This window comes from Daucus carota, chromosome 7 (assembly GCF_001625215.2).
Source record: "Daucus carota subsp. sativus chromosome 7, DH1 v3.0, whole genome shotgun sequence".
NCBI lineage: Eukaryota > Viridiplantae > Streptophyta > Magnoliopsida > Apiales > Apiaceae > Daucus > Daucus carota.
Genome location: NC_030387.2, coordinates 39,347,863 through 39,626,047, shown reverse-complemented (window position 1 = coordinate 39,626,047; position 278,185 = coordinate 39,347,863). Strand labels below are relative to the sequence as shown.

Genomic DNA, 278,185 nt, shown 5'->3' with positions numbered 1-278,185 from the left:
TGGAGCCAAAGTTCATCATGCAACCCTCATGGTCACAAGAACACTTTGCGTCCGCCTTTTTGGACCTTCGGCCAGCTGATGCCTGAATTCCAGAAGCCGATTTTGCTCTGATACTGGATGTCTTCAGATCATCTTTTTTCTACAACTTTGTGTGTAATATGTTTCGGATCCTTAGGCTGATTTATCTTTCTTGGCCTGAGTCTAGTGCTCGGTCCACCTTCAAACCTCTCTTCCATATTAGCATCAAACTTTTCAGCGCCCTGGTCATGGTTCTGTTCAGGCGGAGGAGTCTGCTTTACCTTCAGCTTATTTTTGTAAGTCCTCTTGTACCGTATAATACATTTATCCATCTCAGTTTATATGGCCCAGCCTACAATGTCAACTCCTTATAATTACCTAAAATATTAGCAAGATCTCTTAAATGGGTATCATCTCATATTGCCGGCCCAACCAATCTTATCAATTACTTAAAATATCTAGGACACCAGTAACTTATTTCTCCAAAGAAAAACCGTAATCCAAGTAGTAGTCTTGTCTCCAAATCTTTCCAGATCCCTTGTGATGAATTTCATCAACATTGCAGGGCACAACCCACCTTCTACTACTTATAAATACCTCGGATATTAGTAACTTATTTCTCCAATAAAAACCCTGTAGCCATGGTCTTTAGACCTTTCCACATCTCTTCTCATCTCATGGCTTTCATCTAACCTTGCACCACCCAGCCGACCTTGTATACTATTTATAAATACCTAGGACATTAGTATCTTATTTACTAAGTGCCAAGACCATGTAATATAAAGATCATAAACATATACCTTAGAAGATATAATTAACAAGGTGGTAGGACGGCCTTGTTATATCTTCTAAGAAACAATTGTAATATATCAAGAAACAATTGAACAATTGAAGATCTGTGAAGCTTTCAAAAGGGCCACACACAGGGGCTTCAAAGAAGAGAGACAGAGCGAAAAGAAATAGATTTTGCTGATATATTTTGTGTCCTTTCCTTCAAGTTTTCTCAGTGGACTACGGAGAGAATGATAATTGTGCTTGGGTGGTTTAATTGATACGAAATTATGTGATTTTTATTTTACAATCATTAATATACAAAGAGGGTGTTCTGTATATTTTTTTTTACTTTCTTGTGATATATTGTATTTTTCGAACGTAAGATTGAATTTTACATCATAGCTAATTATATTTTGTTGATTCTTAGAAATATATTTTTCATGAATTAAATCAGAAAAAATTATAGTGAGTTCTGGTTCTGGTATTATGCATTTGTTTATGCTATTAATTATTTGTTATCTAAAAATTAAGATTGAGTTTTACTTCATAGTTGATTGTTGAATTGTTTTTGTTGAGTTTTTAGAAATATATCTTTCATGAATTAAATCAGAAAGAATTATTGTGATTGTTGATATTTTAGAAATATATCTTCAGATTATCAGTTTTGGTTATAATATTATGCATGTATTTGGTTATTTCCTCAGTTAATTATTTTTGTTGAGTTATTTGGTTATTTTACAAGACATAAAAAACAACAAAGGGAAAATTAACAATGATGATTTCAACACACCAAGTTTGTCACGCAGAACTTAAAACAAGAATGTTGACAAACTTATTTTTCTTCATAAAATCCACATCTAGAAATTTTGACGGCGGAAAAGGAGACATTTATAACTTCAAAAAATTTCCCGTAACCAAAACACACAAACATATCTTATGATTCAACCTGCAGGCAATAATTTCAACTATCTTACAGTTACAGCTCATTTAGCATTCACATATCAAGAGAGAATATAAACACAGCCAAAAGAAAGTGTGACTTGTTACAACATCATAAAACTGAATACGCCATATGATCAACCAATCTACCCTCGCCATATGATCAACCAGTTCTCATGTCGAAAGAACATTCTTCTTTCTTCCCTGTCACGCAATCAAAATGCTTATTAGAACATATATTCTTCATCAGGATAAATGGATTAATATCAACAAGCCCTATAATTTGAAATCCCATGTCTAATATATATATATATATATATATATATATATATATATATATATATATATATATATATATATATATATATATATATATATATATATATTTACGATTTACCACCGACAAGATTCTTCATAAACTGTCTTTATTAACGAGCAAAATTAATATAAATAAGTAAATTAAAAACACCTTCATAACCTTATAAGTGATCATATAGGCTACATCTAAATCTACATCCAATTTCATCAGATACACATAAAAATTTGGATTCTGTAAAAAAAGGAGAGAAGTTTTACCACCCTAATCGGCAAACCAATTGGATCTTGAAACTCTTCGAGGGTTGGACGAAACTGATCTGGTGTTAAAGGAAGGGTTTTGAACCATCGAAAACCCTATGTTCTATCGTAAGAAATTAACACATACAAGATTTGTGGAGCTTCCGGATGGGCCAGATAGAGGGGGCTTTAAGGAAGAGATACGAAAGAGACGGAGTGAAAGGAAAGAGAGACTGCTGGGGCCTGGGTACATATTGTGATTTGTTTTAGGTATTAGTATCAGCAATATATAGACAGTGTGCTCCTGTTAATTTGTTTTTTTTATTCCGGATCTTTCTTGTGATCAATGGGAGTTTCTTTGCGGTTCCGGATCTTTCTTGTGATCACTTGAGTGTGCACTGAATTTCTTTTATGTGTATTTGTGAAATTTTCAAGTTTTTATTAAAATAATATAGTAAAACTAAATAAACTGTTGTTGATATGAAAGAAAAATCTTAAGTTTGGTCTCCCAGGATTTGTTTCGAGATATCGTATTTCTGGTGTAATGAGGCAGAGTGTCTCATTATATATGGATATATACTTACGTGGAGTATTATATTTAAAATATTTAGGTTTGTAGAGTTAGATTTTACATATAATATAAATTACAGGATATCAGATTTAACATATATATGCAGACCGTAGTTTATGATTTTATATATTTATAATTTAATACAGACTATAGAGTGCAAGATTCTACATATGATTGAGTTTTTAGTGTTCTGAGTACCTCTGCCTCACCTTAATTACTATGATGGACAAGTCTAATATACATTATCATATATTTATGATATAAATGATATTATCTGCATGAAACATTACGAGTATATAAAAGCAAAGATACATAAAACTCCAAATATATGACATAAAATAAAATCACAGATATTGAAGAGTATGGATTAAGTAAGATTAGTTGTCGGGTAAGACTTCAGAAGAAGAATTTGTAATTGAAGAATATCGGATAAGTAACTATAAATTGATCAAACAAAACTGTTAATTCTGTTATGTGAAAATGAAAGGATTCTTACGACATATATGTAAGAAAGAATTCATATGACAAGTTTCTATGCAATAAGATTGTTGTTGTCGTATTTTCTATATAATGCAAACATCATATCTCTTTTACACAAATCGGCTGCAGGGTGTCGAATTTTGCAAATAATAAGGATTACAAAGTGTCAGATTTGACGTCATGGTGTTAGTATGTTTAAATATTTCGACTTCACATTAAACATCGGGGAATAAATAGACATAATGAACGTTATCGTCGATTATTAATATGAAATATATTGATAAAATGAATATTATTTAATATAAATTTATTTATGTACTTTGTGTCATGTTATGTATCTACTAAGGTTAGATTTTTAAACGGCACTAAATTACTTTCATGTAGTGTATTTTTCTTATCGTGTATTCAACATAAAAACATAACACTAAATTTTTATTTCGTTTTGTGTATAATATTGGAGAGTCTAGTGGATACCTCGATGTCACTTTGACTATTGTGATAAACATGCATAATGAATATTATCGTATATTATTAACATAAAAACACTATTTTTTTTGACTTAATATAACATAAACAACATTATCAAGAGCTTACTATCTTCAAAAAAAAATAAAAAAAAATTCAAGAACTTACTAACTTTACACCTTGCTAGTTTTCATCCAAAACGCTTAAATACTCATACTTATTCAATTTGCATTTTCCGTCAAAGTTGATTCTCTTAACAATTAAATAAAAAGATGTTTCTCTAATTTTATCATAAAAAGTGAGAAAATTAAATAAATTGATGTTTAATAATATTTTTTATATTACAATGTAAATAACATATCTTTATAAATTCATAAACCTGGATAAAATAATTTATAAAAATATTGTATGTAAATATTTTATTTTTTACTTGCTGCTCATCTAATACTAGAATAAATTTTAGTATTTACTTTTTTTAAGAAAAGGAGATAATTCAATAAATAACAGTGATACGGCATCTACAAGAATGATCGAGTCGAACAAACATAGAACAGATTAACACGCCTATCTTCATACCCAAGATGAGACAAATAAGCGATGTTGAAATTGACGATAGTATATTTATAGATTCTCGCTCTGTGTTCACCATCTTTTTCAAAAAAATCCGTTTGAGCTATCAACCACAAATGCAATTCCCGGAAGGCTTTTATCGAAATCCAAAACGACTCTCACAAAAGGAGAGAAAAATCACACGAAATCCAAAACGACTCTCACAAAAGGAGAGAAAAATCACACGCTCTCACCAGGGAGAGAAATCAAATAACACACGAGAGAAAAATCAACTGCAAACTAGAATGATTAGATCTGCACCACGAACCCACACTTGAAGATGATCGATCCACTCACAAATCCAAAATCCCTCTGAAAGCGAATAAGAACGAAAATCCAAAGTTTCGGTGATATAGATGTAGGATAACTTTGACCAAAGAGGGAGTTTTATTGAGAAAATCAATGAAACAAACAAGAATAACCGAAAAACAAGCAAGTAAACGAAAGGATTTGGGGCTTTCCACCGAAAAATCGGTGGAAGCCCCGTCGGGATGAGAAAAGAGTGAGGCGGCTAGTGAAAAGAAGAGAAGAAGACTAGTATTTACTTTTGTTCTTTTATATATTTGTAATTTTAATGAAATAATATTTTACCAGAACAAATTCGCAAGCACACTGAACAAGATATATACATGGCTGTCACCTTATACTGTTATGAATTATGATAAACCACTCCATTATCCTGCAACCATAGTCTTCATACGACGGAAACATCACAACAAAGTTTTCTTGTCAGAAGCTCAACCTATTCTAAAATACAAAAAGTTAGCAAGTAGTTGTGATCACTAGGATATAAGTTTCTAAAACTACAGTATGATACTCAAGCAGACCTCATCAGCTCCGTTTTCCCCTCCCCATGCTCATCTGCAAAGCAGATAAACTCTAAGGTACTGCCTTGATCAGTCCTTGACAGCCGTCTCCAAGTTTCTGGGGTGGTGGAACCTGCAGGAAGATCTGAACTTGCAATTCCCCGTTCTCATGTAGGAACTGCAATCAGGCTGTACAGGTCGTTCAGGATATTCATCTACGTTCACCTGGCCTTGCGGATGTGCATAGAAGCTGGATCCAGTTGCTGGAATGGGCATCGAAAGTGCTGGGGGAATAGGCAGAATCCCCTTATGTGTTCAAAGAAAAATATAAATTTAGTAAAGGAGAACCATTGTAGTTTGTTAACACGATAAAAGCACCACTTATAGTACCAACATGGACTCATAACATTTTAGACCAACAAAAACAATTAAAACAACCATCTTAACTCTTAAGTAATTGCAATCTTATTTTCCAGAGATTGTCACATAAGTTAAGGAATACCTGATATCCATTCCATTCTGCATTTTCAGGAGCAGATGGGGTTAGTGGATAAATAATTCGCCTGAATGGGGTTGGCAGATAGATAATTGGCATGAACGGGGATGGCGGATAGATAACTGGCCTGAAAAAAGCAGTCTCATTTATTGCTTTTGTTGATGACCTACCTCTACCTGGTGAAGTAGTGTCAAGTCCTCCTGCTGCTGTAGGATTCAGATGATGAAACCTACAGTTTTCACCATACTTGCATAAACCAGTTCTCATGTAGAAAGAACATACTTTCTCCCCCTGTTGCCCAATCAAAAAGCTTATTAGAATCCACTGAAGTGACAATGGTAAAGCATATATGCCTACACCTACATTATATTTGACACAAGGATGAACTACTAATAATTAATAATATCTGTAGTAGTTGCAATTAATGAGCAAAATTAATATGAATAAGTAAAAAACACCTTCATAACCTTATAACTGATCCTATATGGCTGATCTATATCTGCGTCCACTTTTTGATCAGATAGTAACAATATCCCTCTTGGTTGAATACGGACTGTATACGTATGAAAATTTGGATTCTGTGAAAAAAGGAGAGAAGTTTTACAACTCTAATCGGAAAACCAATAAAGTTCAACTCTGAATTTGGGGTCACTGCAGCTTTTCCTTTGCCATGACTATACCAACAAGCTTTCCGTATTTGCAACCACCCGCTGACAAGTAATACTGCAAAGGAAAAAAGAGGAATATCAAGCGAGGCTGTTATATACTTGCGTAGTTGCATTATAGTTCAGTATTGCAAGATGGAATCAAGCTGAGAAGTAGAACTATAAATTTTTCAATAAAAGTTCATAAGTAGACCCAGAAAAAAAGATATATATTTAATTGTAACCTTGCATTCTGTCTGTCTAGGCTTATCATAAATTTCTTCCTTTTGCTTAAATGCATCCCTGGAAGCCTGCAAAAAGTTCAAAGTTCATTATTAGGTTAACAAAACATTTTTAAACTCTCTACCACATATTTTCATAAGAGCAATTGACATAAACCCTTAGTTTAGTAGAAGTAATCACAAGTTGTATTATACCCGGGGCTTTCTTTGAAGTGGATGATTAAATTTGCATATCGAACCAAACATGCAAGTCCCAGTCCTCATATAAAACGAATAATCTTCCGTGTAAGGCCTCAAAGGATAATGGCGACTTCCAAAATTTCCATCATTAAACCCCACGGATTCCTTTTCAGCATTACCGGAACAGTGAGGTTCTTTATCATACTGCGCCTTTCCATTTCTCCCCACTACATCCCCTTCTTCATTCCAATACCCAAGGAGGCACCTCCCTATACTGCTCATTTACATGCCTCATATTTTCATAGTTATCAAAATACAGTTGCTCCTAATTAGATTTAGCTCGTACAGCAACATCATCCCAATTCTCACCCCAACCAGCTTAATAGTCCTCAATCACTTCTTTTCCCTTGTCAGCCATCTTATTCTTTACTTCAAGACTATAACTTTCTTCGACATCCTCACTATCACCACACTTACCACCATCCTTCATTTCCTTAAAATCACCTTCACTTTCTTCCACCAAACTACACTTTTCGGTGTTTCTCTCTTCGATTTTCGTCTCATCTTTAATACCATCCTAGTCAAAATCACCGCCTTCTATCTCAATCTCACTCCAATTGCTCCCCTCCTTATGATTACCCCTTCCTTCATTTTCTTAAAAGCACATTCATTTCCTCCCACAACACAACGCTTTTCAGGGTTTCTCTCTTCAATTTCCGCCTCATTGTTAACAGCCTCCAAATTACGATCACCTCCTTCATTCTCAATCTCACTCCACTTACTCCCCTTCTTAACATTACTGTCTTCCTTCATTTCCTTAAAATCTCCTTCATTTCCTTCCACCGCACCACACTTTTCAAGTTTTTTCTCTTCGATAATCCATAGGCTTCCTCTTTAATGTTGGACTTAGGTTGGCACTTTAAGTTGTTCATGGCCTTAGCTGATTAAAGAGAACCTTAGGCCATATATGAATAATCTTTCCAATAAAGACTTTCGATTTCCAAAGGACTTAAAGCCCCCTTATCTATTGAACTTTTCTCGAAATAATTTCTCTCGAAAGACTTGGCCTTTGCTTCAAATTCCGAAACAGTGTAACTCTTCCCACTCTCCGTCACAGACTTGATCACAGGATGGCCTTTTCCTTGGCAAAAACCAGCTTGCTGCACCCGGGTAGTGAATTCTCCTTTCGGGGAGGCAGAACAGGCCATTAAAGAATTGTTAAGTTGCAAAAATGAGGTTTTCATTGAGGGCGATGAGACAGGGGGTATGATTTTACATATACCATGCACAGAAGCCTCTTTTTCAATTTGATGAATATAAGCGATTGGATCCTTAAACTCCTCAAGAGTTGGATGAAACTCAGGGGCTAAACTGAGGGTTTTAAGCCACTGCAAAACCTCTGTTTTATTGTGAATTTGTGGTTTGTACCCTGTTCTGCCTCTAATTCTTGCCATTGAATTTACGAAAAGAAGATACGTAAAATCACTACCCCTGTTTCATTGCCCTTGATGAAAGCCTCATTTCTGCAACTTAACACTTCTTTAATGGCCTGTTCTGCCTCCCCGAAAGGCGAATTCACTACCCGGGTGCAGCAAGTTGGTTCTTGCCAAGGAAAAGGCCATCCTGTGATCAAGTCTGTGAGGGAGAGTGGGAAGAGTTACACTGTTGAGGAATTCGAAGCAAAGGCCAAGTCTTTCGAGAAAAATTATTTCAAGAAAAGTTCAATAGATAAGGGGGCTTTAAGTCCTTTGGAAATCGAAAGTCTTTATTGGAAAGATTATTCATCGCCTAAGGTTCTCTTTAATCAGCTGAGGCCATGAACAACTTAGAGTGCCAACCTAAGTCCAACATTAAAGAGGAAGGGTATGGATTATCCGGAGCCAACCAAAAGAGGCAAGTCTCCTAGAGTTAAAGAATCAGCTGAGGCCACAGACCGTGAACTACTTAAAGTATCTCAAAATTTGCCTAAGCAACCAGAACCTTATGTAATACATACTAAAGTTCGTATTATCATAAAATTCCTCCTTTTGCTTAAATGTATCCCTAACAGCCTGCATAAAGTTCGCAGTTCATATTTAGGTTAACAAAACACGTTTAACATAGATAGACTACCAAAGCAATAAACTCTCTGTACAATCTCCAACCAAAGTAAAAAAGTTGCTATAGTGAAGCAATACATAATAATTTCACTCAAAACCACAAATTTATATATTTATATCCAATATCTTTTAAGAGTTATTGACATAAACCCTTAGTTTAGTAGAAGTAATCCAAAGTTGTATAATACCTGGTTTTTCCTCTCAAGTGGATGATTAAATTTGCAATTCGATCCAAACCTGCAAGTCCCAGTTCTAACGAACAAGCTTCCACATCAGGCCTCAAAGGATAATGGCGCCTTCCAAAGTTTTCATCATTTGAGCTCCCTGAATCTTTTTCAGCTTCCTGTACCAATGAGGTCCTTTATCATTTATATCCCTCTCATTTTCATAGTTATCAAAACACTGTCGCTCCTGATTAGCTTTAGCTCTTACAGCACCATCATCCCAATTCTCACCCCAACCATCTTCATAGTCCTCAATGATATCATCCCAACATCCCAACCATCTTCATATTCCTCAATGACCTCTTTTCCCTTCAAATCACAATCGCCACCTTTATTCCCAATCTCAATCCAATTACCCCCAATCCCATTTCCTTCCACAACACTACGATTGTCAGGGTCTCTCTCTTCGATTGCCATTTCATCTTCAATACCCTTCAAATCACAATCACCGCCTTCATTCCCAATATCACTCCTATTACTCCCCTCATCTTTATCCCCATCCTTTATTTCCTTAAAAGCACCTTCTTTTCCATCTTTTTAAGATTTCTCTCTTCAATTTCCGCCTCATCTTTAATACCCTCCAAATCAAGATCACCATCTTCATTCTCAATCTCACTCCACTTACTCCCCTCGTTATCCTCCCCTTCATTCATCTCCTTAGTGTCTCCTACATTTCCTTCCACCACACAACGCTTTTCAGAGTTTCTCTCTTTGATTTCCGCCTCATTTATAATACCCTCCAATTCACGATCACCGCCTTCATTCTCAATCTCACTCCACTTACTCCCGTCCTTACCCTCACCCCCTTCCTTCATTTCCTTATAATGACCTTCATTTCCTTCCACACCGCCTAACTTTTCGCTTTTTCTCTCTTCGAATTTCGCCTCATCATTAATAAAACCTTTCCAATCACGATCACTGACTTGATTCTCATTCTCACACAACTTACTCCCAAACTCATCACCATCTCTAAACCCCCCCCAAACCACCTTGATTATTCTCACCACCAATTCCTTACCCAAAGTTCCACCTTTATCAGAACCCCTCTCTGTTTTGATAGCAAGCACCAACTCAAAACCCTCATCTTCACCACTTAAACCCATCTAGCTTCCTGATCACCAATTAATTCATTATCTAGGGTTTGATCACCAAAATCAAGACTCTGAAACCCTAGCTCTAGGCTTTCTGGCTTAATTTCATTTTTTACAGGGTGATTAAACTCATTTGAAAGCTCTTGGTTTCTTTTTAATAACCCTCCATACTCACCAAATATTTCTCATCAAAAAGACCCCACACAATTTTAGTTAAAAAAGCTCACACACTTCTGCTCTGCTGTAACAAAATGCCTGTCTTTTGCTTCTAATTATGTGGGTATTTATTGTATTTGTGTGAATATAAAGTAGAAAAGGAAAATCCTGACAATAAAAATTAAAATAAAATATGCATGGATAATAATGTACTTTCTCTTTAAAGAAAATGCTTTCTTATCTTTTTTCCTTTTACTCACTATTTTGAAGATCCCCGATTAATCTTGAAGAAATATTTTATCGATTTATCGATTACACTCGATTTGACTAAAAATCCCCAATTTGTCAAAAAAAAATCTCCGATAATTCCCAATAAATCATGAATCGGCTGGTCAACCGATTAGTTCCGATTATCAATTTCAACACCATGCTTTTACTCATAAAACAAATCCTACACATAAATATGTGACTATGGTGCATGACACTGATAATAAATTGATCACATAACAGGGAAATGCATAGCTAAAAAACACGGGTGTATGTAGTGCGTATGCAGTTCCTTGCAGAATGTCAAGATGAATGTCTTAAAACCTCCTTAACCTGTACAGAAACAGTCTATGGTATATAGACATGATAACAAAATAAAGTAAAATTCATATATTTATGATATATCAAGATATGAGATCTAAACTCCAGAATTATTAATAAATTCCGACCATCTAATCTAAGACAACATTGTGCACATTCCAATGTGGCTGATTAGTCTGTTTCTGAAATTAAGAAGGCTAAATCAACTGTATTATGAAAGACATTCCAAGGACATGTTAAACTAGAAACTAAACCTACCTCTGCACATGAGCAACGAGGTTCTTAGATAATGTTAACTTGCTTCATTTCTCTGTTTCTTCATGCCTTTCGATGCTCATTCTTCGAGCTACCCTGAGTGTCCGGTCTTCCTCCTGTGGCGACTGAAATCTGACACAAAGCGAAATGTTTTGCCACAGCCAGTCTCAGCACAGGTATATGGACGGTCACCTGTATGAACTCTGATATGTTCCGTCCGAGCCCAAGCCCATTTAAACGTCTTGGTGCAGCCTTCCCAAGTGCATTGTAGGGGGCGGTCCTCACGATGCACCTTCTGATGGTGGATCAGATATTTGTGCGATGCAAACTTCTTTCCGCACCCCTTGACCGAGCAGATATTTTTTTCATGGAGCCCCAGCTCTTTTTTGGAGCCAACGTTCATCATGCATACTTCACATGAATACTTTGCCTCTGCTTTTTTGGAGCTGCTACCAGCTGATGCTTGAATTCCAGAAGCCGATTTTCCTCTGTTACTGGATGTCTTCAGTTCATCTTTTGCTACAACTTTGTGTGAAACATGTTTCGGGTCCTTTGGAGGCTGATTTAACTTTCTTGGCCTGAGTCTAGTGCTCGGCCCACCTTCCAAAATATCAGTGCCCTGGTCATGGGGAGTCTCCTCCTGGATCGGCTTTACCTTGGACTTATTTTTGTAAGTCCTCTTGTATTGTATAATACATTTGTCTTTTCTACTCCCGGAGGCCAAATCAGTTGTTCTATATAAATTGCCGGGCACTACAAAAGGTTCTGGTGGCTTAGGTAAATTTTCGGATACTCTAACCTGTTCCTGGTCTGTCGCCTCGGTTGACTCTTCAACCCTTGGAAACTTGCTTCTTTGGGCTGGCTCAAGATCATCCATACCCTTTCTCTTTAATTTTGGAATTGGGTTGGCACTGAAAGAAAGATTGGACCCTTCACTATCTACAGCTGATTTGATTCTTTCCTTGTCTTCTTCAGTGGCTGTCCTGAAGGAAATATCGCTCGAAATCTGTTCTGCTCCCAGTTCATCAGCCACTAGTTTTGCTTCAGCCAGAAACTTGGGATAATCTGCACAATAATCATTTCTAAATGTTATAAAAGGACAAGTAGATTAATTTTAACAATTTTGTTCCAGTGTGCACCAAATTGTAAAGACAGTATGCAATTCATCAATAAATATAATGCATTTTACTCTTTATATGCTAATTAATTTGCCAAAAAACCTAAACGAAGATGTTACAGAGGAAAAAGGAGGGCAAAGTTGTGAGCACAGGATATCTCTCTACTGTAATTACAGGGTTATATACAATAACTGAGGTCTGGCGTGGCTTGAGTTCTCGCATTTTTAAATGTGAGAAATAGCAATTAGTTCCATTTCCGGAATTTTTTACGGAAAATAAATAAATAAATTAGTTGCCTGTTCATAAGTTAAAAATGCATCATGGGGCCAAAAGGATGGCACTTTGCCTGTTGAATTTGCTTCATTGTAGAAACTTTAAAGATCCATAATCATACTCACAAGAATATCTCATCAGACCTGACAACAGATTTACAAGCAATTACTTAAAATCACATAATTAAGTACTAACTATTACAACTAATTATGTACCTGGATGACAAAGGAGTAACATGTGCATGCCCCCAAGCGCATCCAGTTTCTGTTTAACTTCAAAAGCATGCTGAAGACAGAAGACATGTGATGGAAAGGAATCCTCAGCAAGGTCAGATACTGGGGAAAACTCTCTCGCTTCAGTTTCAGAGTCGGAAGCATCCTCATAATTCAAAGCTATAAGAGCAAGTGAGGATATATCCTTGGGTGGTCTACTACTACAGGAAGCTCCCATCGGCCCTGCATTTAATCAAGTAAGATTAAATTGATTGCTAAAGTGAAGTAAAGCACGCCATCACACTACAAAATGTGGGTGTCTTTATACTGCCATATCAGATTACCTTCGTGATATGTATTTTACCTACTTTTCTGAAAGCTTAACCCTTATATACACTGCACGGGAAACAACTACTATGGCACACACAAAATATAGTATGGGAGTCTTACCATGTCTGTGTTTGAGAAAGGGAGCCGATCTGTTTCCGTAAGCATTTACAAGTTTAGACACACTATAAAGCTACAGAAATGTTTACAACGGGTTTGACTAGAAATTTATACAGAGAAAAGGTCTAAACTAGTATGTAGTATTCATTACCTAAACCAGAATCCAGCACAGCATTCTTGGCAGATCCGGCAGAACGAAACCACCAATTACTAGCAGCAATGTCAGAAGCAACACCACTACCTCCAATATTGCCAAAATCAGCTAGCATGAGATTGTGAACATCTACTTCACCAGGTTTTATGATTGCAGCACAAGCAAAACATAAAACCCCACAAGCTAAACATGGGAAAAGTCCTGCATATGGCAACCACTCACATTGAACAAATCCATTTATGTTCAGGTTCTGAGAAGTCGTGGTGCACGAATAATTAATGTGTTTGTTATATAAAGGAATATTATTACCATCACGCAATTCAGGAAAATTTCCAACGATAAAATCACGGGGAAAAAGGATAGCTGCAGATCCTTTCCCAAGACTGTGAAGCAGGCTGATATCATGCTTCACATCTTGCAGAAAGAGCTCCTTCACCAGCCTTTCCCCTTCACCTTTCTTCTTCTCTTCTAATCCAGAACTTCTTGTTTCCATGCTCGCTGGTCCTCTAAAAATGTGAAATCAGATTTCATCAGAATGTAATTATGACCACATAAATGACTTCATCATGATACTTTCTACATATATGACTGTTCAGCTAAATCATGCAAGATGCAATCATAAACTCGAAGTAATTCATGTAGCATGGACAACCTTGAAGAGAATGACAGCGCAAGATCATAAAGCAATTGGATGTGGGAAATTAATGGAGGAGAGTTTATAGCAGCCCTGCGCATTTCAGCTTCTCTTGCAAACCGCAACCATTCAGGAGTTGCAATCTTTGAAGCTTCCGCACAGTTGAATCCTGTTTGCACAATAAATGTCAAGATATATATAGTATCCATATAATAATAATACAGACAAAATCCAATGTAAACAGATGTCTAACCATGACTGAATCCTGAGTGGTAAGCCCTTGGAAAAGTGACTACGAATTCTCCTGGATTTTGTACCAACCTGGTTTCACAAGGGAATAAAGGAGGGGGAGGAAATATGTAAAATTGCCAGAAATATATATATAATTACATAAATACAATTGATGCTCTGTGAGAAGGTCCTAATGATCAAGTCTACATGTGAAGAGTGGGAAGAAGAAAAAATCAGGCCTTTTGTTATTAAAATTCAACAGAAAAAAATAATTGCAAACTAGCATTTACGTAAAACTAATGGAAGATAAGTGTCAACCATGGATATGAAACACTTGCCTGCAGCATGGTATGCCTGCGTTTACAATTAATTCTGGAGACAGGACGGTGGTCTTTTGACCAAGAGTAGCATAACACACTGCAGTTGTTCACACTAAAACCAGTAAGTAATGAAAAAAAATATGCAGAACCATTCAACAGTTTCTATACTATGGTATTCTGAACAATATGCAGAATTTTATAACTGCTTCCCTGCATACAATGCATAAAGCTTCAACCCCGCAGAACTAAACGTTGAATTAGACATACAAATAAGAAGAATGGTTTGTTAAGCATGGCAATGGCAATTTCGGCACCCCGGAAAATCATATCAATTGCAAACAGCACATGTTAAAAGCAAATTATGACAAACTAAATGAGACAAATGGAGCATAATTTCAATAATAACTAAACTCACAGATAGGATTCATCTCTCCATTATATCCGTGATTACGGATCACATCCTCAAAAGCGGCTGCTGCATGCTGAGGCACTCCATACCAGGTCTTCCTATTACCGGTGTGCATATAATTGAGGCTGTGCAGGTCATGATCCTCCACGTGCCACGCAAACCAGCTAAATAACATTCCTATATACACCATTGGGGATGTAACCCCAGGGATATCATCCTTCACAAACTTCAGCAAACACCTTCTGGACCTGGCCGCACCCCTCAAATTCCAATCCGTATCTCCCACATTCAAATCATCACTCAATCCATCTCCTCCCCTCCGCTTTTCCAACTCCACAAAAGCTGATATGTGCATGTCATTCGCATACTCAACCTCAAAGGGTTTATCAGCACTAGCATTCCAATAAAGGCTTTCGATTTCCAGAGGACCTAAAGCCCCCTTATCAATCGAACTTTTCTTGAAATAATCTTTCTCGAAACACTTGGCCTTTGCTTCAAATTCCTCAACAGTGTAACTTTTCCCACTCTCCCTCACAGACTTAATCACAGGGTGCCCTTTTTCTGGGCAAGAACCAACTTGTTGCACCCGGGTAGTGAACGTAGGCCTTAATTCGCCTTCCGGGGTGGCAGAACAAGCCACCAAAGACTTATTAAGTTGAAAAAAAGTACTTTTCATCAAGGGCAATGAGACAGGGGGTATAATTTTACATATACCATACACACAAGCTTCTTTCTCAATTTTATGAATATAAGCAATTGGGTCCTCAAATTCTTCGAGGGTTGGACGAAATTCAGGGGCTAAAGGGAGGGTTTTAAGCCATTGCAAAACCTCTGTTTTGTTACAAGGGCGTGGTTTATACCCTGCTCTGCCTCTAATTCTTGCCATTGAATTTACAACAAGAAGATACAACAATTAAACAGACACAAAGAAATGTATATATCAAGAAATTAATACATACAAGATATGTGTAGCTTTCAGCAGGGCCTGATACAGGGGCTTTGAAGAAGGTATATTGTGTTTTTTTTGGGGACTAGGACCGGTAATATATAGACAGGGTGCTCCTCATTTTCGATTCAATTTTTTTTTTCCCGATTTTACCCGTAGAAAAGAGAGAGACTAGGGATGTGTGAATGTGTATTAGCCAAAACTTTACAAATAAAAGCGGTTATTTAATGAATTTCGGATGTAAGTATGATGAGAATGAAAGTATTTTTTACTGTGTTTGGTGTTCAGCCACCTACTTGTGATTTTATCATTAATTTTGACTATCATATGTATGTATTATCGTCTTTTATTCTTGAATTGGATCTCATCTTGTTGAATTTGGTTCGCACTCTTATCTCAAATGCTTACGCCTGTGTGCTATCATTTTTTTTTTATCACTTTAAGGAGTGAAAGAGCTTCCAAGTTCATTTTTTTAAAACTGAAATATGTTACTCATGATCATATGTCCTTTTAGTTTGTTGATTTTGGATCTTTATGTGATGAATGAAATGTATATTTACTTTCTTTCGTATGTATTTGTGAAAATTTAAAAATTTTATTGGAAGAATATCGTGAAAGTAAATGAAATATTATTGACATGGATGAAAGAATTGAGGTTCTGATTTTCGGTATAATGAGACCGTAGAGTATCGTATTTATATATAATTCCATAGTATGTAGCTTTTAGAGTGTCAAATTATATATATAATATATAAGAATTATAAAGTATCATAGTTAACATGTAAGTTGTAGTTTATGATTTTATATATTTAATACAGAATGAGAGTTTTGAATTCTATCTATAGTCAGTTGTAGTTCATTAATATTTCTAAATATCTTGACTCCACGTTAATTAGAATGATAAACGAGTAAAATGAACATTATTAAAAATTGATAATTTATATGATATCATCTCCGCTGAAAAGTTGCAGAGCATATGATCTGAAATTTTCTTCGAAACTGCATAATATATGACAGAAAACTATGATTTGCAAATAGTATTTGAGAAAAGAATATGTGTGTGGCAATATTAAAGAGTACGGATTAAGAAAGATTAGTGTTTGTAAGATTTCAAAAATAGAATTTGTCATCGAAGAATATTGGATGAATAATTGTAAATAGATGAAATAAATACATAATATACTTTAGGGTGTTAATTTTGTTATATACAAATAAAAGGAATCCTTCGAGACATAGATGCATGAAAGAATTAATATGACAAATTTCCCGCGTAATAAGATTGCAGCTTTCTTATTTGTTGACATCAGATTTTACATAGATTTCACATATACATATTAGGTTGCAATCAGGTTGTAGTGCGTCAGATTTCGTATATGATACGGTTGCAAAGTGTCAGATACAACGTAATGCAAATTTACAAATGTGACTAAAGATATGATTTGCAGAGAGTCCTTGAGAAAAATGTGCATGTCGGTATAGAAGAGTATTAAATAACATATATAATTTTTGGTGATGTGAAAAGCATAATTCGTCAAAAAAAAAAAACCAAGGATATTGAATAAATATTTGTAAATAAATGAAACTTTTGCATAATTTGATTTGATATTATTTTTTTTACAAGTAGGAGAAATCCTTTGACATATATGGAGAAAAGATTTGAGATGACATAGATTCACTTGCGATGTGAGAATAGTAACTAGGTTCAAAAGTGTGTGAGATGGTAACTCCAAGTGCTATGTGTGTGTGTGTATAGAAGAAGTATATGAAGACAAACCTCTGCTAGCCTTTTATTCCAGTCATTCTCTTCTCCTTCGGTCGTGGCTGAAGGGAATCGGAGGTGGGAAAAGTTGTTTCGTAAAATCTGGGGTGTGAATGTTGAAGTCCAATTTTCTGTACTGCTCCACGAAGACGTAGTCTTCATGTGTTCAAAGAATAGGTTTTCGTCTATATGAGTTGTGTTTCAGTCCACTATTCCCGGGACTTGAATTTGTCACAGGCATCTAACATGTCCCCAGGCTGGCTTCGGTCAGGCTCGCTTCATCAGAGTCCAACTCGGCCCATCTTCGGGAGAATTCCTAGGTCGGCCTCGCTCTAACTTGTCGGTTGGCTTCGACCCTACCCAAGGGTTTACCATGATTGGACCTATTTGCCATGTGAAACAATGAAACCAAACTTATAACTTGTCAATGCACAAGTTTTATTTGATATTTTACATATTTGAATAATTTAATATGGAGTATAATTTTATTTTATTTAATAATAAATTTTAAAATATTAATTTTAAAAATTTTAAAAAATAATATAAAATATATTATCTTTTTCTGTAAGTAAAAATAACATAAAATTTTAATTTTATTAGACTGTTGACATGATTTGATTCTTAAACCATTGTCAACATTTTAGGTATCAAAATATACAATTTTATTTCTACAGATACTCACGGTTATGAACTATTTGTATTGAGAGATATACCGACTATAACTCCTCATACTAAACTTCGAATCACATAACCTAATTTTTATTATTTATTATTTAACAATGTAATAAAAATGGGGGAATCAATAAATACGTCCTGGTGGCTTACCACAAGTTTACAAATAGGTAAAGAAAGAATGGGGGTTATAAGATAAGGACAATGAAATAAATGTCATTTTTATTCTATTTATTGTAGAGCCATCTACTTGTGATTTTGTCATCAAATATTGAAAAATATATGCATGAAATTCTGTCTTTTGTTCTGCAGGATTTGAGCTGATTTTATTAAATTTGGTCATTAGTCTTATCTCAATTGCTTACGATTGTGTGCTACTTTTCTTTGTAATTATCACCTTAGAGGAGTGAAAGAGTTTTCATGTTCAATTTTCTTTTTTAATTAAAAATATGTTATTCATGCTCATGTGTTTCTTCTTGTTTGCTATTTTGGGATATGTGTATGATACATGTGATGTGCATTGAATATCTTTAATATTTCTTTGTGCTCTATAATTTTTCTGAAATGATGTTGTAGAAGTTATTTAAATTTTAGTTGCAAAAGGTGAAATTAATACTCTTTATATGGAGGAAAGAATTGATATTACGGATTTTTCGTGTAATGAGATTTGAGAAGTGAAAAAAATGTTTTGTTTTTAATTTTTCTACTTTTACAAAATATACATATACATTATAAATTAAGAAAAATATTTGCATCAGTCTGGCACTTATTTATTTATTATTTTCTAAAGAAGTGGTTGCGGCATCCAAGTAATGCAACATTTACTACCAAACTCTGGAAGACAAATCTAGAAATTGGTAAGTACGGGGGAAATTTAAATTTAATAACCGGCCGTGAGATTTTATATCAGTTTAAACATAATATTGGAAAACATTGAGGCACAAAAGCAAGTAAAATGATAATTATTTTGAGGAAAAAACGTGATCTCGATGTCAATTTTAGGCCATCTTTGATGGCGGACAATAACTAACATTTTCTGGATGATATATATCATACATGGCAGGTACCCCTTGCCCCGACTGTGAATCCTTCCCCGATTACCCCCGCATCTCTGAACCTCCTGCAGCTCCTTGCAGAATGTACAGTGATTGTGTACTTAAACCATGCTTAACCATCTATCAAAATCCATGGCATATAGACAAGACAACAAAAATTAATAGACAGAAGATATAAGAACTATAGTCCATAACTATACAAATTTTTATCATGTAGTTTGGTTCATTTAAAATGTAAGACAACATTATGTACATTCCTTTGTGACTGGAAATTCTATTCTGAAACTGAAAAGGCTTAATCAAGCGGCCTGAATCAACGGTAATGTGAAGGAAATTCCAAGGACATTCTAAACTAGAAACGAGGTCCTTTTTTCACCGAGTAGCCTTCTTTGGAGGGTGTTTCCTTGTTCTTGACCTGAGTCTAGTCCTCGGTCCACCTTCCGACTTTACAGTGCCATGGTCCTGGTCCTGTTTAGGTGGAGGAGTCTCCTCCTGGACTGGATTTACCTTGAGCTTATTCCTCCTCTTGTATACAATAATACGTTGATCTTTAGGGGCCTTCCCAGATTCTTCAGCTACAGGAGACTTGCCCCTTGAGGAAGGCTCAATGTCAGCAAGTCTCTTCATCTTCAATGTGCCTTTGGTTCTCTCAGAGGATAAGCAAATTGTGTGACTTCTTGAAGATTTGCTAGGCGTTACGTCAGCTGAAGTATGTCGACTTTGGTTGGCACTGCGAGAAAGATTAGCCCCCAGCTTGGCAGCCCAGTCATCGTTCCCAGGAAAGGACCCTTCACCATCTAAAGCCGACTTGATTCTCTCCTTATCTTCTTCCCCGGCTTCCCTGAAGGAAATGTCACTCCAAATGTGATCCTCCCCAAGTTCATCAGCCATTAATTTTGTTTCAGCCAAAAACTTGGGATAATCTGCAAAATATGCATCGCTAAATATTATAAAAGGACTGGTAGCAGAGAAGGCACGAGTACTATCTAGTAGATTAATTTTAAAAATTTTGTTGCCATATGCACCAAATTGTAAAGGCAGTATGCATTTCATCGACAGATATAATGCATTTTACTCTCTGTATGCTAATGAAGTTGCCAAAAAACAAAAGGAAACGTTACAAAGAAATGAGGGCAAAGTTGTCACCACAGGATATCTCTCTACTGTAATTGAATACAGGTTTACAGCAGATGACAGGGTTATATATAAAAATTGCGGTCTTAGGGTTTGGCTTGGGTTCTTGCATTTTTTAACGTAAGAAATGGCAATTAGTTTCATTTTTGGAAATTTTTGAAGGTGTCTGGTCCGCTTTTGCTTCATTGTACAAACTATAAAGATTCATAATTATATTGACAAGGATATCAGACAACAGATTCACAAGTGTTTACTTTAAATCACATCATTAAGTACTAATTATCAAAACTAATAACTTACCTGGATGACAAAGGAGTAACATGTGCATGCCCCCAAGCGCATCCAGTTTCTGTTTAACTTCTAAAGCATGCTGAAGGCAGAAGACATGCCATCGAGAGGAATCATCATCAAGGCTGGATACTGGGGAAACTTCTTCCAGTTCAGTTTCAGAGTCGGAGGATACCTCATAGGTCAGAGCTATAAGAGCCAGTGATGATATATCCTTTGGAAGCCTACTACTACAGGAAGCTTCCATCCGCCCTGCATTTAATATATATTTCCATATTAAATTACCTTATACTGCACGAGAAACAACTATCTATGGTATGCAGAAAATAAAGGGAGTGTTAACATGTCTTTGTTGAGAAAGGGAGAAGCTGTAAACTGGTATGTAGTATTCTTTACCTAAAACAGAATCCAGCAGATCCACTTCACTAGGTTTTATGATTGCTGAACAAGCAAAACATAAAACCCCACACGCTAAACATGAAAAATGACCTGCATCAGGCAACCACTCACATTGATCAGGTCCGTATTTTTGAGTGTTAATGTTCAGGTTCTGAGAAGTCAGGGTTCACAATAAAAATTAATGTGTTTGCTAAACAAGGGAATATTCTTACCATTATGCAAATCAGGAAAATTTCCCTTGAAAAAATCACAGGGCAAAAGAATAGGTGGAGATCTTTTCCCAAGACTATGAAGCAGGTTGGTATTATGCTTCACATCTTGCACAAAGAGCTCCTTCACGAGGCGTTCCCCTTCACCTTTATGCTTCTCTTCTAATCCTGAATTCCTTGTTTCCATGCTCACTGGTACCCTGAGAATGTAAGATCATATAGAAAATCTTCATCATGAAGCAATTATAATACTGACTACGTATATGACTGTTCAACTAAATCATGCTCATGGAACCAAAATATTACCATCTATCTTATAAAGGTTTATGCTAACTTCTCAAAGATACTAACATATGAGAAATAATGCTGTGTTTAGAATGCAAGTATGCAACAATTATAATGACAGAATCTTTATTGAATAATATTTTAGTCCAACTCTGAATATTGATTATTGCAAATAAGCTAGCTTAAAAAGCCATACTCAATACACTCGAAGTAATCTATGAACTGGGAAAACCTTGAAGAGAATGACAGGGCATGATCATAGAGCAATTGGATATGGGAAAAAAGTGGAGGATAGTTTATTGCAGCTCGTCGGATTTCAGCTTCTCTTGCAAACCGTAACCATTCAGGAGTTGCAATATTTGAAGCTTCCGCGCAGTTGAATCCTATGTGCATTAATTAATGTCAAGATAGATATAGTATTGATATAATAATATTACAAACAAAATCCAAGGTAAAAAGATGTCTGACCATGACTGAATCCGGAATGGTAAGCCCTTGGAAAAGTGACAATAAATTCTCCCGGATTCTGGACCAGCCTGGTTTTACAAAGCAATAAAGGCGGGAAACAAATATATGAATAAATCGCCAGAAATTATACAGTCACATAAATACATTTGATGCTCTAAGAGAAAGTCCTAGTAATCAAGTCTCCATGTTATAAGTGGAAAGAAGAAAGGATCAGGCCCTTTGTTGTAAAATATTCAGTAGAAAAAGATAAAACAGTTACCTGCAACATCGAATGCCAGCATTAAGAAACACTTCCGGGGAGATGACCGTGGTCTTTTTAGCAAGGCTAGCAAAAGTCGCTGCAGTTGTACACGCTAAGAGTAGTAAGTACTGAGCAAAAATATGCAGAACCCTTACAAAATGGAAAAGACTAATATATAACAGTTCGAACTAATATAAAGCTGAAAAGACATACTTGGAGGTTCAACAAAAAACTATGGCCTTAAAGACTTTATAAGTGCTTCCCCACATACAATGCATAAAGTTTTAATCTTAAGCTAAACCTTGAATTATATATACAAATTGGAGAAGTGGTTTGTTAACCATGGCTATGGAAATTTTGGCACCCCATAAAATCATATCAATTGCATACAGCACATGTTAGGAGCAAATTATGATAAACATAAATTGAGACAATTTAGCATAATTTCAATAATAACCAAACTCACAGATAGGATTCATCTCAGCTCTATAGCCATGATTTCTGATGACCTCCTCAAAAGCAGCTGCAGAATCCTGAGGCACCCCATACCATGTCTTCTTATCCCCCATGTGCATGTAATTCAGGCTATGTAGATCATGATCCTCTACATGCCACGCGAACCAGGTGAAGAGCATGCCCATATAGACCATTGGGGATGTAACCCCGGGTATGTCATCCTTTATGAACCTCAGGGGACATCCTTCTAACCTTGCAGTTCCCCTCAAATTCCAATTAGAATCTCCCACATTTAAATATTCATTCAATCCATCTCCACCCCTCCGCTTCTCCAACTCCACGAAAGCTGATATGTGCATGTCATTTGCATACTCAACCTCAAAGGGCTTCTCAGCATTAGCATTCCAATAAAGGCTTTCGATTTCAAGAGAACTTAAAGCCCCCTTTTCTATCGAACTTCCCTTGAAAAAGCTTTTTTCGAAAGACTTAGCCTTTGCTTCGAATTCAGCAACGGTGTAAGTCTTACCACTCTCCCTCACAGATTTAATCACAGGGTAGTGTTTTCTCTGGCAAGAACCAACTTCCTGCACCCGAGTGGTGAATGTTGGCTTTAATTCGCCTTCCGGGGAGGCAGAACAGGCCAACAAAGACTTATTAAGTTGATCAAATGTGGTTTTCATCAAGGGCAACAAGACAGGGGGTATGATTTTACAAATACCATACACAGAAGCCTCTTTCTCAATTTTTTGAATATAACCAATAGGATCCTGAAATTCTTCGAGGGTCGGATGAAATTCGGGTGCTAAAGGAAGGGATATAAGCCATTGCAAAACCTCTGTTTTCTTATAAGGGCGTGGTTTGTACCCTGCTCTGCCTCTAATTCTTGCCATTGAATTTACAACAAAAGCTTACAACAATTAAACACACAAGAAGAAATGTATATATCAATAAATTAATACGTACAAGATCTGTGAAGCTTTGAGAAGGGCCTGATACAGGAGCTTTAAAGGCAGAGAAATGAGAAAGACAGAGTGAAAAGAAAGAGAGAAGGTGAGCTGGTATATTGTATTCTTCTTGGGCAGTAGTATTATACCGAGATTTAAGATTACACAAAAAATAGAGAATGTGCAAATAAATGTGTTTCGGTGGGTTAATTGTAAGTTCACAACTAGAAACGGTTATTTTGTAAATTTTTAAGGATAAGGACGAAGAGAATTAGATGATTTTATATCCTACGTGTTTTTCAGCCACCGCCTACTTATAATTTTATTATCAAAATTTGAACATTGTATGCATGAATTTGTATCTTTTGTTCTTGAATTGGATCTCATCTCATTGAATTTGGTCCTTAGTCTTATCTCAACTGTCGACTGTATGCTGCATTTTTTTTGTGACTGTTTACGACTGTTACGTTACATTTTTTTGTGATTATCATCTTAGATGAGTGAAAGAGCTTTGTAGTTCAATTCTTTTTTTAAAATAATACTGATATATGTTATTCATGCTCATAATGAGTTTCTGGTTTATATATTTCTTTTAGTTTGTTAGTTTTGGATGTGTATAGATGACCCATGGGCACATGTTAAGTGCTAAATTCTATACATTTAACTCCATTTGATTGGTGTGGTTGTTGTATATGTAAGGGGTCCACTATTATTAAGAAATGGAAGTCAATCAAAATGGGTCAAAAGCATAGAATTTGTTACTTAGTGTGTGTCTATGGGTCAAAAGCGAAAGGCCTGATACAGGGCTTTAAAGGCAGAGAAATGAGAAAGACAGAGTGAAAAGGAGAGAATGTGAGCTGGTATATTGTATTCTTCTTGGGTAGTAGTATCAGTATTATACCGAGATTTAAGATTACAGAAAAAAAATAGAGAATGTGCAAATAAATGTGTTTCCGTGGTTTAATTGTAAGTTCACAACTAGAAACGGTTATTTTGTAAATTTTAAGGATAAGGACGAAGAGAATTTGATAATTTTATACCCTACGTGTTGTTCCCACCGCCTACTTATAATTTTATTATCATAATTTGAACATTGTATGCATGAATTTGTATCTTTTGTTCTTGAATTGGATCTCATCTTACTGAATTTGGTCCCTAGTCTTATCTCAATTGTCGACTGTATGCTGCATTTTCTTTGTGACTGCTTACGACTGTATACGTTACATTTTTTTGTGATTATCATCTTAGATGAGTGAAAGAGCTTTGTAGTTCAATTCTTTTTTTAAAAAAATACTGAAATATGTTATTCATGCTCATAATGAGTTTTTGGTTTATATGTTTCTTTTAGTTTGTTAGTTTTGGATGTGTATGGATGACCCATGAGCACATGTTAAAAGCTAAATTCTATACATTTTACTCCATTTGATTGGTGTGGTTATTGTGTATGTATGGGGTCCACCATTATAAAGAAATGGAAGCCAATCAAAATGGGTCAAAAGCATAGAATTTGTTACTTAGTATGTGCCCATGGGCCACCATAGAAAAATCGATATATATAATGTTGATCATAAAGTATCAAATTTAATATATGTAGGTTGCATAGCGTGATTTATATATAATGTGATTATATTTACGGTTTTTCTATAGTGTGCCCATGGGCACACAATATACACTAAATTCTATGAGTATGGTGCATTTTTATTGGCCATCTAATCATAAATAAATATGCGCCCCTGCATTTACACCAAATCCACCAATTAAAATCCACCAATCTCATCAAATTTAGTGTATAATGTGTGCCCATGGGCACACACTAGAAAGACCCTTATATTTAAGATATGTTGGTTGCAGAATGTCATATTTAATATATATAATGCATGATTTTATATATAAGTGGATTACAGAGTATCAAATTTAAGATATGTTGGTTTCGGGATATCATATTTTATATATATGTGGATTACTGAGTGATATCAGATTTTACATATAAAATGGATTACAGGGTATAAGATTCACATATACATGTTGTAGAGTGTCTCATTTACATCTAGTACAACTGCCAATATCAGATAGCGGGTATAATATTACGGTTGTAGTATGTTAATATTTCTAAATACCTCAGCTTTACGTTAATTACTATGATAGACAAGCAAAATGAATGTTATCATAGATTGTTATTATAAATAGTATCTACAATTAAATGTTGTAGAGTGTATGATTGGAAGAATATATAACATTACAGAATATATGACTGAAAACATGATTTGTATAAAGCATTTGAAGGGGGAAATATGTGTATGATAATTTTGAAGAGTATGGATTAAAAAAATATTAGTTGTCGATAAGAACTGAGAAGCAGAATTTTTATTGAAGAATATTGATAAAATTAACGTTATCGTAGAATAAAGTTGTAGAGCATATAACTTAAAATATATGCAAACTGGCGTGTATTCTTGAAATTTATGATTTGTTGGGAATGTTGAAGGGAATAATCTGGTAAATTGCTCGATCTAACGGTGACATCATGGTGGTCGCCATAATAAATTAGGAGTTTTTTTTTTTTTTGAATAAAGAGGACGGACTTAATATATTTAGATCTACCTTTTAAAATTTAAACAATAATTTTAGGTGAACGATACGACGGCACCCTCAAACTCATTATTGTCAAAATGTGTATGGTAATACTGAAAAGTATTAGCTATTTACTGGTGACATGAGAAGTAGAATTTATCATGTAACAAGATTTGTAAATAGATGAAATAAATACTTGCACATAGTTTGATTTGGTGTTAGCTTCTTGACATACAAGCTACAAGAATCTTTCTATATATATGGAAAAAACAATTGAGATGACGGATTTTATATGTAATGAGATTGTTCGATATCATGTCGTGTTATATATATAGTATGGATTACGTAGTATTATTTGTACGGAAAAGTTGCAAACATATAAAATGACCGGTTCTATTACAAAAACAGTATTATCAATAAGGAGAAGTTGCAGACATTATCTTCAGAGAAAAATTTTGTACGTTATATGACAAGCAAAATATGCAAATATGTATTCGTAGAGAGCGATAGTAAGAGAAATATGTGTATGACAATATTGAAGAGTGTCGACTAAGAATTATTAGTTATCGGCAAGACATGACAAGCAGATTAGTCCTATAACAAAATTTGAAGTATATTGAATAAATATATGTCACTCAAGTCTTACGAATAATTATCATTTCATAATCAATAATCTCAATATTGTCATACATATATTTTTTTCCTAAAAAACTCTCTGTCATGGACTCTTCTTTTCATTACTTTTAATTCATCTCTTATTTTTCATCAATAAGTTTCCAAGTTATTTAATTTTTGTTTAGTCTCTCCTTGTGAGAGTTTGGTTTTTATTCTGGCGTTTTCGTTGTTCATCATGTCCGAAATTACAAATCTGTGGGATTTTCATGGTGTTGATTCAGTGAAAAAGATTTTTATGGTGATGTATTTATGATCGATTGCTCAAACAACAATTGGATGATTACATAATGTACATATCTTTTCAAAAAATCGTTTAGTTGTCTATCCAAGAAGAAAGGATTCAATATCGATATGATTATGCGTTTGTTCAATTTCAATTATATGTGGAGATATCATATGACTTTTGTTATTGAATTGTTTTCTTTTTTCAAAAAAAAAAACACTTAAGTTGGGTATTTAGTAGAATCTGACATCTTACAATCCAAATTAAATGTATGAAACTACATACTACATTTATAACCTATATATGTTAAATATGATACTCATTATCTCAGAATTCCGACATCTAAATCCCTTCCTCCCAATCATCAAAATTTTTTAACTCTTCCTATTGATATTCTAATTACTTTTATGATATTATTACTATAAAAATCTTGTAAACTTCACATAAACATACGAAAGAAATTCAATGCACGCTTCATTCATCACATAAAGATCCAATAACGATATTTTTTTTGTAAATAAAAAACTCATAATGATCATGAATATATTTCAAATTTTAAACAAAACTAATCCAAAAAAAAAAAAAGAAACTCCATCGCCTAAGATGATAATCATACGCAGATGAGATAAGATTGAGAAACAAATTTATAAGATAAGATCCAATTAAAGAATAAATGACAAAATTTCATGCATATGATGCTCAAATATGATGCATATGATACGAGCAGGTAGTTGATGAATAACAGGTGGAGTGATATATTTAGAATTACTCGAATCTGACACCCTACAATCCATATCACATGTAGAATTACAACAATATTTTAGATACATACATACATAGATAGAGTTAAGTTCTATGGAGTAGACAAAAATATTGGAGTGTTGGAGTAGAAAATTGGAAAAAAAAAAATATAATCTAGTCATTTAAAGTTATTTTTTTTTTGTCCCATAATATTTGTAAACATTCGACAACCTGCAGATTATGTTCTGCAATATAAATATTGTAATCAAAACGTAGAACAATTACTTTTATAAATCAGAGAATACTATGTTTTGCAATATAAGTAATAAGCAGAACATAAATCTTAATATTTGTTAAAGTTGAAGAATATTATTAAATGATTGATAATTTTGTTTAAGACAACTTATAAATGATAAACTATATAAAAATTTGGATAATAAAAAATATTATTTTTGATTAAACTAAAAATTTGTAACTCCTACTCCAATACTCCAACGTTTTTGTGTACCCTAGGAGTGTAATTCGGGTCGAGCGAGCCGAGTTAATCGAGCCGAGCCAAGCCGGCTCGTTTAACTAATCAAGTCTAAATCCCTGCCCGAACTCGACTCGTTTAATTTCACGAGTCGAGTCGAGCCGACTCGTTAAGCTAAACGAGCCGGTTTTAGCGAGTCGGGCGAGCGGCTCGTTTAATTTTACACTTAATCGAGCCTAAACCTCTACCCGAACTCGGCTCGTTTAATTTCACGAGTCGAGTCGAGTCGGCTCGTTTAATTAAACGAGCCGGAACCTTTGCCCGAGCTCAGCTCGTTTAGTTAAACGAGCCGAGTCGAGCCTACTTAAACGAGTTCGAGCCGGGCAAGCTCGCGAGCCGCCCGACTCGAATTACAGCTCTAGTGTACCCCATAGAACTTAACTCTTGCAGAGTAGTGATCGAACAGGTATTATTTGCATTGAAAGGTTGCAGAGTATTTCACACAACATTCACCAAGAAATCTTAGCTGATGGTGTCATCGAGAAAAAAAGGGCCATGTCTTGTGACGAGCACCGAAGAATGTTGGATAAATATCTGTAAATTAACAAAAACTGATATTTAGAAACTATTTTGATTTTGTCTCTAATTGTCATGATGTACAGACAAATGTGTTTGAAAATACATCGAAAGTTCAACTTAAATGAATTGATGCCTTGATAGTTTGACAATACAAACACAAGAGTAGCACTGATCCCGGTATGTCAAATGCTTAGCATTGGTCTGAATTGGAGTCCGTTTCTGAAAGCTTGAGCGATACAGGACAATGATCACTTCCACAGAAACCTGCATAAAATTCAACCAAAACATATAAGAAAAATATATTTAAACAGAAGGCAGCGGGCAGCGGGAATAGATGGATGTATATAGCAACAAAAAGGTTATTAGGGTTACCCCGCCTTCCAAAAAAAATAAAATTACCCTGCAGACTGCAGTGCAAACTCTGGGAAACTGCAATTATTAACTACTATCCAATCTCACGACTCCACATTATTGTCATGACGTCATGGCTCTCCTTACCACCGCCGTGGCAATTTTGATGTATTTAGTAATTAGTTTTAAGATTAAAGTATATTTCTATATAAACTATAAAAGTTATATTACCCTGTAACTCAATCCCCTGTCCATGCATCTCGCATGCAACAATTCTGTCCTTAAGCGTTTCTGAAACAATGAAGTAGTCTATCCTCATCCTTTTTCCACGATATCTGCAAGAAATGCAAAGTTAGCAGTTCATTATTTACATAAAATCTATCAAAGATGTGATTTGCAAATAAAATCTTTCTTCATAAAAAAGTTATGACTAGCCAACTGAGGTATACTTGGAATCCCTGCAGGCGGCCAAGCATTCTCCACTCAAAGATTTGTACTCTTATCAAAGATGTGATTTCCAAATGAAGTTTTTACAGCATACACAAATGTTAAGACATCGAGAAAAACTTACTTCCCCACAGGGTTTCCAGACCAAGAGAAGCCACGCTCCATATCTTTGTCCTCATGTAGGACTCTGTAGGCATCTAGAAGTTTTCCCCTGAAGCAGAATTGACGGAATGAAAAATTCAAACTTTATATGCATAATGATTAAAGATCACCTATTTTAAGATGGCTAGGGATATTTGAATATATTCTTTTATGGTAATTAGACCTGAAAAAGATTACAAAGCAATCATGTTGCCAACATGATAACATTGAATAGTTGGCTGAGACGGAGAGTGGTGGTAAATTAATATTTTAACTGTTGACAATCTTTTTTAATCAAACAGCATGTTCCTAAAGATTTAGTTAGTTTGGTCACTGATGGAACAGTAAAGGATTCAAGAGATAAGCAGCCAAAAGCTAAAGAAGTTGCCATCATTAGAACAAACGAATTTACTATTGCATTATATAATTGGCACTAGTAGAGAACTTAGAGGCCTATCTTTCAAACTCAAACAGATGAAAACTTATTCTGCAATATTAAACTTTGGGTTCATATTTCTTCTTCAGTTAGCAATAATCTACATGTCGGAATTGTGCCAAAAGGTAAATATCAGCACACCATGCTGTCACTATTTAGGGCTAAGTATAAAACTGTGCCGTGCTTATAAAACAGCAACAGGTTACTCTACAATAAAAAAGGGGTTACATACTGCTTTAATATCGCACCAAAACGCTTCCTCTCAGACAATGTAAATCCAGGCTGCCCACAGTCCTGCACAATCAGAGAGGAATATCCTGTAACTTAAAAGTGGGAAATTTAAAAGTGTAAATGGCATATACTCTCGAAAGAGCTGAGATATTTAAAGTATTGATCACAATTGTTTAACCAGTATCACTCCATCATTTAATTGTAAAATCACAGTATGCTCTTACCTTGTTTGATAAAGATGAGCATATTGGAGTTTTGGGAGATGAAAATACTCTTCATAGAGAGATACAATATTAATACTATTTACAAGAAACACAAGTCTTGTAATTTAATTATGTATTTTTACAACTAGCATAATATGAAAACTCGTTCCATATCTATTCATGAATACACAGGTCACCTTGAAATTATGGTTTAAGAACGTCTTTATTCAACCAACATTATAGTAAAATTTACAATAAAATTTAAACTAGAATCATTCTTGATAAGATGAATCATGTCATATAAATGGCATAAGCTTCCTACTAATTTTGTAAGGAACGGAGGGCTACCAAACCCAGGTTTTTATGAGAGCAACATACGTAGTTCAAGGAGATTAAAGAACCAGTCTCTGGCAATAAATCTTTTATAGCTAACATAAACAAAAGACAATATGTAAAAGTGATCAAACTGCACAGAAAGCATATAATGAACAAGCACCTCTTTATTTGGTGGAGTATAACCATTGAGCTTGGCCGAGCTAAAAAATTCTGGATGACTCACATCAGTCTCTTCATGGCTACAAATGCCAGAAGTAAAACAGGTTAATAAAGGATGAGTATTTACTTATACAATAACAATATTCAAGAATATTGCAATAAAATGAAACATGAAAAATTATTATAGCAAGTTTTGTAACTGAAGAGAAAGTCAGTTTAAGAAAATTCAATTAAAACCAAAACTATCTGCAAGAGAATTCAATGCTACATGGCCGCTTGACTATAATGTATATAACTCTTAGAAACTATAGACAATATATAATAATGTGGATCAATAACTAGCTATCAACCTGAGCTCCCCCATAATAATTTCTTGATGAATAATGAACTAAAAGTTTTTGTCACAAATTACAATAGAAGGAAGTGTAAATGGGCACCGGAAGATAGGTAAAAGACAACCACAAAACAAGAAATAGCTGCTAGTTGTATAGTGGTGCTCCAAGTATGCAAGCCAATTTTGGTCATAGTGCAGACATTGTTTAGGGGCTACATGATTTGAAATCTGCATGAATCTAGTTTCTCTAACTGAATAGGGTTCATGAGTTCATCAGGGTAAGTAGATCAAATAGGTGACAAGTGGTCTAGATGTTTATATATATATGCATACAGCTGCTTTGTCCTACTGTAGTACAGTGAGTTGGCTTTCTTAGTCTTTTAAAGTTGGATTGGTTTTTCAGGTCTTGTTTAACTTACAAAGTCTGCAAAACTAGAAATCTTATTTCATTAATCAGTAATTTTTGCACGTATACGCATTGTGTGTGTTGCAAAGAAACTCTGCAGCATAATATGCCCAGTTCCCACTAACTAAATCAATAGAGTTCTTGGTAAACATTCAGAAACAAAAATAAAAATGCGGAACTAAGCAATTAGAGAATAACACGAGCTAAAAAAGAAAACATACCTTACATTAAGGTCCCCACACCAGATAAGGGGTTTATCCAAATTTTGCAAAACAAAGTCTAGCATTCGCTGATCCCATTTCCTTCTCCTCTGAAATGAGGTTTCCTCATCTTTCCAACCATTGTTTGGCACATACGTATTTAACAAACGAAAGGATTCAAATTCAGCTAGAATAACCCGGCCATCAGGTTCGTGCTTTGAACCTATAAAAATACATTTATAAATTCAAGTTCTCCCAGTTTTTAATGGAAATGGTTGGAATATTAAAAGAAAGTGTATAATGCTCTAGGGTTACTTGAGTGCAATTTATGGTAACTACTTTAGAGTCTAGAGAAGAACATAATTAGTCACTGAATTTCTGAAATGAAAGCTGTTTCCTAACAATTTGGTAGCAGTTTACATTTTAGATAGCTCTATGATGCCCATGAGCCATTGCACAAAAGTGCAGCCAAATCAGATTGCAGATACACAAAGGTCAAAGGAAGACAATTTAGTAGGCTATATAATATAAAAAATGATAGGAACTTGCGGATTATAAAATTATTTTAGATAAAATTAGTTTGCTTATAGTCCACAAGTTATTAATCGTCTTCCACAATCCAACCCACATAATGAAAGCACTTTCTAGTTCCTTTTTGTTCCCAAACAACATTTTTAAAGTAGCAAATATCCCTAAAGTCGTTACCTAGAAGCCAGATCTAGGACATAAAAATTATTTAGGGGAATCAATTGAATGTAGATGCAAGCAAAAGAAGACATGCATTCATGAGAAGTAAAGTCTCATTCCCTTTTGCATTTTGTAATTACAGACGAGTGGATTTCTTTATTAAAAACAAACTGACATGAACACACTGCAGGATCCTATACTATACCCCTCATTAGCACAACACCATAATGTTTTTCGCATCCTTAGTAAACTCAACTAGAGATGCAACAAAAAATTTATAGAACTGGATATTGCAGTCTCTATGGTACTATTTGGCATTGCTGTTGCATACAACAGCAGCTTTTCGCTAAAAAGTAGGTGAAAAACTGTTTGGTAAATCCAAAAGTAGCTTTTCCAAATAGCAGCTTTTAGTTAAAAAGCTGCTTTTAGAAAAAGCATGCCCTCCCATGCTTTTGGAAAAAGCTGCTTTTCAGCTTTTGGAAAAAGCAGATTTTACCATTAAACCTCACGAAAAACATTATTTTTTTATATTACAACTCAAAATAAGCAAGTATTAAAAAAATTACCAAACAGTTATCTGATTTCTACAACAGCACTTTTTTTACCAGCACTTTTTCTGACAGCAAAGCAATTTTTAACAATTTTTAACAGCACTCCCAAACAGACCCTATATCCCTTATTATTGGAGGTTATATAAAAGAGGAACTCTACTTCTCCAGACATGTATACAATAGCAATGAAATGGAAGTAGTTCAGCAGACCACAACGCGTGGAAATTTGTATCATGTGTTACATTAATACGTAAATTTACTGTAGTACTATACCTGTTTGATTAAGAGAGAAAGAGACCTTTGGATTGAAACACTTCTTCACAAATAATGCAGTCCCAGCATACTTTGTATCTGAAAGAGACCACCAAAAGTTATAGTCTTTTAATGGTGAATTTGAGATGGCGCGCATTAGAATCTGCATAGTTTGCAAACATAGAACCGTTCAAGGGATTCAGTCAGATAATTGGAATTGTATATTTTTTGAGAGTTGAGAGTGAGGCATTGTAAGATTCAAAAGCTATAAGGTTATACTACTAAGAAGTAAAATATTCACCTGTTTTTCCTCACGTGAAGAGCTTGTGTCATCTTTTAGTTCTCTTGGGTTTTTAGGATTCCCCTTTGCACCAGCTGCTGGAAGCCTTACTTCCTAAAATCCTGTAACTAATTAATAGTGAATCACTTATCATTCACTTTAAGACAAATTTTTTAACATAAACTAATTTAATTTACTTTTTTATTTAATTTTTTATATTAATAAGTATAATGATTTTAGTTTTTGGATTTTAAACATTACATCATATTGAAACTGAAATATAATTACAAGATAAAAATCTAAATGACAATATCTATTGGACTTTATGTGTGATATGACTACAGTCAAAAGAAAAGAAAAATGAGAAATGAAATAAAGAAAAGAATACAGCTGTCTAATCTGCACATACGCGTCTATTTCACGCTTCATCTTCTTCACCAGTTGACACAAACACATATACATACAAGCATATGTATGTATATCACACATCATCAAAACAATACAACCCACGTCTACTTTCTTCCTTTCTTCTCGTTTTACAGTCATCAGAGCAAGCATCTGCGGTTCGCCGGAATGACGAACTGGAACGCGATCCCGGCCGATCCGGGTCGACTTCGACTACATCAGCCGTTTGTCAAAAAAAAAAAAAACTTATCAAAAAAAGATTTTAATGTTGATAAAACTTCAAAACCTAATTTTTATAAATAAATAAATAATATGACATAGAAACAATGAAAATAGAGCTCTGGTGATAGTATTAGTAAAATATCAAATTGGTATCTTAGCAACAAAAAAAAAAATCAAACTGGTCCCAGCAGTTGAACATGGGAATTCTAAAAGCTAAGCCAGTTCACCAACACATTCCACAGCATTATTAATCTTCAGCCTATAAATCAACTTGCTAACAGATTCTTAGTAGTCATATCTAATGTTTGGCAACAATCTTTTCCATGTGTTCATGAACACAGTATCGCGTAGACAATTTGCATAGCCATGACAAGATTGTTTTCATAATATTTCTGTAAGGCATGGGTAAACAGAAACAAAGTATAGCGGAGCTTGATTTTGTTGAAAATGGTAAAACATTTACAGATGGAAACATCCGAATCAACGAACCAAAATTACTGTATAATTTCTAAATAATGACTTCTTTTGACTTGGAACAAGATCGACTTCTTTCGACTTGGATCAAGACCACATGCATAACTTAATGTGAAACCTCTGCATAGTCTAAAGGCGGGTTCAAATAATTATATAGATTCAATTTCACCAATATCCAGATCTCTACATGAATCTTTATTCACAAAAACCCTAGAATTAAACATTCTGATTACGCTCAGAAGATTTAACGGATTAATTAAATGAAACATAACAATGATCGTAGTGCAATAAACACAAATATGACTTTAAAACATCTATCCCGTACCTACATACATCTCACCACAGTCGAATTACATTCAGTTCAAGATGGAAAGAACACAACTAAACTATCAAACACCCTTGATGAACTTCACACCAAAGCAAAAGCAAAAATCCCAATAACCAATATCAAAGAAACCATACTAGTTCCACATCAACAGTAACACACCATCTCAAACCAGCAAAAACTATACTCAATCCTATAAAGGGGCAATTTTTATCCAGGCCAAGTAACTATTCTCAATAAACAAACAAAAATACAAAAATTGGCTTCTTTCTAGAAGACAAGCACTAAAAATGGTATATACAATCCAAGAAACACATTAAAAAAAAAAAAAAAAACAATTTTTTAAATAAAAAAAAATCACCTTGAATTTATATAATAATCAGCTTCACAAATTCACAATGCACACACATATATACAAAAATACAAAATACCCAAGAATCAAACCCTATGGTGAGGCACTTTAAAAGTAAAGAAGAGTAGAGAAGAGACCTGAATAGCAATGACATCCGGGTCGGATTCTTGGAGCAACTTGGTGAATTCGGGCCAGTTATTCTTGACCCGGAGAAGGAAGCTATTGGCATTCCATGTCAAGAACTTGGTGGGCTCTTTCTTGTTCTTTGTCAAACCCTCATCATTATTATTAGTGTTATTATCAGAGGCTTTTTGAGTTGTTTCTTCAGCATTATTGACGGAATGAATTGTGGGTTTTTTAGAAGACCCTTCTTTCTCAACTGGTTTGAAAAATCTCTTCATCTCTGACACAAAACGAGGGCTTAAAGTCTTGAACTATTGCTGCTGTATCTTTGTTTTAAAGCGGAGACTGTACTGTGTTTAACAGAAAGCTGATTATATAATTAAAAAATATATAATTGCTGTTTTTTTCAATAAAAAAGTTTATTTTTTCTGTGAGCTTTTTATATTTCGTATCTGAAAACATATGCATTAATCGTGGAAAAGGGTTGGTGTTTTGTTTAAAAGGATAGATGTTAAATTTATAGGGGGTTTTCACCTTCGCACATGACGTTTCTAGAAAATGATCTAACATCTTACAAAATATATAAATAATGTTCATAACTATGAAAAAATGTCTCAAATAACAGTTATTAATACTGGATAATCTAGCGTTTTCTTTTATAAAGAAAAACGTTACATCGTGTAGCTAACCCCAGCAAAACATTACTCCCTCTGTCCCCCTCAATTGTTTACATTGAAGGGGGACACGGAGACAATGTATATAAAATGAGTAAAGTTAGATGAAAGTGGGTAAAATAGTGGGATCTATCAATATTTAATAATAGATTTGAGATAGTGGAGGAAAGTAGTGGATGTAATAGTAGTTTTTATTGTTAAATAGTATGAGATAGTGGGGAGGATAGTGGGTATAATGATTAAAAAAACTTACTATTTATAGTAACGTAAAAAAATGAGAGGGACATCCCAAAATAGTAACAGTAAAGAAATGAGAGGGACAGAGGGAGTACATGATATAACATTCTATTCTTTTCTAATAAAAGCTACATAAAAAAACATTATGTTCTTTTAACTCTTGGCGTTTTTTACGAATATCCAAAACATTATACGATTTAACGTTAATAAATAGTTTTCAGGACATATATAGTTCGCGGAATATTTGATTATTTGAACAGTTTATATTAGTTACTCCCTCCGTCCCTCTGAGTAGTATACATTGGGGGACGGGGACGCGGCACGGACTTTAATGCTCCTGTAAAGTGTAGCTGTGTAATTTATTTATAAAATTTTCTTTTTCTGAATTAAAGTTTGGATGTTATATTTTTATTCAGAAAAAGAAAATCTCAAAAATAAGTTACGAAATTATGTTTTATAAGAGCATTGAAATGCGTGTCGAGCAGTTAAAAAGAAACGTATACAATTAAATGGGACAGAGGGAGTATGTGCGTAGGTTCAATGTGAAAAACTCGATGGATTCTTCCAATGCTGCAAAAGACAAAAATCCTTGCCGGTGACACTTTTGAGCAAATGGTAATGAGAAATAAGCCATATCAGTGAGAATGACAGAGTATATACTTTGCAGAACATTTGAATTGTGTCATCTCGACGAGATACCTCTTACCTCTACTGCACGAGCTGGATCTCGAGGTTAGACAGAAACTTTCTGCAGCTTAATATGGAAGATAATTCCATATTAATCCAAATGCTGTCTTGATATTGATCTATAACAGGAATCCATGCTGCAGATAACGCTGAGGACAACGCAAACAAGAATAAAGGGATGATTCTTCCATTTGAACCACATTCCATAACATTTCACTCCCATGGTTCGAAAAAACCTTTGGAGTAAAAAAGCGTGCACAAGTCAAAAAGCAATGCAAAACTTATCACATTCTACCAAGTTATGCATAGTATGTACGCAGACCAGACCACTATGACGGGGATTACGGATGGGCCTATGGGATTACCATGGAAGGCTGGAAGCAAAGCTCACAATTGTAAAAAGCTCTACCATAGAGCAAATAGGCAGAAACCAAAAGAAAATATAGCAACAACAAAGTTCTCCTACTTTAAAAGCATCAGTAAACCAACACCGACGCTCTAAAAAAACAAGATATCCGACGCTTATACATTTTGAGAATTTCGATCCAAGTACCAGAAAACAACAGAAAAAAGATCCACAGGAGAAAGATAAATTCACAAGAACAGGTACTTCTTTCTATCTATTCTATAACCACTTGATGCACAGAAACAAAGTAGCACTTAGAGTATAACAAGCAAGCAAGTCATACTAGAAGGGAAAGAGATCACGTCATTATCAACAAGCAGCAGCGGAGAGTAGGGGACTGTCTGTGTCTGACGAACCATATGAGGGAAGGAGCCATCCTTTCTTCTGAGCGTACCCAACATAGTTATTAAACCTCTCCTCTGCGCCAGGAATGTCAAGAGCCAAATCCGCAATTGTGTCAGAAACCCGGGTAAAACCTTTGGTAAGCTGATTAGTTGTTATCAACGCCTCGCAGTAACACTCATCCAACAGATCCAGCATTTTGTCATTATTGTTCTCTATGGCCATAACCAAAGCCCTCTTTACAACCTCATGACTGAAGAAAGGCATATCAAGCTCACGGATACATCGACAAGCTTCACTCAAAACACCACCAATTTCGTACTCTTCGAGTAGCTTTACAATCTTATCTTTGGCATCCTCTATAATCCAACCTGTCCCACCTCCCCAACACCTCAAGATTCTCTCACCAGAATGGCGAGCAGCTACAAGTGATTTAGCCATATCTAGTGTCTCGCTCCCACTGCAATTTGGTGGTAGCCTCCAGCCTATTTCTTCTAAATTCATTGGGGCCAAAACCTCATCCTTGACAGCCCTGGCCAGAAAGAGGGACAGTTCAGTTGAGGCATCTACAACATCCAGTGCTGTATCTTCTGCAGCTTCGAGAAGCATAACAAAGCCACTGACAATATCTTCAGTTGAGAATAACTCGATATGAAGTGAAGAAAGCAAAACAGATGCCATTTCTCTCTCCTTGTTCTTCCTGTCCATAGCAATAGTTATCAGCTTCTTCAAGAAAATTGGGTTAAATTCGGGTTCCCCTAAATCTTTAAGACTCTGGATGAGTTCTGGAATGTCATCTGACAGAAAATACTCGTGTATTATTGTAACCACCTCTTCCTTGTATTGTTTCATCTTTTCAACAACTTCTTGATTCATTTCTCCAATTTCTTCAAATGACTTTAGGAAAGATGCATCAAGCCATCCCTGAGTAATGGCACGAGGAACCAGGGACTCGAACCATGTTTTCGCAGATGGGATATCGAGAGCAAGATCATCCAAGCGTTCAGCCAGTCGAGCGAAACCCTTTACCATTTGACTGGAACTAACCAGGCCCTCCACTGCAGCTTCCTTCAAAAGCTTTAGTATAGCTGTCTCTGCTGCCGGAATCTCCATTGCTTGAATAAGAGCCCTTTTTACGACTTCGTGATGAAAAAATGCGACCCCCAACTCACGGATGCATCTGCAAGCTTCGGAAGTATCACCACTCTCTACATATTCTTTTAAGAGATTTGCAATTTTTTTCTTAACTTCATCGACCGTGACTTGGGTGCTGCCACCCCACCGCCGTACCACAAGTTCTGCATGGTGCGTAGCCGAAAGATAGCTTTTCTCACAAGTTTGAAGAGCTTGAAATCCCTTGGAAGACTCTGGAAGTGCCAATTTTGCTCTGGTAATGAAGGCTGGAGGAAGAATGTCATCAACCACAGCACGGGCAATGAACAGAGCAAGAATATCAACAGCATCTAATATGTCCACTGACAAATCATCAGCAGATTCGAGAATCATGAAAAAACCCTGGCTTATCTGGGTGGATGGAATAATGTCACCATAAAGAGCTGAAAGCAGCACAGACGCCATTTCTTTCTCCTTGTCATGCCTGTCCATTGCCATGGAGACTAATCTCTTCAAGAAGTAAGGATGATATTCACCTGACCCCAATACTCTAAGATCAGATGCCGCAACATCAACATCACCTGTACTGAAGTATTCTTCTATGATAGAAACTACAGCTTTCTTGTATTCGTCCAAGGGATCGTTAACAATTGATCCAATAAGTAGATATGGTTCCTGCAGAATTAAGAGAAGGGTCAAAGGTTAAAATATTAAGAATGAGAAACAATCCAAAATGACGGTGTTTTGGTCCTAGGTTTAGAAAACACACAAAAAAGCGCAACAACGTTGTTTAAATATACATATACAGGAAACGTAGCAAACACGTATGTACAGGAAAGGTAACTTACCTCGCTACTGTCATAGTTAGGATCATTACGATCAATACGATATTCAGCACCAGTGTCAAGTACTTTTCCCCATGTTCCCTTGCCGCCGCCGCCATCTGTTGATAACTTTTAGTTAAAGGTAAAGTACATGGAAAATCAGCGGGAGTTAGAGAATAAGGGAAGAAGGCAGCATTTCAGTACCCAATAGAAAACATTTATTTATAACAGATGCTACTCAATCTGATCCATAATCAATAAAGGGAAACAACAAAATGGGAAAAAATAATGATAATAACTGGCAGAATATGTAAGCAAATTCCATATTATTTCATCAGAATTTATGGAACTTTGCTCCTGTATGAGAGTATCTAATCACATATGACCTAGATGCATTACTTCTATGTTGGTTGACAAATCTACTTTTCTCCTCTATTAATATCAAAGATATTAAAGTCAAACTAGGGTATCAGAATTATATATAATGTCTGCTGAAGTAATTAAAAGATTCTAAGACCAATACGTCATCCATGTTGCCAACAGTTTCCAACTTTGACTCTTTTTATAATGCAGGGTTTCTGCTAGGTACATGTCGATCTATTGGGTATTTAGCGATTACAGCAAATGCAGGGTTTCAAACATTGTATAATTTCGCTGAAACAGAAACCACTATCTTCCGATATGAAATAAGGAGTAAGCTCATGTCAAGCAGTCAACAACTTTCTTCCAGAAGTGGTGTGTTTTAACAATAGTTTTTAGGTTTGTAGTGCTTGATTTTCCCTGACTAGTGAGATTCTTTTGTACATATGACAACCCCCTATTATAATTCTTTCATTACTTAAAAGAGACAACAACTGTTTCAAGACCCAACGGTTTCAAGACCTAACAGTCATACCACAGAACCAAGGAAGTCCACGTGCGAAGCAAAATGGTCTACGACCAACAGAATTCAATGTTGACCCTACATCTAATTAACAATATGCTCTTGGATCACAAGGAAATACATAGGAACTAGATCATATAGAAAAAACCATCGTATACTCTATACACATCAACATAATAAGGAATCTCAATTTTCAGCTCCATTACTAACTTTAGGTCAAGATCTTATCAGAATTTATTAACAACACATATATTATCTCAGGTTCCATCAAAACATATACTATCTACAAAATATCACTAAAACAATCAACACATCAGACAAATACTATGTAGTGATGTGATATACTGCGAAAGACAACAATTACCCTTCTTGACTCGCACATACTTCCCCGAGCGGGTCCTCCGCACATGCCTCACACAAATCTCAGCTGCGGTCTTATAATTAGCAGGAGCTTTAATCGGACGTGCGGCCATCAGGCGAGTTGGAGACTTGAGACCTGAAGGTGATCTCGGTGAAGTAGAGAAAACATCTGCATTTTCTGTCGCTATCTTTAACATTTCCCTTTGCTCGTCTGTCAGAAACCCCTCACTAGATGCCATCTTTCACTGAAGCAATAAACATCCATCAACATCAAAACCAGAACATAAAAGTAAAATCACAGACACGTGCACATAAATATTTTTAATCCAGCCAATATTTACACCCACGCACATACATACATCTGAATATTAATCCAGACTGAAAGCTAGCCGATAGGTTTATCATAAATAAAAACACAATAAATTAATATTCATACAGTGCACTTTTAACATTAATTTCCATAAGTAAATTATTCTTTGATCCCAACATAACAGAAAATACATTAATTTATAAACCTCGATTCCAGTAAATTGAAAAAAAAAATCTCCAGTCACAAGGCAATCAATCGATAGTGCATACCCATAATCCGGTAAGTTAACAGTTGATCATGTAATCATATGTACATAATAATGATATCGATTAAGAGCAACTCCACACACACACACAGAGAAATGAATATTAATCCAGATAGGTTTATCATAAAATAATACTACTACTCAATTAATCAAACTTTATACACTGCATTTCAACCTTGATATCGATAAGCGAATAACCAATAATCTGAACTCATAAAATCTGTTTAGTTAACAGGTGATATGTAATAACAATATCGATTAACAGCAACTCTACAAACACACAAATGCAAAACATTAATCCAGATAGGTCCTTCATAAATTAAAACTCGATAACTCAAAATTTATACACTTCATTTCAACCTCGACATTGATAAGATTATAATCAATCATCTGCACTCACAAAATCTGGTTAGTTAACATCTCATATAAGCATATATAAAAGTACAACAAATTAAAAGATTATTAATTCAGATAGGTTTATCACAGATTTAAACTCCACAAATTAAACTTATACACTGCATTTCGACCTCGATATCAATAAGTCAATAATCAATAATCTGCACTCACAGAATCTGTTAGTTAACAGCTGATCACATAAGCATATAAACAAGTACAATAACGATATGGATCAAAAGCATAATCGCACACAATTTTAGTGACTGAGTAGAGTTGAAGTACCTTCAAACACTGCGGAAGCTAAAACACGAACTAAAACGACGTCGTTCAAACCCTAGCTGTGCTTCAGCTGACGCAAATCAACCGAAACAAAGCAATTCAATCAGATCAATTAAATTACTCCATATATAAACTGAATCGAGCTTGAGGATGATAATTTTAATTTAATTTAATTGGAGTTTTTTTGATCGAGATGGGGAGAGATGAGAATGAGAGAGATTTGTGAGGGAGAGAGATGTATGTATAGGCGGAGGGGTTGTATGTATAGGTGTGGTTTTGGAATCATATGAAGGGGGGAAATGGATGAGAATGAACGTGAAGGGGAAATGATGAAAAGGGGAGGCTCTACGGTTATGTCGCCACGTCATCGAGTGCCACGTGTGTTTCGCGCTAAAGTGGAAGTGTTTTGTCAGGATTTGTGGCCCATGGTTTTGCTTTATGTACTTGTTGACAGGGGTGAGCAAATAATACCGAAAAACTGAAACCGAGCCGAAAAATCGAAAAATCAAACCGAAAAAAACCGTAACCTACAAAAACCGAAAAAAACCGTAACCGAACCGAACCGATATAACGGTTTGGTAACGGTTACGGTTTTAACCCTAAAACCGAACCGAAAAACCGAACCGTTTATATAATATATAATAAAAATATAACATTTATTATATATTATTATATATAACATATTATATATATATGTGCTACAATATATTAATTATATATTTTAGTAAGAGAAATAGATATAATAAGTATATGAATATTTTTCTAAAATTAATAAAAGTATTAAATTTGTAGAGTAGTTTCTAATCATATAAAAACCGTGAAAAAACCGAAACCGACCCACGGTTAACCGAACCGAAAAAAACCGTTTGAAACGGTTCGGTTACGGTTTCTACCTAAAAACCGAACCGAACCGAAATACACGGTTCGGTAACGGTTTTAGGTAGAAACCGAGCCGAACCGACCCGTGCACACCAGTTATTGAGTTGTATTTCTCTGAAAGCTCGCCATTTATTTTTACCGTTATTCTCTTAATTATTTTAAATAAAAATTTAATGTTTAAATTTATTTTCAAAATAAGATATATTATTTTATTTTATAAAATTAATATACTAAAATTTATTTAACATAATGAAAATAGTATAGAAACAGGTGAATTGACAGTAATATCTTATTTTATATTTTGTCACAAAATACAATTGGCTATAATATTTGACTACAAACATGGAGTTGATTTTTTTAAAAGAAAATAACATTTGAATTATATGGATGAAGATCTCTAATCTTCATGGAATGATGAAAATAAAGACACTTATTCAAAATATTTTTTTCACAAAATATTATTGGGCTCATCCTCAGCCCACTATCCCATGCCTTATCAAACAAAAAGCTTATGAACTCAAATTTCAATTGTCTTTTTTTTTTCTTTTTCTGAAAGAATCAATTGTCAGAGTTATATTCAATTTACGGTCTTGTTGAATTGAATGTATAATGGATTACCCTTGTCCGGACCAATTTAGCAGCCCATTACTGTTTTTGATATCAACATATACTATCAACATAAGATATTGGCCCAATTAGTCCGTAATAAAAATACTTGTCATAAAAATACGAATAGGCCTTCACGGAGTCAAATGTACAACTGGTGGATTCATGGATCTTCACAACTTTGTAAAATACGAATGGGCCTGGTTGCGGCACAGCCCACGCTTAGCACACTAGTCACTAGATGGGTCATACTCTACCAAGTCCCACAAGCCAAATCGCACCAACTTTTAGAGATACTTGGCCTACATATAATCTGAAAAAAGGTACGTAAAAATCGTAATTAAAAATTTTGAAAATCAATTTTACATAAAATAATAATATATTCATCTAGAAGTAGAATCCGGTTAGCAACAAATTGCACCTGGTGTGCTGAGTATTTTAATTATAAGGGAATAAATTCAGCCGCCCATGAATACATGCTGTTTCTCATTTTAAAAATGCGTTACAAACTTTAACCGTCATTACAAATACAAGCTGGGCATAATTTCGAAACAGTCTAATTAAAATAAAAAATAATCAAACTAAAAACTAGTTAATCCAAATTTTAACCCGAGCTCAATATAATTTTAACTATAATTCATAATTTATAAATTTAATGTTTTTTAATGAAATTTCAAAAATCAATACGAATCATAATTCATATCGGTTGCAATTCCGTCCGTCGACGAATTAACAATGGTGTCCCAATTTATCACTTTTCTAGTGATAAGATCTCAAAAATCACTACGAGAAGAGTTGGCGTCAAATAAGTGTTTATCATTTTTTTCACTTCTTAACAAAAATGGTAGATCGTCTAGTGCTTTGAAGTGTACACACTATTTCATATAATGCTTCACTCTAAAATGTCAGATCATATTATGTTTTGTTGTAATTTTCAGAATTAAACTCAATACAATATAATGTTTTCTTCCAAAAATTAAAATACTAGATAACCCAATATTTTATAAATAACATTTCAGATCAATTTTCACTAACTCTAATATTTTGAATTTTACTTGGTGGTATACAGTATCTTTCTCCGAATGAGCAAGCATGTATATTTATAAGTATGTTGTCGAATGCACAACAAAAAGTTGTAAAAGCCTAAACTTAAATACAAAAAGGCATAACAAAAAGTTATAATAACCAATTAGAAAATGAGTGACAATGATACAAAAAATCTTTTGTGCTTCTCGTGTTATAAATTTATAATACAAACACACATTCATGCATGCATGCTTAATAAGTACAATACAAGACATACTTTCCCTACTCATGTATAAACTTCCACAAAAGGGGACTTACTTTCTAAATTATTTTACTTTGTTTATGTATACACGATCTTTGTTATAAGGGTTTATCTAGTGTGTGCCTATGGGCACACATTATACACTAAAATTGATGGTTTTGGTGAATTTTGATTGGTGGACTTGATGTAAATGCAGGGGGGTCATCCTTACTTATGATTAGGTGACCAATAAAAATGCACCAAACTCATAGGAGTTAGTGCTTATTGTGTGCCCATGGGCACACCATAGAAAAACCGTTTATATAATTATATATTTGTATCCGTACACTTGTTGCGACACTGTATTTTGGGCCATGGGAGCTGTTTAAAGCTATAGTATGTGTCCTTGAGGAATATAATAACAAAAAAAAAAAAAAAAAGCGAAATGGGATTATTTTGTGGACCGTATCTTCTTTTTATTCACCGACCATGTGTGCAAAGTTTTGGGTCGGGTGGCCAACATTCTTCTTAATTTAAATTCTTTTTTTAGAAAAATAATTTTATTGAATTAGTCCCTTAATATCATATCACCCTCTACTAAATCAGATTTTTTTCCTACCTTTTTAGCAGATCAGCAGAGATTATTCTCCAGATTACACCTTGTCCCCCTTCTAATTAGTCAACATAATTAAGCGGCTGCTAAACACATCATCTAATCGCAAAACTTATGTGAGAATGCAGATATTCTTACAAAGAGTTGTTAAAATTCACTTCACACAATTACAATTTGATTAATTGCAATTTGCACCACTAATCACTTTATCACGCCGGGGATTAGTTTTATCGCGGAGATTCACAGCGATTAAAACGTTACAACAATGAACGGCTGCGAAAATTTTAATACATATATTATATACATACCTTTCAACTAATGACTTGCGCATGTGAGGTTAACGCAATCGAAAATGGGTACATTATTTTAGGGCCAAGATATAGACTTTTTTGGCATTTGATTTATCAGAATAGAATATTTTGTTACGCTCACATGCATGTGATCTAGTAAATCGACAAAAATCAGGATTCTTGTAACTAAACACGATATATATACAGCAGCAGTCTAGAATCTAATATTATAATGTTAAAATGTTTAGACAATTGTGGTGGGTTTATAACTGAATCATTGATGATAAAATCTCAAAATATTAGGACGTATTTTGGTTTTACATTTTTTTTTCCTCAAAAGTGAATCACGAGCTTTCGTTATGAATTGTAACAGATCGAATTCAAGTTTTTTTTATCAAAGGTCAAGGTCAAGAACTGAATTCACGTTAAATGAATGATTCTTTTAATATATTAATATGTACAATTTGGACAAATTTTAGGGTTCATTCAAGGATATTCAAGCTATTTTTTAAAAAATGGTGGAGAATTCAGTTCTTTGGAGGGAAATTTGAAAATTTATATTTGGCCGATGTCATGAAAAATCTAAAAAAGTCCGATCGAAAAACGGTAGTCGAAAAAAATAAATTCTCAGCCTATTCGTTATCATTGACTAGGTTATCTTTTTAATTTTGATTGACCAATTTCTGTCGGAAAAGAAAATACAACTTCGACCGGAGTTAACATGTTAAAGATAATTCGTTTTTATTAGGGAAAATAGATTTTTTTGCCACTCAACTTATAGTGTTTTTAGAAACTTACCACCCAACTAATTTTTTTATTCTTTTAGTCACTAATGTTAGGTTTGGTTTTGTTTTTAGCCACCAGCTTAGGTTTGGATTTGATTACTAGCATTATGATAATTTTTTGTATCATCATTTATACATAGTGATAGTATCTAATATTTTGATGATGTGTCGTATGTTTATATCCTTATATATAGCACTAATAATATAAAATGAGCCGATGAAAAATTAAAATCAGGAATAATAGTAATTAGATTCTAAAACTTCAATAAATCATGAATATGAAATGAATGACTTCAAACAATTCACCGATAAAGTGTAATTGAGTGATATGACGCATCATCTTTCGCTATTAAACTTTCAATGGACTAGCTCAGTCTAAGATCTTTCTTAAATTTATCTTCAAAAATTTTAATAACTTTAATCTTATTACAATTTTCGAGATAAATAAATAGAGAGGAAAACTTAATTTTCGATGATTGTCCTCTATATATAATGCATCATTTTATATTATTATTACTCCCTCCGTCCCTCTCATCAGTTTACAAATTTTCTCTAGTGCTTAGCATGTATTTAAGATTCTTATAAAACATAGTTTCATAACTTATTTTTGTGTGTAAAAATTCAAACGCTGAATTTTCATTCGGAAGAAAAAAAATAAAGTTATATATGAAACTACATCTTTTAAAGGCCATATAATGCGTGTAAAATTCTTATCATCCAAGGTAAGCGACCTTGAAGACATAAAAAGTACTACATATAAAAATACAAACATATATCAAATCATCAAAATATTACCGACTACCACTATATTTTAATAATGATACACATAAAATGTAATGCTAATAATCAAATCTGAACCTAACTTCAGTGACAAAAAAAAGAGCTAAATCTAACACTAGTGAGTAAAATAAAAAAAATTATAGTTTAGTGGTTAGTTTCTAAAAACGCAATAAGTTTAGTGACAAAAAAATTATCATAATGCTGGTAATCAAATCCAAACCTAAGTTGGTGGCTATAAATAAAACCAAACCTAACATTAGTGACTAAAAAAATAAAAAAATTAGTTGGGTGGTAAGTTTCTAAAAACACTATAAGTTGAGTGGCAAAAAAATCTATTTTCCCTTTTTATTATAATGATGAAACATAGGTTAAATGTGTAAAGATAGGAAACAACATTAATAAAGTAAATGGAATTAGATAAAGCAGAAATAGGATTTATTTATGTTATAAATAAATAAAAGAGTAGAGATAAAGTTTCAAAAAAAAAAAAAAAAAGAGTAGAAATAAGTCCTTCCTACAAAATTTGGATAAAGAACGGATTTGAGGTTGAATATAGAATATTGACCATATATAAAACTTTATGCATATACATATTCTTTCTCTGCATGTGCAAGCACAATGCAGGTAATTCAGTGGACGAGAAAGAGGAGGTTCCGCTGTTGCAATCACCAGCCAAAACTGAAGCATCAGCAGCAACCTGCTTAACATGGCTTGCTGTTGCCTCCATAACTAACTCTCCCCCTCACGTTACCCTTTATTTGTCACTTAACCAAATTCGGATTTTCTGGTCTACGCTCGTGTATATATATACTATCAACCATTTTTAAATAGGTACTGAGATTTTTATTAGCTTTCATCTTATGAAAATATGTATACAATATAGTGGTCGTTTGTTTTCAACTTATAAGTCCAGCTTCTGGATTATAAGTTATGAGCACTTATTCGTACCGTTTGTGTAATAAGTCAAGAAGCACTTATAAAAAGGTAGGAATGCTAGATTTTGTTTCAGGACTTCTACTTATTACCCAAACACTTTAATCACTTATAAGTCTTATCTTGCTTCTAACTTCTACTTCACTTATTTATTTTAAGCAATAAGCACTTATTTTAAACTCACCCAAACGGCCCCATAATTTATAATTTTTTTAAAATTTTATTTTATGTCTATATATTTAAGTATTAAATTTTAATTAAAAGAATTTTTTAAAAATATTTATAGAATTATATTTTATTGGAGTTTTACCATACGTGTCAAACCTCTGTCCTCAAGATAAACTGTCTAGAAAGACAAAAATAATAGTTGTTAATGTTTATATGACCACACTTTACATTTAGTTAAAAGATTTTTTTCAAAATATTTTATAAAATTGTATTTTCTAGAAATCTCAAAATACGTGTTAAGCCTCTTTCTACAAGATAAACTATCTACAAAGACAAAAATTATACGGTCTCCATTCACCGGATTCTTTACGGTTTCTTTTTTCGGCCGACCCACCCATTTCTTTACATTACAAAATTTTTCTAAAATAGTTAATGTTCCCACCATTTTAACAATCTTCCTCCCTTTTCACACTATTTTTACTTCACTATCTTTTTTATATATTAAAAATTATTAGGTCTCACTACTCTACCCAGTTTTTTAATGTAAAGAATTGGATGAGACTGATGAAGTTTTTGTTAGTGTTTATACGGGCACACCTTAGGAACACCAAATAATACACTCAATTCAGTTCTAGATTCGACTCTAACTCATTTCCAGAATTGTTGTGACAGCAGATAATCAATTATAAAGTTTCAAGTCATATACTCATATTAAAAAAATAAAATAATGCACTCAATTCTCAAACAGAATACAGTTAAGGATCATGCATCGACGGATCTTCTCATCTCTAGTAGTTTCATTTCAACGGCTGGGATCGGTCTCGGGAGTTGCAGTGTCAAGGTTTCGCGAAATTAATGGATATATGAAAGGCTCTCCCATGTGAGCTTGTGGGTTTGTAGCTTGAGAGGATGTCACGTCCTGGTCAGCAAATTGAATGGCCTTTATCACTGGTCCACGTGTCGGTGAGAGTGACAAGTGTGACCTTTTCGAGGTTGCTGTAGTGCCATGTCAGCGTCGTTGCATGCTTGATGACTCTTGTGGAGCTGCGGTGATATTTACGGCCTAGATTTCCATTGTTCTCGTCAGCGGCGGAATCAGAGGAGGCTAGGGGATGCTAGAGCCCCCTAACCTCGTAAAAACAATGTATATTTTTTTACTAGCCCCCGTTGAATTATTGATGTCAATATAATTCAGGACATTTAGACGTGACTATGAGATACCTTATAGCATGTCCTAAATTATTGTGTTGACTTTCTATTACATTAGCTAAATGGTATATTGGAAATGATAAATAAGAAAGGATAAGAATGGAAGATTGTTGATAAATGTGCATTGAAAAGAAAGAGACTTAACTATTTCGAAATAAAAAAAATTCTCAAAAGGATTATTTAATTTGGGATGAAGGGAGTACATTCAAAAACATACACTCATAAGTCATACGCATTCACTTGACAATCCCCTAACTCAACATCTCACTGCTATAAATTCATTCAGCCGCGAACCCGCGACAACCTACTCAGCCGTGAACTCGCGACAACCTACTCAGCTGCGCTTTCGAATTTGAGCCCCCTAAAATTTAGTCCTGGTTCCGCCACTGGTTCTCGTCCTGCTCTTTCTTATTCACTCATTCTCGTATAATTATCGAATGGGTGATAATCGAATCCAGAATCTCGATATAAATACATCAAACAAATAGATCTTATTATATATATCTTGTTTATAATATATCTGGTACATCTCATTTACACGAGTCTGAATATTAATACAGAAAAATTTGATACTAGTAATAATTCTCTGAGTATGATGTTGAAATCCGAATTTTAATATACATCGATATACAAGTATGAAATTAATTTGATATAGAGTGGACCTCGAGAAGTTTGGATTTTGAGAACAAATGCATGTGAGATTATTAAGTCCTAATAACATGCCATTATCTCAAGTCATTATCTCTAGTCTTTCGGATAGTTGAGACGTGAGAGCCATTATTAATATAGATTAAAACAGTGATTTAATTAAGTGATTAATGATATTTATATCCCCCAAGTTCGAATTTCGTTTTCTGGGATTAAGCTTCAAAGTTCAAACTAATATATGAAGGTATATGAATTGCAATCAGCCCGTCTCAGCAGGCTCGGTTCTGAGGGTAGTTTGGAGGTGCAACGGCCTAGGGCCCATAATGAGAAGGGGGCGCAAAATTTTTAAGTTATATAATTATAGTATAATTTTTTTATCAAGATAGAAAATATCAAAATTTATTGATAAAAAAATTAAACTGTTAATAAGAAAAATGAAAGAAAAGAAATTGAGAGGTATAACAAAAATATTAGAAAAATAATTCAATCCAACACACCCAATTACATTTTACCACATTAATTCAGCAGTCGCCTTCTCCTCTTGCCTTCATTGCTGTGGTTTCCACCCATCATTAAGTGTGAATTACTTTCAAAGAAACAAATAGGTGTAATCTTTAAATTTCTTAGAACTCTATCTATTCTTAAATATGATAATTATTACTTTCTAATTTAAATAAAGAGAAGTTGTCATTGAAAAGTGCATCATTTATAAGCTTTAGCATCCATTTATAAGTTTTAGTATCCATGAATTGAAGTTATTCAGAGATTTTGCACTTGATCAACGGATTTTTTTTCTCAAAAATCTTATTATTGGCGTCGCTTTACAAACGGTGGTTGATTGGTTATTGCTTTATTGGACAATTTCAACCGTTCAAAACATCTTTAATCTTGCAATTGGTTGCTTATTCTCTCATCTCTTTGCACATATCATATTAATTAAGATGTTATCATTTCGTTCCCTAATTTTTGTGTCTATCTATTTAAATGTTTAATTTAATTTATTGTATTATATTTTTCTAAAACATTTACATGGAAGTACAAAAAAAGGAAACTTGAGAAAATTTTTGTAAAATCACAATATGGTGCTTATGGAATCTTTTTAATAGTCCCGGTGACCATGGCATGAGTGGAAAGAAATTTTTTGAAGTTAAAGTTGATTAAAAGCTATTTGAGATCCTCAATGTCACAAGAACGGTTTAACGATCTTGTAATTTATCAATAAAAGTGATTTCTGAAAAGTATTGACTCTGATGTTATCATCAAGAATTTTACATTTTGAAAAGCTCATAAAACTTGTTTTATATGAATAAATCATTACTTATAAATTGTTGGGGCTTTTTGCTGTAATATTTGTTAATTAAATTTTGATGCTTTTAAATATTTTCAATTTTTTTAAGAGGGCCCCAATTTAGTTTTTTGCCTAGGGCCACGAAATGTTCAGGATCGGGCCTGCTCCGCAGAGTTTATTATTATTGTATCTAGGTAAATGAATAAATTCGTCGGGAAAACAATTTTAATTAAGTGTGAAATGCTTATATTATATTCTCATTGAACTTGCTTGTATAAGAAGAATATTTACTTAGACGTGACAGTAATTTGTTTGCTAGCTATTAGCCTACTACACTAGAAAATTTTCGAGACTAATTTTGTTTTAATCGCATTTGGCGAGAAGAATGTGGCGTTTATTATGGAGCAATACATTTTGATGTTACAAGATTACCTACCCCCAAGGCAAGGCAGAGCAAAAACTAAAACTTCACAATTTCTATAATAAAAATAAGAGTTATATGCAATTGGCACCCCTTATGTTTGGACATAATGCACATTGCACCTAATAGTGTTGGATAATACACTTTGCAACCCCAGACTTTTAACCCGTAGACACTTTGCACCCTTTCCGTTAATTTCTACCGTTACCGTTAACTTTTGCAGGGGCATTTTGGGAAATTTAATTATATTTAATTAAAATCAGACCTTTATTTAAATTTTCTGACAATCTAAACGATATTTTTCGGAAAAACTTAATGAAAGAAAGTTGTAGAGAATAAAAAGATCTTTTTAGAACAATAAGGTTCAAAATTTAAATAAATATTTAAAAACGATTGTTCATTTTTAAAAGATTTCTAATTTTTGAATTTTTTTAGAATAATTATAAAAAGAATTACGAAAATTTTGAACCTTATAGTTTTAAGAAGATCTTTTTATTCTCTACAACTTTCGTTCTTTAAGTTTTTCCGAAAAATATCGTTTAGATGGTCAGAAAATTTAAATAAAGGTCTGATTTTAATTAAATATAATTAAATTTCCCAAAATGCCCCTGCAAAAGTTAACAGTAACGGTAGAAATTAACGGAAAGGGTGCAAAGTGTCTACAGGTTAAAAGTTTGGGGCTGCAAAGTGTATTTTCCAAAATTATTAGGTGCAATGTGCATTATGTCCAAACATAAGGGATGCCAATTGCATATAACTCTAAAAATAACTACAATAATAAATACGAGCACGATTGGATAGCTCAAGTTGTTAAGTACTGTCGTCTCAGATCCTGCGTTCGACTTTATAAACGGATGCAGACTCACACACAAGAGCTATTTGGGTATATGTGAACACAGACATGTGATTAGGAGTTGTGTTATGAACATGGTTTGGGCTTAAAGAAATTAGTACTACATGCTTAACCACCTAAACTAATTTCACCTGCATGTATAATTACTTGCTAAAAATCTCCCCACAATCACCACTACTCACAAAGCACAAATGGAGCCCACATGTTTAGTTTAATCACACCATTTCACCCATTCATAAATCCCCTTTATAAACCACCCTTGTTCCTCTCTCAACACCCACACCTTCTTCACATTCTCTCTACACATTGTGAGAGCACTAGTACCTCTTTCAAGAAAAAAGAGGCAAGAAATGGCCATGGCAACTAACATTCTCTCTCTCCTCTTTCTCTTCTCTCTCCTCTCAACTCTCAGTCTCATCTCTTCTTCCCCACACCAAGACCCTGAGTTAGTTGTCCATGAAGTACATAGGTATTGTACATTTTCATTTACTCCACTTTGTAGTACTTACAAAATGGCCGTCACCTTTTTCCGCTTTAGATTTACGTACATTTTACCCTCCCTGTTACGTTAACATGTTATTATGAAAAAATGTTCATCAATTTGTTCCGATAAAATTTACGTACATTTCACCGTCTCAGAACTGTATAGTTCTGGAAAGTATATTTTCGAGTGAAATGTAATATTTTTAATTTTTGTGTGAATGCAGGAATATAAATGCTTCGAGGAGGAACTTGGGATTTTTGTCATGCGGAACGGGGAATCCCATCGACGACTGCTGGCGATGCGATCCCGAGTGGGAAAAAAATCGCCAGCGTCTAGCGGACTGTTCAATCGGATTTGGGAAAAATGCTATCGGAGGCCGAGACGGGAAAATTTACATCGTCACAGATTCTGGGGACGACGATGCAGTGACCCCGAAGCCGGGGACACTGAGGCATGCAGTGATCCAAGACGAGCCACTATGGATTATTTTCCAGCGTGACATGGTGATCAGATTAAAAGAAGAATTAATTATGAATTCTTTTAAAACAATTGATGGCAGGGGCGCTAGTGTACATATTGCTGGTGGTCCATGCATAACAATTCAATACGTGACAAATATAATCATCCACGGGATTAATATTCACGATTGTAAGCAAGGCGGCAACGCGATGGTCCGGAGCTCGCCGCGGCACTTCGGGTGGAGGACCATCTCGGACGGTGACGGTGTTTCGATTTTCGGGGGCAGTCATGTGTGGGTCGATCATTGTTCTTTGTCGAATTGCGAAGACGGGCTAATTGATGCGATTATGGGGTCCACTGCGATAACGATATCGAATAATTTTATGACTCACCACGACAAGGTTATGTTGCTGGGACATAGTGATTCTTATGGTCAGGATAAGAATATGCAGGTTACTATTGCTTTTAATCACTTCGGTGAAGGCCTCGTCCAGAGAATGCCTAGGTACGTGATACTAGTACCTGTTGCTCTTTTTACGGGATGTCGAGAGTCCGTAATGAGTAAAGTGTGTATGTGTTGATTGTTGCAGATGTAGACATGGCTATTTCCATGTGGTGAACAATGACTACACGCACTGGGAAATGTACGCGATTGGTGGGAGCGCGTCGCCGACAATTAACAGCCAGGGGAACAGATTTCTTGCCCCAGACCGCAGATTCAGCAAAGAGGTCTGTACAATTATTTAAGCAATTTAGGATTTTCTGTTCAAATTCGCGATAAAAATGTCGTTCTAAATAATTTTATGTTGATTAAATTTTTAGGTGACGAAGCACGAGGATGCGCCAGAGAGTGAATGGAAGAACTGGAATTGGCGATCAGAAGGTGATCTGATGCTAAATGGTGCGTTTTTTACGCCATCAGGCGCAGGAGGAGCTTCGTCGAGTTACTCCAGGGCTTCCAGCTTAGGCGCAAGGCCATCGACTCTAGTAGGTCAGCTTACAGTGGCCGCGGGTTCACTTAACTGCAAGAAGGGGTCGCGATGCTGATAGCTGAAGATCAAATCTTGTTCGGATCCTAATTTACGACTACTGTTAATTGCTAAAAGTTAAGCTTGATTTGCTTGTTTATACTGAAGTTAGTTTGAATTAGCTGGAGAGGATGAAAATGTAGCAGGCACAATTAGTCCAAGTCCTACTTTTAGTGTCTTCTGTTTTTCTCCAGAATTGCCTTTTGTTAAGGCTTGTTTTAAGTACAACCTCGGCTTGTAAAACTCTCTTCAGTCAAGAGAGAACAAGTTTAGAAGTGTTGATATATAATGTATACTTTTTGGAATCATGTTTCATTCTCTGTTGTGTTTGACACTCTGATCGTAAAATTCGAACATGTGGCCAATCGTACATAAGATGTCGGTGATATTGGTTTGTGTCTTGACTAGAGAAGACTGGGGTTACAGTCTTGCATACAAACGAAAGAGTTAAATTTTACCAAAAAAGGAGAAAGTGTTGATCTAGGCAAAGACAATCATAAGATCTAAGGTGTAACAGTCAAACATATGTTAAAGTGACCAAATAAATCTCAAGTAAAAGTTAAAGAAAGAAGGAACTAATCATACAGTTTAACCACTTTGATTCCAAATGCTAGTCTGCACATATGTACCAAATAGATACAACAAAATGGTCATCGTTAAGCTCCATCGTCGCAGAAATCGAGAATGAGAAATAATCGATCGATTTAAAATTTATCACATATTTTTTTGATAAATCAAACTTTTTTTTAGTGAAATCAGACTATAACAGTGTAATTGATAAAATATTTTTTAAAAATTAATTTAGAGGAACTGTGCTTTATACATAATTCTCAGAGTGAGCCAGAGTCGAACCCGAGTGTCCCGGGACAACAGAGGATAAACTCACCACTGGGCTATCGAATCGTGCTCAAGTGTGCTTTATATTTTTAAATGACAGGAATGCAGTTAAAACAGTGGATCACCTGATATCATGACTTGAAAATAGAGCATCCAAAGACCAAAGTAGTTTTGGTAAATCTAGCAGAGATGTTCTGAGGGGTAAGAATTTTTAGTTGCAAGGTTAGGTGTTGAAGGGACAAGAAAGAGTAAGAAGCACATGGCTTTGGTAGTCTTTCCATGGACTTGTCCTCTCTACACTTGGCTTTCAATTGGTTACAAGAGCTTTTCTTGCTCTTTAAACTGTTACAACTACATCTTTGACAATCTCAATTCTCAAGTCATTTCAAATGTAGTAGCTAAGAGCAAAACGTTTTTATTTAACTTAAAATAATAGTTTATGATTTATAATAATTTATCATAAGTTAATTATCAGTTTGGATAATTTTACATTATAGGTGATTTATGATTTTAAAAAATAATAATAAGAAAATCTATACATTAATTACTTTAATGAAGAAATATATTTAATTTAAAAAAATCAGTAAAACGAATAAATTGTTCCAAAAACTACAACTTGCAAACTTTTGATTTGAAATCCGTTTCTGACTCATTTTAATTTTAAGTCAACTTACATATAAACAATCGCCTTCCAACTTTAAGATTGAAAATAATTTAAAATATTAAAACATAACCTCGGTCAAACAGACTCTAAATCTAAGTAAATAATATTTGTCGGGTCAATTGAACAGAAATTCAAGCGAATTCGGTATATCTGGATCAAGGCGAATCAGCCTACACCCAAGTTCGTTGATAAATTTTTTCAGACGAAAAATAAATTGTGAAAAAAATAACAAAATTCTACATGTTCTCGTTGATCGAAAATGAGGGCGATGGAAGCATATGTGAAAATGATGTAGAAATATGAAGGCGGGGCATGTGGCAGACAAGGCGCAAGAATTGGACCAAATTGGATCACAATTGCTAGTGCTCATTACATAGCTTGGCCTAGTATCTATGTAAATAGCCATGTAAAATCACCATACCATGGAAATAGAATGATGATATGCTAAGACAATATCGCTTAATTCCCCCGCAAAATATGCTCAATCGTTTTCTTCTTCTTTCTTTCTTTTTGAAAAAACGTTTTCTTCTTTTTATTTCTTTGACTTTTACTTGTTATGTCAAATATGGGAGAGAAAAAAAAAATATCACAGTCACACGATAGTCGTTGCTAAAACCAATATACACGTATAATTATGTAAATAGTATTTAACTTTTAAATATTTTTTATAAATATGATGTGAATTTTAGTTAATAGAGTATTTTTTCCAAGAAAAATACGCATATATACATCATTAATGTGTTAGTATAATTCTAAATTTCAATCTGAGCACCGAGAGAAAGTGAGCAACCGGTACTTAGGGATGGGTGCGGGGCACTTCGGGGTCGGGGAGTGCTATCCCCGACCCCGATCCCCGAATTTAGTACGCATCCCCGACCCCGTCCCGAACTCCGAACGGGGATATTTTTCCTCCCCGATCCCCACCCCGAACGTGGAACGGGGATCCCCGCGGGGATTCGGGGAATTTTATTGTTTAATAAAAAAATAATACTTTTATAATATATAATATACATTTTAATAAAAAATAAACTACTAACTTCTAACGTACTAATAAAATGATATTATCTCCTATTTTCAACATCCAATCATATTAATATCGATTAATAATATAAATAAAAGATAATTTAAAAATATATTATATTACAATATAAATATAATCGACCAATAAAAATAAAGATTATTTTTTAATTATAATAATATTATAAAAGATATCTATTTTTAATAATTTATTTAGTTATAATATATATAAAAATATTATTATTTTTATAAATATACAATCGGGGTCGGGGATCGGGGCGGGGAGACACGAATTCCCGCCCTGATCCCCGAATTTTTTATAGAACTTTCCCCGTTCCCCGCCCCGACCCCGAAAAATTCCCCGAATCCCCGACCCGAACGGGGCAGGGATCGGATCGGGGTCGAGCGGGGCGGGGTGAATGTCCATCCCTACCGGTACTCCTTCCGTTTCAAATTATATCTCCACTTTCAAAAATCGCATAGTTTAGGAAAATTGGATTGTGAGAAAAAAAAGGTGTATTAAGACATTAATTGAACCTAATATGTGGTATATGGTTTATCTTGAGAATATAAATTTGAAATATGTGAAGGAGAATTGATTTTAGAAATATAAATTTATATTGAAAGTTAAAATGAACAAATATTTAGAAACAATTTTTTTCATAAAATGAATATGTATTTTGAAACGGAAAGTGTACTCTTATTATTTTTTGTTATTTTTGTCGAGGGAGTATTGAAGTTGTCCTAAGAAAACCCTTTTTGGCAGTTGGAATTAATATCGGACTTCTTTGTAGGGGAGGGGCTCTACAACGACTAATCATGAATAATCTATACTGTACACTCTACTAGTAACCTGGTCAAAAGGGCAAAGAAGTAGTAAGAATGTTTTAAATAATCAGACTTCGGAGTGATAATAATTTTCATAACAATTTCGAGGTTCTCTGAATACATAATGAAAGTCGTTCATTACAATAATTTTTCTTTAGCCTGGATGATTAAAGAACGATTATTTTTTACATGAACTTGAAAATGAAGAAATATAAAATTTGAAGTGATGATTGAAAATGTCCTAACTAATATCTTTTAACATTGTAAATAAAATTATGTACACTTGATTTCACTTGATTAGGAAAAGTGTAAATGGATGGACCGATAAAATTCCACTAAAATTAGAAAGAAAGCACTTTTTGATATTAAATGAATGAGGTATTTCTATAACAAAAATATTAACAATCAGATACGATACAATCAGGAAAATAATTAAATATCAGTTAAATAATTTAAGCACAGATAAGGTGGACTTCTCAATTCTCAAGATATTTTGGGCCACCGAAGAACTGGCCCATAGAAATTTTTTCTGACAGGAATACAGATTTGCAACTTGAAAACGTTAAAGATTTGTTCGCGGAATTCAAACGTACTGTAACATGCTGTCTGGACAAGCCCAAAGTGTCAAGAAAAGCTCAAAGTATCAAATTTGAGTTTCGTAGTATCAACTGTCAAATTTGAGTTTCGTCCGAAAATAACACTATCATATACAGCTCCTGACAATATATAGTTTATAACAAGAAAATAAACTGAATATCATGATAATTTTAATATCACTTTTTTATTTTTGTTCTTTATTTATAATTTATTTTTATTTGAGGGAAAAGTTGAAAAGAGAATTGGAGAAAAAGTAAATAGACGCATGCAGTTCATGTTATAGCAAGGAACGATAAAAAAAACCCGAACCGATCCGATTTTTAAAGTTTATATCAAAATATCTATATTTTCATGCTATAGACAAACATAGACACATGTATTAATAGTAACCAGCACCACATATATTCTATTTCGTTAATAAAAACATTATATGATAATTAAGACGTGGCAACATATATGGAAACACGTTACGTGTGGGATGACGGGTAAAATATAAAGGGTGGTCAAAATTCATAAAAAGGAAGGAACAGTCTACACATATTCAAGTTAAATGACAATATGGTAAGAGTTGCTCAATTATTGAGCTTGTGGTTGCATCGCCCTTTCCTTTTAACACCTCGTTTCAAACATTTACATCTTATTTCTGTATCTGCCCCTTCTCTTTATCTTGGGATAAAGGGAATAGATCTCATGTGTAAAAATGGATGACATTGAACAAAACATGTCATGCCTCAAGTACCGGCCAAAGTACGGTTAAGTGGTACTTCTCCGTCCCTCTGATTTCTATACACTTTCCTTTACGAGATGTCTCATTCAATTCTATACATTTTAAAAAAATTTCAAAATAGTAAACTTTTACAATATAAAAATCTCACCTACTCACTACTTCCATCTACATTTTCAAATTTATCAATTAAATATTTATGAATCCCACCACTTTACCTATTTTTCTTTCTCTTTTTCATTACTTTACACTATTTTATACATTTTTTTTAATCTCCGTGTCCGTTCTAAACGTATACATCCCAGAGGTACGGAGGGAGTAGACAATTTGATGTTACAGTACTAAAATTTTATTCGGATAGGAGTAAAATAAAATAATCAGTGAATGTTAATAAATATTTCTTTCCAACTGTGATGGATAAATTTATTGACAAGTAGGAAAATGCGGATATGGATGTGAAAAGAGATGAGTACGAGTGACACGTCGGAGTGATGAGTCAGTAAATCTCCGATCTTTTTTGAGAGGCCGCTTAATAATATCTATATGTGGCCTTTACTATTTCTCAGGAGCTGCTTTATCCGATTCCGAGTCAGATTTCAAGTGAATGATAATTTTAATGCCCACATGTGCATTATAAATCTCGAAAATACTGACCCACGCGGATTTTTTTCTTTTCTAAATTTCCTTTCAAGTTTCACTCAAAGTATGATTAAATATCGAAGTGATTATTGAATTAAAAATCCAATATCATTTTGATCACTCATGGATTATTATTTGAAACACTGAAATAATAATGAATATTAACAAATATCCCTAAATATGTGCATGAAGAATAAAATTGATATTGATTAAGTTTTATGCATTATTTCTGAACATTATCAAAATCAGGTGAAAGGTTATGAATTTCAGTATTATATGAAATATTTAGGTTTTAGAAGAATTTTTATAGAACTCGAGCAGTACTGATTTTACTACGTGAACAAATATTTGGAGGTAAATATTGAATACTTATCAATAATTTTAATAATTTAACCATGTGAAATTACTTCGTTGTTTTTCTAAATGGTACAAAGATCAATGGAAGGGCATGTACCTGGGAGGTTGGACATATACAAATCTACCGAATTATAAACCTCTAATTAAAAATAACTTTAGTAATTAAAAAAATAATTATTTTATAAAAGAGTCATTTTTCACACATATATATATATATATAATAAAAAATGATATAAATATCACTATTTATTAATAATCTCGATTATCAATTTATCATACGTAGTATTATGATTATCAAGGAAAAAGTGTTACCTAACACCCTGCTTCCGAGTTTTAAACAGAGAGGAAAGCAGGGACGAAAGCAAAGTGAGTACAAATATAACATAGTTTCACTTCAAAATTTTCACTTCAAAAGTGAGATGAAAATGAAAGCACACTTACTTTCATTTGCATTAACTTGCTTTCTCTCCTGAAAAAACTCGGGAGCCAAATCTAAATCATTTTTTTAACAGGAGAAAAGGTGCGTGGTGGTAGGCAGTCCAGAAACGCAATTTCAAGTCCTTGCTTCTCGCTCTTTTCGTATCTATTACAATAAAAATCTCGTGTCGGGAGTGTCTATAAAGCACACAACACTACTCTTTTATTCTCATTACAAAACACATTCATTCCAATCCCCATAAGCCTCATCTCTCATCTCCCTTGTCTCGTATTTTATTCCTTAACGTTGTACATTAACAGCTAGAAATGTCAATGTCACCGGAAAATTCTTCCGACAATTCCCCGATATTTTCGCCCGCTATCGACATGGACGGACCAGACGTACAAATCATTAGCTCCGATGGTTCATGCATCCCTGCTCACGCTACCATCTTGGTAACCTTTTGTCACCATTCTCTTGTATCCCGTTCTTCTAAAATCTCGAGGTGTTTTGTAGTATGTTATTTATTGAATGAAGGAGCATTAAATTAACACTTTTGTTTATTAAAAATGCAGGCTGCAGCATCGCCTGTATTAGAAGGCATTTTAGATACTCCGAGGAAGCACCGGAGTTCTAAGAACAAGACTATTCAGATACTCGGCGTTCCAAACGACGCCGTTTCCGTGTTCGTTCACTTCCTCTATTCATCCACGTCAGTTTTCTCTATTTTTATCATTTCGACTTTTGACGAGTACTTGGTCAATTATGAACTAAAGTATTCAGCTTCCCACATGTTAGCTTGAAAAGCAAAAATAACATCTGAACATGTCAAATATAGACATTGCACGTAACAAAATTACGAAACCAAACCAAACATATTTGTTATCTGTCCGGTTGTCATATGATCCGGTAACGATAAAGTGTGCACGCACATTACTGAGCCTAAAATCGCTAAAATTATGATAATTCTCAGGGGACATTTGAATCATGATGGGAATAAGAGTCGGGAATAAGAATGAAGGGTATGTGAATGGGTATCCTAAAGGCACAGTAAAGGATGATTTACCCTCCAAGAGATCAGAATTCTTATTCAATGTCACAAAATTGTTAATCCAATTACCAACACATTTATTTGAGCCATTGGGATTTCGAATCCTGTTAACTAGTGTCATTAATCATGAACCAAACGCCTCCTTAAATGATTTCAAAAATTATTTAATAGTCGTCTCTCAATATTTGTTGACCTGATTATAAACGTGAAGAGCATGATATTGTACTCTGTTTTCAGACAATTTTTTTACAGAATTATTGGACCTATTCAACATGAATATTAGTTTATATTAACTATATTATAATACTGATCGGTAATCTATCTTCCTCGTATTATACTTGTCACATTCTTACAAGACCGGGAAATAGGAAAACATATTTTCTCCTCTTTTTGCCGACTTTTCACTTATGCCTTGCCAGACTTGCTTCTTAGCATAAACTAATGAACAAGTTTGCATTTACCAGTTTGCTTCGTAGCCAGGCTTGACAGATGTGCGTCCAGTGTGGCATCCGTAATTTGATTAATTAGTAGTGGAGATGGTTAAGATTCTTAATCACCCTTTAAACAAGTATTAATGTTAACAGGACTGCACAGCTCACCGTCTGTTTTTTTTCCAATAATTGAAAATTCAAAAAATTGTTTTTCTATATTTTGATTCGGAACTTCCAAGAAAGCCAAGAATTAATTTAATTGAACCTAGGTTTTTGAGATGGACTGAAGAGATTGACCCGAGTTGATTAATGTGGCTTCAGGTGCACAGATGAGGAAATGAAAAAGTATGGGATTCATCTACTGGCACTGTCTCACGTGTATTCAGTACCACAGCTGAAGCGAAGGTGCACAAGAGCATTGGCTGAGGAATTGACTATTGAGAATGTGGTGGATGTGCTTCAGCTTGCTAAACTCTGTGATGCACCAGGGCTTTATCTTAAATGTATGAAGCTGATTTATAGTAATTTTAAGGCGGTTGAGCATACAGAAGGCTGGCAGTTTCTACAAAATCATGATCCTCATCTCGAGCTTGATATCTTGCAGTTCATTGATGAAGCGGAACTGGTATACCATCTTGACAACCGTGCACTAATTTTATTCAGCGCTTTTAATTGCTATAGGGCGAGTTAAATTAATTAAAGCTATTTTTTTTGGGTAATAGAGAAAAAAGAGGACAAGAAGGCATAAAGAGGAGCAGAGCTTGTACGTGCAGTTAAGCGAAGCCATGGATTGTCTGGAACATATCTGCACTGAAGGATGTACTAGTGTCGGACCTTATGACAAGGAACCAAGCAAAACTAAAAGTCCTTGCAGCAAGTTCTCAATCTGCGAAGGCCTTCAACAGTCAATCAAGCATTACGCTACTTGTAAAAAGAGGGTCGATGGAGGCTGCACGAGGTGTAAGAGAATGCTGCAGCTACTCAAACTTCACTCCTCCATTTGTGACCAATCCGATAACTGCAGAGTTCCCCTGTGCAGGTAATTAAATCTTCTCATTGTCGATACCATATTGGTCATCAGTATTCTTCAGTTAGCTGTCTCGCTCTTCTGGTAGGGTCATCTGTTTGCAACCAACAAAATTTAGCCAGTCTGTGATATTCGAGTCCTTTTCCATAATTGTAGATCTTTGTTGTGGAAGAATCTAGAAAGAGTTGTCATTTTCAGAATATCTGTCATGGTGTAACATGATTGAATCAGACAATGCACATTCTACTTGCATTAATAATTTTTCTGGTTTTGTGGCAGGCAATTTAAACTGAAGATGCGATTAAGCAGAACAGGAAATGAATCTACAAGGTGGAAATTATTGGTTAGAAAAGTTGTATCTGCTAAAGCCATATCTTACTTGTCTATGCCTAAGCGAAAGAGAGAAGATGAACCGAGAGTAAATTCGGGCATGAGAACCTTCAAGCTGTGAAGAAACCTCTGCCGATGAGATCATGGGCGGATCTAAAATGCACATCGTCTAATTTTTTGGAAAACACTTTTATATTTTCAAATTTCACAGTGAAAAAATATGAAGAAGTTATGAAGACTGTCCGCGAGATTGTGCCTATTACTTGATCCATCCTGGACGGAATTGTTGCAGAGAACTCAATTTTTCTATTTATGATAAAGAGAAAAAATTGCTCCTTGTATCAAAGTTTCATTTTTTTTTATCTCGGCTGGTATGTATTATAGCTCTCAAGTCATAGGTAAAATAATATGAGCCTTGTAATTCTTGTAAAATACACCGTCCACTTCTTGTAATTATACATGTATTTTGTTAGTAAAATATATTATTTTAGGATACATATTCACTTGTTCATTATATATGATGTCCGAATTTTTAAATAAAATAACGATGTCGTGTTAATGTAAATTTTTCTTAATATCTTTTATGTATAATTTACGTTAGCGTAGTATTAACGTATTGTTGTCAAAATATATTAACAACTTGCAAATATTTACTATATTTTAAATTTAACTCAGTTGCCTGCAATTAGGAGGAGTAATAATTTCAACAAATCAGTGAGGCTTCCCAAATAAATTTCGAGTTCTCGACTGCTCATTTGAATAATCTACTTAAATCCACCGATTATTACAATATTCTGAAACATGTTCTCTCTCAAAATCGTATGGACTTTTTATACATAATCTATAACTAAAAAATGCTGTCATATCTTATTTTTTTAAGTAAAATTCTAGTGCTGTATGGTTATTAAAAACATTCAAAGAATGAGCAGCGAGACTGAAAGAGTACAAGCGAGAGCAGAACAAAAAACAAAATTACATAGCTTCACAAAACATTAGTCATATAATGATCGGAGAAAAATGAGCGAGAATCGAACCCAGACATAAACGAGACAAGGCTCATGTCCAAGAGTTTTGAAAAGCAGCAAAACTCAACACCTGAGAAAACTCCTGGAAACTAATCTGACCATCCCCATCAGCATCAGCTTCTTCGATCATCCCCGTCAACTCCTCCTTACTCAACTTATGTCCCAGTCTCTCCATCGAATCAGCCAACTCTTCCGCCGTAACGAACCCATCCCCATCCCGATCAAACATCTTGAATATCACTCGCATTTGCTTCTCACTGTACGGAGACCTGGCCAGCTCAGGCGCCACAAGAGCTAAAAACTCAGAGAACTCGATCAAACCGTTGTTGTTCGTATCGGCTTTCTCCGTAATTGCTTGGAGCTGATCCGGACTCGGGCTTAGCCCGAGGGATCGTAGCAGGGAGTTGAACTCGAGTTGACTTAAACTATTATCATTGTTCATGTCAAATGATCGAAATATTTCCCGGAGCTCGCCTATTTGCTCGTCGTCTAGACTAGCCATGATCAAAAATCTGAAAAATATTCACGAAAGAAACGGATGAGAAAATGTACTAATTTTTTTTGGATTTATATTTAGGAGTGCTTGGAAGATCAGTGTTGATATTGTCAAAGATTTCCATAATCAACGGCTGATTTATACATCTTTTGACTTGGAATTAGTCAAGACCCGTTGAATAATAATTCGGAGTAAAGCATAATGTAACGTAATATGTAACAGAGCAACACGGTGGTAACAAACAGAGTTTATTTTACTCGTACTCCAGTCACAAATAGTTATATGTTACACGAGATGATACAATGATATTACAGTGTCATCAAGTTCTTCCTGAGGCATGATTATGGAGAGAGGGGAAAGTTAAATATAATTGGAGATAATAATGTGGATTGTCTTCAAAGCTCGTCCTTAGGAGGAGTCTGATCACTCGGGTTACTTGAGGAGGTCTTGATCGGATACGAGGCTTCCATGGCAATGCCGCAGATTCCTTCTCTGGCTGAAATGCCTCGCCTCATCCTAATGTAACCGCTCTCTCCCCATTCAGCTCCCCATGAATTCCTCACTATCCAGTATTGAGTTCCATCTCTGGTCGCGCCATAGCCTACAACTGCAACTCCATGGTCTAGGTCTGTTCCGCAGTCTCCATTGAAAACTCCCTGTCAATAATGCCCTTTAATCAAGCCGTGTTGAAAATACAAGATAATTTGGTTTTGGTTTTTCTTTTGGGACAAATATGGCTTATAGCCTTATAAGTGAGTATCTGTTCTAATAAATTCTCGGGTTCAGCTATTTCTTGATTTAAGAATCATTGAATACCTCGGAGTAGAACTGGAAATCATTACCCCCAGCATCGATAGCCACAGCGATAGGTTGATTTGCTGCTGCTTTTAACAATGCGCGTTCATTATTAGCAGGGACATCTTCATGTCCGTCAATTGAAACTGCTGGATGACTAGCCTGCAAGGCAATTAAATTTATGTTCATACGAGATCAGGAATTTTAAAAAAGGACACAGCCCGAAAAATAAATGCCCTGTTCTGTACCCTCTGGAAATCACAGATTCCATCTTGTGCTCTGTAAGGATACTTTCCCTCTGTTGTCAGACCTCCCTTTTGCTTGACATAGTCGAATGCTACGTCCATCAGGCCCCCGTTACAGCCTTCGTTCTGTTCGGTGTCACAGTCGACAAGTTGTTGCTCAGATAATGTAATTAAATTTCTCGTTTTTAAATAGTTTATTCCTTCCACTGCTGCAACTGTTGAGAATGCCCAGCAACTGCCTGCAAGAAGAAATCATGTGCACAATTTTGCGTGTTTTCTCTGTCAGAATTGTAATTCTTAGTCCGTTTGGGAACCTCGATTTCATTTGAAATTCTGAATTTGAACATAATTTGTTTGGAAATATGGATTTGGATTTCAAATGAAATCCAAGACATTCAAATATTAGTATAAACATGAGAATTTGAAATGAAAACTTAAATCCTGTCATTTGAAATGAAATACACGTTTCAAACGCCCTAAAAAAAAACAAAATATACTATACTTACCACATTGGCCTTGATCTTTGACAGGGGCGACAGCGCCTGCCTTTCTCCAATCAACCGATAGGGGCACATTTTGTACATTTTCATACATAAAGGATGAATTACCACGTCGCTCGCCTCTGAACATGCGATGATGACTAACCTTGGATCCAGCATAAAGGTTTCGGAACTCCTGGTTAGTCATATCTGCAAACTTGTTCAGCTTCAGCTTATAAGGCTTATCCAACTTGTTCGTGTTGTGAACATGTTCAACGTTGGCCTTAAACACATTGAATCGCTTGTTCTTCTCGTCAAGGCTGGTGGACACCGTGTGGTGGCTCCTCCACCTCTCGTACATGCCCCACAGCCCTTCCTCGGACTCCAACTCCTTGTCATGATACTCGAAACTCTGACAAAGGCCAAGAACCAGAGCCAAAGAGAGGAAAACCAGAACAAGCTTCTTCATTTCCATAATGATATATCTAGTTTTAGTTGCAGGATGAGAAAACTACATTGCATAAGGCCTGTTTATATAGTGAATTTTGAGTATGGAGATGGAAGTAGTACGAATGCACAAGCGATTGCTCATTAATTGTCGAGATCGAGTTGAAGGTTCCTTATGGGGATGAACAATGAGTAATAATGGTGGTGGAGAATAAGATCTGGTATGAAAATTATGGGAGAACATTGTGTAAGATGTCTGTTAGACTAGGATAACTGGATAAGAGTAATAAGGTCTTTTGTGTTTACAAGTTTTGTATGCATCAGTGGAGAGTTGCAGATTCTGGCATGTACTTCTTAGATTTGTGGTGGGCTGATAATTGGCAAGGACGAACTAAAAGTGTGTAAGTTTGATGATGTAAACTTCGAAAAGAGGAAGATTGTATGCCTTGCGATCCTTTAAAAGTTTACGTAGTAAACTGATATTGACTAGGGTCTCGTGAACTTCATGATCATCATATCATGTATTAGGAAACTAATATTGGCTAGGGTCTCGTGAACTTCATCATCATCATCGTAATGATCAGCTAATATTAACTAGGGTCTCGTGAACTTTATGATGATCGTATCAAATATTACAGACACGTTAAGATTTAATTAGTTATATTCGTTCATTTATTTTTTCGCTTTTTTGTTTATATTAATTCATCAACTGGGAATCTGATGATGGGTTACTGGTAGTTGTGAATTGTGATGTTTAACTTGTTAGGGCCGTTACTATACACCACAAGTCAACATAGTGCTGCAAATAAGTTGAAACCGAGATAACTGATCGATACGGATATTATGTCACGAAGAAATCAGAAATGTGAATTAAGGTAAAAATATCTAAAACGAGATCGTATCCGGTATACATAAACTCTCTGCATTACTGAGATCGGGAATCAGGATCATCCAGTAAGAATCATGAGTTTCTCGGCATAAGCTCTCTTGAATTCGGGTGCTATTGCTATTACTGAGATCGGGAATCAGGATCATCCAGTAAAAATCATGAGTTTTTGGCTGATAATTTGGTTCGATAGATCGGTTTTATTCGGGTGTCATCATGTAACTGGATTAACAGACGGGGCGTGGGTGTAAATATTGAAGATATTACCTCACTTGGCTTGCAAGCATACTGTTGCGTGATGTACTGGAACTTGATTTTCTGTAAACAAGAGAGATATAGTCGGATTAAAAATCGGTTGGTACTGAGCATGATCAGATAGTCCAAGTGGTAGACATATGAGTTCGACTCTGGCTCACCTAAGAAGTAATTGAACAGATATTAATTTGTAAGGACGTATAAGTCTAAATTATCAAAGAAAAAAAAAAATCTGTTGGCACTCATCATCAGGAATCATGAACACAGTGATTTTCATTTTTTTCCATTATTGCAACCATCGAACTAGGCCAATTCGATATGTGTATAAAAAATATTTAACATTAACATATTTTTCTAATTTCAATTTAAAACTATAATGGCCACTGGGTGGCTGAGCCAAGATGATCGGCAAAATTTATTGTTATTGTTTGATATAAGTGTATATATAAATAAATATAATTCACAGTACAGTCAAGTTGTACCTAAAATATTTTATATATTCACAAAGCTACCAGTAAAAGTACCTACTGAAATTTGAACCTTAGTTCTGGCTTGATCAAGAATCTGGTGCTTTCTTACACCATAAGCAAACTTGCATTTGCGCTATTCCGTATTTATCAGATATAAATATAAATATGTAAATATGCAAACAATGTATGAATCTAAGACCACCCAAGTGCAAAGAAAGTATGACTATGCAATATTGCAATCTACATCAATTTTCCATAAGATGCAGAGATATATCTTATTGCTCGTTAACACGATCACAATGAAATTACGAGTAATGTGAATCCTGGTAATGAACCAAGGCAATGACCGTGAGCAAACAATATGATGCCAACCTACAAAAATCCAGTATCTTCACTGAAATAATACGTTCTGCAAAGAGGCTTAGACAAACATGAGGGTAACTAAGGACGAGGTCATTACCAGAAGTTCATTCAAGTCCATGTACAAATTGTTCCATTTCTGTCGGCTGTGACCAGTGGTTTTCCAAGCCCGCTCCATGAACAGCAGAGAACAGAAGAATTGTGTTCCTTTAGAGTGCTTACGATTTTAGCTTGTGATATTGACCAAACATAGACAGATCCATCGGCTGAACCAGCTGCAACATAACTGTCATCTGCACTGATACAGGATCTGCTCCAGTTGGATGCCACTCTGTTCCCGCTTGCTCGTAGTGTCCCACAAACCTCTAGAGTTCGCATATCAAATAAGTTGTGAACATTATCTCTCCCACTTGTCAATAATACATTTCCATTTCTTGATAAAGATATTGAGGTAATCGAAAGTGAATGTGCAACCACTTCACTTAGTAGCTTTCCCGTCTGGACATCCCACAATCGAAGATTACCATCAACATGACCAGAGCATATAGTAAGTCCATCCAGGCCAAAAGAAAGTGCATTGCAGTTACTTGGAAAAATAATTGTATTAGTGCAATAACCTTTCTGCATATCCCAAATTTTTATCGTTCGATCATAAGCCGCACTAGCAACATTGCGATTTGAAAACCTGCTCACATCTACAGCACATACTTTATCGACATGACCTGTCAGAGTATGTCGAATCCGACCTGAATCTTTGTCCCAAACAAACAAATTGTTTGAGCTACTTGCAGCAATAATGGTTTTATTATCGTGGGTGATTGCAAGATCAAGAACAGAGCCCAGACAACCATGCAGCGTTCTACCGAGGGAACCGGAATTTGTGTCCCACAATTTAAGAGTCTGGTCCTGCCCTCCACTTATCAACTTGTTAGAGTTGTACTCAAATACCATGGCAGCACAGCCGCCTTGATGGGCAGGGATCTTATATTTATTTGTTGTAGGAATAGTAGACTCCACATAATACTCTGCACCCTCTTCACTCTGGCGAACCACACCATCCACTTGCTGCCTTGCAAGCTGCTCTATACTGCTCGCCTTAACCTTATCAAGCATATCTTCATAGATAGCATTTGCCTACAACATGAATTATAATTTTCCAGTAAACAGTTTTTTTACTCTTAGAAGTCGTGTTAAACTAAAGTAAGAGAAACTGCAAGGGCAAAAGAACTGTAATTTTAAAACTATTTAAGTGCGAAGCCCCCATAACTTGATTATGACACAATGATAAGTCAGTAACCATATTAATGAGGAGGGTGCTTAGAATTTGTGTTTTAAAGGACTTAAAATCCCATCCAGCAGAGTTATTTCCGGCAATGAGTGTGTGAGTGTAACATATACACATAGAGGTTCCCTGGTCGTCTACTCCCTACTGCGTTTTACCAACCCAATCCCATACTACCCCTTTCAACAAATGTAAATTCACAAACAATAACTACACAATGAGAAATAGCACTAGGAAAATGGGTTTTATATTGAAGTGACCACCATTCTCGTAAAAATATCTCACCTCACTACCTGATCTCCACGAGGACTCATTTAAAGTACATCATGTTCATCATATCTGTGTTCTAATGTGGTATGTGTATAATTGTGATTTATTTTTATTATATGAGTCACACGTAGAACACTTCGTCTTGTTACTAGGATTCTGTTAAGTTTTCTGTTAATGTAATTTCTAGAATTAACCTAGTGATATTCATAGTGATTCGAGTGTTTAAAATGAGTCTCCATGAAGATTGGGTAGCTAGGTGAGATATATTAACGAGAATGGTGGCCACTTTGATATAAAAAAAACTTGGGAAAATGGCCACCAGGCCTACGAATTTAATATCAACGTGCCCACCGTTCTCGCCAAAATCTATCAAGTGACTACCTGATCTCAGATAACAAGATAACAGAAACTTAATGGAATCCTAATCAGCAGATGATGTGTGAGCCACATGGATTACAAAAAAAAAAAAACTAGAACCGAAGATTACAAAGGAATATTAAAAGATTGTAGTAAAGACATCATCTGTTTGTTAAAATTTTCATTAATATTTTTTCAAGATTTAACGGAAAGATGGATATAGTGATTATAGTGGCTTAAATGAGTCCCCGTGGAGATCGGGTAGTCACCTAATAATTGTAGATGAGAATCGTGGGCACTTTGATATAATATTATAATAAATCTCAAAATGATAGGCAACAGACTTTACTCTAGAAAGTGTTGATTTCCTTAAACTACAAGCAGGAAAAGAGACATATGGACTGATAAGAAGAGAGAAATGTGATAACTTTGCCATACTTCCTCACCTGGCATGTATTACAAGAAGCACTTGTTTGTTTGTCAAATGATAAAAAAATCTTTAATCCTGATTATGATAAATTTTAGTGAGACATAAGAGTAAAAATCTGGTTGTGCAAAGTTCATCCACAATGTATCTCCACCCGTCGATGGAAGTTGTTTGGGCCAATTAGCTGGATAAGGTTTTGCATATATTCCTCTTACATAAGTATGGTTATTTACTTTTTTTTTTGCCAGAAGTATGTTTATTTACTAAGCACTAACAAAACCATATTAGTGAAAGGTTAGAATTTACTATTTCGATATATAGAAAAGACTATAGCTATTTACTAAGCACCGACAAAGCCATATTAGGGAAAGGTCAGTTATATAGAAAAGTCTATAGGTATTTATTACGCACTGACAAAACCATATTAGGGAAAAGTTAGATATATAGAAAAGTCAAGCCAGGGGGCATTACAGCATACTATTACCACAATTAATGACATCAAATATATGACATAATAATAACCTAACAATAAGATCACCTCATTAAGCTTTTCAGCATCCTGCATCTTTTGCAGCATCCAACGGTCAATTAGCATTTTATTTTCAGCCAGAGCAGCATCAGCTCTGACCCTCGTCTCTTCGAGTTGAGCTTTTAGTTCCTGGTTCTCACTTGTGACCAAATCTACAGCTCGTGTCTTTTCTTCTAAAAGTTCTTTCAGACTAGTGCACTCTTCACTGCAGTATAAAAACATGTAAACCTATTTCACTTTTCACAACAAAATTAAGAACTTCAAAGTTCTGGGTTGAAAGTGAACCCAACCTTGCTTGACTAAGGTCATTCTGCAAACTGGCAATCAACTCCTCTTTCTCTTTAAGCAAAGATTTTGAAGCTCTGGATTCAGCCACTTCAACAACAAGCTGCTCCGACAATCGGGACTGAGCTTTATAACATTGCTGAAGTTCAGTCTCAAGATTTTCCGCTTTCTCCTTCCACACAGAACCCTTTAACAACACCAATATCCTTAAAACATATTACACCACTTCGCAAACACAATTCAACTAAACAAGCTAAACAACTAAAAGGGAGTCAACCTGAAAAATAAAGGGCCTAGAAAGAGCAACAAAAGCAGGCCCATGAGCTCCTTCCTCAACCAACTGCCGTTTCCGAAGAGCCCTCAAAGCATGTTTAATTGCATCTATTGCAACTTCTTCTCCTCCTCCTAACCTAACTTACACACATTACAACCTAAGATACACACATTATCCATAAAACCCATAATCAAGAATCACAAAAACAAAAGCAAATCATAACAAGATTCAATTTTTATTCAACCCAAGACACTTATCTACAAGCATTACAACCTAAGATACACACATTATCTATAAGACCCATTATCAAGAATCATCTATCTACATGAACAAAAAATATCAAGAATCATCAAAACAAAACAAAGTCATAACAAGACACAATTTTATTCAACCAGGACACATACATGACACACATATATAAGCTATTATCATGTATTATTTATCATCTACTTAACTTATATTATGTGATCAAGAATCATTATTCTGTGTCTAAATATATGCCGAGAATCTTTAAAAATCAAGAAACATGACTTACATGACTATGATCCAAGTAAGTGGGGTTTATGTAAGGAATTAATTGTTCTTCAAACTGAAGTCAAATACAAGTACTTGGAGAATCAAATATTCCTCAATATAATTCCGACCCGGCTCCAGATTGTTGCAATCGGAGCTATATATAAGGGGGCTATATATTGGATTTGGGCCATGGGTGAACATGAAGAAATCATATAAATAATAACAATAAATTTATTATTATTATTATTATTATTATTATTATTATTATTATTATTATTATAATAGAAATTCTTCCTTGTTCTGTCAAAAAAAAAATAAATTCTTCCTCGTTGTCTATAACAATTTTATTTAAAATTATATCTTTATATAAAATCAAAATAAAATAATTAATATGGTAAAATTAGGAAAATATATAATTTAGTTTTACCACATATATAATACATCATATTTAATTAGTTAGGTGCTCTCTTCTAAAATAAGTGATTAATCATGATTAATCACTAATTAATCATATTTCGTAACTCGCCGAACTAAATAAATTTCCAATTAAGTATCGATCAATCCAATTAATTCCCAAACAATTTAATTAATCTCTGATTAGTTATTATTTCATAACTTCACCAATTAAGTGTAGGTCAGCGTTCAAAATATCCATTTTCAATAATATTTAATTAAAATATCAATAATCACTGAACTGATCTAAAGGTTAAAAAATGATTCGCGTGTTCTATGAAATACTTCACACTAATGATACATAATTTTAAGCTATTTTACAGTTCACACTAATGCTTTCAATCAGCACAATTATTTAACAGGTTCTTAGTACTTGCATCCGCTCCACAGGGGTGGCAATTTCGGGTTACAGGACCGGATATAGGTGCCTTAGTAAGGTTTCACCTATGTGCCATAAATATGTGATCTATGATATAGGGGTGGCAATTTCGGGTTACGGATATATAAGGTTTCCTAATCGACACAGCAGCGGTACATGAAGTACTTCTCCATAGGCTGTCCACACTCTGCACAGATGACCATCTCTGGCACGCCACCATCGGTACCAGGAAGAATCAGGCGGTTGCAGTGGAGCGGAGTGTGGAGATGTTCCAGGTGATCCTGGAGCGCAGGGACAAAGCCTTTGGCCTTTGCTTCCTCCTCCCACTGGGGGAATTCATTTAAGCTAGTCAAAAGTGTGTCACCCTTGGCCTTGGCTATGTCATCTGATCCGATGCAGAACAAGGCCCATCCGGGGTCACTGCTGTCGAATGTGAGCATTGTGAGGACCTCCTGTGCTATTCGGTCATTCTCAATGGTCTTGCCATGCTGCATTTTGGAGTAGAACATGCTCTCTAGTCGCGTCCAGAAGTACCATATGAATGTGAGGTCGGTCCATGCTTGACTTAGCTGCTCTGTGGTGATTGTTGTGATGTTCCTGCTTGTTCTGTCCTTGCTGTTATGCTTACCCACGTATACCATCTTTAGGTCAATTTGTGCAGCTTGTGCTACAGCTTTTGCTGTTGATGTGAACCTGCGGATCCAGTCAATGTCCTCTCCTCCATACAAGCAGACGTATTTTCCTTGAGCAGCCTAACAAGATAAAATTGGTAGTTGTTAGAATATAATATGATCCTGGTAAGCCCTCCTCCCAACATCTCGAGATTTTGGGAGAATTGGTCACTTAACAATATTAGAATACTTTATGATCCTGGTAAGTCCTCCTCCCAACACTTCAGTTTTGGGAGAACTTGTCACTTAACAGTAGTCAATGGAATGCAGGACGAGATGATTAACATAAATTATGTCACTAGAGTGAATGTGTACCAATTCCAGCATGTCAGGATCAATTCCATCAACTAAGAGCTCGAGTCTCCAAGTCTCTGATTTCCACAGTGCTTCCTCTTTGGTGCTAGTAAAAGGGTAGGCAATATTTCCCCATATCCAGACCATGTGAACCGCGTTTGGGCAGGCCACTTTTCCCTGTGGATCCAGCACCACCATGATCTGCTTTTTGGCAAAATGCCATACCTCCTTGATGAACTTAACAACTGCTGGCTCCAGCATTGTGGGATGATGGATGGTGTACCATGGCATCAATGACTGCAGGTGTTCAAATTGCTGTTGATGCTTATCATTCCATGGAATTGACCTGTCTTGAATTGGGATCCACACCAAATCGTATTGGAGTTCTGGCTTTGCACGCGACTCACTGTATATGTGAGTAAGAACAAGCAGTTGTTCAGTTGAGAGGTCAAGATCTGATATGAGTAGTAGAACAGTCTTTCTCCGAAGTACTTCAATGCTGACCTGTTCATGTCAAAATTCAAATCTGGATAACTATTTCATGTAACTGTAAAAAATAGAAAGAAATACTCATACGTACCCTTGTTTTAGTAGTGCCATCTACTAGCGGAAGCATATCATCATTGGAGTATAACAAGGCCTTGAGAATTTTCATGTTATCAATATGTGGCGTCTCAAAGAGTCGGATGAGCATGTGAAAGTATTCATCATGTCTTTTCTCATCTGCATTCAAGTGCATAAAAGTTGTTTGCTTGATCAGTTAAAGTTATGTACTAATCATGTACCGTTGTCAAGATATAATTTGGCTCATTACAATTCATCTTTTGATCGAAAGATTATGAAATGGGCTTACCAATATGTTGATGGCAATGACCAAGTTGTGTGGTAAGATGATCATGTATATTCTGAACTTTGTGTGCCAGGCTTGATATTTCCCAACCTTCTGTGGTAGCTGTGATGTGCCTGCAGCAAGTTTATATTAAAAAACGATGTAAATTACGGTATATCTCAAATAGAATAGTGCTAGCTACAGGATGAGCAAGAAAGGCCATGTATGACTTACTGATAACTCATTCCTAACAGGCTTGTCAGTTGTGAAGAGCAGGTTACCAAACTTCGGATAAGCCAGTAAGCAGCGGTGGGGACAAGAGCCATGGCTACTGACATTGGTGGTGTTTCGGGTGATATATAGTTACTCGGGAGCTGTTGAAACTTAATGATGCACTTTGTCACATCCAGGACTGCCTTTATAAGGTTATTGGCAGCATCAAACTGAGACTTCAGTGTGTTCGAGTGCTCTATGATGTCTGGCAATTGCTTGAGGATAGCTACAGACTTGGCCAATGGATTTGTGGCGTAAAGCTGGGCCACAAGCCAAAATTGTCCGTAATTAACTGAAAATGCTGCTAGTGATAACACTATTTTTGCCTCCCAAGTATAGCTTGAAAGCATGTTTAGTACGGCCATTGTTGAGCCATGTGCATCTGCTCCCCCGGAGCACTTGCATTCCAACTGCCAACATGAATAAACCCTACTGTCATTTTGCACGGAATGAAGAAAGGCATCTTACAGTTACTGTCAACTAGCTTCCATAACTTCTAAATCTACTTACCTCGCAGGAAACTTTATGGATGGTATAAGCCTGCAATTCCAGCATTCCATCAAAACCGAGCAGAGCAGCCTTGTCCTCTAAGGTCTCAGCGTGTCCACGAGTGCCCTGCATTTGAGATGCAGATTCAAATTAGTAAGTATTCTTGAACAAGTGAAAGATGGGAAAAATATCAAGTCATACATTAATGACTCCCTCAATGCCAGGAGAAGCCCGGTGCAGGATTTCTTCAATGACAAGCATAGTAGGTTTCACATCAACCACGCGACCATCAGGGGCATGTGTTGCCTGGATTTGCTTCATCATTGCACTGTCATCTGACGATGAGAACATCCGACGATCACCTGTCCTCCTTACAATTTGCTGCTGCATCTTTGAAAGCTGCACTCTGGTTACCAAGAATTCTTGTCTTAGTCGACTTAATAAGGCAAGGTGAGCTAATTAACTGGAATCCGGTGAGGGTGTGGTCTTTCTGTCACCCGATTTCAAGCTATATATAATGGCGTAAAACAGAAAAGAAGCCTGCATCAGTACCTTACTTGCAAGGATCACTAAACAGAACTAAAGGCTATGTTTTTCAGATAAGAATTGTCATAGTGTTTCCTTAGTCTTTTTCTTTATAAAAGTTTGCAGTTTTTTATCTTTCTTTTCTTATAATCCTAAACACGTTTAATGCTAATTGGTCCCAACAAACCAATGCAATCAAGGAACAACGACCTCTTGATTAAAAAGGTTGTAGTGAATTCGCGATTGGATTAGAAAGCATTTTGCAGTTGAGGGGATCTCTCTATGAATTAAGGTATTTCAGATCACCATAGCAGCATATATTTGAGTTTTCGTTGCTCGATATATATCACTGTAACCAGCAAATTTAAGTAAAGTATGCCTGGCCAAGATATTGATCTGCAATCTTTCAGTTCTCAGGGTACATGTCAGCAAATTTAGTAAAGTACTTATTTTTATCATTGAAATTCTTGATCACAAAACAATACAGACGTCGAGAAATAATTGATAGCCTAGTTGCAAGACTCGTTCACCCTCCCACGACTACATGTCATGAGTCATGACTTCAAATTCTCACTTTTTCACTATAAGTAAACTTAGTAAAGCTAATGAGAATGAGTGAGTTGCAGTATAAGCAGAAAAGAAAAAGTGTTGTTATCCAGACCAACTTCTGTGTATCTAAAAACTACAACATCATCAACATGCATCTAGATTCTAGCTAGCATTGCTATTTTTTTTTATCAGTACATGGTAATCTCTGTGATAAGCTAGCATCCTTCATGTTCTGATTATTCTTCTTTATAGTCTTTTGAAGTGTAAAGCAAAAGGAGCATTCTTAAATTTATTAATTAATATTGATTAAATGAAATGCTAAGGGTAGAAAACGTTTTTTCCATGTTATCAACCTTTTATATGAAAAGAAAAAAAATTTAAAAATTACATTAATTTTTAAAAAAATTATTTTTTATTTAAGAGATTTATAAATACAAAATGATTTTTAAATTTATATTAAACTAAATTAAAAAAAATTATATTAAATTCGAAATATATCAAAAATACATTTTGGGCTCGATATATATTAGTTTTGAGACTCAAAAACTCAATCATAATATTTTTTAATTGAAACATAAGATAGATAAGGTTAATTAATCTTATATTTGTAAGCAATTTCGAACATTATTATTATTATTAGTTTATATTTATAAGAATTATTATCATTATTTTTCTACTTATGTACCCATTATCTATATTAATTTTATATTTGTAAAAATCTAATATAAAAGATCATCTTCATGCTTGTTAATAATATTATAATATATAAGACTTACTTTTTTTGGGTTTAAATATTATAGAATAAAATAATTTTAAAACATAAAACGATAGATTAAATTTCATCAACAATGATCGATTTACAACTTAATTTGACCTTAATTTTAACTCTCTTTTTTCCAATTTATTTAAAAATCTTTTTCTAATTCCTGATTAATTTTGAAAAAATATTTTACCAGCTACATTATGATTCAACAAAATATCCCTATTCATTAAAATGAAAATATCCCTATCAGTTTTAATGATCTTTCACAAATCCAAAACAGGTCAACTGATATGTTTGGATTTTCAATTTTTACAATAAACACGTCATAATCTATCTTTTTTTCTTTCTCTTCCATAAAATCGAATTCTGAAAGGAATCCAAATGGGCCAGGTCATTATTTGGGCTGGACACAACAAGGCCCAATTATTTACTGGGCCTGATGGACAGCGAGACTGCGTGACAGTTACGATATGGCGGGGGTGGTGGTACACTCGAGATAGAATAAGAACATGCTTATAGTAGCGTATGGGTTCCGCTACTGTGCGCCATTCAGACGCAACTTGCTAAATTACGCCACTCTTCTCCACTCGACTTCTCATCTCTCCTCTCGATTTCACTACTCCCGAGACTCTCTCTCACGGATGGAGGTACTTTATTTCCTATTTTTCGCTCATTTATCTCGTTATTATAATTGATTTTTGTGAACTACTCGAGAATCATCGAAATAGTTTTAAATTTAAATACTCGCGCACACGTTGCTGTCGGCTAAGTTTTATTTATTGGAATGATCGAAGGTTTGTGTGATGAGATGAGTTTGAAATTGTGAATTGGTGATTGTGAATAGTTATTGCAAGTTATGTTGTATGTGATATTGAAAACTAGAAGTAGAAAAGGCATGATGTTCGGACTTATGTCGAAGTGGAAAGAGGAGGAATTAGGTTTTTTGTGGCATAGAGCTTGGTTCTAATGATGTTTATGCCTGTGTAGGGTTTAATTAGCTTAATTTTTCGATGAACATGGAATTATTGTGGCACTAAATTTAAAGGATAATGTTTTTCGAAGTTACAATTAAAGGAGGAAATGAGGCTAAAAAGATTTCTCTTTTGGGGAGAATACCTTGCTGGAAAAGGTATCTGCAGGCTGTGCTGGGAATAATGAGTACAATATACGTTTTAGTAATGATATACACGGTTTTAAATATTCAAGGACAAAAACTGAAAAGATCAGCTCTGTCAAGTATTCATTCCTGCTATAATAACCTTAAATAAAGATGTTTAAGAATTTCAGCCTCCTGCATGATTGAAAATGTACTATGTAGAGTATCAGGATTTCTTCTTCCCTTTCGTTCACATAAGCTGCACAGCAACTTACAATGACTTGTTACCTTAGTAGTTGATACAGTTTGGAAAGAAGCTACAATATATGATTGACAGTTTACATCTAGATTACTAGATATGACTTCACGGGTATGGTGTAATTAGGGGCGACTACAGGATCGTGTCTGGAGGGGGGCCAAATTTTGTAGTCATGGATGTATAGGAATAGGAGTTGGATTCCTGAAAAAAGTGCATAGAATTTAAAAAAATTTATATTATTTGTATTACTGATATCATTTCCCATATTTTTGGTAACATGTGTACATGATTATATAACAATCTCTTTCCCCTTCATTTAAAAAAAACAAAACTAATTTACTTTAATTTATTTGACCAAGTTTTGTGTATAAGCTCTACAAAGTAAGAACATATTTGTACACCTGCTTTTTTATCTTCCCTATTATAATGGACTGATATATGTACATGATTACCCTTTTTACTACCTCTTACCCATAGCTAAATTCTACTCACCCAGCATCACCGCCCTTCATTTTCAAGTCACTTGGGGTTGGCCAAAACGGCTTTCGTATTGTATTTGGTCATCTTGATTCATGCCGCTGGCAGCACTACAGAAGAAATTACTTGTGATCCTGGCAAGTTGGGGGTGGCCAAGGCTACGTGTGATCCTGATGTAGGTCCACCCCTGGGTGTAATATTTATTCTTGCTATAGATGCCGAGTTGTATGTTTTGCTTTCTAGGTTTAGCTATCTTAAGTGCCGTTCTATATAAGCTGTTTGTTCTATATTAATGCATGTTTGTCTACAGCGTTACTTTTCTGGAAGTGGCATCAAGAAGAACAGTGCAATGGTGGGTAACTTGCAGCGTTTTGGTGTTATAAGCTCGCAAAAAGTGGTCGAAGTGATGCAGACTATTGATAGGGCTTTATTTGTACCAAATGGGGCCTCAGCTTATGATGACAGTCCCATGGGCATAGGCTATAATGTCACCATTTCTGCACCGCATATGCATGCCACATGCCTTCAATTGTTGGAAGAGCATTTGAAGCCTGGAATGCATGCTTTAGATGTTGGTTCAGGTATATATTATCTTCAACTAATCATGTCAGCATGTTGTTATGCCTAGGTGATTAAGAACTGTTTAAGCTGTTCTGTTTGCACATACTTTTTGTTGTGCTAATTCGCAACCACCAGCCACACTTTTAAAAATGTTTGAGCGAATTTGGAAGCTTTTAGGGATGTGTTATGTGACAGTTTTAAAATGCTTTGGCATGAACACTTTGCTTATATATGAATTGAGGAACGTCAAATTTACACACCTTTGCATCAAGAATTTAAGTTTTATCACGTGGTCAGGACTGACCTTGGTACTTTTGATGCCAAAAGCATATGTCAAGTATGTATGTAATTACTTATTTAGGTGGCAAAATTAAAGAATGATAGAATGACACTGGACAGAGAAGGGGGAAATGTTTATTATCTACTTTTACTAGGAAGAAAACCTAAATAACACTCGGTAAAGTTTAATTATCTTGAGCATATCTAGATGCAACACCTATGTTTCTGTTTCTGCACTACCTCTGAAAGGTTCTAATATAAATGTATAATCCTTATATCAGTAAACCATATGTGGACTGTATCTAGTGATGTTACCACACTGTTACTGGGCTCTCACCTCTCAAACTTTCTTTGACTCCTATTTATTCTTTTATGCAGGAACTGGGTATTTAACAGCATGTTTTGCTGTTATGGTTGGACCACAAGGTCGTGCAGTTGGTGTAGAACACATCCCTGAGCTCGTCTCAAGTTCCATTGAGAATATTCAGAAAAGTGAAGCAGCTTCGTATCTGAAAGAAGGATCCCTTTCAGTGCATGTTGCTGGTATGTGTTGAAAATTTGCAACTTCTGCCTTACTCTTGTTTATGTTTATGTTTTTGTTTTGGGCAAAAACCAAACATTTCTGAGTCGGCAATATCTGGCAAAAGTAGTAAGAAATAGACGTATACTTCTTTGATTTTAGTAGAAAGATTTATGGCTTTGTTAGTATGCTTTACTGCACTAATTAAATTTTAATCCTATCATTTAGATGGAAGGCTAGGGTGGCCAGAGCATGCACCTTATGATGCCATTCATGTCGGAGCAGCTGCACCTGAGATTCCTGGTCCCCTGATCGAGCAGTTGAAGCCCGGAGGCAGGTTGGTGATTCCAGTCGGGAATCTTTTCCAGGAACTACAGGTTGTTGACAAGAACATGGATGGTTCAATTACTGTCCGCAGCGAGACTTCTGTCCGATATGTTCCACTGACAAGTCGAGAAGCTCAGTTGAGAGGCAATTAGCAAGCTTGTAACTTGTAATAAATGTGTTGTTCTCTGTAGATATCTTCAACATGGTTGTGGTTCTGAAAGAAACTCATTTCCTGTCTTAGCTTATTTGATAGTACTACCTAATGTACCAAGTTGACATTTTGCAAGAAGATGAAATGTAATTAAATAAATTAGCAAAAGTAATTAAATAAATTCAGCAACCTATATTATATATGCCGAAATCGTGGTTAAACTATTGTAATGGATAAAAAACAGTAATATAAATGTTGAGTTTCTGAATTTAATAATTATGTAAAACATATTTTGGAAATATAAAATTTCATTTATTTGTAAATTAAAGGGCATTGTTAGGCTTCTTTTAGCAATTTAAGTTGGTTCTACTTTTTACATTTTTAAGTTTCTTCTTTTTACGTAGTGTTTGGTAAAAGAAGTAAAAGTGTTTTTTTAGATTTTTTAAGCCAGAAGCTGGGAGTCAGAATTATTAGTTTTTTTTTTGGATTTTTTTTCAGTAATTTGCATTTTATTATAAAATTTTTAAATTTTTAATCTATAATAAATTTTATTTATTAATGAAATTTCTTGAATTTTGATAATTTGATTTTTTTTAATTTATAAATTTAAATTACCCAACAATCAATTGACTTATGAATAAAATTATTCTAACATTTTTAATAATTTATAAATCAAGTTCACTAGTAAATTATAATCTTCCACTTTTACTTTAAACAATAAAATCAAGACAACGTTTAATTTACGGGGATGTATTCGATTGATTTTTAATGGATTGTTTTTTGTCTATGGATTTTAATGGATTGTGTGAGATTTTGATTTTGTGCGGATTCTTGATAAAATGTCGTAGAGTTGATAAGATTGAGGTACAATGCTTCAAAATCCCATTGATTTTGGTGGGATTTCAAAAAACTTAAAATACACTGAAGAATGCCACAAAATCCATCATTTTATTAAATGAAAAAAAATCCATCAGCATTTGAATACCATCAGATTTTAATGGATTTTAAACAATCCCAATTGAATACCATCGGATTTTAAAGCATAATTTAAAATCCGAATTGAATACCACCAGATTTTGTAGCATAATTTAAAATCTCAATTGAATACCTCAAGATTTTACTACCTCCGTCCCATTTTAACTGCTTTTGACTTTTTTACACGTATTTTAAGATGTTAAAAAAATCACATCTAAACATAATTATTTCTTATAAAATTTATATCAAATAAAAGTTTAGAATCTAAACTTTTGTTTGATATAAGAATTGAATTTTTTTATTAAGTGTAAATATTATTTTTTTACACCTTAAGAGCATCTCCAACAGCGTTGGCTATAATCGTTGGCTAAATTGGACCTATAAGACATTATGTAAAATTTGCTGAACCTGTAAGACATTTTGCTTCAATGCTACTGGCTATATTGGTTGACTATAATTTAAAAATAGTATGTTATTAATATTTTAAATTGTTAAAGTAGAATATATCAGTTCAATATGGTAATAAATGATGTACAATCTTCCTACAGATTTTCTTACAGACCTGTAGAGGTTCGACAAATTAGGTTGGCTAAATTTATAGATAACAGCTGAGCATGGTTGGAGTTGAGTTTTTGGAGCTGTTGGCTAAATTTTTTTATTTTAGGTATGCCAACTCACTTTTTAGCCAAGGGTTTTAGATGGTTGGAGATGCTCTAATATACGTGTCAGAAAGTCAAACATCAGTTAAAATGGGACAGAGAGAGTAATAGATTTCAAACAATCCCAAAAAAATGCTTTAAAATCCTAATCCAATACACCCCTCTTAATCATCAAAAATTTTAAGATATGAACATAGATCCTTTTCTCCCTTTACCTTTGGGAAGACTATACATACAAGAAAGTTGTAAGTATTGTTTCCGTCGGCTTTGACATCAATCCAAGGCGGAGGAGATATGAGACGCCGACCTGGAATTGGTGGATTGCAGACTGCTGCAGCTGCTAGGGTTCTCTCTCTCTCTCTCTCCCCCTCTCTCTCTCCCTCTCTCTCTCTCTCCCTCCCTCTCTCTCTCCCCCTCCCTCTCTCCCTCTCTCTCTCATAATTACAATGATTACAGGATCAATACAGATTACTAGGAGAAAATGTAGCAAAACTAAGAACAGATTTGATGAAAGAGCAGCTCTCCACCTTCCGCTCCCAATTAGAAGACTTCGCTCGCAAACACAAGGTCTCCTTAGCTTCCCTAACTTCATTTTTTTACCTTACTTAGTTTTAATTTACTCAATTTAATTGTTTAATTGCAGAATGATATTCGTAAGAACCCCGCGTTTCGGTCTCAATTCCATGAGATGTGTGCTAAAGTTGGTGTTGATCCTCTTGCCTCTAATAAGGGTTTCTGGGCTGAGCTTCTCGGCATTGGTGACTTCTATTATGAACTCGGTCCGTTCTAAATACGTTCAAATTGAATTCCTACTTACTAGTATCAATGTATAGTTAAGAAAATGTTTCATTATGGTATTAGAATTTTAATCAACTACTTGTCTTGACACGTGAGTTGCTATACTGCCTTGTAAGCCACATTATTTAACTAACACGGAAATTTAATGGAATTTTTGTAAAACCAATTTGTTGCATACCCTTTAATATCAGGGATACTGTGATTATGGCATTGCCTGTGCTAGTGTGCAGAATGATAATTTGTTGCATACTCTTTAATATCCAAATACTTTGATATATTTGATACCCTGCGGTTATTGAGTTGCTATGATGATTTACATTTGAGATAAACATGTTATTAATTTTATATTGCTCATGACCACAAGGTTTAATGAATTTAAGCTACTCAATTAGACAGGAGTGCAAATTGTTGATATATGCCTGGCTACTAGAGCTCATAATGGAGGTCTGATCAAGTTGGAGGAACTCTGTAAAATTCTATGCCAAAGACGGAAAGGTGCTCGTGAAGCTGTCTCCGAAGATGACTGTTTACGTGCTATAAGTAAACTGAAGGTAATAAAATCCAATAAATGTCGAGTACTAGTTTTACTAATATAATTTAAGATTTTGTACTAGTGTTAAATACGATGCAGTAACTAAAACATGCAGCAATTTGGGTGATGTGTAATGTTTTAGGTAATATGGTGCAGATAATGTCTCACTTATAAAATATAATACTCATGCATAAAGGTCATTCAATATTATATGTTCATTTTAGCAGGCAGTTATGTGTGTTGTGTGTATTTTATTTTCATTGTTTGCATGTTGATAACTTGAAAAAGTAGTTACAGCACAAACTATGAATATATAACCAAAGAATATCTGCAGTTTTCATGGGAGCCTTTAGTCGAGCGGAAGGGAAATGTTATGTACCTGTAAGTTTTAACATATGAACTGGATATACTAAGCAGATATACATTTTACAGACCTATTTGTGTGAAGAAATTGTTCAACACAGCTGTCTAATGTTATAAAAAAATTTTAATCAGTCTGAGTGAAAAACTTGTGCTACCTATATATGTATATCCAGTGTGCATATAACTCAAGTTATATGACAACATAGTGTACCTGTGGACCTTATACATGTCTGATCTATTTCTGCATAACGTATTTTTTGCCTTCATATACTGTAGCATGTTCAAAACATTCTTCACTTTTGCTTATCTGGTGTTTTTTCATGCAAGAGACCCCCCCCCCCCCCCCCCCCCCCCCCCGGTGTGGGTTCCGTATATATTTTTTCTTTTTTCATCATATCTATATGAACACGCTTCCCCCCCCCCCCCCCCCCCCCCCCCCCCCCCCCCCCGGTGTGGGTTCCGTATATATTTTTTCTTTTTTCATCATATCTATATGAACACGCTTTATGTAATAATTACAGGTATTAGGCAGTGGTTTTGAGGTGATTTCTGTTGGAAAAAGAAAGCTTGTCCGATCTGTTCCTACTGAACTGAACAAGGACCACAATGAAATTTTAGAGATGGCTCAGGTTTTCATAACCATCACAATCACCATGATTGTTTTACTATGTCCGTGCTACAATTTTGTTAACAATGTTTTCAGTTTTTATTTTGGTTCAAGGCACAGCAGCCAGTTTCTTAGAAATATATTTGAAGCAAAAAAAGTGAAACCTAGACACCTTAGCTCCTGCACCAGTATAATTGTCTTTATTAAATCTGTTTTCTTTCTTCTTTAGGCTCAGGGATTTGTTACTGTTGAAGAGGTAGAGAGACGGCTATCCTGGTCATCTGGCCGTGCGATCGATGCCCTCGAAACTTTATTGGATGTAATTTACTTTATAACATACCCCCCCCCCCCCCCCCCCCCCAACTCAATCACTCTGACCTTTTCTCGCTCACACACACGCGCACACACACAAGAAATAGATAGTTAAATTTCTGATTTTTAACTGTCATTCAATACTTTGTTTGCAGGAGGGCCTTGCCATGATAGATGATGGCCACCGAGATGGACGACGCCGATACTGGTTCCCCTGTGTATCGTCCATATCTTCATATGTTGGAGCTGAAACAATATAAGATCTGGTCATACTGTCAGTTACAAACAAGATGAATAATGTATTTATTTTTAATATAAAATATATGAAAGTTGTCATAGTAAGAGCTATGAATTTTGATACAATATTAGTATAATCTTGTTGCTTATTTGACTTTGTAGTTTTATTTTGTCTTGTTTGACGGAGCCATATGCATGTATTGTTTTTGGTTATATAAACATACAACAAACAAGTATTCCTGAAGCAATAATTAACTTATAAGATAGGAATGCAACTAACTTGTGGTGGTATTATTTTTCATTCCCACATTAATTACATTTACTATTGCAACATTCAAAGACTGATTACGAAGGGAAGACCTGTACTGATGGTTGAATACAATAAATATGTACAAAGCAATGTAATTTAGCTATAACTTTGCTGAAGCTTCATATATCCAGTTGATCAGCCAGTTTTGATTCAAAATCGAAGGCATCATCACATCAGGAAATGTTCTCGGAAGGAATATCAGCTGTCTGAGACGACGTAAGAAAGGCGAGTTGGATTCAATAAAGCTTTATCCTTGTCTGGATGGAGCTACGACAGATAGGGCAAAGCTGAAGGTCCTCGCCACATTCACAACATGTCTACGGACACAAAAAGAAAGAACTTAAATTTTTTGCATACGACTTTATTTCACTATACAAACACTGATGCATGCTACAGTACCTGATGTCCACAACCGAACGCCATGTCTCTAGGATTAGTAATGCAAATGGGACATAGCTATCAAGAGGCAAAGTACACGAGTTACTATGACACTCAAGGAATATATGAAGATGCCAGTGTCCACTTCAGAGTTCAGAGTATTATAATACCAGATCCAAAAGTAAAGTGAGAAGTGATACAGTGAGAATGAACTTACATCGGCATCAGCTGAAGAACTTGGAGGCTCTCTACTAGGGACGGATGGAGTTTGTTTATATGAAGAAGATCCACTTGGACGTAAAAGAGTAGACTGTGAAGGCTTTGATGCCCCTCGAGATGCCATACCATACTGAGGTGGGGGTAGAGGAATCCTGTCTATTGCCTTACCTCTCTGTGCACTGATGGATAGATGCAAATATAATCAATAATGATTCCATAAAAAGATAATCCAACATTATTACAAAATGCAAATAAGACCGAGTAATACTTCAAAATATTAAGCTCCAGCGTTGCTTTATATTGGGAAGGTATTTCCATTAAGGCTGCAAGGGCAAACTCTGCCTCTTTCCTGGATCGGTTTAGATTCTTTGACATAATTTCTGTAAAATTGACAAACTATAGAACATGGAAACGGGTCAGTAAAGGAAACATAAATGCAAGCACTTAAATAGCAGCTAGGGTCTAGGAGAGTCCTGTTACTTGCCTGGAAGTTGTCAAAGGCTCGAGCAGGTATATTGTCATCAAATTCTCGCATCATGTCCCAGGGTCCATCCCCAACACCAACTAATATGATCGATAATGGGTATTCACTGTGAAAGTAAAATGTAAGAACATTGGTAGGTGTCTTGGTATCACAGTTGCATCAAGAAAAAGTTAAGACCGCCAAAATCACCTGGCTTTCACAATTGCCTCTACAGTTTTTCTTTCCTGATGGCTTAGCTGACCACGTTCAGTATCGACACTTCTTGTCACCTATCATAAAAGGTACATTGTTAAATTTACATTAGATCCACATGTCATATATCTATTCAAGCAAGCAATTATAGCCATGTTTGTTTCAATAAATTACAGTTCTCAGACTATTATCTTATAATACCTGCCCATCAGCTATTATCAACAAAACATGATACTGGCCACGACTTTGTTCAACAATAGTAATCGCCATTTCAATAACGGGAGCAAAAGAAGTTGGACCTGTTTACACAAACCAAGACCATTGTCATAAGATACTAGCCCCAACCAAAAAAGAAGACGGAAATTAAATTAGTCAAGTTCCAACCTGCAAGTCTTAGTTGTGGGACTAGCTCTCGATATCGTGTCAACACTTCCTCAAATCCATCACAATATTTCTCATCCGGATAGAAACTGAACACTTCTTGGTCATGCGTTGATGCTGTAAATGAAAAATCAGTTGAAGTCCTTGATTCAATCAACTTATTTCAACTAACCATTGGTAAAATGCTGCATTGACTAAAACATCATCGTAAGTCGTACTTATAGAACTAATTGTGATAGGAGAAATAAAGAAATACCATCTCCGAATCCAAAACAAGGAATTAAATTATCTTCATCGAACGAAGCTAATGTCCGCCCAATTATTGATATCGCTTCTTCATAAGGATTCTGATAATCCCCTATGTGATGCAAGCTTTTCCGATTAAATGATCTTGCACCTAATGTTTATAAGAAGTATTAGTAGCAGTTTACCAATAGTCTGTAATAACTTCGAAGAAGTAAAATATAACACCTGTCCATTCATTGCTCTTGGTGAAATCAATACCAACAATCAGATTTGATGACTCCAGACCAGCATGTGCCAAAGCTTCAGTAACCTTTAGACAATAAGGTTTAGTAAAAGCTTTATCAATAGCTGATTATTAAATACTGACGTATATAAAAAGGTGTACGCAAAAAAGATACACCAGAGGATGAGAGACATAGTTGCAACACTTACATAAGAATCAGATATTTGGGACATACATTTTGTTGTCAAAGTACATACCACGTTAAGTAATTAGAAAGAAAGCTAAAATTTACCTGTTCTAAGCTGTTGAAGTTATCATTTATTTTTGCAAATTTCCGCTCTGGCCCTTTCTTAGTATCAGGGGCCCGACCACCATAGCTTTGAGGGGGACGTGCCGATTCATATGTTTGTGTTGGTTGAGGATAGGTGGACTGTTGATACTCATTATGACTCCACGAATTTGAACTAGAGCTGAAAGACGAATACCGGCCTGGGGCAGAACGTTTTGAACTTTTTCCACCCATATTGTCCTATCAAATACCATCCAGACTCCATTAAATTAAATCATTAACTTAAATAAGTGTCATTTTTTATTATAAGATATAAATATAGGCTATACTTGATCATTGATATACGTGGAATACATATAAAAATACAGGTAATGTGCGAATTTAACAATTAAGCACAAATAATACATTTAAGAGTAAGCCGGTTTATAACTATAATTGCCTTAAGTCTTACCATGTTGCTAACTGTAGAAGACTAATTTACAGATTAAGATGACATGACAGACCCAAGTACTTTTAATACGAGTGGATGACTACTCTATTTGAGATAATATATATTTCCAGTGTCAATCTCATGTTCCTGAGACAAGTGTAGTCACCTATGTTAATATAGCAAATTCCTGAAGGTGCTACTAATCTTCTGAAAAATCTAAGTACAGTATGACCTGGTTGCTTTATGAATACTTCCACTGCTTTTACTAAGCCTAGTGATGCAACCTCTGGCGAGTGGGCATGGCATATATTTGAATTTCAGGTACTTGCCGAGAGCCTAGGAGGTACATGATCATTCGTATATCAATGTCATATCACATTTACACCAAAATACCTATAAACTAATTTAGCAAAAAAAAAAAAACCTATAAACTATAAACAAGTATGTTAATATGAAAACGTCACCACTTAATTGTGTTAGAGAGTAGGATATGTTGTTTAGTATCTACTATTTAGAAGGATTGCAAACTCATGATAGATAAAATTTTGAAGAAGTGAACTCGATTGCACTCCAAATTTACGAACTATTTATCCTAGTCGTGTAACCAATTACGACCTTGTGAAAGAACTAAAACATCAATGCCATTACTTATTCACCTCATGCTAGATACATATAAACATCACTCAGATCAATGCATCCAGTAATTCATATTTTACAATTTTGCGATTATTTCTTGTCATTCTGTGGATACGAACATGTCCCATTATACCAGTTTGGTTAGTTTAATAACACGGAACATAAGCAGCTTTATGGCATCATTGTCACAATTCACAAAATTATAAAGTTTTGAAATTTCAGTTTGTTGACTAAAATTTAAGAAAATATCCAACAATTGAAGCAATAGCATGTCAAAGAGCAAGGAGTCAAATAGAACATAACATCAAGTAGGAGTGTATCAATCACTGGGCACACAAGTAACAAAACAATAATTAATTGTATCCAAACAAACAGTAGCAATCATTCTAGGATCCACAAGTGATAGTATTATTTTCTACTAATTTAAATTCATTAAAATATGCTCGTAAATCTTTACATCCGTACGACTGAATTACTTAAAAAAAAAAAAAACTAACAACAAAACTGATAATTTAAAATGCAAATATCCCACAAGAAATCAAGAAACCCCATCTCAAACACACACACATTCCAAGAAACACACGCACAAAACACACACACACATTCCAAGAAACACACGCACAAAACACCTGCCTTTGTCCAAAAACTGCACAACTGAGTTGAGTTGAGTTTGCAGAGAGACTGGGAGAGATTGGGAGAGATGAGCGAGAAACCACAGAACCTGAATAGTAACACAAAAGGGTTGCTTTAATGCTGGTTTTTATACGAGAGAGATTGGGAGAGACTGAGAGAGATTTGGAGAGATAAGAGAGAAAACACAGAAGCTAAATTGTAACTCAAAAGGGTTGTTTTAAAGCTGGTTTTTTTAAGGGCCAGTGGGCGCATTGAGTTTTTATTTTTGGCGATTTCCTACTCCTTGCAGAATTTCACTACTGCCATGATTATCTTTTTCCCCTTGCTTCCACGAAATTTCGTGGGCAGATAAGTTTGTAGGAGTAATTGTTGTGTAGGACTAGGAGAAGACCGTAGTGCTCCTACGTGATTTACTGCTAGAGTAAAGCGAAAAATATCATTCAATGTTTTCGGTAAATTTGACCGGATAATCGATTGAAAGAATAGTATAGCTAGTTTTATTTGTGAATATTGATTTAGCTTTTAAAGAAGTTATTTTTTATTTGTGATAAATTATTTATAAGTAGATAATAATTTTTAATTTATGTGTTTTGATATTGTTTTTAAAAATTTCATACTGGGTCATGATCTTTTTAGAATTTATGAAAAATTTAACCTACAATCACATTATGAAAAATTAAAATGATGTTTTCTGATAGGTATGATGCAATGCGGACTATTTATGCGGCTCGAATGGTTTTGCATCAGGTGTGTGCTCTCTATGGTCCGATATACAGGGCGTTTAATTTTTTACACGTTTCTATAGAAGATTTGACTAGATGTATAAAATTAGTATTTTTTAGAATTTTTTTTTCTAAATAAAAATATTTATATAATAGTTTTATTAAAAAATATTTTAAAAATATTAATATTTATTATATGATCAAAATAATTAAAATTATGTATAAAAAATTAAACGTCTTGTATAATGTACCAGGAGTATGTTTGTGATTATCAAAAAGCTTTCAAAATGACTTGAACCAGCCGAGCAAAAGAGCTGGAATTTAGGTTGAACCCAATGGAGCAATCAGACCAATACTTGCCAAACCAAGTGTAGTAAGCCCACAACGTTTTACAAAGATAGGCCCAATGTTCTTTATTTTTTTTTCCTGCAAGCACCTCATTTTTTTAATTTTTTTGAGAACAGTCAGCATATCTTTCTACTGTATGTATACTATTACTCCGCAGAACACAGTGTCACTTCACTAAAATCTCAAGAGGATATCAGATAAGCAACTGAAATCTCTTCAAAGAATGGATGCCTTGGGAATCGTGCTCTCACCTCCCCCCTTCTCTTCTTCTCGTTACAGTCAAGAAATCTCCTCAAGACATTGCTGTAGCTTCACTTCTTCACTCTCTTGTTCTCTGAAATTTGCAGCCCCCATTCATGTAAGTGATCTTTTTGTGATTATAAGACCAGCCCAGGTCATTAATTTATGAGTTCTTTAATGGGGTGTTGTCAAGTTTTGATCTTTATGTGAGTTGGGTTTTCTTGATTTTGTGGGTTTAGAGTTTGAGGGCTGTTAGAATGCAAGGAGATGGTGAAGATTTTGAGCTGAAGCAGGCTAAAGATATGGCTGCTGCTAGAAAAAGATGGGAAGCTTTGGTAATTTTTTTCTTTTTAAAATGTGTTAATTGAATTGTTTTATGTGTGTATTTGTGTACGGTGGATTAGTTTAGTGCTGTTATGACTTGTGATCATATGATAATGTTATCTTATTGGGAGTCCAGAGTTGTTTAGATTTAATTTTGCTGTTTATGTGCTGTAATGCTACTGGAAATTGTACGTGGTCTAGTCGTGCGAGTGAGGAGGTGTGTTAGAACTTAAAGGGATAAGAACATTTAGAGGCCTTTAAACATGTTAAGGTATTGAGAGAGTTGTTATTCTGACATAGATATATGTGTTCCGGTCCGATGACTCTATTCCATGATTATAGGTCAGGGAGGGGAAAGTGAAGCCTCTTACCCCAAAGGAAGCTGGCTATGCAGTTCAACTTTCCAACACAACCCTTCTTGATGTTCGTCCAGCTACAGAACATCAAAAGGTAACACACAATCTCACTTGTTGTTGATTTCCTTCTACGAGGAAGACATTTTTGCATTAACCTGAATTTTTCGTACATAAAGGCGGGCTGGATTTTTTCCTGCTCCTCTTTCCACATCTAACTGCTTATCTCTGATTCCAATCCTCACATGTTTACTGTGGTTCGTACTTCGTCACGTGTATAATGATTTTCTTTGTAAGCTTCATGTCACATGCTGTAGTTGTTTTTTGTAGACTACTTTATTGTATTTTGAATTTTACACTTTTTTTTGTCGACTTCCTTTTCTTGTAAATTATTTCTCCCTGCTAGAAAATTTCTCTCAGTTCTACTACTTACCCTATTACCATGGTATCTCTTTCTTTTTCAAAGGCTTGGGTTAAAGGCTCAACTTGGATTCCAGTCTTTGATGTTGAGAGTACATTTAATGCGGGAACTCTGCCCAAGAAGGTCACAAATTTCATGATGGGTATAATACTACTTTATCTTGACGGCGTTGGTTATAATTGTACATGCTTTGTTTATGTAGATCTTCATTTTCCTTTTAACCAGGTTTATTTGGGAAATCCAAATAGACCTTATAGAAACGTTATTGTCTTCCTTGAATACGTGATAAACACTAAAAATGCTTAGTTTTATATTAATGTTTTCAATTTAAATAGCATTTGATATTTGTAGGAGGTTGGTGGAGTGGTGTGCCTACATTATCTTATAACACGTAAGTTGTGCTATTTGTTCTGTAAAAGTGAAATTGTTCATCAGATAATATAAGTATATCAGTTACTAATTTTACTTTCTTAACAGTCAGTTTTTATCAGAAGCTGAAAGTAAGTTCTCAAAGGATAAAGATCTTATTTTGGCATGCCAGAAAGGATTGAGGTGAACTTTCCTTTATATGGACTGAAATTAACTTCTTGATACTGAAATTACTTTAGCAGTACAACTTTGTTTGGAATTTGGTAACTGCAATATCTGGAAACTTTGAGAAGTTATACTTCCAAACCATTTTTTGATCATTTAAACGTCGAGATTACAGACAACTTTCTGCTTAATTACTTCAATGGTGATGTATAAAAACTTAGAATCAGTCACTTAGCTAATATGGTATGTCAGTGTTGTGCTTTCACTCTAGCTTGTTGTAGGCTGTTACTCCTTCCTTGTGTGAGTTAGTCATATTTTAGAAAAACTTTGTTTGCTACCTGTAAAACTTACTTTATACTTGGTGGCTACAACTAAAAAGATGTTTCCTTAAGCTTTTCATCCAACAACTTTATGTACCGGAATCAAGATACATTATTGTGGTAGTACATGTTGATAAAGTTGATGTTCAACTTTGATCAAAAGGAAATTAAGAACTGATAAGATATTTCGAGAACCCTACCTAACAAATTCGTGAATGAGATAATTTAGAAGAATTTAGAAGAATATTAATTGTATATCATTTCATGATCAAGAATACAACAGAGTTATTTCTTTAAACTATATTCTCCTATTTTCCCTCCATAGACTGCAACTAATCCATAGACTGCAACTAATATGCGAACTCCACTAACTAGATTCCTGCTTAACGCTCTCACAGCTAATTTCTAGAAGTTTTTATAGTTTCTCCTATTTTATAGCTTGACTGACTGTATCTTACTTGAACATAGTTAAGTTAATTTGATGCATTTTTTATATTGATACTCAATGCCTGTAATTTCTTTGGGGGTCTATATCTATAGACACAGATATACACACAACCTTTTTTACAGCACAAGCTTCATTCTGAACCTCATTTTTAGGCAGATCTCTAGCGGCTTGTGAGATATTGTACAATGCCGGTTACAGAAACCTTTTCTGGGTTCAGGGGGGACTAGAGGCTGCTGAAGAAGAGGTACTTGAAAAAGAAATATTCCAGATTGTCTAATCATTTAGCCATCCCGATTCTCTTTCTTTGTCGAATATACCATCATATCTCATCTTAAGCAGGATCTTGAAAGGGAAGGTCCACAGCCGTTCAAGTTTGCGGGCATTGGTGGGCTTTCAGAGTTTCTTGGGTATGTTACTCGGATATATAGCCTACAACATTTTGTTCGCGCACAGTACATACACACACACATATATAAAAGAGGGAGATTCTTTGTTATTTCAAATACCATGTCAAAATTTTGGGTTCAATACTACTGCTAGTATTACAAATTCTGATTCAACATGGGCTTCACATAGGATATAATGCGTCTTTTACACAAACATATCTTATTTAGTGAAAAGCAAGAAAATATAACTGTTGCTGAACTTCCATTTTCTTTGACATAACATATCTTATTTAGTGAAACTTCTATTCGCACATAGACATTGTTAAAATAGTGTGCATGACCTCATGGCACATTGAAATGTATAATGATGTGTTTTTAGCGACAAACGTCCACACATCTGACTATACCATAATTATCACAGTTGGACTGACCAGCAAAGAGCAGCTGCTGCCAAGGAGGGTTGGGCCTACCGTTTAGTTTTCTCAGTTCGCTTGGTAATAATCTCTATCTGCTCCACTAAATGTATTTTGAATCTGTATTACCTCGATCAGTCATTCATTCTCATGTTTAATTGTTTCTGTCACAGGTTGCAATCTTCATTGCCGCTGATGCCCTGTTTATAGGGGCTCAACAAGCTGCTCGTTATCTCCAGGATATAAGATCTCAGTGAGTATCATCATTCCCCTAAAAGTTACTTGAAAGAAAAGAACCGGCTTCAGTGTTGCCACCTTATTGACACCTGAGACGTGCTTAGCTTTCTAACCTGGTTAGTGGATTATCAACTTATTAAAGCTATTATGTACATATATCCCTCTGATTCAACCCTTCATGGATCACTTTTGTAATATTCTAGTTGAGTTGTAAATTTGCATGAATTCATGGCAAGTGCTGTCCTCATCAATTTTGTTAAATCGTTAGTGGTTTGTTAAATCGTTATGGTTCTTTTGCTTCTCCAAGTAAATCTTCTCATTTTTGGAGCTCAGTGGCTGTTGTGCTTGTGCTAGTGAACTCCACAACTGCTATAGGTGAGAATCCGACTTTAGGAGCTTTTCTCCTAGGTTGTAAATTATCCAACTATATACTTCACAACTTGTTTCTCTATAACAGTTTTCATTTTCCGGGAGAGAATATACTTTGCGTATATGAACAGATTTAGGGCAGCACACAAAGCTGAAAAATAGGAAACTGAAGTTTGTGCAGATTCAAGAGAGAAAAACACAAGTCTATAAGATATGAAATTAAATTTTGTTAATTTTACAACAGGACTCACTATTCTTCTATATGTTAATACTAGGAGAAACTGTTTCTGAGACAACTATCGAACACCTGGTTCTCTCATCCCTGAGCACCTTACTGTCACTTTTCAGTGAAACCTACAGTGGAGCATTTGCTGTATCCTAGGATTTGCTTCAGCTTTTAGAGGGACTCTTGAAGCACCAAATTTTGTAGGTAACTTTACCAGTTTAGGACCATAAATTAACAGAGCCTTTTGTAAATAGAATTCAAGCTCGACTCAATTAGGTGGCGTTCGATTCGTCTATTAACTAGTCTGGATCTTGAACAAGAAAATGTGCATTTTTGAGAAATTAGGATAAAACATAGAATGATGTAAAGAACAAGTTGATGATTCAGTGAGATGAATTGGGTTATATTCTATAAATCGGGTTTGGTTGAGTAAAACTTGTACGAGTTGTTAGTAAATCGCCTTACTAGACTCGGGCTCATTTCATATTTTACTGAACTCGATTTATTCGTGAACGTGTTCGGCTCATTGTTAATGAGCCGATTCTGAACATCACTTTCTGTTGATTAGAAAGCTCGCCACGTCTCAATTTATTTTCAGATAAATTCAGACTCGGCTCTGTTTGTTGGCGGCCTAAGACGCAGAGTCAGTCGTTGACAAACAAAGTAAGAAGATGGACATATATAATCACACACTTTAGACAAATTCACATATAAGGGGCAGAGGTTAGATAGAATAAGGAATTGCGATAGCAAGAAGAGGTTCTTTCTTATGAGTTGCGATACCAGTGGTCTCAGTCATATCCAAATCTTCCCCCTTGGTTCCGTTTGCCAGTTCCCAATCAAACTTGTGTAGAAGATTTGCTAGTACCAACTCGTTAGTGACCATAGCAAAAGAAATTCCGGGGCAGCTCCTCCTTCCAGCTCCAAATGGGATGAGCTGGAAGTCGTGGCCTCTGTAATCTATACCAGAATCCAAGAACCTCTCTGGCCTAAACTCGTCTGGTTCGTCCCACAATGCAGGCTCTCTTCCGATTGCATAGGCGTTTATAAGAACCATGGTTCCGGCCTCAATGTCGTAGCCCATAACGTTGACATCGTTCCTGGCTTCTCGTGGAATTAATAATGGGATCGGAGGATGCATGCGAAGAGTTTCTTTAATCACTGCTTTCAAGTAAGGCATCTTCTCATCATCTTGAGCGAGTATGGCAGATCGGTTTCTGCCAATCAATCTCAACTCATTCTGCACTTTTTTCATGACCTCGGGGTGTCTTAGCAGTTCTGCCATTGCCCACTCTAAAACTGTGTAGGTAGTATCTGTTCCTCCTATTAACACATCCTGAACGAAGCGAAAATAGATCACAATCGTATACAAGGAGTTGGTCAGTCAAGTATATGTAGAGTAGAGATAAGTTGATTACCAGAACTATAGCTTTGATGCTCTCTCTGTCGACAGAAAAGCCAGTGATGCTCTGATCCTTGTATATCTCAAGCAGAACATCTACAAAGTCCTCTGAACTTTCAACGTTTTCTCCTTTCGAAGAATTAACATGTTCATCAACTATTCTTTCAAGAAATTCATCAAACTCTTTAGCAACTGCATCCGCTTTATTGTAGAGACCCAATAAACTACTAAACCATGCAAGCCGCGGGATGTAGGTTCCAATGTCAAATCCACCCAATACACTCACAAACTCTTTCATTAACCTCCTTAACTGCCTCCCACTCTCTCCCTCACTGAACTTCTGCCCAAAGGCTGACATCGAAACTATATCATTTGTGTAAGCCATCAACAAATCGCTCAGGTCTACTACGGAAGGGGAGGAATCAACAATCTTCTTCACCAGGAGGGCTGTTTCATTCTCTCTCACTCTCCTAGTATCGTGAACTCTCTTGTTACTCAAAAGCTGGATGACACATAGACTTCTCATATGCCTCCAGTATTCTCCATAAGGCGCAGACGCTACATCCTTAAAGTTATAAAAAAGCTTTTCGTTAATCTTTGATCTAGGCCTATCTGCAAATGCTAAGTCATGAGTTTTCATGACCTCCTGAGCTGCCTCAGCAGAGGAGACAATGAGTGTTGGTACGCTACCAAGGCGTAGCAGCATGAGTGGTCCATGTTTCCGTGACAACCTTTGGAGCGAGAGATGTGGATACTTGCCTAATTTATGCAAGTGTCCGATGACTGGGAGTTTCGATGGAGAAGGTGGTAGTTTTTGGCGGCTAACTGAAGCTGCAAAGAGGCGTTTCACGAGTAAGATTGCTAAAGCTAAGGATATAAGCGAGAGAACAAAAGGGTGTAATAATGGTGAATTTGCTGGTTGCCCTAAATGATCAGCCATTTTTCAACAATTTTGTGACTCTTCTCCTCTGACCTCCTTGCAGCGTTTTCTGTTCAAGAATGCAGATAATAAATAACTAGTTACGACTGTAGCGGCTGAACCAGGATCGCGAATTAAGTGGGTCCGAAATAGTGTATATAAGGCTTACAAATTGTGTTTATCCCAATTATTGCCACCACTTGGAAAAATGTTCGTTTGTGACGATATTTGATAAGATATACACCATAAAAAAGCAAGTGGGGCAGCACGAAAGCAACCATACTTAAAATGCACAAGCCATTCAACTCCGGGTTGTCTGCAAAACCTACTGTCTGGTCCTGGCTTTGGCTTCATACTCTTTAAGCACTAGATATTTGTAGGAAACTTAGGAGTTCATCGTTGACAACTAACAAACTAGACAGAGGTAATCACTGATACTATACCTGATGCTCAAGGCACCGATCTAAAAAAAATGCTTCGTGTATCTGGTCGTAGAGAAGTGTCTGCTGTAGTTAAGGGATAGTTTCAGTAGAGACATCAATACTAGTAAGATGATCATTAGAAAACATAAAGAAGTACAAAATTACAAAAAGATAGTGTTTAGCTTTGGAAGATAGGGTCGTGTATAATCAATATCTAGGATGTTATGATTTGGCTCGGGTCAGACAGAATATGGAGTCGCGATAGCAAGAAGAGGTTCTTTCTTATGAATCGTCGAACCAGTAGTCTCAGTCATGTCCAAATCCCCCCTCTTCATTCCATTGGGTAGTTCCCAGTTAAACTTGTGCAGAAGATTTGCCAGTGCTATCTCATTAGTGACCATAGCAAAAGAGATCCCAGGGCAGCTTCTCCTTCCAACTCCAAATGGGATGAGCTGGAAGTCGTGGCCTCTGATATCTACAGAAGAATTCAGGAACCTCTCTGGCCTAAACTCATCTGGTTCATCCCACAAAGTAGGGTCTCTTCCGATTGCCCAGGCATTCACAATAACCATGGTTTTGGCAACAATCTCATAGCCCATGATGTTAACATCATTTCTTGCTTCTCGTGGAACTAATAATGGGACTGGAGGATGTACACGGAGAGTTTCTTTAATCACTGCTTCCAAATAAGGAATCTTCTCATACTCATCTGGAACAATAATGTCAGATCTCTTTCTGCCAGTCGATCTCAACTCATTTTGCAGTTTCGCCATGACCTGGGGGTGCCTTAGCAGTTCTGTCATCGCCCATTCTAGAACTGTGTAGGTAGTATCAGTTCCTGCTGCTAGAACATCCTGAACAAGCAATAATAAAGTACAATTAGTATATAAAGAGTTAGTCAATTAAGCATATACATCTAGCACTTTGGTAGAGAGATTAGTGATTACCAATACAATAGCTTTGATGCTCTCTCTATCAATGGAATAGCCGGTGATGCTCTTATCCTTGTAAATCTCAAGCAAAACATCTACAAAATCCTCTGCGCCTTCAGCTCTTTCTCTTTTCGTAGTATCAACATGTTCATCAACTATTCTTTCAAGAAATTCATCAAACTCTTTAGCAACAGCATCCGCTTTATTGTAGATACCCAATAAACTACTAAACCATGCAAGCCGTGGAATGTAGGTTCCAATATCAAATCCACCTAATACACTCACAAACTCTTTCATTAACCTCCTCAACTGCCTCCCACTCTCTCCCTCGCTGAACTTCTGCCCAAAGGCTGACATCGAAACTACATCATTCGTGTAAGCCATCAATAAATCACTCAGGTCTACTACGGAAGGAGAGGACTCAGCAATCTTCTTCACCAGGAGGGCTGTTTCATTCTCTCTTACTCTCCTCATATCGTAAACTCTCTTGTTACTCAAAAGCTGGATGACACATATGCTTTTCATTTGCCTCCAGTATTCTCCATAAGGTGCAGAGGAAACATCTTTATACTTATACAACAGCTTTTCGTTAAGCTTTGATCTAGGCCTATCTGCAAAGGCTAAGTCATGAGTTTTTAAGGCCTCTTGAGCTGCCTCAGCAGACGAGACAATGAGCGTTGGCACGCTACCAAGGCGTAGCAGCATGAGTGGTCCATGTCTCTGTGCCAACTTTTGCAGAGAGCGATGCGGATATAAGCCTAGTTTATGCAAGTGTCCGATGATTGGCAGTTTGGACGGAGAAGGTGGTGAGTTTCGGTGGCTAACTGAATTTGCAAAGAGGCGTTTGATGAGGAAGATTGTTAGAGCTAAAGGTATAAGCCAGAGAACGAAGAGGTATAGTAGTTGTGAACTTGCTAGTTGCTCTGAATGAGCAGACATTTTTAGCAGTGTCGTGAGAATCTCCTCAGATGACCGTTTATATTTTAGCAGTGTCGTGACAATCTCTTCTGGGGACCGTTTTACATTTTCAGGAATTCAGTGATTCGATCCGGATTCTGTGGATAATATTTTCTAGTGACATCTTTGCAGTATTTTATATTTTCAGGAATTCGGTAATTTCATCGGTACTTGTTGGCCAATATTCTCCGCTGACATCCTTGCCGTGTTTTATATTTCCAGGAATTCGATTTCCATCGATTTGTTTTCGGTCAGGATTTTAAATCATCCTTACAAATTGTTTGATGGTATTCATTCAGTATTCTAGATTATCTTTTTTCATAACTATTTCTCCAAAATCGATGAAATTTTATGGTCGTTACGCTTTACGTAGAATCAAAATCAACTACAATGATCATTATTAATTCGTGAAAATTTATTGAAAATGATCTAACAGATTTTGACATGATGCCAGCAGAGACGGACCCAATTAGATTCATGAACAGGTAGTAAGGGATAATGTATATTTTAAGATAGATATGGTTGCCCCTGATTCTGGAAATTTCATCAGTCAATTTGTGGCATCATCATACTTTGAATTGGCTATTCACATACTATCAATGGCTGAGGGAATGCTTGACGCATTTTCTTGGTCCTATCTTAGATAACTAGAGTCCAGGACGGCTTGTTGAACGAGACCAAGCTGAACAAGTAATTTGTTTCGCGTTTGGGTCTTTGCAGACGTATGGTACATCATATCATCAGCGGATTTTTTTTCCGATATTCATACTATATTTTTGATGAAAATACATCTTTTAGCAGAAACACTCATTGTAGGTTCTTTTAGTAATTATTTTTCCCACTAAAGATCTTGGATATTTGGGGATGTCGACAAATAAATAAACTGTTTGTACAAAATCAAGACAATCCTCTTTAAGTATAAAATTCGCACGCTACTTTGACATACATTGTTTAAATTCAAGAAACTTTAACAAATTATCAAATTGAAGAATATTATAAAACTTTTGCTCGACTAAAAATTAAAGTGAATATTTTACAGAGTATTTAAAAATCTAAGAGTAGAATAACACATTTTTTCGTTGAGGGACGGGCACGGGATGACTTCGGGTCCTCCCAGATCTTCCCAAGGTTTATCCTTCCTTCTTTTATAATCAGAATTTCAGTTTATGCTGGGGCTTGCAATTTTGGGTTTCGAGTCGGGTTAACAGTCGCGGATCAAAATTTTTACGCAACCCGAACCAGATCTGAAATTTTAATGGGTCAAAATACCCAACCCGAACCCGGCCCACACTACCGCGGGTAACCCAAACCCGACCCGAAAATTAATATTTATTAATAAATATATTTTTTTAATATTATTTTAATCCAAAAAAAATATTTTTTTATTAAATTTAACTAATAATATTGCATAAATAATATAAATATATATAATATTTATATTATATATTTATTTTCGGGTAACCCGAATCAACCCGAAAATGACCCGTTTTTTCTGGGTTGATTTTGGGGCAACCCGAATCCGAAAAACTCCGACCCAAATTCATATTTCACGGGTCGAATTCGTGTCGGGTGTAATATTGCATAACCCTAGTTGATGCTAAGTAGTCCTCAAGAACAGATTCAACAAAATTGCTCGTGATTCAGATATGCACAAAACCACTCCTAAGTTTTATTGTTAACTCTGGATACATTTGCAGAAAAGTAATTAACAATGAAATTCTGCAGATTTATTTCCAGGCTCCGGGGGAAAAATTCAACCCTAGCGGGTACATGAAGTCGCGACAGCGAGAAGGGGAATTTTCCTTTGGACTGTTAAACTAGGCCTTTCGCGCATGTCTAAATCCTCCCAGTTTTTCCCCTCAGGCAACTTCCAGTCAAATTTATGCAGAAGATTTGCCAGCACAAATTCATTGGTGGCCATGGCGAAAGCGATTCCAGGGCAGCCTCTTCTGCCTGCTCCAAACGGAATTAACTGAAAATCATGTCCCTTAAAATCAATAGAGGAATTCAAGAACCTCTCTGGCTCAAACTGCTCTGGTTTATTCCATGTTGCAGGGTCTCTTCCTATAGCCCAGGCATTGATTATAACCATGGTTCCAGCAGCAATGTCATAGCCGTTTAATTTCACATCTTCGCGTGCTGATCTGGGAACCAGCAAGGGTATTGGAGGGTGCAGACGAAGAGTTTCTTTGATCACGGCCTTCAGATACTGCATTTTCTCCAAATCATTTTCTTGAATTTCTTCTATATCAGGTTTGCAACCAAGAATCTCTCTGATCTCGTTTTGTACTTTATTCATGACATTCGGGTTTCTCAAGAGCTCTGACATCGCCCATTCTAGGACCGTAGCTGTGGTATCAGTTCCAGCAGCATAGACATCCTACAACAAAAATCAAGAAAATAAATTAACAGACAACAAAAATCAAGAAAATAAATTAACAGACAGCACACATGAAATCAAGAAATAGAGAAGTGTCCTTAATAAGTGTTTACCACTAGGATTGCCTTGACAGCATCATTTCCGATAGAGATCCCATGAGTAGTCTCATTCTGAATCCTGAACAAGACATCAACAAAGTCTTCCTTATGCTCAGATTCAGCAGTTTTTCCAACAAGCTGTATTGGTTGTTTATCGACGTGTTCTTGAACGACTCCTTGGAGGAACTTGTCAAGCTTTTCAAAAACTCTTTCCACTTTGGAATCCAAACCGCTGATTCTATCAACCCATCCAAGCCATGGAACAAAATCCGCAAAACTATAACTACCTAGTAACTGCAGAAACTCCTCTAAAAGCTTCTTGAATTCCCTCCCACTTCCCTCTTCACTGTACTTCTTGCCAAAGGCAGATCTACAGGACACATCATTAGTCAGTGTCACGAACAACTCGCTTAAATCCACGGGTACTGAAGAAGAGGCCAAGTCTCTGATCTTGTTCACCATAAGGGCAGTTTCTTCTTCTCTTAATTTACGAAACGACTGCACCATTTTGTTGCTCAGAAGCTGCAGAACAATGATGCTTTTTAGCTGCCTCCAGTACTCTCCATAAGGCGCTACAGATATATTCTTCCCGTCATAAAGCAAACGTCTGTAAAGACTTGATTCAGGCCTGTCACAGAACAATAGGTCCTGAACTTTCATGACTTCACGGGCTGCATCTGCAGTAGAGAGTACAAGAGTAGGCACACTGCCAAAGTGAAGAAGCATGATCGGACCATGTTTTTGAGCCAAAGATCGCAGATTGCGGTGAGGAAGCAGTCCAAGCTGATGAAAGTTTCCTAATACTGGGAGTCTTGATGGTGACGGTGGCAACTTCTTTTTGCTCAATGGGGCGTTAAAAAAACCCCATTTGATGAAGAAGAGTAACACGATTATTGGTATAAGAGCAACCATAAGGTCTTGCAACAACAATCTTGATTCTCCTGGTATGAAAACCATTATTTTTTCTTCTTTTCTGTTATCTGTGTGTGTTAGTGGATGATCAGAGTGAGAAATTTGAAGTTACATCTTATCACCTAATAGTGGCACAGAATTACTCTCTTATTTTCCTAATTTAGAAGTTAGGTACTTGTGATGACAGCTATTCATACTATAAAAATCACACATCAAATAAAGCACAATAATTTAGAGAGTAAATTTCAAGGGTGTGGCTGAGGTTTACACCGATTTGCAAGTTTGTGGCTGAATTTTAAAAACTACAAAAACGTGGCCAGACCTCAACAGAGATACAGGGGAGTTCCTCTATGCAAATATTTTTTTGCTTCAATATCGGTGTAAACTTCGGCCACACCCTTGCAATTTACTCTAATTTAGAAGACATGTATTTTAATGGTGAAGTTGCTATCTTTATAAAAATTTAACACCATCATCTTAAAGTCTTGATTTTTTGCAGGTACACTAGCAGCAACATGAAGTTGCAACAGCAAGAAGTGGAATTTTTCTTTTAACCGAAGCACTGGGTCTTTCACTCATGTCTAAATCCTCCCCATTTCTTCCGTCAGGCAACTTCCAGTCAAATTTATGCAGGAGATTTGCCAGCACAAATTCATTAGTAGCCATGGCAAAAGAAATTCCGGGACAGGCTCTTCTGCCAGCTCCAAAGGGAATCAACTGAAAATCTTGTCCTTTAAAATCAATAGAGGAATTCAAGAACCTCTCTGGCTGAAACTTTTCCGGTTCGTTCCATGTTGCAGGGTCTCTTCCAATAGCCCAGGCATTAGTTATAACCATGGTTCCAGCAGCAATGTCATAGCCGTTTAATTTCACATCTTCACGTGCTGATCTGGGAACCAACAAGGGTATTGGAGGGTGCAGACGAAGAGTTTCTTTGATCACTGCCTTCAGATACTGCATTTTCTCCAAATCGTTTTCTTCTATATCAGGTTTGCAACCAAGAATATCTCTGATCTCCTTTTGTACTGTATTCATGACATACGGGTTTCTCAAGAGTTCAGACATTGCCCATTCAAGGACCGTAGAGGTGGTATCAGTTCCAGCAGCATATACATCCTACAACAAAAATCAGAAAATATTAGGAAGAGCAAACGTGTACTTTATAGAAGAAAAGAGAAGTATCTTCAATAAGTATTTACCAAGAGGATTGCCTTGATATTATCATTTTCAATAGATATCCCATGAATAGTTTCATTTTGAATCCTGAGCAAGATATCAACAAAGTTTTCCTTATCTTCAAGCTGATTTGCTTGTTTATCCAAGTGTTCTTGAACAACTCCTTGGAGGAACTTATCAAGATTTTTGAAAACTCTGTCCACTTTGCCATCCAAACCACTTATTCGATCTACCCATCTAAGCCATGGAACAAAATCCGCAAAACTATAACTACCTAATAACTCCAGAAACTCCTTTAAAAGCTTCTTAAATTCCCTCCCACTTCCGTCTTCACTATACTTCTTCCCAAACGCAGACCTACAGGACACATCATTACTTAGTGTCACAAACAACTCGCTTAAATCCACGGACAGTGAAGAAGAGGACAAGTCTCTAATCTTGTTCACCATAAGGGCAGTTTCTTCTTCTCTTAGTCTACGAAATGACTGCACCCTTTTGTTGCTCAAAAGCTGCAGAACGATGATGCTTTTTAGCTGCCTCCAGTACTCTCCATAAGGTGCCACGGATATATCCTTCCCGTCATACAGCAGACGCCTCAAAAGACTTGATGAAGGCCTGTCACAAAATTTTAGGTCCTGGACTTTCATGACTTCACGGGCTGCATCCGCAGAGGAAAGTACAAGAGTAGGCACACTTCCAAAGTGAAGAAGCATCATTGGACCATGTTTCTGAGCCAAGGATTGAAGATTACGGTGAGGAAGCAGTCCTAGCTGATGGAAGTTTCCTAATACTGGGAGTCTTGATGGTGAAGGTGGCAAGTTTTTTCTGTTCACTGGGGCACTGAAAAATAACCATTTGATGAATAAGAGCGAGGCGATTATTGGTATAAGAGCAACCACAAGGTCTTGCAACAACATTCTTGCTTCTCCTTGTATGAAAACCATTATATTTCTTTCTTTCTTATGTGTTAATTACTGCAAGTCTGTTTATAAATAAATGATGAGAAGAGTGACTATTGCTTTCAAGTTTCATCTTATCATTGCATTGGTGGCTTAGAATTACTCTCTATTCCCTTTCATAAGGGCCATTGACTTTGAAAACTTTGAAGTGTATAATTTCAAAGTCTGAAATAAGAAAAATATGACAATCTAGAAGGGAGATACTTGATATGACAGCAATAGTGTTGGTAACTCTATGCACAATAGTTTTTTTTTTTTTGCTGAGCTGAAACAATTCTATCAGCATCAAACGTATCATATAAGCACAATAATTCCAAAACTACAGAGTTCATGATTTTGCAGATTTGAATGGTGAAGGTGATATCTGATCTCTTGTCGAGGAATACATAGATTTTGAGAAAAGAGATGCTGATTTTGACATTAAAACAGAGAAAATTTCTCCAAATTTTCATTCCCTATTGTTATTGTGCAGTCTTGAGCAGGAGATTTTGAGTGATTAAACATGTGGTGTGGCAATCACCAAGAGAGGAGATTTCTTTCGAATATTGATGTTCGTGACAGCAGTCATGTCCAAATCCTCCAGTCTTGCTCCATCAGGCAATTCAAAATCAAACTTTTGAACTATATTTGCTATTGCAAGTTCAATAATGGCTGTTGCAAAATGGTTCCCAGGGCAAGCCCTCCGCCCACTTCCAAAGGGAAGATACTCGAAGTGAAGGCCTTTGTAGTCGATAGGACTATTCAAGAACCTCTCAGGCCGAAACTCTTCTGGCTTGTCCCACACAGAAGGGTCTCTTGCAATTGCCCAGGCATTGATGAGTACTCGTGTCCCGGCTTTAATGTCATACCCCATCACGTTTACGTCCTGCCTTGCTTCTCTAGGAAGTATCAGTGGACCTGTCATGTGAAGTCTCATGCTCTCTTTCAGTACTGCTTTCAGATAGTCCATCTTGACTAAATCACAGTCCTCTATTTCTGCTTTGCCTTTGCCTACTTCTCGGACCTCATTCTTCAATTTAAACATGATATCCGGATTCTTTATCAGGGCTGCCATTGTCCACTCTAAAGTTGTTGCTGTTGTTTCAATTCCAGCGAAAAGCATATCCTGCAAGAAGTATGCAACAGGTAAATGATTGAAGCAATTCTGATTTCTGAGTAAAAGACAGAATAATTAATTTTCTTTTCATCTGTTACAATTCTAGCTCATCAAATCCCTGATGACCATTTATGTGCAAAGGAGTGTAGAAATTAACTAACAGATGATCAGTTTTTCTGAAGGGAGAAGTTTTGTTACTTACCAAGATAATAGCTTTAGTACAATCCTTATCAATAGAAAAGCCTGTATCTTTTTCCTGCGTCTGAATCTCAAGCAAAATGGATACAAAGTCCTTGTTTGTAGAAGCATTATCCGAAGCAATAGTACTCTGATGATCTCTAACAACGCGTTCCAGAAAAGCATCAACCTCGAGGGCTACTTTATTCACCTTCCCCTTCAAACCTCTGAGCCAATCAACCCAATAAAGCAATGGAATATAATCTCCTATGCTGCTGAAATGAGCTAAAAGCTCAGTTATTTCCGAGAGCAGGCTAATATGAGAATCCCCTTCGCCCCTTCCAAATTTCTTCCCTAGCGCAGCCCTGCACACTACATTATCCGTTAGTCCAAAAAATAATTCGCTTAAATTTACTATTTCTGAGTGAGAATCTCTGACATTTTGGATCATAATGGCTATTTCTTCGTCTCTGACATTCTGAAATAAATGAACTCTTTTCCTACTCAGGAGCTGAGTAACACATGTACTCTTTACCTGTCTCCAATACTCACTATAACACGAAAATCCCACGTCTCTACCATTATAGAAAATTCTTCTGGACACGCTTGAAGTAGGTCTGTCTGAGAAAGCCAGATCATGGGTTTTCATGATCTCTCGAGCTGCATCAGCTGAAGAAACAACCAGAAAAGGCACCCTTCCGAAGTTAAGTAGCATCAATGGACCACATTTTTGAGCCAAGGATCGCAGTGAAATGTGCAGGACTGGACCAATTTGATGAAGGTTTCCTATTATAGGAAGTTTTGGTGGACAAGGTGGAAGATTTTCTGAGGCTGTTTTTCTTGTTAACCATTTGTAGAGAAAAATTGTGACAGAAAAAAATGTAAGGAAATATGGGATTGAGCTATATTGCTCCATCATCTTCATTGCTGGTACTTGGCTGAGAAAAATCTCAGAAGGATGGGAGATGGAAGATAAAATTGCCTATGAGAGCTGGGAGAGATGAATATTTATTCCGAGTCAGTTTGGGCATACTTGCAAACTCATATTCCGAGATTGGTAGCCCACTTATTCCCGGCGTGTCCAGAGAATCAAAGTCAGTGACCTCAAGAGTGAAGACAAATTTTGTGCCAACTTATGTTAGGCAGAAAGAATAGGAAGTTAGATCCTTGACAAAATGTTTGTGCCAACTTATGTTAGGCAGAAAGAATAGGAACTTAGATCCTTGACAAAATGATTCTCCAATCATGTTTTTTTGACAGAAAATCCCCTCAAAATTATTGTATCAATTATTTATCAGGGATTCAGGATTACAAATGCTGATATTAATAACGTTAATTTTATTCCTAAAAAAGTTGGGCAATGTTCTTTGCTATAACCCATATTTTGATGCTAGATTTAATTCAATACTCCCTCTGTTTTGAGATATAAGTCGCTTGACTTTTTGGCACACACTTTCTTTTTTGACCGCATAGCAAAAATCATTATTTCTAAAATTTTCTTGGTGTGAATTATAATATTAATCATATATTTTTATTCAAAAAAAAGAAAATTTTAAAAATAATGATTTCAACTATGCGGTCAAGGGACTTAGAAGTGTATGCCAAAAAGTCAAACGACTTATATTTCAAAACGGGTTAATTATCAAGTTGGTCATTGAAGTGGGTTTAATGTATCAAGTTGATTACTCAACTGAAAACGGTATCAAAATGGTCACTAATGTCACCATAAATATTAAACAAGTACCTTGAAATATGAGTTCAAGCAATAAAAATATTATTTATAGAGTTTTACTCATCATTTTTAAATGTTACCACAACCAACTAAAAGGTTATGACTTCTAGTATTTATGATAATCTATTTAGATTTTTTTTCAAGTTTATTTATGTTTTATTTTTAATTAAAACAAAGAAAATAACTATATAATAAAAAATAAATAATAGATAAACTTGATAAAATCTAAATATGTTATTATAAATACTAGAAGTAATAACATTTTAGTTGGTTGTGGTAACATTTAAAAGTGATGTGTAAAACTCTATAAATAATATTTTTATTGCCTGAACTCATATTTCAAGGTACTTGTTTGACATTTATGGTGATTTTAGTGACCATCTTGATACCGTTTTCAGTTCAGTGACCAACTTGATACATTAAGCCCATTTCAGTGACCAACTAGATAATTAACCCATTTCAAGAGGGAGTAGTTTTTGTCTAAGCGGTTGTCGGACATTCTAATCTATATCAAAATATAGTATCCGGACATAATTATTGTTTGTATAACCTTAATTTGATAAACTCAATCGATGAAAATCATGAGATATACAGTTAAAAAAATCATAAAAAAATCAAGTTCCAATATTTATGAACAACAAATTAATATTTATTTCTATAATATTTTTAAAAAATTATAAATAAATATAAAAAATCTCAACAATTATGTTATATCCTTTTTTAAAATTATTAAAACATATATTATAACTATAAATTATAATAAAATAATATTTGAAAATTCGTGGCCACTTCTGCACCACATACTAATTCCAATTGTATCAACTCATAGCTGGTGGGTAAATAAGTTAAACAGTTGCCCACTTATTGGAATTTGTTTCCTGAATTATTGAAACTCAAGTTCGATAACAATTGAACGAAACACCAAGGCCCCACAAGGAAGAAAATTCATCAAAAATATGTTTAATATTTTTCCCGAGTATTACATGAAACGAAAGTCTGATCCATCATTGTGCCAAATTTTAACATGGATCAAATTTTCCTGAGTTTACATTGTTAAAAAATGTTATTTCCCCGAATTTAGATGTTCACAACTCCACAAGATAATTTTTGGAGTTATTCTAGCTTCTTATATTCTAATTTTCTGCCCCTCTCACAATCGACGTGGGACTTTCATGACTTCACGGGCTGCATCCGCAGAGGAAAGTACAAGAGTAGGCACACTGCCAAAGTGAAGAAGCATAATGGGACCATGTTTTTGAGCCAAAGCTCGAGGCAGTCCTAGTTGATGGAAGTTTCCTAGCACTGGGAGTTTTGATGGTGACGGTGGCAACTTGTTTTTGCTCAATGGGGCATTAAGAAAAACCCATTTGATGAATAAGAGGAAGGCGATTATTGGTATAAGAGCAACCATAAGGTCTTGCAACAACAATCTTGCTTCTCCTTGTATGAAAACCATTATGTTTCCTTCTTTTCTGTTATCTGTATGTGTTAGTGGATGAATAGAGTGAGAAGTTTGAAGTTACATCTTATCACCAATTAGTGGCACATAATTACTCTCTTGTTTTCCTAATCAGCGGCCTTGACTTTGAAAAAAGGTGTATGGTTTCCTAGTCTGAAATAAGAAAAAGATGACAATTTAGAAGTCTGAACTTATTTTGGCTTAGCTGACACCATTCTATCGAAATCACACATATCAGATAAGCACAATAATTCAGAAGACATGTATTTTAATGGTGAAGATGCTATCTTCTTTATAAAAATTCAACACCATCATCTAATAGTCTTGATTTTTTCAGGTACACTGGCAGCAACATGAAGTTGAAGTGGAACTTTTCGCTGCACGGGGTCTTTCACTCATGTCTAAATCCTCCCCATTTCTTCCGTCAGGCAACTTCCAGTCAAATTTATGCAAAAGATTTGCCAACAGAAAGAAATTCATTGGTAGCCATGGCAAAAGAAATTATGGGGCAGGAATCAACTGAAAATCTTGTCCTTTAAAATCGATAGAGGAATTCAAGAACCTCTCTGCAGGCTGAAACTTTTCTGGTTCCTTCCATGTTGCAGGGTCTCTTCCAATAGGCCAGGCATTAGTTATAACCATTGTTCCAGCAGCAATGTCATAGCGTTTAATTTCACATCTTCATGCGCTGCTCTGGGAACCAACAAGGGTATTAGAGGGTGCAGACGAAGAGTTTCTTTGATCACTGCCTTCAGATACTGCATTTTCTCCAAATCGTTATCTAGCATTGTAGTTCAAATTTTATTTTAGCATCAAAAATCACTTTTTCATGTCAAATTATAGCAATGGCTGTACCTATTTTGCATCTAGCATTCTACTTACTCTTGCAAAATCATCTGAATTTTCTGGAACGGAAAATTCCCACATTACATCATTGTCCTTACCAAAACAAACTATTTTTTTTCCTCCTAACCAAAATGCAACAGCTTTAACAAACACACCACCATCACTTGAATCGAAACACGCATATAGCAACAAAAAAAATAAAAATTCAAAGAACACTAAACTAAACTAAATATTTAAAGTTCGCTCGGAGAAGTACTACTTTGCCCTCGACTGTAATTTTGACAAAATGACTTTAAATACTCATGGCTTGCAAAACATTAAAAGCCTGTCTTGTTACATGACATTGAGTTCTCATATCCATGGCTAGCAAAACATTAAAAGAGTGTCTTGTTACATAACATTGAGTTCTCATTTGTAACCGGTAACAAGAATTGATCGAATCCTAAGCAAATCCTCACCGTTGCTTATGTTCTTCCAAAACAAAGTAATCCTCCATATAATATATACACCACATATTCCCCTGGGAAGCAAAACACAATGAAATTGCAGTGATTAGTCAAATGCACTTGATACAACAATTCGCTTCATTTTCAAACGCATACAATTATTACAAATGAACTACATATATCACTGGACTAGTACATGTGCAATAATGAAGAGGGATAGATCATTAAAATTTTAATGTGAAGTTTCTCGTAGTTCTAGAGTTGGTGCATTGCAAGAAAGGGACTACATAAACAGTGGCAGTAGCCAGTTGGTATTAGAAGATAAGAGGGTTAAAGTCCCAGCATTTCTTATTAATTCTCTCGAACTTGCAAATAATGATTTTTCTAGCCACCCCAATGGTATCATCTCAAGCCGTATATGTTCTCTACAACACACTGGTGATTATATACACTTTATGTACCCTTTTTTCATGGCATTCTATTTGCTTGGTGAAATACTTAAATTATAAATACCGATCTCCACCATTATCGAAGAGGATGCCGAAAGCAAATATTACCAGTTTAACTAAGAAACCAGTCAGAATGTATATTAAAACAGAAACCTCAGTTAGAGCTTGATATGAGTTAATACTAGCCAAATTGAATCAACTACACAGAATATTAAAATTTCTAGTTCATTGATTCTATATATTTGATAGGAGTAAAATTTTTTACAAGGAGTATAATCATAATTTAGAAAATCAAATGAAAATAGCAAATTACCGAATCGACGCCTACGCGATTCAACTAATCATCCGTCTTCTTTCTTGGTTTGTTTATTGCAGCATTATATAGAACTTTGAAGCTTTCCTTGTCATCGTTGTCATTAAACGGGAAGGTCTCCAAAAATAAGTTATATGCGTCCTTGGAACAGTTGGTATAGATGATTCCACGATGATTATAATGTCCAAACTGTCCAAAACTAACCATCGCCATGGTGAATTGTTTTCCTGGATTTTTTGTAATTTCGTCATCAAAAAAGTGATGAAAAACAGGAATCAAGTGCTCCTTGGGGCTAACCAGCATCCAGTCACAGTCAGGGACAATCTCAGGGGGAGATTCCGTCACTGGAATGTAAACTATCTCAAAACTTTCAACACCATGGGCGGTAACTCCGTGATTAAAATGTAGCCCATTCAGCAAGTCACTAAAGCCTCTGAAGCCTGATACTCCCAAAAAAAGGAGGACAACTGAACATCCCAAGAGTTTGGAGGCTGTAAATTTCTCCTGCATGGACAAATACATAGTGTTAACAAGCAAATAGTATGCATAAAGAAAAATGATTATAATGACGATCGATATAGAGAACTGACCCGTCCAGCATAATACAAATCCCTACCACGAATAAGTTCATTTCGTCCCAAAAATGAGGACAAGTTCTTTTCTTTTTTTGCTGCAACTGAAGTCCGCACCACTTCCTTTCTCATAAAAGGATATTTTTTAAATCCAGTCTCCACCAGAACTTTGAATCCATTTTCCTCAAAGTATTGTCCTCTAGAGTAAATTATGAGCAACTTTTCACTGCACTGTTTACTGAAAATGCGCCACAGCTGCCTGCATTTGGGGTCATCAAGAGGGATTGCCAACCATGGCATGTCACTGAACACCTTCCAAAATTTTAAGGCGCGTCTCCGATTCTTGAATTCCATCGAGTGACCAAGCCCAAAAGTAATGGAGAAGACAACCACCACTTCAAAATCATTACGTACTACGTAAAGATTCTTAAGTTTCTCCGTCCAATTTCTACACTCCAAAGTATCTTCATAGAATAAGAGGCAAACAGTCCTTTGATGTAGATCGGAAACAGGGACCTAAATTGATTCCATTAATAAAACTATGAAGATAGCAGAATATGCAAAGAATATGTAAACTATTGTGCATAATACTATTAATACACATATTATCCAGAATGTCATTATCTAGCAAAGAATATTGCATAAATAAAGAAATGATACAAATACATATTCTTTATTGTATTAATGCCTATGAAAAAAAACTTAATCATCACATTACTCTATAATGTTATAATAAAAGAGCACCTAATACAGAATTTGGTAAGAAAAGATACTTACCTTTAAGTATCAAAAATATAGAAACGTTATGTATACATAAGTTTAAAACCGAGTGAATGACCTAAATAACCAAATTTCAAAATTTTAATGCCAAAATACCCGGTGGCAGTGCTGATGTACTAAAATGCCTATGCAACACGCAGCTGACACGAGCTTACCACCAATAGACGCTTCTCCAACGTATATGCACATGTTCTTTTTTTCTACCCTGATGCCTGATTCAGAGGTTATACGCTTAGAAATGTCATTGCAAGAGAACTATTAAAGATGTTATACATTTTACCCAGCAGCGTATTGTGTAGACACATGGTACCCCCTTTAGTATATTCAGCACACGTTGCAAGAAGGCTATCAGCCTTGGGTTCTTATTTTATCTAGGTATTTAATCATGAATTTGTTATTTGTGTATACATCTTACCTTAAAGAATAAAATCTAGTTTATATATGTAAATTGTATGTATACATTGGGAGGAAGTGAGACTGATGTGGTAAGTCATAGGTGTATGCAGTATGCTTGATGGCAGAGCAGATAGAAGGAAGAAAAACCAAAAATGAGTTGTGCTGTATCTACAGATATGTTCTTTTACTTTGTCGAGACACGCCAGTGGAATCAACTTGAATAGTTGGTATAAAGGGCAACTAATCTGAAACTAGGCAAATCAGGGCAGGCTCCTGCCCTTAGATAGGATAACTGAGTCATTCTTTCTTTAAGAACAATATTCAAAAAAAATTATTTATATAGTTATATTAAGTTGAAAACAAATGACTGCTAAGAAGTGTTATTATCTGACTGCTAAGAAATTGCACAAGTCCTGGAAAAATATATATCAAGCAGGCTAAACATTATACTCCAAAAGCAACTGTGAGTCTTAATGTTAAACAACGTACCAAGTATCATTCATATGAAACTTATCTGTTGGAAATAGTGGATGCATTAACTTGAAAGAGAATGCTTGTTATATCGTATCCAGTTGTAGTAAGGAATCAATATTATATTACTTGCATGGTTGTCACGTCGATAAGTCGAGTCAAGTCGATAGAGGTCCCGGCTTGTCGACTAGTCGGAGACTAGTCGAAAAGTTAATATTAATTAAATAAATATTATATATTAATTAATTCAATATTATATATATTATACCACTCCAATTCTCATATGTATATCGGTCACAAAATAGATATGCTAATTACAAACATGTGTCTTTTCCCTTTTCATGTACACACATTAACATACTGATTGTACCTATATATAAACAAATATATAAAAAGATTATACTACATGTATATTCAGTTGTAATCAACTTATGCATACATAAAACATACACACATAAAGATCTATAAACTTAGATTAACATGTTGATTATTGCTGATTTTGAGCAGGTTTATAATTATTTTTTTTTCATTTTAATTTTTGATTGAATTTTGCACTTGTCGACTGACTAGTCGACCAAGTCGACCGACTAGTCGATAAGTCGATCGATTAGTCGACTGACTAGTCGACAATTCACAAGTCGACCTCTCCGGTCGATTTTCTCAACCCGACTAGTCGACTAGTAGCGACTAGTCGAGCGCCGTGACAACAATGATTACTTGTCATTTATAGTGAATGTAAGTATTAGGATTACCATACTTATAAGTTTTAAAGTCTGTGTGGTAGGATTATGTCAGAGCCAAGTTCATGCACTGCATGCCTTTTCATTTTTCAAAAAAATAAGTAAAAAATCTTGGTTGCATCACTGAGTTCTCTTCAGTAGGAGTACAAGGTCACAAGGTTCTGCACAGTAGTGCTTGCATCTGCTTCTAAATTTCCAAGACACTTAAGTAAATAATTAGCTTTATCTTTCTGAGGTGGAGGATGTAGACCCGGAGGCCTGAATAGTATGCAATTATGCATACATACATGTAGACATATCCATGCATTCTATACATACTATATATACGTCATATAAATAGCAAAATATGGTTTGGTGTTGTGCTAGCCATATTTTAACTTCTACAACTGTTGCTACTAGCAAAGGTTTTGGCAGTTTACCTGAAAAGTGAGGCTTATTGTAGGATTACCTGATATTCACATTATATGAACGGTCACACTTCGGGTGCAACATAGCCTTTTAAATCAGAATTATATACACAAAGCTTCATCGATATAAGCCTCTTTAATTTTAAGAATGAGAGGAATTGATGAACAATATTATCATATTGAATATAATTACAATCGCTGAACAGTATTATTATATTGAATATAATTACAATTGTCTTTCTCCTTCGCCTTTTATTTAATTTTCAGGGTTCTGCCCTTCTTGTATCCCGAAAGTTTTCTTCTTTAATTATATATCCTATCTTCCAGATAATTTGTAATTTAAATTGCCTGAATTTGTAAGTTTCCCAATCTCAATTTAGTTTAGTTTTTTATTATATAGGTTAATATCAGGTAATGCATACATGTATATGCATATCTAACTTCAAAGTTAAACATGGTACACAAAGGTTATATAGATAGGGATTGATACAGATGATTCATTCGTTACCCTCGAAATCATGTAGACTATGCATCGTTTATTGATTCATTTGTAATAGACTATAAATCTTGTTTAATCAGAGTAGAGATTTGAGTTTTGTACATAGAATAGACTATTAATATTGTTTAATCAAAGTGATTAGGGATTTGAGTCATTAATTCTGGTTGAATATATGTATATATTCTCTTGTTTCTTTCTTAAAGTTGTCTTACCGTAACATTTGTTTGATTGTGGGTTTGTTTTCTTATCAGAAATTTATAACGCCAGATTGTAGTTTTAAAAACATCCTCATGGGATTAATGCCAATCACTCTCAAAGTAACCCCCGGAGATGAGGTTATTTTGGAGAACATTATTTTAGATGAGGACGAGAGAGTTGATCCTTCTATCATCAAGGTTGTACATAACTGACCCTCTCTATCTTTTATTTCCTGATTTATTCTACTTCACCTTTTCTTTTTAATTATGTTTCACCTTTTGACATTTTAATTCATTTGGACCACCTCCATTTACAGGGTTTTCATGAAGAATTTAAAGATAAATATGTGTGCATATTTATGCTCCCCATGTCTCCTGGCCATAAGAAATCTATGGTTCTTGATACTACCAGGTTGAGGGACGTTCATGAGCAAATTAAGTCTTCTGGTGGAAATTTTAGTGTCATTTGTGTGCCTCCACATATAGAGCATAATAAAAATGATTTTGAATACTTCAATCCATACCATGAACACTTGGAGATCAAATTTTGCACTTCATTTCATCATATTCATCTCGATGATTCTGCATGCTTGAAGCGGATGGAGAATATGATTGGTATCCCGAAAGATCCGGAAGCAGCCTATGTTATCCTTGGTCCTATGAATGGTTCGTGCAGAAAGGTTGTCAGTATCCTTAATAGTGACTTTTTCAAGTGGCATGGAGCTGATGCTTTTCCGTTCACCACAGAAAAGATAGAACAACTGACATGTGAGGATGAAGCTTTGTGGAGCTGCAAACATGATCTTGGAACTCTTTTATCAGTGCCTGATCGTGATTATGTTATATCAAATGACTGCACAAAGGTACTTCCATCCCCTCGATGTGCCATGTGCATGAAAATTTAAAAGATCGAGGTCAGAAGCTTAACATAAAATAATATTAGGTTTAGCCTTTGCTCCAATTTAAACTTGACACGTGTAAAACTTGAATAAAAATAAGCGAGTTAAACTTAAGTCAGTAGAGTCAGATAATAACACTTCTTAGCAGTCATTTGTTTTCAACTTAATATAACTATTATATAAATAATTTTTTTTGAATATTGTTCTTAAAGAAAGAATGACTCAATTATCCTATCTAAGAACAATATTCAAAAAAAATTATTTATATAGTTATATTAAGTTGAAAACAAATGACTGCTAAGAAGTGTTATTATCTGACTCTACTGACTTAAGTTTAACTCGCTTATTTTTATTCAAGTTTTACACGTGTCAAGTTTAAATTGGAGCAAAGGCTAAACCTAATATTATTTTATGTTAAGCTTCTGACCTCGATCTTTTAAATTTTCATGCACATGGCACATCGAGGGGATGGAAGTACCTTTGTGCAGTCATTTGATATAACATAATCACGATCAGGCACTGATAAAAGAGTTCCAAGATCATGTTTGCAACTCCACAAAGCTTCATCCTCACATGTCAGTTGTTCTATCTTTTCTGTGGTGAACGGAAAAGCATCAGCTCCATGCCACTTGAAAAAGTCACTATTAAGGATACTGACAACCTTTCTGCACGAACCATTCATAGGACCAAGGATAACATAGGCTGCTTCCGGATCTTTCGGGATACCAATCATATTCTCCATCTGCTTCAAGCATGCAGAATCATCGAGATGAATATGATGAAATGAAGTGCAAAATTTGATCTTCAAGTGTTCATGGTATGGATTGAAGTATTCAAAATCATTTTTATTATGCTCTATATGTGTAGGCACACAAATGACACTAAAATTTCCACCAGAAGACTTAATTTGCTCATGAACGTCCCTCAACCTGGTAGTATCAAGAATCATAGATTTCTTATGGCCAGGAGACATGGGGAGCATAAATATGCACACATATTTATCTTTAAATTCTTCATGAAAACCCTGTAAATGGAGGTGGTCCAAATGAATTAAAATGTCAAAAGGTGAAACATAATTAAAAAGAAAAGGTGAAGTAGAATAAATCAGGAAATAAAAGATAGAGAGGGTCAGTTATGTACAACCTTGATGATAAAAGGATCAACTCTCTCGTCCTCATCTAAAATAATGTTCTCCAAAATAACCTCATCTCCGGGGGTTACTTTGAGAGTGATTGGCATTAATCCCATGAGGATGTTTTTAAAACTACAATCTGGCGTTATAAATTTCTGATAAGAAAACAAACCCACAATCAAACAAATGTTACGGTAAGACAACTTTAAGAAAGAAACAAGAGAATATATACATATATTCAACCAGAATTAATGACTCAAATACCTAATCACTTTGATTAAACAATATTAATAGTCTATTCTATGTACAAAACTCAAATCTCTACTCTGATTAAACAAGATTTATAGTCTATTACAAATGAATCAATAAACGATGCATAGTCTACATGATTTCGAGGGTAACGAATGAATCATCTGTATCAATCCCTATCTATATAACCTTTGTGTACCATGTTTAACTTTGAAGTTAGATATGCATATACATGTATGCATTACCTGATATTAACCTATATAATAAAAAACTAAACTAAATTGAGATTGGGAAACTTACAAATTCAGGCAATTTAAATTACAAATTATCTGGAAGATAGGATATATAATTAAAGAAGAAAACTTTCGGGATACAAGAAGGGCAGAACCCTGAAAATTAAATAAAAGGCGAAGGAGAAAGACAATTGTAATTATATTCAATATAATAATACTGTTCAGCGATTGTAATTATATTCAATATGATAATACTGTTCATCAATTCCTCTCATTCTTAAAATTAAAGAGGCTTATATCGATGAAGCTTTGTGTATATAATTCTGATTTAAAAGGCTATGTTGCACCCGAAGTGTGACCGTTCATATAATGTGAATATCAGGTAATCCTACAATAAGCCTCACTTTTCAGGTAAACTGCCAAAACCTTTGCTAGTAGCAACAGTTGTAGAAGTTAAAATATGGCTAGCACAACACCAAACCATATTTTGCTATTTATATGACGTATATATAGTATGTATAGAATGCATGGATATGTCTACATGTATGTATGCATAATTGCATACTATTCAGGCCTCCGGGTCTACATCCTCCACCTCAGAAAGATAAAGCTAATTATTTACTTAAGTGTCTTGGAAATTTAGAAGCAGATGCAAGCACTACTGTGCAGAACCTTGTGACCTTGTACTCCTACTGAAGAGAACTCAGTGATGCAACCAAGATTTTTTACTTATTTTTTTGAAAAATGAAAAGGCATGCAGTGCATGAACTTGGCTCTGACATAATCCTACCACACAGACTTTAAAACTTATAAGTATGGTAATCCTAATACTTACATTCACTATAAATGACAAGTAATCATTGTTGTCACGGCGCTCGACTAGTCGCTACTAGTCGACTAGTCGGGTTGAGAAAATCGACCGGAGAGGTCGACTTGTGAATTGTCGACTAGTCAGTCGACTTGGTCGACTAATCGATCGACTTATCGACTAGTCGGTCGACTTGGTCGACTAGTCAGTCGACAAGTGCAAAATTCAATCAAAAATTAAAATGAAAAAAAAATAATTATAAACCTGCTCAAAATCAGCAATAATCAACATGTTAATCTAAGTTTATAGATCTTTATGTGTGTATGTTTTATGTATGCATAAGTTGATTACAACTGAATATACATGTAGTATAATCTTTTTTATTATTGTTTATATATAGGTACAATCAGTATGTTAATGTGTGTACATGAAAAGGGAAAAGACACATGTTTGTAATTAGCATATCTATTTTGTGACCGATATACATATGAGAACTGGAGTGGTATAATATATATAATATTTAATTAATTAATATATAATATTTATTTAATTAATATTAACTTTTCGACTAGTCTACGACTAGCCGACTAGTCGACAAGCCGGGACCTCTATCGACTTGACTCGACTTATCGACGTGACAACCATGCAAGTAATATAATATTGATTCCTTACTACAACTGGATACGATATAACAAGCATTCTCTTTCAAGTTAATGCATCCACTATTTCCAACAGATAAGTTTCATATGAATGATACTTGGTACGTTGTTTAACATTAAGACTCACAGTTGCTTTTGGAGTATAATGTTTAGCCTGCTTGATATATAATTTTCCAGGACTTGTGCAATTTTGCTTTGACTGACCAGGAAAATCTTTAGCAATTTTGCAAGAGAGAATGTTCCCATATCCAGAGAATGTGTGATTTAGTCCTTTGTGGTCAACTGACTTGTCGAAATTCTGTAGTATCAAAATTTGAACTTCATCAGGTACTAAAGCAAAGATCAGGGACAACAAAGCTTAAATTTGAATAGAATAATATATACCTTGATAAATATTTTTCCAGGACTTGCGCGCATGATAGGATCCCGATTAGAAAACATCACTCTAATAATTTTCCCACTGAGAAAAGTGTATTTAGCATCTCCTTTGCCTTGGCAGCTGTCATGAATTGATCAAGCTCACCATTACACATTTTATCTATACTTGAAGGGACCGGGCAACTACTCAATATTATAATTAACAAGTCATGTGAAACTTCGGTAATACCATACAGATGCAAGAAATGCACAGATGCAAATGCAATTAATTGGTAGAAAATCTAATACGACTTTTCAAGAAAATGCTGCCGGAGACTTTTACAAATGAGGTAGCACGGTATGGGGAGTACCGGAATAAGAAAAGACGCTGATGTTAAGGCTGACCACACTTAAAAGTTATTAAGAATTTATCTATATTGATATATTTATAAGGTGCAATTATGATATATTACAATATTATTACAGCAAATACACGATCAATTTCAGATATTTTTCATAACACCTTTGGCGCAACTAATTTTTTAACATATGTCATATCTCAATTATTAAATTTACTCCAGATGGCCCAAGGTGCCTAGAACAGAATTAGTTTTTAGCATATAACAGATGGAACAATTTTATAGTAACCAACAACAAAGGTGTGGCAGACATCCTTCTTCCGTAGAACTAAATCATAAGACCTTGTAGAATGATTTTTTTTTTATATATATTCAGCTTCACTGGTGTTGTAACTCGCAAAATTCGTTAAATAAAAAACACGAAACCATGTATGAGTCATAAGATACATTTATGGTGTAAAAGCAAACCTGTATAAATTTCATTCCATATTTCTTCAGGTTCAGCTAGAGTATCAAATGTAATTATTAGGTAGCTATAAATATGTAAAGTAATATAAAATACTTTGTTGAGGATCCAATCACTTAAGCGGTAGTATTACTTAGAATCAGGGTTGTACTGAATGACAACTTGTAATACAAAAAAATTTATTAGCTTATAAAGTATTGAGATTTTGGAATTGATGTTCATCACCACCAATTGGCGACTCGTCATAAAAAACTTTGGAACTCTTGAGTTCAAACCCGTATTTTTATTTGAGATGTGAAACACAGAAAGTCATGGTGCTTCTAGGTCCAACAAGTGAAAAATTCTACAAAATCAAACCAAACAAATTGTTGGGCATCATTGCAGGCTATGCATGAGACAGCGATGGTATTTCCTAAATATCATTCAGAGGCTTACAAGGACATTGCCTAGACATCATGTGATGAAAGTTGTATGTTACTTGTTATCAAGACTCAACTTAACCAAATCACTGCCAAGAGCTGATAATCCCTCAAGACACTTGTCTACTTTTTATGTCCTTACCCGACTTAACCTGTTGTGGTGGCTATAACCTAAAAGTGAAAGTTCATTTCTGATTCGGTCAGAAGTGATTATGAGTAACAATAATAAAGCTAATATTCAGTTGTTAAATTTAATACGACTACGTTGACATTAGCTATAACTGAGAATCATGGATGTGCGATGTTGTTTAAAAATCTATATCGAAACATGGGAATCTTTAGGGGAAAGGGGAAAATATTAAATTAAACGCCCCCTAACATGCCTTATATAATATTAAATTCAGAGGCCTGGACTAGAATAGATCAACAAACCCTATTATATAAATATAAAGAAATTGATGACATTGTTCATACCATCTTGAGCTTTAATGTACTTGACATAACCATAACCAAGTGATTTTCCTGTAGTTGGATCCATACAAACTCGAACATATTCAACTCCTCGACCAAAGTTATTGAACAATTCATAAAGCTTCGTACTGGAACACAAATCAGCAACATAAAACAATTCGCCACACACCTGCTTCCCGCCAACATTCACCTCATCATCTTTCAAACCTAATTTACCTTTTACTTCTCCCATTTGCCTTGACGATAAAAAAACCAAACCCTAATTTACAGTCCCTTTACTTTTATATTACAGGGGTTTCCGATACTTGGGGTGTTTGGATCGAAGAAGCGCTAGCTTCTTTTAAGGAGAAGCCCACTTCAGAAGCCCAAGACTTGTTTGGACAAAAAAGCTGTAGCGCTTTTTCTGGAGGAAAAAGCAGGATTCTGCTTCTCCCTTCACACTTTCTTATTGTCACTGATGGAAAAATCTAATGAGCTCACACTCCTTGCACCTAGTTTCGCTTTTCAGTATTTTCAATGCTAAAATAAACGGAAAAAATAATTACTTTTTCACTATATCGACTCACTTCAAAAAAAATTTAAAACAAATATCCGTCTTTATTATTTTATATTTTATATATTATATTTTTTTACCAAATTTTATCTATTATCAATATAAAAACTTTTAAAAAAATATCTTATAATATCACGGCACGAACTTATAAATCAAATTATCCAAACACTAAGAAAAAATTTATAAGTTAAAGTTACCAAACACTTTAACAACTTAAAAATTTTACTTCTACTTCTCACTTCTACTCCACTTCTTGAATATAAAGCTTGTCCAAACGGCCCCCTTGTCTTGTTGCTCTCGAGTATCCCGTTGGCATTCGGTGGAATTATTTAGATATTATTTAAAAAGTTAAACACTCTAATTATTATTTCTTAGCAAAAATATATAAATAATTCAAATTGGATAGCTACACTAGTAAAACCTCTATATTATATATAATTTTAGATAATATAATTATACATAATATTATTGGAGTGAATCTGAAACCTCTTAGCTACAATTTTAAATGATTATTAATATATCATATTATAACTAATAAATATACATTTTTATCAACAAAAAAAAACTAATAAATATACATAACACCCTTGCAGATGCTCTTATCTATTGTTGTATATAGTTTATAATTTATATCTAAATTTTAATACCATTTTATTAATATTTTAATGTTAATGAATTGAATTTTAATTAAATTATATTAACCAATTTATATATTTTCTCACGAAAATTCAGATTTTATAATTTATTATCTATTTATAAATATTTTCCTGTTATTAATATATAAATTTATTATTAAGTTAATATTAAATCAGATTTATTATATTTCGTATATCTTCATATGTATGAAAAAAGATATTTGTCGTGTAACATATTAGAGTTAGAAAGGGTTACGTAATGGTTCGTGTTTGTATTGAAATAGAACATGTTAAAATTAAAAAGAGTTATATGAAGGTTCTTGTTAAAAAAATATTCAAAATTGGATATTTATTATTTTAATTTTTACATCATTATAATTTTTTTATAAAATATTATATGATAATGTATTGTCACGAGTGTTTTTAGTATTTAAAACTATTTAACAATGTAAGAGTAATAGACCTCCACATGTTGTAAACTTGTAGTTTCAGAGAGAGTACCAAAACAAAAAATATAACTAAAATGTTGAATTACAAATTATACCTATATTTAATATATAGATTACAGGAGACAATTTAATTACCATTTATCGTTTACTAATTACCTTCTAATTATAATTAGTGTGTAATTACCATGTTGTCCCTGTTAATTACCCTATCATTATTATCTACTAATTATCTCCTCTCACTATTATCTATTCCTGACTTATACTTGCTTTGTCCCTGATTAGTTATCACATTTAGGTAAAACACACATATTAAGAAAAGGGTAAAGCTGCGTACCCCAAAAAATTTTTCCAAAAATATTTACCAAATGATGTGACAAACAAGTGGAAAATTATGATTGAGTGATTGATGAATCTGCAAGGGGATCTCATTATTATGGGAGTGAATGCAGCCAATCAAACTTCGACACATCATTTGGGAATTTGGGACAATTTTTGGATCCCTGGCATTTTCCTCGAGAATAAATTAAATTATATCATTTGTTTCCATGCAACTAGACTGTGTTCTGGAGCTTAAAGGGAAGTCATGTTTGCACTATGACATTGGCATGATTTACAGTGATTTGTTTGATTGTGGTAATTCTAGTTGATATGTTTTAATATTGATTTGTGTAATCGGTCGATATCATGAATTGATTCCCTGCAAATAGGAGTATAATCGAGAGACATACTACTAGAGACATACATACAATTAGCAGAATTGAATTTGAGTGCGAGAGCATCATTGGATTTCTGAAAGCGCTAATACTCGAAAGAGATTAACATTGCTTTAATTACCTGATTAATTGAATTACTAAAAGTGATTATTTGTGTAAGCATGTTTCGAGAGTGTTGATATTTGAGAAAGATTAACAAACTCTAGTTGCATGACCACTTTAATTGCTTTAGCTTAGAGCCAATCATTGTGTAAGCTTGGTGGACCTGATTGCCTAGATTTTTAATATATTATTTTTGTGTCTTTTTAGTTAGTGGTTAATTTAGTTAGTTAAAATATTTTATAATCGTTTTGATCTGGAAACAATTGAATATAACTGAATAAGATTGATAGCATCTGTCTCCTTGAGGATACGACCTGCATTTGTCAGTCTGCACTACAACAGACAACGTGCACTTGCGGTATATAATTTTACACATTATAAACATGAAGAATTGGCAAAAGAGAAAAGTTTTATTGATCTCGAGGATACAGATTACAGAATAAATCTTGAGTTTAGGTTATGTCCTAGATGTTGGGCTTGCTAAGCCTCCATAATTATTAAGATATTGTCCGCTTTGGGTCAGGGGCCGACCTCACACGGATTTATTTTTGGGCATGTCTCAAAAGGCCTCTAAATAATGGAGTTAACTGGTTGGTTATATTCTAGCGATTTGCCCTTCCCACAACCGATGTCCGTCAATTCCCAACAATCTTCCCCTTCACACATCGGGCTCGACACCAGTCGAATCCGCCTCCTGATTGTGTGATCTGGCTCCCCCTTGACCAATACCGGAAATCCATCAGGCAATCTCTGCTCCCGTAGGCCCATACTGGAAGGCTCTTCTGCCTCCCCCTCAAGCCCATCCCGGGGTATCCCATCAGTCGCTTCCTAGGTCCACTCTGGGAGCCCATCCGAGATTGTTCTGAACCGCTATAACCATAGCTCTGATATCACTTATTGGGCTTGCTAAATAGGCATAACTTCACATTAGTAAGATATTGTCCGCTTTAGGTCAGGTCTTATATCACTTGTTGGGCTTGCTAAGCAGGTCTAACTCCTCATTAGTAAGATATTGTCCACTTTGGATCAGGGGCGAGCCCGCACGAATTTATTTTGGGACATGTCCCAAAAGACCTCTAACTAATGGAGTTAACTCGCTGCTTATATTCTAGCAATCTGCCCTTTCCACAATCGATGGAGGACAATTCCTAACACTAGAGAGTTTATATAATACTCTTAAGGCCGCTACAAAACAGAACCCTCACAGAATACCTAGAAACAGATTCAAAACAAATAAGCAATTTCATGAAAATACCCAAAATCTGAATATCTTCTACTTATTGAAGAGGGGGAACCAAAAACATTTCATGAAACAATTTCTCTTGAAAATAAGCAAGCTTGGATGCAAGCAATACAGGAGGAAATGGAGTCTCTGTAGAAAAAATCATACATATGATTTAGTAAAGCTTCCCAAAGGTAAGACAACTTTGAAACATAAATGGGTATTCAAGATCAAGAAAGATGGCTCTGGAATGGTAGTGAAACATAAAACCAGAATGGTAGTAAAATAATTTCATCAGAAGAAAAGAATTGATTTTGGCGAAATATTTTCACCGGTTGTGAAAATGACTTCAATTCGTATCTATCTCGGATTAACAGCCAGTTTAAATCTCGAGCTTGAACAGATTGATATGAAAACAATATTTCTTCATGGTGATCTAGATGAAGAATATACATGGAACAACCAGAAGGTTTTGAGATTTTAGGAAAAGAAAATCTTGTTTACAAACTGGAGAAAAGTCTGTAGGATCTTAAACAAGCACCCAGACAATGGTACAAGAAGTTTGACTCTTTCATGAAGAGACAGGGCTACAAAAGAACTAATGCAGATCAGTGTGTTTATTTTCAAAGATTTCCAGATGGTAATTTTGTTGCACTATTATTATACATTGATGACATGTTGATTGTGGGAAAAGATGCAACAAAGAAAAATAGTTGAAGAATGAGCTCTCTAAACACTTTGATATAAAATATTTAGGACCAACTCAACAGATCTTAGGAATGCAAATAGTTCAAGATCGAAAGAATCAAAGGGCTATGACTATCTCAGGAGAAGTATGTTGAATGAGTGATTAAAAAGTTCAACATGGATAAAGCAAAACCAGTTAGCATTCCATTGAGAAACCACTTCAAACTGATCAAGAAATCATGCCCCTCATATAAGAAAGAGATAGAGGAAATGTCAAAGATGCTGTATTCTTCGGTAGTAAGAAGTTTGATGTACGTTATGGTTTGTACGGGCCAAATATTGCTCACGCAGTTGGAACGGTAAGTCGATTTCTTTCAAATCCTGGAAAGAAACATTGGGAGCCAGGTTAAGTGATTCTCATGTATCTTAAAGGTACATATAATATGTGTCTATGTTACGGGGGAGCTAACCCAGTCTTGGAAGGATATACGGGTACAGGTATGACCGAGAATACTAATAGTAGAAAATCTACTTCATATTTTCTTTACACTTTTGCAAGGAAAGATGTGTCATGACAATCAAGATTTCTATCCACTATAGAGACATGATACACTATAGCAGCTAAAGCCAAAAAAATGTTACGGCTAAAGCAATTTTTTCAAGAGCCAAGTATTAATCAAGAAGACTATGAAGTACATTGTAACAATGAGCGTGCTCTAGACTTGAGTAAGAATTCAATGTATCATTCCCGGATGAAACATATCGACATTCGCTATCACTGAATACGTGAGGTGATAAACCAACAACTATTAAGATTAATCAAGATTCATTGAGAAGAGAATCCATCGGACATGTTAATAAAAATGGTTACTTTGAGAAAAGATAAAATTATGCCGAGACATAATCGTCATGAATTGCGAATGAGCGGCGGTTTAATTTAAATGCAGGTCAAGCGCATGATTCCCGATGTATAATATTCAATGAGACGAAGGGAATACAATTTGTCTGGTGTGTGCCCATGAACACATGTTAAGCACCAATTTATATCAATTTGGTGAATTTTAATTGGTGTGATTGTTGAATCTGCAGGGAGTCCACCATTATAAAAAAGTAGAAGTCAATCAAAATTATTCAAACTTATCAATTTTAGTGCTTAACATCTGTTCATGAACATATCATAAAAAAACCGACAATTTATTAGTAATATATGAGTTTAGAAGAATTTACAGCGATTTATCGAATTTTAATAATCAAATTGGTATCGGTCAATGTAAATTGTAAGGATTAATAAACCGAACCATACGTTTTTAGAACACATACTGCTTGATACAAAGTTTAATACATCGAAATCGTAAAAAAAAATATAAAAACTATTCCCTTTTTATTAATATATAATTTTTTTTTAAATTTAGACTAGTCAAATTGACTATACGTTGACTGAAATTTTTAAATATTAAATAATAAGAAAAAAATTAAAATTTTTTTTTATTAAAAACTAAATTAATTTATTTTAATATATAATTTTTTATTTTTTAAAATAATAAATAAATATTTTTTTAATAATTAGTCAAAAATTAATCATTTAATTAAAAAAAAAAGAGAATTATAAATTGAGAGTGCTGGTATCACTTTTTCAATTTCTCTAATTTTATACTCATTCTGCTCCTCCTCTCCTCCTTTGTACTCATCTTCATCTCTCGATCTCCACATGTTTTCCGGCGCCGGTTAGTCTTCATTTCTTTAAACTTTAAAACATTTATTTTATTTTATATTTATATGCTATGTTGATCAATTGGTTTAACTTTATGTTTATATGTAGTTTTTAGATTTATGATTTTCATTATTAGCTGTGTTAGCTAAATGAACTCTGAGGTTATTCACATTTTTGACAATTTGTGATGAAATTTTTAGTTTGCATTACCCATATGGCTCTTGTTCTACATATTCGGGTTGTTCTAGGTTATCGTATATTGTGAAAATTATGTCATTATTGGTGGTGATGTCGATTATTGCAGGCATCAATTGAGTTATACTTGGTTTCTGAGCTAATTGCTTAATGTATTTGGATCCTTGACGTCTCTTTGCTTGTTTTTTCTTTATTTATTCTCTTCGGATATAGCTTACCAGTTTACAATGGTTTCTGTTATAACTTAATGTAATTAGCTGCATTTTCCAATTTTTTTAATCTTTGTTGTTAGACCTTTGTTTTTTGTTGATTAATGTAATGCGGATAATTTTGTTTTAATTAGCAAAAGTTGGTGAAGCTTTTGAATATTTTTGATTACTTGGTGAAGTTTGTTTGGTTTTTATCGGCAAGATTTGCTTAAGTGTTTGTTTTTATGAGTGAAGGAGATTAATGCATATGTTCTGTTTTATGGTTTAGATCTGACATAGTTTGCATAAGTTATTACAGTTTACTAAAAATGTGAAAAACAAGAGTTGGAATGTCAACAAGACTAGAGAATAGGGTTGCTACATATTTAAGAGCTTTCTGTCGTAACTTGTCTCTTGCATTTTGACATAGAATAGGTGAGAATTCGAGAAATAGGAAAGGTGAAAGATGGGGTGATAAGTTGGTAGAATCTCAAGACAAGATACAAAAAAGTTTTTATTGTACTGCACATATCAAGTACTTCATGCAACCCTGCATTTCTTAAAAGGCATGCTTGCCCTTTAATTTGTATTTCATAACATGGTCATTGTTGCCTGCTCTCATGTGAATATCTTAGCTCTTCCACCTATATCTACCAATGCTTCTTGTTAAAGCTTGTGACTTAATGTAACATATATGGATAGTTCTTACTTCTTAGTAAGGATTTCATTTTCTGATGTATCTAGGTCTGTGTTTTACTTTCATATGGCTTTTTTATTAAATCTCTTATTAATGTGCAGATTCTTCATCACAAGCTCAATTATTGATCTCACAATTGTTGGTCTGGATGTGATGGACAGGGACTCAAGTGTGCAGGTTCCGCAACCTTGGTACTTAAAGATCTGCTCTAAACTCAGTTTGGATCTTGGTAGTGTTGTCTACATACTAGGTTATGCTGAGAAAAGGGAGTTGACAGTCAGGGAAGGAAAAGTGGTCAAAGCGACAGACAATCTTATAAAGATATCCACTGATGGAGTAACATAGAGCCCTGGATCAGCTGGGTATGATATGCATTGGCAATCTTGCATTTATGGTCTGTGATCCCATGAAACTAGCCACATCTCCCACCATAAGTCCACTTCAACATCATCATCGTCTTCATCTTGGAAAAGGAATCTTCTTATGCAATTTTGTATATTGATTCCCATTATCTGTGATTGGTTGAACCAACATTTGGAGGGTAATCTTGATGAACTCACTAGACCAAAACTACCAGTGATTCGCTTGATGTCCGCTTACCCGAAAAGTGAACAATCCTGCGCTCCTTCACAAAGTGACAGGTTTTCAAGTCAACCGAAGCTGAAGATGATGGTACTCCATCATTGTCAAACCTCAATACCAATTCCTGGACCAAGCTCGTACCATGTGGCAAATGCACGTCAAGAGGACACACCAATCACTGAATTACAGACTGTTCCTCATATACAAGGATTTCCAACTCCTGAAATTTACGGATCACCTAAGTTAACTCCAGCTCCTTTCAGAAAGAATGAAAGTGCCCTAATCCAGCTCTTAGATATTAATTTTCTGCCAAGGATCATCAAACCTGCGGTCTTGCTCTTGCATCAGCCCGCTCGAAATATGCATCTGAAATTAGACGAGAATATGGTCAAGGCAATTCCCTTGCGGCATGCAGTTGGAGAAGAGCATTCAACGGATCGAGGACTTGATACTGTGGCAGATGCCGAAATTGCTTCAACTGGTTCTGTAAATGTCTCTGGGAGCGAGGTCGAATCTAGTTCCTTTCTTGTTGAGGCTTCAGATATGCCCGACCAGCGACGGGTATAGCAACGAAGGAGAGATTACAATGTATTCTGCAGAAACAGCTGAAAGTCCAAGCCCTTGAGGCGTAAATTTTCAGCAAGTAGGAAGTTGCCTAAGCTGTCAATTACAGTAGAGGGGCATCTGTCCAGAGGAATCCAATTGTTCGATGGACAACACTAGAAAAACAAAAAAGTTTTCTGCTGGGAAGAAATGTGTAGGGGGGCTATGTCTCAGAAAAGTAATGACTACTTTAGCCTAACAGTCTCCTCCATAATGAAGACAAGAAACAACTTGGAGCAGCAGCCAACCAGGCCCCAGCAAAGTGCAGTTCATTCATCTGCTAAAAATATATTTTGTGATCGTTCCAAATTGCAAAGGTTCATCTAACATTTACTAGTTTAACTTTTTTTGCAGGATGCATATTCATTTATTTTTAGTTTTAATATGCTTATTCTGTAATACCAATCTGTTGTGACTATATGCCAAGAACGATTCAAATATAAAAAGATATTTAGCAAAGATGTTTTTGCATTTTGTCCATGTTATGTACTTCTTCAGTTGTAAAGCACTTGTGTGCTTTATATTATTTTACAAAATACAGGCTTAAAGCATTCACATTCCTGTTGTTTTGATTATGAATCTGACCATTAACCTTAGCAAGTTTGCCTAGGTTTGACCAAGATCAGTCCAGTTTTCCAACTTAACAATGATTTAGAAAATAGTTGGTACTTCTGCATCTTAGTCTACACCTATGATAAATATGTGCCAGTATATCCTTTCCTTTGAAATTGGGGAAAAAACACAGAAATGAATCATAAGTTGTTGCGTTTGTTCTCCATTAGAATTAGAGTTTGAGGCATGTATTTGTTCTGATAATTAACTTCTACCCTGTTTTACCTTGGAAAAGAAAGAAGTGTTTATCTTGGAGTTCATTATGCTACATAGAAATATTTACATTCATAAATTGTTTTTTTTTTTTTTTTTTGGGACCCGGGGGGGGGGGGGGGGGGGGGTTAGCTGATGTGCATGATCAAGTTTCGTTCTTTAGGTTCTTATTACAAATAAATAGATTATTTGAAAAAGAATGTTACACATGCAGGATTTTTGTTTCTCTATACCTATACCAATCAATATAGGAAACTGTTATATTTTTATTATATAAATATAATCTTCAATGATCAAATTCCTTGCTTTAAGTACTAAGCAAACTTCTAGTGTGAGTATAAGATTACAGGACGACTCACAAAAGGAGAAATATTTTATACTGTATAATAAAAATAATGTAGCCATTTATGTAGTATTAATGCATATTGCAGGACTATACATATATTTTTTTTTGATTTAGCTACCGCCAGATGGATCAATGTAGTGTTCCATCTACTGCTTCTGCATCAACATCAGGAATATTTGCAAGGCCAAAGACATATCCAAGAGCCCAAAATGGAGGAAATGGTTTCAACCATCCATGTGCAAGCCACCATACTTTATGCCACCACAAAGGAGGTACTGGTAACAAACCCTTGCTTCCATTCATAATTTCTTCTTCCTTTATCGGAACATATCGCACGCCTTCAGTGATACCGAGGTTCGCCACCAGAAAGATGACAATCACAAACAAATACTTGGTAAGTTTCTCCAGTGTAGTACTATATGTCAGAGCTTTATAAGTTTCTTACCTATCTCTGTATATGTATTTGTATTGATTAACTTTGCATGATACTTGTGTCTAGACTCCCTCACTATATAGTGCAGCTTGAGTGTCTAAGATGACCATGTTTCAGTTAATTTATCTAAACACGTAGACTTAAATAATGGTTGTCAGTTTGCATAACATTATTAGAACTAGACCCGGCCATTCGGGCGGGCCGGTGCGGTTCGGGCCGGTTCAGCCGGTTTTCGAATCGCCACCGGTGGAACCGTGACCGGCCCGGATAGGCTGGCGGTCCGGTCCGGTCCGGTCCGGGCTGAAAAAATTGAAACCGAAACCGTGTTGAGCGGGTTATGCGGTTAAGCGGGTTATACGGGTTACGCGGGTCTGCGGTTCACGGTTCACGGATTTGGAGGGGGGATCTTCTCATGGAGGCATGTAATGGGAGTGTTGGCTCGGCAGGTTGGCTGTACTGTTGCCGCTTTTGATCGTCCTGGATGGGGATTAACATCTAGGCCTCAAAAACAGGACTGGGAAGAAAATCAGCTGCCTAATCCTTACAAGCTTGAAACTCAGGTTACTGGCTGCAAATTACATCCTCTTATTGCACATTGATTATAGAACTGATATCCTTACAAGTTCTATAAACAATGGTTCAAGCGGGTTTCCACGGTTTCACGGGTTCGCGGTTCAAGGCGGGTCAGCGCGGTTTTGGCGTGCCGGTTCGTGGCGGTTTGCGAATCGAACATACGGGAACCGTAACCGGCTCGTCAGCAACTACGGTTCGTGCCGGTTCGTACCCGGCACGTTAAAATACGGGCCAAATGACGGTTCGGGCCGGTTCGTGCCGAGCCAAACCGCCCGAATGGCCGGCTCTAATTAGAACAGCAACTCACTTTGTAAGGCTATAAGCCATATTTGTCAAAAAAAAAAAGAAGTTTAATTTGGAATGCATCGCATAACTAATTGTTACTTCTTTGTTGGGCTTGCTTGAAAAGTCAGACTTGGTAGTAATTATTATCTATTTTGATAGTAGAGTTTCCTTGTTTATAGCGTTTTTGTGTGAGCTTGCATATGACTTTCTTATATAATGTACTATGCAATTGTGACACAAGTATGGTACTGGGTTTACTATAACTGTAAATGGAAAGAATACTAAAAAATGTCCTTTGCTGATATATAGCTCTGTAACATTTTTATAATTTCAAGTGAAGGCCATGCAGCAGTAGTCTAATTATTGTTAGCTGAATTTGAGTTGATTAGAATAGTCTAGTGATGCTTTAGAATTTAGATTGTGGGGAGTCTTGTGATACTTTCAATTGATAATAAAAAAATTTGTGATCAATAACTTGAGTTAGAGTAATTAAATTCAACTTAGGATAATATTTAGGCAGCAACCTAGGGGTGTTGAAAACTCAAGATAGTAAAGCATGTCTAACACTTTGGGCAGACAGTGGTTGAATTGAGATATAAGACCTTCAAAACGCTTATAACAAGGTATCAGCTTATAGGCCAAAGCATTGTAGTTGACTAGTTGTGCATGACTGCATGGCAATTATATTAAGAATTCCAGATAAAACTGTGATAAAAAATCGAGGTGTAGACAAAATTGCAGACTACAGAAAAAATAGAGCCAATAAATAAGATTTCAAGGCAGATGTAATATAGCACACTGGAACTAGCTCTGTTTATATGTAGTATCTATCCACACTCTTCATTATGATGCCCGCTTAACTAGTTTGGTCATCTCCGTGTCAAAATGATATACAGTACTGAAGCTCTCTAGAACCAACCAAAACTTTTTCATGAATTTTTGATCAAGTCTCCTACTGTTTAAGAAACACTTGATGCCATAACTGTGGTATTCACTTGGTACATTGTGGTCTTAATATAACACCTTGTTAATTTCTAGAATGCATAGCCAAGAGGCTGCTGCAACTGCTACAAGTGTGGGGTTTATATAGTGTATCTTATCATATGCAAAGCCATAAGTTGCAGAAGGTATTGGGCCAGATAGTAGGAACCATAACACTAAAAATGCTGCATGTAGTAGAAATTTTTCCTTCCTATCATCTTGGTATTTGTTGCAAGTCCCTTCACCTTGATCATATTTTTAATTCTCCAAGCTGTAAAAACACCAAAATATTAGTTATTTGCAAGAGTGGAAACAGATGCTGTAACTGCAGTCATTTTAGTATCTGATGATCTAATTTTGTTTCATAAAAACAAAATGTAATTACATGAAAATGTAGTTTTTACTTGCACTATGGCTAATAATGTGAAATCCGCCAATTAGATATTCCAGTCCAGTAGTTGTAATATCGAGAACTACATCTTGCTGCAGCAAACTTAACCCTGTGGCCTGTAATATAGCCAAGTTGACCTTTCTATTAGAAAATAGGCCAAGTACCAAAGGATGCAGCTTGTAGAAACATGCTATGGATAGAAAAAACACGAAAAGATAAGCTTGGGTGGATTAAGCGCAGAAAGTCCACCACCCCAAGGGTTTCCCAACCACTCAAGGTAGAGAAAGCTATAGATTGCAACCCATGAATGAGACCCAATTATAATATTTCAATTTATTCCAGTAATCAAGTCTAATAATTATGTGGAGTTACATGACTTATATGGGTTATAAGACCCGAAAACATAACTTAATGGACTAAGGCCCGTGAACAGTTGAGCTTTTATTATAAATTAACTACTTATTTAGTAAACTACTAGCCCCACATATAAAACATATAAATAAATACATTATTTCTCTTTACACTAAATATATATAAATCAATTTAATAATGTATATACAAGGATTTTTCACTTCTGTTAACCCATCACCAAAAGACTTGCATAGTTGCACATAGTAGCTTCATATGCAGCTGCAGAAAAAACAATGATAAGGCTTAAATATGAAGTCCATTACTTTTTAAAATCTAGAGTCCTTATATTGTTAGGTTCTGGCAATGGTGTGTCTGAATTGTATTTAGAATAAAGAAAAATGTCAACAACTTTAATGTTATTTTTGTTCTTTCTATAATTGTTATATTTGTTTTCCCGGCTAAACCCTACCTTAAAATGTCTACTACTATTTATTTTCTTTTTAATGGAAAAACACATACTGTATTAGCAATCATATGATTAATGATAACAAATATTAAAAGTCAAAAATAACAAGATAATAAATACTCTAGAAGTAATCCTTAGGCATAGTATTCATACTGGAAATTACAATCGGGAGAGTTCGATCCTGGCTCAGGATGAATGCTGGCGGCATTCTCAACACACCTTTTTTAATCATTCATTGAATGATAAATCACTACATGTGACATTGCTTGTTGATCCCTGCGAATTGCGTGAAAGTAGGATACTCCGATATTTATTTCCTTTCTAGATCTATAGATCTATAGGGGAGCAGGCCTCGAACCAAAAAGGAGGGGAATTAAAACAGAGATATTGAAGGAAAGTAGTTTTGATTCTTGAATAAGATACCTTTCACTGTTCCTTCTATGTCGTAGGGTTAAAACTAGTCAATCTGAGAATTCTTAATTGGATAGTTGTAAATAGTTCATCTCCTACCCGTATTGAATAGAACATGCTGAGCCAAACCTTCTTCATGTAAACATGTTTTGTTTAGATCGGTAACTTGTAATATCGTAGCCGATCATGGTTATTTTTGCCACGGTCGATACACACATAGGATCTATCGTGTACAGGATATAAGTTAAAATTTATGTGTGTGTATATATATGTTAATGTATGTGTCATGGTTTATTTGTGAAGTGAGAAAAGGAGAAGAAGTTACTCGTATTTAGTTGTAGTTTCTTTTATTTATTGTTATTTCTAATGATTGTGATTACCAAAGTTCGAGTTTGAGTTCGTGTATAAGATCTTAGTTCTTAAATTAAAATTTGAAGAGGGAGAGCAAATATTTGTCTAAGAGACTCTTAGTGGCTCCTAAAATCTCTAAGAGCCTACTCTCGGCTCCTAAAATCTCTAAGAGCCTACTCTCTCTCTCTCTCTCTCCTCGTTTGTTTGAGCTCCTATCAACCCCTAAAGTAATATTTTATCATAAATTAATAAGACATATTCTCTCTCTATCCACTTGTTTCTGTACTTCTATGAGATCAAGTTGTTTTTAATTTTATAAAATAAAATGAGGAGACAGGAGTGAATATAAAGAGTATTGTTGACGATGAATGCAAACTAAATTGCTACGAGCCAATAATTTATATTATATTATATTTAAGAGTGACTTAAGAGTTTCTTGGAAATGTTCTAAGATATCAGTAGTGTGTAGATTTCTGTTCTAATACTAGTTAAACTTTTCATTTGATATGATTAAATCGTTGTTTTGAATTAATGTAAGTTTTGTAAGCTTTAAAATGTAACTTGATATATATATTATTGAAGAAACTTACTGTAATCTTCTCGTAATTCTGTATACCTGTCTTATGTTCTTGGTTAGCACTAGAGACGACTAATTAGGCTTCACCTTATTGCCTCAAGCTAAATTTACCATCAAGAAAGTTGCCATACATTTATTTAAGTGGTCTATAATTATCTCAGGGAAGTAAGAAACTAAGTGTAAATAATGTTGGTAAGGTATCTATGTTTTACATAATGTTGTGCAATGGAAAAGTTAGTACCTTTAAGATAGCTTGAGCTTTTGTTGCATTTCTTAGTAATGCAATTAACAAGAAAAAGTAACTAGGAGAAAAAACTGACTAAGAGCATCTCCAACCTTCCTAGCTATTCAACTGGGTAAAATACTATAATATACTGGCTAGCTAACTTTTAACTGGTTGAAAAGAAGATTTGCTCCAACCACAATAGCTAAATTAACTAGCTATATGATTTTTTGTATAAAAAACAATACTTGAGAGACTGATTGTTGAAGAAAGTGACGTATGAGATATGGAGGGAAGAGAAAGAAGTAATAAAATCCTCCAACTGTCCAAGCGGAGATACCGAGCCCCGTTGGAGTTGTTCTAAGCATTAACGTAGACCGGATAAGTGTAAATTTATCTATCTTAATACACTATAAAATGATATCTTTGCTCGTTTACATAATCTGATATAAGCTAGCTTCCTCATTTCCAGGGAATCCTTCTCAGCACATCTTTGTATCTCCTTCCATTCACCCCACCCAGCCAGAACTCCTCACAAATATCTTACTAGAACATGGTAAAGTTGAAAGTGACTTGCTTATGTTCAGAAGAATAAGAGTTTGATGTAGTTCTAAGAGGTGTGCGGACATACGAGAGGCCAGGGACGGAGGCAGGTCGGGGCCAGACCCTGCAAACGCCACCCCAAAATCTACAAATAATACTAATTTTATGTATTAAGTTATGAAAATTCTAAGCTTTCCCCCAAAACTTTTTCCTATGATATGCTTTAGTCCCTTGCACATGAAAGCATTCAATCACTAGTTAGGCAGGCACCACACACGTGAAGGTGTAATATAAAAAAGGTGTATTAACACTATTAAAAACAGAAAGTACTATGATATATAAACATAAAGCATTTTAAAGTTAAAAATGAACTCACCCACCAACAAGTCTAAGTACTCACCTCTTACCTCTCCTGTCTCTCTACTTTGTCAAGCAAAAGTGTGATACAGATTCAAGTGTTTAAGACTTCAACAAATCAAAAAACTAAAGCATTCGGTAATCGGTATTGCAGATTTACAGTTAAGAAGCTATCAATTAATTATCTTTTCTATTTACACTTCAGTATCCTTTTTTTATTTTAAATTATATGTTATATATTTGGGAGTTCTGACCATTCAAAAAACTCACTGCTGGAAAATGAATTCCTGAATTCAGGTCTTAGATAATTGAATTCTGGCCGAGAGCTAGTTGTTGGCTTGTTGCTGATAAATAGATTAGTACAGAAATTCCAAACCCCAGAAGGCAGAAGCTGTGAGCTTGTGACAACAAATCTTCCATTGAGGTATGTATTAGTAAATACTAATCTGCTGTTAAACTGTCTATTGTGCCTGATTGTTAAAGTTTGTTAGAATTTATGCATTTGTAACTTTTATTCCTGAATAAGCATGTTCCTGATATGGGGAAACCAAAACGCACCCTTCATTCTTTCTTTAAAAAAGCATCAGAACCTCAAATAATTGACGTCAAAATAACTACTGTCCAGCCTCCTGTTGAACATCAAAATATTGAGGCGGAAACAACTCCTGAGATTGATATTTCTACATTAGAGCGCGTCCAGGACTAAGATGTCAATTGTCTGAATATCCAGTTAATCAGTGTGATGAGATTCGACGAGCTTATATTAACTTGGGACCTTATCAACCGATTCCTCCAGTAAAAAAAACCTTTTAGATTCACCAATGGTAGGCGCTTTCTGACTACTTGGTATAAGTTCTTTTTTCGGCAATGAAATTTGTGAAAAATAGATTACGCAACAAGATGGAGGACGATTTCTTGCATGATTACTTGATTACATATATTGAAAAAGACGTTGCTGAAAAGTTTGACAACGATTCAATCATTGATGTATTTTACAAAATGAAAAATCGTCGTTTGGCATTAGAATAGTGTATATGTTAGTCCTGTTTTGTGACATATTAGCATCAGAACTAGTGATCCGCTAAAATATGTGGCATTAGAATAGTGTATATGTTAGTCCTGTTTTGTGACATATTAGGATCAGAACTAGTGATCCACTAAAATATGTCTACTTTTGTATATTTTTGCTGAATGCAGGCGTGTTCCAGTCTCCAGAGGGTTATTTTACCTATTTGCTAGTGTTATTCTGTGGACTACCAAAAATTTTAGTATATATAAATGAGATCCTGTGATCAAACTTTTTATATTACTTCGCCACCCCAGGTTAGGATTCTTGGCTCCGTCCCTGCAAGAGGCTACAACCCAGACCTTTGTAGCTAGTCGTGGTCTCGTGGAACTAATACCCGACGAAGACATCACCATCATCGAGCAAAATCTTTTGCAGTCTCTCCGTCACCATCCACTGCACCATATAATGCTTCTGAGTTCTGATAATGAATATTTTAGTCAAATTAAAGTTTCCCAAAAAATAGAAGTAAATGGTTCCTCCTTATGGCCAGAAGTTGTCAACACAGCTGTACTCCTTCTAGCTTGTTGAAAAGTAAATAGAAGAACTTGATCCTTGTCTTAGCTAGTTTTAATTATTGTCCATGCAAAATAAGTACTGTATCGTCAGTTGAGGTGGCCATTCGGGCGGGCCGGTTCGATGGCAGGCTGAACCGTCAGCTGTAAAACCGTAACCGGCACGTCAGTTTTAGCGGTCCGGTCCGGGCCGGACTGGTGGAAATGAAAACCGGAACCGTGTTATACGGGTTTACGGGTTTGACGGTTCAGGCGGTTCACGGTTCAGGCGGTTCGGTTCTCAGACGGTTCTTGCGTGTGTCCAGTAGGCAGTACACTAGAGTTACACTAGAGTGAGTAGTATCATTGTGTTTCTTCTTGTTTTTTTAGGACAACTGTGCAAGTGGAAACGTGTGAAACTGATTTACTTAATTTAAGTGCATTTTGTTTTTTTTTATAACAAGTGTACCTTTTAGTAATTGAACTATTTTAAAAATTCGAAAATAAGTTTTATATCATATTAGTTTTGGAATTTATTTTTGTTCAATATTATTGTTTAATTTAATTAATAATAAATTGTAAACTAAAAAATAAATGGTAAAAAGAGGATGATACCTCTTATAAATTTTATATATTAGAAAAACATTTTACAAACTTTTTATTTCGTTTTAAAATATGAACTTTGATGTTTTATATAAAACAAAAAATAAAATATATAACATCGAGTGTATTACAAGCTATTGTGATATGCAAAGTGCAATAGCCAATAGTACAGCTGTTGTTGTCTTGCCAATAATAAGAGTGCGGGTTCAAACCGCGGTTCCGCGGTTCCAACCGGTCCGGTTCCGCGGGTTCCAGCGGTTTCGGGCCGGTTACGGTTCGGTTCCTCATTTCTCAACCCGTATTCGGCACGTGTTTAATATCGGTTCGTGCCGGTTTCGAACCGACCCGTGTTTAAATAGTTTCGGGCGGTTAAAAATCCGGTTCAGGGCGTGCCGGTTCAGTCGGTTCAGCCCGTTTGGCCACCTCTTCGTGTATAGCCCTAGCCAGAAATGAAAAACATATTGTTATCCTGATAGGAACACGTGATCTATTAGAGCACCCACAATGAGGTTGTTTGGTGACGTGGCAAGAGTGTTTGTGATTGGAGAACTAAGGGGGTGTATTCGATTGAGATTTTAATGCATTGTTTTTAGTCTATGGATTTTAATGGATTGTATGGGATTTTGATTTTTTGCGGATTCTTGATGAAATGTCGCAGAGTTGATAGGATTTAGGTATAATGCTTCAAAATCCCATTGAATTTGGTAGGATTTCAAAAAACTTAAAATACACTGAAGAATGCCACAAAATCCATCATTTTATGAAATGAAAAAAAATCCATCAGCATTTGAATACCATCAGATTTTAATGGATTTTAAACAATCCCAATTGAATATCATCGGATTTTAAAGCATAATTTAAAATCTCAATTGAGTACCATTAGATTTTGTAGCATAGTTTAAAATCCCAATTGAATACCTCAAGATTTTAGTGGATTTCAAACAATCCCAATCGAATACCCTCAGATTTCATGAATGCAAAAAAATGCTTTAAAATCCCAATCCAATACACCCCTCTAAGTTGTTTGTGAAAGTTGCTCAATTTAAGCACCGGTTGTTTACAATTTTTTAATTTTACATTATCACCGAAATTCAATGTCATTACTTTTACTTTTTAGTTATAAATATGATATATTAAATAATCATATGTAATAATCATATGTATATATGTATGAATACTAAAAACTTTATGAAAGTTGTTTTGCATTGGAATGAATTTAAAGAAAAGGTTGTTTAAATGAGATGGATGAGAGACCATATAAGATAGTATTAATTTTTTGGGTGAGGTGGACTGGTGGAGGAAGCAAACAACGTTAGAGATCTCTCAGATGTTTTAAGGCCAATTTCAACTATAAATTCAAATTTAGATTATCAAATGATTCAAATTTAGGACGAGATCTAAATCCTATTCCAATTATGTGATGTGATCCAAATATAGATTCAAATTCACTCATTCTTATAATGTTCATAAATTATGATTTTAAATAATTTTAAAAAAGATTAACTAATTTTATCATTAATTATAATAATACAATTAACGACTAGATAAAGATAAAATATTACAAAAATAATTCAAAAAAGTTAAAACGGTACATAAAAATAAATTAAAAGCATTAAAATATTACATTAAAATACTAATTTTTAGAATTAGTATATTTTTTGCACAATTGCCAATTAGTGCATTTCGAAGTTCAAGATGGACAATATTTATCTATGATTTTTCTGTAGCGATTGATAAATTGTTGAAATTTTCTATATTTTGAAATTTTATGTATTTTGAAATTTTAATTTATAATTAATCGTTGTTTTAAATATATTCTTAAATTAATTAATCTATCTTTAATAACATTAACAAAATCATCAAATAATAAAAATAATACTATTTTAATGTTAAAAAGATTTGGATCATGATCCAAATTTGGATCACTTTTTAGTCCTGGAGTGATTTGGTCCAGAACTACTCTAAATTTGGATTTATGATTCGAGTTGGTCTAAGAGATTTTACAAATCAAATGAAGGGCCTGTAATGCACGCTGGAGTTGAATTCAGCGCTTTGGTGTATGATGCTTTCATAAGATCTAAATGCAGTTTGATTAACAGAGTCCTTTCTGATTTGAATTCAGTGTTTTGCCAGGTGTATACAACCCTTCATCCCCTTGTGCTGCATATGGGATTATGGACAGAGATTCGTCAAATGAAAAGCCATGCAGCTGTCTACCTGCTCATTGTATTGATGTTACATGAATCATATGTCTAAGTAAAAGCATCTCTAGGCTGCAGCTGAGATCTGCTATCTGCAAAATAATGAATAGGACCTGTAAAGCCATGCTATCTGCAAAATAATGAATAAGACCTGTAAAGCCATATGCTCCGGTAATCAAGAGGGAACTATCTGAAAATAAACAGCAAGCCATCTATGTAATACATTGTTTCTATGACACTTGCATGGATACTTTTTTGACTATATTAATGATACATAATAATGACTTATGAATTAGTTTTGGAAATTTAAATGTTTGTCTAAAAATTTATGATCAATAATGATTTTATGGGTATAATTATATTTAAGAAGAATAAGAGATATATCACTGTCGAATAATATTTAGATCTGATTAAAACATCTCTTATTCAAATGTGGATGGTTAAAAGTTTCTTATTTATAAAAATGATGTTTATGTGGATGGTTAGAAGTTTCTTATTTATAAAAATGATGTTTTTTTTGGTTACATTTAATTTTTTTCTCCTGTACAAAGAGTCAAAGTCTCTTCTAGCGAAATTCATTTTTTCTATATATTTTTTCTTCTTATCATAATATTTCATAGTAAATTGGTAGTTTTTGTTCTTTCATTGGTTGGCGGCCTATTATATAACTTAGGTAATAAAATTTGATAATAATATATTTAATACATAAATATTGGTAATTTTTTAAAAAAATAATCAAGATTATCATATTTTGCTAAGAAATTGCGTGACAACATAAATACATATGATAATGTTAAATTCTAAAATTTTAATAATTCTGTATAAAATAACATCTTTGTCTGCATTTGTAACAATGAAATTTGAATATTTTATTATACTTTTGAAAATTCAAATTCTTTTTCTTATATAAAAGTTATGGCTAATGATAATTTTTTTTGTATTACGTATCTCCAAGATTTTGCTCATTATAATACCATTCTTAAGAAACACATCAGGACACCCAATAATTAATAAATTTATATTAAATAATTTATATTTAATGTTTTTGGACATGGCGATACCTTGACTTTTGAATATGAATTTATAAAAAAGAAATAAGATTTTGTTGGAGATATTATATATACACAATTTTGTTGTTAGATAAAATATTCTAACTTTTTATATCAATTTATGCATTTTAATAATAAAAAAATCTTCATCATAATTATGTAACGTCAAAAAATAGCCATAATTTATTCAAATTATCTAATGAGTATTCATATTTTTGAATATGAATAATTCATGTACACTTTTTTCAAATAATATATTTTAATTTTCGTGATAAAGTATTTTAATTTTTGTGTAACATGATTTCGTACAACACCACAATTTCTCCAACACTATCAACATTTGCTGATGTTGATGCTTTCACCTTTGTTTCTTTTTCTCTGCTGCCGTTGAGTTGAAATTTCTTAGCTTACAAAAACAAATTTCTTTTAACAACATTTTTGACTCAAAAACCATCTTGCAATATGAAAATAAACAAACGTGGATTTTAGGTGAAGGACAATCTTTTTCATAGGTAGAGGAGCTATAAAACTCAATCTAGAATACAAAATATTAATGGGATGAGGAGAGACTCAGCTTTGAATTCAAGTAATATGAGCAAAATAGACTCTACAAATTTCAAAACTTAAATTAACAAAAAAGATTTAGTTACCTCATTAAGCAAACAATTGAGATGCATCATGCATGAGATAAACTGATAAAGCAGAGATAAGAAGCCAGGCTACAGGCCTACAAATCACACAAACACCGAAAAGGAATGGAAAATAGAGCTGAAATGAAGGAATCCATGTGAAAATATTGTCTGATTAAGCATTAAAATCTATCTGATCACGTGAGCCTAGTCACCACCATATCTGTAACAAAGACACAGAATATACAAAAAGTAGGAAGTTGATAGCATTTGTTGTAAGTATAAGTATGTACAACTTGGATAGTCACTCGCGTATATTTGACACTTGATTCTCTCGACCTTTTTATACTCTTCCTTCCCTTCATCCTCTGCCTTTCTCCTCTTCCTTTTCCAACAATGGCCTACACATCTAGTTCTTCTCAAAGCTCACGAAAACAAACAATAGTGCCTCTTAGTGAATCTCTTAAAGCATTATATTCTTCGGCTTTGACAAAGAGTAAAGCTTCACGATCAAAATGGACTCGTGAAAATTTTACTGAGATAGATATCAAGGTGGCTAATGCAAAAAGGGATGGACAATTTGCAAAAACCGATTTTGAATATTCGTCCTTCCTCTTAGGAACAAGGTGTTTGGAGACACACGATCCAAACAAGGAAAAGATTATCGAAGAGCTCTATGCCAGTAATTTCACAAAGGTTCAACACGGAGTATTTGCAACTTTGGCTGCCGAACTGAAGGTTGGAGAACAAGAAGAAACAAGTGCTTATAATCATAAAACGAACCAAATGAAGGTTGCCGAAGAGCTTGCATTGCTGTTTAACAAAAATCCAAGATTGAGAGATCAAGTGAGGTTGGAGTGGATGGAGCACCTCTCGTATACTCCTCACACCGAAACAGGTGAATTTTTAGCCTATTATCTTTGTCACGAGTGCGAGTTCTTGATTTCAGAATATCTTAAGCATGGACCAGGTGTAGGTTTATCTATAGCTGAATATATTGATTTTACATCAATATTATTCAACCACTGCAACCCAGTTGAAAGTTTAGGTGAGATTGATGAAAAAAAACATTTTGCAAAAAAAAATCCGTTTTCAAAAGAGAGCTTGTCTTCCCAGTTAGTTTCACCCCCGGATCTCAAACAACCAATTCCAAAACAAGTGGTTTGTGAGTGTAATGCCGAACATTATTGTATGCTTATTGAAGTCAGGTACAAATTTGAGTGGCAAAAAGGAAACTTAGTTAATCGAGCTCCAAATGAAGTTTTCACCCGAATTGATCATTGTGAAAAGCCTGATGAAGAGCATAACATTTATTATCTTACTCAAAGAGATCGTAAATCTCTTAAGAAATGTATTGAAGAGGAGAAAAGAGATGTTGCTGCTGGGACAAAAAATATTCCTGTTGAGAGAAAAGTTTCTGAGAAAAAAGGATGGGATGATGAGGGATTCGAAAAGGTGAAACGTAAGGGTAAAGGTAGTAGAAGTTAAGGCATGGAGTGTGGGGAGCTTGAGCTTTATGTAGTATTATCTCCTTGGAGTAGATTTCCTCAAGGCAAGTAGCCATGGCTGTAGCAGCCTCTCTAGGTTAAGTTCTCGTATCAGTTTTAGTTCAGTTTGCATGACTGACTGTTTTCAGTAGGTTTCAATGGGGCTGGTTCATTTATGTAATCTTCAGGGTTTTATTCCCTTTTTAATATATTATTCTAGTGTTTAAAAAAGAGATAGTCTTGATTATCAATTAAATTTATGTTTATTATGTAAATTTTTTCAACTGTAGAAAGGATTCGAGTGATTGCCTATCTGTGGTTTGAATGTTTGATTAACTCCAAAAATATAAGCATACAAGTTGTGACAAAGTTAAAATAAGCTGTGACTTATCTATACCAAGAATGAAATGAATGCAATTTAATCTTCAGCACCTCCAAACTCTTTTATCCATAGCTCTTTCTAACAATTGTATATAAACAAAGGGTGACAAATCAAAACTAGCAAAAGTATATAACTAGGATTTGTCCCCGCGGACACGGATGCATATTTATATAATTTATATTTTATTTTCATTTCTTCTCTATTTAATTTTAATTTTGTTTTATTCCAAAATGAAATTATTTATAATTTTTATATAAATTTCTTACTTTTTAAAGCTGAGTTTTCAACCACAATTTATATTTAATATTTATGTGGCAAGATACATGAATGCAAATATTTGTGTGCTATATTTTAATTGTTGTTTATGCTCCCCGTCCTGTAAGAATTTTTTTTGATTTATTAGTTCATTGTCCTATGAATAAATTTTTATATGATTCATGATCAATAAAAGTAAAACAGATTTTTAAAATTATAAAAATTTCAAAAAAGGCATAAAGTTTAAATTTCAGAGAGAGAGTGATGGTTGACTAATTTGCACTTGAATCATCATTCTAAAAAAATATGGGTTAATCAAATTTAAAGAAAAAACATATAAATAAATATGCAGGAATAGCATAAAAGACTAATATTACATGGGCCTAAAATTATTTATTTATTTTGTCAGCGGGCTAAAATTTATTCAAATACAAGCATATATCAACTATCAAGTATGTCTTGTCGTCTATTTCAAGTTTATAAAGTTAAATTTAGTTATCGGCCCATGTTTTTATTTGGGCTCAAAAGCATCAAACATATAAGCACAATAGTTCCCAAACTAAAGACTTCATGGTTTTGCAGATTTTAATGGTGAAGGTGATATCATTATACACTCGTGATAGTTATGGTTTTTATTGGAAGTACATTAAAAGCAATGCGGAGTTGCTATTGCAGATAATGGAACTATGACATCTGTAGCTATTGTGGACTCAGTAAAGCAGCAATATAAGTCTGATATTGCACTAGCCTTGTGTTCTCAAGTAAATAGCAATTTAGTAAAGTGTATGTGAAATTAGTTTGTGTAACTATTTTTTTTTGTTATGATTAGTTATGTTGTATATAAACTTACGTGCTGTGGAAACTTACTTCACTTGAACATTTATCCACACCAACAACACTAAACAACAGTGTATCTCTAGACATGTTGTTTTTCATGAAAGTGTTTTCTCATTCCTCAATAATACACATACAGCTCAGTCAAATAATCCTTATTTTGCATCTTATTGGGCAAACTTTAATGATTATTTTGTTCCCACAAATTTGGCTTCTAGTCCATCACCTACACCATCACATCTTTCTCCTTCTGATAATCCTAATCAGCCATCAAATAATTCAGTTCCTTCAGTTGTTCTTTCTCTACAAAACAATTCTGGTGATTTTTCTGATGTTTTTCTCGACAGTCCTCCATCAAATTATGATACTTTGACAAATCTGGAGCCTGATTCTGTTTCTACAAAACCTGAACAGCTTGATGTTAGGAGATCCACTAGAAATAGACAAACTTCATATTGGTGGAATGACTATTCAGTTGGGAATCCCAAATCTTCTAATGTAAGTTCTGTGATAGGTGTCAAACATTCTATGAATAATTACTTATTTCCTAATGTCTTCACACCTGAACATGCTGCTTTTCTTGCCAAAATTGTTCATCATCAAGAGCCTAAATCTTTTGCTCAGGCAGTTTTGGACCTAAATTAGGTTACAGCCATGAACAAAAAACTACAGGCTTTAGAAGCAAATCACACCCGAGATCTAGTCCCTTTACCTGCTGGTAAGAAAACTGTGGGCTGTTGGTGGGTGTATAAGATCAAATATCTTGCAAATGGTGAGATTGAACGTTATAAGACACGATTAGTGGCTAAGGATTATACACAAGAGTTTGGTGTAGATTTTCATGACACATTTTTTCCTGTGGCCAAAGGTGTCACTGTTAAAGCAGTGTTTGCTCTTGCTGCTTCTAAACAGTGGACTGTTTCTCAGCTAGACATTAATAATGTCTTCCTACATGGAGATCTTGATGAAAAAGTTTATATGAATATCCCTTTAGGATATGTTTTGCCTCCCAATTCTCCTGATTTAGTGTGCAAGTTAGTCAAATCTTTGTATGGGCTTAGACAAGCATCTAGACAATGGAACTTTAAGCTCTGCACTTTTTTGCTGGATGGATTTACTCAGTCTCTGGCAGACTATTTCTTGTTCACTTTTAAGCAAGGTTCATTGTTCACAGTTGCTGTTGTGTATGTAGATGACATTCTACTTACATGTGATAATGCTACTATGATTAAAATTCTTAAACTTTCTCTTGACAAGGCTAGTGCAATATCAGACTTGTACTGCTGTTTTACTGAATCCATAATGGCTACATATGCCATAATTTCATTATCTGCAATAGTTGCAACAGCTAGGAGAGGAACTTGTCTATAAACTGAGACACCAGTGCTTTCACTCATGTCCAAATTCTCCCCAGTTGTTCCATCTGGAAGCTTCCAGTCAAATTTATGCAGAAGATTTGCCAACACAAATTCATTGGTGGCCATGGCGAAAGCAATTCCGGGGCAGCCTCTTCTGTCAGCTCCAAAGGGAATCAGCTAAAAATCGCGTCCTTTGATATCAATAGAGGAATTCAAGAACCTCTCTGGCAGAAACTCCTCTGGCTCGTCCCAGGTCTCGGGGTCTCTCCCTATAGCCCATGCATTAGTTATAACCATTGTTCTAGCTGCAATGTCATAGCCGTTTACTTTCACATCTTCGCGTGCTGATCTTGAGATTAGCAGGGGTACAGGTGGATGCAGACAGAGAGTTTCTTTGATCACTGCTTTCAGATACTGCATTTTTTCAAAATCTTTATCCGTTATATCAGTTCTGCAACCAAGAACTTCGATCTCTTTCTGCGCAGTTTTAATGACATTCGGGTGTCTCAAGAGTTCTGTCATTACCCATTCTAGAGCTGTAGCCATCGTATCAGTCCACCAGCATATATATATATATATATATATATATATATATATATATCCTATAAAATAATCATTAGTTAGTATCAAGACTTGCATACTCCCTCCGTTTCAAATAGATGTCCACTTTCAAAAAATTACACAGTTTAAGAAAAGTGAATGTTCACAGATTAATTGTATTAAATTATCATAATATGTGGAATGAGGTTGATCTAGAAAATATAAATAAGAGATATGTGAAGTAGAATTGACTTTGAAAATATGATTTTGCATTAAAAGTTGAAGTGGACAACTAATTTGAAACAAATTTTTTCTTTAAAGATAAATTGAAACGGAGGGAGAAGGGAAATCTTACCAAGAGGATAGCCTTGACACTATCATTGTCGATTGAGATACCATGAGTAGTTTCCTTTTGAATCCTGAGTAAGATATCCACAAAGTCTTCTTTATGTTCTGTCTGAATGTTGCTTTCACCAAGATGTAGGTGTTCTTGAACAACATTTTGGAGGAACTCGTCGAGTTGCTTAGAAACTCTGTCCAGTCTAGCATCCAAACCGGTGATTCGATCAACCCATCCAAGCCAAGGAATGAAATCCCTGAAACTAAAAGCACCTAGTAACTCCAAAAATTCCCTCAGTAGTTTTATAAATTCCCTCCCTTTCCCCCCTTCACTGTACTTCCTTCCAAACGCAGACCTACACGATATGTCATTGTTTAGTGTCAAAAACAACTCGCTTAGATCCACGGGTAACGAGGAAACAGACATTTCTTTAATCTTGTTCATCATAAGGCCAGTTTCCTCTTCTCTCTTCTGCACCCTTTTGTTGCTTCCAAGCTGGAGAACAAAGATGCTTTTCAGCTGCCTCCAGTACTCTCCATAAGACGCTGCAGATATATCCTTCCTGTCGTAGAGCATTCGCCTGCCAACACTCGATTCAGGCCTGTCACAGAACATAATGTCCTGAACTTTCATGACTTCTCGGGCTGCACCAGCAGAGGAGAGCACAAGAGTAGGTACACTACCAAAGTGTAGAAGCATGAAGGGGCCATGTTTTGGTGCCATAGACCAGAGGTTTCGCTGTGGAACAAGTCCTAGTTGAAGGAAGTTCCCTAGTACCGGGAGTCTTGATGGCGAAGGAGGTAACTTCTTGTTGCTTACTGTGGCATTGAAGAATAGCCATTTGACAAGGAAGAGTAAGAGGAGTGATGGAAGAAGAGCAAGCAGAAGGTCTTTTAACAACATTCTTGCTTCTTCTTGCTGTAGTAATCGTAAGAAACCTATCATATCTCTTCTTTGGCGTTGCTTGTGTGTGCTTAAATTGTTGTAGGCTATACAAATGGTGTCAAATTGTATGTACAGAGAATCTGCAGAATTTGATACTCCTAATGCTGATAGTTTTTTTATTAGTAGAATAACAAGAAAACTGTCTCCCAGGTGTTTTTTTTATACAACATGATAGTGAGATTTCCCGGTCAGACAAGAATCTGAAGACAACATATGCTGCAACAACAGTATGTTTGGTGGTTTCACAAAGTCATCGGTCACTATTTCACATATGTTTAAAAACTTGTGATGACAGCTTAAAAAATTTAAGAAATCTACAGAGTTGGTAAAAGATATGCAATTCTATTAGCAGCAATCACATTGTATAAGCTCAGTAACTTCGAACGCTGCAGTGATTTGATGGTGTTACAGATTTGAATGGTAAATTTGACTTGTTAATACAAAGATAAAACAACATAAAGGGACCATTGATACTAATTTCACACGATCCGCGGGTCTGCAACAGCAAGAAGAGGAACTTTTCTGTGAATTGTGACACCAGTGCTTTCACACATGTCCAAATTCTCCTCAGTTGTTCCATTTGGAAGCTTCCAGTCAAATTTATGCAGAAGATTTGCCAACACAAATTCATTGGTGGCCATAGCAAAAGCAATTCCAGGGCAGCCTCGTCTGCCAGCTCCAAATGGAATCAGTTGGAAGTCATGTCCTTTGAAATCAATCGATGAATTTAGGAATCTCTCTGGCAGAAACTCCTCAGGCTCGTCCCATGTCTCGGGGTCTCTTCCTATAGCCCAGGCATTAGTTATAACCATTGTTCCAGCAGCAATGTCATAGCCGTTTACTTTCACATCTTCGCGCGCTGCTCTGGGAACCAACAAGGGTACCGGTGGATGCAGACGAAGAGTTTCTTTGATCACTGCTTTCAGATACTTCATTTTCTCCAGATCATCATCCTTTATATCAGGTTTGGAGCCAAGAATTTCCCGGACCTCCTTTTGCACATTATTCATGACAACCGGGTGCCTCAATAGTTCTGTCATTGCCCATTCCAGGGCTGTAGCTGTGGTATCAGTTCCAGCAGAATATATATCCTAAAATATAATTTAGAATTTGTTTCAGAAATAGTACCAATTTCAGAATTTTTAACACTCACACAACTATTCTTGAAACTTCAGCCTTTATAACATGCATATATAATTTAACAGAAGAAAGGAATAAGTGTTTTCAGTGAGTTCTTACCAAGAGGACAGCCTTGACACTATCATCGTCGATTGATATTCCATGAGTGGTTTCCTTCTGAATCCTGAGCAAAATATCAACAAAGTCTTCTTTATGTTCAACATGAAGGTTGCTTTCACCAAGTTGTATTTCTTGATCACTTATGTGTTCTTGAACGACGTCCTGAAGAAAGTCATCAAGTCGCCTAAAAACTCTGTCCAGTCTAGCATCCAAGCCACTAATTCTATCAACCCATCCAAGCCAGGGGATAAAATCCCTGAAACTAAGAGCACCTAGTAACTCCAGAAACTCCCTCAATAATCTTTTGAATTCCCTTCCGTTCCCCTCTTCGCTGTACTTCCTTCCGAATGCAGACCTACAGGATACGTCATTGGTCAGTGTCAAAAACAACTCACTCAGATCCACAGGTAACGACGAAGAAGACATGTCTTTAATCTTGCTCATCATAAGGCCTGTTTCTTCCTCTCTTAAGTTACGAAATGACTGCACCCTTTTGTTGCTTGCTATCTGGAGAACAAAGATGCTTTTCAGCTGCCTCCAGTACTCTCCATAAGGCGCCACAGATATATCCTTCATGTCATAGAGCAATCGTCTGCCAATACTCGATTCAGGCCTGTCACAGAAGGCAATGTCCTGAATTTTCATAACTTCACGGGCTGCATCAGCAGAGGAGAGCACAATAGTAGGCACACTACCAAAGTGAACAAGCATGACGGGGCCATGCTTCTGTGCCATAGCTCGGAGACTCTGGTGTGGAAGTAGTCCTAGTTGATGGAAGTTCCCTAGTACAGGGAGTCTTGCTGGTGAAGGTGGCAAATTTTTCTTCCTCACTGAGGCATTAAAGATTAGCCATTTGACGAGAAAGAGTAAAAGGATTAATACAAGAAGTGCAAAGAGAAGATCTTTTAACAACATTCTTGCATCTTCTTGCTGCAGTGGTCTTAAAAACTCCATCCTGTTTCTCTTTGGTCTCACTTATCTGTGTTTAGGAGAGAATCGCTAGAATTTGATCTTCTAAACACTGACAGTTTCATGTATTAATAGAATATCGCGAACGCTGTCTACTTGATTTTTTTATGCAAATGACAGTGAGACTTCAGTGTCAGACCAGAATATCACGACAGCATTTCATAACACGCTAAACATGATACATTGTTAAATCTTCAGCATTATTAGCTGCAATACTAGTCAACAACTACTCTGAGTTTTCAGTAACAAGAATTTCGCTATCAGTCAACATGAAAGTGACTGCTTAACGACGCTGTGGGAGGGAGATACAAGGTATTCTATAATGCACCAAGAACTTGCTGAATAAGAAAGAAAACGACGCATTTCGCCAATCAGATATGCATGAAATTTTGTGAAATTACAATCTTTAAGTCGGCTTCCATTAGATAAAATTTCTTCATTAGCGACAAGAATATTAGCCCTGCATTAGTTACTCTCCAAGAATCAGAATTTTAATTTATGCTCAGAAGTCCTAAGAAAATATGCACTTGTCTTTTTTACTTCCCAAGCCAATTCAAAAATAGATCATGTCCCGTGATTCATTCCAATTTCTGTAATTAGTACTTGGTTAACAAGCCTACCAACAGAAACAAAGAAAGTTATCCTCAAAAGAGTGTGGGAATCGATTGGCTGAGTTTATAATTTATGATTTAATGTGATTTATGTGATAAGTTTGGAGTTTAAAATATAAATACGAGTAATTTTGACCTATTAACGATTTATGAGTTACCAAAAATATAAAAATAAAAATAAAAAAAATTATAAATAATACAAATAAAAAAATTATAAATAATATTTTTCAGTTTAAAATCGAAATAAATAATAATAATAAAAAGATTATAAATAATATTTTTCAGTTTAAAATCGAAAATACGTCATAGTTGCCCTAAAACAAATCGAGAACAACTCTCCTAATTCCTGTAAAAACACTGTAAAATTCCAATTTCTTTCTCAGAAATGGAATCCCCTCTGATTAGGTTTAGCTATGATAAGACACCATTGATGCAAACCGAAAAGAATTCTTTTTGTGGAATCCGATGATCGGTAGATATAGAGAATTCATTATTCCACATGAGCATGTCCTGCGCAATGTTGTTGATAAATGTTATAGATACCTAATTGGGTTTTGTTGGGATTGCTGTAAAAACGATTATCAGGTGGTGGTTTGCTATCTTTTTGAACCTTTCAGGCAAGGTGTTGTTTACTCGTCTAATTCAAATTCTTGGACTAAACTTGTTATTCCAAACTTTGTTTTTCCTTCACGTGTATTTGAATCTGCCAATGGAATAGAGCACTCAAAAGTTTAGGTCATTACCGGAAATTGACTACCCCTTAGTTCGCGGACAAAATTATAATTTTGCCAATGTGAAAAATTGTCTTGCCATCATGGTGTATAGATCAGAGTCTCCAAATACATCGGTAGAAGTATATGTTTTGCATGAGAAATCCGGGGTTTGGAACAAGATGTGCACTATTAGATCACCACAATGTAACCTGAATATTTGGTCACTACTACAAGGTTTTAAGTTTGGTGATGAGATTGTATTCCAAGGCAAGTACAAAATTTTCTGCTATGATCCTGAAAGTGATGAAATTAAGGGTTTTGTGGGTAGTCGTGATCATTTCCATGTAAAAGAGTGCTTCAATTTTACATCGAGTTTGGTTTTTCTTCAAGGAATGGAACGGGTGCAAACTAGAACCATTAAAGAATCTGTGGTCTAACATTATAGTTAAGCAATGAAGTGGGTGCAATGCGGACCATCATTTAGAAGAAAAAAGAATGGACTATTTGTGAAACTCTTAAGTCTTACCTAAATTGAAAGGTATACTCTTTATTTGTGAAGTTTATGAATCAGTATGAGCAGTGCCTTCTATGGTTAAGCCTTTGTCTTTACTCTTGGGTATGGTATCTTGATTTTCGAGGACGGAATATCAAACGTTTCTGAAATTATATCATCATATATAGTGTTACTTATATTTGTTCTTTTATTTAGGAATTACTTAAAGCTGGCTTGAACATGTATGTGATAAATTTTATTGTAACTTAGCTCTATAATTATAATCAAGTGATACAACAACATGCTTACTATTTTCATGATCTTCGTAGTTTGAATGGTTTGATAAGTTCAATGATTCTCATTGTGTTTGCAAATCTTTTCTGGAATAGCTTTTCAAGCATTTGAAAGTTTTAGAGATGTTATTGTCGATATGATTCTTTCGGAACTATATATAACTATGGTAATGCTTCTAGTTTCTAAAATTTAGCTCCTATAGATATTGAGCAAATCCCTTTATAAGTACAACTAGAAGTCCAGGGAATTGAGTTGAAGTTCATGCTCTTTCAGTGTTATTAAAGCCCGCTTTAAGCGTGAAGCCCTCTTAAGCCCACCTAGCGGGCTTCGACCTGTAAAAGCCGTGAGCAAATACAAAAGCTCCGCTTTAGCACTCTTTTTTTAGGAAGCCCAAAGCTTAAAAAAAGCCCAAAAAGTGCGCTTTTATGTATTTATGTGTTTTTCTCTGATTCAGCCCATTGTTTGATTTTATTGGGCTTCTTTTCCACAGCCCACTACAACATGTTATTAATATTTTATTACCATATAAGCATCGTAAGATCCAGCCGTCTCATATCCTCCACAAATCCTCAATAAAATAGTACAATACTTCTCAACAAATTAATTCTGACTATATTGGCAAGGAAGAAGTCGAAAACTGATGAACATGTTAAATTATCATCACCTTATTATTATATCTTATTAATGCGAAACATGGTTATTATTATTTGCATGTCTAGTGTTTAAGCATTTTAATATTTTACATAATATAGAGCGCTTTTTTACAAAAGCACACGCTTCGCTTCGTGCTTCGAATTTAAGCTACAGAGACACCTCACGCTTCGCTGCACTTTTTGGCTTAATTAACACTGTGCTCATTATCTTCCGAAGTAGCTTTATCAACAAGTAGCTTTATCAACGATGCATGTATTGGATACCGTGGTTGTGCCCTGTAAATCATATAGCCGTTCCTTTGAACAAGAACATTGTAAGGTTCTTTATTAATTACCCTTGAGTTCCGGATCTGGATGTATTAACCTTGAGTTGTTTGTTGCACTTGAATTTCGAAATTCCTCGAATATCGTATAGAAAATGAATATATGAAGAATGAGATTTCCCTTAGTACTCTAGCATTGAAAAGGAGCCAAATTAAGTTACAACTATGATCAAGTGTTGGTATAATCTAGGCACAATATGGAAGAAGCTATTAATAATATTGAGTATGCTAATAAAGCTAAACAGAAAATAAGTTATACTGTTATATTTTATATGAAGTGGTTAGCAGAGATGTATGATAGGCAATGTTGTACCATCATTCAGCTTCCCGAAACTATTTGATGCTTAAGAGCTTGACCGCACTCATTTTTTGTTTCTTAAGCACAGGTCCTCATCATACATGGGGTCAATAAATGCAAACACTGACAATTTAAACTTAGGACCTTGGAGGTATTCTAGCCTAAATTAATTAGTTGATAACTTGATATAGTATCGCAGTAAAGTCACATACTAGCTTTTGGTTATAGTCCTTTTCAATGTCATCCCTTGGCCCTAAAATAGACCCCTTTTTCATATATTAAAGCTGGGGTGCAAATAATACAAAATCAAATCATTTTGGAGCAATTGACATTGCCATGAGCTCCTGCAAAGGAGTTTCCAAGTATATGGAACATGGACCATGGACGGGAGCAATAGCACTGATTTTATTATGACAAATCTTGCAATAAGATTTGGTCTGTGTTACGTAACCACATCTCTGACAAACATAGATATCATAAAGATCACTTAGCTCCATCAGCCTTTCTCTGAGAAGTAATGCAGATCCATGTGAAATGAGGTAGTCGCGTTCCATCTCGCCCAAATTCCCCCGCCTAGTGAACGCTGTAGGTTGTCTCGTGAGGGTCTGCACACAAACTCAAGCACGAGACTGGATCTTATCCTCAAGGACCTCAACCATGTGTGTCAGCTTTCTATAGAACTTAGGGCCAATACATGTGTCAGATAATAATCTTCCAGTCTCGCTGCTGTATCTTGATACCCGCACTTATGGAGTGCTTTCTTGATATTTTCATTCTGAAAGTTTATATAAATCTATTTACAGATCTAAGATTTGAATTATATATGAGGAGTACATATAAATAATTTGCTTATTAAATGTAGACAATGTGAAAAAAATAAGATCATAATGAGATGAAATGTTGAAAGCCACTCTCTAATTCAGAGAACATTGTCTTATCACTCCTACCTATGCCAACATCAACTTTCTAACTTGTATTTCGCTAATAATCTTCTTTTTAAATTTATGCTCATGAATTAAAAGAGAATTTGCGAGCTTATTAACTGAAACTACTAAGAAAAACACATGACTCCATCTTATCACAATGCAAAATGTACACAATGCAGAGAATACTCACGGTAACATCTGAAAGTGTCGCATCAGCTAACTTCTTTCCTTCTCGTGCAGCAACCTTCCCAATAAGGAAAAGGAATGGGGATTCATGATAATATCGACGGTCCAGGGGAGGTCTTCCTGAGTATAATCATCCCAACCAGATTTCTGACCACGCCCTCTTATTGAATTTGTCCCTTTTTCAGGTGCTCTGGCAGACCTTACCCTCACTTTTGCAAGTGGCAAGCCATCTCCATTAGTTGTGATCATTACCTATGGAAGAAGGATTATATTTATATTATATACATCTTACAGACACAATATTGTTATCTTTACTTAGAAAAGAAGCATTACGTTTAATACAAACATTTTTAGCTTTATTATTTTATATAAGTGGTCACAGGATTTCGGTGAAACTTGTTAAACATAATGTACTCGTAGACAATCTTCTTTAAGAACATGTGTATGCCCACAAAAGTTTTTTCATGAATTGAATTAGTATATATTGTAACACATGGATTGTGATTCCAAGTTAGCAGTTGGGTTTTATTAAATTGTTCAATACCAAAATGATAACACAAGAAAACAAAAATTTAATATTCAAATTATGTAATTTTTTACCGTTTCACAACAAGAAAACAAAATTTTAATATTCAAATTATGTAATTTTTTACCGTTTCACAACATTATATGCAATACTAGAAGATTATGTAATTCTGTATACTATTGAATTTAATTTCTAACTTTCATAATAAACTTGACTTTAATAACAAAACAATCACATAAATAATGAGAAACGCTAATTAAAGTGATTTGTGTCTTCTTGTTTATCTTTGGTATCAACAACCCTCATATTCTTTTAAAACGAAACATAAATGTATATTAACAATAACTAGAGTAAACATACATATATATATTTTTCTGAAACTTAAATACATATTAGTTTTGGGTGATTAATGTTATAAGAGATTCAATTGACAATAAAAATATGGCTCACTTGAATTCTGTATAAATAATTTAAATGCATATATATATATATATATATATATATATATATATATATAGACAAAAGTTATTTGGGATCCCTTAATTTTTTGGAGTCTTGGAGTCCAAATCCAGACCATCAATTTAAAAAGCATCCTACGGCTGGGAGTAAACTTGGTATGTTTATTTTTAAAACTAATTAATCTGTTATTTTATACAAGCAGCGAAACAGATGCATATGTGTGTATCTTCTCTGCGGACAAACATTCTAGCGCATCTTATGGGGCGGTTACAACAAGATGAGGTTTTTATGGATTTCAAACTTCAACGATGTACTGCATTCTTTCTCTCCCTGCCTAAATCGTTGTCACCCTGTCGTTCATGTGTTTGGAGGTCAATCAAACATGTCATTTGCAGGACGCTAATACCATGTCTATTCAGAATACAGAATCCGGTAAGTACTGCATATAATTTGGCATATGTCTTACATGGAGTCAGTTCCTAAATGTTTTAGTCTTACAGGAACAGCGTTTTGTAGGTGTTTGTCTTTTTTATCTATTAGTAATCTTATGTTCTGCATAAATTTGATTTCCAGTCCCGTTATTTGTTGTTTTGCACGATTAGATATTTGTTTCATTAACTGGTTTAGGAAGTAATTTCGCTATTGTATTGTTCTTAGGTGCTTCGGATGTCCCTCACATTGAGAGTTCCGATTCCGAACATTCATATAGAGACTCTGATGATGAAACTGCTGAGATTGATGAGGACAAACTAGATGAGATTGATACTGCAGGAGAATGTCTATTCCCCAAAGTTCCCGCCCCTAGAATAGTTGTTACTCCCAGTGGTGATAAAGTCTGGATTCCATCTTGTGACGATGTCTACAAACCACGAACAAACCAGCACTTTCAAACACTAGAAGATGCCTTTATATTTTATCGGGAATATGGGCGGCAAGGTGGATTTGATGTTCGTAAGTCCGGACAAAAATCCAACAGAAGTGGTAATGTGGTGTCCAAGAAAATTATGTGTAACTGTGGTGGTACTCCTACTCCTAGCAAATCAAACCTTAAAGATGACATGACTGCAGATAGTTCGCAAGTTAGAAGAACCACGTCCCGTAGATGTGAGTGCGAAGCTCACATTGTTTTGAAAGCTGCAGGATTAAGGGGTTTTGTGATTATGAGTTTTGTGGAAGAGCATAATCATCCTTTAGCAGTTGGAGCGGAAAATATGTTTTTGAGATGTAACCGTAAAGTATCTAAAAGTCAGCAAAATTTTATTATGGATTGCTCTCGAGCGAAGATTGGTGCAACACGAGCTTATAATTTAGCCAAGGAGATGGTTGGCTCATACGAGAACGTTGGTGCTACGGTTTCGGACTTCAAGAATTTTGCACGAGATGTTAAACTTGGAATTGGAGAAAACGATGCTAGTTTGATTATCGACAAATTTAAACTACGAAGGAAGTCATCCAAAGATAAATTCTATTATGATTACAAGACGGATCGAGAAGGGCATTTGACAGGATTGTTTTGGACGGATGCAATTGGCCAAGCTAATTATGAGATTTTTGGCGACATTGTTTCATTTGATCCAACGTTCCGCACTAACAAGTAATATATTTTTCCACTAGTTATTACTGTAGCCTTTCCTGGTTTTTTGTGTTTGAATGATATGTTCGGGCTGTTATGTTTAAGATACAGAACACGATGATTGTTTACCAGTACTGCTACTAATATTAGCACCAAGTATTATCACTTCCTCTCTGTGTTCGGTGATACATTTTCAGAAATAAAACTAGTTTCTTTTTGTTGCGCACTCATATTTAAAGTGTGTAGTTTTTACATTTGAAAATTTAAATTCTAATCTGTTTTATTCCTATTCTTTTTAAATATGAAGTTTACTAGATAATGCTTCATTCCCCACTTATAGGCTGTTTCTACTTGATTCATTTACTGAGTGCGCTACTAAGTTCCAAACTCACAAATTGTGGGGCTACGAAAAAAAGGCTGCGCTTCACAATTTCTTACACAAATTTGATTTCGTTGTCTTTCTGTCATTGTTGATCACCATTACTGAATATACTATTTGGCATAATAGTATGTTGGGAGAGGTATTGTACACTAACTGCATGATTTATACCATAATGTTGTTAACACAATGTCCTGCACTTTGGCATTCTCAATATATACCAGTGTTAGACAGTACTGCAGATTCCGAAAGGCTGCAGGTTGCTACTGCAGGTTAAAATGCAGTACAAGTAAATCTCCCACAGTTGTTTACTGCTAAATGAGCCCTTCTAGAAATAGCCTTCGCTGCACGCTTACGTGTCTGCACGTGAAAAAAGCATCAAATTTAGACTATATACGCTTCTAATAAACATGCAAAAAATACAACCACATTTCCATGCTGATGCTTATAATCATCACGCATGAATGCTTATAAAAGATGTGTAGCACTCAACTCTCCAGCACATATTTTCTAGTATGTGTCCTGTTTTAGTTTATAGTGTATTTTTTAAACCTGAAGTGCACTAGTAATTCTCATGATTTACTGTATTGCAAGAAGATATTTACATGGCCTCTGAATTCCAGTGTATACTCCATTTAGATTTTTGAGAATTACAGTTTTCTCTCTGAATTACACAATTCGGTTTTTTTATCTCGCAAGTTAATGTCAATTTTAATTCGTCTTTCACGTCTTGTCATACAAAATTCTTAAGCTGCCAACTTGTACTTCACATACTTAGTAATTAATCTAACAGATCATATACATGATTGCAGGATATGCCTTTGAAGCACACCCAGATAAGCAACTTTAATGAGGTACCTCTGAAGCATACTTTAATGAGGTACCTCTTAAGCACAAGAATAAGCATACTTAATTCTTAAGAATCTTGTACCTCAGATATTTTTGGAGTCCCAGAGCCAACTTTCAGCTTTTTCTGTTTAGACAACGCAGCAGCATCATGTCCCTCAGCTGTCAACTGCAAGTTTTTTATACAAAAACAATGAGGTACTCACAATTAAAACACAATGAGTTTTTTACACTACGTGCTGCATAGCTTTTGCTTTTTGCCTAATTTAATACCTGGCTATGTATCTTCTTCCGACTTGAAGCCCTCTGCCCCCGCGCTTTTTCTGCCATTCCCGAAGTTCCCGACTTTCTACCAATATGCCCTGAAACAGTCCTCCCAGAGTTGCTAAACTGTTCTCTAGGCGTCATAAACGCATCATCCTCTTCGGCCAGGTCTCTCGTCATCACTATTTCGGGTTCCATCCACTCGCTGCGGGTGTCCAGTCTTGTAGGTGTGTACCCCACTGTATGAGATTTGCCAATAACGCTACCACGAACTTTCTTCTTAAGTAACGTACCCCCAGAGACAACCCCCCCCCTTTTGCTGCTATCCCCATCATCATCAATCGTTACAAACTCAGGCTGCTTCTTCGTCCAATTGAATACCCATGGGCTCTGAATAAGTCTACTGCTTCTTCTTCTACCTACGAACATCAATTTGAATATTTTGTTACTTACATTGCACCTTAAATAAAAATACTACGGAAACTAAATAAATTTCAATTACAAGTATGGATGACAAATGCTACTGTTACCACTTTCAAGCATTTCAATTACACGAATTTTAAGACACTTATGGTTTAGTTAGCTACTCTGCAGTACGGATACTCCACTGTGGCTCATCATAAGTTTAAGGTTAACTAAACTAAAACATAATTACAGGACACTAGCATATAGTCCGTGTAATCTTACAAGCAGCGGGACTCCAAATTCTAGGTACCTCTTAACCACATTTTTAAATATTTTGATACTCTTCTACCTACGAACATCAATTTGAATATTTTGTTACTTACATTGCACCTTAAATAAAAATACTACGGAAACTAAATAAATTTCAATTACAAGTATGGATGACAAATGCTACTGTTACCACTTTCAAGTATTTCAATTACACGAATTTTAAGACACATATGGTTTAGTAAGCTACTCTGCAGTACGGATACTCCACTGTGGCTCATCATAAGTTTAAGGTTAACTAAACCAAAACATAATTACAGGACACTATCATATAGTCCGTGTAATCTTACAAGCAGCGGGACTCCAAATTCTAGGTACCTCTTAACCAAGGTTTGCTCATCTTCCATACCCCACCATAAGATCAACCCAACCTGTACTTCACAGTACTGTACTCGAATAACCAAACCCACAACCAAAATGACATCTTTTGCATCCAAAATTAAACAATGCTGTACCACATTTTCTTGCCCATCAGGACATATCAAAACTAAAGCCCCACAAGAAAAGGTAATTAAAATTTTAAATCAGTAGCTCATAAGTAAATCCCCCAAATTACCCACTCGGCAATGTCCTGCCCTAACAACACTCGATTCTCAATTGATAATGATCGAAATATACTACACTTATTATTAGCTTCCAGTGACTAACATTATCAAAACCCACAAAATCCCCCCACAAAACACACACCACTAGTTTCAGAAACGCCTTGCAGGACGACCAATTCATCTACGGCGGGGCGGTTCGCAAAAACTGGAATGCTTTTGATCAATTAAAATGCATGCAAATAAAAAATCAAAACAAACGTTGGACAATTTGTGGGTACCTGAACTCATACTGCCGTCGCCAAGTCTTGTGCTGCGGAATGGGATTGGGTTCTTGAATTAAGACTGTGAAGTCCCGCACTTTGGTATGATCACACCGAAAATCAAGCCTTCGTGATAATGACGGTAGTTTTGAGCGGATTATGTGGGATAGGGGTACGAGTTAGCGTTTGAATTTTAATAAAAATGTAACCTCAGTATTTACTTTCATTTAATCTCAGCCACAGGATCTTTTTTAAATCCAATGGTAGATCTTAAGGACTCCAATTTGTCAAAAAATCTAGCACCCCATAGATCTCACCTCTATATATATATATATATATATATATATAGAGTTAAGTTCTATGGAGTACAAAAAAACATTGGAGTATTGGAGTACAAATCTTAATTTTTTAGTTTAATCATAAATAATATATTTGATTATACAAATTTATATACAATCTATCATTTATAAGTTGTCTTGCACATAATTGTCTATCCATCTTTAATATCTTTCAACTTTAACAAGTATTAACATTATTGTTCTGCTTATTAGTTATATTGCAGAACATAGAGTCCTGTAAGTTATAAAAGTCATTATTCTATCTCTTGATTACAATGTTTATGTTGTGTAGAACATAATGTGCAGGTTATTAAATGTTTACGAATATTATTGAACAAAAAAAATTGAAATTTAGATGAATAGATTACATTTTATCCAACTTTGTACTCCAATACTCCAATATATTGTGTACTCCATTGAACTTTACTCTATATATATATATATATGTTAAGTTCTATGGAGTACATAAAAACATTGGAGTATTGGAGTACAAATCATAATTTTTTAGTTTGATCCTGTATAATATCTTTGATTATCCAAATTTTGATATAATCTATCATTTATAAGTTGTCTTGCACATAATTGTCAATTAATCATTAATATCTTTTAACTTTAACAAGTATTAAGATTATTGTTCTGCTTATTAGTTATATTACAGGACATAAGAGTCCTATGATTTATAAAAATAATTATTCTGCCATTTGATCACGATGTTTATGTTGCTGAACATAATGTGCAGGTTGTCAAATATTTACAAATATTATTGGACAAAAAAAATTGAAATTTAGATGACTAGATTACATTTTATCAAACTTTGTACTCCAATACTCCAATTTTTTTTGTACTCCATAGAACTTAATATATAGTAAAGTTCTATGGAGACCACTTTTATTGGAGACCGTGAAGACCACTTATGTTCTGCAATCAAAACACTATAAAATACATTATTTTGTTAAGTATGTTCAACAAATATCATGTATTCATTAAAATTGTTGAAGATCATCTATGTTTCATAAGTATATAATGTATGTTTAGCAAGTTGAACAATGTCCTGCAAACTAAATATATTTCGTAGAATATAACCTTCTGTAATGTTCTACATGCGAAACTTATATGATATTCAAGATTTTAAAGTGAAATAATGATTTTGTACAACATGATGTGCAAAACTATACGTTTTGCAATGTTTTTATGCAATATTTCACTTGCAGAACATAAATGATCTCTACGGTCTCCAATAAAAGTGGTCTTCATAGAACTTTACTCTCTCTCTCTCTATATATATATATATACAAACTATTAAAATGCTAATATTAATATAAAGTCATCAAATTGCAAAAAAAAAAAAAAAAACTATTATATATGCCATCAAAATTCAATTCAGGGTACTTGATCCACCCTCCTCTCTTGTAAGGACGTGTGCTCCGATATTCCCGTGTGTAATTGCATATCCATGTTTTCAATAGAGACACTAGAGGATAATATAATTAAAAATCAAAGGGACTATCTAAATAATATAATATATAATTATCATATATCATATGACAGTTGAATTTGTTAGCATATGTTCTTGATTGTTCGAAGAAGACTCAATTGTATTCCTATATAGCTAATTGCATAGAAATGTAAAAGAGACATTTCCAAAAGGAAAGAAAAATTTGAAAACATAAATGAATGCTCATTTTTATATTATCATATCTAGGCATTACCTAATTATGATTACGAAATGGAATCATCCAAGCAAAATGCTCAAAATCAAAGAACGGTGTAGCTAGTGTGTATACCAAGCTAAATTGTACTTATCAATAAAATCGTACATAGTTACACCAAATTGTAAAAAACGATACTTTTACGAATAAGATTACTTCCTCTATTTTTCAACGCGCACACATTTTAGAAATTGCAGTTAGACATTTTTATTATCATTTAGTTTTCTTTGGTTGCCCTTGTATCATTATCAATTCTTTTGTCTATTTGTTATTTTTGTTTTTAAATGCTAATATGTTACTCTATTAAAATATTTAGTAATCAAATTTTCATAAGTTTATTAAGATTAGCACTAAAATGTTTGATACATTGTGAAATCTACAAATATCCAGCTTAATAAAACTACTAATTCTACATAGAAATTTGATATAATATTATTTTTAAGTATTATTTTTAAATCAATGTACATTAAATTTAATCATTTATTATTGATAACAAAATCTTATAACAATATCAATATATCGTAGTAGTTGAAAAAATAATAATTATAAAATCTTACGTGAATGATTATATATGCGCTAGCGCTCAAATATAAATTAATTAGAATAGAAACTCTACAAGCTAACAATAATTTATTTTTTCTAGACTAAACCGGACTAGAAAATTTTATCATGAACTAACCAAACCGAAATTTTCGTTAAAATAAAAAATATATCATTCATAAAGTTAACATTCATGAATATTTAAAAAAATAATATTAACTAATTATCACAGCTTCACCTAATTAAATTTATAAATTATATATAATATGTTAGGTCCTATATTTTCACTATATAGAATGATATAGTGATCACAATCTGTAACACAGTAAGACAATATAAGAGATCGAAAGCAGTAAACTCTTATATTCACAAAGCTTTAATAGTTACAAAAACTCTCTCAGTGATTTATATTGTATCACTAAGAGCTGCTAGGGTTCTTTTCAATATACTCGATAACTCAACTCATATAGAGTAACCCTAATCTGTGTTTATATAGACACAGTTACAAAATCAATCTCTGATTTGATATCCTATAAATCAGCTAATAAATCTATCAATCAAAGATTGCTCCAGTTTTCTGTTTAGTTTCCATAGTCAGCAAATCACTCCTCAGCATCTATCCTTCCTTGAAGTATATCCGCTTCTGAGCTCTTTCCACGTGTAAACTCTGTCGAGTCTTGACTATGTAAACTCTGATCAGACTTTATCAAACTCTGTCAGACTTTACTAAACTCTGTCAGACTTTACTTAACTCTGATCAGCTTCTAGCTTAAACTCTGATGATTCCTGTTCTAAAACAAACTTTAAGAACATTAGTAGTAATCATCAATTATATCTAACAATCTCCCCCAACTTGTGCATGAATAAGTTATGTGCAAGTTAACAGATAATTGATGATGTCAAAACATTTAAGTCAAATGCAACAGAGTTTAACTATATAACAGAAAACTTTTAAGACTTACAGATACTTTACTCCTTAGCTGCATAGACACCATTTGCTGTCTTTAGATACCCTCTGAGGAGTTCTTTTTCAGCTTCTTCAAGCACTGTAATCATTTGTCTCTTGATCTCTCTCAGCTCTGGATCTGAAACTCCAGTTTGATAAATTGCAGCTCTGAGATCATAAATCTTGTTCTTCTTCAAGTCCCTATCCAGCCTGATATTGTAAGCTTTATCAGACTCTTCATTAAATGCAAGAGTTCTGATTCCACCTATTGTTTCAATCTTTGCTGAATTTTTCTTCATCTCCACCAGCTGTCCTTTATGATTGAGGTATTTAGGAATGAAAGGTCCAGCATTTTTGTTTCCTGTAATCCCCATCTTTCTTCTGATCTGATCCTTTAGCAGGTTGGAGATGTGTTGTCCTGACTTGTTTTTCACTTGAAATATGTGTGATACATATCTCAATTCCTCCCAGTGTTTAGCATAGAGATCTGCTTCAAGTACTCTAAACACTGTTCCATCAGACATGAAGTAGATAAGAATATTATCTCCCCTGTCATTCTTCACCAACTGGACTGAATCAAGTTTGTCCATTTTATCTTGCAATACTCCAGTCTTGGGAGCACAGAGAGATGAGGGGTCATCTGGTCTTGATCCTATACTCTGATCAAATTTTTCATATTTGGATCCCAGCCCTCCTTTATCCCTTCCTGCCTTTTGATGAGAAAATGGTTGAATTGAGCCTTTTTCAAAACTAATCTCAGTCATCAGAGTAGGCTTTGCAAATCCAGCCAGTGGAGTAGTTGTTGGTTTGAACACAGCTTGAGCTTTGTCAGAGACTGTGTCTTTCTTTGTTTCCTTATTGACTTGAGCTGTGTCAGAGGTCAATTTTCCTTGTTGTGATTCTGCAACACAGCTTGAGCTTTGTCAGAGACTGTGTCTTTCTTTGTTTCCTTATTGACTTGAGCTGTGTCAGAGGTCAATTTTCCTTGTTGTGATTCTGCAACATGAGCTTTGTCAGAGATTGCAGCTTCTGATTTCTTTTCCTGTACAACTTGAGCTGTGTCAGAGGTTGTAAACTTCTTCTTATCCCAGCCTTTCTCCAGATTTTCATCTACTTTGCTTTTTCCTTTAGTTGTATATTCATCTTCAGAGAATACCTTTTTGACTGGTAAACTCTGATCAGCAACAGTAGCTTCTTTGATCAGTATCCCTTTTTCCTTTGGTCTGGCAGTTGATTTTGCAGGCTTTTGGATTTTTCCTGACTTTATTGCTTCAGCATGTTCTTTCTTTAGTTCTTCTTCTTCTGCAGCAATCAACTCCAAGTCCAAATTGGCTTCTGGATTTTCTTGTTCAAAAATTAACTTAGCAAGTTCTTCATCAGTCATTGGTTGATCTGATCCAGCCACTGGTCTCTGCTTTGACCCAGATGTGACATTGTGTGTTGGGACTGGAACAGACTTTGAACTTTGCTTAGGTTTTGAACTGTCAGAGTTTGAAACTCTTCCACCAGTTCCTGCCTGAAATCTCTTGTGCTTTGTGAAGTCATCAGCATCATCATCATCATCCTTTTTCTTCCTTTTCAGAGTTTGAGTAGTAGACTTGCATTTGACTTGAGCTACTCTCTCCCCCTTTTTGGCATCATCCTCATCAGGAATCAGAATTGATGTGATCAGAGAAAGTGATGTTTGGATAGCTTCCAGCTGCTTTGACATCTTTTCTTGATTTGATTCAATCAAGGTCATCCTCTGGTCCAGAGATTCATTTGCAGTTACCAGCTTCTGTACATTTTCCTTCATAGGATTGATTGTCCTTTTCTTTTCCAGTTCATTGGTCTCCTTGACCTTTGCCACCTCTGTTCTTAGACCATCTATTGATTTAGATGTCTGGGCATGAGCAGGATGAAATGTCTTTAGATAGAGAATTGTGCCTTTGAGGCTTGACATAACATCAGAGTTTGTAATTTTCTTCTCTGCCATAGCTAAGAACTCTTCAGCTTTAGGTGTTTCCAAGGAATGCTGGTGGCTCAACCAGAGTTTATCCCAGACTTCACTTGGAGGATCAACCTGAAGATCCCTTGGGAGTGGCTCAGAGTCTGTATTCAGAGTTTGTAGCCTGGCATTGAACTGGCTAGTAGACTCCCATTTCTGTTGTGTCAGAGGGACTTCAGCATTTTCATCCTTGTCAGTATCTGAACTGGCATCATCCTCAGTATCAGAGTTTGCTTTTTCATCTTCAAGAGCAGGATTAGCAACTTTCTCCACAGTATCTTGAGCAGATTTTCCTTGGGCTTCAGACTGTGTTTTGATAGGTTCTTCACCAGTCTGAGCAAGAGACTGTAAAGCTTCCACAGCTACCTTGTCTGATTCATCAACTACATCAGACCTGTAGTTTTCTGGAGCTGTATCATGAACAATGGCATTCTCAGGTATTTTCATTGGAGAATGAGGAATTGGAGTAGAATGGCCATGATCAGATATTGGAGATTTAGGATCAGAAGTTTTTGCTCCAGCTTCATCAGTAGCTTGTGCATCACACTCTATTTCTTCATCTACTGCAGATGCTGTAGAAGTTGCTTTAGGAGATGTTGTAGGAGATACTGTAGGAGATATCAGAGGAACAACTTGAAGAGGGTCCACCATCAGAGGTTGAGAATCTTCAGCAACTGGAGTTGATGGTGTTTGCTCCTCTTGGATGGTGAAATCAGTAATTTCAGATTCTGGAATCTTGGCCCTCTTTGGCTTGTGTGCCCGTCTTTTGAATCTAGCTGGTTTTGGACTGGGCTGAGCAGGTTCATTTGTTGTTGTAGGAATAGGTTCAGAATTTACATCTTGTGCAGGTTCAAGATCATCAAATTCATATGCTGCAACAAGTCTCCTCCTTCTTTTCTGCTTTGGTGTAGAAGCAGCTTCAGAGTTTATTGGGATATCAGAGTTTGGAGCTTCAGAGTTTGATGGTTTATCAGACTTTGTCTTTAGAACTTGTGTATCAACAGAGGTTCTGGTTTGTGTTGTAGAGGGTTGGTCATCAGACTTTGTTGATTTGGATGGTTTTGTAGTTGATGATCTGGATTTTCTGGTGACTGTGGGAGAGGTTGGATGTTGTGGTTGAGGTTGTTGAGGCTGTGGTTGTGGTGCCTGAGGTAGATTCAGCCTTGCTCTGAATGGAGCTGGGATTTGCAGAGGCCTGAGAACTGGTCTCTTCTCATCTTTAGATATGAGATCCTTAAAAGCCCTTTTATGAAGTTCAAAGGGTTTGATCTCATCTGCAGCATCAAACTCCACTTCTCCAACAGTGGCATTAAACAATAATTGGCAAAATCTTGAGAAATATATGACTTTCCTATTCTCAAGCATTCTTTCACCAATATTTCTAAGAACTAATCTACCAAAATCAAAAGCAGTAGAATAGATCAGAGAATACCCGATCTGCAGCATGTCCATTGGAATAGCATCCCAGTTTGTAGATTTCTTCTGGAAAGCTCTGGTAATACAATCGAAGAAGAAACTCCACTCCTTATTGAGCCATGGACGCTTCAATTGACCCAGTTTATCCAGAGATTCGTAGTACCCCAACTCAAGCATCATTGTTCTGAGATTTGCATCTCCATTTGTGATGTACGCAGAATGGTCTGGCAAGTTGAGTGCCTGTCGAACTGTTGCTGGAGTAATTGCATACTCCTCCCCGTCATAGGAAAACACAATTGATGGTGATCCGTCTGCACCACCATTGTCATATGTACCCGACCTCCAAAAGCTGATGATTTGGCTTCCTGAAAGTCTTGCAGGAGCGGTGAGGGCTGTACCGATGACACTCTGTGCCAAGAATCGCTGAAAGGGATGATAATCCCTTGGGGCTTCAGCAGTATCAAGGATGGCTGCATAGTTGTTGGGAACAAATTCAACACCTGCCAAGATAAAAGCTGTAGTGGCCATTATATCAGAGATTGTGTTTGAGAAAATGTGTGTGAGAAGATTTGAATATTAGAGAGAAGAGAGCAAGAGTGTGTTGAGAGAGTATGTGTAAGTGAAGAAGTGAATAAGTGTATAAGTGAATGATAAGAAATAAAATCTGAAGTGAAAAACTCTTCAGATTTTGTTTCACTGAACACGCATGAGCTGTTTGTTCACTTGGACACCTGTCACACTACAACTGGTTGATGAAAGTTAGTGGGATAGAGAAACGATATTGGTAATCATGAGTGCAGTAAAACACGCGCAGTAATAAAGGCTGATTACACGTTCTCCTATTAAGATGTTTTTCATGTAAACCCACTAACAATACACCCGTTTGAAAATACTCTCTTCACATTCTCTGAATATTTGAACTCCTGAAATGTACAAGATTTTAAAAAAATCAAGAACAATTCACTCGAATTTTAAACTCTGAGATTTAAATCATAGAAAATAAATTTCTAAATACCTCAGAATAAAGACATGATTTTCAGAATATTCATCAAAAATAAATCAGAATTTATTCTAAAATCCATAGCTCAATAATGTGCTTTGTGAAATTTGTGTGTGGACATGTGAAATCAGAGAATATAAAAGTTCACAATTTCGTAATTATAAGGTAGACAAAAATAATTTATGCAAACTCTCAAAATTTAGACTGGGACATACTCTGATGAAAACAATAAAATAATATAACCCCCTTTTTTTTTTTTTTTTTTTTTTTTTTTTTTTTTTTTCAGGACGCTTCTCAGTGTAAGTGAGGCACGACCTTTAAATATAATATTGTATTGGTATTTCTCCAGTAATCAGAGAATGTGACTGGTCACCATAGATTATAAAATCTTAGCAAATACTTAATACCAGCAAATGTTTGGTTCTTCCCAGTCACTGTCATCTAAGATCTCAAAGGAGTACCATGCTTATTTTTCAGAGGGTTTTGACTCAGGGAACAAAAACATCAGAGTTTATAATCACTGTCTAAGATATGAGAGAAAGTTCAAATTAATTAGTCTCACTTATAATTAAGATATGTGAAGTAGTAGAGTCTCAATGATATTAACATGCATATTGTGAAATAATGTAGCACAAAAATTGAGATCAGGATTAAAGAACTTAGCTGAGATTCATGATTACTAATTCAGAACATGCTTCATAGTATCTTCATAGGTGATTTGTCTCAGAGAAGATAAAAATGAGATCATTTATCAAGATTCAGAGTTTTATAAGCATCAGAGAATATTATCAGAGAATGTTATCAGAGTAAAGCAATCAGAGTATATCATCAGAGAATGTCATCAGATTTTAACAATCAGAGTATATCATGGCAAATGTGTGTGTAATACATATGGTAATTTTGACAATTTAAATTTTAAAGATCTAACCCATATGTTTACTCAGTTCCTGATATCATTCCTAGCTCATTCACCAGCCTAGTAAAAGTTGCTTCACTTAATGGTTTGGTGAAAATGTCTGCTAGCTGCTGTTCAGTAGGAACAAAGTGAAGTTCAATGGTTCCTTCCTCCACATGCTCCCTTATAAAATGATATCTGATACTGATGTGCTTTGTCAGAGAATGTTGAACTGGGTTTCCTGTCATAGCAATAGCACTTTGGTTATCACAATAAATAGGAATTTTAGAGAATGATAACCCATAGTCCAACAGTTGATTCTTCATCCAAAGTATTTGAGCACAACAGCTGCCTGCAGCAATATACTCTGATTCTGCTGTTGATGTTGAGATGGACTTCTGCTTCTTACTGTACCAAGAAACTAGTCTTCCACCCAGAAATTGACAACTGCCACTTGTGCTTTTCCTGTCAATTTTGCAACCTGCAAAATCTGCATCAGAGTATCCAATTAGACTAAAATCTGATTCTCTAGGATACCATAATCCCAATGATGTGGTTCCCTTGAGATATCTGAATATCCTTTTCACTGCAATCAGATGAGGCTCTCTTGGATCTGCCTGAAATCTTGCACATAGACATGTGGCATACATAATGTCTGGTCTACTTGCAGTCAAGTAAAGCAGTGATCCAATCATTCCTCTATAGTTTGTGATGTCCACTGATGCACCAGTATCTTTTTCTAGTTTGGTTGCTGTTGCCATAGGAGTAGTTGCAGCTGAACTGTCTTGCATACCAAATTTCTTCAAAAGATTTTTGGTATACTTGGCTTGATTTATAAAAATCCCATCTTCAGTCTGTTCAACTTGTAAACCCAGAAAATAACTGAGTTCCCCCATCATGCTCATTTGGTACCTAGACTGCATGAGCTTGGCAAATCTTTGACAGAGTTTAGCATTAGTGGAGCCAAAAATAATGTCATCAACATAGATTTGAACTAAAAGCAGATCATTACCATGATTTAAATAAAACAGTGTTTTATCTATGGTACCTCTAGTAAATCCACTTTCAAGAAGAAATTGAGCCAGAGTCTCATACCATGCCCTTGGAGCCTGCTTTAGTCCATAAAGTGCCTTGTCCAATCTATAGACATAGTCTGGATGCTTTGGATCCACAAAGCCTGGAGGTTGTTCAACATATACCTCCTCATCCAGTTTCCCATTTAGAAAAGCACTTTTGACATCCATCTGAAATACTTTGAATTTCTTGTGTGCAGCATAGGCCAGAAAGATTCTAATTGCCTCCAATCTTGCAACTGGAGCAAATGTCTCATCATAGTCAATACCTTCCTGTTGTGAATACCCTTTTGCCACAAGCCTTGCTTTATTCCTTGTAATGACACCCTCACTGTCAGTTTTGTTTCTGAACACCCATTTTGCACCAACTATGGATCTGTCTTTAGGTCTTGGTACTAGGGTCCAGACTTTATTTCTCTCAAATTCATTTAACTCTTCTTGCATTGCTTGAATCCAATCAGCATCTTGAAGAGCTTCCTCCACCTTTTTGGGTTCTGTTTGTGACAGAAAGCAATGATGTAAACACTCATTGGCTGTAGCTGTCCTTGTTTGTACACCTGCTTCTGGATTTCCAATAATTAAATCAGGTGTATGAGATTTTGTCCACTTCCTAGCATGTGGAAGTTGACCATTTTCATCATTGGATCCTCCCCCTTGATCCATACTCTCCTGATTCTGCTGATTATTCTCTGTAGCTCCCCCTGCAATTGTGCTATCAGAGTTTGAATCAGCATTCTCTGATGAGTTTGAGTTAGTATTCTCTGATGAGTCTTGAGTAGAGTCTGAAACATTTTGATGCTCCCCCTCAGCAAGTGCTTCACCATCATGAACTTGTAAGTTTTCATCAGAGTTTACTGTATTCTGTTCACAGTCAGAGTTTGACTGATCATCAGAGTTTGTTGAATCAGAGAAAATTTCTTCATTTTCAAAATGCAGTTCTTCATGATCATCCATATCTGTTAGACCCATTATTCTTTTGTCATCAAATGACACATGTATGGATTCCATGATCACCTTGGTTCTCAGATTATAGACTCTGAAGGCCTTTGTTATGATAGGATAACCTACAAAAATGCCTTCATCAGCTTTTAAATCAAACTTGGTAAGCTGTTCTGGATGAGTCTTCAATACAAAGCATTTGCACCCAAATATGTGAAAGTACTTCAGATTTGGCTTCTTTTTCTTCACCATCTCATATGGGGTTTTGCCATGCTTATTGATCAAGGTTGCATTTTGAGTGAAACAGGCTGTTTGAACAGCTTCTGCCCAGAAATAAGTAGGCAATTTAGCCTCATCAAGCATAGTTCTGGCAGCTTCTATAAGAGTTCTGTTTTTCCTTTCAACTACACCATTTTGCTGTGGTGTACCAGGTGCAGAGAACTGTTGCACTACACCTCTTTCTTTGCAGAACTCTTCCATTGTTGAATTTCTAAACTCAGTTCCATTATCACTTCTAATGATTTTCACTTTGTCATCAGATCCATGATCCAGTTGTGTCACATGATCCATCAGATGCAAGGCTGTTTCATCTTTAGAGTGAAGAAAATATACCCAGGTGTATCTGGTATACTCATCAACAATGACAAGAGCATATTTCTTCCTTGCAATGGATGGTACATTGACTGGTCCAAATAGATCAACATGTAGAAGATGATATGGTTTGTTTATTGAGAATTCAGTCTTACTCTTGAAAGATGTCTTTCTCTGCTTGGCTTTTTGACATGAATCACACAATCCATCAGATGTCAGTAGTGATTCAGGGAGTCCTCTCACAAGCTTTTTCTTTATAAGCTCATTTATTGAATTGAAATTTAGATGTGAGAGCTTCTTGTGCCACTTCCAACTTTCTTCTGCAGAGATTCTTGTAGATAAGCAAATTGCTTTTCCCTCAGAGTTTGTAGGCAGGTGAATTTCATAAATATTTCCATGTCTGTGTGCAATCACTGCCACCTTGCCTGTAGACTTACTTACTATCTCACTGTGTTCTTCATAGAAATCAACATGATACCCTTTGTCACAGATCTGACTGACAGAGAGTAAATTGTGCTTTAGCCCTTGAACAAGAGCTACATTTGATATGATGACATTTCCAAGATTGATATTGCCATATCCCAGAGTCCTTCCTATGTTGCCATCTCCATAAGAAACACTTGGGCCAGCTTTCTCCACAAACTCTGATAGCAGGGTCTTATTTCCAGTCATGTGTCCTGAACATCCACTGTCCAAGACTAGGATATTCTTTCTGTTGCCCTGCAATCACAAAGACCACTAGATGTTAGTTTTAAGGACCCAGACTTGCTTGGATCCCTTGGCCTTATTAAGTTTGTTAGCTTTTGCAGCGGTATTATTATCAGAGTTTGAGCTAACAGACTTTGCAACAGAGTTTGTACTGGAAACAGAGTTTGTACTTGCAGAGTTTTTATTAACCTTTAAAGAAGGTTTCAATTGATAATAATCATAATACAAACTATGATATTTTTTGCAAGTATAAATAGAATGCCATAAACTACCACAATGAAAACATGGATCTTGTGGTTTATATCTAATACTACTTTTTCTAACTCCAGACTTTGTAGGTAAAGAGTTAATGTCCTTGTTCTTCCTGCAAAAATTAGCAAGATGATTAGTATTACCACAGTTATGGCATGTCTTCCTAGGTGCATTTGGAATAGGCATGTAGTTATTACTCTTGTCTATACCAATCTTACCATTTCTATTTTTCCTAGGCTCTCTGTTTTTGTCATCAGACTTTACCTCTTTAAGCTTGTGTTTAAGCTGTTTCTGAGTCATCAGTCCTATGTTAACCTGTTTGGGCTTTTCAGATTTTAAATTGTTGTTAATCTCTGATTTTGGTCTACTCTGTTTAGACTTAGAGGATTCAGCAACAAATTTAACAGGTTTAACCTTAGGTTTTTGAGTTTTGACAAACTCTGTTTTTGATGACTCAGCTTCTGAGTTATCAGTGTAACCTAGTCCCTTTTTCCAATTTCCACTACCTAAGATATCCTGAGTAGTTTTGCCTGAACTAGTCCATGTCTTAATAATCTCCCTCTCCTTAGCAAGTTCTGATTGAAGAGATGCATACCTTTTTAATAATTCATCTTTGACAATGACAGCATCATCTCTTTCTTTCTGAACTTCTAGCATTTGAACTAATTCTTTTTCTAAAAAATCATTCCTTTTCTTTACACTCAGAGTTTCAGATTTTAATCTTTCATTTTCTAAAGTCTGATCTCTAAAGCTAGTGTGCAAAGTTTTAAGAAATAATCTTAACTCAGTTATATCTTCAGTATCAAAGGCAAGTGTAGAATGAGGTACCTTTGCAGTAGATTCAGAGTTGTTGTCAGTGTTTGCCATTAGAGCATAGTTGACTTCTTCTTCTGAATCAGATGTATCTGTCCAGTTTCCTTTCTTGGTGATAAAGGCCTTTTCTTTTTCCTTTTTGGCCTTCTTGCATTCAGATGCAAAGTGACCCTTTTCACCACAGTTGAAACAGGTGTACTTGTCAGCTTTTCCAGCTTTCCCTTCCTTGCCCTCATTCTTCCTGAAGTTCTTCTTGTCATAAACTCTGTCAGAGTTTTTGTCTTTTCTTGAAAAACTTTTGCCTTTGTTGAACTTTTTGTAAGCCAACTTCTTGAAGCTTTTCACCATCAATGCTGCTAACTGCATCATCTCACCATCACTGTCATCAGAGTCTGAGACATCAGAGTTTGAGTCATCAGATTTTGATGACTCAATGTCAGACTTTGTGACATGAGCTTTTCCTTTGCTCTTAGCAGCTTCCTCCTGAACTTTCAGAGCAACAGACTTTGATTTGCCTCCATGGCGTTTGCTTCTCTGCTCCATCTCAAGTTCATGAGTCTTCAGTCTTCCAAAAACATCATCAAGAGACATTTCTCCAAGATCAAGATTGTCTCTTATTGTGGTGACTTTCAAATCCCACTTTTCAGGAAGAGCTAGAAGGAATTTGAGGTTTGAGTCTTCAAGATCATATTCCTTGTCCACCAGAGATAAGTCATTCAGCAGTTTGACAAATCTGTCATACAGATCTGTCAGGGACTCACCAGATTTTGAGTCAAAGTGTTCATACTCCTGTGTAAGGATTGTTTTTCTGTTTTTCTTAATGGCCTGAGTTCCTTGACATCTGGTTTCCAGAGCATCCCAGATTTGTTTAGCAGTTTTGCACCCAATCACCCTATTAGACATTGCATTATCAAGGGCACTATGCAACAGATGCTTCACCTTTGCATCTTTGCTGATTGATGAGATGTCCTCTGGAGTATAGTCTTTCTTTTCTTTTGGAACCATCTTTTGAGGTTCATCTGCAATCCCAACAGAGAGCTTGGTGGGCATATGTGGTCCATCAAAAATCCTGTCAAGGTATTCTGGATCAACAGAGTCTAAGAATATGATCATTCTTTCTTTCCAGACTGGATATTCAGATGCCTTAAGGATTGGAACTCTAAAGGATGAAGCTTGTGATTTTTCAGACATGATTGTGTTTAAGATCTCACTGTAGTAATCTTAACAGACCTGGCTCTGATACCACTTGTTAGGTCCTATATTTTCACTATATAGAATGATATAGTGATCACAATCTGTAACACAGTAAGACAATATAAGAGATCGAAAGCAGTAAACTCTTATATTCACAAAGCTTTAATAGTTACAAAAACTCTCTCAGTGATTTATATTGTATCACTAAGAGCTGCTAGGGTTCTTTTCAATATACTCGATAACTCAACTCATATAGAGTAACCCTAATCTGTGTTTATATAGACACAGTTACAAAATCAATCTCTGATTTGATATCCTATAAATCAGCTAATAAATCTATCAATCAAAGATTGCTCCAGTTTTCTGTTTAGTTTCCATAGTCAGCAAATCACTCCTCAGCATCTATCCTTCCTTGAAGTATATCCGCTTCTGAGCTCTTTCCACGTGTAAACTCTGTCGAGTCTTGACTATGTAAACTCTGATCAGACTTTATCAAACTCTGTCAGACTTTACTAAACTCTGTCAGACTTTACTTAACTCTGATCAGCTTCTAGCTTAAACTCTGATGATTCCTGTTCTAAAACAAACTTTAAGAACATTAGTAGTAATCATCAATTATATCTAACATAATAATTAGCATATAAGATATATAATACATATATATAACTTAATATAATATATTATTTGGACTATTCGGTATATTCAGTTCGAACCAAAATATTTTGTATTGATAATACATTTATTTTATTTATTTTAATTAAAAATAAATAATAAATAAACTTGATAAAATTTAAATACATTACCATAAATACTAGAAATCAAGATCTTGTACTTAATTTTGGTAACATTCAATAAAGATGTGTAAACGTCTATAAAAAAATATTTTTACTCCAATACCTAATTTAGGTGACCATTTTAGACCTTCTATGACCAATTTGATATATCAAGACCCACCTCAATTGATTATTAGCCCTATATTAATAGTGGCACAATTATATTAGTTTCGTTACGATTTATACGGGACGCGCTAATTTAGTGTCCCTCTTCATATGTTATAACAAGTGTTTGTCACTGATCCAGACCTTACAAAAAATGGATTTACTGAGTGTGGATTACTCGTATCACTTAATAGCAGGACTCCTGGAGAAAGCATACCTAGAAAGTTAACAGTAGGAGCACTTGACTCCTAGAACTAGAAATTCTTTGTCACTCTGTGTTTATGCAGTGTATTACTAAAGATTCAAAATTTGACCCTACTGCTGAACTATGTTTTTGGAATGTAAACTATGTAGTATGAACTTCATTTAACATTTTGGACTTATAATTTTCCAAACTAATTTTTCTGACAAGCACAACAACTAATCCTTTAGGCAAAACAAACAATTCAGCATATCATACAGGCACAATAACTTAAATTGCTACATGAGTTCCAGGTGCATATTTGATCGGCAAAGGTCTGCACTCTGCATGGTTGGCTCACTCGTTTTTTTATACAAAATTCAACACAATCATCAGAAAATCCTGTTTTTTTTTTTGCCGAAGTACACTACAAGCAGCAGGAAGTTGCGACAGCAAGGAGAGGAACAGTTCTGTGAGCTGTGGAACCGGCAGTTTCACTCATGTCCAAATTCTCCTCAGTTGTTCCTTCTGGTAGCTTCCAGTCAAACATACGCAGAAGATTTGCCAGCACAAATTCATTGGTGGCCATGGCGAAAGCGATTCCAGGGCATCCTCTTCTTCCAGCTCCAAACGGAATCAGCTGGAAATCATGTCCTTTGAAATCAACAGAGGAATTTAAGAACCTCTCTGGCTGGAACTCCTCTGGTTCGGTCCATGTTGCAGGGTTTCTTCCTACAGCCCAGGCATTGACAAAAACCATTGTTCCAGCAGCAATGTCATAGCCCTGTACTTTCACATCTTCGCGTGCTGATCTTGGAATCAACAAGGGTAGTGGTGGATGCAGGCGAAGAGTCTCTTTGATCACTGCTTTCAGATACTGCATTTTTTCCAAATCTTTGTCTGTTATATCAGGTCTGCTACCAAGAACTTCTCTGATCTCTTTCTGCGCAGTTTTAATGACATTCGGGTGTCTCAAGAGTTCTGTCATAGCCCATTCTAGGGCTGTAGCCGTTGTATCAGTTCCAGCACCATATATATCCTACAGCATAAATCAGAATAAATATCACGAAAAATGGTTAATTACAGAATTTTAAACTTTCACGCGCCAAACCAATTGAGTCCTTACCAAGAGGATAGCCTTGACACTTTCGTTGTTGATTGATATGCCATGACTAGTTTCCTTCTGAATCTTGAGCAAGATATCAACAAAGTCTTCTTTATGTTCAACATGGTTGCTACTTTCACCAAGTTGTATGTGTTCTTGAACCACACCTTCAAGGAACTCGTCGATTTGCTTAGAGACTCTATCAAGTCTACCATCCAAACCATTGATCCAATCAACCCATCCAAGCCATGGAATAAAATCCCTAAAACTATGAGCACCAAGTAACTCCAAAAACTCCCTCAATAGCTCTTTAAATTCCCTCCCACTCCCCCCTTCACTGTACTTCCTCCCAAACGCGGACCTACAAGATATGTCATTGGTCAGTGTCATGAACAACTCACTCAGATTCACTGATGATGAGGAAGAAGCCAAGCCTTTAATCTTGTTCACCATAACAGAAGTTTCCTCTTCTCTCAGATTCCGAAATGACTGCACCCTTTTGTTACTTGCTATCTGGAGGACAAAAATACTTTTCAGCTGCCTCCAGTACTCTCCATAAGGCGCTGCAGATATGTCCTTCATGTCGTAGAGCAATCGCCTGACAAGGCTCGATTCAGGCCTGTCACAGAAGCTCATGTCCTGTATTTTCATGACTTCGCGGGCTGCATCAGCAGAGGAGATCACAACAGTAGGCACACTGCCAAAGTGAAGATGCATGATGGGACCATATTTCTGAGCCAAGGCTCGGAGATTGCGGTGAGGAAGCTGTCCTAGTTGATGGAAGTTTCCTAGTACAGGGAGTTTTGATGGTGACGGTGGCAACTTCTGGTTCTTTACTGAGCCATTCAGAAATCGCCATTTGACAAAGAAGACAAGGAGGATCAGGGGTAGAAGAGCTAACTTCAGGTGGTCCTCTTGCTGAAGCAATTCTTGCAAGAAAACCATCATATTTCTCTGTTCTGTGGTAAGTTGTACAAAATCTTTGTGTATAAATAGAAAAACAGGCAGAATAATGAGGATATTTGGTGGGTTTTTCCATTGAATACAATAACAAGAATTATAACTAGTGGATTGTGAGAGATTAGAATCAGACAAGAATGTCGAAACAGAAAAATAGTCGTTAACAGTGTATTCCGAGAACCGTGCTGACTTACACATATTTTTAATTTTATTATATAAATTTTTAATATGAGTATATGACCAGGGGCGGATCTAGACACAAAATCTTACGAGGCTCTAAGCAAATTTTCGGGAAACACCTGTATATTTTCAAATTTTGGGAGAGCACTCCTATAATTTAGTAAAATTTAGAATGACGGAAAAATGTAAAAAAAAAAAAAATTGGGCGGCATGTGTCCACTGTGCCTCCTCCGCCTCGTATATGACTAATACAGGGAGTAATTACGCAAGGAAAACTGTGTCATTGTAAATTTGTAATATTATATGCTAGTATGTAATTGTGGACTTGGTGTATTTATTCAGACCGACTGTGACCATGAAAATTTTGACAGACCGAACAATGGGTTGTCGTTGTCGATGGCAACCATGAAGATAGTTAAAATAAAAAAATTAACTGCTCCACAGCAGAACCGAATTTTTAAATTACACATGAAATGCATTCCTGTATTCTATATTTTAAGTACCAGAAAAGTATAATTAAGCCGACCCGAATAAGTTGGCCTTGAGTTCAAACATGACTTGTTCTTAGTTTTAATACTCAAAAACTTCAATTCGACAAAGATCTGGTATCTGTGATCCGGTTCAGTCAAAAAATAAGATCAGCTTTATAATAAGATGACAGGTGTCATCGAGCGCAAGCAGGGACAGATGTAGGATTCAAATTTTGGGGTACCTAGCAAATTTCGAAAAGTACCCGTAGATTTTGAAATTTGGAAGAGTATTGTTATAAAATTTTAAAATTTAAAATGATAAAAAATGTTTGAGAAAAAGTTTAGGAAGATTTGCCTCTTGTATAGTCACAAATTAGTTAACTATGGAATTACTGGTTTAACTGCACAGCATCAGCCACTCCATATTAAGTTATTAACATGTCTCGGGTTTCTTTTATAAGTTGTTTAACTTTGTACAAGTTGTTTGACCTTTTGACACTCACTTTTAAGTGCTTTGATACCTGTAGTATGGGGAGGATTAGAAAAGTCCATATTTTCGGGTCAAGCTGAAAGCGAGGATCTCTCTCAAGATACCTGTAGCTTGTGTTGTTGAGTGATGACATGGGTGAAAAACCAAGTTTTAGAATACCAAAAATAGTGTACATTTCATGAAAATAAGGCAACTGGCCTAATCACTGAGCAGCGTGATGAGCTTCCGAAGATGTGACTGGCAATTTGCATCTGCACACTTTTTGCACAGTTTGTATATTAACAGTTGAAGGTTACTCCATATATTGCGAAAATATGTCTTAGAGAAGCTATGCCAGGCCTTGGTTATAGCCCGAATGCATTAGTTCACCAAATTCTTATATTTTACAAATTACACGAACACATGTTCTGGTAATTCTATTCCAAAGAAGTATATAAAACAAGGATCCTTCATGCGAAAAGTTCTCAGAAGTATGACCTGGTATGCATATAATCATATTTATAGCTCCAGTCCACTATCAGTAGAATAAGTACTGATATATTGTTGAATCCAACTTCAAGATGCATTAACATAATTGTCTTATTTATTATAGATGGATAGAATGACAATGGAATGACCTACTTGCATACTTGGTAATCAAACATGTGGAGTGGCAATCACTAAGAGGGGAGATTTCCTACGAACAGTCAAGCCCGTGACACCAGTCATGTCCATATCCTCCATTCTTTCTCCATGAGGCAATTCAAAGTCAAATTTGTGTACAAGATTGGCTACTGCAAGTTCATTAACAGCCACTGCAAACAGGATTCCAGGGCAGACCCTCCGGCCTGCTCCAAAGGGAAGGTACTCATAGTGAAGGCCTTTGTAATCAATGGGATTATTGAAGAACCTTTCAGGCCTAAACTCCTCTGGGTTGTTCCACAATGCAGGGTCCCTTGCAATTGCCCAAGCATTAATTAGTACTTGTGTCCCTGATCTTATGTCGTACCCCATTACTTTTACGTCCTGTCTTGCTTCTCTAGGCATTAGTAGCGGAGCTGTAAAGTACAGTCTCATGCTCTCTTTCATCACTGCTTTCAGATAGTGCATTTTGGCTAAATCACCCTCCGTTATTTTTGATTTGCCTCTGCCTATTTCTCTAATCTCAGTCTGCAATTTTAGCAGGACGCCTGGATTTTTTAGTAGCGCTGCTATTGTCCATTCTAAAGTTGTAGATGATGTTTCGGTCCCAGCAAAGAACATATCCTACAAAAAAAATGTAACAGTGAAATAATTAGATTAATTCTGAGTGCAGACTACCAAATGATAATATCTGATATAAGAGAACATTTTTCAGTTACCAAGATAACAGCTTTAATGCAATCGTCGTCAATAGAAAGGCCTGTATCCAAGTTCTCTTTCTGAATCTCAAGCAAAATGGACACAAAGTCTTTGTTTGCATAAGCATCATCCGGTGCAGTACTACCCTGTCGGTGATCTCTGAGAACACCTTCCAGAAAAGCATCAACCTCGTCAGCTACTTTCCCCACCTTCCCCTTTAAGCCTTTAAGGCGATCAATCCAATAAAGCAAAGGAATAAAATCCCCTATGCTTCTGAAGTAACCTAGCAGATTAGTCATTTCCTTGAGTAAATGCTTGTATGAGTTACCTTTATCATTTCCATATTTCCTCCCAAGTGCAACCCTGCAGACTACATTATTAGTCAGCTCGGAAAACAAATCCCTTAAGTTAACTATTTTTGAATACTCAATATTCTGGATCAAAAGGTCAACTTCTTCTTCTCTAACATTGTGAAAGGATTGAACCCTTTTGGTACTTAGAAGTTGAACGACACATATACTCTTCACCTGTCTCCAGTATTCACTATAACGAGCAAAACCCACGTCTCTGCTATTATAAAAAAGCCTATCTGTAATACTTGTAGTAGGTCTGTCTGCGAAAGCCAGATCATTGGTTTTCATAATCTCTTGAGCTGCATCAGCTGAAGAAGCAACAAGAACCGGTACACTTCCAAACTTGAGTAGCATTAGTGAACCATACTTTTGAGCCAAGGCTCCCAGTGAAATGTGAGGGTCTGGTCCAATTTGATGAAAATTTCCAATTATAGGTAATTTTGGCGGAGAAGGTGGCAGATTTTTCGAGGCTGTTTTTACAGTGAACCATCTATAGAAAATTACTATGACAGAAAAAATTGTAAGTAAATAGAGGTACTGAGGATTTTGTTCCAACATCTTCACTGAGTTTGCTTGCCCATGGAAAGAGCTCAAAACTATCTATATATAGAAAGATCATGTGGTCACATTTAATTGGTCACAGGAAGATAATTCTGCTATGAAAAGATAGGATATTTTTGGTTTATTTGCAATCTTTACACTTTGCACCCTGGAACTTTGTGCTTAAGTAGTAACTGTATATTGTAATGGAACACAGTTTGCTCCCCCAAATTTCTGATTACTACACTATGCACCCCTAGACAATTTTCAAAATTCAGGTATATTAGAAATTAGAAAATGCATTCCTTTTCCACATACGAACAAAAGTAACAACTCGGTTGAAGATAACATACAAACAAAAATAACAACTCAGTCAAAGATACGGAATGATAACTGATAAGGGAGGTGGGAGCTAAAGCCACGTATATATAGAAAGAATGTGCGGTGTCATTTAGTTGATCTATGTAAAGGATGAATCTACAAGATAGGATGGATGTTAGCTACTTAATTTTGAAAGGGTAGTTATGGATGAGATGCATTCAGCAATCACAATACTCTGGAGCAACACTTGTAGCAATCAAAAGCCAATAGATATATCTTCAAAGCACATTATGTAAAAACCATTAACGCAACGACTTGGAATCCATGGACCATGTAATAAAGGAATCCTAACAAACTAATGTGCCTTTACTTGTGCAAGCACGGAAGTGTTAAGGACTTAATCAATATATAACAAATTTAGTGATAAAACAGGAAGAGATATATTGAAGTATAATATTGAGGGTCAGGATGTACAAGTGACAAACTTCATGGGTGCAAAGGTGTGTTTTTGTACATGAGGGCAGATGTGTATATTTGGTCAAACTTTGAGGGTCAGAATGCTATTAATCCTATTTTGAAAATTATTTGCACTTCACACCCCAAAACTTTAGATTAACACTTTCTAACTCACATTGTCATGGAACAATTTGCAACCCTCAATAAACAATGCAAGCTTAGAGGGTTTCTAAAATTTAGGTATCTTAGACATTTGAAATGCCTTTTCACAAAATCTATTTACTCCTAATTCATTTCTCCTCATACGAACAGGAAAACGGATTGATCAAAGAAACAAAATTGGTAGCAAATTAAGTAAATAGCTAAATATTCTGTGTTTATTAAGATCAATTCAGTGATGATAAGGAAACAGAATAGGTGATAAGGAACCAGCCAAGATCCTAACAAACCTTAAGATTCATGAATAGTCTCTGAAACAACCATAAGATTTGTAATATACAGAAATGAAAAAAGAAAAAGAAAAAGAAGGGAGTCTCTGTACTCCTGTGTGCCAAAACACTAAAGTCAAAAACAAAACCCAAAATATTCATTTTAATTAATATCAGAGTGGTACCTCATTATGTCTAACTGTAAACAGCTTCATAAGAAGAGTACAATATCTGTATAAAATATCAAAAAGTTACTATATTTGTATACTTCATTAAATATATAATCTACTTAAATAAATACTTGTTCTTAGTATCTATAAATTAGTTTGAATAGTTTAAGATGAATACTGGCAATCTGATACATCTCCTGAAGTACTGCTAAAGTATGATTCTGCATCCCTTCTTCAACTGCGGTAACTTGACAAGATCACAAGTAATATAGCACTAAGTATTAAATCGGGTGAATGGTCGACTCATAATCATGAAAAAGAAATTCCTGTATTGGTCTGATTAAGCATAGCTGAATGAGAGAAGAATCAAACAATATCAGCTTTTAATGTCCTTATGAGAAGATATATATATATTTGTGTAACAGGGTAAAAGACAATGATATATAACAAAGTAAGACCTAAGTTTACAATTACTTATGACAAAGATTAACTATAACATTTGGAATGCTTAAATAATTTAAGAGAGAACTGTCAGCTGACTAGTTAAGCATATGTATAGAATACAATATATGCAGAACAGTGGGATTTAGATGTTGTCATTTGCTTCGTTCTCATTGAACTGCTGCATATAAGAATATTATAGCTCATCGTCGACATTTCTGCTCGTATTGAGGTAGTAAAGTACAAAAAGAACCACTTTGGTCCAAACTATGTATATGCATTTCAATCTAATAAATCCAGGGTACAGCAATGATTCACCACAGCATTCTTGAAATAGCTTTCAGAACATCATTCATGTTTGGTCGGTGAAGGGTGTCCTTCTCTACGCAACCTTTAGCCAGAAGTGCTAAATTCATTGCATCACCAACATTATAATCACCATTCAGAACAGGATCCATGAACTCCTTTAACTTCTCCAAGCAGGCTGCAGAATCTTCCGTCTCTTCAGTCAAAAACTCAATAGAATCCTTCAAGAATTTCTCTTCTGAAATGGCCTCTTTTGCTGATAACAATTGGAGTAAGACAACACCAAATGCATATACATCTACCTTTGTGGAGGCATGCCCTTCATTCATATATTCGGGAGATAAGTACCCTTTTTTACCAACTATCACAGACTCATTCCAATCGGTCTCCCCAGTTTGGTCACTGAAAACTAGAGGTTTAGCTAATTTAAAATCAGAAATCTTGGCCCTCCAGTCTGCAGTTATAAGAACATTTTTGCTGTTTATATTCCTATGGACATAAGTAGGCTTGGTGCAGTAATGTATATAATGTATGCCAACCGCAAGATCAAAAGCTATCTGCATTCTTTTTGCCCAGGTGAGCTGCTCAGCCAACTTTGAATTCGACAAACAATATCTTAAGCTGTGATTTTCAGCATACTCAAATAGGAGAAATGGTCTGGTTCCATAACAAAATCCTAGAAGCTTCACCACATTAAGATGATTCGTCTTTGTTAGTATGTACACAACATGGTTGGCTTCTTTCATTGACCTCATTTCCTCAATTGCCAGACAAGTATCTCCTATTTTGCCCCGATAAAGTGATGAACCAATCAAACTACCCTCACTGAAGTCCTCAGTTGCACTCCTCAGCTCATCCAAGTTGAAACATATCAGTGAATTATTCAACTTTGACATTCCATCAAGAAAATCTGGAGAGAAATTAGACGAACGTGGGACTATAGGAGACAAATTCTTGAACCTCAGATGGCTTCTTCTCTTGATGCCTAAGATAACCATACAAAAGGATACACCCACTAGAGCCACGGCTCCAGCTACAGCAACCGCCACATAAGCAGCAAATTTCACATTTTTCTTTCTATCTTCACCAGGAATAATGTCACCCAGAGGACTGGATTTTTGAGGAGGACTTGGATTTTCACCAGGAGAAGCAACAACATAATTCAAACTCGGGACACTTGTCGTAGGAATAATCAGAACAGTCCTAGGATATATTGCTGTGTATGTGCTTAATCTGTTGGCATCCCAGATGATCTGCTGAGTCACTCCAAATTTTCTAGCAATCAAATCTGTAGAATCACTTCCCATAATCGGATACGTTACAAGATACTTAATCCCCTCACTCAAATCCAACGAATCAGGGCAAGCACATCGAACAGGCACATGGACTAAAGAATACTCAGGCCCCTCCCTTCTCCCATAATAAGGATTCTCCTCTCTAAGACTCTGAGCTTTCACCAGCCCTCCAAAAACACTACAGGCAATCGAAGAGAGTGACTCTGATGCAGAAGCATTGTATGAAAAAACAGCCCGAGAGAACCGATCAGGGCACTCACAAGTGATGGGAATGATGATCTCATGGCCAGGAGGCAGAGAAGCCTGAATTGAATCAGATACATTGTTATAAAACAATATATCAGACACATTTTCAAGATTGAACAAATCTGATATGGAATTAAGCGTTTCATTGCCCTGTTGAACGCGATAAATGATAAATGTTTGACATGGAAGCTTATCAGAGGTGCAAAGGTAGTTTGAACCAAAAACTTCAGAATCTGAGGTGCAGTTAGTCTTATCATAGAACTGGTAAGAAATCGTATTTCGAGCCATCATCAAAAGAAGAACAATGGTAAGGCCAATGCTGTTTGAAAAATGAATCATTTTCTGGATGATCCAATCTTTCTGGGAAATAAAAAAGTGGTGATCAGAAGATTATGAAAGAGTATGAAATTTTCAAGTCTCATGACATATTATATTACATGCAGTATTAAACTTTGAAGCCGCCTGGCCGGCTATACAAGTTTAGTGTGTACTAGTCACCACATAAGAGTAGGATTAAAATGTTATTTTCCTGAAGAATATACTATAATTGTTAACTATCTGGCCTACATTGAGATCTTGGAATTGTTGGTTTACAAGCATGCACACATTGTCCTAAAAATAGTGAATCGGCAGGTGAAGGTACGGAATAAGGATTAATCGGTCATATCTTAATTGCATTTAGTTGATCTCTGAAGTATAGTATAGTGACTTGTTGGTATAGTGGCTCTCTCCTTCTAAGCCAAACTGACACAGAGAGGCCATGCACTAATAAATTCTTGCACCATGACACTGATCAAACCAGAACTCACATGGGCACCTTGAAATACCTTGAACTTGCACTTATAAGTCATTTTTGTAAAATTAACTTGGGATTTATCTTAATTTTCAGTAATTTAATAACTTCTTTCTTGAAAATGTACATATTATATGTAATCTTTTTAAAATCATACCTATTTCTACAAATAAAACTTTTTAGACGCGATCAAAATATTTGATAATAAAAAATGATATGTAATATGGAATTTTTCTTAGTTCTTATTTTAACCGGAAAAAAGAGACAAATACCGTAAAATTCAAATAAATCCGTGTAAAAATTCTCATATTTAATTTAAACTTAAAATCTACGTTTATCTCATTAAAACAATCACTTTAATTATTTTATTATCATTTTTTTTGACAAATTATTTTACAATTTCTTTAAAGTTTTCTCCAAATAAATATATGCATATATATATTTCAACATTATTAACCCCTTTATACAGTTTACAAAAAAAAATTACATACACATATTTAATTAGTATTTCCAACAATCACTTCAAAAAGGTGAAAATACTGAAAATACGGTATTTTGAATAAATTATTAAATATATATTCTATGTATATAATATTATATATTTTGACATAAAATATTTATATAAATGTATTAACATGTCACCCTTATATCATGTACAAAATTAACAATTCAAATAATTATATTAAAATTAAATTAAGTACTGAATAAATATTACTTCACGTATATTTTTATTACGTATATTTTTATTCACTAACTGAACAACACACTCCTAATTAACTCAGAAAATGAGTGATTTAAATAAATCATAATTTATAAACAAAAAGTATTTTAATTTCTTTGTCAGGAAATATATTTTAATTTCTTTCTATAACTAAAAAATAAAAAAATATTTTTTTAGAAACACTGGTCGAAGGTCTAAGCATAGGGTTTAGTTGTCAAAGAACGAACATACTCTCAATCTTTCCATATCAACAGCACTCAACAGGTTCATCACTCTTTTTCTGTATCTATAGCCTGTGTATCTATCTACATACATACAAATTCTTTCTTTAAACTTCATGGGGTTTGTCTAATTGCAGGATTGTATTGATTTGAAGTAAAAGATGCAATCTTTTTTGGGCAAGATTCGAGGTTCTACTAGGCTTATGCATAGTAATTCAAGAAATGTTGATTATGTAACAACTAGGGCTTTTTCAGGAATTTCTTCAAAAGGGGTTGATTCTTTTAGCTCAAATGCACTTCCTGGTTTCTTGAATCGTTGTTCTGGTCGATTTTCGACAAGCCCAATTTCGAGGCTTTCGTGTTCCTTGGTATGACATTATACCATTTTAGCTACTTTCTTGTTGTAGAATTTATTGCCTTGGTTGAGATTAGTGGAAAAGATTGTTTATTTTGTATATTGTCGTTGGATAGGATTTTCTTTGGGTACTAGTTCTTGCAAAATAGTTTGTGGGACAAAAGGTAGCATTTTTTTGATTATTGAATTGATTTCTGTTAATTTAGTTTATCTCCGTACTATGATCACATAATTTGTCAAAAGATTTAATGGTAAAAGGTGTTATTATGCGACTCAATGGAGCAACTGAGGGAGTATTTTGTCTTAGTTTTGTGTTGTGGAAACTGGGATTGCTTCTGTGGATAAAGTCATTTATTACAGTTTTGAGGTATTATGAGACTCGATTGAACTACTAGGGAATACTTGTCTTGATTTTGTGATATGAGAAAGTGGGAGTGAGATTGCTTGTGTGGATAAAAGCATGTGATATAACACATTCATAAGGTATTCCCGTATACAAAATAAACAAATGTTCAACATCATTGATGGATGTGTCTTCATATTATTCATAATTTTTTTTTCATTTAGAGTAGAGAGAGATCATTTTGGGGCTAACTTCTGTTTGTTATGAGGAGAGTTTGTCGTGATGGTAATTGAGAGGTATTTCAAGTGAAATATTTATAAGCATGTGGTCGTGGGTTAGTTTCTAGAGGGAAATTTATTAAAACCTGAGTATATATATAGAAAAAAAAAGATAGATCGGATCAGGTGAGAAAAAAAAGAAGAAGATTTTTTGTTGCAAGATGAATTTTGAAAAGGAGAAGCCTCAAACGAGTGTAGTATCAAGTCCTTTTACTTCCATACTATCTTAATTATCTTCAAATCCTAGCCATATATGCTAACAACATACTGCAGAGACAACTGCTGAAATTATCCTGGTAAAATTACACTGTTTGGCCTAAACTAACTCAGCAGCTCCGGTTATTGCCTAATTTATTTGTTTTATGTAATGGAGTAAGTGTCCTGTTTTTGTTTTAGCTATGAGAGACCACATAATTTCATGGTATAAAGGCTAGTAGGCTACAATATTTTTCTTAAAAAGTATTATAAATTGAAGGCTGTATATGATTATACACAAACCATATTCCCAGTAAGTTTTTACTGTAGCACAGATTGTTATCTGAAATTCGAAGTACTTATTCGAAGGAAATTCTGATAAAAGTTCTTTACAGCTGTCTGCCATGAAGTCAACTACAAACAGTAGATGCATCACGACGGGCAGTTCTGCATCTGTTTTAAAAGATAATCCTGCTCCTCTCCCTGATGTAGTCCCACGCATCAAGTTCAAGAGGCTTGATAAAACAGCCAGAAATATTATGCAGGTATGAGCAGTCTAGTTTTTTTAAGAATGGAGACCAACTGCTGAATTTAAAGGTGTTTGTTGCTTTTTGTATTAGACTAAAAAATCGTTATACATCCGCAGATTCTTGACAAGGAAGCAGTGGAAGAAGTTAAAGCACATAGAGAGATACCTGATATCAAGCCTGGTTATATAATCCAGCTCAAAGTGGTAAAAATTTGTTTTAGAGAGGGACATGTGTTGGTCATATATAAAAATATATACCATAAATATCTACTGTGAGTATGTATCCTTGGTGGATTGGGAGTATTTACGTCTACATTCTGTTATAATTCATCTGGTCATAGGAAACACCTGAGAACAAGAGACGTATTTCAACCTTGAAAGGCATTGTTATTGCAAGGCGCAATGCAGGTCTCAACACTACAATTAGACTAAGAAGGCTGATAACAGGAATTGGAGTTGAATCTCTCTTTCCATTGTAAGTTAACTAGAAACTAGTTTTTGTTATACTTCAGTGCTATTAGTTAATATAAATGTTTTTCAAAAAGTTGCAAAAGTTTTAAGTCTATCTGGAAGCTGCTTTACCTAATCTAAGATTGTGTTTGGTTTGGATGAATGAAACTGGGGGGAGTGGAATGAAAATTTGAATTATGTTATTGATAGATGTTCAAAATTTTCATTCCATCCTCCATTCCATTCCAAACAAGCTTAACTAGAGCTCAACACCCCCCCCCCCCCCCCCAAAAAAAAAACACACACACACACACACACACACACAATCATCCCTTGAAAATCAATAATAATTAAAAGCACTTAAGGTTTTTGGTTCTGTGCTTTGATTACACCTTTTCTTTGACATTCCTGTACTTGGTGACCAAATAGAGTGTCTGGTGCAGGTATTCGCCTAATATAAAGGAGATAAAGGTGCTGGACAAGAAGAAAGTGAGGAGGGCCAAACTCTACTATCTTAGGGATAGACTGAATCCGCTTAAGAACAAGTAAGACGTGTGCCTCCAGGAGGTACAAAACTGGCTTCAGTCTTTCGGGTGGCAAGGCAGATTGCTATGAAATGTTTCACCAGCTCACAATAATTTCATTATCTGCACCATGATCTTATTTAAGTGAATTGATACGAGCTTTATAGAGTTATCTCAAGTTGTATCCAATATTCTCTGTAGAAGTATTGATTACAAAAATTTTATTTTTGGGATTTGATGGCTTATCAGATATAATCTCACTTGTTGGAGTAGCATGTAGTTTACAGAGTGGCACTAATGCACTTCATCAACCACAAAAAATTCTCCAAGAGAGCCAGATTTTTAACAAAACTGAAACATCAAAGAACATGTCACAACCAACTTAATAGTGCCTTTCATAAAAACTAAAAAAACAAATATTTATATTGAAAATTTCTGCAAATCATAAATTCACTTTGAACAAATAGCAAACTCCTCCCATCCCAAATCTTTTTTGTAATTTATTTACTGAATTTTAGAAAAATAGTTAAAATGAAAATGTTATCTTGAAATTGTGAAAGTGGATAGGATGAGATATGAGGTTAGAATTTGTATCTCTAGACTAGAAACTATAGATACAAAATGTTTTGTAGATAGATAAAGGAACACACTCACTCACACAAAACACACAATCTCCTTGTTATTATCTCATCTCTCCCAAAATTCTCCGAACCCCTCTTGTTTGCTTAAAGCAAAAATGGCGATTTCAGCTCTATCTTCTTCTTCTATAAACCTCATAAACCCTGCAAACCCTAACCCTAATTCCGCCTTTTCTCCGACAAGTTCACGGAAATTTATCCTCACCTCCTCTTTTCTCGCCAACCCATCAACGTTGTCCTCCCAATTTCAAACACCCACCTCCCCGTTTCGCTCACGCGCCACCAGGCTGACCGTACGCGCAGCGCGTGGGAAATTCGAAAGGAAGAAACCCCATATCAATATAGGCACAATTGGGCACGTTGACCATGGGAAAACCACTCTGACTGCTGCGTTGACCATGGCGCTTGCTGCTATGGGAGGGTCTGCACCCAAGAAGTACGATGAAATTGATGCTGCTCCTGAGGAGAGAGCGCGTGGGATTACTATTAATACAGCTACTGTTGAGTATGAGACTGAGAGTAGGCATTATGCTCATGTGGATTGTCCAGGGCATGCTGATTATGTCAAGAATATGATTACAGGGGCTGCGCAGATGGACGGAGCGATTTTAGTGGTTTCGGGTGCTGATGGGCCAATGCCACAGACTAAAGAACACATTTTGTTGGCGAAACAAGTGGGGGTTCCGAATATGGTTGTTTTCTTGAATAAAGAGGATCAGGTTGATGATGCCGAGCTTTTGGAGCTTGTGGAGTTGGAGGTTAGGGAGGAATTGAATAAGTATGAGTTTCCAGGGGATGATATTCCAATTGTGTCAGGATCAGCATTGTTGGCATTGGAAGCACTGATGGAGAATCCCGCGATTAAGAGAGGGGACAATGAGTGGGTTGACAAGATTTATGCTTTGATGGATAATGTTGATAGTTATATTCCTATTCCACAGAGGCAGACTGAGTTGCCCTTCTTAATGGCAATTGAGGATGTTTTTTCGATCACGGGACGTGGGACTGTTGCCACTGGTCGTGTTGAGAGAGGGACGATTAAGGTTGGGGAGACCGTTGATATTGTGGGGTTGAAGGATACTAGGGGTACAACAGTGACTGGAGTTGAAATGTTTCAGAAGTTTCTTGATGAGGCTTTGGCTGGTGATAATGTCGGGTTGTTGTTAAGAGGTATTCAGAAGATTGATATCCAGAGAGGGATGGTTTTGGCTAAGCCTGGATCGATTACACCTCATACAAAGTTTGAGGCGATTGTATATATTTTGAAGAAGGATGAAGGTGGGAGGCATTCACCTTTTTTCACTGGATACAGGCCTCAGTTTTACATGAGAACTACAGATGTCACTGGGAAAGTGACTACTATTAAGAATGAGAAGGATGAAGAGTCGAAAATGGTTATGCCTGGTGACCGTGTGAAGATGGTTGTGGAGCTTATTGTGCCGATTGCTTGTGAGCAAGGAATGAGGTTTGCTATTAGAGAAGGAGGAAAGACTGTTGGTGCTGGAGTTATTAATGCCATTATTGAGTGATTGAACTTGGTGGGCTGGCCTTCACTTTTGGGTGATTCAAAGTTTCAATCTTTTGTCTTTTTTCTTTTTTAAAATAGTTTTGCCCCTTGTCTCTTAAACATGCTGAATCCAATGTTACATATGCAGCAACGAGTTTGGTTCTAAATTTCTTAGCTCTCCTTTTAGTTGGATTGTACTATCTCATGTTCAAATTAATTTGTTTTGACTTTCTTTCTTAGTGTCACCCTTATTAATGTTGCTTAGCTACTTGAGATTAGAGGTGGCCAAACGGGCCGAACCGACCGAACCGGCACGCCCCGAACCGACTTTTTAACCGCCCGTAACCGTCTAAACACGGGCCGGTTCAAAACCGACCTGAACCGATACTGAGCACGTGCCGAATACGGGTTAGGAAATGGAAGACCGAACCGTAACCGGCCCGGAACCGCGGAAACCCGTGGAACCGGCCTGGTTTGAACCGCGGAACCGCGGTTTGAACCGCGGAACCGCGGAACCGTAGACTCGTGCATCGACCACCAATTTTTAGTCCATCAGCAAACTTCACAATGCTTTCTGTTCTTTTTGCATGAGTTTTAATTTGTTAGTTTTTGTTTTATTTTGTTAATTTTAGTTGTTGTTTAGTTAGTTTAGTTTATTTTCGTTTACTATATAAAAAAATTACTTAATTTTATTTCGTGTCGTTTTAGTTTTTAAATTTCAGTAATTTTATTTGCAAAAGAATTAATTAATTTTGTTTCGGTTAAGTTTTTAAATTTAGGTAATTTTATTTTTAAAAATAATTTAGTTAGTTTTATTTCGGTTAAGTTTTTAAATTTAGGTAATTATTTATTAGTTTACACTTTATTGATAATTAATTACATAATAACACTAAACAAAAATAATTTCCAAAACTAATATCATATAAAACTTTATTATCCAATTTTTAACATTAAAGAATTGTTAAAATTAGTTACATAATAATACTTAACCCATTAATTTATTAATTAGTTGCATAATAATACTTAATCCATTAATTTACGATCTCTTAATTAGTTACATAATAATACTTAAACTAAATTAAAAAAAAATAAAAACAAAAATAAACCGGCAAAAAAAACAAAAAGAAACAAAAAATAAAACAAGTACTATGTGTCTCTGTTGGACTTGACAGTGACTCAGCCACTGACAATTGTTGTACTTTAGTTACTAACACAAAGTCACATGCGCAAACCCGTGAACCGTATAACCGAACCGTAGAACCGCAGCATGTTATTATTCGGCCCGAACCGCTGAACCGCAAAACCCGTGTAAACCGTATATCACGGTTACGACTTTCTTTTTCCCAGCCCGGCCCGGGCACGGCACGGACCGCCAGTTTGACGGGCCGGTTACGGTTCCACCGATGACGGTTCGGAACCCGTTTGAACCGGCCCGAACCGGCACGGCCCGCCCGTTTGGCCGGCTCTACTTGAGATGCTGATGCTGCTCTCTTAAAAGTTATGTAGTTCTACAACTATTCTCCGTGGAGAAGTTATAGATCAGGAGTGTATTGAACATAAAATCACTTGCTTAGCTACATATTCAACAAGTCACCGGTATATCTGCAACTGCAAATGGCATTTAATGATTATCTGTACTACTTCACATTGTGATTTGCCTCATAGAAATCTGTCTACTTATTGTTACTTCTGTTTTGATCATGGGTCCATGGTATCCAATCTCAACTTCAGCAAGAATTAACTAATAATTTGTATGCATAACTGTTACTGAAATATTTTGGATGTCACAGTTTCATTGCAATTTGCTCACAAATAATGATATACATGCCCTTCTTTGTTATTGTGGGATTCTGTTCAGCTGTATAATCTATACATGGATGACTTTATAATGGCTGGCTATATTATGAAAATACAGTATGCTTGTCTGCTTTTCTGGGGCTGCCGCGGACTTTCTTGTATTATTTTCGATGACTTGAGTTGCTCTGTGTGTCTAGGTAAGTGGTGTATATGAATTCTGTTATACTGCAGATGGCTTCTTCAGTGCTATTAGTTATTTAGTTAATATAAATGCTTTTCAAAAGGTTGCAAAAGTTTTCAGTCTATCTGGAAGCTGTTTCCCTCATCCCTGTTCTCTTCCCAAATCTCATAACAGTGAATTATCTTATTTTCAAATCTTGCGTCCTTCCTCCATTACTTCCCTTTAATTCAATCCATCATCCAGTCCATTCCAAATTATCCAACCAAACACAATATAATGGTTTGCGAGAGTTCTTATAAGGTGAAACCTACTCATGCAGAACTTCTCTCTATGAATATTTATTAGCTTTAGTCCACTGAAATACGTTTTTTCTCCTCTCAGTGTTAAAATTCTTACTTGCTCATGCTCAACTCTGGTGGTGTATATGTAATAGTAATAACAAATGAAATATGGCGAATTGCTGCTAAGCGAGACTATTCTGTGACCCTTGAATTAATTTATCATCTTACAGCATCTACAATGCAACTACTCTTCTTGCCTTTCATCGTATCTTGTGAATTGACAGAACTTAGTGATATTGTCATGTTAAGAGTTGGTTACAAAAGAACTCGATGAACTGTAACATATATCATGAGGTGTACCAGTTTTTTGAAAGTGATAGTCTTCTAGTTACCAAGTACTAGCTGTTCTGTTTAAATATACTTGATGTACAATTCAATTTACAAAGTTAGATATGGCCTCTCACCTTCAAAGATTAATACATTACTGATTGTATATTTACTTGGACATGCTTGTTGCTGCAAGTCTTTTGCTTGATTATGTGAACCTGTTCACATAATAATTAAAAGCACTTAAGGATTTTGGTTCTGTGCTTTGATTACATCTTTTCTTTGACATTCCTGCACTTGGTGACCAAATAGGGTGTCTGGTGCAGGTATTCGCCTAATATAAAGGAGATAAAGGTGCTGGACAAGAAGAAAGTGAGGAGGGCTAAACTCTACTATCTTAGGGATAGACTGAATCCGCTTAAGAACAAGTTAGATGTGTGCCTCCAGGAGGTACAGAACTGGATTCAGTCTTTCGGGTGGCAAGGCAGATTGCTATGAAATGGTTCACCGGCTCACAATAATGTCATTATCTGCACCATGATCTTATTTAAATGAATCAATACGAGCTTTATAGAGTTATATCAAGTTGTATCCAATATTCTCTGCAGAAGTATTGATTACAAAAAATTTATTTTTGGGATTTGATGGCTTTATCAGATATAATTTCACTTGTTGGTTGGAGTAGCATGTAGTTTACAGAGCGACACAAATGCACTTCAACAACCACAAAAATTTCCAAGAGAGCCAGAGATTTAGCAAAACTGAAACATCAAAGAACATGTCACAAACAACTTAAAAAACCAAAGCATTTAGAAATCAACTAGTGCCTTTCATGAACACTTGGAGTAGAAAAATAAATATTTATAATGAAAATTTCTACAAACCATAAATTCACTCTGAACACATAGCAAACTCTTCCCAAATCTCTTGTTTGTTTATTTTTTTTTTGTAATTTATTTATTTAATTTTAGAAAAACAGTAAAAATGAAAATGTTATCTTGAAATTGTGAAAGTGGATAGGGTGAGATATGAGGTTAGAAATTGTATCTCTACAGACTATAGATACAAAATGTTGTGTTGTAGATAGATAAAGGAGAACACACACTCACACAAAACACACAATCTCCTTGTTATTATCTCATCTCTCCCAAAATTCTCCAAACCCCTCTTGTTTGCTGGAAGCAAAAATGGCGATTTCAGCTCTATCTTCTTCTATAAACCTCATAAACCCTGCAAACCCTAACCCTAATTCCGCCTTTTCTCCGACAAGTTCACGGAAATTTATCCTCACCTCCTCTTTTCTCGCCAACCCATCAACGTTGTCCTCCCAATTTCAAACACCCACCTCCCCGTTTCGCTCACGCGCCACCAGGCTGACCGTACGCGCAGCGCGTGGGAAATTCGAAAGGAAGAAACCCCATATCAATATAGGCACAATTGGGCACGTTGACCATGGGAAAACCACTCTGACTGCTGCGTTGACCATGGCGCTTGCTGCTATGGGAGGGTCTGCACCCAAGAAGTACGATGAAATTGATGCTGCTCCTGAGGAGAGAGCGCGTGGGATTACTATTAATACAGCTACTGTTGAGTATGAGACTGAGAGTAGGCATTATGCTCATGTGGATTGTCCAGGGCATGCTGATTATGTCAAGAATATGATTACAGGGGCTGCGCAGATGGACGGAGCGATTTTAGTGGTTTCGGGTGCTGATGGGCCAATGCCACAGACTAAAGAACACATTTTGTTGGCGAAACAAGTGGGGGTTCCGAATATGGTTGTTTTCTTGAATAAAGAGGATCAGGTTGATGATGCCGAGCTTTTGGAGCTTGTGGAGTTGGAGGTTAGGGAGGAATTGAATAAGTATGAGTTTCCAGGGGATGATATTCCAATTGTGTCAGGATCAGCATTGTTGGCATTGGAAGCACTGATGGAGAATCCCGCGATTAAGAGAGGGGACAATGAGTGGGTTGACAAGATTTATGCTTTGATGGATAATGTTGATAGTTATATTCCTATTCCACAGAGGCAGACTGAGTTGCCCTTCTTAATGGCAATTGAGGATGTTTTTTCGATCACGGGACGTGGGACTGTTGCCACTGGTCGTGTTGAGAGAGGGACGATTAAGGTTGGGGAGACCGTTGATATTGTGGGGTTGAAGGATACTAGGGGTACAACAGTGACTGGAGTTGAAATGTTTCAGAAGTTTCTTGATGAGGCTTTGGCTGGTGATAATGTCGGGTTGTTGTTAAGAGGTATTCAGAAGATTGATATCCAGAGAGGGATGGTTTTGGCTAAGCCTGGATCGATTACACCTCATACAAAGTTTGAGGCGATTGTATATATTTTGAAGAAGGATGAAGGTGGGAGGCATTCACCTTTTTTCACTGGATACAGGCCTCAGTTTTACATGAGAACTACAGATGTCACTGGGAAAGTGACTACTATTAAGAATGAGAAGGATGAAGAGTCGAAAATGGTTATGCCTGGTGACCGTGTGAAGATGGTTGTGGAGCTTATTGTGCCGATTGCTTGTGAGCAAGGAATGAGGTTTGCTATTAGAGAAGGAGGAAAGACTGTTGGTGCTGGAGTTATTAATGCCATTATTGAGTGATTGAACTTGGTGGGATGGCCTTCACTTTTGGGTGATTCAAAGCTTCAATCTTTTGTCTTTTTTCTTTTTTGAAATTAGTTTTGCCCCTTGTCTCTTAAACATGCTGGATCCAATGTTACATATGCAGCAACGAGTCTGGTTCTTGATTTCTCATTTCTTAGCACTCCTTTTAGTTGGATTGTACTATCTCATGTTCAAATTAATTGTTTTAACTTTCTTTCTTAGTTTCAGCCTTTTCAGTGTTGTTTAGCTACTTGAGATGCTGATGCTGCTCTATTAAAAGTCGGGTAGTTCTACAACTTTTATCCGCGGAGAAGTTATAGACCGGGGGTGTATTGAACATAACAATCACTTGCGTAGCTACATATTTAATAAGTCATCAATATATCTGCAACTGCAAATGGCATTTTAATGATCATCAGTACTATTTCACATTGCGATTTGCCTCGTAGAAATCTATCTACTTATTGTTACTTCTGTTTTGATCATGGGTCCATGGTATCCAATCTCAACTTCAGTAAGTAATTACTGTGACTTCTTACTTGTATGCTTAACTGTGACTTCTTACTTGTGAAATCTATCTACTTCTGTGACTTCAGTAAGTAATAATTTGTATGCTTAACTGTGACTTCTTACTTGTGAAATATTTTGGATGTCACACTTTCATTGCAATTTGCTCACAAATAATGATATACATGCCCATCTTTGTTATTGGGGGATTCTGTTCAGCTGTATAATCTATACATGGATGGCTATATAATGGCTGGCTATATTATGAACATAAAGTATGAAAATATTTCTGCAAGTTCCAACTCATCCGCTGATTCTTCAACATCAGTCGGTTCGGACCTCCACTAAATTTCACCCCAGCTTCATCCTGGATGTTTTTGCAGTCTAAGAACCCAAACTGTGTGCCTCCTCCAGTTGCCATGGCCATTGCTGATGTTTCATCTTGTCTTCATATAACTGGGGGTCTCTTTCATTTAACTTTGGGGCATGGAAATTTAAGCAGCAATTCTACGTGTTGAAGTTTGTACACAAATAGTGGTGGTGTGGTGTAAGTATATAGAATAAAAGAGCATGATCTTAAAATCGAGAATCGGAACACTAATTGGTTGACATATTGATTCCGGAGTTATTGGAGTTTTTTAAAATAAATCAGGAAATTTTAGTAAAATCGGAATGTAATTGGTGAAACGGTGAATTTTTTTTAAGAATTAATCGAGAATTTTTAGGATACTGAATAAAAATTGAATATAAAATTTTAACCTTTTTTTTTTTTTTTGGAGAAATATAAACAAAGAAACAAGGTTCTTGTATGACAATTAATTTCAAATATATTCCACTTTAATTAGTTAATTATTATTGTTCAGAGTTATAAAAATGATAATTTGAAATTTCTTTTAATCTTGCAAGTACTTTCTTCAAATAATATTTACAAAATAGTCAGATTTTATACGACTGCAGTTCTTCCAACTCTTAAACTGTAGAAAGAGGCTAATTCATCTTTAAGCTATATAGAAACAGCTGCATTCATACATCACTGGAGAGTGGAGAGACTTTGGAATTAGAGTATTACTATAGTAAGACTAGGAATTACAAGAGCATTCGAAGATTAGATGCATGATACTACTTTGGACTTTGTAGATATACATTGTTGTTGATTTTAACAGACATTATATGGCTGCTTCATAGGGAAATCGATGAACGTTGATGCATCTCGAGGTAATGTGCAGCAGGAAAGTGACTGAAGATTATGAAGTAAAATTCAGACTCGGGCACAAATCTGGAAACATTCTGCAGAGGGTGTCGGACAGACTAAAATATGGTGGACAAGATCAACTGCTGAGTGAATGCAGCACGCTGTGTCCGCTCTCTGTAATCCTGTTCTTGAGCTTCATCTAATACAGCGGACTTAGTGCTGCATAATGGAACGAAAGGTTAGAGCTCTGTTACTCCATCTAAGACTACACGATGTGTGTGTTCATCTCTGTTATCTACAAATTAAACTGACTTGCCGCTACATATATGAATGATCCGTATCTAAATAATTACCATAGATTAAAAAATGAAGACTTAACACAAAAGAATCATATACAAATATAAAAGATGACAAAAATATATAGCCGACTGCTATGTTCTATCCTCAACAGAAATTCACACTCAGTTTGTTACATCAACCACATCATATCTTCATGTAATCTATTGACATGGTTAGCAATAACACGAGAAAAATTATGTTGTATAACTATACCCTTCTACAAAGAGTAGCTGGAATGTTCTATGCAAAGTTCATGAATTTATCTATGCTAGATGCTAATCAGTAGAATTTACAAATATGGACTTTCGGGTTCTGAATGCCATATGATAGAGTATACAAGCTGCAAACACAAGATAGCAGAGAGAATAGCATTCGTAAGCAGAAGTGCTAGTACCTTGTAGCCTCAGAGGTGGTTAATTCAGAAGTGCGGGATATATCTGCATCTACCTCTACCTTAGTTTCTTGATCAGGCAAAGGTATAGTGCACAGAAATGGTGAGAGGAGCGGATCAGGTACACTTTCATGCATATGACCTCTACCATTCATCTGTTGTTGACTATAATATGAGTTCATTTCTCGCATGTTCTTGCTAGGCCCCATTGAATTGTTACTCCATGAACCCGATTTTTGGGACTTTCTTCTCCGCTGAAAACAAAAATATGAAACTTTACACATGTTTTATACAGTGAATCAGATGTTGTCTGGTGCAATATCAAACCTCAACCAAATGAGCATGCTGAGTTGTGAAATGTGCTGTGGCATCTTTCCCCAGATTTGCAGCACAAATCGGACAAACCTGTAAAACAATTATAAGCGTATCAGCTGTGAAAATGATCATCAACATTGCCTTGGTAGAAGAAATTCACGCTCAAGTAACATGAATCAATCCACTGAGATATCACACTACTAGGACAACAATACTTCTTGTTCTATTTTAAATTTCTTAAGACACTCAATGTCAATGCTAACTTGAAAGTGGCGAAAAATCTTAACGCATATATGCATCAAATCTGTAGATGCTATAAACTTCTGAATCAACCAATGACAGATGAAACTGGCATACATACATCACGAATGATAAAGTATGCATAGTATAACAAACTACTAGCAGTACCGCGTTTCTTAGGTCAAAGCAGTGTTCTTCTTGTAGATGGACACAAATTGCCTGAACCTCGATATCCACATAACAGAAGGGGCAAGGAAACCAAGCTCTCATATCATCATCTCCCATATCATCTGCAATTAATCAATCATCTGGTCCATTAATCTTTACTTCAACCAGGTCACAAGATCTGATAGTAACTAACAAGTAAACAACTAGATTCATAGCAACAAAAACTATAAGAATATATACATAGATGAACTCATGAAGTAAACTAATAAAGTATAGTAACTACAGAGAGTAAAGTTAGCTACTGTGCAACATAAAGATTGCACCTTTCTGTCAAACCCTCAAAAGGGTTTATCACTCAAGCTGATTGCTAACATCAAATATGCAATTCTATGCAAACTCAGTAAATTCATGAGCTATAAGTCTTTAACTAAAGAAAATCTTGAAATTTATAAAACTGGATCTAAAACAAAAAAGTAAAATAAAATCAAGAATCTAGAATCAAGAATACCCTTTTTTGCCTTTTAGTAGATGAATTGTACCGAAATATAATACCAGAAACATACCTGAGTTGTTAAGGTGAGCAGAGTGAACTGCAGAAAAGCTCTTGGCAGAGTGAACCCTTGAAGCCCAGAACTCCATCTGTCTTCAAAAATCAAAATCCCAAATATATATGTAAGAAAACAATTATTTAATAATACTAATACTCCTTCACTAAGTTAAATAAACAAGAACTTTAAGGGGTGTTTCATTTTTTTCTCTTGTGAATAATAAAATATTCAAAAGGAGAGAATGATGGTACGTTGCAAGTGATTTGATATGTTGAAAAGCTATCTACATGGGGCTGGCCATTGAAGAAAAAGCAAGCTTTTCGAACACACAACAAGCTGGTCAATACAGAGCTGACACGTGGCTAATGGATACAGTTGAGAACAGAGTCATCCTCCTTTTCTTTACAGTCACAGTTGAGTAGGATAGGCCTGGAAGCTTTTGCAAGTGGCTGGATGCATTTCAGTGTTTCCTTGTCTTGTTAAGATTTAATAAGTGTGTTTTGTGTTTAATTAACAAAAAGTCATACGTGGGACTTTTGTAAAGATGTTTAAGAATCGAATTAGTCCACGTCCTCAGTCACTAATCATGCTCAGAGGTTGAAAATTTTGGGAATCAGGAGTGATCAATCAGCGGGAACAGAAAACAATCGGTTTATCAGTTGATTTAGGATTTATCAAAAATTTATTAGAAGAGACTTTTAGTTAAGTCAAAGTAAAATAGATAAATCGGTAAAAATATTTTTTAAAAGTTAATAAAAAATTCAATAATTCGGATATATATATATATAACACTGTTGTAAAAAAATATAAAAATAATTTGTTAAATTTTGGGAGAGTTTCACCTGTATTTATATTTGATCATTTGTTAATTTAATCGTGACTATTTCGTAATTCTGATTCTACTCTGAAAATGAAAGTTTAAATTCAATTTATTTTTTTTAACAAGAAAAAATAATTCAATAATAAAAAATCATACGGCATCTACATACATGATCGAAATTGAACAAACGCATAATAATATCGTGTTTGAATTCAATTTTAAAATATATTTTCAACTCTTATTTAAATATGAATTTTTATAATTCAAACCTTTTTAAAAACGCGATACGAGCACGAACTCGAAAATATATAATTAAAAAAAATCAAATCACCACATGCCATAACTGCTACGATGAAACTCTCTGAAATGGACACAATTGAGAAGAAAAGACATGACATGTTGGAAGAATTTGCTTGAGCGTGAAGTAATTAAATGTTTAATTATTCCTAAGTGGAGTTTTGTGGTGACGGAATGAGGACGGTGATACTTGCATCTACAAAGCACCATCAATAATACTAGTATTATGGTGGGACATTATTTGTACCAAGTAAAATTAATTAAATTAATAAGCCTGTCATTCTCATACAACTAACTATTCTGCTGCCGTCTCTTTGTAATTAATTATGCAATGTTTAAAGGTATGTGACCAGTGGTGGAACCAGAAGGGGCTAGGGGATGCTAGAGTCCCCCCTAACCTCAAAAATACAGTGTATATTTTTTCTTAAGCTCCCGCTGAATTTGTGATATAAATATAATTTTATTAGCCCCGTTGAATTATAAATGTCATAGAGAGGGGCTTATTATAAAAGAAGAAAAGAGAAGACACTTAGTCTAAAAAGAGTCTAATTAACAAATACATTCAAACAGATACACTCAGAGCAACTAGATCATGCAAACTGTATGATGCATGCTGAGTACTTTGTACATTAGAAAAATAATATAAAATATAGTTAAGAGGGAAAGTGTGTTCCTCATTGTTGAGGAAGCAAATAGAGCTCCTAAGTTCTTGAAGAGGTGTTAGGAGCTTGTTGGAGTTCATTTCATCTCCATATTCTTCAAATTTTGGCTAAAGAGCTCATACGAATAAGCTTTTGGACATGTTCTCATAAGTCATAGGCACACGTTGACTTTATATTGGCTCTTTGGATCCTAGAAATTAATTTTCAAATTTCAATAACTCAAAAATGGTCTGCCTTGCACAATTTTATGCAAAGGATTTCTCTTAACTAGACTTGGAGTTGTTGCCAAATCAGTTACACAATTTTATCTATGATATGAGAGTGGAGATTAATCTGAACTTCAAAATATAGAAAATCTTTCTGTCATGATGGTTAAAACACAAAGACACACTGCTTATCCCTTAGTTTATCTTCTGGTTGAGTTAACTATGATTTTACTGGTTGTCATTGCTACTGTTGAGAGAGTTTTCTTTGCTATGAAAGCAATCAATACTTATCAGCGTAATAGGATGGAAGATGCATGAATGAATGATAGTATATTGAGAAAGCTATTTTTGCAAGTATGTATGACGAAAAAAATTTCAGCCCCCCTAACTTTTAGTCCTGGTTCCGTCACTGTATGTGACTGATCGTTTTCATATAAATAAGTTTGTATAAAAATTACTCCGGAGGTAAATTATAAATGGGTCTTGGGCTTTTACTAATCATGTTTTTTGTGCATCTGCAGAGGGCATGATTATTAATGAGATTTTGGCTAATAAAAGCCTTCCATCTCAACAAAAAGTGATTGTTCCCACTAGAAAATCCGGTCATACATAGGGTAATTGAAAAGGTTCCTGGAATATATGGAGGACCATACTTGTTTTATGTAAATTAGTGCTGTAATCCGATCCGGGCAGCTCGCGAGCTCGCCCGGCTCGAACTCGTTTTGATGGGCTCGGCTCGGCTCGTTTAGTTAATCGAGCTCGAGTTCGGGCAGAGGTTTTGGCTCGTTTTGTTAAACGAGCTGGCTCGGCTCGACTCGTGAAAATTAACGAGTCGGATTCGGGTAGCATTTTAGGCTCGATTTAGTGTTAAATTAAACGAGCCGGCTCGCCCGACTCGTTAAACTCGGCTCGTTTAACTAAACGAGCCAGCTCGACTCGACTCGTGAAAATAAACGAGTCGAGTTCGGGCAAAGGTTTAGGCTCGTTTTCTTAAACGAGCCGGCTCGGCTCGACTAAATAAAACTCGGCTCGAATTATGCCCGGCTCGAAACTCGGCTCGCCCGGACCGAATAACAGCCCTAATGTAAATCAAATTAGTCGTTTATTTTAAAATTGACTCTATTCGATTACTAATTTGATTTGTATGAGCTTTGTCATTATAAAATTGGAATTTTGTATCAATTTAATATGATTTACCTGATAAAAAATTTAAATTAGTAAGTGAATTGAATCAATTAGAAAATCCGTGACTAATTTGATATATTTAATCCAACGAGTGATTTTGATATTTGTCCCAGATTTTGTTAAGGTTCTGGAAAAATTTCGAAGAACTAGAGGATTTAAAACCATGAGGAATACATGAGACGAACCTGAGAAAAAATCTAATCCCGAAATGGAAACTGTGACCTAGCTGCGATGATCTTCACTCTGACACATAGATGTTTTAGTAAAATAGAAAAGGGCGTTGAATAATATATGATCCTAGTAAGGCGTCATTCTAAATTTCAAAGACGATGTTCCTCGGAGAGAAGATTACATTGTTGAACTGTTGGATGACATTTTCAGTTTCCTTGTTCTGTCATGATTTATAGTTTCTACGACGAATCAGAAAGTAGTATGCTTTACTCGAAGATAAATCAGGCATAACAGTTAAATATACAGTGCCAAGATATGGTACCTTGATACATTATTCATATTGAACTGGGATGAAAATGACTTCTGCAATACAAATATATCATCTGGCCCTTTGATTACCTTAATGGTCTGTTTGGGAAGCTGGATTTCAGTTGAAATTCTGGATTTGATCAAATAACCTGTTTGGGAATTTTGATTTGGATTTCATTTGAAATCCAGAACGGCCTCTAATAGCCTTTGAAGGTTTCCCACCTGGAAAGCTCGAAATTCTTGTGCTTCAGCCTAATGAATCCATCAGCATCTGCATCAATATTATTTTGCTGAACTTTAACTCTCCCGTTCTTCTGATCCACAGTTTTAGTATCTGCTTCAAAATGAACTCTACCCTTACGAGCCTGTGGAGCGTGATCATTAGTAATTGTGTCAGGCTCCGCGAAATGAACTCTGCCCTTATGAGCCTGGGGAGCATGCTGATGTTGCCTGTGCTGCTTATTCATGAGGGGAGATGCTTCGTTGAACTGACCAAGATTTGGGTACTGAATTGTGTCAGGCTCCGCGAAATGAACTCTGCCCTTGTGAGCCTGCTGATGTTTCTGGTGCTGGCTAGTCATCAGGCGCGGTGCTTCGCCTTCATAGACCATAATGTTACTAAACTGAGCATGACTTGGGTACTGACCATAAGGCGAGACCAGAGCATAGGGGATCACTGGTACTGCACTTGGAACATGCGTATTGTACTCATATGAGTTGGCCCTGTTCCGACCATCATGAGTCTGATAGGTGGCATAGTTTTCGTCGAAAGAGCTTGAAAACATGGTTGTGGTGTGGTTGTTAGCTTGATTTGCTATGCTCTTGCTCTCTGCTGAAGAACCAAAAATGGAAGATGGTTTTATAGGCCTTAACTTTTGACAATATTCGAAGATGATAAGTCCATAAGCTTTGCATCTTATTCTTTCCCCTCTTTCTGCGGTTTATGATCATAAATTCTTATGATCATGTTTCTACTTGGTTGAAGAATAAAATTTGGTCTGTTAGCAAGTAGCCAAGGGCCACAAAAGTCTCTGAACATGACAGAACTAAAGTTTTGGCATTAAAATGAGAGGTAATTGCATATCGCACCCCCTAACTATCGTTCAAAAACGATATTGTACCTATACTTTGAGAAACTCAACTCGCACCCCTTATCTTTACATTTCAATAACGATATGCACCCCCTCCGTTAAATTCCGTTAACTTCCGTTAAAATACTCCCTCCGTCTCAATTTACATGTCCTTTTTGCTGTTCGAGAAGTCAAATTGACTAATTTTTGATCAACTATGAGAAAATATTTATTTATTATTTTAGAAAATAGAATGTTACACATTAAAATACACTGGATTTACTTTTTGATGATATTTTTTTTCAATTTTTGTTTAATTAAGCTATCCCCAAGTCAAAATGATTTTACATATCAAATGATTTTAAAATAGATATAGATAAATATTATGTGATATTAAGTACTTAAAATACACACTATTTTATATATATATAAATAAATATTATGTGATATTTATTATAAATAATACATAAATTTATATATTAAATAAAATATAGAGGTAATTGCATATCGCACCCCCTAAAATATATAAATTTATATAAATTTAAGTATTATTTATAATTAATATCACATAATATTTATTGTTTATATTTAAAATAGTGTAAGTGTATATTTTAGGTAAATTTAGTCTATTTTAATATATAACTTTCTATCTCCTAAAATAATAAATAAATATTTTCTAATAGTTGGTCAAAAATTAGTCAAATTGACTCCTCGAAAAGCAAAAGGGACATGTAAATTGAGACGGATGAAGTATTTTAATGGAAGTTAACGGGGGAAGTTAACCCGGGGGGTGCGTATCGTTCTTCAAATGTAAAAATAGGTGGTGCGATTTGAGTTTCCAAAAGTATGTGCACAATATCGTTTTTGAACGTAAGTTAGGGGGTCCGATTTGCAATTACTTGTATAATGACTTAACGGAGTTAACGGCGTTAACGGTAGAGGGGTGCATCTCGGGCTTGAACTGTAAAGATAAGGGGTGCGAGTTGAGTTTCTCAAAGTATGAGTACAATATCGTTTTTGAACGATAGTTAGGGGGTGCGATATGCAATTACCTCTTAAAATGAAGTGGAAAAAGATCAATGAAAAAAATTAATGAACCTGACGTGAATCGAACACGCAACCTTCTGATCTGGAGTCAGACGCGCTACCATTGCGCCACAGATCCATTTTGATATCTGATACTTTATATATTATATACGTCATCACCATTTCTTTGGAGATCTACCAAATGTCCATTTTTGTCATATTTTCTGTATCTTGACATTCATTCAGACACGACTCAAAATTGATACAAAGGTTTCACCGTCAAAAATCAAAAACATAATTCCATTCTAAAATGCACTATGCTTGTCAAAATCTCAAGCTTTTCCGGTGGTAGACATGGACTTGGTCGTCCGTCGTTCAACAGTTATACAAAGCAGCATTACAATACCAGAACTATTTTTAATATTAACGAACGAAAGTAATTAACAGACGTACTTAACAGTCAGGAATGACAATACTTGACAGTTTAACAGTCAGACACAAAGACATAATAGAGCCATTAGTCGGCCACGACATTAAGGCATATTAGTCTGCCATCCACAGAGAGCAGTACTTAGATGGCCGAAAAACCTAACACAAGATAACATTCACCCAGGTACATTTATTTATATAACTACGCGTCTATGATCATAATAAACCAGAAACTATAAAAGTCTGCATACGACGTCCAGCAACCATATCCATTACCACACACTAAGTAGCCATTGTTCTTTATACGCATCTTGTCCATTAGGTTCGAGAAACCTGGAAAAAAGAGTGAATAATTGAAGAACATTTTGTAAGGAACTGATAGTAAGACGAATAAAGGTACAAAGGCTTTTCAGTGAAATTACCATCTACTGCATCTCCTTGAGAATAGGATCCCACTTGCAAAGATCATCTAGGGTTTGTTCCAAATCATAATCATTTTTCCTCAGAATCTTTTTGTTCAAATCAACCTGCTTAAAGCCCATGTCCTCAAGATCCTGTAGAAGGCTTTGCTCGACAACATCCGTACCTTGTACGACACCTACCATAGAGTTGGGAACACCAGCATCTGGATTTGGTTGAACAGATAACGAAGTCGGTTCGACTTTAGACATATTAGCAGCTGGGAACTTTAATGGCAAAGAAGCTTCACATAAACCGGAATTAAGTTCAGCTCCTGCAACTAACGGAGTAAATTCGGTAGGAAGATTAAGCCCCTGGTCCCTTTTAGGAATGTTAGTCACTTTCTCCATCATTGGCTTGCTATAGTTCCCATAATTCCCACTGTTGAGGAGGCTACCTTGATGCATTATGCCACCAACACCAACGGGAGGCCAGTTCAAATTAATGCCATGGGCATTCTTGCCAAGTGGGTCCTGAGAAGAACTAACCTGCAACGATATGAGACGGTAAGCAACTAGCCTACTTGTTAACAGTATTCAAGTGTATGAATTATGATACTAGAATGTCTGTAATGCAAAAAATGACCTGGATGATAACCCAAACACGTTGTCCAAATTTATGGCCTGATGGCGTGGACAGCCTCCAATACGAGACGTAACGACCAGGATGCACTGGAGCAGTGAAGTCGACTGCAACGTCAATTTCCTTGTCTACAGGACAGCCGTCAGCAGGAATCTGCATATAGATGGAAAAATGCAGAATGTACGACCACAAGAAAACAAGATAGTGGAGAGTATATATTACAGCACAGGGAACACTCTAGAGATTAAAACATCATATATCCAAACCTTTATGTCACGGGAAAGTGCCTTGCTAAGCATATTACCCCCAATCCATACAAGATGTACCCCATGAGGCCAAACAACCCTACCATTGTTCCTCATCCGCCAAATCTTTGTAAAATGAGAGGAAGGTGTCATGATAGTTCCATCCAGGATGTTAACATCTTTAATAAAGCAACTATCTAGTTTCATTCTCGAATGATATTCAGGCAATGTTGGTAATGACTGTCCCAGGCAATATTCCTGCATCTGGAAACAGCACGACATCTGTAAAACCGAATGTTGTGTTTAATTGGTACTGTAGTAAAACTGAACAATATAATTATAACGACTTACAGGCTTCTTGTAACTGATAGGATGGTCCATTCTAATGTATTCAGCCTCAGTTCCTATATCAGCAAAGCATATGCTACACAGATCATAATCTTCTCTCCTGCAACATGAGCTACTGTTTAGCAACACTGTAGAGATAATTCAAGAAATATACAACACAAGAAAAAGTAACTAATTAAAATATTCTTTACACTTTAGATTTAAAACGGGGTCCACTTATTGGATGGATGCCACAGCCATCACAACGCACACCACGGTGAAAAATACTGCTGATACCATCACTGGTGGTGTAACTCCTTTTAAATGGGGCCACGCGATGAGGATTCTGATGCTTATTCAAGCATGGGAAATTTGAGAAAGATGATTCAATACCAGTCCAGGGATCAAACTCCCGCCCCTGACGAGGATCGGTTGACTTTATAGCCTCTAACTTATGACCAGATCGAGCATTGTTCGAGGGTTGAGGGCCCATAACATAGTTCCAGAACTGACGAGATTCAGTGGAGTTCTTAGTCTCCATCTTTTGAGTAGAACCAGCATTGTTTCCAACCTTGTTCCCTTCGGAAAAACCAATATTGCAATTTCCCCATTTATCATGAAGACGGAAGTCATCATCTTTGACTTTGTCTTGCTTGTGGCCAGCAGTAACATTAAATGAGTCAAAAGTTGTTTTTGGAGACAAAGTTGACGGTTTATTCTCCACAATTTCCATGTCAGTAGCTTCCATGGCAAAGTTCTCCAGGAAGTCTTGCTTGCTACCACCAGTAACATCAAACGAGTCAGGAGTTGCTTTTGCAGACAAAGTTGAGGGTTTATCCTTGACAATTGCCATATCAGTAGCTTCCATAACAAAGTTCTCCAAAAAGCCAGATCTGTTATCTTGTTTTGTGTCGATGCTTTTCTTTCCGGAAACTTGTGGAGTCCCGACAGCTAAGGAACTGTTTCCATCCTTGGTCACTGTTGCATCAATGAAGCTTTTTACAGGCCCACCTTTCGCACCAGATACAGAAGCCTCTTTCAGATAGGAAAGGCCCATTTTCGCTAACGAGTCGAGAAGATCAGCATAACCTGATGGGGAGTTAGAATCAAACCCCAACTCAGTTGACAATTTTAAAACAGTTTCACGGACGGTATCTGGGAGAGAGTTCAATACTTCAGTAGCACTATTGCTTTTAACATGCAAAGGAATCTGAACTTCAGGCTCTCTCACAGGGGTAGAATTTCCACTTGAATTACTCTGAGAACTAGCACTCTTTTTCCTAATCAATTTCACAGTTATCCTCAGAGGATTCAGGGACTGCCTCACTATATCATTAAGATCTTCTTCATCAGCAAGTGTCACCACATCTGTATCTTCATCAATATACGTCAAAACAAGCTCAGAACCAGCAGGAAAGCTATAAAGAGAACAAACTTTCTCTCTTAATCCCTTCATGTCAAGATTGAGCTTCCCATCAACAACTTGTGAGCTGAAACGCCTAAGCGTTTCACCATATTGAACCTGTCCAAGACATTACAGTGCAGTTTAAGCAAAAAGAAGGCACATGCAAAGATTATCCAGCAATCAACTTTTATTCGAAAAGAGAAAGAACATACCATGAATAAACAAAAAAATTCACACACACACACATCTAATACATTCAAAGAATGTAAACATGCATATCGCAAATAAACAGAGAGCACCCATTTGTTCCATTTTTAATCACTAATCACACATACATCTAAAAGTCTACAAGTAATTAGACCCCAATCAATATCTTCAATCACAGTATCCATTTATTCAATATTCTCGAAACTCGAAATACACTCTTGCTGAAAAATGACTACATAACACACGCACACACACACTAAATATCTTCACAGTTATATAAACATCCAACAAGACAGGCTGTATCACGATTTGACATACATACATACATGTCTTGTAAATGATTGTGTGTGTGTGGGTGGGTGGGTGTGAGTCCCCTTTTTATAATACGAGTAACAAACAAAATCTACAAATCATTAAGTTTTAGCAAGAAAATTAAGGGAAAATATAAAAAAAGCAAGAAAAGAAGGTAAAGATCAAAGCTTTATACATATAAACATGTGGGTGTGCAGTTCTGTAGACAATCTGAGTTCTTAGATAAATTATACATGATTCAACGAACAGATTACGGGGATATACAAGAAAAAGAGAGGGAAAAGAGGGTAAAAATCGAACCTTTATGACAATAGAAGTCGCCATAGCCTTCAAGAAGCTTGAAAATTGAAAACCCTAAACCTGGAAGTACAGATACAACAAGATATAGATGAATTAGTAAGAGAGAGAAGGAGAGAGAGAGAGAGAGAGAGAGAGAGAGAGAGAGAGAGGGAGAGACTTACACGTGTACTACGGAGCCACGACACTCGGGGTAGACTGTATATTGATTATTGAGAGTGTAGAGTAAAGACAGTGTTTGGATCGATACAACTTCCCTTCTCCAGTACGCATCACAACGGGCCATAAAGTTCTTTTATGAAAATAAAATTTATTTCGGAAACAAAAATTTTATATTCTGTATTAAGTGTTTGCTATTTTTTTATTTAAAAAAAAGTGTTTTGCTAATTTTATTTAAATAAACGAGCACTTCTCTTATAAAAAATTACATATTTATATAGCTTTTTACAAATCAATAACGATATCCACGTTTCGTATCATGGCAACATTAAAACTAAAATTAATGTTTTTCTCGAGTCAAAGTGTATTGCATGTAATTTTGTACTCCCTCCGTCCCTTGAGTAGTATATATTGGGGGACGGGGACGCGGTACGGACTTTAATGCTCCTGAAAAATGTAGTTGTGTAATTTATTATTAAAATTTTCTTTTTCTGAATTAAAGTTTGGATGTTATATTTTTATTCATAAAAAGAAAATCTCAAAAATAAGTTACGGAACTATATTTTATAAGAGCATTGAAATGCGTGTCGAGCAGTTGAAAAGAAACGTATACAATTAAATGGGACAGAGGGAGTACTATATAACACCATGATTTACTAGTGATCTTTATTTTAAAATAGTATATAAAAATATTATTTTGAAGTTAAATAGTATATTAAATTTTAGTTAATATTTTTGTCTAATTTATAGCAAATATAAATTTTGTTTGTGCGATCATGTATTCATGTCTATTAATTTTTGTCCAGTATTCTGCATTCAAAAATCTAAAATAAACATATTCGAATCTGAATATTACTTTTCAAGTCAGATATTAGAATTCGATTTAACTTTTGACTTTTCCTGAAAAAACTGGTTCCAATCAATTTTAATAAATTATTACTAAAGCAAAATAATTAAAATTTTAAACTTATGAACTATGTGCATATTCGTTTTATGAGACATGCCATTCGAGTACTTCTAAATTTCAAGAAAATCTATATAAATGTGTATCAATATTTTGACTGGTATTGTTTTTGAGTAACTAATATTGCATTGATAAAATAAAAGGTACAAAGATATAAACTATAAAGTGCCTGAGCCTGAGACTAAAGTGTAAAATTGAGAGAGTGGAAACTGAAGAATGGTTTTCTCTTTTGAGCAGCACACTTCATGAAATCTTGCGAGTTTAGCATGCAGCAAGAAGCCACAGACTCCTTCATTGATTCTGATCCACACACAAAGACCCCCACAGAGGATCCCCTTGTATCTTCTGAATACTTGTCGAATATCTCTGTTAAATTCAGTGATACATGTCAGGCCATTCATGTTCCGAACTTCCACATAATTTTAAGAAATTTTAAGCATATGTTAAAAGTCAGAGAAATCCATGAATGACAGATTCCTAGTATCTAGCTAGATGAATTTTAATAGTATTATGTTTATATGATCAGGTCATGTGTAAGAATAATTTTACCTTGAAAGCTAGGCCTTCCTGTGAAATGAATTTTATGTTCCTCAGGTTCTGTAGATGCTTCAGATGAATGTTTTGTGCCTTGCTTGACAGAAAAAGGTGTCGGTTCTTTCTTCAGCGTTTTCATTCTCACGACTAAAGACGCTAAGATGCTGCAAGTGATCGATAGGATGAAAGAACATATAAGTAAGAGATCTGTCACCGTGGATGGCTTCTTCGCTTCTGATGATTTTTGATCTGGATTGAGATATATTTGGTTGAAAAAGGTTAGGAACACGATAAACAGAATGGATGAAGAAGCAGTTATCACAGCCATCCATATTATTCTGTCCGGCCCATATGCTGCATCTCTCGAACATTTGCTATCAAAGTTAACTATTCGCACTTGAGAAAATTCAGTCAGTAGTTCTCTAACTGTTGCGTCAGAATGTGCTTCTTGGGTTACAAATACTTCTAGATTTAAGTGCAGCTGATCAATATTTTGTTCCATGAGTAGCGGGCATACTGGAGTTAATAAGCAAATATCTTGGCACTTCTTGATGACGTAAATAAGTTTTACTCTGGAAGGGAATTTGTTGCTCCCACTATTCTGAATTGAAGCAATACCCTGCAACATGCTCAGAAATGGTGTTATTCCAATGCCACCCGCGATCAGGAGCATACTATCATATCTGCAAAAGGTTAACAGATTATTACTATTTTTAATGTCTATTACTATTAAACTATAAAGTGAAAATATATTAAATGAAGACTGTAGGACACTGACCATAATTTATTACCTTAAAAAGTTTGGTGATGGAGGTCCATAAGGCCCTTCAATTGCAACAGGAATGCACGGTTTAATATTAGCATCTAAGTCGAGCTGAGCACATATTATGTTATAGAGAGAGTTTGTCCACCATCCCTCACATTTGATTATTACAGACATGGTGCTATCATCGACCTTGGAGCTAGAAGTTATGCTGAAGGGGTGCCATTGAAACTTGGATATGATTGGTATTTTCATGAATATTATACTTGTAGGAGTATACTTCAGCCCTGAAATTAATTAAAAAACCACAGACTTTGTTGGTCATGCTCTAAAGTTTTTTTTTTTTCCCTATCTGATCTTTTTTAATGATGCAAGAAAACTTGAAACATACTTGGATCTTTGGGGAGAATGAGCTCTACCGCTTTGCTTGGGAAGACTTTAGCAGAGAGGATGCAACTTATTGGTCTCGACTGCATCATCCTAAGTAGCTTGTCTATGCCAAAGAGGAAAACACCAGGAAAAACCATATAGAAGTGGCGGTCACCAGTATGAAACAAGAAGAATATTAAAAAGACTATGTATAGATGATGTGTGTAGTAGAATATTTCAAATCGCCTTCTTCTCACTTGCGGAAGTGATGTTATCCAGATTACAAGTGCTGTAACAAAAGCAATCTCTCCAGCAAGGTATATTCTCCCTTTTTTCTGCCACTTCCATATCTGTATTCGCAATGATTAAAAGAATGAAAATTTTCGTTTCAGTACTTTGTAATATCAAGATGGCGGAAGGGACTAGATATACCTCATCTGAAATATGTTTTTTCTCGCCCCAGATGAATAAAGTGCCTCCACCATGAAGTGCAGCAAAAACTATCATTGAAGTCGCAAGCCAGATATGGTATCTTACACTTGCTTCAAAGTGGATACCAAGCAGCCTAGTAATTGTCAATCCCCTCAAGATAGGCAAAAGTAGGAGAGCTAAGCACGCTTCTGCCAGCAAACCACTTCGTGTTGCCATCCTAAAAAGCTTAAATTGCCATCTGCAGAACAGCTAAAAACATCATTCAAATTGTATTTTCTCAGCCTCTAAAATATATCAACATCTCGTTTAGAAGCAAACTGGATACACTTACTTATTCAGTTTAAATAACTTATTTGGCGTCATCTTCTTAAAATCAGTAGAGATATGAGCATAGAAAGTCCATGCCAGAAAGAGGAAAAACAGGAGAATGGCTAGGATTTCTATGCCAGTTAAAACACCTACATAACTGTTAACAATAAGCGGATTTGAAAGCGCTGAGGTTGAACTTTTCCCCCGCCTGTCATTCCAACAGAAATATTAGTACAGTGCCTAAGCTGACTACCTTTTAATAACAAAAGAAATAATATTGTACCTGTTTCTTGCTTCATCTGGTTTCAGTTTTATATAAACGAGTCCCAATATAGCCACAAGGATAAGAGGGAATGTGTAGACAGCAAAATCAAGACCTGAAAAGTAGCTACTATGAGATTAATAATTAAATATTGCCATTAGAGAGCAATCATTTGTTTTTAATGCAGTACTAACTTCAACCTAAGTTAAAATTACTGATACTTGATTAAGCCATGTATAATCTAGAGAAAGAAATTTTAAGTCTGCTCGAGACCTTCATGAAAACTTTGATTAAAACTAAGATAGTACCATTATATCCGAAAACTGTTGTTGACGCACACTTTTCAGCTGCTTTCCATTTCCTTGTCCAGAGCTGTGTTGGCTTAAGAAGCCAAACAGATATCCATCCCATTGATATCAAAATCATCACTACTTTAAGAATCAGAATAGAGGCTTTAGCCATGCTTGCTTATGTTAGATGCTAAGAAGGAAGCTTTTAGTTTTACACAATGTGCAATTATTCTTTATATAGAGATAGAGATTGACAAAAGATATCTGTAACATTTATTAGTTGCTTTCATTCACATTTATAAGCAATTTCCAACAATATACATTGTACTCCCACATTAAAGTTAAAAAGGTGGTTCCAGTGAGAATAAAGATTGTGGAATATGACATCAAAAGTCAAAACTCAGCTTTCACTGTGACTAATACTTTTAAGCAAATTATTTTAAAAGATGATGCATACATGATGCTAATTCTGTTACTGTTAGATAGTGTCAAACTATCAGCTGTTACTTAATGGATATAATTATAAGATTTAGCTTTCTACTTAATCATCATATACCTCTTATAATTGGTCCACGTCTCCACGATAGAGTAATGGATTCCCGGTCCATCCTACGCTTAAGTATTGTTTTTTGGTGGGAAGACTGGAGCATCTCAGCACTGCAAACCTCTTGGAAAAGTTGGATATGGCTCCTTTTTTCTTGAAAATCCGGGCCAATATCGACATTTTCATGTTTGATGCTACTCCACTTGACTCTGGGGTGAAATTAAGTGGGAGCTGCACACTTGCACTGAAAACATATCTTGTAAAATGAAATAACTGACTGAAGTTAGTGATCTATAATGATGCATAGCAATTTAGCAACTGACTGAAACAAATGATCAAGGTACACTTATTTCATCAAAGTGGACAGGTGGTCCTGAGAATCAATAGATTATCAAGTGAATCATTTCGTAAAATGGGCTTCTGAATCTGAACTGTAATGTGCCACAGCAGTGCAGTACTGCAGTGTCTTCACTAAAGAAATTGTGGTCTGAACTGTAATGTGCCAAGATATCTTGATTTTTTACGCAAATCTAGCTATTAAAAAACAAACCAATAAAACATAATCTTTCATCGAAAGTCATGCCTTTGTTCGCCTTATAGATTATATCACCAAGATGGCAGACAAAAATCGAGTGCAAATTAGACCAAGTATATGTTTTCCTATTAGGATCAAGAGCTAAAGGGTCTCTAGAGTCTAGACTGCTTTGTAGGTCTTGATGCTCTATTCGAGATTTAGACAAAATTTGAACACCAAATTAGTTGTGTCAAGTCTCGGTCTCTATTCTGGATAGTATAGTCACTTGAGATCCTCATCAAGATATGCTTATGGTAGTGCCTGTCTTGATCAACACATATGGTGGATGATCTGTTGCTCTCTGGTTATGTATCTATCATCACAACTATCCTTCATCATTTTCTATCATTTTCTGTTATTGATAAGCAATTAGATAGTGCTTAGTAATATTACACCAAAGAATGCATGGATAGAGATTCTGATTGAAGAGTACAAGAAAGTTCAGCCAAGAGAAATTTTAAAAAAATTAAGTAATAGAACTGTAGTTTATCGAAGTCGAGCAATGCAAAAAAAAACTATATAAAAATGAGTAAGGGAGGTAAGTATATGTTTATCCACGACAATATCTTTTCTTATGTGTCTTATGTCGATGTTAAATCTTTTTTTTTTGTTATTTTATATTCAGTTAAAATCTATTAAAATTTTAATCGAATACAACTCTTTCATGAAGAATAATATACGAAAAAAAATAAGACCAAATGATTTTAAAGAAATGATTATGATATGTTATGATAAACTGTAGTAGAGAATATAAGATGAATAGATTTTAAATAAATAATTTTGATCCATGATGATTAGATGTACGAAAAATATAAGATGAAAGTATTTATTTTAAAATGATTTGATGAAAACAGAGAGGCAGGAAATTCAAACTGTTCAGAAGAGAAGAATATAATGGCAATAATTACACAATTAAAGGATTATTGACCAAAAATAATAAAATATATTCAAAAATTCTGTTTTGAACAGATAACATATTCACATATTACATTACTTTAAATATATAACATGTTTTCATATATAACTATTCTAATACTATTCTTCCACTTCATTCTATAAGTGAACAAAATACACTAAATATTTTAGCACAAAGTCTTGTGATTGATAAATTAAACTGACCAGCTGCTGAAAACCCGAGTCTGCAAATTCAACAGAGCTGACATAGATCTTACACTTATAATAATCTTAAATTGACTAAATTATACTTTCTTAACCAAGAGAAAAATTATATACCAAGAGAAAAGTGGAAGAAACACATACCAGACCCCTCACTTTCTTGACTGGCTGGTTTAAAGAATCTTCCCCAGTAGCAGAACCACTTTGCTGCTCTGCAGAGCTCCTCTGGAGTATGGATTCCTGTAATTCACAACAGCATTATACAAAATACGAGGCGTAGCTCTGCACTGAAGCCACAAATCCACAATGCTTATTAACTCAAAACAAACCATCATAGATTGTTCTCAGTCGATGCTTGCATGTCTATTCTTAACCATCCTATGGGCGATACTCTGAAATTCACATCAGCAGCCTAAAAATAATATGAGATAGTTTCTTGTTGCTTACCTTCCCCCTAATTCTTGCCCTTCTCTTAGCTTTTATGTCTTTCAAGCAACTCCATAACATGTTTTCCAACTTTCAAGCTATGCCTTCCCTTCCAGTTCTGTAAAACTTGTTTTAGAGGGGGAAAAAAACAAACAAAAGGGAATGCTTAAATAAATTTATTGTTTCTTAATAATTTACTTTACCGCTGGCACCTCAAAAATCTTCTCCAGACAGTCCCTAACCAAATTCAATCGTAAAGCCCAATGCTTAACATTCAAAGAATCAGAGTCAGAAGTTGACACAACGTACATTCCAATTGTGTTCCCTTTCATGCTCAAAATTGGAGCACCGGAAGAACTCTCCCCCAATTGTTTCCATGCATTTGATTTGAAGGAATATCCCATCTAAGTTCCTAGGATGAATTCCTACTAAGAACGGATTTTTCAACATTCATTTTATACCGTGGACATGATATGCTATATACATCCTCCATGAAGTTAATTTTATCACACCATGTCTTCAAATGCACGACATTCGAACCCAAATAATCTTTGACTATCAACACACATAAATCCATGCCTTTATTAATATGCCATACCTCAGCCTTGAAAGTTTTGAAATCAGAAGAAACTCGGAATCACCTAAGATGTGGGCACATTTCAAGAGTACAGAAACTCGTTTCTTTTTGCATATGACAAAACGGCCATTTCCCTGAATCTTAGTCTGTTGATCGAAATCAACAACAGTCACTCTCACAACTCCTCTATATGTGGCTTCGTAAAGACCACCCATTGTACCTGCAATGCAGTTCAGATCATCAATTTTCGAAACAGTCCAAGCAACATTTACCTCATCACTATGTTTTAAGGGAGAGAACTGAAGAGCAAGGGGATGCTCTATAAATGTGTAATGAGAAGATTTTGATTGGTGCAGTTTTTTGTGTATGATTAATGAAACTGGAACCTATATAAATTTGCAATCAACCAAAAATTGATTATTAGTGTGTACCCGTAAACACGTTAGAAAAACCGATATGTAATTCAACAAAAATATATTTATGCAATAAACACAATAAAATCGAGAAGTACGAGATCACATCCAACGCTTTTGGCCATTTCAGAATTGAAAGTCTCGAAGTTCTTACCGCAAAAAAATTAATCATAACAATATTACATAGATAATAACACTGAAATAAAACTCACAATTCCTCATGATTGAAATTCTTCGAAACCTCTTTTGACTCATCATCACACTTTCCCTGCAAGAAGAAGATAAACGGTGTTCTCCACATATACAATCAATCACAAAAATACACATACGGCATAAAATTAGGGCAAATTACATAGAGTAATGTCTAGTGTGTGTTTGTAAAGTAAATATAACAAAATTCATGCATCATCAGAAGTGACAACATGTCGTGTTCGTGTCGGCGTGGGTCTACTTTGAGTGAAGTTAAAATCACTTAATATTGAATAAATTGATGATCTAAATTTTTAGAAACAAAATTCTAATTTCGGATTAATCTGTCAATTTTCAAGTAATTTTCTGATCACTTTCGAATTTCAAATTTCATAAGGATTACGGTTTCGAGTCAGGTTCGGTATATACAACCCTATGCAGCATAAAATTTACAAACCCTATTAGCAATGCAAAAGTAGCTTGATAATTGATACTATAATACACACATCAGCAGCAGTTAGGTCCATGTGTTTTCGTTAGCATGCTATGGAGAATTTCTAAACAGATAATTAAAGAGATGCGAATTGACAGTACCCCGTGAAAGGATATGGGCCTGTAGAACAGTAGAAGTACCAGCCCGTAACGATTAACAGGCCAACTCGGCTGCTGCACTTTTGAGAGTGCCTTGTAATTACAATTCCTTTATCGAGTATATTGTAGTATTTTGTAACTTCAGACTTTGACTTATGAGCAAATCGATTCCCACATTTTGAATCGTGATAGTTTATAATCCTAAATTTTATTTAATTTTTAGTTTGTAACCCTAGCCCATACATCCATTAAAAACAACGGTTATTTTTGACTGTTTGATAAGTAACAGTGTGTATATTAATTTTTAACAGCTACTTTACCCCGTGTGACCCCTCAAAATTTATGTAGTATTATGTTTTGAAATTAGTTCAGAACACATACAACGATGTAAAAAAATTAAAATGATTTTTGAAATATGTATTTATTTTAAAATTTTAAAATAAGTTACATTGTTTATATAAAAAAAAATTCAGATTCTAAATCTAAATACATGTTTTAAAAATTATTTTATTTTTTTTACATCGTTTTGTGTGTTCGGAAATAATTTCAAAATACAATACATAAACTTTGAGGGGGCAAAGGGGCTTTTAGAAATTAATATACATACGGTTACCTCTTAACACAGTTAAAATTAATGGCTAGGGGTGAGCAGAACCGAACGGAAACCGAAAAACCGAACCGTATAAATTCCAGCCGTTCCGGTTCCAGTTTTTTTGAAATTTCGGTCTGTTCGGTTCTTCGGTCCGGACCGAATTAAATTTCTGTTCGGTCCGGTTCTTTCCAAAAAAATTCGATTCTTAACCGAATAGACCAAACTTTTTTATTAATATAATAAATATATGTAATATATGTTAATACTTGCATGCGTATTGTCTCCCGTGGTTCAGTTCAGACTTCAGAGCATTCAACCGCACTAGTCACTACTCGCACATAAACCCTAGTATCATAGATTCGCAACTAATCCCTAATCACAAATCTAAGCATCACACATCTCTAATTCACTTCAAGAATCGGAGATTCACTTTCTATTCTCTACTTTCAGAATCAAAGATTCGAGTTTAAGAAATCAAATATCCAAGGTTCATTAATAAATCTTCTCCCCTCAATCTTAACTTGTTGTTGCGCCTGCAGCCCTGCACATCAACAAACCAGCATTAATCTTTGTTTATTTTAAACTTTTGTTTCTAAACTACAATCAATCATAGCCTTCAGTTTGTTTGGTGTTTGAACTGGATAGTCTGGATGTTTAAATTTGTAAGACTTTCTGTTTCATTTTATTTGTAGAAAAAGTCGGTTCTTTGAGGAAGAATCGAACCAAACCGAATTATTTCGGTTCGATCCATAACATAACTTCGGTCCGGTACGGTCCGGAAAAAAATGCTAATTCGGTTCTCAGTTTTTTGGGTTCGGTCCGATTCTGGACCAAACCGACCGAATGCTCAATCCTATTAACGACTGTTTTTAACAGATGTGTGGGTCAGCCGGTCAGGATTACTAACTGAAAGCTAAATGAAATTTAGGGTTACAAACTATCACGTTTCAAAATGTGGGGTCTGATTTGTTAAGTCAAAGTTTAGAATTACAAAATGCAATATACTCTTTTTTTTTTATCGCATCCAACTCTTTCCTTATTTAACAAGTGTATATAAATTATATTTTGAAATTATTCTCGACCCAATATATATAATTGGTTGGGCGATGGGATTACTACCGAAGAAGCACTGAGTAATTTTTTAAACTTTTGCGACCGGTTTGCACAAAAGTGTATATTTGGGTGATTTTCGTGTGATTCCATTTCCAATACTCCCTCCGTCCCCCTCAATTAGGGGTGATCACGGTCCGGTTTAAACCGCAAAATCCGCATAAACCAATCCGATGTTAATCCGATCCAAACCGAAACCGAAATGAGGTTTACGGTTTCGGTTCGACTAATTTAAAAAACTGTGGTTTGTGGGTTGGTTTCGGTTTTATATTAAACCAACCCGTTATAAAACCGAACCGCATATTTATATATATACAATATAAATATTTAATATTATATATATATATATAATATTAATTTTATATAAATATATTAATTTTTTAATTTATACTTGTTGGTTTGTTGTTTAGTTACTTATCTTGTCAATACCAACTACAACTCTACAAGTCATATCAATTCAGTGATCCAGGACTTCGATTTCGATTCAAGTTTATGCATTTTATTAGACTAAAGTTTGTATTTTAATTTCATATCAATTGAGGAGGGCCTCAATTGTTTACATTGGAGGGGGACACGGAGACCAAGACAATGTATGAAAAATGAGTAAAGTTAGATGAAAAGTGGGTAAAGTGGTGGGACCCATCAATATTTAATAGTAATAGATTTGAGATAGTGGTGGAAAGTAGTGGGTGTAATAATAATTTTTATTGTTAAATATGAGATAGTGGGGGAAGATAGTGGGTGTAATGATGAGAAAAACTTACTATTTATAGTAACGTAAAGAAATGAGAGGGACATCCCAAAATAATAACTGTAAAAAAAATGAGAGGGACAGAGGGAGTACAAAATAGACAATAAAACGTGCCGTATTAACATTACGTGGTGCTGACTGCTGAACATAGAACGGCGAAGAAAACATCTTTATATTGTGAGCGTAGACGCCCCATGTTTGCTGAATATAAAACTCGAATTATACACGAAGATCGATCCAGCCATATGCAGATGGAAATGGGACCCTGCACTATACAGAACAGTCGAACAATTGGTACGTCAATTATAAGTACAGCTACTTGTCCTTCGCAAGTGGCTGTATATAATAATACTAGCACACTTTAAATAATACTGTTTGTAAAGTATAAAATTTCATTTCATTATTATGTAAAATTCCAGATCTAAATGAGGAATCAGAAATTTAAATACTTCAACATTAAAATTTAAAATGATTAAATTTTTGTTGATTAGTTTAAACTAGCTAAAATTTATATGAAAAAATTGGACGGATACTCAAAGTATATTTTTTTAATTTTCTTAATTGAATATGATTTCAGCCTCGATTAACTTTCTCGATTTCGCACCTAGAAGAACTTGTTTTCCACGAGATATATAATCGAATTTTAAGTCATTTTCGATTTTGTACTAAAAAAACGTATGTTTGTTTAGTGAGTCAGGAATCAAGTTGTAAATAAGTCACATACTTTTTTGTAAGTCAGTCACATACTTACTTAAAATCAAAAATTGGGAGATGTGTTTTTCTAATCAACTTATTTTTGTGTGATTTTTTTAATAAAAATCAATTTAAACACTAAAATAAATAATTTAAGTTACAACTTTATTATTATAATTATTATAACTTATAAGTGTATAATATAAAAGTATTCAAATAAATAATTTAAATTAATATTTATTATATTAAATTGCTATAAATCATAGAGTAATTTATAATTTTAAACTTGCTCAAACCGGTACCAGGGCCGTGCATTATTCAACAGCTAGTAGGTATAAAATATGGTTAGGCATTAATCATGATTAAGGACCCAGCTCTACATATAATACAAACACAACAATGTGATTTTCTTGGTTGTTAAAGCCTGTGGATAGAGATTGATCATGTAGTTCAAGAACCCATGACTCATTGCCTCGCATGAAATAACAGTAAAATATTCAGATATTTTATACTCCCTCCGTCTCTTATTACTTTTCCTGTTTCTCTTCAGCGCGTTTGCCAATACACAATTTTGATCATTAATATCTTTAATTTCGTATTGGTATTAAATATAAAAACTTCATTGTATTAAAGTACTCGTGAATACGAATCCAACAAGATCACTCACGACTATATTTAGTCTTATAGATTAGACGTAAATTAGTAATTTATCTCATGTTATGAACAGTCCCGACATATGAAACGAGAAAAGAATAAAGAGACGGAGGGAGTATTATAAATTAGTAGTAGAATAACTTATGATTCTGGTCTTATCAAATACTACACCTTAATGCTGTTGTTCTATTACAAAAAGCAGATGCGCATATCAGCTTTCACTTCACTCAACTTATCCGATTCCGATTGGCCATCCGAAAAGTTATCAAATTTTAGTTCTCCATCATCGTACCCACAAGTCCTTTTTTCCTCCTTCAGATGATAAACAAGCGTAAGTATATCAAACATCGGTAACATATCACTTGTTTTGGTACTCGAAGTTGCGTTAAATGACTTTTATAACTTGTCAATTTAGAAAAAGTTTTGTCTGTGTGTTCCCAGCTTCGCACGCTAAGCTTCAAATGTTAAGCGCTTAATTTTATAAAGTTGGAAGATTTTGATTGATATGATGATTGTATATGAGGTCCACCATTATTAAGATAGTAAACTAATAAAAATGAGTCAAATTTATAAAATTTCGCATTTAACATGGACAAACACAAAAAACAACCAAAGAAAGCGTTTAAAAAATAGTAACTAAATGTTTCATTTGAAGTATTAGTAATATTTTTTGTCCGATATAGTAAAATTGAAACATATCCTAAATACCCTAAATCAATACATAAATATGAAATTTTTTCCTAACTTCTGTTTGAATGAAATAAGTTGACGCAGCTATCATCGTCGCCATCGCTTCAAAATTCATCAAGCATGAGCATTTTTATATACTCAAATTATCTCGCTCACTCCAGCGCATTTAATTGAGATTTTAATTTATTTTTTTCATTTATGAAATTCGGATGTATCCTATTCGTAATTTATAAAATATATATTAGGATATTGGAGTATTCAATTAAAATATTAAATTATCCCATAAAATCGGGTGATATTCAATCAAAAATTTTAAATCATGCTTAAAATTCCGATAATATTCAACTAAGATTATATAAAATTCATCCACATGTATATAAACCATAACAAAAAATAAGATAAAATAATTCTCGTTTTCCCTTTCCATTGGTCCATCACCAAACAGTAAAAGAAAGTTACTGTAGAGAAATTAACAGAGCATCACGTGGTAAGAGTTACAACTCCATTTCCTTTCCTTTCCCCCTCAAGTTGCCTCTCTGCATCTCTTTCTATATATACACACAGTCACGCACTATATGCATTTCTCTTTCTATAACCTCCCAGAAGCCTCTTTTTACTTTTATACACGGAAAGAATAGCAGTGCAGAGAGAGAGAGTGAGAGAGAGTGGTGAGCTATACATAAATATAACTGCTGTATGTCAGCAAGTTGTTCCAGGCATTACTACGGTGGATTTGGTGAGCTTGCGAACCCCTTACAATGGCCTCAATTAAGAAAACGCCGTCGTTTTCAAGTTCCGATGACTCTCCCGTCGTTTCTCGCCGCGCTGAAGTTGCGCCGGAGTGGATTGTTTCGTCCTCCGATGATCGCCCGATCAAAGCTTCCGCCATTGCTTCCTTGATTCGTCCTGATTCTTCCGCTAGTTCTACTGCTTCTACTAAAGGTCTCTCTCTCTCTCTCTCTCTCTCTCTCTCTCTCTCTCTCTCTCTCTCTCTCTCTCCCTCTCTCGCTCGCTCTGAATGTATGTATGCACAAGTATGTTACTGTTACTTATACTGAAATATGACCGAGATTTTGGATCATGAACGATTAAATTAGGTATAGATGAGTCTGTCTCTATGTGAATTATGTTTATATAATTGATCGTTAATTGGCGTTTGTTTGACGAAGAAATGTATCTGCACTAGTCTCGATGTTTCATTCTTTGAAAACTGCCAGGATTTTATTCTTAGTGACGTACTGAAATATACTCGAAGTTCAAGTGAAAGTTTAAATGCATTGTGATGCTTGATATTAATAGAGGTACTAATATAAGCATGTCGATTTTAGTTCATGTATAATTGCTAGTTGGATGTAGATTATTTGCTTTAAATAATTTTTTAATACATTCACTCTAGAGTTTTAGTTGTAAGTAATGAAGTGGATGGAGTAGAGTAGAAATTAAGAATTGACTTTGTATGTCACTGTTTTCTGATATACTCAAATGTGTATGTATTTCAAACATGTGAATAGATTTTGATCGAACGAGGATAAGATGATTACTATTGCTACCTTTATGCCATCACTCAACTTGTGGAGTAAATCATGTATACATGTATGCCATTGCTTTTTATACCAAAATCAAAATGTCTATATATGCTGCTGAAAAAGTGTCTGAGATTTAGGATCTTGAACAACTGAATTAGGTTTTAGTGATCAAACTGTATATATGAATTAGTTCATTTCTTAATTCTTAATTTTTGTTGTAATTGATTGTTAATTTGTAAGTATTTATCTGGTTCTCAGAAATGTGTCTGCACTAATTTTACATCTATCAATCTTGGTAACATTCCAGGATTTAACTATAAGTTTCAAAACAAAGAAATTAATTTATTGTATATTGATCAAATGTATTGCAATTAAGTACTTGCAGAGGTCTCAATAAACACTTCGGTTTTTACTATGTGTAGGTTGTTCTGTCATTGCTAAACGAAGTTAAAACAACTAGAATTGAATAGTTTTTTGATATATCGGCTACTGGTTTTTTTTCTGTAAGGTTATGCACAACCAACCTATCTACAACAGAAAACAGATTGTGCAAATATCGAAAATTTTATTAAGAACATTAAACAAATACATAGTTAGCATTTGGCATTTAAGCTAATACCTTTCTAAATCCATTACTGAACATTTTTCTTTTGACACTTATACTGCAATGCATGTGGAGAATTCCATATCATTATCTGAGATTAGAATTTCTATCGTATATAATAAAAAAAGAAGAAGAAATTCCATGTCACACCTCATATTACATAACTACAGAGAAGCAAACAGTAGGAGAAAGTAGAACACATCAGATAATTCACAGTAATCCTTGCAGGCTGGAGTTTGATATATTTTGACATTATGCAGCAAAAGACTATATATGACACTCCTTATTATTGGACTAATTCAAGATTTTATGCTAAGAAACAGAAAGGGAGGTTCTGATTCAGTTTATGTATTCCTTAGATAAATTGATTGTCGACCAAGGTACAAAATTATAAACTGCTAGCATTCCAGTCCACGCATCTTCTACTTATAGTATCTCCAGTATTTCCTGTGCACATGTATGCATACGATTCTGATTTCTAGGTTTATTCTGTTTTACATAAGTTGTCCTTGTTCTTTCCTTACAAATTTATTGTCATTTCTTAGTGGCTGTTATTTTGTCTTTTATTAGGAGGATTCTAGAGTGCCTGGTGTGTTAAGAAGGATATTCTCTGTAGAAGATGTACTCCCTCAGCATATGTAATTAAGACAATATAAGTGAATATTTAGCTAGTTTTGATGCATTTTAGATATTTATTCCGAAATATTTAAATGCTTTATTTTAAATTGTTTCGAAGTTCTTAAGTCAAAATTCTTCTTGAAGTTTTTGAGGGAGTAGTCTATGCGAGTAATTATAGGCAAACTATTTCTACTGAATTGCTAAATCCATTTCTTGCTTGTATAGGAATCCAGATAATGCTAAGGGCTCAAAGTAGCCATCCTTTAGACCCTTTATCTTCAGCTGAGATCTCAGTGGCCGTAGCAACTGTCAGAGCAGCTGGAGCTACTCCTGAGGTGTCATAGTCTCATTACTTTAGGAGCTCTTATATATGCATTGTTGGTATATGTTGGGAGTAAAACACCTTACTGGTAAAATTCCAGCGACTATAACTCTTATTTATCTGCTTCAGGTCAGAGATGGCATGCGGTTTGTTGAGGTTGTTCTGTCAGAACCAAGTAAAAATATTGTTGCATTGGCAGATGCGTACTTCTTCCCTCCCTTTCAACCCTCATTGCTGCCGAGAACTAAAGGTGGAGCTGTAATTCCTAGTAAACTACCTCCAAGGCGAGCCAGACTTGTGGTTTACAACAAGAAGTCAAATGAAACAAGCATATGGATAGTAGAACTGTCAGAAGTACATGCAGCAACTAGAGGTGGACATCACAGGGGGAAAGTGATTTCCTCACAAGTTGTTCCTGATGTACAGCCACCAATGGTAATTTCTTATCAAGTGCTTGTCTATATAGCATTCTTCTTTAATAGTATTATAAACAACCTATTCTAATTCAAACACCCGAAATTTCTCTTTAATAAATACTGTTTCTGATAGGAATAAAAATATATTGAGATTATATAATAAATTTATGATTGCTCAGTAATTGTACTAGTGCAATTAAGTACATCAAACAAAAATTGATCATTGGTAATATAATGCTGTTAAGTTTAGTAGATGCACCTTAATTTGTTTGGGTGTATCTGGTGAAAGTCTCAAGTCTTTGATATATCACTGTTCTGATTCGTTTGCACCACTGCATAACAAAAGTATGCAGTGCTAGGTGTAGTTCTGCATAGGCCAATCCTACAAGCAAACTTGCTTGATTTTGTAATCTGGGTGGGGCATGTAAAATTGTAAATAGAGCAATCAGCATTACATGCCTAACAAGAAATTTGTACTCTACTTTTGTATCCAACCTTCATCTTATCGGAGTTTAACCTGACCCAAATGATAACAAGATGTAAAAAAGAAAATGGAAAACACAATGGGCTCAAAGATGCCATTATTGAAAACAAGGACTGAAGTGAGCATAATAGATTTGGATTCTTTCTTCTGGAAACATATGTGTTTTCTTTTTTGCAGTATAGGCCGCTGAACTATTTAATAACACTTGCACGCCTCTTTTTCGACTGTTGTAGGATGCCATGGAATATGCTGAGTGTGAAGCAGTTGTAAAAGAGTATCCTCCTTTCCGTGAAGCTATGAAGAAGCGTGGTATTGAGGATATGGATCTTGTGATGGTGGATGCTTGGTTAGTATAATTTCTACATTAGTACTTGATGCCCTCAAGTGTTATCTTATATATTTTGTGCTTGACTGAGTACTTAAAATCTCAACAGGTGTGTTGGTTACTATAGTGACACTGATGCTCCTAACCGTAGACTCGCTAAGCCGCTTATTTTCTGTAGAACAGAAAGCGATTGTCCAATGGAAAATGGTTATGCACGCCCAGTTGAAGGCATATATCTACTTGTTGATATGCAGAACATGGTTGTGATAGAATTTGAAGATCGTAAACTTGTCCCATTACCTCCAGCTGATCCATTAAGAAACTATACTCCTGGTGAAACAAGGGGAGGGGTTGATCGAAGTGATGTAAAGCCATTACAGATTGTTCAGCCTGAGGGTCCAAGCTTTCGAGTTAGTGGACACTATGTAGAATGGCAAAAGGTATTATCTGTCTATCATCAATAAGCTTTTCCAGCATTATCCTTGCATGAAGGACAGCATATTTAACAGTTATAACTTGGCAGTGGAATTTCCGAATTGGTTTCACTCCAAGGGAAGGCCTGGTTATACACTCTATTGCATACGTTGATGGTAGTAGAGGCCGAAGACCCATAGCTCATAGATTAAGTTTTGTTGAGATGGTTGTCCCCTATGGAGATCCAAATGACCCCCATTACAGGAAAAATGCATTTGATGCTGGGGAAGATGGCCTTGGAAAGAATGCTCACTCTCTTAAGAAGGTTTGTCACTCTCTGCATACATCAGATGGAAACGTTATAGTGTTCCCTTACTAATTCATGACCTGCTGGTGTCATACAAATTCTTTGGCAGGGATGTGATTGTCTGGGCTATATTAAGTACTTCGATGCACATTTTACAAATTTCACCGGGGGCGTTGAAACAATAGAAAATTGTGTATGTCTTCATGAAGAGGATCATGGGATTCTCTGGAAGCACCAGGATTGGAGAACAGGCTTAGCAGAAGTGCGAAGATCTAGGCGACTCACAGTTTCTTTTATATGTACTGTGGCTAATTACGAATATGGTTTTTACTGGCACTTCTATCAGGCAAGTTGATGCTCATTAGTTAAAAAACTTCCTCATAGATTTAATTATGTGTAGGTCTTTTTTGTTCACATGATCAAGTAGCTGGCTGTTCACAGTCTCTTACACTTGATTATAATCCCTACTTAAATTCTTTACTGTAGGATGGAAAAATTGAGGCTGAAGTGAAACTTACTGGCATCCTCAGCTTAGGAGCATTGCAGCCTGGAGAGTCTCGAAAATATGGTACAACAATTGCACCAGGACTGTATGCACCTGTTCATCAACATTTCTTTATAGCTCGTATGGATATGGCTGTTGATTGCAAGCCTGGGGAAGCATACAATCAGGTATATGCAGTCAACTTTAATCTTAAGATATTTGCATGATGAAATACAAGAGGTAGCAACAATTTCTTCCCTTGTAGTTCCACAGTAATAGCAAACAACTTCTTATATGTATGCTCCTGTCGCTGTCTCAAATAATAATCTAGGGAATGATACCGGGCCTAACATTGTTCCATAGTCTTGTGACACAAAGCTATACCTAAGAGAATGAAATGAGACTTTTCCAACCAAGATCACTGTATATTTCATGGATGTTCACTTACAAATTTCTTTTAAAATGTATGGTTTTTCAGGTTGTTGAGGTTGATGTCAAAGTCGAAGAACCCGGGAACGACAATGTACATAACAATGCATTCTACACTGAAGAAACGTTACTAAAATCTGAATTGCAAGCGATGCGTGATTGTAACTTTCCAGCTGCCCGTCATTGGATTGTAAGTACAACGATGAGCCTTGTACTAACCGGTAATTTATTGAAAGCTTTTATACCTCGACTGTGTTCTTTTCTGCTCCATTAAAGAGGTATCATTATGTTCTATTAAAAAAAGGAGGTATGGTTATATTGCAATCTTGAAAGATTTTTCAGTGAGATACGATCCTTTTTCTACCAACATCGCTTTATTACATTAGCTCAAAGCTTTTCTGCATTTTATTTGTGTATAAATCTTATAGTAGATAAATTTCTCATTTCTTCTTCATCCCTTTCCTTCTCCCCCCTTTCTTTTAACAGAAGGCTGCAAAGTAATAGCATTTGATTTTGTATCTCTGTGACTTTCTGGGTGTAGTTATAAGCTGTATGTGGAAGTCTTCATTTAGCTCTAGCCTGATCCATTGTCTCTTTGTGTTCCTTTTTTATAATTCTGAGTTCCATTCATTCCGTGTCTCTTTGTGTACTTGTTTACGCGTTCATAGAGATAAATCCAGTAGCCCCTGTCCAAATAAAAACATCCACGCCCAAACCGATAAACTCTTCATACCAATTGTGATTTGGTTCTCTCTCACAAGATTTACCGACGTAGATTACTGTACTGGATCTCACTATAGTTAGTTATACACTGGTAACAGTCTTATGGTTAATATGGATATGTATATATATGTGGGCAGGTAAATGTTATTTTCATATTTATCTGCTTGTTCACACCTTTCTTGACTTTTCCTTCTACTAGGCATTAATTGTATAAATCAAGATTTATAATGATTGTCATCCTTATTTTTAATGTTTAACACAATTATGGAATATCACTTTTTTTCTTTAGGTTAGAAACACAAGAACAGTGAATAGGACGGGACAGCTGACAGGCTACAAGCTGGTACCTGGTTCCAACTGTCTGCCTTTGGCTGGTCCGGAGGCCAAGTTTTTGAGAAGAGCTAGTTTCTTGAAGCACAATCTCTGGGTTACACCCTATGCACAGGATGAGAATTTTCCAGGAGGAGAGTTTCCTAACCAGAATCCACGAGTTGGTGAAGGTTTAGCTTCATGGGTTAAGCAGGACAGGTCCCTAGAGGAAACAAATATAGTTCTTTGGTAAGCTTTTACATTAGTTTTCATAATTATTCACAAATGATTTGTCTCTCTTCATCCAACCTTGGGCACAAGATTATATTTGAACTCTTGTATTGTGGATTTTTCTTCTTTAAATAAGAGTAGAAATGATGTTGGATCAACACTTTGCGAGTTAATACTACAAAGTAAATGTAAGATGAAGAATACAATTTTTCAGATGAACTTGTTTCTTATGTTTTCCTATTGAAAGAAATAGAGTTTGATCATGTATACTTGTTTCCGTAAAATGCAGGTATGTTTTTGGTATAACACATGTTCCTCGTTTGGAAGATTGGCCTGTCATGCCTGTAGAACGCATCGGTTTTATGCTCCAGGTACATGTTGGCAAACCCCTATACAGTATATGTTCAACAATTCTACTGGTCTGGGACTCTGGGGTGACAGTATGAGTATGAGATGGGCAAAAATTTAAGTCATCTTTCAACAATATTACTCTTTAGTTATTTCCTCTCGAGTACTCGCCATGCAGTAGGAGTAAAAAATTAAAAATATGCTGCATGCATTTAGGTGAGCCAATATGGTACCTCTGGGAAAAGATATTTCAATTTGATGAATACGATCTGCTACAATCATTGGTGTTGTTTAAATTAGAATTTGCTCAACTGGTCCGTCAAAGTTGGCAAGCAATAGTACTACAGTAGTGTAATAATACTGTATAAATGGGCTCTCTGCTGACTGCAGGGAGGCCTTTGTTCTAGCTTCATGTGTTTGTTCTGCTTGATACTCCAGTTACGGTTTATACCATAATTTACTCTATGTAGAACTTCACAGTGATTCTAATTCATGATAAAATGATGAGTTCATAAATGAGTTAGCTTAAGGTCGACCAAGCTCCCAAGGAAGAGGCTTTCAACTTTCTGTCAGGATGCGTCTGTGTATCAAGTAGTTGAGATATGCCTATTTCTCCAAACAAATTTGTGGACATGTTGCATACGGTGGTGTTTGGAAAATTCCTAACCATTGTGTTATATATAACAAAGCTTTAACTATACTAGACGACACTCAGATTTACTGATAACAATTATTAACATGATTTCTGATGTCTATGGGTGCAGCCACATGGATTCTTCAACTGCTCACCTGCTGTAGACGTCCCGCCCAATGCCTGCGAGCTGGACGTGAAAGACGGTGATCCCAAAGAAAGCGGAGACACCAAATCAGTCTCAGACGGGCTAATGGCTAAGCTCTGATGCCTTCCATCACCACATCTGCGTTTTCCCCACTCCTATTCTTTCTAAAGACATCTCTAAATAGTTGTATGAAACAAGGTTAATCAGCAATTACGTCCTCGCCGTCAACTTCCCTTGACGCTTTTGTACATTAACTTTTGACGTTGATTGATAACTCTTTTTTTCTGAACACCACATGTCTTCATTTCTTATTTGCGTGTTTCCTGGTAAAATACTTAAATTCATACCGGAGTCTACTACTACTAGTAGTCTAGCATTTGTAGCAAATACCAGTTCAAAGGTCAAGGTCTTCTCATACTTTATTATTTTACTACTCCCTCTGTTTTTTAATATATGACGTTTGACATTTTGGCACACACTTTTAAGTGCTTTGACCGGATAGTTAAAAATATTATTTTTGAATTTTTCTTTTTCTGAATAAAAATATACAATCAAAATTTTAATTCACAAAAAAAATCAATCAAAAATAATGTTTTTTACTATCCGGTCAACCCACCTAAAGTTACGTGCCCAAGTCAAAAGTGTCATATAAAAAAAAACAGAGGGAGTATTATTTATTGTACCAGTACTCTTTTTCTCGGTTGTTCTGGTCCACAAAAGTGATATCCACCGTTACCCTCTCTTTTCCCAATTTCATTTCTTTACATTATTTCAGTACTATCCCTGCATAATACTAATATAATAATATCACTAGTGTTCCCTTTTCTATTGTAGTAGAATAATCTCAAGAACATTTGTCTGTCTGAACGCACTTTTCATCACTCGTGATCCTTTTTAAACTAGTCTAGCATTCTCTCTTTCCATCTCTAATGGCTGCTACTGCTGCTACTGATCAAGATGAGAATAGCATCCAAGACGAGCTCTCCCACCAAATCCTTCTCGCGGAACGAGTCATCAAACTCGCCCAAGAAGCCGAGTCGTCCAAACTCGAATGCTCTGACCTCGCTAAACAGTCCACCCAACTCGCTCACCTCCTCCGATCTGTCGTCCGACTCACCTCCTCTACTCAGTCCTTATACGAACGCCCCCTCCGCCGTATCATTACTGACAGTTCGATGAACCTTGACCGTGCGTTGAAACTAGTGCGCAAGTGCAAGCATGGTGGAGTTCTCCGCTTGGTCGTTGCTATTACCACCACCGCTGATTTTCGTAAAGTCTCGAACCTTCTGGAGTCTTCTATTGCAGATATCAAATGGTTAATCTCCATTTATGATTCTGAATCTGGAACGAATTTGTCGCTTCCCCCAATTGCGAGTAATGACCCGATTCTCGCGTGGGTTTGGTCTTATGTAGCTACTATTCAGATGGGTCAGCTTAAGGACCGTGTAGATGCCGCCAATGAGCTTGCTTCGTTGGCTCGAGACAATAACCGGAACATGAAAATTATAGTGCAGGAAGGTGGGGTTGCGCCGTTGCTTAAGCTTTTGAAAGATGGGGCTTCTGCTGAAGCTCAAATGGCGGCTGCTACTGCTCTTTATAACTTAGGGACTGATCAGGAGAAGGTTCAGGCAATTGCCGGTGAGGTTTCAGCAGTTCCGATTGTGGTTAAAGCAATTGGGGAATCTCCGATGAGGGTTCAGATTGTGTTGGTGAATTTAGTGGCTAGAATGGCGGAATTGGATGAAGGGGTCCGGGAGGACTTGGGAAGAGAGAATGTGACTAGGCCGTTGGTGACTTTGTTGGGAATGGATATTGTTGTGGAGGAAGCCAAGGCACCCTCAGGTAAGCCTAGTATACATTCACTTGTTCAGATAAATAAGGAAGTTACTAAGAAAACTTTTCATTCAAATTCTTCGTCGTCATTGTCATTGTATTCTGATGGGAGTAGTAGAGGTGGACGCAAGGAGAGAGAAGCCGAGTCACCTGATATGAAACACAGGCTTAAAGTTAGTTGTGCAGGGGCATTGTGGAAGTTAGCCCAGGGAAGTTTGTTCAATAGTAGGAAAATTACTGAGACAAAAGCTTTAGTTTGTCTAGCGAAACTCATTGAAAAGGAGCATGGGGAGTTGCAACTCAACTGTTTGATGACAGTGATGGAGTTGGCTGCAGTGGCTGAAGCCAATGCTGATCTGAGACAAGTGGCTTTTAAGCCCAACTCCCCTGCTGCTCGAGTGATTTTAGAACAGCTCTTGAGAGTAATTAATGAGGAGAATAGTGTACACTTGTTGATTCCCACTATAAAATCGATAGGGTCCTTGGCGAGAACCTTTCCTGCAAAAGAAACTCGAATACTTGGCCCTTTAGTCACCCAACTTGGGCATAAGAGTGTTGATGTGGCTACTGAAGCTGCTATTGCTCTTTGTAAATTTGTAGCTCAAGATAATTTTAATTGTGTGGAGCATTCAAAGGCGATAATCGAGGCTAATGGGGTGCCACGCCTAATGAATTTGCTTAAGAGCAATGATCGGTCACAGAAGCACGAATTCATATTATTGTGCTGCCTTGCAATACATGTCAGTAACAGCCCTGCGCTTGAACAAGCAAGAGCGTTGAGTGTTATAGAGGGGGCAGCTCGGTCTATGTTGGCTCACCATCCCGAACTAAGGGAGCTGTTCGCAAAAGCTGTAGACCATCTCACTCTCTATCAGCCTGGTGCTCATTCCCACCATAAGCACTCTTATGTACCGTAATGTTTTCTGTGGATTTTTTCCTCATTTTCAATGTGTTTAGCATAGTCTCTAGCAGGCTCTCGACATCGTTTGAATGTTGTTCATAAAAATGGTCAGTCCATCCCGCACAGAATAGGATGCTGGGTTCCCCGATGAGTGTGTACCTGTGTTTGATTGTGTGTTTAAAAGCAGCAGTTCTTTTGTTTCTCATTTGTGCTCTCCCCAGTAGCAAAACATCCTCTTTAGAAAACTCGGTTCTGTGGAAATTTGGTGCAATTTCTTCCCGAGAGAGGACGTTTTGCTACTGGATTTGATTTGGCAGTGGATTATGTCGAAATAAATAAATAGATCAGGACTTTCTATATAAAAGAAATATACTTGTTCAATATTTTAAATATAAACTGCAGATTTCCGATCATTTTTTTTTTTAATATTAACACCTGAGATTGGTATCGAGACTCGAACTCACTTTACTCTTCTGTCAACACTTTCACAATATTACCACTTCACCCGATTTATTTTCTAAATCAAAGTAAAAAGTAAAATTAACATATACAATTTATCAATACTAAACACTTCTAATATGTAAATATATAATATTTCAATTAAACTCGCGAACTCTCTAAATCAAGTAAAGTAATTTAAGATTCAATCTAAATTTAATAAATAATCATAAATTTCAAATTCAAACTCAACTCGACTATCATTAAAATAAATTCGCATAACTCAATTTAAACCGCTTAATTCTGAAATCAATAATAAGATCCAAACTCAATTAAACCCGCGAACTACCTAAACCAAATAAAATAATTTAAGACTCGATCTAAGAGCATCTCCAACCATCTAAAACCCTTGGCTAAAAGGTGAGTTGACATACTTAAAATAAAAAGATTTAGCCAACAGCTCCAAAAACTCAACTCCAACCATGATCAGCTGTTGTCTATAAATTTAGCCAACCTCCTATGGATGGCTAAATTTGTCGAACCTCTACAGGTCTGTAAGAAAATCTGTAGGAAGATTGTACATCATTTATTACCATATTGAACTGATATATTCTATTTTAACAATTTAAAATATTAATAACATACTAATTTTAAATTATAGCCAACTAATATAGCCAGTACCATTGAAGCAAAATGTCTTACAGGTTCAGCAAATTTTACATAATGTCTTACAGGTCCAATTTAGCCAACGATTATAACCAATGCCGTTGGAGATGCTTTAAGTAAATAATCAAAAATCCCATAATTGAATTCAACTCGATTATCATTAAACTAAACTCGAATAATTCTACTTAATCCGTTCACATCCGAGATGAATAATGGAACTAAACTCACTTCACGAGTATCGTATCAATAATTCCACAAACGAATTTTCGTGTTCTCATCATCACATCCTAACAAGCATTTAATAGGTGATAGTTTTCTATCGACTTCCATCCCATTAATAACACTGACCGCATGATAAAAAAATTTATCAATCAAAATATTTCGCTTAACTGAAAAGTAAACAATTATAATTAAATTTTCATGGACAAACAGAAAAAAACTTTCCGCAAAAATCAAATTGAAACCCAGTCCGTTTCCTAAATCACATTGAAAACCCCAAATTTTATTACTCGATACTTCCGCTTATAAATACTACACACACGCCCCGAAAACCCCTTTCACTCTTTTCTCAACCCCTCACCAAAAAAAAAACACACAGAAACCCCAGAACCAAATGGCCAACGACGGCTTCTCCGGCGCCTCCCTCCCCTCCCCCGGCTCCGACGCCACCAAGCGCCGCGTCACCTACTTCTACGAGCCCACCATCGGCGACTACTACTACGGCCAAGGCCACCCCATGAAGCCCCACCGCATCCGCATGGCCCACAACCTCATCATCCACTACAATCTCCACCGCAAGATGGAGATCATCTGCCCCTTCCCCGCCGGCCCCGCCGACATCGGCAAATTCCACTCCGAAGAATACGTCGACTTTCTCGCCTCGGTCACCCCGGAGTCATTACATGATCATGGGCATGCTAGGCACTTGAAGAGGTTCAATGTGGGCGAGGATTGTCCGGTGTTTGATGGGATGTTTGGGTTTTGTCGGGCCAGTGCTGGGGGGTCGATTGGGGCGGCGGTGAAGATGAATTTGCAGGAGGCGGATATTGCGATTAATTGGGCGGGAGGGCTGCATCATGCGAAAAAGTCGGAGGCTTCCGGGTTTTGCTATGTTAATGACATTGTGCTCGGCATTCTTGAGCTGCTTAAAAGACACAGGGTATGGTTTGCTGTTTTTAGATTTTTTCGGGTTTTTGATTTCGTGGTCTTGGTTGTTTATTTGAATTATATGTGCCAATGTGTTTGTATGGTTTGATTGTGTTGTTTCTTGATCTGGGCATGATTAAATTTTTGATTTTTAGGGATTTTGAATTTGGGGGTTTGGTTGTTTAGTCCAATTGCATCTTTCAATGTGATCATATTGATCTTGGTATTTGTTGAGCTCCTTGAAGTATATACTGTGATTTATAATTTAGGTGTTTGGTAGTGGGGGAGTTTATGTGTTTGTGATTAAAGTCTGCAAGGGTAATTTACCAACTTAATGTTTCCTGCTGCAAAGGATTAACCACTTAATTAATCACTCGAATTTGATTATCATACATGTTATCTGCATTCCTCTTTGCAAGCAGTTGTTTATAGTTTTGATCCTAACTAACAAGTATGTATGTACTAGTTGGATACAGATTCATTCTACATTGCAGCAAAATAACTGTCCGTTTCTTGACTTGACTTCAACTGAAATCATTTTGATTAGATATTTAAATTGTCTTGACTTGAAATACATTTACCACATAGAAATTTATAAACATATATTTATAATATATATATATATATATATGTATGTATATATGTATGTATGTATGTATGTATGTAAGCATGCATGTATGTATATGTATATATAATATATATAAAAACCCGATGAAGCTCGCGAACTTTTGAATCGAATGATTTAAAACCCGATCTAAGTTTAATAAATAATCGAAAATCTCATATTCGAACTCAACTCGTATCATTAAAATAAACTCAAATAACTCAATTTTACCCGTTTACACCCGAGATCGGTGGTGTGGGACCCATACTCATTTTACGAGTCTTCTATCAACTTCACATAATTACCATTGCATCCAATTTGTTTCTTAACTCAAACTGAAAACCCTCAAATTTATTGTTGCTCGATGTTTCGCCTATGACCCGTTTATACCCAAGATCGATGGTGGGACCCAAACTCACTCACGAGTCTTCTATTAACAATTTCACAAAATTACAACTACACCCAATTTGTTTCTGAACCAGAAAATCCATAAAACTTATTACTACTCATCCCCTATGATCCGTTTATACTCGAGATAGGTGGTGGGACCCAAACTCACTTCACGAATCTTCTATCAACAATTTCACAAAACTGCCATTGCATCCAATTTGTTTCCAGAATCAAACCGAATATCTCTGAATTTATTACTACTCGATACTTCCGCCTACGACCCGTTCACATCCGAAATCGGTGGTGGGACCCAAACTCACTTTATGAGTCCTTTATCAATAATTTTATAAACTTATTACTTCACTCAATTTGTTTCTAAAATCAAATTAAAAATTCTCAAATTTACTACGGCTTGATACTTTCGCCTATGATCGTTTTTATCCAAGATTTATAATAGAACCACACTCACTTCGCGAGACTTCTATCAACAGTTTCACAAAATTACTATTGCCCTCAATTTATTTCCTAAACCAAACCAAAACCCCGTAAATTTACTACTGCTCGATACTTCCGCTTATTATCTATTTACACCCATGATCGGTGGTGACCCAAACTCACTTCATGAATCGTCTATCAACAGCTTCACAAAACTGAATATCCTCAAATTTGCTGCTACTCGATACTTCCGCCTATGACCCATTCATATCTAGAATTGACGGTGGGACCCAAACTCACTTTACGAGTCTTCTATTAATAACTTTGTAAAATTGTCACTGCACTCAATTTGTTCCCCAAACTAAATTAAAAATTCTCAAGTTCACTGCTACTCGATACTTTCATCTATGATTGATCATTTATATCGAAAATCAATCAAAAAACCAAATTCACTTCATGAGGCTTCTATCAACAATTCCGTAAAATTACTATTACACTCGATCTATTTGCTACAACCAAACCGAAAACTCCTAAATTTACTGCTGCTCGATACTTCCCCCTATAAATACAACCCCCCACCAACACTGAAACCCCCTTTCACTCTTTTCTCACACCTCCTCACCAAACACACACACACTGAAACCCCAGAACCAAATGGCCACCGACGGTTTCTCCGGCGCCTCCCTCCCCTCCCCCGGCTCTGACGCCACCAAGCGCCGCGTCACCTACTTCTACGAGCCCACCATCGGTGACTACTACTACGGCCAAGGCCACCCCATGAAGCCCCACCGCATCCGCGTGGCCCACAACCTCATCAAGCACTACAATCTCCACCGCAAGATGGAGATCATCTGCCCCTTCCCCGCCGCCCCTGCCGACATCGGGAAGTTCCACTCCGAAGAATACGTCGACTTTCTCGCCTCAGTCACCCCGGAATCATCACATGATCATGAGCATGCTAGGCACTTGAAGAGCTTCAAGATGGGCGGGGATTGTCCGGTGTTTGATGGGATGTTTGGGTTTTGTCAGGCCAGTGCTGGGGGGTCGATTGGGGCGGCAGTGAAGATGAATTTGCAGGAGGCTGATATTGCGATTAATTGGGCGGGAGGGCTGCATCATGCGAAAAAGTCAGAGGCTTCAGGGTTTTGCTATGTTAATGACATTGTGCTCGGCATTCTTGAGCTGCTTAAAAGGCACAGGGTATTGTTTGTTGTTTTTTAGATTTTTTTGGGTTTTTGATTTCCAGGTCTTGGTTGTTTATTTGAATTGTATGTGCCGAATTATATGATACAATGTGTTTGTATGGTTTGATTTTGTTGTTTCTTGATCTGGGCATGATTAAATTTTTGATTTTTAGGGGTTTTGAGTTTGGGGGTTTGGTTGTTTAGTCCAATTGCATCTTTCAATGTAATCATATTGATCTTGGTATTTGTTGAGCTCCTTGAAGTATATCCTATGATTTATAATTTAGGTGTTTGCTAGCGGGGAATTTATGTGTTTGTGATTAAAGTCTACAGGGTAATTTACCAACTTGATGTTTCCTGCTGCAAAGGATTACTTAATTAATTTACTCGAATTTGATTATCATACTTGTTATCTGCATTCCTCTTTGCAAGCAGTTGTTTATAGTTTTGCTCCTAACTAACAAGTATGTACTAGTTGGATACATATTCATACTACATTGCAGCAAAATAAATGTCCGCTTCTTGTGTCAACATGCTAGTTATACCAACAAAAAAAAGTGAAGAACTGAGACGGTTGTCTCGTTCATTTTTTAAATTACATGGATGATAGCAATACCACTAGATTAGTTTGTAATTACTGTATTTCTTGAAGAATTATTTACATTAGAATTGTTAGTTCATCATGAAATTACGATAGGTTCTGCTCCCCGCTACCTAAACAAATAAAGAACAGTAATTTTTTGCAAGGTGTCTTTCTGCATCCTCTAATTTATATTTTTGGGTGCTCGGTTGTCCTGAATGTATGCTCCAACTTATTCCTTAAGTGCAGCTTGTGAGATATAATTACGCGTGCATTGCAATCTTTTTAATCTTTTGTACTGTTAGCTCAAATTTTCTTTTGTACTGTTTCTGTATTGATAATAAATCCTGACAAACTGAGTTCTACTGCGCAGCGTGTGTTGTATATTGATATTGACATCCACCATGGGGATGGTGTGGAAGAGGCCTTTTATACTACAGACAGAGTAATGACGGTGTCTTTTCATAAATTTGGTGACTTCTTTCCTGGAACTGGGCACATTAAAGATGTTGGACATGGTCAGGGCAAGAATTATGCCCTTAACGTGCCACTGAATGATGGTATCGATGATGACAGTTTTCAAGACCTATTTCGACCAGTAATCCGTAAAGTCATGGAGGCCTACCAACCTGAAGCAGTTGTGCTCCAATGTGGAGCTGATTCACTGGCTGGTGACAGGTTGGGATGCTTCAACTTGTCGGTAAAAGGTCACGCCGATTGCCTGAGGTTCCTCAGATCTTTCAACGTTCCTCTAATGGTCCTTGGTGGGGGTGGGTATACAATGCGGAATGTGGCCCGATGCTGGTGCTATGAGGTTCTCTCTCTCACCCCTCTCTCTCCCTTTTTTCTCAATGGTATTCATACTCAATATTCTTTCTAAATCTTGGTTGTTTTACTCATTTATTCTGCAGACAGCAGTTGCAGTTGGGGTGGAACCTGACAATAAATTGCCTTACAATGATTACTTTGAGTACTTTGGCCCAGATTACACCCTTCATGTGCGACCAACTCCTGTTGAGAACCACAACTCTCCAGCCGATCTAGAGAAGATCAGGTAAATATTAAGCTGTATTTATTAATGATCATCATATTTGAGTTTGTACGAGTAATTTTACATATATACGATGTGGTTAATGTATTACTCCCTCTTTTCTCGGAGTAAGAGTTGCTTTGACTTTTTGTAGATTAGCAATACAAATTTACTTCCCATTTTTTTTAAATTCTTTTTTTAATAGAAGTGCAGCTTTTAAATTTTTGTTAAAAAAAGAATATTGAAAATACATTTTACTGAAGTAGTTTTGTTGCACCTCAAAATACGCGAGAGAAGGCAAACAAATTTGCCTCTTGACATATGTGCAAAAAGTCAAAACGAATCATTTTTGGACAGGGCGAGTATTTTTTTTATTCAATACTCTCTGCAATCAAACAATATGCATTGTAGTATTATATATATACACTGAATCTTCCGCACATGCTTTATGAAATAATAGTTCTCGGAGCACCGTCTTGCCTGTTATTTCACTTTTGATGCACTTGATTTGCTTTAATCTAGGTGTCTATCAATCTATATATATATATATATATATATATATATATATATATATATGTATGTATGTATGTATATGTATATATATATATGTATATATAGTTGCTACGCTTGAATGAGCTTGTTTGCTAGGAATAAGTGTTCAATTTTGAGGATTTCTTGTTATTTTGCTTTAGATTAAAGATATAATGTTGGATTTATCACTGTTCTAAGGTAATTTTTATGACATGTACATTGCCACTGCAGGAATCTCCTCCTTGAACAGATTTCTAGATTGACTCATACACCCAGCGTACAGTTTCAGACGGCTCCACCAGTCACCAGAGTTCCAGAACAGGTTGGTGGCACAGTTTTGTTCTTGATGTTATATTTTTATTCTAGAGCAACACTTGCATTGTCTTTGGGTTTAGATATCTTAACTTCTGCTTGATTTTATTATTGTTGACTTTTATTAGGCAGAGGAGAGAATGGATTATAGACCTAAGCCCCGTATATGGTCTGGCGAGGACTGTGAATCTGATGCTGAAGCTTGACTGCTGATTCAAGTATAGGTCATATGTTGAAACAAGGTACAATTTTTGCTTTCACATAGCAGTATATAATTATCGATATTTTTTTTTCCTAGAACAGTGCCAACAATATATCATAATGAAAAGTCTCAACTTGTATATTGTTATATGTGTTTAACTTTTTACTTATCGGAATCATAATATTTTTTGTTGTAAACTTTTTAGAAAGAAAATAGGAAACCACCTGATCCGCCTAGGCGTTGACCTATGAAAAACCATTTTGTATTTAACTAGTGGTCTCGTCTAGGACACATTAATGAAGCAAAAGAGAGTTTATAGAAGTTAACAGTTTAGATGTAGCATTGTGATTTTGTAATTCTATTATTACTCCCTGGGGCTGTAAATAAGTCGAAATGTTTGTGAGCTACTCGAGTTCACCTCATAAAATATTTGAATTCGGTTCTATAATAATTAAGCCGAGCTAGAACTCAAGCTACTTGAATACTCTGTCGAGCCAAGCTCAAGCTTCAAATTACTCGACTCGTGAGGTTTACGAGCCTAATCGAGCCTCTACTTATTATTTAAAATGAAAAAAAAATCACAATGCCACATCTAATGAATGTACATCGGTGCAATCTGACATTCAACCAGTGTAAATTTATATTAATATCTACTAAGGCATAAGATACTTGTAACACCCCCATCTTAAATTAGGACGAGGAGTTACCTACAAATCCAAAACCTGCAAACAGAGCGATAATATATTCGAAACAATACTAAACAGGTCTAATAATTCCTCAAATGATTTAAATCCTCCAAAATAATTAAATCCGAATAATGCGAAGAAATAGAATCTCCAACAATAAAACTGAATAAATGCTAGAAGTCCATAAATCCTAATCAATGAAAAGAAAGGGCTGCTCTCCATCACACAGTCCCGAATCCCCCTAAGTACCTGCCAGAAGAAGAATACGGCATGAGCCAAATGCCCAGTACGGATCGGAAGCATTTACAAAACAAGAAACATTTAAAATATTTTGACAGTTATATAAATCAGTTATTTTTAAAATAACAGGCTGAAGCAACAAGGGGTTAGGATATTTCATACCGAGATCATATCAGAACATATACAGATACACACATCATAGGGTACCTAATGTGTGCAGCAAATCGAATAACGTGTACGGCATATACAGCGTCACCGTCAAATCACAAATCATATCAAAACTGAACTCTGGGTGCACCCACGTATCCTGAACATATAATCATAATGGCCAAAGCTCCTCCCAAGAGCTAACAGAAGGATACGCCGTGACCAATCACACTGTCACGGAAGTGTCATGTCAATGGTGCCGCAAAGACATGGCTGTAGTACCCCTACAGCTGGGAAACTCGGTATACCCTATATCTCTCTAAGGGTTCAAAACAAAACAGTTTTCACAACTTAAATCACATGGTACAGATATTTCAAATAAAGTGAACAATTCACAATTTTGTAAAATCCTTGAAAACCGCATAACAAATATTTCAATCTTTCAAAACAGATTTATTTAAAATATTTTTCGGAAACCAAAACAGTCAAATGAATAGCACAGAACAAAACTTATCAAATCGGATGGATCAAAAGAGGACAAATCAAAATCATTTAATATTGAAAGGAGTAGCACTGAATAAAAGGAATAGAATCCGTACCTCGAAAATAGCTAATCGAACACTCACGAGATTCCGCAAATAATTCGCTAAACTCCCGACTCCGAACCTAAATATAAAATTATAATTTATTAATACAACATATAATTATTTATTTCATTTAACAACGTTAATGAATTATTTATACAAATCATATGTCCTGGACATTAGCATCGGTGTGTAATTCATGTGTATTAACCTCCTGCACCTACGCATGTTATAGTTTGCGACCATCACAAACCAAAACTAACTGTTTATAAATAACTTGTTAACAATCCATTATCATGTGTACAAAAGCGTACAAAAGCTAATACTAAGGAGAAGAAAGGTAGTCTCACCCCACACCACATAGGCGTACACCTGTACTTATTAATATTCAATATACAACTATAAAATACACCAACTCATCATTCATTAACCATATATGATTATTATATGCTTACTATACCGATCTGATTTGAAGACTCAGCACCGCGCCTCTGTTCAATAACCTTGCGCCTCTGCTTTCTAACTTCTTCGCAGCATATTAAATTTAGGGTTATGTAAACCTCTGTTTATAAAGACTTTAACTACAAGCCTAATCCTAATTAAATAATTATTTAAGTGATAAACCCATTTTCTAATCTGCTTCTATTATAACTCATATTTTATATTATTATTATTATTATTATCTTAAGTTACTAATTCTTTTCCTAATCAAATTACTAAACTAATATTATTAATTCTACTCTAATTCAGATTTATTAATAATAATAAATAAATACGGATATTACATATATACCCCCTTAAAAAGGATTCCGTCCCCGGAATCTAACGAAACTAAAACTCGTACCTGAATCGAATAAATGCGGATATCTCTCACGAATAAAATCCTCTAATTCCCAAGTAGCCTCTCGCTCCGAATGATTCTTCCACAAAACTTTGACAAACAAAATATTTTTCTTCCTCATTACTCGCTCCTCTCGATCTAAAATAGCTTCCGCTTCTTCCTCACAAGATAGATCCTCCCTAATCTTATGTAATGGATACTGAACCACGTGAAACGGATGATACTTATATCCCTTCAGAACAGACACGTGAAACACATTATGCACATGAGATAACTGTGGTGGCAAAGCAACTCTATATGCCACCTCACCCACTCTCTCTATAACATCAAATGGACCCACATATCTCGGACTAAGCTTCCCCTTCATACCAAAACGCTTAACACCCTTACAAGGAGACACTTTTAAAAACACATGATCACCGGGTTGAAATCCACCAAACTTTCTCTTCTGATCTGCATAAACCTTTTGACGTGATTGAGCCTTCTGTAAATTCTCTCTAGCTTGCGCCACCTTCTCATTAGTCACTCTAACCAACTCTGGCCCTTCAATATCTCTCTCTCCAACCTCATCCCAACAAGTCGGCGTCCTACACTTCCTACCATACAAAGCCTCAAATGGTGGCATGCCAATACTTGCGTGCCAGCTGTTATTATATGCAAACTCAACAAGATACAAATACTTATCTCAATCGCCTGTCCACTCTAAGGCACAAGCTCTCAACATATCCTCCAACGTCTGAATCGTCCTCTCTGACTGTCCATCTGTCTGTGGATGAAAGGCAGTACTAAAGTTAAGTTTTGTTCCCCAAGCTCGCTGAAATCCCTTCCAAAAGTGTGATGTGAACCTCGCTCTGATACCAACTTTGTAACACCCCCATCTTAAATTAGGACGAGGAGTTACCTACAAATCCAAAACCTGCAAACAGAGCGATAATATATTCGAAACAATACTAAACAGGTCTAATAATTCCTCAAATGATTTAAATCCTCCAAAATAATTAAATCCGAATAATGCGAAGAAATAGAATCTCCAACAATAAAACTGAATAAATGCTAGAAGTCCATAAATCCTAATCAATGAAAAGAAAGGGCTGCTCTCCATCACACAGTCCCGAATCCCCCTAAGTACCTGCCAGAAGAAGAATACGGCATGAGCCAAATGCCCAGTACGGATCGGAAGCATTTACAAAACAAGAAACATTTAAAATATTTTGACAGTTATATAAATCAGTTATTTTTAAAATAACAGGCTGAAGCAACAAGGGGTTAGGATATTTCATACCGAGATCATATCAGAACATATACAGATACACACATCATAGGGTACCTAATGTGTGCAGCAAATCGAATAACGTGTACGGCATATACAGCGTCACCGTCAAATCACAAATCATATCAAAACTGAACTCTGGGTGCACCCACGTATCCTGAACATATAATCATAATGGCCAAAGCTCCTCCCAAGAGCTAACAGAAGGATACGCCGTGACCAATCACACTGTCACGGAAGTGTCATGTCAATGGTGCCGCAAAGACATGGCTGTAGTACCCCTACAGCTGGGAAACTCGGTATACCCTATATCTCTCTAAGGGTTCAAAACAAAACAGTTTTCACAACTTAAATCACATGGTACAGATATTTCAAATAAAGTGAACAATTCACAATTTTGTAAAATCCTTGAAAACCGCATAACAAATATTTCAATCTTTCAAAACAGATTTATTTAAAATATTTTTCGGAAACCAAAACAGTCAAATGAATAGCACAGAACAAAACTTATCAAATCGGATGGATCAAAAGAGGACAAATCAAAATCATTTAATATTGAAAGGAGTAGCACTGAATAAAAGGAATAGAATCCGTACCTCGAAAATAGCTAATCGAACACTCACGAGATTCCGCAAATAATTCGCTAAACTCCCGACTCCGAACCTAAATATAAAATTATAATTTATTAATACAACATATAATTATTTATTTCATTTAACAACGTTAATGAATTATTTATACAAATCATATGTCCTGGACATTAGCATCGGTGTGTAATTCATGTGTATTAACCTCCTGCACCTACGCATGTTATAGTTTGCGACCATCACAAACCAAAACTAACTGTTTATAAATAACTTGTTAACAATCCATTATCATGTGTACAAAAGCGTACAAAAGCTAATACTAAGGAGAAGAAAGGTAGTCTCACCCCACACCACATAGGCGTACACCTGTACTTATTAATATTCAATATACAACTATAAAATACACCAACTCATCATTCATTAACCATATATGATTATTATATGCTTACTATACCGATCTGATTTGAAGACTCAGCACCGCGCCTCTGTTCAATAACCTTGCGCCTCTGCTTTCTAACTTCTTCGCAGCATATTAAATTTAGGGTTATGTAAACCTCTGTTTATAAAGACTTTAACTACAAGCCTAATCCTAATTAAATAATTATTTAAGTGATAAACCCATTTTCTAATCTGCTTCTATTATAACTCATATTTTATATTATTATTATTATTATTATCTTAAGTTACTAATTCTTTTCCTAATCAAATTACTAAACTAATATTATTAATTCTACTCTAATTCAGATTTATTAATAATAATAAATAAATACGGATATTACATATATACCCCCTTAAAAAGGATTCCGTCCCCGGAATCTAACGAAACTAAAACTCGTACCTGAATCGAATAAATGCGGATATCTCTCACGAATAAAATCCTCTAATTCCCAAGTAGCCTCTCGCTCCGAATGATTCTTCCACAAAACTTTGACAAACAAAATATTTTTCTTCCTCATTACTCGCTCCTCTCGATCTAAAATAGCTTCCGCTTCTTCCTCACAAGATAGATCCTCCCTAATCTTATGTAATGGATACTGAACCACGTGAAACGGATGATACTTATATCCCTTCAGAACAGACACGTGAAACACATTATGCACATGAGATAACTGTGGTGGCAAAGCAACTCTATATGCCACCTCACCCACTCTCTCTATAACATCAAATGGACCCACATATCTCGGACTAAGCTTCCCCTTCATACCAAAACGCTTAACACCCTTACAAGGAGACACTTTTAAAAACACATGATCACCGGGTTGAAATCCACCAAACTTTCTCTTCTGATCTGCATAAACCTTTTGACGTGATTGAGCCTTCTGTAAATTCTCTCTAGCTTGCGCCACCTTCTCATTAGTCACTCTAACCAACTCTGGCCCTTCAATATCTCTCTCTCCAACCTCATCCCAACAAGTCGGCGTCCTACACTTCCTACCATACAAAGCCTCAAATGGTGGCATGCCAATACTTGCGTGCCAGCTGTTATTATATGCAAACTCAACAAGATACAAATACTTATCTCAATCGCCTGTCCACTCTAAGGCACAAGCTCTCAACATATCCTCCAACGTCTGAATCGTCCTCTCTGACTGTCCATCTGTCTGTGGATGAAAGGCAGTACTAAAGTTAAGTTTTGTTCCCCAAGCTCGCTGAAATCCCTTCCAAAAGTGTGATGTGAACCTCGCTCTGATACCAACTTTGTAACACCCCCATCTTAAATTAGGACGAGGAGTTACCTACAAATCCAAAACCTGCAAACAGAGCGATAATATATTCGAAACAATACTAAACAGGTCTAATAATTCCTCAAATGATTTAAATCCTCCAAAATAATTAAATCCGAATAATGCGAAGAAATAGAATCTCCAACAATAAAACTGAATAAATGCTAGAAGTCCATAAATCCTAATCAATGAAAAGAAAGGGCTGCTCTCCATCACACAGTCCCGAATCCCCCTAAGTACCTGCCAGAAGAAGAATACGGCATGAGCCAAATGCCCAGTACGGATCGGAAGCATTTACAAAACAAGAAACATTTAAAATATTTTGACAGTTATATAAATCAGTTATTTTTAAAATAACAGGCTGAAGCAACAAGGGGTTAGGATATTTCATACCGAGATCATATCAGAACATATACAGATACACACATCATAGGGTACCTAATGTGTGCAGCAAATCGAATAACGTGTACGGCATATACAGCGTCACCGTCAAATCACAAATCATATCAAAACTGAACTCTGGGTGCACCCACGTATCCTGAACATATAATCATAATGGCCAAAGCTCCTCCCAAGAGCTAACAGAAGGATACGCCGTGACCAATCACACTGTCACGGAAGTGTCATGTCAATGGTGCCGCAAAGACATGGCTGTAGTACCCCTACAGCTGGGAAACTCGGTATACCCTATATCTCTCTAAGGGTTCAAAACAAAACAGTTTTCACAACTTAAATCACATGGTACAGATATTTCAAATAAAGTGAACAATTCACAATTTTGTAAAATCCTTGAAAACCGCATAACAAATATTTCAATCTTTCAAAACAGATTTATTTAAAATATTTTTCGGAAACCAAAACAGTCAAATGAATAGCACAGAACAAAACTTATCAAATCGGATGGATCAAAAGAGGACAAATCAAAATCATTTAATATTGAAAGGAGTAGCACTGAATAAAAGGAATAGAATCCGTACCTCGAAAATAGCTAATCGAACACTCACGAGATTCCGCAAATAATTCGCTAAACTCCCGACTCCGAACCTAAATATAAAATTATAATTTATTAATACAACATATAATTATTTATTTCATTTAACAACGTTAATGAATTATTTATACAAATCATATGTCCTGGACATTAGCATCGGTGTGTAATTCATGTGTATTAACCTCCTGCACCTACGCATGTTATAGTTTGCGACCATCACAAACCAAAACTAACTGTTTATAAATAACTTGTTAACAATCCATTATCATGTGTACAAAAGCGTACAAAAGCTAATACTAAGGAGAAGAAAGGTAGTCTCACCCCACACCACATAGGCGTACACCTGTACTTATTAATATTCAATATACAACTATAAAATACACCAACTCATCATTCATTAACCATATATGATTATTATATGCTTACTATACCGATCTGATTTGAAGACTCAGCACCGCGCCTCTGTTCAATAACCTTGCGCCTCTGCTTTCTAACTTCTTCGCAGCATATTAAATTTAGGGTTATGTAAACCTCTGTTTATAAAGACTTTAACTACAAGCCTAATCCTAATTAAATAATTATTTAAGTGATAAACCCATTTTCTAATCTGCTTCTATTATAACTCATATTTTATATTATTATTATTATTATTATCTTAAGTTACTAATTCTTTTCCTAATCAAATTACTAAACTAATATTATTAATTCTACTCTAATTCAGATTTATTAATAATAATAAATAAATACGGATATTACAATACTGCACATCAATTTTGCAAACTTTTATGGAAGAGAGTCGAACAACAGTGGAATCTAGTGTTATTTTTAATGTATGAAACTGAATCACAATGTCGTGGTATTCTTCTTTACATATTCAGTGTTACAAAGATTCTTTTTTTCCTTTTTTGTAATCTTATTCATGTTTCTTTTTTTTTTTCCTTGGGATTCAGGGATGCTCCAGCTGAATTTGAGGTAACTTGATCCAACGTGCCCGGAAACCATTTGAAGACTCCTTGTATCTGAACTGCATTCCTTTTCCTGCAAAGGATTTTTAAAATCAGTTGCAAGATAACTTATGTAGCCATGTAATCAGTTGTACTTGCGGTGTTCTTAAATCCTTTCATAATTTTCGTAGTCTCCAGGGTTGATTGGCATAAACATAACTTGTAGCTATTGTAGTGCTCAAAACTTAACTGTGCCTGTGTCTTCTCTTTTGTTATAGCCAACAAGGGTTATACAGCCAGTACCTAGAATTTTGGGTTGCTTATTGCTTATTGCCTTTGTTTTTTTTGTTTTTTATTTTACGGATGCTTATTGCTTATTGCTTATTCTTGTCTGACCAGCAAGCTATTTATGCAGGGTTCTAAAAATTTGTTTCTGGGTTGCATAAAATTGTCTTCAGAGTTACTTTTATTCTTGTAGTAGTGTTTTTTTAGAGGATACCTTGAATTTCACTGAAAAATTAAAAACATTTGGGAAAATAACACTGTGAACCAGTTCTAATATCTAATGAGCTATATAGTATTTTTCTTATTTCCTGATGGATGTTCACTTGGAAAAGTTAACAGAAAATATTTGTGCAAGTGCAAAAACAACAAAGTGGAGATTAATTTTTTCTCACAAAGGGTTTTAAAAAATGAGTTATGGCAAGTGAAAAATGAAATTTTATTAGTTATCAATCCAAAAACTTGGAGAATTTATTCTTTTATGAAGATTAGTGTTACACTATTTTTTGTAATTGAGAATAATCAAATCCTTTAAATTCCATAATTTTAAACAAATTTTGAGTCTATATTTATTTTCAGTTAAATACAGAATTTCAAATGAAACACGAGAATGATGAAATTAGAAATCAAATGATTAATATGTTTGTAAATTATGTAGAACCTTGACTTTGCAATTTCGTGCGCGTGTGAGATTTCTATTAATTTCGGCATGGATATTATACATGTAATAACATGAGATGTTCAACTCAATTACAAGTACTTGTATTTCAACTCTCAAAGTCTCGTCAAACCCTACCAAATATCAAACAGCTGCATGCTTTTATAGCCAAGACCCACTTATCAATCGACCCATTTTATGCAACCAGGCTCATCAGATTCTACGCACTCAACAATGATCTTGAATCTGCACGCCACCTGTTTGACGAAACTCCTCACAGAACTGTTTATGTCTGGAACTCAATTATTCGAGCTTATGCTCAAGCCAATAAGTTTCATGATGCAATGTGGCTTTTTAATGCAATGCGTGGCTCTGAAACAATGCCCGATAATTTTACGTTCGCTTGTGTGCTGCGGTTGTGTTGCGAGAATTTTGTGGTGGGAGGGTTGAGAGGGGTGCATGGGAGTGTTGTGGTGGCGGGGTTGGGATGGGATTATGTTTGTTGTAGTGCGCTTGTGAATGCGTATGCGAGAGTAGGGATGATTGGTGATGCGAGGAGGGTGTTTTCGGGTGTGCGAGAGCCGGATTTGGTTTTGTGGAATTCTGTTGTTTCGGGGTATGGGATTTGTGGGAAGTGGGAAGAAGGGTTGGAATTGTTTAGTGTGATGAGAATTAGGGGGATTCGGCCAGATGGGTATACGTTGGTTGGGATTATTACGGGGTTGGGGGATCCTGGTTTGGTTAGAATTGGCCAGGGGATTCATGGTTTTTGTTTAAAATGTAGTTTAGATTGTAGCCCTCATGTGAGTAGTGCAATTTTGAGTATGTACTCGAGGCTTATGTGCATGGATTCTGCGTGTAGAGTGTTTGATACGCTTTGCCAGCCTGATTTGGTTACTTGGTCTTCTTTAATAACGGGATTTTCTCAATGTGGTGACAATAAGATGGCCTTGGTTTTCTTCAGGAATATGATAATGGAAGGTGGAAAGGCAGATCCCATACTGATTGCCTGTGCACTGGCAGCTAGTGCTCAAGTTGCTATGGTTGGGGCTGGAAGTGAGATTCATGGTTATGCCATTCGACATGATTATGCCTCAGACGTTATGGTGTCTGCAGCTCTCATCGACATGTATCCCAAGTGTGGATTCTTGGGACTCGGGATTCAAGTTTTCAGATATACACCTCGAAGAAATGTTGTTTCTTTTAATTCCATAATTTCTAGTCTTGGATTGTACGGACTTCCATCCGAGGCCTTTGATATGTTTGGGGAACTACTTGGGGAGGGATTGAAACCTGATGAATATACTTTCTCAGCCCTCCTATGTTCTTGTTCCCATGCTGGTCTAGTAAATGATGGACGGAGATTTTTCACAAGGATGACAGATGAATTTAGTATTATAGCTAAGACTGACCATTATGTCCACATGGTTAAACTTCTTGGGATGGCGGGAGAGTTAGAAGAGGCTTATAATCTTGTACAGTCCGCACCTGAACCTGTTGATCCGGAAATATGGGGAGCACTTCTGTCTTGCTGTGATGTTCACAAAAATACTGAGATGGCAGATAATGTAGCTCAGCGGCTGTTTGGAATTGAACCGGGGAAAGATACTTACAGAGTTATGCTTTCCAACATATATGCTAGTGATGGGAGGTGGGATGATGCAAAGCAACTGAGAGATAATGTGATAGGCGGAAGGCAGAAAAAAATGCCTGGACTGAGCTGGACTGAAGTCTAAAAATCAATTATTGTTTTCAATGTTCAGTGGTGAATGGTATCAGGCTATCAGTCATCACAGGAGTTCTTCACAAGGAACTCATAGAACAGGTAAAATCATTAGTATGCCTTGATACAAATTTATAAAGTTAGCCGATCATTATTAATACTTAATTTAGCAATTTTGACCCAATGCTATTACACTCATTACTCCTGTAGAACATACTTTCATAAACAGTCATAGCATTTGTTACCATGTATTGATCTCAATTTGAGATATTTGTTACAGTGAACTGTTCTCTCTTCGTGTAAGCTATTTATTATACAACCAAAAAAATCTAATACTGTATATATGTACATGTACTCAAATCTTATTTATATCAAAATTGTTACATCACTAACAAGGGTCTGATCGGTACTTTTTTTTCCATCAGCAAATGGCCCTTCGTTATATGATTCTTGGCCAAAAGAATTCATTATGCAAACATTCAGAATGATGAAGGCACAGATGCGCCTCTTTCCGCAAAGCTTCGTGCAATACTTACTATTTTTTGCTCAGAGGTTAGCAATGTACAAAGATCATCAACTAAATTGGTTGATACAGAATTTACTTTTTATAAGGAGATTATGATGAAGAAGAAACACCATTAGTAGTGTAAATTGATTTAAAAATCTGGATTTTTTATGTATCTGTACTTTTTTATGTTCAACAACTATTACTTGGCCAAAGTCCATTTGTACTAATCTAAGTATTCTCACATCATATGTTCTTCATTGCAGAAATTAAACATGAATTTCAGCGGTCGTCATGTTAGTTCCACATACAAATGAATTCACCAGGTAATACTCCTATTTTTAGGTGCATTTAACTTATATAATGAAGCTGCAAAATCATCGATTTGATTTAGGCGAAGCAGTACATATTGGATGCAGATTTTATTTTTGTAATGCAGAATAACTATATTCTTCCACTAAAAAGTCCAGGAGGAATATTTTCCCTTTCTCATCACTTGGCAGTTCACTGATTGTAAAATAATCGTAGCTGACTACAATGGCCAGAAGCTGATTCATGTTTTAGGAATATAATCTTGATATTATATGGTTTATTCATTCTTGTGACCGGCATATATGTTGATTACTTAATTTTGTGACCTTTTAATAACTAGTCACACTGAGATATTCTGTGATGCGCCATGTCTCTTTTTTTTTTTTTTTTTTTTTATCAAATCCTCCTAGAATTTGAGAGGTGGTTTCCGTAAATACAATATAGTTCCTCGGCTAAGGTTTCCAACCCATATATCAGTAATAGTCAGATATTGCATTTTACATAATCAAGTGCTAACGCAGATTCTATTGGTTCCAGACCTTGTCAACTGTGATCAAATATAATGCTCTGCCAAAAGAGTACAATGTGCTTTCTTGTTTTAAACTTCATACTTAATAATTGAAATCTTGTGGAAGATGCAAGTTATTTCTTTTCTGATCTTGGAGAATCTAATTTGAGGCATGGCATGTTATAGTACAAAATGCTGGACTGATTTATAATCAGTATAAGTAGCTTTTTTCTTTTTTTCAAACAGGAAGAATATCACAGGTGGGGTCAGGTGGGGCCTTATGGGCATGTAGGGGGGATATAGAGTTTTAGGTAGGGGTAGCATGTGTAGAGGTTCAGCTTACTTGGCCCTTTGAGTATATAATGAAGCTTTTGTTTTTTAAAGTTGAAATACAATTATATTCTATAATTCCCATCTCTAAAGATATATTCTCGGTAGAGATACTGACCCTACAGTTTCTTATTTATCGCACACAGGATTTTGGAAATAAGAATGAATAAAGTTCTAAAGTAAAACAAAAGGCACCAAAAAATGAATTGATAGAAAAAAATCTTTAAAAAAATATTTTTTTAATATAGATAACCAAGTGAAATATTAATGTTTCAGTCTCTTAGCATAAAAATTTGTGGCGTAATTCTGAATTTTATTTTCCAACAGGAATGTTATGATAAACTTACGAAAAGTTATAAATTTCTGCATTCATTCATGAAAAAGAAAGAAAGCGAACTCACTTTCTTTTTCATATGTTGGACAAGAGCTAAAAACTGAGATTGGGTTCTTTCTTTTACAGATCGTGTTGGTGAACCCCGTGGTATCACTATCATGCGGGGGTTCTTGTTTATCAAAAGTATTACTTGACCAATATTGTTCTCGGCCCCAGAAAGTAAATTATATGTGTACAGAAGAATCTCTGTATGATACTCGTATTTTAAAGAAAATATTTTTTACAATAAGAAAAATTTATTATCTCATATATACCCTTTATTATTTTATAAAATGTGGCATGTGCAGGTGATTTATAATATTTGTATTTTATATTATAATATTTAATTGTATTGGAAAGATAAAATCATGTTAGATAATATGTTTTTTAATTAAAATAGATTTTAAGTAATTAATAAATTTAGGTTTTTTGGTGGGTGTAAATAAATTTTTTATTTAGCATGAATAAGTTTTTAATAGTGAAACCCGTAAAAAAAACTGATTAAAAATTGGCTTGAAACATTTAAAAAATGTACTATTTTAGTGAATTTGCCGGGACTTACAAGTAAATTTTATAATATTTTAAAAATAATGCTACGTATCCCAAAATTATTTTCTGATTCTTTTATCAAATCATGTGGCAGACAAGTGAAAAAATTGTGATGGGGTGATTGATGTATATTAAGAGCTATCATTATTATTGGAGTGAATGCAAGATGGGATAATTTTTCGAGCACCTAACACTTTTCATATTTTCAAGGATGAAATGATAATAGAAGATATAAATATAATGTTTGGTTCGGTCCGTTTTTCAGTCTCGGTCTCGAGTAAAGTGAGGGAAGGGTCTCGAGTAAAGTGAGAGAAGGTCATTTGATGAAACAACCTGGGTCAAAAATCTTAAGTCTTTTCTGAAAATCGGGTCAACTCTCATACTACGCTGCCCCGTTTATAATAATTTAGATAATTCACAAGTCCTTGGCAGGCCTCAAAAGATTATGATTTGTTGACACAATTGGTAGTATTACTTATGCTTATAAACTGAATTGTCTTCACCCTCCTCAACGTGAACTGAGGTGTTACGTTTGAGTTCCATAGATTGCTTCTAAGAGCAAGTCCAAGAGTGTCTTAGAGGATGCCCTATATAAATAATAAAATATAATGTCCTAGTAGTTTAGGACATCACTTTTATAAATTCACTCCAACAAAAAGCCTTATCCACAAGCCCTATTATTAAAATATTAATATTTTGAATGAAAAAGTAGAGGGAAAAGTAGTGGGGGAGAGAGAATGATAATATTTTATTATTAAAAGTGAAATGAGGCTCAAGTAGGTGAGCCCTAAAAATAGGGCTGAAGTAAGTTGTCCTAGTGATTTAAGGCATCACTAGGACACTGTTGGAGCAATGTTTTCAATCAAATGCCTCAAATTATGACTTAGGACATCATTTGAGGCAGCTGTTGGACTTGCTCTAATGTAGTACTCATCAGGGAGCCGGTGCTCTTTGTGAATAAAGACCGACCAAATGTGAAGATGATAAAAAAAAAACTTTGAGATTGAACATGAAAATATTATTGTTAAAACGCAACTTGAAAGCTTATTAAATTGGTCAAACCAAGAAACTGGTGTCTGGTCTAGTGCCTTTAAGCAACAAATACAGAAGCAGAAAACATGAACTACTCCTACTAGCTAGTCTTGTGGAATTGCATTAATTTCTAATGATTAGGTCTTCTTGCTGCTAGCTGTCTATACCCCTGCTGCTTGCCTTGCTATTCTCCTACTGTAAACTCAAGGCTCCCAATTCATCAATGCATATTACATGCACCACCTACAAATTAGTCGCAGAAGGTGTAAGAGTAGCAGATTGGCAGCCTTTCCACCTTTTAGCAAGCTTCTCCTAAAAGTTTGAACTTCCCGGAAACTCATTACTGGCCTATAAATATTCAAACAGGAAGCAGCTATCAACAGGTGCACATCTTAACTCCTCTTATAGTCACACTCTCACAAACTCACATACATCATACATGTATATACTTCCACGATAGACGACTAATTAGTAACATATTTATCACACTTAGTTCTCAAGCAAGACATAAATACATATTTTATATTTCTAACTGATGATTGTTGCAACAGATACTAACATAAATATCAGACTCTAACATTAAACGCAGTAAACACAAATGGCCCTATATTCACATAAAAGTAAACACTAATTAGTTTGGCGGATTAAGAGCTATCTCCAATATTGTGACATTCACAGAATAGATAAATGGCTTATATTCACAAAAAATAGAAGGGAGTGATTATTATATTCAATGAAAATAAGTTAAGAGCATATAGATGTTCTTTAAAAGAGAGGAAAAAGAGAAAGTTTTTCAATTTTTAAAGAATTATTAGAATCTCATTGGAGCTCTAATTTTTCACATTCTTTCTAAATTTAGAATTGAAAGATTACTACTCCCTCCGTCCCCCGTGGTTGATTACGTTCACTGTTTGCACGTATTTTGAGACTCCTATAAAGTATAGTTGTAGAACTTTTTTCTAGAATTTTATTTTTTTGAATAAAAGTTTAAGTATCAAATTTTTATTCAAAGAAAAAAAATTTAAAAAATATATTATGGAATTATAATTTAAATGAGTGTGGAAACACGTGCCGAAAAGTAACCTAAAAAATAGAGGAACAAAGAGAGTATTTGAAAAGAATATATCGGAGATGCTTTAACCCTAAAACTAAGAGGGGTAAGAATAGATAGCCTGTAACCACATAATAACAATCATTCTATTTTATCACTTACTAAATGTAATAAATATTCTGCAACAGTCGTACCGTCTATGGCGGATTTGAACTTATGGTTGATGCGTAGATGAATAGAGAAGTTGTAGGTATAGCTGAATATTTAGCCTGCCGCTAGGGTATTGTTAAATGCCCCAACAGAACCCTAAAATTTCAACGTATAATGATTGGTGATGATCATTTTCTTTAATCGGTCATTCTAATATGTGCTCAAGGGCATACAATAAACACTAAATTCTATAAAAATGATCTATTTTGATTGGTGGGGTTGATGTGAATGCAGAAAGGTCATCATCATTTACACCAATCAAAAGAAACTATTTTTATTGAAGTTAGGAACTCGTGGAACTATTTTTATTGAAGTTAGGAACTCGTGTGTGCCTTTGGACACACCATAAAAAATCCCTTCTTTAATTACTGCAAGCAAATTATTTAGAGTACAAGATTACATCGAATAGATATCATTTTCCTCTAGGGGGACCCACACTAGCCCCGGAGGCAAAAGTGTGAGCAATCACATGGGCAGAGGAAGAAGCCGTACAAAATTTAATTCGGATACATTTATATCGCAAATTAAATACTGGGGTTGGAATGTATTTACTAGCCACAACCTCCTGTACGCACCTTAAAGGACTGATCCTAAATCTAATGACTTTGTGTGATGAACCAGATGGCTAGAATTAGGGTTATGCCCTACATAGTATTTGTTTGATATATGCATTAATCGATTATTATGATTATATTTTGGCAGTATGATAATATGTTTGCAGCATTTTATTTTTGAAAATATAATACATATTTAATTTTTCATATGTATAGAGGAGTTATATATGTAACATATGTGTATTTGTTTACAGACAATTCAACTATAAAAAAGGCAAAAAAATTATTGACAATATTAATGGTTCGAGGACCATCTTCCCTTTAATGTATACAGTACCTTCTCAGTTCTCACTCCTTGAAATGCAAACTGCATAAGACATAAAATTAAAGCTGAGGTTTGACCTGCTTTAATCAAATGGATCAGTGTTGTCAATTATGCAGATTAACTGTAGATTAATGACATATCAAAATCATTATGTACCAAACAGATCTTAAGTTCCTAAAATCTTCCCTCTAAATAATACTCTCCATGTCCCAAAATAATTGTTAATTTTTTTCATGTAATTTGAAATGCAAAAAATCATGCTTCTACATATTATTTTTTAAATTTTCTTTTTCTGACTAAAGGTTTAACATCTATATTTTTATTCAAAAAAAGAAAATTTGGAAAATAATGTGTAAAAGTATGTTTTTCTTACAGCTTAAATTACGTGCCAAAAGTCAAAGCGACACTTATTTTGGGACGGAGGGAGTAGTTCGAAGTGTAAGTGTATATTTTAACACATTATTTCTAATTTTTTCTGCATAAAAGTATAAATTTTAAAATTTTACCTAAATTTTTTTTTTGAAAAATAATATATAAAAGTATGTTTTTCTTGCGTCTCAAATTATATATCAAAATCAAAATGACTATTATTTTAAAATAGAGAGAATGTTATTTTATGATATCCAATTTGATTCAAATAATCAGATTGGTTCGGTGTAAATTTTAATGATAGAAGGAAGTTGGTCTAAAAAGTGACTGTATTTAAGCGTTGATAAGAATCTCTCAAAATACATGGAGGACAAAAGTCTTCCATGGTAGTATTAATAAAACTATAAAACTATAAAAGGTAGCGTCGTCTTTGAGACCGATCTTTAGCATTTAAATAGTCGAATTCATACATAGTTTTAAACCAAGGATTAAGAATAAGAATCTCCTTGTAAATCATTCCTTTTGCCTTTACATTAATATATATTCAGCAATGATATGCATCCTGGTCAACGTAAAGATTATGGAGCACACATTTTGTTTTGTTATTTTTCTCTCCCTTTTGTAAAATGGATCCTGTTTAGATTTACAGATTTTGTTTAGAGATGAGATGCATAAGAGATCTATTAAAGATAATTGCTCGTGCATTTCCTTGCTCGGTTTTGGAATATAGATTATTTTTCCTTTTAACAAACATCAGTTTTTAACTGCATAACTAAAATTATCATCTTTAACTTTTTTAAGAATATAATATTAATTATATATTTTTATTAAAAAAATTTTAAAATAATAATTTTAATTATATGGTTAAAAAAGTTAGAAGTGCGTGTCAAAAAATCAAACGACCTGTATTCGAAAAAAATAATATTATCGCTATAATAACTATATTCTACAATAATAACCTACACACACAGCATATACATTTCTAATAGAAGGATTCTTATTTCGCGTATTCATGTTAAAAAGGAAAGACTATTTGGATTATGATGAAAAATAAGCGGTGTTCTGTACTGTTTTATATTGCTTATTTTCGAAAAGCTAAGATATATATTCATATTTTATATTTTCTGGAACAGCTACGACAAACAAGGCTATCTAGGATGGATAAAATTGTTTTCCAGAGTGAAAATTGTTTTTGTGTTTTTAAAATAGTGATTAATCCTGACCTTATCAAATACGTCCATTTTCTTCCAATTTTTTCTCTTTTTTCTGAATAACCAGATGTATGGGTGGATAAGAGAGGAGTAAATTTTTACATTAAAAATACATACTTGTGTAAAATGGACAATGGTGCAGGTATATTTCTAACTCATGTCAATATTGTCCGCTTTATTTGTAGTGTGTCTCCGGGGATTAACTTATCCCTGTCATATCATGATAACATGTTATGATAAGGAACAGCTTACAAGCATAAGTCGTTTTCAGGGGTCTCCCTTGAACACATCCCAGCTAGAAATTAGTCCTCCTAGTCTATTACTAATTCTGTTTACTGTGAGACTTATTTCTGTCATTCCTGATATGAACTATCTATACAACCAGGACCGATTAGTACTGGACATGTACATTTCCTAGTGTATGGCCACCGGTGCTGTTGAAAGGCAATTCTGGTTCTAAAATTCGGTGATTAATTATCGATTAATTTATGTTTCGTAACGGATCAAATTGATTAAATCTTTAATTATTTAATTAATCATCATATTAATCTTAGATCAATTCAATTAATTTTGATTAATCCTTATTCTGTATTTTCATCAATTAAGACTGATTTCTGCATGCCTTTTATTATAATGGTCTGCATACATATTATTGAAATATAAGTATAAAATCGATAAGGACCTTCCTTTAACACCTTAAAGTTTTAGATGGACTGGTTGAAGGTTTTAGGTGGACGGATTCTCTATACATATTTCCTGTTTTTTTTTATAAATACTACATAAATATATCCGGAAAATGCAGTTAGAATCTGAAGGTATTGTATTTTTGCCGGGGAGGGGAAAAACATAGATATCCCCACGTAGGGCAAATAAAAAGATAAGAAATAATAAAAATTAGATGGAGTGTCTTTGTCATCTTTTAAATAGTGTACCTCTCCCTCCATTAATTTGTCTTTTCCCTTCATTCTTTCTCCCTCCACTAAATGCTCTTTGCCTCTCCCCCCTTAGGCTATCTCTTCCTCCTCATTCTCATTATTTACCTTTTGTTAGTCTACTCCTTTTCAAGCTACTACTACTACTCCTCCATCTTTTCTCTCTTTCTCTCCCCCCAAATTAGGGTTTGTAATTTCTCTCTAATTTCCAGGCTTCTTAACACTGCTATATGTAGCTACTTAGGCATCTAATTGGATGGTTTTGATTTGCTTATTTTCTTGACTTGCAGGGACATTGTATATATTGAGGAGCACAGATCATCAATTAAAGAGCTAGCTTGCAGCTCTTTACCATATATTTAGGCAAAAGAAAAAAGAAAGGTACTTTTCTTCTTTTCTCAACTCTGCACCTGAAAAAGACCTCAAATATATATGTGTATATATATAGAGATCACTAAACAAGTAATTCTAAAGTTTCTTTACTTCCCCTTCCTTCCCTCTCTCTCTAAATTTCCATCATCTATTTCTCAGAGTCCTCAGAAAAAAGGTAGTTAAGGATATGTAATTATGGCAGTTGTGATCTAGGGTTTTACAGTTTTGCTATTTGTGAACTTAAAAAATGGCAGATATATGGATGCAGAGGCAAAGAAAAGACATATTTAATGGTGATTACAGTCAGATCCAATAGATTCATCATGAGCCTGCGGTTTCAGAAGGATGTATCATTACTTTATAATAACTCTTAGACGCTATATATATCTCTACTCAAATATCTTCCAAATCTACCAGTCTCAGCAAAGTCTGCCAATCACAATCATTATCCATATATTATATATTATATATAACAAAAATATTATTTATTTAAATTAAAGACTTTAACAAAATTAAAGACATTAATTTAAGTATATATACTTTTCTTAACAAAAACAAGGGCTGGAAAATTGATTTTAGACTGATGCTAGAAATGAAGCGACAGAGCCTCACACACGAGGGGGATCAGTTAGGTTTGAGTCTCGACTTTAATGGTATAGTATTCAAACAACTCGAAGAAACAAGTAGAGAACAAAAAACAAACGAAATGAGTTAGCCAAATATAAATTTTTGTACTTAATCTTATATTTATGGTAAAGTGACAATGCTTACCTGGTGTTGGAGTAGATAAGAATGGCTTCATCAAACGCGTACAATTCACCTTGCGCCGCGTGCAAGTTCTTGAGGAGAAAATGCATGCCTAATTGCATCTTTGCGCCGTATTTCCCACCCGAAGAGCCTCAGAAGTTCGCCAATGTGCACAAGATCTTCGGAGCCAGCAACGTGACAAAGCTCCTCAATGAGCTCCTTCCTCATCAGAGAGAAGACGCGGTGAACTCCCTGGCCTACGAAGCCGAGGCCCGCGTGAGAGATCCGGTATACGGATGTGTTGGAGCCATCTCGTATCTGCAAAGACAGGTGGAGAGGCTTCAGAAGGAGCTTGATGCTGCCAACACGGATCTGATTCGCTTCGCGTGGACCGAAGCTTTGCCTCCTCTACCTCAAGGAGTCAGGCCCATAGATTTGATCATCAGCACAACAAGGCACAATTTTGTGAATCTCGAAGGAACAACCAATATCGGAGCATCCAATGGAAATATCACCACGAGTTTCCATCAAACACCTTGTGCAACATTTTCATATCCGAATATTCCGTGGAATTCGATCACATTCGACAACTCTACCTCAGCTGCAGATGTGATCAATCCTGAAGGAGGCGGAGGTGGAGGTGGAGGAGGAGGTGCAGGAGGAGAGCCGGTACTTTAGCTCTCTTATTTATCATAACCCTTATAATTAGGGTTTTTGTCTCTCTGGATCTGTTGGATATTAATATATGTATAAAACCTAAGCTATAATACTGATATCTATAAATGTATAACTAAGCATTCTATTTGTGATCATTAATTAGTTGTGGTGTCTAGCTAGGTCTTGGAGTCTCAAATGGAGTACTCCTCTTGTAGCTTAGCCTAGACCACCAAGCCTGGTCTGGTCTGTTTATTCTGTTGAATATGTATTAGTTTTTGGTAATGCTAGCTGCAGCTACAAAGCTGGAAGACTGCCTTTTGGTCTATAAACCTTGCCTAATTTCTCAGTTCTCACCATGTGATTCTGGGACGGATCACCTACCTCTTCACATGCTTAGGGAACGGTGAATAAAAATCTTGGGATATTGCAAAAGATAAGCTCGAAACATTTTAAAGTCATGAATTTGGAACCACCATTCACGAGAGAGAGTATAGAGCTGCCGCTGCAAGTCCAACAAAACACAAGCATATATGATCATATGATTTTCACCGACAATTTTTATTGTTCAAGACGGAAGTGAGACTTTATAACCTGCTAGCCAAATCGCTTGTTTAAGCCTGGGATGAATATACTGTACATACACTGCTCATGGTGTCCGTGCAATCAATTTATAATATCAATTCCTAATTATTTTGCACCGTTGGTATTATTCTGCAAATGAATAATACTGCTGAAACGTGTTTCACATCCTATATATATATATTTTGATTAAATTTTATTGAGATCAATTTTTTATTGAAACTCTTAAGGTTATGAATACTTTTCTATTTGCAGAACATTGAAAATTTGATTATATTATTATCTAAAATATGTTCTATTTATTTGTTGAACATTTTCGATTTCTTTATTACCCTTTCGCTATATATACATATATAATTTCATGTCATTTCACAATTATGTTCCTAATAACTTTGAATTAGAATTCAAATTATATATTCGCATAAAAATTAAAATCAATAGTTATGCCTGACAGTTAGTACCCGAAAACAAGAAAAAACTTATCAAAATCTGAAACTTCGAGTTCTAGGGTTTGGTTTTCCACAAAAAAGCCTCTGATAATTATTGTTCATCTCAATCTCGGCCTTCATTTTAAAATCAATCATTCTGAAATTGAACTCAGAAACTTCGGAGCTGAAGCAGAGTTTAAAATCACTCATGCATCCTACTCCTCTCAAGGGCTAGGTATAGAAGTAGGCAGATGAATATAGAGTAAACTGCGTGTAAATGCAAAGACAACTGACACACACGTATAAAGGTATAAACACATGTAAAAGACTGAGTCTACAACTCTACCTAGCTGCAGTTGCATTGTCCATATTTAGTCCTCCCATCTCGTCTGCTTCTGCAATTTCCATCCATCAATCCGATTGACGCAGCAGATCGATCGAGATAAATTTGTGTCAAAATCTTCTCGAGATCATCAAATTTGTAAAACATGGAATCGCGTGTCGTGCATTGGATTCATGCTTGTCGGAATTTTGGTCATAGAGTGAGTGTGTGAGTGTGTTGTTGGGATCCTTTGTTGATTCTTTAATTTATTTCAACAGAATAAATTTGACAGAATTGTTTTCGACGGTTTTTGTCAGGATAGTAACTGACTTAATTTTTATAGGTATTACATAATTTTGACATGAATTTGTTCAACTAAAATTATGTCAAAACTAGCCGTTTTTTAGTGATTTTCGCTCTTTCATTCAATTTTTGGTCTTTTATTAATAATTCTTGCTCTTTCATCCATTTTTTCGTTTTGATAGGTTATGTAAAATGACGAAATTGAAGTAAAGCCGTTTAGCTGAGTTTAAGATGATGACTTGTGATTTATAATGATTTATTGCCATAAATGTGTAATAGGTTACACTGACTTATTGCAATAAGTGTGCAGTTTAAATTATCGTTTTTGGATAATTATATATTACATGTGACTTATTTTTTGTTAAAAATATATTCATAACTTAATAATTTTTTGTTTTAAATTAGTTTCAAATTTGTTTCTAATTTTAAGTCAAATTTATTACACAAACATTTAATTTTTAATTTAAAGTTAAAAATAACTGAAATCGGGCCGCTAAACAGGCTCTAGGCCAACAAAAACCAAGTATTTCAATTAACACCGCAGCTTTTTCTGGTCAGAAATATGACGCTGTAGCTATTTAGCTTTATATCGTGTATGAAACAAGATTTCAATAAAAATCCCGATATAGGACCTTATAGTTTTAAAGTGATATATATATAGATTGCATGCTTTTGTTGACAAAATTTTAATCCAGAGAATCTAGCCGAACAAATTAAAATATGACTTACAATAATTGCTTACCACATAATGCAAAACACTGACTATAAAGTATAAACTAACAATTGTTATAGTGGGATAAGGTTGTTTAATTATATCTAGTCGGTTCATATCATAACTTCGCAAGCCCCATATTTAATTTCATTTGTTTTATCAAGTCATCGAAGAGAAATGATGGATTTTTAAGAAGAAAGGATGAGATGTCACAGAGAATAGTTTAACTTCACAAGTAATAAGATGTTAAGCTAAACTGTGAGTTAACAATTCTAATTTCTAAATATTATGCATCGATTTAACTTTTAAGTGATTAATCATCGCAAAATGATTAATTGATATAAGATACAATGTCATAACGATTTTTAACATTTGATTAACTAGAAAAAATATGATAGATTAATAAATATAATATTATTAATGTATATTTTATATTGATACATAAATATAATATTTACATTAATTATTTTAATTATTTAAGTATTACAAATATATATATTCATCATCAATGAAGTCTGATCATCACGTTTTCACTGACATTTACAAGTATCAAATAGCCTAAATGAACTGGTTGAATAGCAGTACTCCTACTATCTGAGGGTGAAGATAAAGATGAGGTTCCAGGTTCTTTAATCAACCTCTCCCATGAGCCCTAGGGAAGGACTTTACAGTTGTAGATCGAGGAAAAAAGAAAAAGAGTGGGGCCAGCTACAGTAAAATAAATCTGAAAAGATAAATTACGTGTAGACATTGTGCAATAACAATCGATCACTGCCGTACAGTAGGATGTAAATAACTGTGGATGCATGAATGAATTTTTGTAACACAGTAGTAGCAGTACTGCACCATCAAAATACTGACAATCAATTATTATTAATTATTTTAATAATTATATAAATAAAAAGAAATGAATTTTTTTTTATGTGAATACAAGAATCAGTTATAATTATCTAAAATTTTATCATTTAAATTTTGAAAAACACGGAAAAATTATTATCAACAATTACATAGGGGCTGTTTGGCAACGGCTTTTAAGCCCGCTTATGGGTTAATAAGTTAGAAGCACTTATTTTGTACCTTTTGTGTAAAAAGTCGGGAAGTACTTATAAAAAAACTAGGAATGTTAGCTTTTGTTTCGGGACTTCTACTTATTTTCCAAACACTTTAATCATTTATAAGTCTTAATTTGTTTCTAACTTCTACTCCAATTTTTTATTTAAAGCAAGAAGCACTTATTTTAAACTCATCCAAACGGCCTCGCAATCACATGAGTGTGATGTTCCCCATTGAAATATATTAGCCGTGCAAAAGAAGCAAAGCCTGGGTGGAAACAAATGGCAGGAGCAGGGAAACAGTGGTAATGAATGAAAGAGTGAACTTTAAAGACAAAGACAGACTACAGATTACAGATTGTTACAGTTTGCCAGTTTCTGGGTAATAAACTAAAGATGAAACGGACGCATTATATTTTTATTTTTGACCCCACCCAGATTGGCCACCACCAAGACCATCTTTTTTTCTCTGCAATCAATTTCATATCTTTTGGGTAATAACCGCAAACTTTTAAAACATTTGTCGAATTTGACTTTGATTCGCCTGTTGTAAGATGGACTAATCAGATACAAATTTTGTGTTATTTATTTTTATACCGTTCTTATTTGACAGTTACATTTATAAATATAATTATACAACTCATATTTCAAATTTTGTTTTTGAATGAAAATTTAGACATTAAATTTTCATTTAAAAAGATAAAATAATTTATAAAAACGACATGTTTTTAATCAAAGTTTTGGTATTATAAACTTTTATGAAAAGGTTAAACAATAAAAAATATTTACGTAGAAATAATGATATTGCTTTTAAAGTATAGGGTATAACTGAATATATATAAACTATATCGATTAAAATATACTCCCTCCGTCCCCCTGAGTTGTATACATTGGGGGACGGGGACGCGGCACGGACTTTAATGCTCCTGTAAAGTGTAGTTGTGTAATTTATTTTTAAAATTTTCTTTTTCTGAATTAAAGTTTGGATGTTATATTTTTATTCAGAAAAAGAAAATCTCAAAAATAAGTTACGGAACTATATTTTATAAGAGCATTGAAATGCGTATCGAGCAGTTGAAAAGAAACGTATATAATTAAATGGGACAGAGGGAGTATATGTAAATAATCATATTTCATCTTAAGTGATCGACTACATGTACTTTTTTCATGTGTTGCATTGGTATATATCTTTTATTAAAGTAAACATCTGAAATTAGGTCACATATATACATGCATGAACATTGTCCTTGACTTTCTGGTAGCTGAACTAAAGTAGAACCCATAAACCAATATCATGTATACATACACAATCATTTGACTTTATATAATATATTTTTAAGTGCTACTTAGATATGCGGTGATCATGTACAATTAAGCTAATACAGGCTCAGCACAAGTTCAAAGATACATCACCAGATCTAGTTCCTTGTATTTATTTGCAGTATTTGGAGATCCAAGAAGCTAATTATTCGCTGATAGATCGCCAATGATGTCCGTAATGATGATTCTCAATGTAATAGTATTTTATTATGAATTAATTATAAGGAGGAGGAATATTGAAAAGTATGTAAGTTTGATTATTGGATAAAGTTCGGAGTATTTCATTTTATTCACGGCCATCATATCTTTTCCCCTTTTATAAAGAAATCGAATCGGGTATTATTCAAAACTAAATAATAATATGTATTATATATGACTTGACTTGAAAATCATATTAATCAATACTGGCGAATGTAAAGGCTATCTCTGCCTTTGAATTACAAAGTAATTCAGCCTAGTTGTATTCAAATGTTTTTCAATAATATATTCTCTTTCGTCTCATTAGGTAGTTTACCTTCGAAAAAGGGAACTTGACACACATTTTTTCTGAATAAATATTTATAAAAAATTAAAAATATGAAATTATATTTTAAATATATCTTAAAATACGTGTCAAATGATTTTAAAAAATTTATAAATAAATAAGAGGAACCTAGAAAATATTTTTTCATGAATATAATGAACAAACAGACTCGAGAAGCAAGTTCTTGAACAAACTCGAGACTAATTTTAAAGTATGGAATTGTGGCCATGCCCAATATCCAAATATTGAAGTTCTAAAAGTTTCGAATTGGATTAAAGAAAGAAACGGATGGGAATAATGGTATCACATGGTATAATCATTTGTGAGGAAGCCCTCCTATCTTGACTCATATATATGATTCCCACCAATCATTGATCCATTGTTTGCTAGACGAATGCATAGAAAGAAAGAAAATATTCGAACAATATAATTATGATTTTCTTATCCGTTTCTTTAGAACAAGAACGGCGGTTTCAACTTTGTGAATAAAGTCGAGAAGAATTATTTTTCATTCTCATTTTTAGTTATGGTTGAAGTGAGTCTTGGTTCAACAAAGTGGACCAAAGGGCTTGTGATATTTTGGGAGAGTGGCCAAGCCCAATATTTAAAGGCCCAGCCCAATATTTAAAGGCCCAGCCCAAGTAATTTTCGAACACGGACACGTCCAGATCGACATGTTGAATTGACCAAGACATTTTAGCAGGAATCGTGCCGGCTAGCTTCCTACTTGGCTAAGCTAGCTCTAGCCTTTTATCAGACAAGGGTAAAACTGTTTTCATTAAGTGAAACTGAAAGTTTACATGTGTGATTTAGATTGTGTTATGAATGGTCAATTCATGTATGTCAAGACAACTTTGACCAATGTGATTGCAGGTAGGGTTTCAATTTGCATGCGCCATGTTTTCTACTTACAATCAGAACGGATTTTCATATATTTTTTCGGATAATTATCAAATGAAATCTCAGGTTGTATTTGAAATGTGGAATACCAGTATACCACTGGAATCCAAATTGGAGTTTAATGTGGAAAATAGATGATGAAAGATCTATCGTTTACCGGAATATACTTGTCTAATCATCTGTTTTAAAATTACGGATCAGTAATTAATTAATACTAGCCTTTAACCCCGTGCAAAGCACGGGCGGGTATATGATTCATAATTTAATTTTTAACACCATTTTATTAGTATTTTAGTATTAATAAATTGGATTTTAGTTAAATTATATTAACCAACTCGTTATATTTTCTAACGGAAATTTAGCTTTCACAATTTATTATCTATCTATAAATATTTTTCTATATTAATATGTGACAGTTTATTATTCAATTTAAATCAAATTTTTCATATTTCATATATTTTCATATGTTACGTAATGGCTCGTGTTTGTAATGAAATAGAATACGTAAGTGTTAAATTTCGAGTAGAATACGTTATAATTAAAAAGTAGCGTCTTTAATTGTTTATATGTATTTTAGACAAAAGATATTCAAAATTGTATATTTATAATTAGTTATACGTTTATCCATAAGTAATTTTTAATATTAATATATGTTATTAACAGTAGTTTCACCTTTTTTTTAACTAATTATTATAAATTATATTTAAAAAGATATTAGTATATATAAGGAGTGTTTTTAGTATATGAAACTGTTTAATAAATATCTACTTGTAGACTTTTAGTTTTAGAGGAGAGTACCGAACCAAAATTTTGTACGACTACAAATTATACCTATGTTGGCTTTTTATAGTATAGTATAGATAGATTTATTCCCTCCTATACACAATTTAGCAAAAAAGTAATTCATCTTCTGTTTATATATAGTCTTAGCTGTTGAGAATGTGAATCAATAAATTAAAATTTTTATTCTCCCTTTGAAAAGTTAAACTATACAATAATTCATCTTCTCATTACTAATATCTTATATATCTCAAAAATTTAAGTGAGTGAGCATAAATTTAGTTAGTTCTCAAATCTAAAATCTTAGTCCAAAATAGGAGCATATCAACAAATAAAACTCTATCATACGTAGACCAGAAAAGTATATAATAAATACTGTAGTAATCAGATAACAAGTGTATAAAGCGATGAAACTACTTTTGTTTAATAATAAATTTGAGGTAGGAGAGAAAACTAATAGATTTAATAATTTTTTATATTATTATGAAATATAAAAAAAACATGATAATATTTTATATTATTAAAAATTATAATATTTGAAATATGTAAAAATAAAGAAACATCAACATAATAAAAATTATTTCAATGAGCTCAGTTTCATTTATACTGTATCTACTATGAAGTCAATAAAAAACATGACTCCTCAGTTCTCACCATGCAAAACAAGGCACTTACATCTGTCACTCATTCGCAACGTGGCAACATCTTCCTCACTTTAAATCACCACATGCACTCTCATTCCACCAAACCCTAACCCCCACAATCTCCATGGCAGATCAAGCACAACCCAACTACCACCATGCCCCCCACCGCACCATCTCCTCTTCCCAAATCATGACCATCCTCACCGTCTTCCCTCTCGGCGGCCTCCTCCTCCTCCTATCATGCATCACTCTCACCGGAACCATCATCGCCCTCGTTGTCGCCACGCCGCTGTTCGTCATCTTCAGCCCTGTTTTGGTCCCAGCTGTGGTGGCCCTCGCCTTGGCTGTCACAGGGTTGTTGACGTCTGGCGCGTTCGGAGTCACTGCGCTTTCTTCGCTGGCGTGGTTGGTTAAGTACCTGCGGCGGGGAGGGCGGGATGGCGGTGGTCATGCGGCGGAGATGGGTAAGCGGCGCGTGCGGGACACTGCTGGATATGGTGGTCGTAGGAGTTGAACTGAGTTGAGGGTTGGATAAAATGTTTGTGGGCTGTTTCATGTTAATGGTTGGGCTGTGGCCTTTTTTATGTGTATTGGGTTTTGGTTTATGTGTTTGGGCTTTCAGGTGTTTTATATTATTGTTTGGGCTGGGTCCTTTTTTACGTATCAATGTAAAATGTTTATACTCTCAGAAATTTATTCAAAAATCTCTATAGTTATAAAGATCCTTGATTTATTCAGAAACTCGTCAATAAATCTTCTATAAATCCTAAATTAATAATTCAATTTCCGATTCTTCCAATTTCATAATCAATGTATATATTTTATTTGAAATAATTACTAAAATAAGAAATAACCAAAAAGTTTTAATATTTTCAGAGGAAAGTTATTGGAGTTGCTCTGCTCAATTTCATTTTACTTTTTAATATTCGTATTTATGTTTAAGTAGTTAATAATTCGAGTTTTACACCAGCATCACGGTATTCAAGAAAAGAAGGGAAAAAGTAACGGGTGAGACAAAACAAGTGTTTCTTGCTTAAAATAAATAAGTGCAGTAGAAGTTAAAAACAAGATAAGACTTATAAGTGATTAAAGTGCTTGGAAAATAAGTAGAAGCCCTGAAACAAAAGCTAGCATTCTTAGCTTTTTATAGGTGCTTCTTGACTTTTTACACAAACGGCGCTTCTAACTTATAAACCGAGAAGCCCGGCTTAAAAGTGGTTGCCAAACCAAACACCCACTTAATTTCCCCCACTCTAGTTACTTTATCTATATCATAGAGCCCAGAACAAGGGAAAAAGTAATGTGCTAATGCTAGAGCATTTGTATTTATCAATCCTCTAGCACTTGATAAATAAAACACTTGTGTGCTATAATGTCCATAAGAGGTTCTTACAGAAAGACTCCAGAATAGAGATTTACATAATCGTGCACCTATTACCAAAAAAATAAACAATCAATACAGAGCACTCTGTACACAAACCGGTCCTCTTTCGAGCCCTCCCCCTATCATTCAGAACTTCGAAATTTTCAAAATTTCATACTAGACAATCTCTCGGTGAAGATCTTGAATTTGTTGTTGCTATCCAGCATGCTGATCCTCACGTACTTGGGGCTAACACCAAAGTGCTTTCCGCCTCTAGTCAGGATGTTGTGGCCGCGGAAGAAACTTTCACAGTCATCTACTGTTTCTTGCTCACATTTCACCCATGCAAAAGCTACAAAACAGAATTCTAGTTTAGGATTTATCCGACACCTGATAAGGTAAGGCCAATTTGGTTCGATGGTCAGTAGGAGTGGATACCTGGCTGTGGCTCGAATGTCTGTCCACTGAATGTGCACGTACCAGGTGGAAATTTAGGTAAACTGAATATTTGACTCTTATCAACTGCTGCTCTAAGTTCATTCCACCTCTTCACCATGACATTGTAACTGTACTCGAAGAATTGTTCGTTCTTTTTGGCATTGCCACTGGAATCATAGTCATCAGACACAGCTTGCAGAATCCTTGCTGCTCGGAGCTGTGAATCTTTGGACACACCGATAGTGTTGATCTCTATAAATTTAGTCATTTTCTTGGCAATTTCTGGATCTTTGACAAGAGCCCACCTACAATATATTGAAAATCGAGATATTTGCTTTAAGCAGATACTTCATCTATGTATAATACAAATTTTGCTCCTGTATTCATATTGATGACGCGTCTGTTTATGCAGCTTAAGCTTTTAGTTCACTTCATAGCCTATTAACATAATAATTTGTAAGACTGGGATAAAAGGCTCACCCTATGCGAGTCCCAGCGTGACCAGTACTTTTGGAGATTGTGAAAAGCATTACATCTTCGTCTGCTTGATGAGAGATTGGAGTATACTGAGGCCAGTAGTAAGCCAGATCATGAACTAATATTCCTTTATCTCCATTCACCACAGCTTGCCTTATGGAGCCATCAGGATTGTTAGGAGAAGTAACAAGCTCGATGTATGGCTCGTCAGTACTGAAATTGTATGCATCACCAGCCCATCTATGGAGCCCAGACTTCAAGTAGTCCGTCATTAGTGGGTAAGACTGCAAGAAATCAGCAAATCAGTCAATATATTGTGATCCTCTACCAGCAAAACGATACTACAATTTGCAAAATTCAATTTTATTACAGCATGACAAGGATATGAAGCCATGCATATTAGCAATTACTTAAGTAAATTTATTCAGTAAAAATAATTGTCAAAAATGACTCACAGAATAGAATGGGGCAGCTGATACAACGCTCATTGGCCCAGGACTGTCCGTAGGAGTCAAGGCATAGAGTACAGCCTGGTATAGTTGTGAAGAGCCTGTGCCTACTACAATGTAACGGTCTTGAGTTACCGCGTTCCCAACCAAACTATGCAACCTAATAGCTTGCTTGGCAAATTCTGGCTCCAAAAACCAGCAAACATTTTTGATATCCGAAAAGTAACTTATAAATTGCCAACCAGGTATCACAACCGTAGTTTTATCTCCCATCTGCTTCCAATACTCCTCATACATTGTCGGATTGCCACTGCATTTGTATTAAACACCACGGTCAAGGGTCAACAACTATGTACTGCTACTAAATACTGCAATCACTCTGTTAAAATATTTTTCCGGAAAATGTCACCAAAACAACATTGTTACAAATAAATGTCAGTCGTAAACTTGTGGCGCAGACGAATTTGCATGGCCTAACCATCCCCCATACCCAGGTCCCAGAGTGGTCCAATTCTTCCCCCCATTGCTAGGGCACATCACAAACTAGTACCACAGAATATAATGAGAATGCAACCTATAACTGTCACTTCAGAATGATATAATTCAATTTTGGAAAGAAAGTAGGTTTGGGATGGAGGAAATTATGGGGTCCTGATCTATCACCATACAAATGATTGAAGTCCTGACTAGTTAAACATCAACTAAAGAATGTACATATATTTACCATTTTAACCGGAAAGAGACCCTAATCCAAGTTGATAAATGGACAGATTTGGATAACATTGAATTAGCAGATTTGAAAATTGAAACACAATCTTCTTAGTAGCAAGTAGCACCTAGGAATCTACAGAAATACATATTAAAATGCCTGTGCTTATTTTCACAATCACAGCATCGTATATAAAACATTTAAACTCTCTCAGCTGCTTGTTACGTTAGTCGTTTAATTTTTTGACATGCATATTAAAGAGTTTAATCATATAGTCAAAAATATTGTTTACGGATTATGATGCGTATCAAAATATTAAGCGACTAACGAATCCAAACATGGGTATCAGATAACTGGACTTATTTTTTGTTATCTCTGCACTATTTTGCAAAGAAATGAGTAGAAATAGATCTTCAAAATCTAAAAAAGATTCACATGTTCTTAAAATTACAGCTTTAGAAAAGTTACTTTTGCACTATATTGTGTTGATGTCAAATACAATTTTTTTTAACCCCTACTCTTAATGCATGAGATTTCTTGAATGATTTCTCTGTCACCTTAAAATTTCCAATCATCAATACAGTAAATTGGTAACTAAATATTCCCTCCGTTTCAAATTATATGTCCACTTTAAAAAAAGCACATAGTTTAAAAAAAGTGGATTGTGAGAAAAGAGAGGTGTATTAAGTCATTAATTGAACATAATATGTGGTGTATAGTTGATCTTGGAAATATAAATTAGTAATATGTGAAGGAGAGTTGATTTTGAAAATATAAATTTACATTGAAAGTTGAAGTGGACAAGTATATTGAAACAAACTTTTTTTTTTAAAGTGGACATGTATTTTGAAACGGAGGGAGTAACTAAGAGCCCTTTAAAATTACGGTTTTTCTGGTGTATGCCCATGAGCACAGGCTAAGCACGGAAGTTGACTCATTTCTATTGTTTCTTATATCTTAATAATGATGGACCACCTGCATATATAACCACCACACCAATCAAAACCTCCCAAAACAAATAAAATCTGCGCTTAGCATGTGCCCATGGCACACACTAGACAAACTCTTAAAATTAAAGTTTTATCCCATGAATAACATAACTTACTTTTTCTTCGGGAAAAATTATGCAAACGAGAACATCTAATTTGAAATC

At 35.3% G+C, this 278,185-nt stretch overlaps 44 protein-coding genes, 3 long non-coding RNA genes, 1 other non-coding gene and 2 pseudogenes across 74 annotated transcripts in view; 18 read left to right on the top strand and 32 right to left on the bottom strand.

Moving 5' to 3' along the window:
* Window positions 1–5,089: 5,089 nt before the first annotated feature.
* Window positions 5,090–8,319, bottom strand: LOC108195045 (zinc finger CCCH domain-containing protein 67-like). Its single transcript, XM_017361979.2, has 5 exons — window positions 6,795–8,319; window positions 6,603–6,668; window positions 6,181–6,436; window positions 5,720–6,004; window positions 5,090–5,523 (listed from the first exon to the last, which is right to left on the bottom strand). Exons 1-3 carry the CDS (start codon window positions 7,059–7,061, stop codon window positions 6,362–6,364), a joined length of 408 nt encoding a protein of 135 aa, XP_017217468.2. The 5' UTR covers window positions 7,062–8,319; the 3' UTR covers window positions 5,090–5,523; window positions 5,720–6,004; window positions 6,181–6,361.
* On the bottom strand, window positions 5,308–5,980 carry LOC108195759 (zinc finger CCCH domain-containing protein 67-like). Its single transcript, XM_017362710.2, has 2 exons — window positions 5,720–5,980; window positions 5,308–5,523 (listed from the first exon to the last, which is right to left on the bottom strand). The coding sequence occupies exons 1-2, from the start codon at window positions 5,978–5,980 to the stop codon at window positions 5,308–5,310; spliced, it is 477 nt and encodes a 158-aa protein (XP_017218199.2).
* Window positions 8,320–8,517: 198 nt separating the features above from the next.
* Window positions 8,518–10,351, bottom strand: LOC135147725 (uncharacterized). The gene is made up of 2 exons (XM_064080994.1): window positions 9,067–10,351; window positions 8,518–8,830 (listed from the first exon to the last, which is right to left on the bottom strand). The coding sequence occupies exon 1, from the start codon at window positions 10,203–10,205 to the stop codon at window positions 9,606–9,608; it is 600 nt and encodes a 199-aa protein (XP_063937064.1). The 5' UTR covers window positions 10,206–10,351; the 3' UTR covers window positions 8,518–8,830; window positions 9,067–9,605.
* A 932-nt stretch (window positions 10,352–11,283) lies between these two features.
* On the bottom strand, window positions 11,284–15,876 carry LOC108195650 (lysine-specific demethylase JMJ705-like). Its single transcript, XM_064082123.1, has 8 exons — window positions 14,997–15,876; window positions 14,600–14,678; window positions 14,284–14,351; window positions 14,049–14,199; window positions 13,706–13,902; window positions 13,394–13,597; window positions 12,799–13,038; window positions 11,284–12,257 (listed from the first exon to the last, which is right to left on the bottom strand). The coding sequence occupies exons 1-8, from the start codon at window positions 15,874–15,876 to the stop codon at window positions 11,284–11,286; spliced, it is 2,793 nt and encodes a 930-aa protein (XP_063938193.1).
* Window positions 15,877–19,668: 3,792 nt separating this feature from the next.
* Window positions 19,669–21,091, bottom strand: LOC108195042 (lysine-specific demethylase ELF6-like). The gene is made up of 2 exons (XM_017361977.2): window positions 20,857–21,091; window positions 19,669–20,345 (listed from the first exon to the last, which is right to left on the bottom strand). The coding sequence occupies exons 1-2, from the start codon at window positions 21,089–21,091 to the stop codon at window positions 19,795–19,797; spliced, it is 786 nt and encodes a 261-aa protein (XP_017217466.2). The 3' UTR covers window positions 19,669–19,794.
* Window positions 21,092–22,892: 1,801 nt separating this feature from the next.
* LOC135148015 (lysine-specific demethylase REF6-like) lies at window positions 22,893–24,140 on the bottom strand. Its single transcript, XM_064082122.1, has one exon. It carries the CDS (start codon window positions 23,790–23,792, stop codon window positions 22,893–22,895), a length of 900 nt encoding a protein of 299 aa, XP_063938192.1. The 5' UTR covers window positions 23,793–24,140.
* A 4,983-nt stretch (window positions 24,141–29,123) lies between these two features.
* Window positions 29,124–36,376, bottom strand: LOC108194062 (DNA-(apurinic or apyrimidinic site) endonuclease-like). The gene is made up of 9 exons (XM_064081010.1): window positions 36,037–36,376; window positions 34,143–34,235; window positions 33,863–34,004; window positions 32,373–32,574; window positions 31,413–31,491; window positions 30,715–30,776; window positions 30,030–30,116; window positions 29,690–29,793; window positions 29,124–29,371 (listed from the first exon to the last, which is right to left on the bottom strand). The coding sequence occupies exons 1-9, from the start codon at window positions 36,298–36,300 to the stop codon at window positions 29,298–29,300; spliced, it is 1,107 nt and encodes a 368-aa protein (XP_063937080.1). The 5' UTR covers window positions 36,301–36,376; the 3' UTR covers window positions 29,124–29,297.
* Window positions 36,377–38,061: 1,685 nt separating this feature from the next.
* Window positions 38,062–43,164, bottom strand: LOC108195041 (MA3 DOMAIN-CONTAINING TRANSLATION REGULATORY FACTOR 1-like). Its single transcript, XM_017361976.2, has 4 exons — window positions 42,802–43,164; window positions 41,553–41,793; window positions 40,330–40,424; window positions 38,062–40,156 (listed from the first exon to the last, which is right to left on the bottom strand). The coding sequence occupies exons 2-4, from the start codon at window positions 41,785–41,787 to the stop codon at window positions 38,336–38,338; spliced, it is 2,151 nt and encodes a 716-aa protein (XP_017217465.2). The 5' UTR covers window positions 41,788–41,793; window positions 42,802–43,164; the 3' UTR covers window positions 38,062–38,335.
* A 10,639-nt stretch (window positions 43,165–53,803) lies between these two features.
* LOC108193434 (probable pectate lyase 18) lies at window positions 53,804–55,817 on the top strand. Its single transcript, XM_017360084.2, has 4 exons — window positions 53,804–54,007; window positions 54,246–54,986; window positions 55,072–55,210; window positions 55,304–55,817. The coding sequence occupies exons 1-4, from the start codon at window positions 53,889–53,891 to the stop codon at window positions 55,526–55,528; spliced, it is 1,224 nt and encodes a 407-aa protein (XP_017215573.1). The 5' UTR covers window positions 53,804–53,888; the 3' UTR covers window positions 55,529–55,817.
* Window positions 55,818–61,820: 6,003 nt separating this feature from the next.
* Window positions 61,821–64,926, top strand: LOC108193593 (BTB/POZ and TAZ domain-containing protein 1). Of its 2 annotated transcripts, none has more exons than XM_017360313.2 (5): window positions 61,821–62,045; window positions 62,166–62,275; window positions 63,394–63,697; window positions 63,795–64,111; window positions 64,379–64,926. In XM_017360313.2, exons 1-5 carry the CDS (start codon window positions 61,917–61,919, stop codon window positions 64,548–64,550), a joined length of 1,032 nt encoding a protein of 343 aa, XP_017215802.1. In that variant the 5' UTR covers window positions 61,821–61,916; the 3' UTR covers window positions 64,551–64,926. The 2 variants fall into 2 exon arrangements, with proteins under 2 accessions (XP_017215802.1, XP_017215801.1); XM_017360312.2 differs by having other exon boundaries at window positions 62,166–62,302.
* A 559-nt stretch (window positions 64,927–65,485) lies between these two features.
* LOC108195521 (probable calcium-binding protein CML18) lies at window positions 65,486–65,956 on the bottom strand. Its single transcript, XM_017362485.2, has one exon. It carries the CDS (start codon window positions 65,954–65,956, stop codon window positions 65,486–65,488), a length of 471 nt encoding a protein of 156 aa, XP_017217974.1.
* Window positions 65,957–66,182: 226 nt separating this feature from the next.
* LOC108196131 (vignain) lies at window positions 66,183–68,069 on the bottom strand. The gene is made up of 4 exons (XM_017363257.2): window positions 67,497–68,069; window positions 66,994–67,229; window positions 66,767–66,907; window positions 66,183–66,606 (listed from the first exon to the last, which is right to left on the bottom strand). Exons 1-4 carry the CDS (start codon window positions 67,942–67,944, stop codon window positions 66,346–66,348), a joined length of 1,086 nt encoding a protein of 361 aa, XP_017218746.1. The 5' UTR covers window positions 67,945–68,069; the 3' UTR covers window positions 66,183–66,345.
* A 657-nt stretch (window positions 68,070–68,726) lies between these two features.
* Window positions 68,727–73,985, bottom strand: LOC108196129 (autophagy-related protein 16). 4 transcript variants are annotated; one of them, XM_017363254.2, is made up of 6 exons: window positions 73,847–73,985; window positions 73,315–73,447; window positions 73,043–73,224; window positions 72,762–72,957; window positions 69,988–71,021; window positions 68,727–69,120 (listed from the first exon to the last, which is right to left on the bottom strand). In XM_017363254.2, coding segments are annotated over exons 1-5 (1,536 nt in total). In that variant the 5' UTR covers window positions 73,849–73,985; the 3' UTR covers window positions 68,727–69,120; window positions 69,988–69,998. The 4 variants fall into 4 exon arrangements, with proteins under 4 accessions (XP_017218743.1, XP_017218745.1, XP_017218744.1 ...); XM_017363256.2 differs by having other exon boundaries at window positions 69,079–69,218; XM_017363255.2 differs by lacking the exon at window positions 68,727–69,120 and adding an exon at window positions 69,669–69,899.
* A 542-nt stretch (window positions 73,986–74,527) lies between these two features.
* Window positions 74,528–77,718, bottom strand: LOC108196128 (protein SIEVE ELEMENT OCCLUSION B-like). Its single transcript, XM_017363252.2, has 7 exons — window positions 77,417–77,718; window positions 77,237–77,341; window positions 76,688–77,136; window positions 76,478–76,587; window positions 76,205–76,347; window positions 75,646–76,128; window positions 74,528–75,411 (listed from the first exon to the last, which is right to left on the bottom strand). The coding sequence occupies exons 1-7, from the start codon at window positions 77,603–77,605 to the stop codon at window positions 74,794–74,796; spliced, it is 2,097 nt and encodes a 698-aa protein (XP_017218741.1). The 5' UTR covers window positions 77,606–77,718; the 3' UTR covers window positions 74,528–74,793.
* Window positions 77,719–79,537: 1,819 nt separating this feature from the next.
* On the top strand, window positions 79,538–82,924 carry LOC108193716 (protein-L-isoaspartate O-methyltransferase 1). 2 transcript variants are annotated; one of them, XM_017360504.2, is made up of 5 exons: window positions 79,547–79,699; window positions 80,904–81,059; window positions 81,195–81,465; window positions 82,103–82,267; window positions 82,473–82,924. In XM_017360504.2, exons 1-5 carry the CDS (start codon window positions 79,562–79,564, stop codon window positions 82,721–82,723), a joined length of 981 nt encoding a protein of 326 aa, XP_017215993.1. In that variant the 5' UTR covers window positions 79,547–79,561; the 3' UTR covers window positions 82,724–82,924. The 2 variants fall into 2 exon arrangements, with proteins under 2 accessions (XP_017215994.1, XP_017215993.1); XM_017360505.2 differs by lacking the exon at window positions 80,904–81,059 and having other exon boundaries at window positions 79,538–79,699.
* Window positions 82,925–84,542: 1,618 nt separating this feature from the next.
* LOC108195840 (vacuolar protein sorting-associated protein 22 homolog 1) lies at window positions 84,543–87,357 on the top strand. Of its 2 annotated transcripts, none has more exons than XR_001801637.2 (7): window positions 84,543–84,701; window positions 84,813–84,923; window positions 85,000–85,135; window positions 85,551–85,705; window positions 86,571–86,718; window positions 86,886–86,975; window positions 87,124–87,357. XR_001801637.2 is itself a non-coding variant. In XM_017362816.2 (7 exons), the coding sequence occupies exons 1-7, from the start codon at window positions 84,651–84,653 to the stop codon at window positions 87,226–87,228; spliced, it is 756 nt and encodes a 251-aa protein (XP_017218305.1). In that variant the 5' UTR covers window positions 84,543–84,650; the 3' UTR covers window positions 87,229–87,357. The 2 variants fall into 2 exon arrangements, 1 of the variants encoding a protein (XP_017218305.1); XM_017362816.2 differs by having other exon boundaries at window positions 86,571–86,678.
* Window positions 87,358–87,456: 99 nt separating this feature from the next.
* Window positions 87,457–92,001, bottom strand: LOC108195838 (E3 ubiquitin-protein ligase RGLG2). 4 transcript variants are annotated; one of them, XM_017362814.2, is made up of 12 exons: window positions 91,623–92,001; window positions 89,931–90,167; window positions 89,641–89,725; window positions 89,426–89,566; window positions 89,173–89,286; window positions 88,990–89,087; window positions 88,786–88,865; window positions 88,597–88,702; window positions 88,381–88,508; window positions 88,111–88,291; window positions 87,915–87,971; window positions 87,457–87,832 (listed from the first exon to the last, which is right to left on the bottom strand). In XM_017362814.2, the coding sequence occupies exons 2-12, from the start codon at window positions 90,159–90,161 to the stop codon at window positions 87,752–87,754; spliced, it is 1,302 nt and encodes a 433-aa protein (XP_017218303.1). In that variant the 5' UTR covers window positions 90,162–90,167; window positions 91,623–92,001; the 3' UTR covers window positions 87,457–87,751. The 4 variants fall into 4 exon arrangements, with proteins under 4 accessions (XP_017218303.1, XP_063937510.1, XP_017218302.1 ...); XM_064081440.1 differs by having other exon boundaries at window positions 87,612–87,832; window positions 91,715–91,853; XM_017362813.2 differs by having other exon boundaries at window positions 87,612–87,832; window positions 91,627–91,766.
* Window positions 92,002–92,803: 802 nt separating this feature from the next.
* Window positions 92,804–96,658, top strand: LOC108195839 (rhodanese-like domain-containing protein 11, chloroplastic). The gene is made up of 10 exons (XM_017362815.2): window positions 92,804–93,054; window positions 93,176–93,271; window positions 93,603–93,710; window positions 94,080–94,176; window positions 94,386–94,425; window positions 94,512–94,586; window positions 95,493–95,580; window positions 95,676–95,743; window positions 96,144–96,216; window positions 96,309–96,658. The coding sequence occupies exons 1-10, from the start codon at window positions 92,920–92,922 to the stop codon at window positions 96,390–96,392; spliced, it is 864 nt and encodes a 287-aa protein (XP_017218304.1). The 5' UTR covers window positions 92,804–92,919; the 3' UTR covers window positions 96,393–96,658.
* Window positions 96,659–97,618: 960 nt separating this feature from the next.
* Window positions 97,619–99,425, bottom strand: LOC108195837 (cytochrome P450 736A117). The gene is made up of 2 exons (XM_017362812.2): window positions 98,386–99,425; window positions 97,619–98,303 (listed from the first exon to the last, which is right to left on the bottom strand). Exons 1-2 carry the CDS (start codon window positions 99,307–99,309, stop codon window positions 97,692–97,694), a joined length of 1,536 nt encoding a protein of 511 aa, XP_017218301.2. The 5' UTR covers window positions 99,310–99,425; the 3' UTR covers window positions 97,619–97,691.
* A 396-nt stretch (window positions 99,426–99,821) lies between these two features.
* On the bottom strand, window positions 99,822–101,662 carry LOC108195836 (cytochrome P450 736A117). Its single transcript, XM_017362811.2, has 2 exons — window positions 100,658–101,662; window positions 99,822–100,564 (listed from the first exon to the last, which is right to left on the bottom strand). Exons 1-2 carry the CDS (start codon window positions 101,579–101,581, stop codon window positions 99,950–99,952), a joined length of 1,539 nt encoding a protein of 512 aa, XP_017218300.1. The 5' UTR covers window positions 101,582–101,662; the 3' UTR covers window positions 99,822–99,949.
* Window positions 101,663–103,244: 1,582 nt separating this feature from the next.
* LOC108196343 (cytochrome P450 736A117-like) lies at window positions 103,245–105,179 on the bottom strand. The gene is made up of 2 exons (XM_017363591.2): window positions 104,093–105,179; window positions 103,245–103,979 (listed from the first exon to the last, which is right to left on the bottom strand). Exons 1-2 carry the CDS (start codon window positions 105,032–105,034, stop codon window positions 103,359–103,361), a joined length of 1,563 nt encoding a protein of 520 aa, XP_017219080.1. The 5' UTR covers window positions 105,035–105,179; the 3' UTR covers window positions 103,245–103,358.
* Window positions 105,180–105,202: 23 nt separating this feature from the next.
* On the bottom strand, window positions 105,203–107,211 carry LOC108196344 (cytochrome P450 736A117-like). Its single transcript, XM_017363592.2, has 2 exons — window positions 106,189–107,211; window positions 105,203–106,105 (listed from the first exon to the last, which is right to left on the bottom strand). The coding sequence occupies exons 1-2, from the start codon at window positions 107,107–107,109 to the stop codon at window positions 105,494–105,496; spliced, it is 1,533 nt and encodes a 510-aa protein (XP_017219081.1). The 5' UTR covers window positions 107,110–107,211; the 3' UTR covers window positions 105,203–105,493.
* A 194-nt stretch (window positions 107,212–107,405) lies between these two features.
* Window positions 107,406–109,515, bottom strand: LOC108196345 (angelicin synthase-like). The gene is made up of 2 exons (XM_017363593.2): window positions 108,423–109,515; window positions 107,406–108,229 (listed from the first exon to the last, which is right to left on the bottom strand). Exons 1-2 carry the CDS (start codon window positions 109,320–109,322, stop codon window positions 107,621–107,623), a joined length of 1,509 nt encoding a protein of 502 aa, XP_017219082.2. The 5' UTR covers window positions 109,323–109,515; the 3' UTR covers window positions 107,406–107,620.
* Window positions 109,516–111,084: 1,569 nt separating this feature from the next.
* LOC135148027 (uncharacterized) lies at window positions 111,085–112,453 on the top strand. Its single transcript, XR_010285839.1, has 2 exons — window positions 111,085–111,543; window positions 111,926–112,453. It is a non-coding gene; the product is annotated as an uncharacterized LOC135148027 (long non-coding RNA).
* Window positions 112,454–112,598: 145 nt separating this feature from the next.
* LOC108195040 (probable nucleoredoxin 1-2) lies at window positions 112,599–124,220 on the bottom strand. Of its 4 annotated transcripts, none has more exons than XR_010285837.1 (7): window positions 123,760–124,220; window positions 122,069–122,183; window positions 121,812–121,982; window positions 119,082–119,890; window positions 114,259–114,730; window positions 113,643–114,146; window positions 112,599–112,954 (listed from the first exon to the last, which is right to left on the bottom strand). XR_010285837.1 is itself a non-coding variant. In XM_064082169.1 (7 exons), the coding sequence occupies exons 2-6, from the start codon at window positions 122,123–122,125 to the stop codon at window positions 113,667–113,669; spliced, it is 1,245 nt and encodes a 414-aa protein (XP_063938239.1). In that variant the 5' UTR covers window positions 122,126–122,183; window positions 123,760–124,216; the 3' UTR covers window positions 112,599–112,954; window positions 113,643–113,666. The 4 variants fall into 4 exon arrangements, 3 of the variants coding, with proteins under 3 accessions (XP_063938239.1, XP_063938240.1, XP_063938238.1); XM_064082169.1 differs by lacking the exon at window positions 119,082–119,890 and adding an exon at window positions 115,091–115,206 and having other exon boundaries at window positions 114,233–114,730; window positions 121,889–121,982; window positions 123,760–124,216; XM_064082170.1 differs by lacking the exon at window positions 119,082–119,890 and having other exon boundaries at window positions 114,233–114,730; window positions 121,889–121,982; window positions 123,760–124,215.
* On the top strand, window positions 115,790–118,479 carry LOC135148026 (uncharacterized). Its single transcript, XR_010285838.1, has 3 exons — window positions 115,790–115,853; window positions 117,759–117,902; window positions 118,022–118,479. It is a non-coding gene; the product is annotated as an uncharacterized LOC135148026 (long non-coding RNA).
* A 4,074-nt stretch (window positions 124,221–128,294) lies between the features above and the next one.
* On the top strand, window positions 128,295–141,224 carry LOC108195039 (uncharacterized; annotated as a pseudogene).
* A 7,252-nt stretch (window positions 141,225–148,476) lies between these two features.
* LOC108195038 (cytochrome P450 736A117-like) lies at window positions 148,477–151,463 on the bottom strand (annotated as a pseudogene).
* A 198-nt stretch (window positions 151,464–151,661) lies between these two features.
* Window positions 151,662–153,748, bottom strand: LOC108195525 (cytochrome P450 736A117). Its single transcript, XM_017362493.2, has 2 exons — window positions 152,629–153,748; window positions 151,662–152,480 (listed from the first exon to the last, which is right to left on the bottom strand). Exons 1-2 carry the CDS (start codon window positions 153,580–153,582, stop codon window positions 151,869–151,871), a joined length of 1,566 nt encoding a protein of 521 aa, XP_017217982.1. The 5' UTR covers window positions 153,583–153,748; the 3' UTR covers window positions 151,662–151,868.
* Window positions 153,749–159,486: 5,738 nt separating this feature from the next.
* Window positions 159,487–160,677, top strand: LOC108195037 (protein FAR1-RELATED SEQUENCE 5-like). Its single transcript, XM_017361974.1, has 2 exons — window positions 159,487–159,511; window positions 159,707–160,677. The coding sequence occupies exons 1-2, from the start codon at window positions 159,487–159,489 to the stop codon at window positions 160,675–160,677; spliced, it is 996 nt and encodes a 331-aa protein (XP_017217463.1).
* Window positions 160,678–161,304: 627 nt separating this feature from the next.
* On the bottom strand, window positions 161,305–163,831 carry LOC135148014 (uncharacterized). Its single transcript, XM_064082121.1, has 4 exons — window positions 163,697–163,831; window positions 162,151–162,560; window positions 161,963–162,046; window positions 161,305–161,391 (listed from the first exon to the last, which is right to left on the bottom strand). Exons 1-4 carry the CDS (start codon window positions 163,704–163,706, stop codon window positions 161,305–161,307), a joined length of 591 nt encoding a protein of 196 aa, XP_063938191.1. The 5' UTR covers window positions 163,707–163,831.
* Window positions 163,832–179,416: 15,585 nt separating this feature from the next.
* On the bottom strand, window positions 179,417–181,327 carry LOC108195596 (cytochrome P450 736A117). The gene is made up of 2 exons (XM_017362576.2): window positions 180,325–181,327; window positions 179,417–180,237 (listed from the first exon to the last, which is right to left on the bottom strand). Exons 1-2 carry the CDS (start codon window positions 181,249–181,251, stop codon window positions 179,626–179,628), a joined length of 1,539 nt encoding a protein of 512 aa, XP_017218065.1. The 5' UTR covers window positions 181,252–181,327; the 3' UTR covers window positions 179,417–179,625.
* Window positions 181,328–182,856: 1,529 nt separating this feature from the next.
* LOC108194041 (psoralen synthase) lies at window positions 182,857–184,692 on the bottom strand. The gene is made up of 2 exons (XM_017360932.2): window positions 183,744–184,692; window positions 182,857–183,648 (listed from the first exon to the last, which is right to left on the bottom strand). Exons 1-2 carry the CDS (start codon window positions 184,632–184,634, stop codon window positions 183,040–183,042), a joined length of 1,500 nt encoding a protein of 499 aa, XP_017216421.1. The 5' UTR covers window positions 184,635–184,692; the 3' UTR covers window positions 182,857–183,039.
* Window positions 184,693–186,746: 2,054 nt separating this feature from the next.
* On the bottom strand, window positions 186,747–188,618 carry LOC108195036 (lysM domain receptor-like kinase 4). The gene has a single exon (XM_017361972.1). The coding sequence runs from the start codon at window positions 188,616–188,618 to the stop codon at window positions 186,747–186,749; it is 1,872 nt and encodes a 623-aa protein (XP_017217461.1).
* Window positions 188,619–189,977: 1,359 nt separating this feature from the next.
* Window positions 189,978–192,960, top strand: LOC108194146 (large ribosomal subunit protein bL19cz). The gene is made up of 6 exons (XM_017361053.2): window positions 189,978–190,057; window positions 190,152–190,382; window positions 191,581–191,730; window positions 191,832–191,918; window positions 192,056–192,189; window positions 192,608–192,960. Exons 2-6 carry the CDS (start codon window positions 190,176–190,178, stop codon window positions 192,711–192,713), a joined length of 684 nt encoding a protein of 227 aa, XP_017216542.1. The 5' UTR covers window positions 189,978–190,057; window positions 190,152–190,175; the 3' UTR covers window positions 192,714–192,960.
* A 354-nt stretch (window positions 192,961–193,314) lies between these two features.
* LOC108196381 (elongation factor TuB, chloroplastic) lies at window positions 193,315–198,061 on the top strand. 2 transcript variants are annotated; one of them, XR_010285904.1, is made up of 3 exons: window positions 193,315–194,886; window positions 196,749–196,827; window positions 197,746–198,061. XR_010285904.1 is itself a non-coding variant. In XM_017363644.2 (2 exons), exon 1 carries the CDS (start codon window positions 193,425–193,427, stop codon window positions 194,853–194,855), a length of 1,431 nt encoding a protein of 476 aa, XP_017219133.1. In that variant the 5' UTR covers window positions 193,315–193,424; the 3' UTR covers window positions 194,856–194,886; window positions 197,746–198,061. The 2 variants fall into 2 exon arrangements, 1 of the variants encoding a protein (XP_017219133.1); XM_017363644.2 differs by lacking the exon at window positions 196,749–196,827.
* A 372-nt stretch (window positions 198,062–198,433) lies between these two features.
* Window positions 198,434–200,258, top strand: LOC108196278 (elongation factor TuB, chloroplastic). Its single transcript, XM_017363493.2, has one exon. The coding sequence runs from the start codon at window positions 198,607–198,609 to the stop codon at window positions 200,032–200,034; it is 1,428 nt and encodes a 475-aa protein (XP_017218982.1). The 5' UTR covers window positions 198,434–198,606; the 3' UTR covers window positions 200,035–200,258.
* A 1,269-nt stretch (window positions 200,259–201,527) lies between these two features.
* LOC108193630 (protein DEHYDRATION-INDUCED 19 homolog 5) lies at window positions 201,528–204,010 on the bottom strand. The gene is made up of 5 exons (XM_017360366.2): window positions 203,753–204,010; window positions 203,190–203,311; window positions 202,794–202,871; window positions 202,470–202,720; window positions 201,528–201,955 (listed from the first exon to the last, which is right to left on the bottom strand). Exons 1-5 carry the CDS (start codon window positions 203,826–203,828, stop codon window positions 201,853–201,855), a joined length of 630 nt encoding a protein of 209 aa, XP_017215855.1. The 5' UTR covers window positions 203,829–204,010; the 3' UTR covers window positions 201,528–201,852.
* A 5,540-nt stretch (window positions 204,011–209,550) lies between these two features.
* Window positions 209,551–209,622, bottom strand: TRNAW-CCA (transfer RNA tryptophan (anticodon CCA)). The gene has a single exon. It is a non-coding gene; the product is annotated as a tRNA-Trp (tRNA).
* Window positions 209,623–209,880: 258 nt separating this feature from the next.
* LOC108196153 (protein JOKA2) lies at window positions 209,881–214,011 on the bottom strand. 2 transcript variants are annotated; one of them, XM_017363294.2, is made up of 8 exons: window positions 213,911–214,011; window positions 213,750–213,809; window positions 211,738–213,047; window positions 211,550–211,646; window positions 211,220–211,480; window positions 210,957–211,106; window positions 210,335–210,859; window positions 209,881–210,245 (listed from the first exon to the last, which is right to left on the bottom strand). In XM_017363294.2, the coding sequence occupies exons 2-7, from the start codon at window positions 213,771–213,773 to the stop codon at window positions 210,338–210,340; spliced, it is 2,364 nt and encodes a 787-aa protein (XP_017218783.1). In that variant the 5' UTR covers window positions 213,774–213,809; window positions 213,911–214,011; the 3' UTR covers window positions 209,881–210,245; window positions 210,335–210,337. The 2 variants fall into 2 exon arrangements, with proteins under 2 accessions (XP_017218783.1, XP_017218784.1); XM_017363295.2 differs by having other exon boundaries at window positions 211,220–211,462; window positions 213,911–214,010.
* Window positions 214,012–214,917: 906 nt separating this feature from the next.
* On the bottom strand, window positions 214,918–222,155 carry LOC108196555 (ferric reduction oxidase 8, mitochondrial). Of its 12 annotated transcripts, none has more exons than XM_064081265.1 (13): window positions 221,691–222,155; window positions 220,692–221,285; window positions 220,392–220,606; window positions 220,207–220,302; window positions 218,385–218,628; window positions 217,847–217,969; window positions 217,560–217,653; window positions 217,299–217,484; window positions 216,968–217,205; window positions 216,558–216,885; window positions 216,195–216,453; window positions 215,419–216,086; window positions 214,918–215,235 (listed from the first exon to the last, which is right to left on the bottom strand). In XM_064081265.1, the coding sequence occupies exons 5-13, from the start codon at window positions 218,476–218,478 to the stop codon at window positions 215,051–215,053; spliced, it is 2,175 nt and encodes a 724-aa protein (XP_063937335.1). In that variant the 5' UTR covers window positions 218,479–218,628; window positions 220,207–220,302; window positions 220,392–220,606; window positions 220,692–221,285; window positions 221,691–222,155; the 3' UTR covers window positions 214,918–215,050. The 12 variants fall into 12 exon arrangements, with proteins under 12 accessions (XP_063937335.1, XP_063937336.1, XP_017219373.1 ...); XM_064081266.1 differs by having other exon boundaries at window positions 218,385–218,616; XM_017363884.2 differs by having other exon boundaries at window positions 220,510–220,606.
* A 5,006-nt stretch (window positions 222,156–227,161) lies between these two features.
* LOC108196758 (diamine oxidase [copper-containing] 1, peroxisomal) lies at window positions 227,162–235,378 on the top strand. Its single transcript, XM_017364191.2, has 12 exons — window positions 227,162–227,690; window positions 229,722–229,831; window positions 229,948–230,253; window positions 230,952–231,064; window positions 231,153–231,483; window positions 231,567–231,782; window positions 231,874–232,110; window positions 232,251–232,436; window positions 232,727–232,867; window positions 233,690–233,958; window positions 234,230–234,311; window positions 235,053–235,378. The coding sequence occupies exons 1-12, from the start codon at window positions 227,507–227,509 to the stop codon at window positions 235,185–235,187; spliced, it is 2,310 nt and encodes a 769-aa protein (XP_017219680.1). The 5' UTR covers window positions 227,162–227,506; the 3' UTR covers window positions 235,188–235,378.
* A 443-nt stretch (window positions 235,379–235,821) lies between these two features.
* Window positions 235,822–238,006, top strand: LOC108196772 (uncharacterized). Its single transcript, XM_017364208.2, has one exon. It carries the CDS (start codon window positions 235,997–235,999, stop codon window positions 237,815–237,817), a length of 1,821 nt encoding a protein of 606 aa, XP_017219697.1. The 5' UTR covers window positions 235,822–235,996; the 3' UTR covers window positions 237,818–238,006.
* A 1,439-nt stretch (window positions 238,007–239,445) lies between these two features.
* Window positions 239,446–253,688, top strand: LOC108193648 (histone deacetylase 6). Of its 2 annotated transcripts, none has more exons than XM_064081316.1 (6): window positions 239,446–240,064; window positions 243,618–244,058; window positions 244,156–244,298; window positions 245,037–245,127; window positions 245,246–245,359; window positions 253,340–253,688. In XM_064081316.1, the coding sequence occupies exons 1-5, from the start codon at window positions 239,519–239,521 to the stop codon at window positions 245,321–245,323; spliced, it is 1,299 nt and encodes a 432-aa protein (XP_063937386.1). In that variant the 5' UTR covers window positions 239,446–239,518; the 3' UTR covers window positions 245,324–245,359; window positions 253,340–253,688. The 2 variants fall into 2 exon arrangements, with proteins under 2 accessions (XP_063937386.1, XP_017215883.1); XM_017360394.2 differs by lacking the exon at window positions 239,446–240,064 and adding an exon at window positions 242,100–242,680.
* LOC135148013 (uncharacterized) lies at window positions 247,323–248,442 on the bottom strand. Its single transcript, XM_064082120.1, has 2 exons — window positions 247,821–248,442; window positions 247,323–247,348 (listed from the first exon to the last, which is right to left on the bottom strand). Exons 1-2 carry the CDS (start codon window positions 248,440–248,442, stop codon window positions 247,323–247,325), a joined length of 648 nt encoding a protein of 215 aa, XP_063938190.1.
* On the bottom strand, window positions 248,712–252,444 carry LOC135147778 (uncharacterized). Its single transcript, XR_010285603.1, has 3 exons — window positions 252,376–252,444; window positions 249,684–249,750; window positions 248,712–248,946 (listed from the first exon to the last, which is right to left on the bottom strand). It is a non-coding gene; the product is annotated as an uncharacterized LOC135147778 (long non-coding RNA).
* Window positions 253,689–254,186: 498 nt separating the features above from the next.
* On the top strand, window positions 254,187–257,112 carry LOC108194290 (putative pentatricopeptide repeat-containing protein At1g64310). The gene is made up of 3 exons (XM_017361241.2): window positions 254,187–256,098; window positions 256,422–256,548; window positions 256,768–257,112. The coding sequence occupies exon 1, from the start codon at window positions 254,348–254,350 to the stop codon at window positions 256,007–256,009; it is 1,662 nt and encodes a 553-aa protein (XP_017216730.1). The 5' UTR covers window positions 254,187–254,347; the 3' UTR covers window positions 256,010–256,098; window positions 256,422–256,548; window positions 256,768–257,112.
* A 7,096-nt stretch (window positions 257,113–264,208) lies between these two features.
* LOC108194285 (LOB domain-containing protein 25) lies at window positions 264,209–266,648 on the top strand. Its single transcript, XM_017361237.2, has 3 exons — window positions 264,209–264,443; window positions 264,548–264,638; window positions 265,416–266,648. Exon 3 carries the CDS (start codon window positions 265,422–265,424, stop codon window positions 266,052–266,054), a length of 633 nt encoding a protein of 210 aa, XP_017216726.1. The 5' UTR covers window positions 264,209–264,443; window positions 264,548–264,638; window positions 265,416–265,421; the 3' UTR covers window positions 266,055–266,648.
* A 7,138-nt stretch (window positions 266,649–273,786) lies between these two features.
* Window positions 273,787–274,110, top strand: LOC108195032 (oleosin H2). The gene has a single exon (XM_017361969.1). It carries the CDS (start codon window positions 273,787–273,789, stop codon window positions 274,108–274,110), a length of 324 nt encoding a protein of 107 aa, XP_017217458.1.
* A 784-nt stretch (window positions 274,111–274,894) lies between these two features.
* The window catches only part of LOC108193781 (tryptophan aminotransferase-related protein 2), a 5,831-nt gene continuing 2,540 nt past the window's right edge, over window positions 274,895–278,185 (bottom strand). Inside the window, exons 2-5 of the mRNA XM_017360603.2 lie at window positions 276,330–276,633; window positions 275,878–276,158; window positions 275,398–275,702; window positions 274,895–275,311 (exon numbers count right to left, since the gene is read on the bottom strand). Coding sequence (XP_017216092.1) covers window positions 275,124–275,311; window positions 275,398–275,702; window positions 275,878–276,158; window positions 276,330–276,633 — 1,078 coding nt within the window. The 3' untranslated portion in view covers window positions 274,895–275,123. The remainder of the gene's footprint in view (window positions 275,312–275,397; window positions 275,703–275,877; window positions 276,159–276,329; window positions 276,634–278,185) is intronic.

Bases quoted from the DNA above. Each gene is read 5' to 3' on its own strand.
- LOC108195759 (XM_017362710.2), bottom strand. From the start codon at position 5,980: ATGAGAACTGGTTTATGCAAGTATGGTGAAAACTGTAGGTTTCATCAT. The intron at 5,524-5,719 runs GTATTCCTTAAC...TGAACACATAAG, and splicing joins CAGAATGGAATGGATATCAG to GGGATTCTGCCTATTCCCCC.
- LOC108195045 (XM_017361979.2), bottom strand. From the start codon at position 7,061: ATGAGCAGTATAGGGAGGTGCCTCCTTGGGTATTGGAATGAAGAAGGG. The intron at 6,669-6,794 runs GTATAATACAAC...AACTTTTTGCAG, and splicing joins CACTTCAAAGAAAGCCCCGG to GCTTCCAGGGATGCATTTAA. The intron at 6,437-6,602 runs GTTACAATTAAA...TTTCCTTTGCAG, and splicing joins CTAGACAGACAGAATGCAAG to TATTACTTGTCAGCGGGTGG.
- LOC135147725 (XM_064080994.1), bottom strand. From the start codon at position 10,205: ATGGGTTTAAGTGGTGAAGATGAGGGTTTTGAGTTGGTGCTTGCTATC.
- LOC108195650 (XM_064082123.1), bottom strand. From the start codon at position 15,876: ATGGCAAGAATTAGAGGCAGAGCAGGGTATAAACCACGCCCTTGTAAC. The intron at 14,352-14,599 runs GCAAGTGTTTCA...TTGTGAAACCAG, and splicing joins GCAGGCATACCATGCTGCAG to GTTGGTACAAAATCCAGGAG. The intron at 13,598-13,705 runs GTAATAATATTC...TGCCATATGCAG, and splicing joins TTTTCCTGAATTGCGTGATG to GACTTTTCCCATGTTTAGCT.
- LOC108195042 (XM_017361977.2), bottom strand. From the start codon at position 21,091: ATGGAAGCTTCCTGTAGTAGTAGGCTTCCAAAGGATATATCATCACTG. The intron at 20,346-20,856 runs GTAAGTTATTAG...CATATTTTGCAG, and splicing joins GTTACTCCTTTGTCATCCAG to ATTATCCCAAGTTTTTGGCT.
- LOC135148015 (XM_064082122.1), bottom strand. From the start codon at position 23,792: ATGGCAAGAATTAGAGGCAGAGCAGGGTACAAACCACGCCCTTATAAG.
- LOC108194062 (XM_064081010.1), bottom strand. From the start codon at position 36,300: ATGAAGAGATTTTTCAAACCAGTTGAGAAAGAAGGGTCTTCTAAAAAA. The intron at 34,236-36,036 runs GTCTCTTCTCTA...ACAGGATTTTAG, and splicing joins CGGATGTCATTGCTATTCAG to GAAGTAAGGCTTCCAGCAGC. The intron at 30,777-31,412 runs GTGCTTGTTCAT...CTGATTGTGCAG, and splicing joins ATACTCCACCAAATAAAGAG to GACTGTGGGCAGCCTGGATT.
- LOC108195041 (XM_017361976.2), bottom strand. From the start codon at position 41,787: ATGGCATCTAGTGAGGGGTTTCTGACAGACGAGCAAAGGGAAATGTTA. The intron at 40,425-41,552 runs GTAATTGTTGTC...AGTTATCAACAG, and splicing joins GTATGTGCGAGTCAAGAAGG to ATGGCGGCGGCGGCAAGGGA. The intron at 40,157-40,329 runs GTAAGTTACCTT...TTAATTCTGCAG, and splicing joins CTAACTATGACAGTAGCGAG to GAACCATATCTACTTATTGG.
- LOC108193434 (XM_017360084.2), top strand. From the start codon at position 53,889: ATGGCCATGGCAACTAACATTCTCTCTCTCCTCTTTCTCTTCTCTCTC. The intron at 54,008-54,245 runs GTATTGTACATT...GTGTGAATGCAG, and splicing joins GTTGTCCATGAAGTACATAG to GAATATAAATGCTTCGAGGA. The intron at 54,987-55,071 runs GTACGTGATACT...TGATTGTTGCAG, and splicing joins CTCGTCCAGAGAATGCCTAG to ATGTAGACATGGCTATTTCC.
- LOC108193593 (XM_017360312.2), top strand. From the start codon at position 61,917: ATGTCAATGTCACCGGAAAATTCTTCCGACAATTCCCCGATATTTTCG. The intron at 62,303-63,393 runs GTCAGTTTTCTC...ATGTGGCTTCAG, and splicing joins CACTTCCTCTATTCATCCAC to GTGCACAGATGAGGAAATGA. The intron at 63,698-63,794 runs GTATACCATCTT...TTTGGGTAATAG, and splicing joins TCATTGATGAAGCGGAACTG to AGAAAAAAGAGGACAAGAAG.
- LOC108195521 (XM_017362485.2), bottom strand. From the start codon at position 65,956: ATGGCTAGTCTAGACGACGAGCAAATAGGCGAGCTCCGGGAAATATTT.
- LOC108196131 (XM_017363257.2), bottom strand. From the start codon at position 67,944: ATGGAAATGAAGAAGCTTGTTCTGGTTTTCCTCTCTTTGGCTCTGGTT. The intron at 66,908-66,993 runs GTACAGAACAGG...ATTGCCTTGCAG, and splicing joins GAATCTGTGATTTCCAGAGG to GCTAGTCATCCAGCAGTTTC. The intron at 66,607-66,766 runs GTATTCAATGAT...CATTATTGACAG, and splicing joins ATTTCCAGTTCTACTCCGAG to GGAGTTTTCAATGGAGACTG.
- LOC108196129 (XM_017363254.2), bottom strand. The intron at 73,225-73,314 runs GTTGACTCCCTT...GTGTTGTTAAAG, and splicing joins CTAGGCCCTTTATTTTTCAG to GGTTCTGTGTGGAAGGAGAA. The intron at 72,958-73,042 runs GTTGGGTTCACT...TTTATACTGCAG, and splicing joins AATGACCTTAGTCAAGCAAG to TGAAGAGTGCACTAGTCTGA.
- LOC108196128 (XM_017363252.2), bottom strand. From the start codon at position 77,605: ATGCAGCAGCAAATTGTAAGGAGGACAGGTGATCGTCGGATGTTCTCA. The intron at 77,342-77,416 runs GTATGACTTGAT...TCTCAAATGCAG, and splicing joins GCATTGAGGGAGTCATTAAT to GGCACTCGTGGACACGCTGA. The intron at 76,129-76,204 runs GTACGTATGAGT...TGACATGAACAG, and splicing joins ATGGCACTACTAAAACAAGG to GTCAGCATTGAAGTACTTCG.
- LOC108193716 (XM_017360504.2), top strand. From the start codon at position 79,562: ATGCTTATAGTAGCGTATGGGTTCCGCTACTGTGCGCCATTCAGACGC. The intron at 81,060-81,194 runs GTAGGTCCACCC...GTTTGTCTACAG, and splicing joins AGGCTACGTGTGATCCTGAT to CGTTACTTTTCTGGAAGTGG. The intron at 82,268-82,472 runs GTATGTGTTGAA...CCTATCATTTAG, and splicing joins CCTTTCAGTGCATGTTGCTG to ATGGAAGGCTAGGGTGGCCA.
- LOC108195840 (XM_017362816.2), top strand. From the start codon at position 84,651: ATGAGACGCCGACCTGGAATTGGTGGATTGCAGACTGCTGCAGCTGCT. The intron at 84,924-84,999 runs GTCTCCTTAGCT...GTTTAATTGCAG, and splicing joins ACTTCGCTCGCAAACACAAG to AATGATATTCGTAAGAACCC. The intron at 86,679-86,885 runs GTTTTCATAACC...TTTCTTCTTTAG, and splicing joins AAATTTTAGAGATGGCTCAG to GCTCAGGGATTTGTTACTGT.
- LOC108195838 (XM_017362814.2), bottom strand. From the start codon at position 90,161: ATGGGTGGAAAAAGTTCAAAACGTTCTGCCCCAGGCCGGTATTCGTCT. The intron at 87,972-88,110 runs GTAAGTTCATTC...GCCTCTTGATAG, and splicing joins GTTCTTCAGCTGATGCCGAT to CTATGTCCCATTTGCATTAC. The intron at 87,833-87,914 runs GTACTGTAGCAT...TTGTGTCCGTAG, and splicing joins CGTTCGGTTGTGGACATCAG to ACATGTTGTGAATGTGGCGA.
- LOC108195839 (XM_017362815.2), top strand. From the start codon at position 92,920: ATGGATGCCTTGGGAATCGTGCTCTCACCTCCCCCCTTCTCTTCTTCT. The intron at 94,177-94,385 runs GTATAATACTAC...TGATATTTGTAG, and splicing joins GGTCACAAATTTCATGATGG to GAGGTTGGTGGAGTGGTGTG. The intron at 95,744-96,143 runs GTATGTTACTCG...TAATTATCACAG, and splicing joins GGGCTTTCAGAGTTTCTTGG to TTGGACTGACCAGCAAAGAG.
- LOC108195837 (XM_017362812.2), bottom strand. From the start codon at position 99,309: ATGGCTGATCATTTAGGGCAACCAGCAAATTCACCATTATTACACCCT. The intron at 98,304-98,385 runs GTAATCAACTTA...CGCTTCGTTCAG, and splicing joins GCATCAAAGCTATAGTTCTG to GATGTGTTAATAGGAGGAAC.
- LOC108195836 (XM_017362811.2), bottom strand. From the start codon at position 101,581: ATGTCTGCTCATTCAGAGCAACTAGCAAGTTCACAACTACTATACCTC. The intron at 100,565-100,657 runs GTAATCACTAAT...TTGCTTGTTCAG, and splicing joins GCATCAAAGCTATTGTATTG to GATGTTCTAGCAGCAGGAAC.
- LOC108196343 (XM_017363591.2), bottom strand. From the start codon at position 105,034: ATGGTTTTCATACCAGGAGAATCAAGATTGTTGTTGCAAGACCTTATG. The intron at 103,980-104,092 runs GTAAACACTTAT...TTTTTGTTGTAG, and splicing joins CTGTCAAGGCAATCCTAGTG to GATGTCTATGCTGCTGGAAC.
- LOC108196344 (XM_017363592.2), bottom strand. From the start codon at position 107,109: ATGGTTTTCATACAAGGAGAAGCAAGAATGTTGTTGCAAGACCTTGTG. The intron at 106,106-106,188 runs GTAAATACTTAT...TTTTTGTTGTAG, and splicing joins ATATCAAGGCAATCCTCTTG to GATGTATATGCTGCTGGAAC.
- LOC108196345 (XM_017363593.2), bottom strand. From the start codon at position 109,322: ATGAAGATGATGGAGCAATATAGCTCAATCCCATATTTCCTTACATTT. The intron at 108,230-108,422 runs GTAAGTAACAAA...TACTTCTTGCAG, and splicing joins GTACTAAAGCTATTATCTTG to GATATGCTTTTCGCTGGAAT.
- LOC108195040 (XM_064082168.1), bottom strand. From the start codon at position 119,585: ATGCTCCCCATGTCTCCTGGCCATAAGAAATCTATGATTCTTGATACT. The intron at 114,731-119,081 runs GTACTTCCATCC...GAATCAATTTAG, and splicing joins TATCAAATGACTGCACAAAG to GTCCCTGTTTCCGATCTACA. The intron at 114,147-114,232 runs GTCAGTTCTCTA...TTGTCCATGCAG, and splicing joins ATTTGTATTATGCTGGACGG to GAGAAATTTACAGCCTCCAA.
- LOC108195525 (XM_017362493.2), bottom strand. From the start codon at position 153,582: ATGGAGTTTTTAAGACCACTGCAGCAAGAAGATGCAAGAATGTTGTTA. The intron at 152,481-152,628 runs GTAAGAACTCAC...ATTATATTTTAG, and splicing joins GTGTCAAGGCTGTCCTCTTG to GATATATATTCTGCTGGAAC.
- LOC108195037 (XM_017361974.1), top strand. From the start codon at position 159,487: ATGTCTATTCAGAATACAGAATCCG. The intron at 159,512-159,706 runs GTAAGTACTGCA...TAACTGGTTTAG, and splicing joins TATTCAGAATACAGAATCCG to GAAGTAATTTCGCTATTGTA.
- LOC135148014 (XM_064082121.1), bottom strand. The intron at 162,047-162,150 runs GTATTAAATTAG...AAAAACTTGCAG, and splicing joins GGAAGAAGATACATAGCCAG to TTGACAGCTGAGGGACATGA. The intron at 161,392-161,962 runs GTACAAGATTCT...TTTCACGTGCAG, and splicing joins GGACTCCAAAAATATCTGAG to ACACGTAAGCGTGCAGCGAA.
- LOC108195596 (XM_017362576.2), bottom strand. From the start codon at position 181,251: ATGATGGTTTTCTTGCAAGAATTGCTTCAGCAAGAGGACCACCTGAAG. The intron at 180,238-180,324 runs GTAAGGACTCAA...TTTATGCTGTAG, and splicing joins GTGTCAAGGCTATCCTCTTG to GATATATATGGTGCTGGAAC.
- LOC108194041 (XM_017360932.2), bottom strand. From the start codon at position 184,634: ATGTTGGAACAAAATCCTCAGTACCTCTATTTACTTACAATTTTTTCT. The intron at 183,649-183,743 runs GTAACTGAAAAA...TTTTTTTTGTAG, and splicing joins GCATTAAAGCTGTTATCTTG to GATATGTTCTTTGCTGGGAC.
- LOC108195036 (XM_017361972.1), bottom strand. From the start codon at position 188,618: ATGATTCATTTTTCAAACAGCATTGGCCTTACCATTGTTCTTCTTTTG.
- LOC108194146 (XM_017361053.2), top strand. From the start codon at position 190,176: ATGCAATCTTTTTTGGGCAAGATTCGAGGTTCTACTAGGCTTATGCAT. The intron at 190,383-191,580 runs GTATGACATTAT...AGTTCTTTACAG, and splicing joins CGAGGCTTTCGTGTTCCTTG to CTGTCTGCCATGAAGTCAAC. The intron at 191,731-191,831 runs GTATGAGCAGTC...ATACATCCGCAG, and splicing joins CAGCCAGAAATATTATGCAG to ATTCTTGACAAGGAAGCAGT.
- LOC108196381 (XM_017363644.2), top strand. From the start codon at position 193,425: ATGGCGATTTCAGCTCTATCTTCTTCTTCTATAAACCTCATAAACCCT.
- LOC108196278 (XM_017363493.2), top strand. From the start codon at position 198,607: ATGGCGATTTCAGCTCTATCTTCTTCTATAAACCTCATAAACCCTGCA.
- LOC108193630 (XM_017360366.2), bottom strand. From the start codon at position 203,828: ATGGAGTTCTGGGCTTCAAGGGTTCACTCTGCCAAGAGCTTTTCTGCA. The intron at 202,721-202,793 runs GTTTGATATTGC...TTTTGTTTTCAG, and splicing joins AGCATGCTCATTTGGTTGAG to CGGAGAAGAAAGTCCCAAAA. The intron at 201,956-202,469 runs GTACTAGCACTT...TCCATTATGCAG, and splicing joins ACCACCTCTGAGGCTACAAG to CACTAAGTCCGCTGTATTAG.
- LOC108196153 (XM_017363294.2), bottom strand. From the start codon at position 213,773: ATGGCGACTTCTATTGTCATAAAG. The intron at 213,048-213,749 runs GTTCGATTTTTA...TGTCTTGGACAG, and splicing joins CGACTTCTATTGTCATAAAG to GTTCAATATGGTGAAACGCT. The intron at 211,481-211,549 runs GTAAGTCGTTAT...TCGGTTTTACAG, and splicing joins CTATCAGTTACAAGAAGCCT to ATGTCGTGCTGTTTCCAGAT.
- LOC108196555 (XM_064081263.1), bottom strand. From the start codon at position 218,478: ATGCTCCAGTCTTCCCACCAAAAAACAATACTTAAGCGTAGGATGGAC. The intron at 217,654-217,846 runs GTACTATCTTAG...GCTACTTTTCAG, and splicing joins AACAGTTTTCGGATATAATG to GTCTTGATTTTGCTGTCTAC. The intron at 217,485-217,559 runs GTACAATATTAT...TTGGAATGACAG, and splicing joins CCAGATGAAGCAAGAAACAG to GCGGGGGAAAAGTTCAACCT.
- LOC108196758 (XM_017364191.2), top strand. From the start codon at position 227,507: ATGGCCTCAATTAAGAAAACGCCGTCGTTTTCAAGTTCCGATGACTCT. The intron at 230,254-230,951 runs GTAATTTCTTAT...CGACTGTTGTAG, and splicing joins CTGATGTACAGCCACCAATG to GATGCCATGGAATATGCTGA. The intron at 231,484-231,566 runs GTATTATCTGTC...ATAACTTGGCAG, and splicing joins ACTATGTAGAATGGCAAAAG to TGGAATTTCCGAATTGGTTT.
- LOC108196772 (XM_017364208.2), top strand. From the start codon at position 235,997: ATGGCTGCTACTGCTGCTACTGATCAAGATGAGAATAGCATCCAAGAC.
- LOC108193648 (XM_064081316.1), top strand. From the start codon at position 239,519: ATGGCCAACGACGGCTTCTCCGGCGCCTCCCTCCCCTCCCCCGGCTCC. The intron at 244,059-244,155 runs GTTCTCTCTCTC...TTTATTCTGCAG, and splicing joins CCCGATGCTGGTGCTATGAG to ACAGCAGTTGCAGTTGGGGT. The intron at 245,128-245,245 runs GTTGGTGGCACA...GACTTTTATTAG, and splicing joins TCACCAGAGTTCCAGAACAG to GCAGAGGAGAGAATGGATTA.
- LOC135148013 (XM_064082120.1), bottom strand. From the start codon at position 248,442: ATGCCACCATTTGAGGCTTTGTATGGTAGGAAGTGTAGGACGCCGACT. The intron at 247,349-247,820 runs GTACGAGTTTTA...TAATAAGTACAG, and splicing joins TCCGCATTTATTCGATTCAG to GTGTACGCCTATGTGGTGTG.
- LOC108194290 (XM_017361241.2), top strand. From the start codon at position 254,348: ATGAGATGTTCAACTCAATTACAAGTACTTGTATTTCAACTCTCAAAG.
- LOC108194285 (XM_017361237.2), top strand. From the start codon at position 265,422: ATGGCTTCATCAAACGCGTACAATTCACCTTGCGCCGCGTGCAAGTTC.
- LOC108195032 (XM_017361969.1), top strand. From the start codon at position 273,787: ATGACCATCCTCACCGTCTTCCCTCTCGGCGGCCTCCTCCTCCTCCTA.